The sequence below is a fragment of the Podarcis raffonei genome, chromosome 10 (assembly GCF_027172205.1).
Source record: "Podarcis raffonei isolate rPodRaf1 chromosome 10, rPodRaf1.pri, whole genome shotgun sequence".
Lineage (NCBI taxonomy): Eukaryota > Metazoa > Chordata > Lepidosauria > Squamata > Lacertidae > Podarcis > Podarcis raffonei.
The window spans coordinates 937,304-1,184,855 of NC_070611.1; the positions used below are offsets into that span (position 1 = coordinate 937,304).

General features: G+C 43.1%; 2 protein-coding genes across 2 annotated transcripts; both read right to left on the reverse strand.

Moving 5' to 3' along the window:
* Positions 1-3,328: 3,328 nt before the first annotated feature.
* On the reverse strand, positions 3,329-128,029 carry RASSF8 (Ras association domain family member 8). The gene is made up of 5 exons (XM_053405146.1): positions 127,848-128,029; positions 27,705-27,903; positions 10,382-11,268; positions 7,633-7,777; positions 3,329-7,286 (listed from the first exon to the last, which is right to left on the reverse strand). Exons 2-5 carry the CDS (start codon positions 27,805-27,807, stop codon positions 7,165-7,167), a joined length of 1,257 nt encoding a protein of 418 aa, XP_053261121.1. The 5' UTR covers positions 27,808-27,903; positions 127,848-128,029; the 3' UTR covers positions 3,329-7,164.
* Positions 33,292-34,122, reverse strand: LOC128421869 (histone H2A-beta, sperm-like). The gene has a single exon (XM_053405150.1). The coding sequence runs from the start codon at positions 33,818-33,820 to the stop codon at positions 33,377-33,379; it is 444 nt and encodes a 147-aa protein (XP_053261125.1). The 5' UTR covers positions 33,821-34,122; the 3' UTR covers positions 33,292-33,376.
* Positions 128,030-247,552: the final 119,523 nt, after the last annotated feature.

Sequence of the window (247,552 nt, forward strand, 5' to 3'; positions counted from 1 at the left end):
TGTTATCTGCAAGGATGCTCCTCACCTTTGTACCTGGACCCAGCCAGCATGTGGTTGCTCATGTAGATAGATCAGATTAGAGTTAAATTCTTGCAGGTATGCATCATTGAAGACCACAGGATTGGACGAGGCATGATGCTAAACGGGGCATCATTAAGGAACAGAAAGGCTTTGTGTGGGGATGGAATAAGCCACTGGATCTTGCTGAAGCAACAAGATTTGGAAGAGGCTGGTGTTATGTATTGAAGTTCTCACCCTGGCCACCAGGAGTATCATGTATATAGTTTTCACTCAGGTCCACGTAAGTTACTTTAGGCGGGAAACCCTGGGTTGTTGTTGCTACAATGTTGACAGCCGGCTGCTTATAAAAGCAGGCCAGCTGAGCTATTTGCTGTTCAGTTCTGTTCCAGCTTACAAATAAAGAGCTGCTTTGGAGAAATCGCTGTGTCGTCTGCTATGTCTACCCCACTATTCAACAGCTGGTGAGTGTTATTTGGTTTCCTAGCAGTGAATCTTTCTCCTCCCAAGCTAGTTCAAAGTACAGGGCTTGCAGCAGAGGCAAGAGGGAACTGCCGCGGCGGCAGCAGCAGCAGCAAGGCCTATCACATGGCTTCGTATGTGACTGACTGCTTGGCTGCTCCAAGTCAGCAAACTCTTGACAGGCCTGTTCCTCTGCTGCTGGGGATAGTGGGTGGGGATGGAAGAGATGAGCATAGGAAAGAGCCGTGGTTTCCGCTTGGAGAAGAGAGTGAGAAAGGAAAACGAAGTGAGAATTAAATCCTTCCACAGCTGCATAGTAAGAATAAACCAACAGTTAGAAGGTTTTTCCCTTTCTGGCATGGAAAGTTGCACCTGCTGAATTTCTGCTAGTTGTTAAAAAGCACAGGGGACACCTCACATGTTTAGTAAGTGAAGGAGCCAGTTTGGGCCTGAAATATTGCTAAGTTCACTCCCCTCACCACTGTCTCATCCAGAAGCAGAGTTTTCAATTTGTTTTGTAATTTCAGGACAGGAAGAAATGGAATAAGATCATATCCTCTACTGCTAGGAAAGAATCACCTGTTGAATGCTTGCCTGTCATGCAACTGCCACAGGCACAGAGCTTTCTTCTGAGCCAAATGCTCATGTGGTTTATATCACACCTCAGATATGAACAGCTTTGTTTAGTCTTAGAAGACCATGCTGGGCACTTTGAGTACCATTGCCTGGAGCAGGACTGCTGTCTTTAAATAATGTTTTAGATTCAAGGCAGGCAACATTTCAAAGCAAGCTATTAAAATCCAGCATATGAAACATTTTTTTAAAAAATCTGCCTTTAGCAAAAAAACCATCCCATCTTATGCCAAGCAAATAGCATTAATTTCAGACCTTCAGATTAGAGGAAGGACTCTTCAAATCTCTGAATCCAGTGCTTCTGGCACCTTTGTAGGCTTCCCAGTATTATAATGTCCATATACCACCAGGCATGGACAGAAACCTGGGAGGCTGCACTAAGCTTGTGTGGAAACTTCATAGAGTGCTAGAGTTAGAAGGGTTCCCCAGAGTCATCTAGTCCAACCTCCTGCACTGCTGTGGCATGAGATGCCTAGCAAGGCCAGCAGGACAAATAAAAGCTTTAATCCCAGCAGAAATATTAACTTACTGTGATTTTGAAGAAGTCCTGTTTCTGGATCAGCCCTGTATTTTTTAGGGAACTCAAAACTACCATTATTGATGCTACTAGAAGCTATCTCCTGAAACATAATATTCTGGTACTTGGATGGGGCCCCAGAGCTGGAGTGCAGCAGAGTCAAAGCACAATGTGAAAAGGTGCTGCTCAAACCATCATCTTACTCTAAAATGTACAAATTTCCCATGTGGTTGCAAGCTTCTGGCTCCCAAAATCAATACAGCTTCTGTATACGATACTGTGGTGATATTATAAGAGTGGTTTATGGGAATGGGTTAGAACCTGAGAAACAATTAGCTACAATCAGTCTACTGAGATTTCAGTGTAAGCATTTATGTTAATTAGCTGGATAAGTTAGTGTTTGTTGTTTTCTTACCTTCTGAGCTATTTTAATCTATATAACTATTTGAGTTTTTCTTTCTTGTAGAGTTTTGTTTTAGTCTGTATTTTTTTATGAAAAACAGAGGACAAACAGGCTGTAGCCTGGGAGAACTCCTGGATTCCAACTGGTGCTTAGACTGCTTTGTCAGCTGCAGCCACTGCTGCCCTGGGGTAGCCTGGCCTCAGTTGCCCCTGCTCTGGTGAAGTCCCACCTGGACTAATGCAATGTTGTCTATGTGAGACTGCCATGGAAGGTGCTTTTGGAAGAAAGCTCAGCTATAAATGTAATAAATATGTGATGTCTTTAAATGAGCAAGGGAGGAATGGAAGTCTCCGTCTCAGCCATCTGCTAAAGGGAAGTTGTCTTGCATATCACAAGGCACTTAAACACCATTTTGGTACCAGGGGAGCTTATGCATATATGGAGCAGCTGTACAGCAGCAATGCCTCCCAAGTACAGAAGCCTCTTGCTGCCCTCTTGTGTTAACTACACTGCACTTCGCCTTTGCCAAATCTGAGCCTCAGCAACTTCTGCACATTTTTTCCTTAGCACTTGACAGACCAACATAATTTTGTTTATCCTAGTGCAACGTCCCAGAAAGCTTGTCCCGCTGGAACCTCTTGTTCGTTGCCTTAGTTTGACAAACACCAATGCTGAAGAAACAGCACCAGAGCAGTCCCTGGAACACTTGTACACTCAGGGACGTGGGTGGTGCTGTAGTCTAAGCCAATGAGCCTCTTGCGCTTGCCCATCAGAAGGTTGGCCATTTGAATCCCCACAACGGAGTGAGCTCCCGCTGCTCTGTCCCATCTCCTGCCAACCTAGCAGTTCAAAAGCACACCTGTGCAAGTAGATAAATAGGTACCGCTGTAACAGGAAGGTAAACAGCGTTTCCGTGCACTCTTCTGTGCACCCAACTGTCTTCTTCTACCTCCTTTTCTTAACTTTATTCTCAACAACAAAGCCCCAAGTGTGGTCGGTCGCACATGACCCACTCACCAACAGGGAAATGACACAAGCAGAAGGAAATGGCACTGCCACACAAAACACACAGTCATAGGATTTTTCTGTAACCTTTTTTGCAGCTGTGTGGTGTAGAGCCTGCTCAAGTTTAAGTGTGCCTGTGAGGAATCTGCTGAAGAGGAATCAACTTTACTTCGAAGTTCAAAGCAAAATCGTGCACAGTTCTATTGTTGTGAAGCATTAATGCTAGTTTTAACATTAAAAATGTTAGTTTTATTTTGATACCTGTATAAATACACAATTAAATGGAGTCGTTTTTAAATTTGCTACTGTATTGGCAATGAAAACTTTATTTCCAAAAGTAAAGCAGCAAAAATACTGAATAAATAAATTGACAGAATGGTTTGTTTTGTCATCTCCATATAACTGACAGCCTTCAAACAAATTAAAATATTGTAATGAATAGAATAAACCAATGGTCTTAAAAAAAGGCTAGGATATAAAAAAGTAACACTTTTTGACATAAAAAATACAGAACAGAACTAAAATAAATCTGAATACAGTTTTTTCTATTTACATGGATAATTAAGGCCCAATTAACATATGGCAAAGCACATTTGGAATTCATGTAAATTTGAGAGTTGGGGCAGGGGTGGTGATGAGAAAGTATTATTCATTCTACCACCCCATAAACGTACAATATTGCAGCTACAAGGTACAAACCATGTTACCAACCTAAACCTCCTCATATTACATACTAGAGACATAAAGGTTCTTTTGAAAGCTGCTGTTCTTAAGATTCATGTGAATGAGCAGACCCATGAACGATGAACATTTGTCTTCAGGTCTCATACATATGTAGGGCAATGGTCACACTTTGAGCCGGCCCCCTGAAATCAATGGACTTTAGTCATTTGCTTTTATTTCAATGGGTCTAACTCAAAATACAGCTAACAGTTTCACCCATAATCTCAAGCTTTATATTTGCAAATATTCTCAGACACGAGTGCCTCATACCAAGTGTCACCATCTCTTTAGAAATATAAATATTTCTTCTCTGAAAACCTGTGTTTATTCACAAAGCAAAATGTCTATTTGAGGGCACGCTTTAACAAACATAATACTGACTGAGGTAATGCGAATCTTCCCAGAGGCCCTTTACAATGACCCTGAGATCAATAGGATCAGCTGCTAAATTATGTCCCTAACACCCTTGGAAATATTTGTGGTTAATTTCAAGGCAAGGGTGCTGCTTCTTTGTTTTTTAAGTTGGGGGGTGAGCCTGGACCAAGTCTATTTGCACCCCTGGGCCAAACACAGGCTCCTGGACAGACTTCTCCAGGTCCCTCAGTTGTCAACGCAGTGGCAAAGGGAGGACACCAGTTGCCCCCAAGGAACTTTGCCAGGGGTCACTTTCCAGGTGGGGCTTCCCACACACAGGTTATGGACCTGGCACTCATTCCCTTTTCCAAGGAGTCCTCCACCCCCAATGCTGCCACAAATGCTGACTTAAACTCAAAAAATTAAGTTTGCTCTTGTATAGACTTGACAAGAAATGCATATATGCTCAAGAAAAATTGGCTACCACACCACTCTGTTGATTTTGTGTCTCATGCTTGACTATTTTTCTCCTTCCATGTTAATGCCAATTTGAGGACTCCAAACCACCCAGGGCTTAGTTGTTCTGACTAGTGAAACAGTAGATTAATGCAGTCTATTGTCTCATTTGTTGACAGGGGGGAAAGGAAAAATAGTCTCTTCTACGGACTTTTTTATTTTAAGAAATATATTTTATATTTTCACAGGTTTATTTGAAGAGTAACATTTCTAGTGATAACCATGAAAATCAAACACATTTCTGTGTATTTTCATATATTTGTTTCAGTTTGAAATGCATCTTTATTTATTTTTAGAATATAGCAATGAATGAGGAGCATTCTTAAATGGAAATGGAAGCTTGATTTAAATTTTGGTTTGCTTATTAAATTAATCAAGCTATTGGTTTCTATAAACTATTTTATTTTTAAAGGACTTTAGAGATATATCCCTTAAATGTTTTGCTTTGTGAATAAATAGGTGTCTGCATACGATGCACTGACTTCTGGACATTCTTTGAAGTAAGAAAGAAGCCTGTCCTGCAATGAAGGGTCTGAATAGACTGTGTGTGACCTAGGGGCATGATCCATATAAAACAGTCCCCTTAAATCCCAATGAAATGAATGAGATTTAAGCATTTAATTGTATGCTAAAGTCCCAATTCAATGAGATTCCAATTTCTGGAAACTTTAAGGCTAGCATTTGTCTTAAAAATGATTCCTGAACTTATGGGTAAATGAGTGCCAAACTGTCTGCAGGAGCAATCCTAGAATGTTGCCAAGAAAGTCAAAGAGCCCTTTATGAATCTGATGATACTAGTTGTTGTTCACGCAAACTGAAAAATAGGTGAGGTCTGGATTCTAGTATGTACCTTGTAATCTCTTGAAATACCCAGAAATAATTATGATCTTACAGTTCTGTTTCAATACATGAGTCAAATAATCATAGATCCAGTTATCAAAACAAAACTTGCCACGCACAAGGATTTTTATGCACTTATTCATCTATTTCGCTTGCACATGCACTTTTCTTCTCTACACCTACCTCTATTGTTCTTGGTTTCATAAATGAATGAGTTCCCATTTTAAAAGAGGACAATTTCATTGGAGTCTTTTTTGCATTGTAACAAAGGAGCAGAAAAGTTTGGGGTTTTTTTTGCACTTTTACAGAACTTAAAAAAGGAATACTGTTTGGTTATTTAAGCAAGCCATTAGACTGGACCTGCACAATAGCTGATCTCTCTCTTCCCACCCACCTTGCTGGAAGCTGAACACCAGCTGTGTGTGGCAAACACCATCATGTGGCTTGATAAATCTCTTGGTTTTGCTGCCTATCTGGTACTGCAGAAACAGGAGGGTTTTCAAACATCTGCCTGGCTCAGTGAGTCAAAAGTAGCACATGACAGCATTATACTGAGTTATTGTGTCTTTTTGGACGAGCAAGGCCTATGACTATACAAGAATGCTGTAAGTAGGGGGGAAATACTATAGTGGAAAAAATGCTAGACAAAAAAACCAAAACAGTGATAGACTCCTTTGGCATGACTAAAGATGTCTCATAGTGTTTTGTACTTAAGTGTATTTATTGTGGCAAAATATTTCAAAAATAAATTTAATAAAAAAATCTACCTAGAAGATCTTCACATACTGAACCCCTCCTTATGAAGTGAGGATTAAGTCCCATGGAATAAGTCACTGTAAAAATCCTGCAATGATTCCAACATAACATTATTTGCAACAGAGAAAAAATATCAGAGGCTATTTTAAAGATTCTGCATCTTTCTCCCCTAACAACATTCTGTCATTGTGAATCACTGTAGTCTGTTTTCATTCTAAACTCATGCACGTGCAAATTCTCTCCCTCTTCTACACATAAACACCCTTTCAGGCTGCAAACACCCTTTGAGAATGGAATTACAAATTAAGCCTGGCACAGGGCTTCCTCTGAAAAGGGCCCCCTGTGTTGCATTCTCCCCTGTAGCGTGCAAGATTCCTTATTCCAGGTTGTGACATTAAACTGAATGTGGGAATGGATGTGATTCTACAAGCATGAGTGGAGATGGGGAGTAATGAATATGGAGTGCTGTTTAAGGCAGCAGTCCTGGGTTGGGCTTAATATGTAGTCCTGCTCTTAGGCAAGAAGTGTTCCTATGTCATGGCAACATTCACACATCCACTGATCAAATGGAATAAATTAAACCCCAGTTTCTTGCACTACAACCAGCCATTTATGCTGTTAAGAAATAATACTTCTCTAAATGCTTCCAAAATAGCAATTAAAAAAGATAGGTATTTGCACTATAACTATTTTGCACCATTGCTGAAGTGCTCCTCCACAGTCCCTTTTGTTCTTCATTGTCATCAGCGCTTGGGGCAGGATTCCAAGTTTATTGTAGATCTGGTTTTGTAAAAAAAACAGCACTCACAACAATGCTTGGCAGCTTCTGAAAGGAAGTTTTTCTCTCCCCACACATCTCTGGGAGGAGAGATGCAAGAGGGAAGTGCATATGGCCCACAGTACCTGTCTAGGTCCTTTCCAGCAGGGATATCTACTGTTATACATAAATGCCCTCTGGGTTAAAACCAGAGGACAGTGGATTCTGCAGGATCCGAAGATTGCTAGGAAGCTGTCTAGATGAACCAGGGCGCTTCAGGGATCCAGTCTGAAAAGTTGTTTCTGTGAGAGAAGAAGATATCTGTTAGCACAAAGGACAGATGAAAGACATCTGCATCAGCTGCTCTCCCAAGTCCATTGTGATCTTGCCTAACTTTCCATGGACTAGAATCCTCCAATGCTGACATATTCACGATGATGATAATTTTATTATTTGTACTCTGCCCATCTGATTGGGTTGCCCCACAAATGTACACACGTGTGCAGAAAAGAAGGTGCTTCTTTTCTCCCCCCCGCCCCCCATGAAGGGGAGAAGGTGGTGTGTGATTTTGTATTTTTATTTCTTTTCTTTTTGATTAGGAAGGGAAAGTGGATGAGATAGGCTTATTTCGCAATTCCTACAACATACCCCTCTCAAGCTCTGTTTGGGAAGTCTCCAATTCAGTAGGTTCTGCTGGTAGCACAGTGACCTTTGTCCCTGTTTGCTGGATAAACTGCTGGAGGTTGACTTGCCGTAGCTCCTTTGTCAGCTGCTCTAGTTCTTGTTCTCTTTCCTAAAAAAAAGATGTAAACAAGCTTATTCACACATACCCAGAAACCAGGAGGGTATGTTTCACTTTAAAACAGAAAAAAACCATGGGTGGTGTTAAAGATTTGCAATATCTGTTTTCGAGATCCTTATTTGGAATTTGCCATTTCCTCACAAAACAATTATATTACGATGAACTTTATACCGTATGTGCACATACTTCACCACAGCCCAGCACTCAAGGACCCTCAAGTCTTCTTTAGTGATAATCAAATGGTTCTTTCAGAAACTTCATGTGTATAATGTAAATGCCAACTCATGCACTGACATTCTGCCCTTACCTTGCCCTGGAAGCCACATTAAGGTATTTTTAAGATTCCACGTCTGTGAGTTATGGAAGCATTAGCTTGCACACACAGAGAGGGACTGAAGGGAATGTGCAGCTCATTAAGAGAAGGGAGCACATTATGCATCAAGAGGTGAAGTAGAATTTGGTTCATCATATTGCCTCAGATTTAACCCAAATCTATCAAAGCAGTCAAATTCCATCACCTGAAAAGATTGTGGAAAAACTGAAGAAATGGAGAAAATGTACATAGTGAAAATGGTTCCAAAGCTGATGTGCTGACGATTCTTAAGGTTATAGTATCTGTATTGCAATAGGGGCAGACGTTTCCTTCTCCAGTGGTAATGCTACCTATAGCACTATGAAGACTAAGATTGTGCCATTTACCTTCCCGCCGGAGCGGTACCTATTGATCTACTTGCACTTTGATGTGCTTTCGAACTGCTAGGTTGGCAGGAACAGGGACCGAGCAACGGGAGCTCACCCTGTCACGGGGATTTGAACCACCAACCTTCTGATCGGCAAGTCCTAGGCTCTGTGGTTTAACCCACAGCGCCACCCGCGTCCCAGTAGTGGCCAGTAGCCAGGTGCAAAATGTGCCTGGCTAATTTAGAGCAACACCCACCCACCCACACAGCTATCTCCTCAGTTGATGTAAGGGGTTGGTGCTGCCAAAACTAGCAGAGATAAAGCTCCAGGCGCACAGCCATGTTCTGCTTTGAAGATTTATTTACAAAGTTCAAACGGTTACAAGAGCTTCAAAGGCACGTCCTGTCTCAATCAGATGCCTTGAATGGCGTTCTTTTGCTCCTCCTCCCCCAGCAGGCCCATCGTCAAAAGGACTATTTCTGGGCTCTGGCTCCGAGTCAGATGAGAGGCTGCTAATTAGCTCTTTCGGCTCTCTATAAGTGCTTGTCTCCCCCCTCGGCTCTCTAGCCGTTTGCATTTCCCTGACAGTTGATCACCAGGGAGGGGGTGCTTTGCATTTCTGCCCACCACAGCTCAGGGTCTACTTTGATTTTCTCTCTCTTTGCTGCTATCAAAAGCGGGGTCCTTGGCATGAAACATACACTGAGGGGAGGGGGGCTGGATTAGGTCCCTTAACTGGGAGTAAGCCAGTAGGGTTTATGATGCCATGCCATCCTCTCTAGAAGTCAAACATTTACTGGCCAGAAATATGATGTAACATGTGATACAGTATTTCCTCCATTGGGGTGGGAGGAGAAAGAAATGTGTGAAATCAGTACACATCTATGATATGCACTCCATGCATTGAGTTCCCTGCTGCATCATGTGTGGGATACAATGTCACCCCCCACACTTAGAACATCTGCAGGATTCTTACTCGTGTATTTGATCCAGACTATAATTCTTTCCACCAACATTTAAAAATCTTGTCTCTAGAATGATGGGATCTTGAAACATAAAACAGAATTAAATGGAATTCGCAGGATTTTAGCAAAGCCTAGAACATACACAAGAGATCTTTCATGTCATATAAGAAATGTTGGATTTATTTGTTCTAACTATATAACCTTGGGTAGCATCTTGACATTTTCAGCAATTCTGTTTCCATGTAAGAATGCAGTATTTATGAAAGATATGAGATATGGCTGCCAAATCCATACAAATATTTCTAAATCATTTTTTATCAGCAGCAGAAGTATCACTAGGTTTAATTTTATGGACTCCCAGGACTCCCAAGAGTTATTTGCTTGGTGGTAAAGGTAAAAACCCAAGCGACTAAGTAATTCTCCCTCAAGAATGTGCACAGACTATTATGACCTCCCCACATACATCTTGGACCAATGGCTTGCTTGCCCCCCCATTTGTTTTTCTATGCCATTTTAAAATTATATGCAAGAGCTCGAGTGTGTCGAAGGTTACATTACATTACATTACAATTACCAGAGCTTAAACTCTTGCCACTTTTGCATTCTTCTGTCCCCACACAGGGAGAGGAACTGAAGCAAGGAAGTACAAAGTTATGTAGAAAAAATGATTGATATATCATGCCTGCTTCAGAGGGAACCATGGGATGAGGAATGTGAGGCCCTCCAAATGTGGCTGGCCCACCATCAACTCTGACCATCCTCCAATAACACCTGCAGGGACAGGTTCCCCACAGCTGACCTACATAGTTTGTAATAAACCATTCACCTTTACTCAAACATTAGACACAGTCTACTATTCCGTATATGACATGGTTGAAATCATGTCACATTGAATAATTTAGCCGACATCAAGAATTAAACCTGGTCCACGTGAGATGGACCCACTCACCTGTAACCGCTTGGTGGCTTGGCCCAGAGACCTTTCAACAGCTTTAATGCCGTTTTCCAGCCTGAGACTTTGCTGTCCCTGAATATCGATTTCACCCTTCACTTTTTCAATCTTCTCTTTGACTTCTTCTTCGTTTACTTTTAACTCCTGCACTTCCCGGTGCAACGTTTCTGCCTCAAGGCCACTTTCCATGCTATGGATCTGGGCCACATATTCCTTCAGCTTGCTTTCACAGTCCAAAATCCTGTGCCTGATCTCCTGGAGCTGCTCCTTCAGTTGCTTCTCATTTTCTTGCTCGATCTGGAGTTCATTTTCCCAGAATTCCTCCTCTTCAATCTCTACCTCATTCCTTTTAATCTTCTGCTCCAGTTTGACAATTTCATCTTCCAGGCTGTAATTAAACTTGTGCTCCCAGTACTTGACTTCAGCATCATTTGAATCCAGCTGTTTCTCAATGGACTGCAGCTTCTCTGTCTGGAAATGAATCAGCTTCTTCAGCTCATCAACCGTTGCCTTGCAGTTGAGAACTTTCTGTTTGAACTCAGACTCTTTGCCTTTGCCAAAAATGTCCATTAATCCTTTTGCCCCTCCTGTGAAAGTCAACGATTTCCTTTTTGGCTCCCTCCTTTTTATCAACTTATCATTCTGAGGCCTTAACTTAGCCAATGGAGGTAAGCTCTGGCGGTATAAAGTTCTTTCTGGTATCCGAGCAACACTGTCTGAAGTTGGCCTCTCGCTGAGAGATGGCCCAGTACGCCGCAATACTAACTGCACATCACTTGCATATTGCCCCCATTTGTTCAAGGAAATGATAGGATTCTCATGAGGTGCCAGATGTCTCTCTGTGTCTCTCCATTTTTCTATCAAGGTATACCTTCCTGTACGGCCTAGAAAAGAAAATACAATGATGTCTGAAACTTTGGGTAAAATATCTAGAACAGTCCAGTAGAGGGTGCCATTGCACAATGAGAGTCATAGGCAGTCAGTAAACCAGTGTTTTTTTTCTAGAAAAATAGGCTGGTTCTCGCCATGAAGTTTTTACAGTAAGTGCCACACTTTTTAACAAAAAAGAGGTGCTAGTACTGCATACCATTGAGTACCCCCTGAAAAAAGGACTGAGTCAAACCATATTATCAATGTAGGCTGAACCCGCATAACCACCTATTTATGGAAGCTAAGGAAAACACCATCTTTAACTGCACTGCAGCCAGCTTATTGGGTCACAAGTATTGTGAGCTTTTTAAAAGGCGAAAGATTTATACGATCTGAAGAGAAACCAGAGTATACTATTGTGAGCTTTTTAACATATTGTTCCATTACAGTGGTACCTTGGTTCTCAAACTCCCAAAACCCGGAAGTAAGTGTTCTGGTTTTTGAACGTTTTTCAGAAGCTGAATGTCTGATGTGGCTGTCAGCTATTGTTTCTGGGGCACCTGCACCAATCAGAAGCTGCACAATGGTTTTCGAACATTTCGGAAGTCAAACGGACTCCCGGAATGGATTAAGTTTGGCACTTTTGTTTTTGCTATTTATTTTGCTGTTTTTGTTTTTGAGGCTCTTTTGGTTAATTTGTTTTTGTGACTGTGTGGGAACCCAGTTCAGCTACTGATTGATTGACTGACTGTGTGACTGCGGAAATGGATAAAAGCCCCCCATCCAAACAATGACTATCATCAATGCAGGTAAGAAAATAATAGTACAGTACATTGATTATTGCTTTCATTTTATGGGTCAATGGTATCATTACATAGTAAAATTCATGTTAAAATCTGCTTTAGGGGTTGTTTTTAAAAGTCTGGAACAGATTAATCCGTTTTGCATTACTTTCTATGGGAAAGCACGCCTTGGTTTTGGAACGCTTTGGTTTTGGAACAGACTTCCAGAACGGATTACATTTAAGAACCAAGGGAACACTGTACTTTTTAAACTGACTTTCCCCACTTGAGCTATGACAATCTTCATAAAAATTTGAAGAGGGTTGGAAGTCTTGTTTCTTCTTCATGAAAATGCAAGCTTAATAATGAACAGAGCATGAATTTGGAGCCAAAAATACTGTGGGTTATTTGTAGTGGGGCAGTTCTCTTCATTGCTTTCTAGTGGCACGTCCCATTTACGTTTGAACTCTTGATAGTAACCAACTGTCATGGATAGCAGCTGAAATGTATATGAAACAAACATAGAAAGAGGAATACATATAAGCACTAAAGGAAAAGTGCACGGGTGCAGGTGCAATGAAATACGTTTTTTTCACGGCAGCGCTAAGATAAGGTTACCAGATTTTTTTCAGTGAATCCAGGGACACTTTTTAACTTCCTACTAAATAGATGGATTTTGTCAGGGGACTGATTTGTGGAAACGGGGACATCTGTATCACATACAAATACCATCTGTAGAATACCAGCAAATGTGGTGGTAACTACTGTTACTACTAGTAAGATTACTATTAGGAAAATACCCTATTATATATTCAATATTTTATTGTTATTAGATCCTATAGGGCCTGTTTTTATGGTTCAGCATTATATGCACTCATCTTGGTCTCAGTGTTGCAGTGTGCTTTTTACTGTTAAATTCTCACATTCCAATAGCTAAGCAAACTCTAAGCTGCTGTGTTAACTAGAATGTGCAAGATTACCCATAAAGAATGTGGAACTGTTATTTCCTGTTGGTCTTGGTAGGTGTTGTACTAACACTGAAGATAATCAAGTTACGTGAGAGGATTTTATATATAAAAAAAGATTACTTCCAAGTATCAAAAATATTTACATAACAAGAAATGACACGAAAATATAGAACACATGCAAAAAACAACCACCATAGCTGTAATAAGCACAAGTACATTTCAAAAGCGTTATAAGAATTTTAAGATGCTGGAAATGGCCTTTCTTGGAGAAGTCTTACCCAATGATTTCTCTGACTTGTCCCAATGGAGAAGAAGAAAAGCCTTCCTGATACAAGTCATAGAGATTAAGATGGCTGAACCCAACACTGACTTTTCTGCCTAATGTTTATACCCTGAAACTTAGGAACATTGCTAGTAATATCCAACTTAGAAGGCTCTCAGATAATCAGGAACAATTGAGTTATTTAGTTTCAGGTTATGAAATATTATGTGATTATATTAACCAGTTTGAACTGGGAAAAGAAGAACATAGAGCATCACGTAAACATATGCTGGAATGGAAAACTATTATTTATGAAACAAAGCAATGTAAAGAAATAATAATTGAGATTTGATTTGACAGTGAGATTGCTTTGTACTGAAGTGTTTTCCTTCTTGGCTCTTAAATTTATGATAAAATTAGAAATATATCAAGCTAAGACTGTAAACACTCAAAGATAGGTCTGCTCTGAATTAGTAGTGCCAATACTATTTATTCTATACAGTGGTACCTCAGGTTACATACTCTTCAGGTTACAGACTCCACTAACCCAGAAATAATACCTTGGGTTAAGAACTTTGCTTCAGGATGAGAACAGAAATCTACTCAGAACAAAGAGCTAAATTGATTGTAAATAATATATTGACAGAAGAAGTTAAGATACGAAAAGTTACCAGACAGGGATGTCCTCTATCACCACTGTTATTTATAACGGTCCTGGAGGTCCTTTTGTGTTCAATCAGGAATAATGAAATAATAAAAGGAGTGTCAGTCGGTCAAAATGAATATAAAGTTAAAGCCTTTGCTGATGATCTAGTAATAACGATTGAAGACCCAAAAAATAGTTTAAATGAGGTATTAAATGAGATTGACCAATTTGGCAGACTGGCTGGATTTATGTTAAATAAGAGAAAAACCAAAATAATGGCCAAGAATATGGATCAGAGGCTGATAGAAGAAATGCAAAGAGACTCAGGGATTGAAGTGGCCAAAAAGATAAAATATTTGGGAATTTGGTTGACCCCCAAAAATATTGATTTATATCAGAACAACTATATACCGGTGTGGAACGGAATTAAGAAAGATTTAGAAACATGGAGCAGATTGAAACTTTCTTTTTGGGGCAGAATATCAACGATCAAAATGTGTGTGCTACCAAAGATGTTATTTTTGTTTCAAATGATCCCTATAATCAGGGGAACAAGCGTGTTCAAAGAGTGGCAAAGAATGATTTCAAGATATATCTGGCAGGGCAAAAAGCCAAGAATACAATTTAAGCTATTAACAGATGCTAAGGAAAGAGGCGGTTTTGCCCTGCCAGACCTGAAACTATATTATGAAGCGTCTTGTCTCTGTTGGTTAAGGGAGTGGATAAAATTAAAAAATAACAAATTATTAGATTTAGAAGGTTTTGATAATAGATTTGGTTGGCACGCCTATTTATGGTTGGAGAAGAAGAAAAGTCACAAAGGTTTTGATAATCATATCTTTAGGAGCTCCATAATGGAAATATGGGAGAGGTATAAAAATATATTAGAACCCAAAGTTCCGCATTGGTTGTCACCACTAGAGGTAATGAGTGTAAAGAAAATTAATATGAGAGAGAACTGGATAACTTATGGAGAGCTAGTAACTAAAGAAGGGGGGAAATGGAAAATGAAGCCATATGAACAAGTTAAAGAGCATGTTTATGATTGGTTACACTACCTTCAAGTAAACGAAAGGTTCAAAAAGGACCTTAAAGAGAGGGGATATACAGAGAAAGAATCGAAATTTCAAACAGAAATAATTGACAATGATGTTAAGACAATGTCAAAAATGTATAAAATACTTTTGGAATGGCAAACAAAGGATGAGGAGATAAAGTCGGTTATGATACACTGGGCCAGAGATTTTGGTTATAATATACAATTGGACGACTGGGAAAAGGTATGGAATGAAAATATGAAATTTACTGCATCTACGACGTTAAAAGAGAATGTTATGAAAATGGTATATAGATGGTACATTACACCTGTAAAGTTAGCAAAAATGTATAAGACATGTAATAAGTGTTGGAAATGTAAAGAAAAAGAAGGTTCATTTTTTCATATGTGGTGGGAATGTAAGAAGGTAAAGGGTTTCTGGGAAATGATTTACAATGAATTGAAAAAGATGTTTAAATATACATTTGTTAAAAAACCAGAAGCCTTTCTGCTAGGAATAACAGGAAGAGAGATAAATAGAAGCGATTATAAACTTTTTCAGTATGCAGTAACAGTGGCAAGAACACTGATGGCTCAAAAATGGAAACAAGAGGAACTACCGACATTGAATGAGTGGAGAATGAAACTTATGGACTATGCAGAACTGGATAAAATGACTGGGAAAATTAGATACCAAAAAGATCACAAATTCATCGAGGACTGGGGAAAGTTTACGGATTATCTGAAAACTATATGTGATGAACAGATAACGCTAGTGGGTTTTAAGGAGGCTTTGTGAGAATACAAGGTATATTGTAAAAAAGAAATAGATATGGAAGGTTAATACTAAATTGGCAATATTATACAGAAAATGCGGGAAGATAAGAAAAATGGATGATTGAGGGAGGTGCCGATGGAAGTTCAAAAAACAGTAAATATGTAATTATGGTTGTACAAATTATTTGTAAAAGAAAAACTTAATAAAAATTTATATATATATAAAAAAAAGAGAACAGAAATTGTGCTCCGGCGGCACAGCAGCAGCAGGAGGCCCCATTAGCTAAAGTGCTGCTTCAGGTTAAGTCTAGAGTATATATGCTCACAATAACACTTTATGAGGCTGACACTGAATTGTGTTTTAATATTTATTGGAATTGCAAAATATTGGCTGTTAAGGGTTACTATGATGTATGGTGCCATGCATCATTATGTATTGTTTGTTTGTTCTTACCAGAGAACAATTGCAACCTATATATTATTTGTTAATATTAATAATCTAACTGAATCTAACAATAAACCTAACTGAAATTATTGAGTCACATGCAGAGCCAAGATGTAGACTGGAATCAGCATACACTTTGGGAAGCTAAAACATCTATTTGTGGGTTGCAATGAACAATGTACTTGTGGTAAAAAGCAGCCTATCCTGGTAAGGTAAAGGGACCCCTGACCGTTAGGTCCAGTCATGGCCAACTCTGGGGTTGCGGCGCTCATCTCGCTTTACTGGCCGAGAGAGCCGGCGTACAGCTTCCAGGTCATGTGGCCAGCAGGACTAAGCCGCTTCTGGCAAACCAGAGCAGCACACGGAAACGCCGTTTACCTTTCCACCGGAGCAGTACCTATTTATCTACCTGCACTTTGACGTGCTTTCGAACTGCTAGGTTGGCAGGAGCAGGGACCGAGCAACGGGAGCTCACCCCGTCGCTGGGATTTGAACCACCGACCTTCTTGATCAGCAAGTCCTAGGCTCTGTGGTTTAACCCACATGTGGTAAATGCAGCCTATCCTGGCAATTTAAGCATCTCTTTAAAAATTAAGGAGGGAAACAATAAAGCAGCGTTGGTGATGTTCAGGGGGTGGGGGGATGGGGAAACTATGATCCAACACAGTTAATTAAGGTCCAGAGCTTTTAGACTATTTAATAATGCTATTAAAGACTTCTTGTGCCAGCCAGAGAGAGATTTAACTGTAAGCTGTGTTTCAAATCAAGCCAACTGCTTAGCATAGTCTGCAATTTCAGGTTGGTTTGTTGTTAAAAACTATTACAGTGCTAAAACCTAAAAATGAAGAAAAACAAGGGGTAACACCTACATTTGCAAAATAATCAAGAACTTAAGTAAAGTGCAGAACAAATAAGCAGCTGTTCATGACTGGGATTATAGTTTGAGAGCTTTGAGTTTTCGTAAGAAACTTGTTTCTACTTTGCAGAATTAAATAATTAGAGCTGGTCTATAAGTGACATTCACCATAGATTCAGGTCATTTCCTTCCCCACGCAGTCCCAAGTCCTACTGCACTCCCTTTGGAGCTGGAGGTAGTGATTTTGCACAACTCTGCCATTTCTTCTGATGGTTATAAACATGCTAAGTCTCCAACTCTATGCATGGTTATTAATATTCATGGTAAGCAATACATGAAAAAGCTTTGAAAATACCATGGTTTCATGATAGCTTTCCTCTTTTCTAGTTCTGTAGTGGCTCAATGTGCTTTTGAAACCACTGTGTTGGGACTGCTGAGATGTGTGAACTGCAGTTAAGTTAGCTGAAACACTGGATGTAGGAGTGAAAGACGCAACAGTGGCAGCTCAGAGTTTTTGGACACTATAATAATAATAATAATAATAATAATAATAATAATAATAATAATAATAATTTATTTATACCCCACCCATCTGGCTTATGAAGAGAAGATCAACACTGGTGAGGACTCATCATCGAGCCTACCTAGTGGCAGAGAAGACTGCAAAGAAGGACTACTTTGCTGCCCCCATTGCATCCTGATTGTGCCGTCCAGCAGACCTTTACCGGGTAGTGTGGGGCATGTTACAGTCTGGCCTGAAGGAGGTGGAAGAACCAACAGCAGCTTGCTGTGACTTGTTTGCAAAACATTTTGAGGAAAAATTCACTTGCATCCATTGGGATCTCGCATCCGCTGTTACAGCGTATGAATCTCATGGGGTGTGCAGAGCACTGCCTAGTCCTGTTTTGTTGGATGAATTTCAGTTGGTAAGGCTTGAGAATGCGGACAAGGTGCTTGGATCAGTCAGGACAACCATCCCGGACTCTTGCCTCTCGTGGCTGATAAATGCTAGCAGGATCCGCCGTGCGCTGACAGAAGCAACAAAACCCGAAGAATAGGAGCGCACGGATCCCATCTGGAGATCTTTCCTCCGCTGCCGCTTGCATTCCTTGTCGTTCTGCGCTGGCACCCCATGCTGGGAGTGTGCGCTGAAAGCGGAAAAGCCAGCAAACGAACTCAGCTTGCGCACGCAACAGGATGTGTTGCGCAGCGCCCATGTTACAGGGCGCTACGGGCGCTGTGCGCGCAGCCGAAACAGTTAGCCGCCATGCAGCGGAGGGAGGGGGGAGGCAGCAGGCGGACAGCGTGGCGACTGTGCCATGTGACATTTTGTCCCCCCTCAGCATGGAACCCACACCCACCTTCGTACACCCCTGTGTGTGGGGCGCTGGCACCCCTGTTGTTTGGCGCTGTGAGTCCCTGCGTCCCGCAAGCTTTCTAAAGGTAAACATTTTCTTTAAAAAGGGGTCCCCCCCCTAAGAAAAGGTTGAGAACTCTGGGCAACCTGGGGGCGCTGGGCGGATCTTTGCCAACAGAAGGATGAGGAAGTTTTTCTTCTCCTAAGGGTTTGCACTTACAAGTCTGCTGGATTCTTCTTCCTATGAAAGTCTACCATGACCAAATTGACTTTGAGCATATTTGCAACTCTGTTCCATTTCTTCTTTTCATTTCATTTTGGTCTGTCAAGTTGCTGCTGTTGCTTAAAAGGCTGCAGTTCTCTCTCAGTCACAAGGCTTGAAATAGCAGTTTGGTAAGGATACACAAAAGTAAATTTACTCCATCCCTTCTAAAAGTTTTATCAAGGAGGAAAAGGGGGAAACTGTTCATTTAACTACCACACCACAGACACGAGTTCTTAGCTGATATACAGTTCAGAATAAAATCTGTATGTAAAACTAAGAATGCACAGTAAATGATGATTTAGCACTTAACGCTGAATAATGTAGCCTCAGATATCAGATGTTTGCTCCCTCATTTTCTATTTATTTGGTGAAAGTAGAAAGAATGTAAGAGACTTGACACCATGATACACCATTAAAAATGTTCGCAACTCTCCCCCTTACTATGCAAAATTCCTATAATTCTCATGTAAGTATTACAAAGCATTACCTAAGGATTTCAAAGTGAAAACAGTCGAAGTATTGCATATGCAAATTTCAGAAAGCTTATCAGAATAGCTATTTGAATTTTGTCTGAATCTGCACAGCATGAAACAGGATTTTAAGCACAATTTCCCATTAAAACAGAGATACTGACATATTTTAAATCACATTATGGATATAGCAGCTTGAATGCTGCAAAGACTTCCATAGGTAAAAAAGGTACACAAATACATATCCAATTTATGTCAGAATAGATATGAAAATTAAATTGTTCAGGATGCATAACCTGATAGCATTCATTCTCTCTGGAGGAAGATATATTAAAGAAATTAAATTCTAGATTTAAATCCCTCCACCCAAATCTCTTCTTAAAAAGATTGATAAAAGAAAAAGAAATTGCAAAATTAAACAGCTACTTTCAGCCAATTAGTGTAGCAGTGGTAATAGGTTCACAATAGCAAAGGAATTGAAAGTCTCATTTGTCAGTGTGGGAATATTAATAGTAAATAGAGCTTCAAGGATCATAATCTGCAGCACACAGAATACAGAGTTGTTAAGTACTGAAGCAGTGCAAAGCCGAGACTTCCGGTGCAGCGCGACTCTCTCCGCAAGCGGGGATTTTACCGCGAGGTGAATCCTGAGCTATTTTGGATAAAAAGGGGTGCTACAGGGCGCAGTGGCCCCCAATATTAACCTCTGAGGGATACCAGAGGGTCAGGTTCCCAGCGAAGCCAGGAGCAACTCGCACGGCCGTCAGGTAACCCCAAAAGGGGCGAAGAGAATGGCGGAGCGGGCAGCAGGCTAAGGGAAGCCATTTTCTATATCCAAATAGCGAAGCCCCGAGCTTGCAAGAGGAGCGCTACATTCTCAAAATATAAGGACTCCGAGCCTAATTGGATTATAATTTGGCATAAATCGGCTAAGGAAGGTATCGGAGATTAAATAAAAAACTGTGGAGTTCGGCTGTCATCTGGAATCAACACGGACGCAGTGCAGCGTGCAGAGCTGGAAAGAGAAAGTGAGTTGCCGCTTGCGGTTACTGTTTCCCTTCTCTCCCAAAGTTTTTAAAAAGTAACTTTCTTGGAAGCTACAAGTGTTACATGCTTGTGGAGTTAAAAAAGGGAGAGCAGATGGTGATGATTTGAACTTTTTTAGACCTCGATAACACCGAAAAGTAAACAGAGGGAAGGAGAGATTTGATACTTTCACTTTCCAAGAACAAATAACAAAGGCTTTGGAGACAAAAGGGAACTTCAGACGCCATTGTTAGTTTCTGACTACGCAGCAGCAGAATATTGAGGGGGACAAAGAGACTGAAATTTTTTTTTTGCTGACCCCTTTTATTATCAAAAAGGAACTTGGTTATCCTGTCACCTAAGTCATATAATATTGGATCCCCCCCCCCCTTTTTACTCTTTCTTTTTTTTTATAAATTGGACTCTGTAATACGACAAATCACACAAACTCTAGTGGCGGGAAGGAGATATTACACTTTGTTTTTCAAGTCTTTTTTTTTTCTTTCTTCCTTTTTTATGAGGAATATTTGAAAGGGATAAGTGCCTCTGAAGCTCAAATAACTGTGCCTATAGTTTTCATATAACTAAAAACTTTTATCTCCTATTTTTTGTGACAATTTTGATTTATACTTGATGGAAAACTTTAATTATTAATTGGAGCCAATCCCCGGAAATTTTCGAAGCTGGATTAAAATTCACCCTCCTTTGGTACTCCTGTTTTTTCTGGGAGGACTGGATGTGACTTTTGCTATTTTCTTTTCCTTTTCCTTCAAACTCATAAATACAATCTGGAATTAGCCTAATTGGTGGCAAGAAGATTAAAAGCTCATCAGAGAACTCTGTTTGCAATATAATGGACGTACCCCTTCTCCCCCTTGGTGGAATAGCCTAATTGGTGGCAAGAAGTTTAATTTGTGTCTTATAGGATTTTCTTTCTCTTACCAATTTTGTTCACTATTTGGTATACTTAGCTTATTGAAGTTCGGACTGTTAATGTTGATATCTGATTTAAGGTGTACTAAGTGAGTGAAATATATAAGTGAAAATGTCACATTCAGTAAAGAAGGGAGGAGATGGGGGGATGCCAGCAGAGAGGAAAGGGTCTAAACAAGAAACAGAGTTCAAAGCAGAAATCTTAAAGATGTTTGCAGAAATAAAACAAGTGAAAAAAATTTAGAATCAAAATTAGAATCTGTGGATAACAAGATTGGAAAAATGGATAAAAAAATTGACGAGACAGTTAATGAACTGAAAGGGCAAATAAAAGAAGTATCTAAGAGAACCCATACATTGGAGGAAGGATTTAAGAAGACGAAACAAGAAATGAAGGAAGTGAAGCGAGAAGAAGAAAGAATTAGAGTGGAGGTGATGGAATTAAACAAATCCCAAGAAGAAATTAAAGATTTGATTGCAATGAATGAACTTAGACAACGGAAAGTTAATTTGAGGCTGAGAGCCGTTCCGGAGATACAGAATGAGAATATTAAAGAAAGACTGGTCTCTGAGTTAGCCCAATGGTTGGAGTTACCAATAGAAGAGGTAGCTAAGACAGTCCGAAACGCCTTCAGAATGAGGGTAAAAACACTTAAAACAAAGAAATTTCCAGGGGATTGTCTAATTACCTTTAAGGATAGAGAGATGAGGAATTTGGTCTTACAGAAGAACAGAGAGAAAAGACTGTACATAGATGGAAGCTACATCATCATTTTTAAAGATATACCAATAAGAATATTGAAACGAAGAGACCCATATAAACCATTGGTACAGATTCTGAAGAATAATAATATTGAATTTAGGTGGGAATTTCCGGAGGGAATCTCCTTTTTCTACAAAACCAAAAAACGAAGATTGACAAGTCCAGAAGAAACAGGGAAATTTCTGAGGAGGTATAAAGAACTTAAAACAGAGGAAGAGGCACTGGAAGAAGTCAAAGGCGCAGGAAGAGGTGCAAGTGCTAAGGATGAACTGGAAGAAGAGAAAGAAGACAAGATGGAAGAGGAAGAGGAGGAAGAAAGAGAGGATGAAGAAGAATTGGCGGAATTATAAAAGACTTGAAAGACAAATAAATTTTATTTAATCGAAAATCAAAATGGCACTAAAGTTGTGGAGTTGGAATATTAATGGGATAAACGAGAAAAAAAAACGGAATAAAATTGAACAAATCTTAAAAAAGAAAAAACTGGACATTATATGCCTACAAGAGACACACGTTGCGAAGAAACACAGGAAAATTTTGATCAATAAGAGATTAGGAGACGAATTCATATCATCAGATAAAGAGAAAAAAAGAGGAGTAGTTTTATACATCCAAAACAAAATTGAAGCGCAGCAAATCTTTAAAGACGAAGAAGGAAGAATTATAGCAGTTAGGATCAAATGGCAAGGCGAAAATTTGATAATAGTCGGGATCTATGCACCTAATGGAAATAAGACTGATTTCTATAACAAATTGGAAGAAATGTTATTTGAATATATGGATCAGAAAATTATTGTAATGGGAGATATGAATGCGGTGGTTTCATTGGAGATGGATAGGCTTAGAGATGGTATGAGTAAAGAAGGAAAATTACCAAAAACCTTTTTCTCAATGGTTAAAAACTGCAATCTGATAGACATTTGGAGACTCAGACACCCATTGGACAAACAGTTCACTTATTTTTCGGAACCAAATCAGTCGTTGTCAAGAATAGATCAAATATGGGTCTCGAACGACTTGACTCCAAGAATTCTACAAATTGAGATACAACCAAGAGTAATTTCGGACCACAATCCAATAAAAATGGAATTGAAAGGGTTTGAGGAAAGAACCTTTAGATGGAGAATTAATGACTATCTTTTAGATGATCAAAAAATTGTTGAAAAAGCACGAAAGAAGTTAACGGACTACTTTGTGGATAATTGTAACAAAGGAACGAAGATGAGCGTAGTCTGGGACGCAAGCAAGGCAATGTTTTTTCATCCAACAGAATGCATTGAAGAATAAGAATAGAGAAAAAGGGAAAAAAGAAATCTTAAAGCAAATAATGGACAATGAACAAAAACTTATTAAAAAACCAAACAACACAAAAACAAGACAGGAGATTAAGGTTTTACAATCACAGTTTGCAATGATCATAAATAAAGAAATAGAACTGAATATTAAAAGACTAAGACAAAAGAACTTTGAATTTGCAAATAAATCTGGCAAATGGCTTGCGTGGCAAATCAAAAAAAGGAAAGACCAAAATACGATTAATAAAATCGTGATAAATGGAGAAGAAGTGGACAATCCGAAGGGAATCAGGAAAGGATTCACGGACTATTATAGACAATTATATAAAAACAGAGAAAGAAATAATATGAGGAAAATAGAACGTTTTTTGAAAGAAAAAAAAGGTGCAAAAGATCCCGACAGAAAAGAAAGACCAACTGAATGCCCCAATAGGAGAGGAGGAGTTAAAAGAAGTCATAAAGGAATTGAAGAGAGGGAAAGCCCCAGGTCCAGATGGATTTACAGCAGGTTACTATAAAGAAATGAGAGAGGTTTTAATGTCGCCACTGAAATAAGTTATGAATAATATCTTAAAGGAAAGAGACATCCCAGAGACTTGGAAAGAAGCATATATTACGTTGATTCCCAAACAGGACTCAGACTTAACACAAGTTAAAAATTACAGGCCTATCTCTCTACTTAATGTAGATTATAAAATATTCGCAGGGATTTTAGCGAATAGATTGAAAAAAATACTGCAAGAAATTATCCATAAAGATCAAGCGGGTTTTCTACCAGGCAGGCAGTTGAAAGATAATATAAGGAATGTAATAAATATTTTGGAATATCTGTCTGCCAGGAATGAAAAACAAGCTATGTTAATGTTCGTTGACGCAGAAAAGGCCTTCGATAACATTGCTTGGGACTTTATGTTGAAAAACTTAGAGTTTATGGATGTGGGAATTGAGTTCTGTAATGGGATAAAGGCAATCTATACAGAGCAGAAAGCAAAGTTAATCATAAATAATGTAACTACAGAAGATATAAAAATAACAAAAGGAACTAGACAGGGATGTCCACTCTCTCCACTACTATTTATAATGGTCCTGGAGGTTTTCTTGAGTTCAATAAGACAAAATAAATTAATAAAAGGGATAACAGTTGGTCAGAATGAATACAAAGTCAAGGCCTTTGCAGACGATCTGGTAATTACAACTGAAGAACCATTAGAAAGCGTGAAAGAGGTTTTGGATGAGATTGAGAAGTTTGGCAATTTGGCAGGGTTTAGACTAAATAAGAAGAAAACAAAAATAATTACAAAAAATATGGATCGAAGTATGATAGAAATAATGCAACAAAGTACAGAGATAGAGGTGACAAAAAAGGTTAAATATTTAGGAATTTGGCTAACTCCTAAAAATATTGATTTGTATCAGAACAATTATATACCTGTCTGGAATGGAATAAGGAAAGATCTTGAAGTGTGGAGAAGAATGAAATTATCTTTTTGGGGAAGAATTTCCACGATAAAGATGAGTGTTCTCCCGAAGATGCTGTTTTTGTTCCAAACTATCCCCATATTAAAGGGGGTAACAATCTTTAGTGAGTGGCAAAGAGTGCTTTCAAGATATATCTGGCAGGGCAAGAAGCCGAGAATTAAATACAAGTTGTTAACGGATGCAAAGGAGAGAGGCGGCTTTGCCCTGCCGGACCTGAAATTGTATTACGAAGCAGCAGGTCTTTGCTGGTTGAGAGAATGGATAAAATTAGAGAACAGTCAGCTACTAGATCTAGAAGGTTTTGACAACAGATTCGGGTGGCACGCGTATTTATGGTGTGAAAAGAGGAAAATTCATAAAGGTTTTGAGAATCATATATTTAGGGGTTCATTATTGGAAATATGGGACAGGTACAAAAATCTGTTAGAGCCAAAAGTTCCACATTGGTTGTCACCACTAGAGGTAATGACTGTAAAGAAAATAAATATGAGAGGTAATTGGATTACATATGGTGAATTGATAATTAAGGAAGGAGGAAAATGGAAATTAAGGCCATATGAACAAGTTAAGGAACACGTTTATGATTGGTTGCACTATTTTCAAGTTAATGAGATGTTTAAAAAAGATGTCAAAGAAAGGGGCTATCTAGAAAAAGATTCAAGGTTTCAAATAGAGGTGATAAATAATGAGTGCAAAATTTTATCGAAAATGTATAAAATTTTGTTAGAATGGAATTTGAAAGATGAAGAAGTCAAATCAGTGATGATACAATGGGCCAGGGATTTTGGGTATAATATACAGTTTGAAGATTGGGAAAAACTGTGGAATCAGAGCTTAAAATTCACCGCATGTACAGTACTAAAAGAAAATGTAATGAAAATGTTTTACAGATGGTACATCACTCCGGTAAAACTTGCAAAAATGTATAAGACGTGCAATAAGTGCTGGAAGTGCAAAGAAAAAGAAGGCACGTTCTATCACATGTGGTGGGAATGTAGGAAAGTGAAGGGTTTTTGGGAGATGATTTACAACGAAATGAAAAAGATGTTAAAATATACGTTTGTTAAAAAACCAGAGACCTTCCTTTTAGGAATTACAGGAAATGAAATAAGAAGGAAAGACTGTAAACTTTTTCAATATGCGGTTATAGCAGCAAGAACTCTACTGGCCCAGAAATGGAAACAAGAAGAAATTCCGACGTTAGAAGAATGGAGACTGAAGTTGACAGATTATTCAGAATTGGACAGATTAACTGAAAAAATTAGATACTTTAAAGACCAAAAGTTTATCGAGGATTGGGGGAAATTTGTTGAATATCTGAAAAGAATATGTGATGTGCAAACAACGCTGGCGGGGTTTCAAGAAGCACTGTAAAAGTCGAGATATATTGTTAAAAAGCAATTGAGGTGGGAGGGAAGATAAATGGCAATATAAATAGAGAAATGCGTATATGAGATGTAAATACGGATGCTTATCAGAGAAGTTGAAGGAAGTCAAAAAGGAATCAAATGTATGGAAATTTGTGTAATTTGTATTATTGTTTTGGAAAATGAATAAAAATATATTTTTTTAAAAAAGAAGCAGTGCAAAGCCACTTACTCTGAGTTTTTGTTTTATCACAGAGATTGTGTGGGCTGATAAACAAGCAGCAGTGGTACATCTACTTTTTCTTCTTGGAGATCTGAACTATTTTAGCTAGCATAGATCACATTCACAACTGGTTAAAATGGGTTAGAACTATGTGGGTGAACCTGAATAAACCAGAGAAAAGCACCAGGCTCACTCTTCCCTTTTCCCTTTTCTTCCTTCCACATGGCCAGGAAGAGAACGTGAAAGAATCCTGGCTTAGTGTTTATTTGAACCAAGGATTCTGATTTAAAATGAATTTTATAAGTTTCATTAACAAGCCATCTTCAAATTGTAGGCTAGGAATATGGTTTGCTAAACTATCTAGAGTTTCACCTAAAGCAGGGTTCCTCGTTTGAACAAAATAAAAAACTAGGATTCTTTTAAAGTAAAATAAATCAAAGTCCTCTTCACGACCACAAGGGAGAGGATAGGAAAAGTACCGGTACATGTGAAAGAAGAAAGAGGTTGTTCAGTTTCCAGTAATTGTAAGCAAAGTGTATATAAAGTGGCCACTGCCACAGTGTCCTTTCTCTTGGCAGATCAAGATGAGCAGGTGACAGCAAAGGTTGCAAGGTTTTTAGCTGGGGCAATTAGAATAAGATCCACTATTTGACTAATTTGATTCAAAACCCTAAAATGTATTTTACATAATTGACTTTTTATTTCTATTCTTTGTATATCGTATTGTTGTTTTATTGCTATGGCTGATGCAAATAATATGAGTCATTCATTCATTCAAAATGGTCAGAACTCATTGGTGACTGAATCTTAAATTCTAGGAAGCTTCTTATCCATTGCAATCCAAGTGCAAATCTACAGTAAGAAGCCCCATAGAATAAATCCTCTTATAAGGAAACCAACCTTTCTCTTGGCAGTGGAGGCCAATGAGAACAGAACATGGTGTTTTATGAAAGGTAATGTATCAAGTGGGGAACCTGTGGCCCTCCAGATGCTGCTGCACTGCAACTCCCATCACCCTGACCGTTGGTGATGCTGGCTGGGTCTGACATCTGGAGGACCAAAGGTTCCCCACCCCTACAGCAGATTAACGTATACCCTTCAAAGCCTTGCAATGTACACTCCAGTGACCTCTGCTCCACCTCCATGTACCCCATTAGAGGGATGATAATAAAGGGAAACATCTTGAATGGTTTTGGTTTTGGTGCTTCAAGTATATACTGAAGCAACAAGTTGCTTGCATTACTGAAGAGTCAAACAAATGGGTTTTAGCATTCCAAGAATGTTCATTTGTTCAATCAAGTCAAGTCAACAGAATCAGGTTCCATGGAGAAGCAGCAAACGGGCAGGGACCTTTTCAAGCTTTCCTCAATAGCCATGTGGTAAGAAAATACAGAAGTCATTGAAATGCAAGCATACCTGGACAGTTGTCTGCAACAGAAAAAGTGCCCCCAACCCCCACTCATCTATGCACATGGAACACAAGGAGATTATTTCACTTACCTATTGCCTGAGCAAGAGCTATAACAACTTCCTGGCAAGTTGTAATTTCTGTGACACCACAAACGATCCTCTGGACTCCATCCACCCATACTTTCAGCTCCATGATTTACCAGGTCACCCAACAGCCATGGATGCAATTGAGATGACAAGTCACGTTTACAGCTATGCCAGATAGTGTCAACATTCTGGTGGGAATTATCTGGAAAATAAAATAAAAACTCTGCTTATGATGGCCTAGAGAGACAAAAGGACTTCTCTCCTAGGTTAAACAATTTATATTTAAAATGAAATGTAACTGGTAAAAAAAGAAAAGAAATGTAAGTAGTAAAACTTCCATTATTCAACGAAGTTTATCTTTTGAAGGCAGAACTTTCTATCCTCCTCCCAACGCCCTTCGAAACAACAGAAAGGGTAATTAACTCATTTTATTATTTGATTAGGTACACATTCCTATTACTAAAGATGAAGCAACATATACAGTAAGGCTTAAAGTAAGACATGCTATTGCATAATTTAAAAAAGCAAGATTTCTCTATATTTATACAGTTTTTGAAATTAACCTCCATTTACAATTTGCTTCTAAAAAGGCCAGATTTCATTTTGTTATCGCAACAAAAAATATGACTAGAAATTAGTTCCATTATTTGTACAACATAACCATTGTCAGCACTTGTTCAGTTATTTATTAGGCCTCATATGAGTATGGACAGACCTTTAACATGTCTTGGATCCTTCCTGAGATAGTCTAATTCAGCTTGATTTTGCAGAACTTTCAAGCACTATGAATGACATACAGTGTCTACCACAACAGTCTTCTGGTTGCAGGAAAGGCAAATTCAGGACCAATTAAGCAGCTATGCTACCTTAGGTTTTCCCATGTTTATAAAATAGGACACACATATTATAATACAGAAGTGACCCAGAACAATCCATCTGCATATCACTGGGTGAAATGTACCCCTATCCATTTATTTATTTATTACATTAGCATCTTGACTTTTTTGTTTGTACCTAGAATCATAGAATCATAGAGTTGGAAGAGACCACAAGGGCCATCGAGTCCAACCCCCTGCCAAGCAGGAAACACCATCAGTGCACTCCTGACATATGGTTGTCAAGCCTCTGCTTAAAGACCTCCAAAGAAGGAGACTCCACCACACTCCTTGGCAGCAAATTCCACTGTCAAACAGCTCTTACTGTCAGGAAGTTCTTCCTAATGTTTAGGTGGAATCTTCTTTCTTGTAGTTTGGATCCATTGCTCCGTGTCCGCTTCTCTGGAGCAGCAGAAAACAACCTTTCTCCCTCCTCTATGTGACATCCTTTTATATATTTGAACATGGCTATCATATCACCCCTTAACCTCCTCTTCTCCAGGCTAAACATGCCCAGCTCCCTTAGCCGTTCCTCATAAGGCATCGTTTCCAGGCCTTTGACCATTTTGGTTGCCCTCCTCTGGACACGTTCCAGTTTGTCAGTGTCCTTCTTGAACTGTGGTGCCCAGAACTGGACACAGTACTCCAGGTGAGGTCTGAACAGAGCAGAATACAGTGGCGCTATTACTTCCCTTGATCTAGATGCTATACTCCTATTGATGCAGCCCAGAATTGCATTGGCTTTTTTAGCTGCCGCGTCACACTGCTGGCTCATGTCAAGTTTGTGGTAAACCAAGATTCCTAGACACTTTTCACATGTACTGCTCTCAAGCCAGGTGTCACCCATCTTGTATTTGTGCCTCTCGTTTTTTTTGCCCAAGTGCAATACTTTACATTTCTCCCTGTTAAAATTCATCTTGTTTGTTTTGGCCCAGTTCTCTAATCTGTCAAGGTCGTTTTGAAGTGTGATCCTGTCCTCTGGGGTGTTAGCCACCCCTCCCAGTTTGGTGTCATCTGCAAATTTGATCAGGATGCCCTTGAGTCCATCATCCAAGTCGTTGATAAAGATGTTGAATAAGACCGGGCCCAAGACAGAACCCTGTGGCACCCCACTAGTCACTCTTCTCCAGGATGAAGAGGAACCATTGATGAGCACCCTTTGGGTTCGGTCAGCCAGCCAGTTACAAATCCACTGAGTGGTAGCATAGTCAAGACCGCATTTTACCAGCTTCTTTACAAGAATATCATGGGGCACCTTGTCAAATGCCTTGCTGAAATCAAGGTAGGCTACATCCACTGCGTTCCCTTCATCTACCAGGCTTGTAATTCTGTCAAAAAACGAGATCAGGTTAGTCTGACATGACTTATTTTTCAGAAATCCATGCTGACTATTGGTGATCACAGCATTCCTTTCTAGGTGCTCACAGACTGTTTGCTTAATGATCTGCTCCAGAATCTTCCCTGGTATTGATGTCAGACTGACTGGGCGGTAATTATTGGGGTCCTCTCTTTTCCCCTTTTTGAAAATAGGGACAACATTTGCTCTCCTCCAGTCTGCCGGGACTTCGCCTGTTCTCCAGGAATTCTCAAAGATGACTGCCAGTGGTTCTGAGATCACATCTGCCAGTTCTTTTAATACTCTTGGATGCAGTTCATCTGGCCCTGGAGACTTGAATACATCTAAACTAGCCAAGTATTCTTGTACTATCTCCTTAGTTATTCTGGGCTGTGTTTCCTCTGCTGAATCATTCTTCAGGTTGGGCATTGTTTTCTTTATCGGAGAAGACTGGGGCAAAGAAGGCATTGAGGAGTTCAGCCCTTTCTGTGTCCCCTGTTTGCATTTCACCATCTTCTCCTCTGAGTTACCCCACTGTTTCTTTCTTCTTCCGTTTGCTACAAACATACCCATAAAAGCCTTTTTTGTTGCTTTTAACCTCTCTAGCAAGCCTGAGTTCATTCTGTGCTTTAGCTTATCTGACTTTGTGTCTACATGTGCTGGCTATTTGTTTGAATTCCTCTTTGATGGTTTCCCCCCTTTTCCATTTTTTGTACACATCCTTTTTTAATCTTAACTCAGTTAAAAGTTCTTTAGATAGCCACCCTGGCTTCTTTAGGCACCTTCCATGTTTCCGTCTCATTGGTATTGCCTGAAGTTGTGCTTTTACTATCTCCCTCTTAACAAACTCCCAGCCATCATGAACTCCCTTTCCTTTTAGTATTACTGTCCATGGGATCTCACCCAGCACTTCCCTAAGTTTTATGAAGTCGGCTTTCTTAAAGTCAAGAAATTGAGTCCTAATATGCTTGGCTGCTCCTTTCCGCTGTATAGTAAACTTCAGAAGAGCATGATCACTCGCGCCTAATGATCCTTCCACTTCTACCCCACTAACCAGGTCATCAACATTGGTTAGGACCAGATCTAAAATGGCTGTTCCTCTTGTTGCTTCTCCCACTTTCTGGACAATGAAGTTGTCTGCAAGGCCAGTGAGGAATCTGTTTGACCTTATGCTCTTGGCTGAGTTTGACATCCAACAAATAATTGAAGTCCCCCATTACTACTATCTCCCTTCCTTTTGCATGCTTGGCCATCTGTTTCAGGAAGGCATCGTCTATGTCCTCCGTTTGGCTTGGGGATCTATAGTAAACTCCCACAATGAGGTCACTGTTATTCTTCTCTCCCTTAATTTCACACAGAGAGAGTAGGAGGAGACTAGGCGTCAAAGAGCTTCTTTGCTGGAAGAAGTTTAAGAAACGCCCACTGACGGATTCTGCCAGCGATTGAGTCAGCCACCAATGAGTGGCTGTCCGGACAGAAAAGGTTCACTTTGGCAACCCACACAGGTGTTTGCACCCAGCCGGGGAGATAGACACCTGCTTACGCACGAGCAACCCCTAGAACCATTACAATCTGTTTCCTGCATATAACCAATGTTGGATGGACATCACTCCTATGCTTTCCTCATCTTCATCGGTAGCCTAGAGAGCTAAACAACATGTCTTATTTTATTTTCTTTCTAGCAGCAATGGTAGGCAATCCACTGATTTCCTCTCTCATGAATAGCTAGCTGGTAGAGGTGAGCAAATCCGTTCATTTCACAATCTGAAGTGAAGTGATCCAATTTGCTGGCCCTAGACATATATGCGGTTTGGAACACAGCTATAAATTGGATTACACATTCTGTGGTGCTGTTTCAGTTTTTAAAATTGCACAAATATAAATCTCATATGGATTGAAGATGGATTGGACCACATGAAAAATGTGCATGGGGGGGGCAAATACATATTGTCAGCGCCGTCCAAGGTCCCAGCTCACACAAGACCAACGCTGCTTCTTCCTCAAGTAAAAAGGTCTTTATTGAAGTTCAGTTTCATTTCCAGACGCGCAGCGCGCAACGCTACGTCTATGCCTTAGACCGTAGAAGTTCCATCTGAATCTCTTCCCCCCTGACACATATGCATACAATTGAAATGCCGTGTGTGTGTGTGTGTGTGTGTGTGTGTGTGTGTGTTTAATGGAACAAAATGAACTTATGATTCAGCACAGGTGAAATTGACTCAGAACAGAAATACATTGATCCATCCATACCTACTGGCTACAGCACTTTGTTTGGCACCAGTTCAAGGTCCAGCACTTTCCCATCCTGAGGAGTATTAAAGAAGAGACAGGTAGGTCTCTAGATGCCAAAGCATCCAAAAAGGATCCTCACAATCTTACCTTCTTTCAGAACATATATTCCTTTCAACCCATCCTGGAGCATTTCAAAAGCTGTTTGGCTCATCACACTGGTCGGTACCTCAGGACACCCCAAATCATTACAATTCAGAAGAAAAGGAAAAGGAAACCCCAGACGGCAAACTAATGGAGCAGATGGCTCATTTAATTCAATTTTTTAAAATGCCACTCTTAGGCTTAAAGTCTTAGCACAGAATGCCCAGTGCCTACCAGCTTAATCCAGGAAAAATGTGAAGTTTAGGGTTAAATGTTCCCTCTGAAGCGAAGATGCAATCGGAAAAGCCTAACTGATCAACCACATTCTGTAGAACTCTGGCACAAAGGGAAGAATGTTCTGGCCATAACTGGACTCGTACAGGCAGCAGCACTCAAGGCAAGAGGGACTTTGGTTTCAACATACATTATCATGGCCCAGACATTACTAGAGAGGAATCCTGAGCATCTACCCTGTCACCTCATTATGGAAATAGGCGAGAGTAACACATGTTCTTAACACCATCTGATTTTAAGTGAAGTATCTGCTTGACATTCATGATCCAACTCTATTTTTTCAAGAGTATTGGGAAGAATTAATGTTTTCTATTGTAGTTTCAGGAAACCACCAGATTCACACAAACAGGGTACTGATCAGATACTACTTTCTTCCTATGTGGTGTGATTGTGGGGAGGTTCCAATTGTATTTAGGAAGAATTTTGGCTCTGATGTCTGAACAGGCTTTCATACTTTTTTTATTTACAGTTCTGAAATGGAACTATAAAAAGCAATGAAAAAGTGTCAACCTCACAATGAAGCCATAGATGTCAGAATCGAAAAGCAACCAGATGCTGGATTCTTGCTTCACACTAGGGTGTACCCTACATTTTTGGTCTAAGTAACACGCTTTTGTTGTACAAAACATGAAGTCCTATCAAAATAATAGCCAGCTCAATGATAATTGCCTGGCTAACTCACATGGAAAGAAAAACATTCACACAGCAAAAGGAATGGTCAGATCAGCTTTTATTAGACCATGTTGTTGAGTACTAAAGACTCATTCTCAAGTCCAGAATAACAGCATTACCCTTGCTTATGCAGTAACAACATTTTGAGCTCTGACGGCCTTGCCAGATTTCTTGCCCTTCCCCCTCCTGGTTGATGCGGTGGACTTAGTCTTGGGCAGGGTGTTCCCCTGGGGGAAGGTGATCCCTCCAAGCAGAGAGTGGAGCTCAGCATCATCACTGATGGCTCTCTGTAAGTGCCGGGGGGCAATTCGGCGCTTGTGGTCATTTTTAGCAATGTTCCCAGCTATATCCATAATGTCATAGGTCAGGTACTGAAGCACTGCAGCCATGTACACAGACGATCCTGATCCAATGCGCTCTGCGTAGTCTCCCTTCCGGAGGAATCTTTCAATGCGGCTTACAGGGAATACCAGCCCAGCCCGGCAAGAACGAGATGTTTTCGGCTTCCTCGCATGGCAGGATGGCTCAGGTTCTTCCAAGCTTTCTGTATCACACAGATCATCAGACATGTCGCAGTCCAGCTTGCCACAGCCGCCAACACTTGTTGATCTGGTCCAACTCTTCAAGGTGCTTACCTTGCTCTGGCAATTCTTACCTTGTTGGATTTTTGCTGTTTTGGAGGGGTTTTTTGGCTGTTCTGCTTTGCTTGCTTCAGTTTTCCTACCCTGCCCTTTTTGGATTTCTTCCTGGCCTTGCAGGTTAAGCTATCATTTGAAAGGCTGCCACAATTTAAAAAATACTGTGCGCAGAGTTTTCCATAGCCTCTTTGCAGTGAAAATAGTGAGTGCTAAATTTGGCTCCTGATAGGCTGGGGTGCTGGCCAATAGGATGCTGTGAGCATTGTTAAATCATTTCTATTATCCCAATGTTTGAGCTGAAATGTCACCCTGTTCATCACACTTCCCTCCCTGAAAATCTCTGTTGCCCTTCTCCATGTGCCTCCCCTATGAGAGGTCCAGAGGGTGGCAACATAAGAACGAGTCTTTTCTGCAGTGGCTCCCTGTTTGTGCAATGCTCCTCCTAAGGAGGTTCAACTGGCACCTTCACTATACACCTTTAGGTGCCAGGTGAAAGTGTTCCTCTTTAGAAGGGGACAAACTGAGATTGCAGAGTTTTGAGAAATTAAAAGAGAAGGTGAGAGATTGGTTGCACTATCACCAAATAAATGAAGTGTTTAAATTGGACAGTAAAATTGGCTTCCAGGTGGAAAAATCAAAATTGGAGACTGAATTGTTAGAATCTAGTACTAAGAATCTGTCAAAAATGTACAATTTGCTGCTGAAATGGAATACACAAGATGAAACGGTTAAATCAACTATGATTAAATGGGCTCAGGACATTGGTCATAATATTTTGTTTGCTGACTGGGAAAAGTTGTGGACCACCGGGATGAAATTCACGGCATGTAATGCCTTAAGAGAAAACATTATGAAAATGATTTATAGGTGGTACATAACCCCAGTCAAGCTTGCAAAGATTTACCATTTGCCTGATAATAAATGTTGGAAATGTAAAGAAAAGGAAGGTACATTTTTTCACCTTTGGTGGACGTGCCCGAAGATTAAGGCATTCTGGGAAATGATCTATAATGAACTTTAAAAGGTATTTAAATATACCTTCACTAAGAAACCAGAGGCCTTTCTCTTGGGCATTGTCGGTCAAGGGGTGTTAAAGACGGATATAACTTTCTTTATGTACGCTACAACAGCAGCTAGAATACTCATTGCAAAGTACTGGAAGACACAGGATTTACCCACACTGGAAGAATGGCAGATGAAGGTGATGGACTACATGGGCCTGGCAGAAATGACGAGCAGAATCCGAAACCAGGGAAGAGAAGCGGCGGAAGAAGAATGGAAAAAGTTTAAGGACTATCTAAAGAAATATTACAAAATTAATGAAAGCTAGAATGATGTTGGACTGGAAAGTAAATGGTTACTATTAGTAATGGTTAAGACAAGGAGAATAAGGAAGATTAACTTAAATTCAAAGTAAAATAAGGGAAGATTTGCTGAGTAATTGATTAGAATTTGGAATACAGAAAAGGGAGGCATGAGGAAGTCGAGGAAGAAAGGTTTAAGAAATTAGGATATGAAATGGTACTTGTTTTTTTTTTTTTTGTTTTTTTTTTTGTTATTGTTTGTTTATGTATTTGTTGTTGTCATGTATTGTTTGTGTGATTATAAAATCTGTTTAATAAAAATATTATAAAAAAAAAAGAAAGTGTTCCTCTTTAACCAGGCCTTTGGCCAATTGACATCCAATGTTGTGGGAGGGAGGGATTATTGGTTTGGTTTTGCTCATTTTTTATTATGTATTTCAAGCTTTTATATTCTAATTATTATGTTGTAAACTACTCTGAGATCTATGGATGAAGTGCAGTATGCAAATTTAACAAGAAAATTTTTGGTTACTAAATCAAGTTTGCAAACATTTGACATAGTGAAGAAGGCCAAAGTTGATATGTTCAGCATACAACTTTCAGTCTGATGAGAAGATACCTAGAAAATTGGCCCCAGCTTTATACTCCCTCTCAAAAATTGAAGGTTTATAGGAAAAACCATAAAGGGGAAAAACCTTGAATCTTCAATGAGTCTCACTGCAAAGTTATAAGCAACATTAGATGCATTTCATATACTCAGAACAAGGTAAAAAAATCCAGCTGCTGTGCATGATGCAGTGAGCCAAACTGTCCTAGTGAGACTACACAAACATGTAGGATTCCAGAGAGGAGCTCACAGCGCTTTGCTGCTCCATAGTACCTTTGAGTGCCATACCTCACTGAGGTTTGGCTTAGCGTATTGTCCAAAATACAACTCATGTGTACCCTTTATCCTCATGAGGGAGGAGCACCTGAGGAGCAAACTGGCTGTAAAGCTCCCCTCCAGAAGCACATGCAGTCTCACTAAGCCATACCTTGGTTTACTGAGTAACACAGACCTGACAAATAGAAAGGGATTGACATCTATATCAACCACCTCACATATCTAGCTTCAATTTTAAAGCTTGTTATTATAAACTACTACTGCCAGCCCCATCCTATTTCCTCCTTTGTGTATTTCCTTAAGATTGTAACCTTTCAGGCAAGGGGTTTGTCGTCAGAATTCAGGGGAAAACATTTTGATTATTTTAAGCATTAAACAACAATAAGATCAATTAAAATAGTAAAAAGGAGGTGAGTGAGAGGTTTTATCTTAGCAGCAGGGTTAGGAAGGAGGCCTAGTGGAATTGTCTAGGGAGGAAATTCCACAAGGTGAATACTCAAAAACAAACAAACAAACAAACAAACAAACAAACACCCTGCCTCAAGAACATAAGAAGAGCCTGCTGGATCAGGCCAATAGCCCATCTAATCCAGCATCCTGTTCTCAAAGGGCCCAGCAGATGCTTGTGGAAAACCTTCAAACAGGATTCAAGCATAAGAGCCCTCTCCTCTCCTGTCTTTTCCAGCAGCTGGTATTCAGAAGCACTGACACTTCCAAACTGCAAAAGAAGAGTGCAGAACAAGGAAGAATGGGCAAGAAAACATACTGGAACAGTTCTAAGATAACCCTTTAAAGGTAACTGCCATAATCTTGAATTGGGTCTGAAAGGAAACACCAATCCAGGTGAGCCAGAACTGGAGCAACGTGCGCTACAGAATTCTGTGTCAGTTGCAGCTAATGGAAGCAAATTCCCTTTTAAGAGAGGGTTAATCTTGTGATACTAAAAGAGAAGATCAAATGAAAACATAAGCAGTTTGGAGAATGTGCAGCAATGCTTTAAAGGGAATAGCTAGCTAAATGACTTGGGGGGTAACATCTGAATTGACACATCATGGATTTGATAGCAGTCTGCAAACCATGGTTTGCAAGCCATCTACAGTTTGCTGTGACGTCTAGACTGGTAGACTTGCTTCACTGGAAGATTAAAGGTCAAGAATATGGTTAGCAAGCATGGCTGGGTCAGTGGAACAAGAGACCAAGCCAAGTTTTGAAATGCAGTCTGGAGAGTCATCTGTCTGTTATGGTTCAGGAGAGATAGCTCTGTTATTAGTAATTTATGACTGAGGGACCGGCCACTAGAAGAATACAAGAAAGCATTCAAGGATTGGCAGCTGTTCCTCCCATCTTGCCCAATGGTGCCTGACACATCCTTTCCTCCCCTCACCCCCCCCCACCCCGCTGGACAGACCAGGCCCTTAAAGCGAGATAGAATAGTACTGGTGAAAATCGCCTGTTCACTGAGTCAGAGCATATCTGTGGTGGATGTGGCCAGGGACAGAGTGTACCCTTTAGGCATCATCTGCGGAGGTATGTTCAGCTGACTAATTTCTTTCCTCATCACTTGGCCCTCACACTGTTGACATCATACCTTCCTTTTTACAAAACGGCATGGGGCAGCCTCATGAGGACAACCTGCTTTTCTTCTATAGAAAAGCCACAAATAATTACCGCCCAGTCAGTCTGACATCAATACCAGGGAAGATTCTGGAGCAGATCATTAAGCAAACAGTCTGTGAGCACCTAGAAAGGAATGCTGTGATCACCAATAGTCAGCATGGATTTCTGAAAAATAAGTCATGTCAGACTAACCTGATCTCGTTTTTTGACAGAATTACAAGCCTGGTAGATGAAGGGAACGCAGTGGATGTAGCCTACCTTGATTTCAGCAAGGCATTTGACAAGGTGCCCCATGATATTCTTGTAAAGAAGCTGGTAAAATGCGGTCTTGACTATGCTACCACTCAGAGGATTTGTAACTGGCTGGCTGACCGAACCCAAAGGGTGCTCATCAATGGTTCCTCTTCATCCTGGAGAAGAGTGACTAGTGGGGTGCCACAGGGTTCTGTCTTGGGCCCGGTCTTATTCAACATCTTTATCAACGACTTGGATGATGGACTCAAGGGCATCCTGATCAAATTTGCAGATGACACCAAACTGGGAGGGGTGGCTAACACCCCAGAGGACAGGATCACACTTCAAAACGACCTTGACAGATTAGAGAACTGGGCCAAAACAAACAAGATGAATTTTAACAGGGAGAAATGTAAAGTATTGCACTTGGGCAAAAAAAACGAGAGGCACAAATACAAGATGGGTGACACCTGGCTTGAGAGCAGTACATGTGAAAAGTGTCTAGGAATCTTGGTTTACCACAAACTTGACATGAGCCAGCAGTGTGACGCGGCAGCTAAAAAAGCCAATGCAATTCTGGGCTGCATCAATAGGAGTATAGCATCTAGATCAAGGGAAGTAATAGCGCCACTGTATTCTGCTCTGTTCAGACCTCACCTGGAGTACTGTGTCCAGTTCTGGGCACCACAGTTCAAGAAGGACACTGACAAACTGGAACGTGTCCAGAGGAGGGCAACCAAAATGGTCAAAGGCCTGGAAACGATGCCTTATGAGGAACGGCTAAGGGAGCTGGGCATGTTTAGCCTGGAGAAGAGGAGGTTAAGGGGTGATATGATAGCCATGTTCAAATATATAAAAGGATGTCACATAGAGGAGGGAGAAAGGTTGTTTTCTGCTGCTCCAGAGAAGCGGACACGGAGCAATGGATCCAAACTACAAGAAAGAAGATTCCACCTAAACATTAGGAAGAACTTCCTGACAGTAAGAGCTGTTTGACAGTGGAATTTGCTGCCAAGGAGTGTGGTGGAGTCTCCTTCTTTGGAGGTCTTTAAGCAGAGGCTTGACAACCATATGTCAGGAGTGCACTGATGGTGTTTCCTGCTTGGCAGGGGGTTGGACTCGATGGCCCTTGTGGTCTCTTCCAACTCTATGATTCTATGATTCTATGATCTAAATACTTTTTGTACATCCCCAATATATGTAATATTTTGCAGAAGGGTGAACGCTGGCACACACAAAAACCAGGCTTTCCAAAACACAAGATTATTTGCATCAAAATTTGTTCACCTTATAACTAACATCTATTCTCTGCATCTAGATATAAAAATCGTTTCTAGCCAAGAACTTTATGAAAACAATGATGTTTTCTTAGCTGGGTTTACAAATTATGTAGAAATGTCAGGCAATGTTATTTTATTCTTAGTGTGTAATACCCCCCCTCCCAATGTAAAAATGCTTACAATGTTAGGCAGCAACTTGATTGAAGACATTTTGGACTGTTTTTCCTCTGAAACACTAATGAATGGATCTGCTTTGCTTTAGCAACAAGCAATTTAACTCTTCTTTCTCTGAAGCCAAAATTTATCTTTGCTTTCTCATTCAGGAAACCTGCCAAAAGTCTTAGCTATATTACAGTTTTGAGTTCAAATGCTAAAGGAAAAAAGTTACCACCTGCCAAAACTAACTAACCCCCAAACAAGCCAGCAAGCTTGAAAACAATGTTTTGTTTTGCACAAAAAAGACAGTATAGTCATTTCAGAAACCAAAGATTTTAAACAAAGGATAACCCACCTAAGCCCAATTCTCCTTAACAAAATATATTTCTACACAAAATATATCCAAAACCTTTGAGAACAGTGGATAAAGAAGTAAAGAAGTAGACCCTAACATAAGCCATGTTATTTCAGGTTAATCAATACAGGAAAAAGTAATAAAATCAATGCACATTTTTAAAAGTATTAGGGAGGTGACTTCAAAATGTAAAACCAATTTAACACAGTGGTTTACAAGCTTTGCACATGTGGCCTTAGTGAGAAAATATGCAGTGTGCAACAATGAAACAAGTGTGGTTTACAGACCAGAAATCATCGACTTCCGGGTTAGCGCCATCGGCGTATGGCGGATTCCCTCCGAGCTCCGGAGGGAATCGGCTCCGCAGGATTTGGGTCTTCCCGCTGCGGCGACGCGGGGACCCTTAAAAATCACAGGCGGTGAAGCCTGTGAACCTGATGACTCGGCGGGCACCATTTGCGCCCCCGACCTGCGAAGGAGCCTTTTTAAAGGCTTCGGAACGGGGGACGGGGTGAGCGGCACGGTGCTGAGAGTCGACTGCTTCTGCTGCGGAGTGAAGCTGCATTGCCATGGCCGGAGAGCGCTGACTTCTTCTTGTGAGTAATTGGACTTTAAAGCAACAACCCGTGAGTAGTACGGAAATTGGATTTGCAAAGAAAAATTTTTTTTGAATTAGGCACGATCGGGGAAGGCGCAAACAGGAAGTCCGTCTCCCCGTCTTGTAAATAATCTAAAGCAAGGACCTGCTAACTAAGGTCGAGAGAATCTTTTCTTTTTTATTGGGTAAAAGACATTAATTTCACGATTTGGCAGTATAGGAAATCTTACTGGAGGATAAGAGCTAATTTTGGGAGCTGAAGTGCCGCCACCCCGGACCCAGGAGTGATCCGTGAGAGAGCCTGTTGAAGAGGTATTGAAGAGTTTGACAGCTGTCAAATTAGCTGTCAAGACTGAAAAAGAGAGCTTTGTTTCTGTTGTCTCTGCTGGTTATATTTGTTACAATTTGGTTATAATTTGTTGAAAACAAGGAAGAACTGATACAAACTAACTTGACTTTTGGATTTGAACTGGAAGGAATATTAAGTAACCAAAATCCCTCTAGAGGGGGTTTTGGGACATTACAAGAATGGCTGAAGGAGGGAAAATACAAGCTAAATTGGACAGAGTTTTTGTTCTCTTGGGAAAGTTACAAGGCCAAATTGATGTTTTGGCTACAAATGTTGCAACTCTGGATTTAACAGTAAATAAACTCATTGAATTTGATAAGGACTTGACTCAGGAAGTCCATGCAGCTGGACAAGAAGAGAAACTTGAGAGCTTTGAGAGTGTGGAGTGTGGAGAAAGAGATATATGTTGTTCCTGAGGCCTGACATGATGGCTACAAAGGAAAATAAGAACTTGATGTCGAAAATCTGGTTTGAATTGGAGATTGAAGAATGGAGAGATCTCCTTATGTGGAGATCTGAAGATCCAAGGATTACAAATCTGATTAAGGTGGAAGTTGGAGCTTTGGGGACATTTGGACTTGAAAGGAGTAAGAAACAAGATTCAGGCTCCACTTTTAAGTATGGAGGTCTGGCTGGAAGAAACATGGATCCCATTGGGCTAGAGCTTCTCTGAGATCTGGTGTTTAATATTAAGGACCATCAAAAAAACCGGCAGAGAGGAATTGAGAGAGAATTAAGAGCCTCGGACGTGAGATCTCCAGGCTGATAGTAGATTAAGACTGATGGACATTTGTTGGGGATTGAAACCGGGAAAGGGGGGGTGGAGTTTGGGAATCCAAAGGGTGCATAATTATAATCTGTTTTTGTTTTTATTCTGTTTTGTTATTTGTATGAAGATCGTGGAAGGGAATTTGGGTCGACTTTAGAAAAAGGTTTTAAGAATGAGTACTGATGTATAAATATTGATGTTTATAAGGTAAAATTGGCTTTTTAAAAATGAACTAAATAGAAAAAGGTAAAAAATTAGGGATAAGAACTTGCTGAACTAACAATTTGAATTGGAATATAAGAAGGGGAGGTGTGGGGAAGTCAGGGAAATATGTTATAGAAAAATAAGGATTGTGAACTCTATGTGTTTTTAAACTTTTTTGTTTTTCTTTTTTGATTTTTTTAATGTATTAAAGTGGAAAATTTCAATAAATATCTTAAAAAAAAAATACAGACCAGAAATCCTCAACTCAGAATTTCACTTTATTTAAAGAAAGTGCAGCAAAATTCTGCCATAAGAAGGTGTTTAGTCAGGAAGATGATCCTCAAAAAGTGCTTCCTCATCTTGTCTAGGCTACAGCAGCCCCCTTCACCAATATTTTCCTTCAAACTTTACAGTGCAAAGCTCAGAACACATGCTGCCTGATAAACAGCTCTGAGGAACTTGAAAGCTAGGATACTCTTGCGTTAAAAACCAGTTCAACCACTTTAAAGCCTGGCATATGGAAATGCTGAGGGATTTAAAGAAGTTCTAAAAAAAGAACCCACATCCAAATTTAGTTATTATTCTCAGTCTAAAAATATATATGCTGCAGGGCAAACAATGAAGCCTATGCACTTCCACTGAAGGGGAAGGGGAAGAGACAAACATAATTAATTTTCATTTTATTATGAGTTGTAGAATACAAGAATCTGATTGACAGTTATGCTCAGATGTGGTATAACATTTGCTGCACATACCTTGGAAATACACTTTTATTGTGATTTATTGCCAAGCTTTTAAAACTACACCTGATGAAGTACTCACAGTAATAAGGTTTTAAAATGGCAATCATGCATACATGTTACAGATTAGCTTTAGTATAGGTACCTTATTTTTATACAGAAGGAAATTTATCTCAAGAGCTGCAATCATTTTTACACAATAAAGAGGAAATTGCATACATGTGATACTCTTCTTTCAAATAAGAGGCATGTGTATCATTTAGATAATCATTTTTTAAAAATAGATTTATCCTAACTTTAGTAACACTATTAATCCTCAACTACTAAACTGGAAGGGGGGCTAATTTTTTGTTTCTCAAGCATCGTAAGTTTATGTTTACCCTAATCCGTACGTTATACTTTCCAGGCTATAGTTTCAAATGTTTAATTAAACAGAACATGAAAAGGGAGGGTGCCCACATTATCCTAACCTACAGTTCACTCTTGGTACATATTTTTCAGTTAAATGCTATCAATGCAAGAAAAATTTAGCTATGTAGTGTTCTACATCAGCTGCCATTAAGTAACAACGTGAGCATACAGCTTGATCATGCTAGAAATCAATGGCCAAGGCTGACACCAGAAGGTCAAGCATGCACAGCTGGCTGAAACTGGCGACATGGCAGTTCACACAGGTAAGTTCTTCTTGCATATTGTCATTTTAAAATCAGGTCTGTGCAGAGTCATGTCAGTGGTGCATCTTACTCAGCATTTCTGCTTGCACCGGCTACGGCTCTCCAGAACATCCTTTTCATGTATAGATGCCAATGAGGGAAACCTGTGGCTTCCTATGGGTGAAGTATGTGCTCAACCGCTCCTCTCCTTTAGAACACTTTTGAAACTCTCATTCTTGGCAGTTTGCCTGAAGTGTTGTTGTTTGGTGTCAAGAACTATTTGGCTCAGAAATAGAAGACACCACAGGACTTAAAACATCTTGTTGTGTAAATGAGGAAAAATATAGAATATTACGTACAATTATTATTTTTTTGCATGAGTGACGCCAAGCAAAGCTTTTCACATCAGCATTATTAACTGTACTAAAGTATACCAATGTGCTACTTTACCAAGAGAAAGGCAAAAAGTTAGCACTCTAGCTTGGCTACAATCCTGCTCTTTGTTCTGCAAGTTTCCTTTCTAATGTTAATCTTTGAAAGTATGTTTTGACAGAGTACTGCTGGTATTGTGCAGCCGACAGAAAATTACGATACTGTTTGTTCGGGATTGAGAAATCTAGTATTAGATTGCTAGTTGTCAGCAAACGACAGGATATACCACATGGTGTTTTTGCACTATATGACACCAGGCCCAGACCTGGAATACAGATAAAGCAACACTGTTTTATCAAACTTTTACATTCCTAGTACCATACATAAACACTCTGTTCCCCACTCATTTTGAACTCAGGTTTGTACTGAAAACAGAGAAATGTTATGCTGTGCACTTTGGGCAGGATTCATTGCTCTGCTGAATTTCCCCATTTTAATAAGTTTAATATGCAAAGTACAGCTACTACAATCAACATACAGAAGAATAACCACCTTTCAGGAACACCTCCCCAGACACAATACAAAAAATAACCATGCCCTTTCAAGTCCTTTCCCCATAATGGTACAATTGGCACCCCTGGTTCATTATTTTTTAAAGAATGATGAAGCATACACAGGGAACAGGGACACAGAATGAGAGGTACTAGCAGCCATGTTTTTAGTTAAAGTCCACCCCCCACAAAACTGCAGTCCACCACCCAATTGGGGGGGGGGTTGCTGTTTTTAAAGTCAACAATTGCCATTTCCACCACTGTCAGATTTCAAAGTACTAGTGCCAGACCTTTGGCAAAACTACAGAAAGCTGAAATCATGCTTGCCAAAAACCAATCAGCAAGCACTCTTGGAATATAGCTGTGCTGTCCACATTGCTGCTAAGGCATTGCTATTATGTAATTAACTAGAAATTGAATTAAAATTGTAGTTCCACAAAGTAATTATAGTACTATATTCCCCACTGCAATCTTATGCCTCTCTCTCCCCATGTACTTATAACCACTGGGATTCAGGGGTGCTAAGACAAACACATCTTCCTGCCAGTGTTCGAAATTAGCCAGGTGTGTTTTGTGACTGGGGCAGGTCCAATTGTGACCAAGTGGAGATCTCTGGGTGCCAGGCTGGCGACTGGAGAAAGCAAAATGTCGCTTAGAGAAGGATCTGAAATATTTTCCTTGAATCTTGAATCGGTTGTATTCTGAATTGTTTGACTGATGTTTTAGTGTAAAACACTTTGAGATTTGTTCTTTAAAATATAAAGTGATATAGAAACAGAATGAATAATGATGATGATGATGATGATGATGATGATGCCATCGGGGGACGGTGCCTAGACATTCCATTGTGGTGACCGCAGCCTAGATTTAAGGTGCCATTTGGTGATTAGATTATATATCTGAGTTTCTAACAACATTTTGTAGATCAGGCCAAAGCCCTATCTGATCTAACATCCAAGGACTTAGCTACATTAATCAAAACAAAACAAAACAAATGAAACAAAACACTGTTATAAATGTGTTATAGCACTGTGACACCAGATGGCACTGTAGAGCTGAAACCAGAACATATGAAATTTTCCATTGTGAGCTTTAAAATGCTTTTCTTCAGAGTCTTTTTTTATAGCTGTGTAGATGCAGCCCTAGTGTCAAGGTGCCCAACCAGATGCTCACAGGAGTACCTGAGCACAACAGCACTCTCCAGATCTGCAATTCCTAGAAACTGACATTAAGAGACACACTGCCTCCAAGAGGGGCGGTCGAACATAGTCTTATCCTCCAACAATCCTGCAAGGCTGACTTGTCCAAGGCAACAAACTGCATTCAAGAGAAAAACCTGCCCCCTAATTAATGGCAGCAACCCGTCTATCTCTGTTCTAAATTTTATTTTTTATTAATGGAATTGAGCTTTACCACTAACATAAGAAAGAAAGCTCCCCACCCTTGAAGCGAACAAGGGTGTGAAGTGCTTTTGCCAGCAAGCCAGGCCTTCCACCGCTCCTCTTGACCACCAACACAAGCACCTTCCTGCCAAGAGCCCCTTCCCATTGCTGTGCCCTTCCTGCTCCTGCCTGCCTTTCTCCTCCCTCCCTCCCCAGCCCAGGGCTGGTTTAGGGTGCTGGTTCTGGCTTTGTTGGGAGGGAGGAGAGGAAGAAAGGCCTGTGTGGCAGCTTTCATCCTCCCCCCTCAGTCATCTATGCACCATAACTGGAAAGCAACTTACAATTTCCTTTTGAACATCAACAGCAATTTGAATTGTGCACCCATTTGTAAGTATAGACTATATAAAACTTCATTTTTTTGCTGTTATCAGATTTCAGACAATACCAATATGTATTTGCCACACTCCTAATGATGTCAATCCAGATATATGCCCATCTTGGTAGAGAAATCCAGTCAATCCAGTCTGTGTACTTAAGTTCTGCATTTTCTCCACAAAAATATGCTGAAGCTCAAATTGCCTTTCAATAGCTAATTTTGCATGCTAACTTCATTTTGCCAACTACCTTTATTTAATTTGCCAGGGTTCCAGCCTTCTGTCAATTTCCACTTTTTAATAGCTTTGTCTTCCAAGCTTTGCTTCCCTCTCTTTAGCTTAAGTCCAACTTCTCAAAGAGTGGAATAAACTCTGGCAGTGATCTACTGCTGATAAGAGAACTAGCAATAGCTTCCTCTCCTCTGTGGAAGGAAACAGTGCAAGCTGCTGCATCATAGAGGGAGAGGAGAAAAAATAGATGTAGTTCTGTTAAAATAATCTTAATTAGAGGAACTGAATTCACACTAAGGCAATTGTTCTATGGGGTGGGTGGATTGCTCCTGACCCTCGCAGAGGCATTTGGGGGAGGGCACAGGGAAGGAGAAGAGGGCAAGCCCTGCTGCACAACCAAAAGTCATTGTGCAGAGGTTCTACTGAAGGGTAGTTGAATCCTAGCCAAAATATCCTTCCACCCAATCCACATATATTTTTGAAAAGCAGCAGAATGTATGCAAAGGACAACAACAACAACAACAACAACAACAACAACAACAACAACAACAACAACATTTATACCCCGCCCCTCTGGCTGGGTTTCCCCAGCCACTCTGGGCAGCTCCCAGTAGAATATTAAAAACAAGATAAAACATCAAACATTAAAAACTTCCCTAAACAGGGTTGCCTTCAGGTGTCTTCTAAAAGTCGGGTAGTTGTTTATTCCTTGTCATCTGATGGGAGGGCGTTCAACAGGGCGGATGCCACCACCGAGAAGGCCCTCTGCCTGGTTCCCTGTAACTTGGCTTCTAACAGTGAGGGAACTGCCAGAAGGCCCTTGGTGCTGGACCTCAGTGTCTGGGCAGAACAATGGGGGTGGAGACGCTCCTTCAGGGATACTGGGCCGAGGCCGTTGAGGACTTTCAGGGTCAGCACCAACACTTTGAATTGTGCTCGGAAATGTACTGGGAGCCAATGTAGGTTTTCAGGACCGGTGTTGTCACTGGGCACTAGGATTGGGCATGCGAGAGTCCTGGAAAAGGCAACAAGTTTAGAAGGGGAGCCCAAGTCAAAAGAGTCTGAGAACAATGCCTTAAAATGCAAAAGGAAATTACTTTCACCCTTACCATAGTTCCCACAAAGCCTGTCATTAACCATAAAAGTATCATGGTGTTAAAAGGTAAAGATTCCAAAAGCACAATTTGCTCTTTTGACACAAACTAGCCAGTCACCAGATGTGAAAACTTCCAAGACCTGATGGTGAAATCATTGTGTGGAAACATAAACAAAGCCTGCCAGTTTTGAATAATTTACTGTCAGCATACTGTTTTCCCATTCTCTGAAATCTGTCAAGTAAGCATAACCTTCCTCTTACCTAATGAGAGAAAATTAATCAAACTAGGCTTAATAATATATAAGCAGATAAGGCCAAGTGGGGGACGCAGTTCTTACAATCTGTACAAATCCTTTAATGGAATGACGAAACCAACATAATGAAAACCAAACAAAGACTGAAAAAAGTAAACATCACAAATACTTAAATTCTCCTGGTAGTTAGAAACAGCTTCTCCAAGCATATAGGTGCTGAATTCATTCCTCCTTATCTGAATTTGATTGTCAGTTACAAACCAGTTTAAAATACTTTCTTCTGGGATGGCTTCTACTCCCTACTTGGAAGGCTCCCCATATATCACTTGTAATAAAGACATAAAACACTGTGGAACTAGTAAACAAAGGTCTAAATGAAATGCTTCCGCCTCTTCCCAACAGTGGGGGAAAGGGCGGGGACAGGCTTTTTAAAATAACAACTATCTTTTCCATAATAAAACTTTATTTCTAGCACATGTTATTTAATGACCCATCTAGACCAGCATCCAGTTCCCACAGTGGCTAATGGGTTGCCTGCAGAAAAACAAGAGCCCTCTCCCTTCCTGCGGTTTCCAGCAACTGGTATTCAGAGGCATCGCTGCCTCCATCTGTGGAGGCAGAACAAAGTCATCAGGTTTGGTAGCCTTCTCCTCCTCCATAAATTTGTCCTACCCTCTTTTAAAGCCATCTTGGTTGGTGGGCATCACAGCCTCTGGTGGGAGCCAATGCCATCGTTTAAGGATGTGCTGTGTGAAGAAATAACTTTATCTGTCCTGAATCCATTCAGCTTCACTGGATGTCCATGAGTGTTATGAGTGAAGGGGGACGGACGGACTTCATTTTATAAACTTATACCATGCCACCTCTTACTTGCCTTTTCTCTAAACTAACAAGTCCCAAACACTGCAGTCCTCCTTCCTAGGGGAGTTGCTCCATTCCCTTTCAGAACTATTTCCAACTCTACAATATCCCTTTTAACATGATAATGTAATAGGATCTGGTTGCATCAACCCACAGAGTCAGTCTAGCATGGGAAAATTGATCCAATTTTTTTTTTACGAGACATTATATTCCATATCTTTCTAACTGATACAATTGTTTCAAGAGAACCCCAAGTTCTAACATATTTTGATCCTATTGGTGTCCACCCAACCGAAGGAGCTGCATATGCATAGTGTAAAATTGCCCAGGTCAGAAAATTTACACTGGTTTTAGATTTCCAATACAGTGGTACCTCGGTTTAAGAACAGCCCTGTTTACGAATGATTCGGTTTACGAACTCCACAAAACCGGAAGCAGTGTCCTGGTTTGTGAACTTTACGTTGGTCTAAGGATGGAAGCCGAAAGGTGGAAGGGCACCGGTGGCGGGAGACCTCTTTAGGGAAAGCGCGCCTCAGTTTAAGAACAGACTTCCGTAATGGATTAAGTTTGTAAACCGAGGTACCACTGTATTTAGCATTTGATATTAATTAAGCTTGGTAATATAGTTCCAAATTTGGAATATCAAATCATCGTCCTCCTTTAATTTGTACTTGCATTTTCAATAAAGATATTCTTGGAATTGAAGAATCCCATAGACACTTCCTATTTTATCCAACTTAATGTAACACAATGTCCTAGAAAAACAAGTGCACTTCATCATTCAAGTGGCAATTTGATAAGGAACTCCCCCCCCCCCCGATGTAGAAGCTATTCATTTGTATGAATTTGAAAAAGACCATTTGTTGAAGTGGATATTTTACTGTGACTTTAATGTTATTTAGCATTTCTCTATATGGTTGAAAACTCATTAGTAAAATAAAAGTACCATTTAGAGATTTCTTTTCTATGTTGTGTAGACTTCATTATGCAGCTCTCACAGATGATACTTATTGTGAGGGGAAGACAAAAAAGTTTGCAAAACTTAGTACTGGTGAGAAAAGTTATTCTCACTGTACAGAATGTTCCCTGAAGCCATGGGAGAAGCATCTGAATGATTCTGTATGGGTTTCTAGATTCCTGTAGACTCTTTCATATTCCTACCCTATTATGGGAGAATCCTCATTGATTCCATTTTTCACACCAGTCCAAACCCTCAGCTGCATTTGAGCAGTCACAATGCCAAAGTTCTACTATTCTATAAAAAAGTGGAAAAAGAGTATTGCAAACGAATGCAATAATCAACCATAAATGTAGGTGTTAACAAGGCTATTAGTCTGGAAAACACAGTTTGAAACAGAAGCTTTAAACATAATCACTTTAAATCTATAAACTATGCATTGTCTCACTGGACTGAACAAATGCAAGGTCATTATAAAAGCTACAGCACAGATTGCGCAGGAACAAGCACCACATTGTTTCACAATAAACTTTTTGAAATCAGGAAGAGAGTAAAGAGAGATCACAAACTCACATTCCTGAATAACATAGCAAGAGTTCACTTCCCAAGATAACATCATCCATTTTTCTTCTATATTAGGAGATTTAAAAGGAAAACAATGTACATGTGAAATTTGAATGGTTTTGATAGGTAAAAAAGGTAAAGGTAAAGGCATAAGGTAAAGGTAAAGGTAAAGGTAGTTAAGTCTAGTCAAATTCAACTACGAGATGAGATGCTCATCTCACTTTTCAGGCCGAGGGAGCCGGCGTTTGTCCACAGACAGCTTTCCAGGTCATGTGGCCTGCAGGAGTAAACTGCGCAAGAGAACACCATGACAGAAGCCAGAGGGCATGGAAACGCTGTTTACCTTCCCTCCGCAGTGGTACTTATTTATCTACTTGCACTGGTATGCTTTCAAACTGCTAGGTTGTCAGGAGCTGGAACAGAGCAATGGGAGCTCACCCCGTCGCGGGGATTCAAACCGCTGACCTTATAATTGGCAAGCCCAAGAGGCTCAGTGGCTTAGACTACAGTGCTACCCACGTCCTTATGGTTTTTATACAAGCACTTGAGCTGACTTTTTTAAATATGCCAGGCAGACTTGAAGTTCATGGGGTTTTTTACATTAAGGAACCTTCAAATACAAAAACACAAACATTTTCTAAAGTAGTACAGACCAAGAATCACTCTACTACCTGATTGTACTTAGTTTGCAGCTCAGCTCCAAGTCAAGCTGGACAGATAGTAACAGGTCCAAAAAGAAATACAAAGAATAACTGATCTGATGGCTGAAAACTGAACAAAGAGCTTTCAAAGTATTGTTTTAACACAGACAAGCAAAGTTTTGATAGTAAGAAAGATCACACATGAAAATTGTTACACCACCTTGCTACTACATTCTCTCTGCTTACTGACAGTGAAGGGTAAAAACCAACTGCTGGTGCCAAAACTGAGTGCAAAAAATGTGTCGTTAATCCCATAATCCTAATTCCCCATTCTTTCTTTAGCCCCTGAGGTAACTTAATATCCAATTTCCTGGACTGTGATCTTGTCAGCTTTCCAACAACTTAAATAGGACAGGACCTGGTTAATAGGTGTTCTCCCATCCAAATGCAGCGACTGCAGGAAGTATTGGTGTCTCAACAGAAGGCTGCCATAATGCTGAGACAGTTTCAAACACGATGCTTCTCTCTACCACAGAGTGCACCTTCTGATCGGCAAGCTCTAGGGCTCTGTGGTTTAACCCACAGCAAAACCTACTCCTTTACCTTTTTTCTATGCACACTGCCTCATAAACAACGTCAATGTTCTCTGACTGACTGAAAATAATAGAAACACACGAAGTAACATAAACAACAATTAAAGGGGGGGGCTAGATAAACACAAACACAAACCCAAGAAATCTAAAAAAGATTTTTAAAAGACACATAGGCCCACATTTACTCAAGTTACTTAAAAGGCCTGGGTGAACAGAACGTTCTTTACCTGGAGCTGGAAGGTCCACAAAGACAGCAGCAAGTGAGCCTTCTTGAATGCCACTACTGAAAAATCCTTCTCCTGGTACTTGAGAGTGACCATCTGGCAAGGGCACCCAGAGCAGGGCCTTCAAAGAGGCTTTTAAGGCTTGAGTAGCTGCTTGTGAGACAGGATTGTCTTTTGATAGTCTGGTCACAAGATTTTAAAAGGTTTAAGCCAGCACTTTAAATTGGGCCCCCCAAAATTGCAAGCCACTGGCACTGATAAAACAGACATAGTATGGACTAACAATAATATTTCATCCAGGTTTCCCCCAGAAAGGTGATCCAGCTATGCTGATGATTTGTTGAGGTATATGGAGTCTATGGCAATGCAAGCGTTTTAGTGCTTTAGTTATCAGTCAATTGAGTCATAGAGGCAAGTCCCCAAAAGTTGGCCTATAGAGACCTAAGAAACAGATTAGTGGAAAGTGGAATTGCAGCACATTAAATATCAAATGCATGCAGCATCTGTGCACATACAGGGCTTCTTTCACTCACAAAATGTGAAGACTCTGCAACCTAAGTGTCAAGCTTTTGATAACAGTGGTGATGGGCTAGCTAAACACATAAAAGTGAAAATTATGTGGGGGGCCACCAGGTGGCGCATTGGAAGATGGCCGACAATAACATCTCTCCGACCCACACGAGGTAATTAAGAGGATGCTATGGGAAGTATGCAGCCATCCCGCGCCCCCCCCCAAGGAGATGGGGGGGACTGCCTTGCCAGCGGTGTCCATAACGCACCCCCGGATTCGAAAGAAGGGGGTGCCCGGTCACTTGGCACAAGCCCTCGGTGAAGTCGGCTCTTCCTGACGCTGTCTCCAATCAGCACCCGGGTTTGCTTTAGCTCGAAAATATAATTGGAAACATATAATTGGAAAGAAGCTAAAGCACATACTTCAGGCGAAGTTCGGGAGATAAGACTGCTGATTAATGGATCTCTGTGACCGGAGTGACGGATGGGACAAATAAATCAAGTGATGAACTACCATTAAGAGACTGGTATGTTTGGAGTGAAACGGAAGGGGGGTGGAGGAAAAAACTTTTCTTTTCTTTGCCTTATGTGAGTATTAATAACCCTCCACCCCAGAAAGAAGATCGTTGCATTTTATTAATCACAAGCAGGAATTCAAGAACTGTGTGGAGTGAATTATAGATCAAAGAGATGATTGGTAAACAACGGAGAATGGAGGAAAATTTTATGACGCAGTTTTAAATGGCGTCTTGCTAAGACAGGCTTGTCTAAGAAAGATGGGGGGGGGGAGGACCAGGATCATCGGAATGTGAATTATGATTGGAATGTGATGTAAACCTGGCAGAGCCCTCCTGATATACTTGGCAAGCCTGGGAAAATTAAAGGACAGACCGAGGATAAATTCTTTACGGAAGTGTGGAATGGCGGCTGTTCCTAAGAGATATGATTTTTGGAGAGTGTAAAACCCACACAGAGGATGTTTGTTTGTTTCCAACCCGCTTGTGAAGATTATCAGAGATCGCAAAGAAAGGAATATATGATAACAACAAGTAGATGAAGAAAGTAATAAAGAGACTATCTGGACAGAACTGGATAGAACTGTTTAATTAAAGCAGCAATATAAGTGATGCTTGGACCCCCAACAAAATTTAAAAATTTGGCTGTATAATTTGGAACTAATGTGATTTGGAAATAATGTGATTTGATTGGCCTGTTAATAAAAATTATGTTAAAAAAGAAGAAGAAAATTATGTGTGAACGTAGTATCATTGAGCGGTATTTTGGCTACAAGACCATTTTCTTTCACTTCCACTGAAGAAAAATCGTATATACACATTGGGATAGATAAATTGTATAAGTTGAAGGCAATGTATACCCAAAATGATCCCATAGAGAAAGGGTCCAAGAAACGGTATGTCCATTTACAAATTCAGTAATGATTGTGGGCTAGTTTCCAGGATATTTTCTGACAAGTTAAGTGGAAATAATTAGTGTTGTTTCCTGAAACTCAGGAACATGTCCAAAAGGAATTGAACAAAACATCTCTAGATTCCTCCAGTGACAATAAACAAGCATTCTCCTACTCCTAACATAAATGGGGAATCTAAAGTAGCAAAGTAAGATTCAAGAGTGCTTGCATAATCACTCAAAAATCCTTTGTGTTATTTTTCAATCAATACAATTGCTTTAAGCTTAGCATCCAAAGAGAGCCCTGAACCTTAAAACCACCACAAAACAACAATCATTGGGTAAAACTGCAATTATATAGCAGAAAGCAAGTAGAGTCAGCAAAGCCTATCAAAAGTCCCCGAGCTACATTATTTAACCCAGAGTACCCTTGGGGCTAACTGTATTTATTTTTTTTAAAAAAAAGGTACTGGGTTTTCCCATTTTTCAGCACATTGAAGAAGTTGGCGATTCAGCATTACTATGCCAACACTCTTTTTACAGGCTATCAGGGAATGCCGTTTCACCAAGCCATCTTCTAGCTCAGTCCTCATTTTTTTTGACAGAATTCTGGACACCCAATATCCTGAGCTTCTAACTGGCCTCACTGTGGAGCACCCTCCCCGCTATATTATCTTTCAGGTACTTGCTTAAAACATTATATCTGACATTTTAAGACTTCATATTTTATACCATTGTCTAACAAACCCAGAAGTAAATGTTCCGGTTTGCAAACTTCCTTTTGGAAGCCAAACATCCAACATGGCTTCTGATTGAGTGCAGGAAGTTCCTGCAGCCAATCAAAAGCCACACCTTGGTTTTCAAACATTTTCAGAAGTCAAACAGACTTCTGGAACGGATTCTGTTTGAGAACCAAACTACGACTGTATACGATATGAAGAGAAACCAGAGTTTGCACCAAAGTGAAAAGAAGCAGAAGTCCCAGCAAAGGAAAAATGGCTACAAAAACTTATTGAATATGCAGAAATGGCAAAACTTACCAGAATAATAAGAAATCAAGATAACAACCTTTTATAAAAGAATGGAAATAGTTTATTGAATATTTACAGATAATTTGCAAACCGATAAAAACATTGGCAGGATTATTGCAATAACCTGCAGTTTCATAAGAGTATATATTTAAAGTAATTAAATGAGCAAAAATGAATTTGGATATGCAGAAGATAATAAAAAATAAATTTAAGGAACCGCAGAAAGAGGGGGAAGGAAGTCAAACTTTGAAGTGTTAAACTTATTGTAAATCTAATGAAATGTATGAACTTGAAAAGTATAAATAAAAACTAAAAAAATAAAATAAATGGAACAAGCTGCTGTGAGGTCTCCTGCTGTTGGGCCACCCCCACATTTGCTGGGTGGGAGGGGAGTGCCAGACTGTGTGATGCGTCACTCAGAGTGGCAGTCCCCATTTCACCCAGAAAATGTCAATGGGCGCCAGTGGAAGGCTGGCTCAGCTGGGGGCAGAGGCACAACTCCACTCTGTCAGGATATCTAGAAATGTTGTGACCTCTTTGCTGTGACTGGGTGTCCTTCGGGAAAGCTGGAGCTGAGAAACATTAGTGACTAAGTTGAGAACTACAGATGAAGGCAAATTAAGATCTTTGCATGGGATAATAGTTCTCACCAATTGGTGCCTTAGCTCCCTGAAAATATCATCTGAATATGCTACTGTTTTACACAACCCTACATGAAACCTGCCCCTAAGTTTTTAATTTTCTAGCATGGTGCAGTGCCTGGGATATTAGGCTTTAACAGAAACATGGAAGACTCCAGTTTAAAACTCTTTGGCTAGGAAGCGCATTGGGTGGGGCCTTGGGCAAGTTGCTCTATCTCAGCTTCACCTACATGAAACAGGTTTGCTACTAGGCCTGTGCAATGTATTGCTACATCGTTCAGTACAAGTATGAAGTCTGCATTGTGGTAAGCATTTCATTCAATTTGACCTGGCAACATATTGCAAACCGTGTTCAAAATTCCAGGGGGCAGTATAATTGTGGGCAATTTGAGTGGTCCCGTCCCTGTATATGGTGATTGCTGGCTGCTGCCTTCCAAGGGGCAGGAAGGGGAGGAGAGCAGGAGGAGCCAAACCAACTGGGTTCCATTGGAGCTGGTTCCCTCTGGATGGCTGCCCTCTCGGCTCCCTTTCCCCTCCCTTCTCCCGTTGATGGCAGTCTAGTGTCCCAATCCCTGCTGTGCCTTCCTTGTGGTTCGTGTCAGCCAATGGCAGAACAGTTCCAGGCTCAGCGCTTTGCCATAACTGCTGTGTTTCCTCTCCCCACTCTGGCTGCTTCGTCGCAGTTCAGCCAGTTGTCAGGCACAGAACTGCCCAGCACCTCCTTTTCCTCTGCCTGCCCCACTTTCCTTGCTTGACAGGCTGCTCCCATTTTCACACTGGCTGCCCCTGCTCCTTCACCCACTCACCCCATCTCCCCCACCCACAGATCTCCACGGCTGCTCCATCGCCCAATCTTCACTCAAACCCTACATAGTTCCATGTTTCAGACACTGTGATATCTTGCTATATCGCAATGTTTAGCTGTCATGATGTTGAAAACCAAATTATCGCCCAGCCCTACTTGCTGCAACACACTATCTAATTTTTGGAGGAAGAGTGATTCAAATGCAACCCAAAACCTATGAAAGAAACTTACCCCATGGACCATTACTGAACTCCTCAAGAATAGGGCAGCTACCATGTTTTAAGACTGGTATAGCACTAGGTGTAGAGAATTATTTAGATTCAATGCAGCTTTTATAACGTAAGCATTTACTCATGATTTACAGTTCACCTAAACCTAATGGGATTGTAACAGGTAACAGCCGCTGTGTATTAAAAGATTAGCCCCTGCCCTTGAACAATGCGCTGAATTATACAGGCCAGGGAGAAACTAAAGAACCGAAACTCAGGGAGAAACAAGGTCAGCTGCAGGTTTTTCAGTGTTAGATGCAGCTGATAATGAATCTTCACTAGCCATGCCAGTCATTTCCTTTTTAAAAGCAAAGGTAGTAAAATCTAGGGGGAGGGGACCTGCAATGCTTTTCAGACTGTTTTACCACATAAATTCTTCTCCCCTTTTGTTCTTCTCTTCCTCCTCCATGACTCTACACTTTCCGGTAATTGACTCTTTGTTAACTGTTGTATACAAAATGTATAATAGTTGGAAGCCTGAGTTTAATGTGGATACAGTATAAATATCTGCTATAGTTATATTTATACAAAAACATAAATAAAAAGCATTTTCAGGGAAAGCAAAACACATTTTAAAAAATTGAAATATTCTAATTTTAGCTGTTTCACACACAAGCAACACACAAATATTGGAATAAATTTTGTTCACAAGGTCACAGCAACAGCACAGTGTGGAGCTATGCTTCTTCAGCACTGGATGGCTCTCAGTAATAATGACCTCTAATTTAACTTTTCCCGGCAATAAAATGTCTATCTGGTGGAGCTGAGGTCCAACTCATCAGGGCCCAACATGTAGATGACTGCTATTTTAAATCTTTGACATTAGTTTAGAAAGGTCAAATTATTTACATTTTTATGTGCTTGAAAGCCTGACTATGTTGCCATAGACACCGCGCTGTGTCTACAGTGTTTCTGTTCCACCACTTAATGGCCAGCCGTGCCCAATAAGAAAGCACCATTTTTACTCTCAACAGTCCATTAAGTTTACAATTAAAACAACAAAAGACCCAGTAGCCTACATATTGCAAGCTACCACAGCTTTCATTGGCTTTAACAAGAATGTAACTGAAAGCCTCATGATATTTCCCTGTTCTATGAAAACCTATGCCTGGTTTGCCCAAGTACAACATCTGAAATGTCAAGGTTACCCAGAGCATTTCCAATGGGAAGATTTCTGACCCATGCAGACCAAGTGACCTGTAAGAAATTGGTGAAGACTTATGTGGCAACAGCTGTTGGAAATGGCACATTTTAGAGAGACACAATCTTCACCTCTGGATCTTAATGCTTTGTGTAATGCAATGAGTCACTTGCTGGAGACGGGAATGTCACACCAGCGCGAAAGGAGGAAAAAACTTAAAACACATAGCAGAGTTTCCAAAAAATTGACCAGAGGCAATTGTACTTCATCCAGCAGAGCTTTACTGGTGCTGAAGGCAAATGAGCATAATGGTCACAAATCCAATACATTTAGGATTGGCATAGTCCTAATATCCCAGTTGCAGCGCTTACAATAAAACTTACAAAACCTATACTAAGTCTAAACCATAACACTACTGTATAGCATACAGAACACTAGAACAAAGAGAGATAGAAAACAAAAAGTGAGTGGAATCCAGGCTCCCCCTGGCCTTACAGTGGTGCCCCGCAAGACGAACGCCTCGCAAAACGAAAAACTCGCAAGACGAAAGAGTTTTCCGTTTTGGAGGTGCTTCGCAAAACGAATTTCCCTATGGGCTTGCTTCGCAAGAAGAAAGCCCATAGGGAAATCTCCGCCGGCCTTCAGAAGAGGTCCTGGACCTTTTCTGAAGGCCGGCGGGGGCAAAAGTCTTTGCTCCCCCCCCCCGCCTGCCTTCCCGGGATAGCGGAGAAGCGCAGCGCGTTTCTCCGCTATCCCGATGGCTTTTGAAGGCAGGCGGGGCGGAGCAAAGACTTTGGCCCACCGCCGGCCTTCAGAAGAGGTCCTGGACCTCTTCTGAAGGCCGGCGGGGGGCAAAAGTCTTTGCTCCCCCCGCCTGCCTTCCCGGGACAACGGAGACTTCTCCGCTGTCCCGGGGCAATCTGAAAATGCTGGCGGGGGGCAGCGAACGCTGCGCTGCCGCCGGCCAGCATTTTCAGATCGCCCCGGGACAGCGGAGAAGTCTCCGCTGTCCCGGGAGCTTTTAAAATGCTGGAGGGCGGCAGCGAAGCGTTCGCTGCCGCCGGCCAGCATTTTCAAATCGCCCGGGACAGTGGAGAAGTCTCCGCTGTCCGGGGGCTTTTAAAATCCTGGCGGGCGGCAGCGCAGCGTTCGCTGCCGCCCGCCAGCATTTTCAGATCGCCCCGGGACAGCGGAGAAGTCCTTGCCCCCCCCCAGCCTTCAGAAGAGGTCGGGGGACAGACTGTCCCTGGACCTGGTCTGAAGGCGGTTTCCCTAGGAACGCATTGATTGATTTTCAATGCATTCCTATGGGAAACCGTGCTTCGCAAGAAGAAAAACTCGCAAGAAGAAAAAACTTGCGGAACGAATTAATTTCGTCTTGCGAGGCACCACTGTACTATTATAGTCAGTACGACCTTGACAGAAACATAACTGAACCAGTTTAAACCAGCTGTACTCAGCTTCCCAGAGAAATAACCCAAAAATCAAAAACTTTCTTCCTGTTTATTGCACATAGAAAGAAACGTTTCACAAAGAGAAGAAACCTTCTAGAAGCCTCTTGAACTAATCAGAATAGGAAAGATCTCTACACATCAGATCAATACTTTCTGTGCTAAGAAATGCAGGGATTGCCAGGCAATACAGGAATATCATATTGGCAATCAAGTGATGCCATAGGAAAAAAATAGTGCCAATGACTAGGCCATCCCTCTGGACTCCTATCCTGCCTGCTACCCCAGAAACCTGCTCTCTCTCACCTGCCATGGGGACTACAGTAGACCCCAATCAGCTGTAGGACCTGGAGGCCTGGCCAGGTGCACCTACTGTTTCTCTATGTATTATAGCAAAGACAACCAAAGTGAATGAATTTTAATAAGAACAAATGTAAGGCAGGAATCATCAGATGCACAATAAAGGATGGATGACACTTGGCTTGACAGCAGGACATGTGAAAAGAATCTTAGTAGAGCACAAGCTTAACATGAGTCAACAGGGTGATGCAGCAGCAAAACAAAAAGCTAATGAAATTCTAGGTTGCATCAACAGAAGTGTAGTGTTCAGCTCCAGGAAGTGATAATATTGTTCTATTCTGCTTTGGTCAAACTCCATCTTGAGTACTATGTCCAGTTTCGGGCATCACAGTTTAAGAAGGATATTGACAAACTAGAATGTGTGTAGAGGAGGACAACCAAGATGATTAAGGGTCCAGAAACCAAGCCTCATGAGGAACGATTGAGTGAGTTGGGTATGTTAGCCATCTTCAAAAATTTAAAGAAGCTGTCATATGGATGATGGAGGAAGCTTTTTTCTGGTGCTCTGGAGGGGAGGACCCAAACCAATGGAATAAATGACAAGAAAGGAGATTCCTCCTAACCATTGGGAAGAACTTTGGGACATTAAGAGTGGTTTGACAGTGGAATGGACCACCTCAGAAGGTGATAAGACACTCTTTCATTGGAGATTTCCAAACACGTTGGACGGTCATCTGTGGCCCCAGGGATCTTTTAGCTGTGATTCCTGCATTGCAGGGGTTTGGACTAGATTACCCTTTGGGTCCCTTCCAATTCTATGATTCTTTGGCCCCTGGTCACCCTAGCAGGGATTGGCGGTTGCTGGAGTACAACATCTGGAGAATACCACACCGGCTACGTCCATACTAGAGACACAACTACTGTATCCTTCACTCAAACTTCCAGCCACCACTACTGAAATGGAAGAAAGTAAAGGACAGAGCAGAGAACAGGAGTCCCTTGGGGTTGCAGACTGTGCTGAAGGAACAAAAAGGAGTAGCAGGATTTTCACCAAAGCAGATGAAAAATAATAAACTGTGAAGTTGGTCAAGGTAGGTTGGAGTGGGGAAAAGTGGCATACATTTAAGCAACTGTTGGGAGAATGTGAAGGGGCAGCAGGACACACCACTGCTGAAGAGAAGTGGAAGCCCCACTGAGGGGCGGAAACAACTCTTTCCCCCCAAATGTACCCAAATTGCTTCTTTTGTTTCTTATATATTGTATTTTATTGTATTACATTTTGAATTCCATAAAATTATACTCATTTTAAGCCTTGTGAAATTCCCCATGAGGTTTAATTCCTCCTTTTTGCCCTTCATGCCTCAATTCCCCCCTCCTACCCTACCTTCTTTCTTGCCTGGGGCTCCCTGTCCATTAGCTTCTGTACTGGGTTTTGTGAAGATTTTTTGAGTGTTCTTATTTGGCAGCCTTTTCATTTTCACTTGATTGAGACTTTATACTTATGGATATATGATTTATTTTCCCCCACCCCCGGGGAAAAATGGGAAAATAAGATGCAAATGCCTGCCAGTCAAGGCGAGGGTTAAACTGCTTGCCTCTCCCCGCCCTTTTTGGAGCCCTTAAGATCAGAGAGAAATGCAAAACCAAACAGGCAGGCACTGCTGCTATACTGCTCTCTCTCACAAACACAACAAGCACAGCAGACATGCAGTTGCTGCTCATGCTACCAATTTCTTGCAACAAAGCCTGTTCCTCTGGCAGGTTCAATGAAGACTTTGTTTAGTCCTGGGAGTTCCTCCTGGACTGTCAGCAGGCTCTGCATAATTAGCTGAGCTCTAAGTGGAAATATACTGGTGAAGCTGAAAGAGTTTGCTGGTTTGTGTGAGAGCTTATCATTTCTTATTGGTTATGAGGGAGGAGGAAGAGAGCAAACAAAGCTGGAGACACCTGCCTGCAAATTATCTGTAAAGTATCAGTGCAGCTGAGCTACCCCCTGGGAAGCTGTCAAGTCTCCACCTTTTGCTCACTGCATGTTGCCTTGTTGAAACACTTATCACTTTGTTATTTCAATACCAGTATTGATATGGTGATTTATCGCACAGCCCTAGCTCCCACCAGGCAGCTCCCCAAGACCATGCAGCTCTGTTGGGTGGGAGGCGCATCCGCTCGGAGTTTCACACCGTCCCCCTTTGCTTCTTGTCCAACACCCAAGCAGTCTTTCCAAAGCAAGCAAGGCAGGGCTCAGGTGGTGCTGAGGGAGGTTGGGAAAAGAAAGAAGTTCCTCCACTTCTCACAGACTGGCTCAGGCACAAAGCAAGCGACCGGAAATCTTGCCTTGGTCGTGTTTGAGCAGTTCCCAGGTGTGGAATGCACCTGATGAATGGGTAATTTCAAATGCTGCTCTTAACTCTAAAGTCACATTTTTAAAACAGTATCTTCCCATTGAAAACAAGGCTTTAGGAACAGCAACAGACTCCAAGGAGTGTTCATTAAGCTTCCTGTATGCGCCCACCTATACAGTGGTACCTCGGGTTAAGGACTTAATTCGTTCTGGAGGTCTGCTCTTAACCTGAGTCCCTGGAACACAATAATTTAAATAAAAGTGAGTGGTTCAGGACCATCACTCTCCAGCCAATCCACCTCAGTACTTAAAATCTTTGAACTTTAATCGTTTATGCACCAGCATGTGAACAATCTGTTGACAGCAGAACCAACTCTGGAAGTCTGCAGAGGGCTTATCCATAAAATATTTTAAAGAAATAGCAACTTGAACAGTCACTCAAGTTTTAAAAATGCAGATAAATGTTCAGAATTCAAGGAAGAATGAAGGGGAGGGAACAACTGAGGATATAGCTGAAAGACAAGAAAGAAGTAGAAAAGCAATAAGACTCATAATTAACTAATTAGAAATAATAAAATTTTAAAATAAATTAGAATGATGAATTTAAGAATATTAACCTGGAATGTAAATGGCCTTAACAAAAAGGTAAAAAGATATAAGATAGAACGCATGATACAAAAACAGAATTTAGATATAATATACTTACAGGAGATACATGTTGCAAGAGTCTTTATAACTAAAAGACTTGGATTGGAATTTGTAATATCAGATAAATCTAAGAAGAGAGTAGTATTATATATATAACCTAAACTGGAACCGAAACAATTATTTAAGATGAGAAGGGCAGAATGACCGCAGTACAAATAACATCACAAGGTGAAAAAATCATTTAATTAGAATTTATGCACTGAATGAGAAAAAATTAGAATTTTTAAAAATATTGGAATATACTGACAAGAAGATAATTTTAATGGGAGACACAAATGGGGTAGTTTCCCTAGAAATGAACAGAACAATAAGAAAAACAGAAACAAAACAAGGGAGGCTACCCGCAACTTTTTAAAAACTGGTCGAGAATTTTGACTCAACAGATATTTGGAGATTTAAATACCCACTGCATAGGGAATACACATTCTTCTCAGAACCACATCAGTCCAGTGGAAGAATCAACTAGGCGTGGCTCTCGAGAGAATTATCTATACAGGCCAAAAAGGTAGAGATACAACCAAGAACACTTTTGGATCACAGTTCAATAATATTAGAACTAAAAGGAGAAAAAGAATACCCTGTTTAGATGGAGATTAAATGAGGAACTTGTAGATAATCAGAAAATCTTACAAAAAACAGAAAAACCCTGTGAGATTATTTTGAATTAAATTTAAATCAAGAAACAGGTAAAAAAAAGTGGTCTAGGATGCCAGTAAAGCAGTAATGAGAGGTTTTTTTCATCCAACAAAATGCTTATCAGAATAAAATTAGAGAAGGAAGAAAAGAAAGAAAGAAGTATTGGATGAATTGATTAAAAAAGAAAGAGTTGGTTAATAACCCGGGGAATGAAGCAATAAAACAAACAATAAAGATGTTACAAACTGTTATGTTTCCAAGGGGTTGCTCGAGAGCAATCAGGCAAATGCCACCCTGGTTGGCTGTAAAGCCTCGTTATTGGTGCCAAAAACCCTTCACCATGCAGAGCGCCACTATTCCGTGGCTCGCTCATTCACTGGCAGAATCCATGAGTGGGCGGGGCTTAAACTTTCCCCAGCAAAGTAATTTCTTGACGCCCAGTCTGCGCCTCCCCTCTCTGCGCGAAACCTTACTGTGCAAGTAGGGCATGGGTAACGGTGGACCTCTCCCCTCCGCGCTTTGTCCAGGCAAGGTGTCCTGGCAACACCTCGCCTCCTCCGAACCCTGCAGCTTCTCTCCACTACCTTTGGGGACTCTCTGTAATCCATCCGGCTTTTCCTCTCTCCCTCCTGCACCGATGGCAGTTCCCTGACACAAACACAATACTCAATGATGTTAAATCAGGAAATAGAATTGAAAATAAAAAGGATGAAACAGAATTTTTTTGAATATGCTATCAAACCAGGCAAATTGCTGGCATGGCACTTAAGGAGAAAACAGGGCATAAATTTAATAAATAAATTAAATGTAGAGGGGAAAGTAACAGATAATCTGAAAGATACACAAAGGCAAATTGTAGAATACTATACAGAACTGTACTAAGCGGATCCTGAAAACAAAGAGAATTTTTTTAAAAAAAGAATATTTATTAAATTTTCCAATTTTAAAACAAACAAACAAAAACAGAACAAACAAAAACATTAAAAAAGACATAAAGTTCATAAACCATACTTTTAAATAACGAATTTCTCAGACCTCCTCATACTTCTCCTCCTTATATCCCAATTAAAATTCTTTGTTCAGCAAATCCTTCATTTAAAGCATTACAGCTTATAACATTACCTCATTTTTCAAACCCTTTCCCCCCCATCTATGTTCCTTTATATCATTACAGCTAGAAACCCCTCAATTTTAATCCAACACCATTTAACTCTCCTTAGTTTTACAGTGTTTCTGTAAATAGTCCTTAAATTTTTTCCAATCTTCTTCAGCCGACTCTTCTCCCTGGTCACGGATTCTGCCCGTCAATTCTGCCAGTCCCATACAGTCAATCAGCTTCATCTGCCATTCTTCCAGAGTGGGTAGATCTTGCGTCTTCCAATACTTTGCAATGAGTATTCTTGCTGCTGTTGTAGCATACATAAAAAAAGTTCTATCCTTCTTTGGCACCACTTGGCCAGCCATGCCCAAGAGAAAGGCCTCTGGTTTCTTCAAGAAGGTATATTTAAATACCTTTTTCAATTCGTTATATATCATTTCCCAGAAAGCCTTAATCCTGGGACACGTCCACCAAAGGTGAAAGAATGTACCTTCATTTTCCTTACATTTCCAACATTTGTTGTCGGGCAAATGGTAGATTTTTGCAAGCTTGACTGGGGTCATGTACCACCTATATATCATTTTCATAATATTCTCTCTAAAGGCATTACATGCCGTAAATTTAATCCCGGTGGTCCACAACTGTTCCCAGTCAGCAAACATGATATTATGTCCAACGTCTTGTGCCCATTTAATCATTACAGATTTAACCGTCTCATCCTGAGTATTCCATTTCAGCAGCAAGTTATACATTTTTGACAAAGTCTTAGTTTTGGATTCTAGCAATTCTGTTTCCAATTTAGATTTCTCCACCTGGAAACCAACTTTCTTGTCCAAATTATAAAACTCCATTATCTGATAATAGTGAAGCCAATCTCGCACTTTATCTTTCAGTTTTTCAAAACTCTGCAGTTTCAGTCTGTCCCCTTCTTGTTCCAAAATTTCCCAATATTTTGGCCATTTGGCCTCCATGTTAAGTTTTCTCTGAGCCTTAGCCTCCATTGGTGACAACCACCTTGGAGTTTTATTTTCCAATAGATCTTTGTATCTAGTCCAAACATTAAACAGTGCTCTCCTGACAATATGATTTTTAAAAGCCTTGTGTGCTTTCACCTTGTCGTACCACAAATATGCATGCCACCCAAAAACATTGTTAAAACCTTCAAGATCCAAAATGTCTGTGTTCTCAAGAAGCAGCCAGTCTTTCAACCAGCAAAATGCTGCTGATTCATAATAGAGTTTAAAGTCTGGCAGGGCAAATCCACCTCTTTCCTTTACATCAGTTAATATTTTAAATTTTATTCTAGGCTTCTTACCCTGCCAGACAAATTTAGAAATATCTTTCTGCCACTTCTTGAAACAATCCATCTTGTCCAAAATTTGCAAAGTTTGAACAAAAACAACATTTTAGGCAATACATTCATCTTTATAGCTGCTATTCGACCCAACAAGGAAAGCTTCAAATTTGACCAAATTTCTAAATCTTTTTTCACTTCAGCCCAACATTTTTCATAATTATCTTTAAACAAATTCCCATTTTTAGCTGTCATAATAATCCCCAAATATTTCACTTTCTTAACCACAGTCAGGCCTGTTTCATTCTGGAACTTTTCTCTCTCTATCGGTGTTAAATTTTTCTCAAGAACTTTAGTTTTTAACTTATTCAATTTAAATCCTGCAACCTGACCAAATCCTTGAATTAATTCTAAAACTCTTTTAGTACTAGATTCTGGCTCCTGTAGTGTCAAAACTAGATCATCTGCAAACGCTCTTAGTTTAAACTGTTTGGCTCCGACCTGTATACCTTTAACCCTTCTAATCATGTTCAGCAAAACCTCCAGGACCGAAATAAAAAGCAGGGGGGAGATTGGGCATCCCTGTCGTGTCCCTTTTTCTATCTTGAACTGTTCTGTAACCACATTACTTACAATTAGTTTAGCCATTTGTTCTGAATATATTGCACCAATACCATTCTCAAAACCATGGCCTACCCCCATACCCTGTAGGTTCTTTTTCATAAAGCTCCAAGAAATGTTGTCAAAAGCTTTCTCCGCGGCCACAAATATCAAAACTGCCTTAGTGTTTATGTTCACTTCTAACTTCTCCAAAATGTCAATTATATTCCTTAAATTGTCCGACAGATGTCTACCCGGGAGAAAGCCCGCCTGGTCCTTATGAATCTCCTCAATCAGTACTTTTTTCAATCTCTTAGCTAAAATGTCAGCAAAGATTTTGTAATCCACATTTAATAAGGATATGGGACGGTAGTTCCTAAGTTGAGTCTTTTCAGTCTCTGTTTTTGGTATTAGTGTAATGTAGGCCTCTTTCCACGATTCTGGTGCCCTTTTCCCCTCCAAAATTTCATTACAAACTTCCTTCAATGGTTGCAATAGCCACTCTTTCAAAAGTCTGTCGTAGCAGGAAGACAACCCATCCGGTCCTGGAGACTTGCCCACTTGCATACTTAGAATGGCACCTTCTACCTCCTGGTCGGTTATCTTACCGTTCAGCATAAGCTTACTTTCTTGTGAAATTTTTTGTAATCCATTTATCTTCAAAAATGATCTATGTCCATTTCGTTCTGTGGCCCTTGTGCATAGAGTTGTTTGAAATATTTCTGGAAGCAGTTTCTAATCTCAATTGGGTTATGTATATCTTTTCCTTCCACTTCCATATTTGTAATTGTATTTAGTTTTTGTCTTCTTTTCAATTGCCATGCTAATAGTTTCCCGCATTTATTTGCTGATTCAAATGTCTTCTGTCTCATTTGTTTAATTTTCCATTCTATTTCCTGGTTCATCAATTCCATATATTGTACCTGAAATAGCTTTATTTCTTTCAAAATCTCCTGTGACTTTGGCTTTGCTCTCAGTTTCTTCTCTCCTTCTTTTATTTTCTCCAGAATTTTATCCTTTTTCTCATTTCGACTTCTCTTCTTTATTGCATTCTGTTGAATCAGAAACCCTCTCATCACGGCTTTACTAGCATCCCAAATTACTCTTTTTTCAACATTAGTAGCCAAATTTACTTCAAAATAGTCTCTCAAAGTTTTTTGGGCCTTTTTGTATACTTCTTCATCTCTAAATAAGGTGTCATTCATCCTCCATCTGAAGGAACCGGGTGTTATTTGCTTCATATCCATCTTTACAGCATTATGGTCAGAGCAAGTTTTAGGGCAGATTTCTATCTTTTTTATCTTTGGTGCCATTCCTCTAGTAATCCAAATTTGGTCGATTCTAGTCCAGGTCATTTTTGCTTCAGAGAAAAAAGTTCCCTCTCTCTCTAGAGGGTTCTTAGTTCTCCAAATGTCAATCAGGTCCATATTGTCAGTCAGTTCAAAAAAAGTCTTTAGTAATTTCCCATCTTTGATGATTACTTGTCTTTGTGCCTTGTCCATATTTGTAGAAACAACTCCATTCATATCTCCCATTAAAATTATATTGTAATCCATATAGTCCAAGAGAACCTCATGCAACTTCTTAAAAAATTCAGATTTCCCCTCATTCGGTGCATAGACCCCTACAATCAAGAATTTTTCTCCTTGAAGTTGAATTTCAATAGCCAAATATCTTCCTTGTTCATCTTTAAAAATTTGTTTCGGTAAAAGTTTCTCCTTTGCATATATCACAACTCCTCTTTTTTTAACCTTGTCAGATGAAATAAATTCTTGTCCCAATCTCTTATTGATAAGCAACTTCCTGTGTGACCTCATTACATGTGTTTCCTGTAAACAAATCAAATCCAATTGCTCTTTTCTTAATATATGAAAAACACTTTTCCTCTTTTGAGGGGAATTGATCCCATTACAATTCCAGCTTAGAAGTTGCAGAGCTACTTCTAAACTACCAAAAATTCCAAAAGAGAAAATGGCTTTTCTAAAAGCACCCATTTCAACAAAGGAGGTGCAAGAGGCAATTAAACAAGCTAAAATAGGTAAAACGCCAGGGCCAAATGCATTATCAGCAAAGTATAAAAAATGGCAAGACTTTCTGGTACAACCACTTAAAGAGTTAATGGATGAGATATTAGGGACGGGGAAAGTACCAGAATCCTGGAAAGAGGCCTATATGACATTGATTCCAAAGCAGAATGCTGACCCACTTTTAGTTAAAAATTATAGGCCAATTTCTCTATTAAACAGTGATTATAAATTATTTGCCAACATACTAGCTAACTGAATGAAGAGGGTTTTAGTCAATTTAATTCATCAAACGCAGATTACCGTAAATTTCGCTCCATAACACGCAGATTTTTCCTCCTAGAAAGTAAGGGGAAATGTCTGTGCGTGTTATGGAGCGAATGCCTACAGATGGCGGGGGAAACTGCTGCAGTTGTGAGCAGTCCGTGGCTCGCTTTGAAACAGCAAAGCGGGTGTAAGCGGCTCCTGTCAGCTAGCGGAGCCGGGGAGGAGGGAGAGAAGCAGAGCGGGGTTGGCTGCTTTAAAACAACCCCGTCCTCTATGTTCCTCTCTCCTCCCCACTGAGCTGCTAAGTAGCAGCAAAGCTTTTCAGCCAGCCTAGCCGGGAGGAGGGAGAGAAGCAGAGCAGGGTTGGCTGCTTTAAAACAACCCCGTGCTCTCTGTCCCTGCCTGCAGTTTTTTGCTGTCCGATTTTGGATTAGCCACTGTAGGGGCTGTGTGTGTGTGTGTGTGCTTGAGCTATCGTTCTCCTCCTCCTGCTTCCCTTTCACTCTCCCTGCGCCCCTGCGCTCTCCCTCCGACTTTAGGATTGACACTCTGTGTGTCTGTGTGTGTGTGTGAGAGGGCTCCTTCTCCTTCTCTTGCTTCAGTTCACTCTCCCTGCGCCCCTGCGACTTTAGGATTGACACTCTGTGTGTCTCTGTGTGTGAGAGGGCTCCTTCTCCTTCTCTTGCTTCCGTTCACTCTCCCTGCGCCCCTGCGACTTTAGGATTGACACTCTGTGTGTCTGTGTGTGTGAGAGGGCTCCTTCTCCTTCTCTTGCTTCCGTTCACTCTCCCTGTGCCCCTGCGACTTTAGGATTGACACTCTGTGTGTCTGTGTGTGTGTGTGAGGGCTCCTTCTCCTTCTCTTGCTTCAGTTCACTCTCCCTGCACCCCTCCGACTTTAGGATTGACACTCTGTGTGTCTGTGTGTGTGTGAGAGGGCTCCTTCTCCTTCTCCCCATTCACTCTCCCTGCGCCCCTGCACTCTCCCTGCCCCCCTGCGACTTTAGAATTGACACTCTGTGTGTCTGTGTGTGTGTGTGAGGGCTCCTTCTCCTTCTCTTGCTTCAGTTCACTCTCCCTGCGCCCCTGCGACTTTAGGATTGACACTCTGTGTGTCTGTGTGTGTGAGAGGGCTCCTTCTCCTTCTCTTGCTTCCGTTCACTCTCCCTGTGCCCCTGCGACTTTAGGATTGACACTCTGTGTGTCTGTGTGTGTGTGTGAGGGCTCCTTCTCCTTCTCTTGCTTCAGTTCACTCTCCCTGCACCCCTCCGACTTTAGGATTGACACTCTGTGTGTCTGTGTGTGTGTGAGAGGGCTCCTTCTCCTTCTCCCCATTCACTCTCCCTGCGCCCCTGCACTCTCCCTGCCCCCCTGCGACTTTAGGATTGACACTCTGTGTGTCTGTGTGTGTGAGAGAGGGCTCCTTCTCCTTCTCTTGCTTCAGTTCACTCTCCCTGCGCCCCTGTGACTTTAGAATTGACACTCTGTGTGTCTCTCTGTGTGTGAGGGCTCCTTCTCCTTCTCTTGCTTCCCGTTCACTCTCCCTGCGCCCCTGCGCTCTCCCTGCGCCCCTGCGACTTTAGAATTGACACTCTGTGTGTCTGTGTCTATGTGAGGGCTCCTTCTCCTTCTCTTGCTTCCGTTCACTCTCCCTGCGCCCCTGCGACTTTAGAATGACACTCTGTGTGTCTCTCTCTGTGTGTGAGGGCTCCTTCTCCTTCTCTTGCTTCCCGTTCGCTCTCCCTGCGCCCCTGCGCTCTCCCTGCGCCCCTGCGACTTTAGAATTGACACTCTGTGTGTCTGTGTCTATGTGAGGGCTCCTTCTCCTTCTCTTGCTTCCGTTCACTCTCCCTGCGCCCCTGCGACTTTAGAATGACACTCTGTGTGTCTCTCTCTGTGTGTGAGGGCTCCTTCTCCTTCTCTTGCTTCCCGTTCGCTCTCCCTGCGCCCCTGCGCTCTCCCTGCGCCCCTGCGACTTTAGAATTGACACTCTGTGTGTCTGTGTCTATGTGAGGGCTCCTTCTCCTTCTCTTGCTTCCGTTCACTCTCCCTGCGCCCCTGCGACTTTAGAATGACACTCTGTGTGTCTCTCTCTGTGTGTGAGGGCTCCTTCTCCTTCTCTTGCTTCCCGTTCACTCCCCCAGCACCCCTGCGACTTTAGGGCCAGTTCTCTCTCTGCGTGTGTGTGTGTGCTTTGACCTCACTGCGCTTGTTGGGGGAGAGTGTTGGTCGCAATTTTTCTTGATTTGTCTCAGAGTGGTTACTATCATGGTTTCCTTGCCGGGGAGGAGGGAGAGACGCAGTGCCTGCTTGTTCTAAAGGAGCAAAGCCAGAGAGGAGCCTCTCCTGCATTATTAGCAGCATCCTTCTCCACACACCCCACGCGTGCTCCTTGTCCCTTGAGTTCTTTTCCTTCCCTCCCCATTTAAAACGTGGTTACAAAGCACGGATCCACATGGATCCTCAGGATTTTTGCACTAGGTCACCCCAAATTCACCATCAGATCACATAGCATATCCATGGCTACAGCCTGCACCAAAAAACACACGCACCCACTGTTTCATGCGGCCGCAATGGCGCAAAAACATGGTTACAAAGCATGGATCCACATGGATCCTCAGGATTTTTGCATTGGGCTACCCCAAACTCACCGTCAGATCACATGTCTGTGGCCACAGCATGAACCACAAAAATCATACATCCACTGTTTCGTTTAGAATATTTTTTTCTTGTTTTCCTCCTCTAAAAACTATGTGCGTGTTATGGTCAGGTGCGTGTTATAGAGCGAAAAATACGGTAAATGTTCAGAATTCAAGGTAGAATGAAAAGTACAAAAAGTTGTCAACTAGTAAAGGAGTTACAAAAAGATAGTATTAGTGCAGAGAAAAATCTACCTTAGTCCATGCTTGTTGTTTTTTTTTAAAAAATACACCTCTGAAAACTCCCCCACTGGTCTTAAAATTGTTGAAAGCTACTAAAAAAGTTATAAGAAGGGAAGCAGGCACCCCATCTCTGAAAGAAGAACAAAAAGTGATATTACACCTGTCCTTTATCAACTTTTCATATATGGTCTTTTAAGCTTGCAGATCTTCCTCCAACTTGTTTTTATGAGAATATTATTCTTTAAAATTATCCTTTTTTTAAAAAAAGTTTTGCTTCTTGTCCACTGGAAAACAATACTAAACTACACAATGGAAGTTCAGATGGAAGAATGCCTAGCATCCCAACTTCATTCAGCTTCAGATAAATAGTTCTAAGCCACCAACCATAGATGAGCAGACACTTTAGAAAAACTTTCCCCCAAAGAATCTCAGTACCTTAAGCAATGACAGCAGAGAAATGTATCGCAAGTATTATTTAACTTAAGATCATGTTATTTCTCTCTAAGTCACATCTTTAGAGTGAGCAGATCCTTCTATATTCTTTGCACACCACAGAAGCAACCAAAAGCAAGAAAAAGCAACGTATCTTGGTTTCTGGATTCTCTGCTCCTTTCCTTCCATAATTCAGAAGATTTTAAATAGCCTACTAATTAAAATACACACTCTGAGATTCATTTGCTGCCAAGCAGAAGTTGAAAGATGCAATTTGGACTCAAGTACTTTCTGTCCTTGTAACACAATGTAGTCAGTCATTTACAGAAAACAGCAACAACTCCAATATTCCGCTACAGAATTCAAATGACTCATTCTAGCCTTTTGGGGACAGACAGATTATGTGCTTCCTTTCTCCTCAAAGAATCAAATGGGGTTTTAAAGTAATGAATCTATTTAAAAGAATCCAAGCCAACAAGCTTACAGGAAAAGAGCAGCATATCCCACTGCACTGCTGTTACAAGGAACTACAAATTTATAAGACAGTGGTGCACAAAATTCCTGAACCCCCACCCCCCAAAATAGCATCATAACAATTGAACACTGGAAGAATCAGCCTACCTTTGAGAATTGTTAACCATATTTCTGTTGCTTAAGTTGCATGCTAGGCAAATTTCTGAACTTTAGTGCAATAAGCTTCTTGAAAAGCAAAGCACACATACAAAGGCAAAAAACACTTGAAATCTTGAACTAGCTGAACTATAGGTGAACTGGAAACATTTATTGCCTTCTAATTCAGCTGTTTTAAAAACATGTTTTATAAAGTTATGGAGTTAAATTCTTGCAGACTGATAATTTATTGTATCATATATATATTTTTAAAAAATGAAGGCAGGTGCTGCCAGAAGCAGTACAGTACTACCTTTTGCCTAAAATTAACCCGCTGTCAATTTCACTAGAGAGGAAATCTCTATAAACATACACACTCATCTCTCTTTCTCTATTAATCTTAATTCCCACCTTTCATGCATCTCACTAGCTGTTGCTTCCACATACCTAGTTAAACAGAACCACACACAGATTTTTCTGAATTATAGGTAATAGCTTTTATAGGTATAGGTATAGCTTGTAAGTAGGTATGAAGTAGGTTTGAATGCTCCTCATTCTTATGAGAGAAAAATTCTCCATTCATACGGCAAACTAGCATACTCGGGAGTTGGCCAGCCTGCATCTCTATCTTGACATACTACATTCCCTAAGTTCAGTGATGAAGCCTTTCTGATGTGGGATAATTTAAATTATAGGAAGGCCATAACTCATTAGCAGAGCACATGGTTTGCATGCAAGAGGTCCCAGGTTCAATCCTAGCATCTCCTGGTGGTACTGGGAAAACCTTTGGGGCTGGGAGAGCTGCTACCAGCCAGTGTAGACAATGTTGGCTTACTGTAGTGGCAGCTTCCTCTGCCACTAAAAAAAGAAATCCTATCTTCTGGTTCCCGTCCTGAGCGACGGCGGCTCTCTCAACACTGGAGAGGGGTGATGGGGAAGGGAATGAAAGGGGTTAAATCATTCCTTTAAACCTCCCAGGGTCCAGGAGAGCAGGCTGACCCACAGTCGCCTCAAGGGCTCCTCCTGGGCGGATCAGCACAGGGGCACACAGAGCTGCTAAGTCCCAAGCACCTTTGCCATGATGCAACCCCCCCTGGACCGCCATCAAAAGCAGAGGTTCTCCTAACAATTCAGTCATAACTGGCATTGAGAAAAGGTTCCTGCTGGAGAAGGACTATCCAGCAGCATGGAAGTGAGGTTTGAAATCGGGAGAAGATTTTATTCTGTGCTGGTAGTGCTGGGTGGAAGAGAGGGGGGTGCTCTGCTATATTTTATATTATGCAAGTCCCTAGGTTTATGATTCGGCAACCCTCTCCAAATATAAGAATGGTATTTTGTTTTGTTTTGCTATTTTGATAGAAGTTGTTGGAGACAAGCCCCCCCTTCCCAGACCTTTCCCTTCCCAGACCGAGGAAGAAAATGGTGAATCTTTGAAACTTGTTGATCTAGTCAACCAAAGGAAAGGGGAGAAATGATGTTTATCTGGAATTTCCTGAGTATTATAGGATGAAAGGGATGAGCTGAGCTGAGGAGGGAGTTACCCTTGAGACTTCTGCTCCACCCCAAAGCACACTGGAACAACATTGGGGGAAGAATGTAGCCCAATGCCGCCATAGGAAAAAACAGCAGCAGCAGATACATAAGGCCAAATAAGTCAACAACTGGATTTATCCATACCAAGTTCAGATAGCTATGGGTACAAATAACCACAAACCTCAAAAAACTATACCCTCACAATTACAACCCCTTGTGGCGACAAATTAACAAAGACTTGAGGAGATGGAACAACACCAACAACACTCTCAGACAAAATAGCCATGATCAAAATGATCACCCTCCCAAAATTAACCTACCTATTCCAAACCCTCCCAATCTGGGTACCCCCAGCCCAACTCTGCAAAGGGCAGAAAAAATTATACTCGTTTATCTTCTCACACAAAAAAACAAGAATAAACCCAAATACCTACACCTCCCCTCCTCAGAATCCGCAACACAGAACTATGCTACATTGCGAACCAAGTGCGCCACATAATCCCATACATTCTAGAAGATGAGACAAAACAATGGGTACACCTGGAGAGAGACATAATCGAAAATACCCCCATCACGGCACACCCATTCCTCCCAAACAAACTAAGGAAAATCCGCACAACACTACAGTGGTACCTCGGGTTACAGACGCTTCAGGTTACAGACTCCACTAACCCAGAAATAGTACTTTGGGTTAAGAACTTTGCTTCAGGATGAGAACAGAAATCGTGCTCCGGCAACACGGCAGCAGCAGGAGGCCCCATTAGCTAAAGTGGTGCTTCAGGTTAAGAACAATTTCAGGTTAAGAACAGACGTCCAGAATGAATTAAGTTCTTAACCCGAGGTACCACTGTAAACAGGTTAACACAGACCATGCTTAAAAATGGAAGAAAGAAGCAGGCAAACTGTCCCCAACTCCATCCCCACTAAACCCCCTGGGCTCACCACCTACTATTCCACCACGCAGCACAAAACTTCCAGGTAAAAACCTGACAAGCTAAAGGCTTATCCCACCTAGCAGACTTCTACAAAAATAACAAACCCATATTGACACAAGAAATACAAGACAAACAAGGGGACACCCAAATGCCCTGGCTAACACACTGCCAATTACATGCCTTCTTAAACTAGTAAAACCAGCAGCAACCAGGCCCTTGACAACCTTAGAAAACCTCCTCCTCACCACAGAGGGACACAGCAATGGGGTGGCATCTACAATATACAAAACACTGCTCCAAAACCCCACAATCCCCCTTGACGTACCGTATTTTTCATCCCATAGGACGCTCCGTCTCATAGGACGCACCTAGTTTTTTTGGGGGGGAAATAAAGGAAAAATTTTTTCCCTTTATTTCCCCCCAAAAAAAAACCAGGTCGGGGAACAGCGAGGTGGCGGTGCTGCGCCTCCCCGCTGTCCCCCGAGCTTGTGGGGCTGGCCGATGTCTGCCCGGCGCGTGGGGCGCTCTGGGCGGCAGGCTGCTATCCGCAGCCTAGGGAGCCCTGCGGGAACTCCCGCGGGCTCCCCAGGCTTGCTGGTGGCTTCCTGAAGCCTGGAGAGCAAGAGGGGTCGGAGCGCACCGACCCCTCTCGCTCTCCAAGCTTCAGCGAAAGCCTGTATTCGCCCCATAGGACGCACACAGATTTCCCCTTCATTTTTGGAGGGGAAAAAGTGCGTCCTATAGGGCGAAAAATACGGTAATAAAAAAACAATGGGAGGACGACATAGGCTATTAAAAAACCCCACCCAACAGACTAGAATGTGGTCTTAACCTCCCTTTGAATCCATCTCAGCTAAAAGAAAAGAACTCACTCTGAAACTCACTTATAGATGGTACCTAACACCACGGAAACTAGTGCTGATATGCCCAGGAGCCTCACCAAAATGCTGGGGAGGATGCACCTCCACAGGCACATACCTCCACATGTGGTGAGAATGTCCCAAAATCCAACTCTTCTGGACACCAGTCATACAAGAAATATGCAAAATAACTAAACAAGTACAGTGGTACCTCGGGTTACATACGCTTCAGGTTACATATGCTTCAGGTTAAAGACTCTGCTAACCCAGAAATAGTGCTTCAGGTTAAGAACTTTGCTTCAGGATGAGAACAGAAATCGTGCTCCGGCGGCGCAGCGGCAGCAGGAGGACCCATTAGCTAAAGTGGTGCTTCAGGTTAAGAACAGTTTCAGGTTAAGAACAGACCTCTGGAACGAATTAAGTACTTAACCCGAGGTACCACTGTATTAGGAGTCATCCCAGAACAGATCCTACTCAACATCTTCCAAGATAGTAATGCCAGCTCATAACCCACCTACCCTCAAGCAGCCAGAAGAATCAAACCCAGACACTCGAGTCATCTGCCAGGAGTAAACATGGACCAATGGTATCAAATAGTATGGGAAACAGCCTTACTCGAAAAACTAACCAATAAACTGAAACTGACACAGGGACAAAGAGAAGAAGACGCCTTCACCCCAGTATGGCTCCCCTTTATCACATACATAGCCCAACAAGAAAATAACAAGAATCCACCGGCAGCATGCAAATCAATATGGCTATCCTGACCCAAAAACTCACCCCCTCACACACACAAAACAGATCTCACTACAGCCAACCAAAGACAACCAACCACACCCAACCTCTCTCACCACCAAGGAAATATACAGCGGTACCTCCGGTTACGAACTTAATTCATTCCGGAAGTCCGTTCTTAACCCGAAACCGTTCTTAACCCAAAACCGTTCTTAATCTGAGGCGTCCATTCGCTAATGGGGCCTCCTGCTGCCACTGCGCCACCAGCATGTGACTTCCGATCGCATCCTGGGGCAAAGTTGGCTACCAGGCGCAACTGCTTCTGGGTTAACAGAGCTTGTTACCCGAAGCGTTCATAAGGACGGCACGTAACCCGAGGTTCCACTGTAACAAGCAAATAGAAAGAGAAGCCACACAAGTGACACTGACCCCACACATACACTGAGGAGAAAAATAGAAGCATTGCCACCCCACCCAACTCACCATTCCCCCTCTTTCCCCCTTTTCTTCCCAACCTTATACTGTATGCAGCGCTAATGAAACTGATCTGTAGAAAGCACAATTTGAAAAAAGAGACAATGCACGTATTTTTGTAAACTAAAAATCTTTAATAAAAATATTTTTAAAAAACAGCAACTGGATTTATCAGAACCTACATACACAGTCTGGGGGACGCGGGTGGCGCTGTGGGTAAAAGCCTCAGCGCCTAGGGCTTGCCGATCGAAAGGTCGGCGGTTCGAATCCCCGCGGCGGGGTGCGCTCCCGTTGCTCGGTCCCAGCGCCTGCCAACCTAGCAGTTTGAAAGCACCTCTGGGTGCAAGTAGATAAATAGGGACCGCTTTCTAGCGGGAAGGTAAACGGCGTTTCCGTGTGCGGCTCTGGCTCGCCAGAGCAGCGATGTCACGCTGGCCACGTGACCCGGAAGTGTCTCCGGACAGCGCTGGCCCCTGGCCTCTTAAGTGAGATGGGCGCACAACCCCAGAGTCTGTCAAGACTGACCCGTACGGGCAGGGGTACCTTTACCTTTACACACACAGTCTGAAAAGAAAAGAACTGTTGTTCTTCACTTGACATTTTATGAAAGGTTAAATATAATAATACGAATAGAAATCATTAGGAGTACAGCTGTCGACTAAGTGATAATTTTGTAAAATGGAATGTTTTTGTTGTTTAGTCGTTTAGTCGTGTCCGACTCTTCGTGACCCCATGGACCAGAGCATGCCAGGCACTTCTGTCTTCCACTGCCTCCCGCAGTTTGGTCAAACTCAAAATGGAATGTAACTAGAAGTAAATAAGAATATGAAATGCAGTAACATCAGATGACAAGGACGTGTCAAGAATGGCACACGGGAAACCACTTAAACAAAATTGTATTAATATAGAAGTAATCTGTATAACTGGAGGCAGTGAGAGATTTTACTTTCTTGGGCTCCATAATCACTGCAGATGGTAACAGCAGTCACGAAATTAAAAGATGCCTGCTTCTTGGGAGAAAAGCAATGACAAACCTAGACAGCATCTTAAAAAGCAGAGACATCACCTTGCCAACAAAGGTCCGTATAGTAAAAGCTATGGTTTTCCCAGTAGTGATGTATGGAAGTGAAAGCTGGACCATAAAGAAGGCTGATCGCCGAAGAATTGAGGCTTTTGAATTCTGGTGCTGGAGGAGACTCTTGAGAGTCCCATGGACTGCAAGAAGATCAAACCTCTCCATTCTGAAGGAAATCAGCCCTGACTGCGCACTGGAAGGACAGATCCTGAAGCTGAGACTCCCAAGATTTTGGCCACCTCATGAGAAGAGAAGACTCCCTGGAAAAGACCCTGATGTTGGGAAAGATGGAGGGCACAAGGAGAAGGGGACGACAGAGGACGAGATAGTGGGACAGTGTTCTCGAAGCTACCAGCATGAGTTTGACCAAACTGCGAGAGGCAGTGGAAGACAGAAGTGCATGGCGTGCTCTGGTCCATGGGGTCACGAAGAGTCAGACACGACTAAATGACTAAACAACAAACAACAACAACAACAAAGAAATAGGCAGATGTTGCATCAGTAAGCTGAGCTGCCATTCCTGCTCCATCTCTAGCTCTGAAGCTGGGAGGAAGGCTGGGCGTTGGGTCAAACCAGGAAAGAGACCTGCTCTTTTTCCCTACACCAGAACCGGGGGTGGCTGAGGAGACTCACCTGGGCACTGCTGCTTAAGGGCACTTGGGACACTTCCTGCCCTCCCCACAGGGGTGGGTGACTTAACCACAAGATGTGACAAGGGTTGCCATATTTCAAAATGTGAAAATCCAGACAGAAAAGTTGTTGGACAACACTGTCGACATGGGCTGCCATATGCATGCATTTTCCCAGACATAACCAATTTCTGCTCTTGAGGGTGCATTATTCCGTATATGTTTGGGAAATTTCAAATAAATGGAAACCTATATGTGACTAATGCTAGAATATTTGCCAAGGCCAGTAAAAATATCACAGGAAGCCCCCCCCCCCGCTCCTAAATCACTCCTATATTCATAGGGATAGAAATAACAAAATATTGAACAAAATTGTGCCAATCAGCATTATCTGTATGGCTGCATAATTCAGAATCTAAATTGTCTGGACACAGAACCTCAGGCTGTGGTGTACATGAAGCAAGAGGGTAACTAGCAAGTTTCTATTGGGGGGAAGAAGCATACTTTTGACACAATTATCAAATACTTTTTCTAGGGGTTGCATTTTCTGTGTCAAAGACTTCCCACCATCACAAGTACACGTTTGAGCTGGCCTGGCCCCAGACTGAAAATAAACATAAAGAATATATATAATAGAGCAAGCTTGTAGCTCATTTGAAAAACAGTGTATATTTTCCCCCGTTAAGAATAATTAATGTGCAAAATCCCACCTTTCACAGACCTTATTGAAGGTTTCAGTGCATACCAAAACATCTAAATCACTTTTTATTAATATAGTTTATTTCCTCTAAATTTGAGGAAAATTCTTCAAAATCTTTCCCCATCTTGGTTAGGTTTATGAAAGCAATGCCAGACTATCTTTAGCAGACTAAGAACCTATTTCAAATTAATGACATGAATGAACCCCCTTTTTTCACTTCATTTCCAATCCAACCTCATTCAGAAAGCATTTTTACCTTAGGGATATTATCTAAGGGAAAATGTTAAGGAATTAGTATGCAACTGAAGATTCATTTTCAAAACTGTTTATCAAGTTTTAAAGTCCTGGGCTTCTTTGGGAGGAAGGGATGGGATATAAATTAAATAAAATTAAATGCAACAAACCTAATGCACACTTTCTCTCTTTACACACACACACACACACACACACACACACACACACACACTTTGCAGAAACATTTCCCCCCACAAGTAATCAACAAAATACATACAATAGCATCAAACTACAAAAAGTGGAGTAAAGTAGATCTTCCAGTGGAGAAGGTGCAAAGTAAACGTAATTCACTCTGTACTGTTAATTCACTTTACTACTGTTAAGTAAAACTACATTAGCCAAAAATAGTAATACATGCATATTCTCCAATTTTTTAAACACTTTGTCCACCTCCAAACAGTTACATAACCTCACAATGCATTAACTAACTACGAACTGCAACAGACATAGAAGTGTTTACTGGCTGTTGCTATTTTACTCATGGGAAGTGGTCATATTTCAGCTACAATCCTTTACCTAAATAAAGTTAGAATACCTCGACAGTAATGAAAACTTTATTAAGCCCCACAGAGTAATAAGAACATTACCTTATAGCTTTATATGGCATATTAGCTGGAGGCATATTCAGCTGCAGTGCTAGAGTATTTTTCATTACACAGAAAGGGACAAAATAAATTGCCATTCTCCCCAAGTGGTACCTTGGCATTTATGCACTAGTTTTCTGAAATATAGATAAAGGTAAAGGGACCCCTGACCATTAGGTCCAGTCGTGTCTGACTCTGGGGTTGCGGTGCTCATCTCGCTTTATTGGCCGAGGGAGCCGGCGTACAGCTTCCGGGTCATGTGGCCAGCATGACTAAGCTGCTTCTGGCGAACCAGAGCAGCGCACAGAAAAGCCGTTTACCTTCCCGCCAGAGCGGTACCTATTTATCTACTTGCGCTTTGAGGTGCTTTCAAACTGCTAGGTGGCAGGAGCCGGGACCGAGCAACGGGAGCTCACCCCGCTGTGGGGATTCGAACCGCCGACCTTCTGATCGGCAAGTCCTAGGCTCTTTGGTTTAACCCACAGCGCCACCTGTGTCCCTTTTCTGAAATATACTTTAGTATAGAATACTATAACATATAAAAAGTAAAAGTAAAAAGAGGAAGCATATTATGCTGTCTTACTTGCCCAATACAGGGCTCTTTAGATAAGACAATCCCTCAAAACCATTTTCTGGATTACTAAATTTCTCTAAAAACAAGTCCACCTGCTAATCTCTTTCAGGAAAAGCCCTTCTACATAACAAAACATTATTTCAATCTGTATTGTGTTCTAGCACTGCTTAAATCATACCTCTTATGGACAAAAAAATTATCTGGTAGCTGCTAAGGGACTGATTAGTCGGACAGAACTTCTATGAAGATATATGAATATTTCTGGGAATTCTGGATAAAATTGACAACCATCTGCAGTTCAAGCTGCAGAATACTAGATGGCAAAAAACAGTTTGTGGATTTTCTGTTGCACACAATACTAGTTTTGAAAGCTGACATTTGTTGGACATATGTAGACATGTCCTGTACTTCTTGGGGTTGTGGTTCACAATGAAGACTAGACAGAAGCAGTGGTGGAAATAGAAGCGTTGTTGTTGTCTGGCTGTCTCAAGAGACAATGGAGTGTGCTTCCGGGAGTGAAATTAAACCGCTGCATTAGCAGTGCCGCAGTGACCTCACCAGGGCTGTGTGTCTTGAGGTCCTGGGCTGTCCAGATGTCAAAACCCCATCCCCCTCTTGGCCTTGCTGATGTAGTCATATGTTCGGCACCAGCTCTGTTGCAGGAGCTGCCAGAAGGAGGCCTACAAGGTTGCATCCAACTGTCTGAGATTCCACTCCGGAGCTGTGTAGGGTTTACTCCTCAGCTTTTTCTTCTCCTGAAGATATCTTGCAAGGCAGCAGAGGTTTAGGATCAGAGCTTTCCTTCTAGGGATGGGCTACCTTCCCAGGTGGACAAGCCCCATCTGCCCTCTGCGTTACGTGCAGAAACTGCCTTCTTGACCACTGGACCTACTCTTGGTCTCGTCCTCTCAATTTGCCAGAGCCTGTCTTCACTGCAAAGGCCAAGCTAAAGATGAATTAGTAATCTCAGGACAGCAGCACCGTGCGCAAGAGCAAGCCCAACTTCAGCTGCATCCTCAGCGCCAGCCCCACGAGCTTGCCAAAGCCACCGGACCCCTTGCTGCTGCCTCCCATGTTGCTCTCTGCTCAGCCCCCCGCTGCTGTGGGAGCCATGGGAGGCTGCATGTCGGTGGTGGCTTTATGAATGAAAGGCTGCATCGGAGTTTACCTCAGTGCGGCACAGGGACTGACCAATCAGTCCCTGTGCCACTGAAAAGCTGCATTGGAGATGCTTGCTGCCCCACACCACGTTGAGGTAAACACTGACACAGCCTTTTGGCCTTGGACAATTGGCGAGTTTTCAAATGGTTGTGTGGGCCACATTCGTGATCCTCTGCTGACCCACAAGGCAGAGGTTAAACACTATACCATCCTAGACAACAACTTGAAGATGAAGAAGGGTGGGGGAAGGAGGGCGACTACACTGGCTTTTCCCCAGATCAAAGTGGGGACAGATGCCCTGTCCCAGTTTCAATCAGACATTGCTAACAAAGGGATTCAGATTGCTCAGTCACCCTGGAGTCTGGCTACGTTTACATGAAAAGGAAGTGTTTCATATATTCATCATGGGCCTCTGAATAAACTGAGAGATGACATTGTCCAAAATCCAGACTAGAGCAGCCAGGGCCCCCACAGAACAGTAATTTGCTCTCTCTCTGAACTGGCAGCAGGAAGTGCTTTCCCCCCAAACCCTGGAGGTGGGGATTAAGAGAGAGAGAGAGAGAGCGCAAAAGGCCACTTCTTTCCACCAGCCTTCTCTTTACCCTGCTTCAGTCCATCTGCAAGCCTATGAGTGTTAACAAGCCCACATAAGCACCTTGCTTTGCTTAAACTGAAGATTATTCATCTCTTTGTTAAAAGATAGTCATCACAGAGCCTAATAGGACCAGAAATTCGAACTGTGTAGTAAGTGCAGTATAGAGCTGGTTGTTATCAGAAATACCCAAAGTTGTTATCCTGAATTGAGATCCTCTTCTTAGACAAGCTTGAAACAGCAAGGCTGTTTTTTAAAGCCACGTGTAAAAAGTTGGGCAAAGAAAGCTACCTGGTTACTCCCAAGTAGGCCTGCACAACTCGTAGCCCATCAACACAGCCATGTATTATAGTCTGCTAGGTGGTCTACTGGGGACGCGGGTGGTGCTGTGGTCTAAACCACTGAGCCTCTTGGGCTTGCTGACCCGAAGGTTGGCGGTTCGAATCCCTGCAAAGGGGTGAGCTCCCGTTGGGTCTGCTGGCTGAAGCTGAGGAGAGTTCCAACAGCCAGAAAGCTAGCTTGCTATAAGCCTAGATAAGCCTACCTACCTATAAGCCTACCTACCTATAAGCCTACCTACTACTACAGAAAAAGTTTACTGCAAAAACACACACACACACACACAAAAACCCCACTCTCGCTATATGGTTATCTTAATACTTATTATGAAGTGGTTAGGAAAAACCAGCAAATCAACGCTACTGGATTTTCACATTTGCTAACCCCACATGCCACAACTTCTGCTTTAAAAACAATGTTTTTAGTATTGTCTTCATTCAAGTACAACATTCTAGTTGACATTTGAAAAAAATTGCATCTCATAAATTAAATTTCTCCCAGAAAACCTAGAGGTGATGGTTGTAGTATGTGCATGCATGGGTGTTTATATACAGTATTAAGTGGTATAAATCAGCATGGGCTGTGAAAGTATGTCCACTCCCAGGTTCACCAGAAACTATGAATTAATTGAAAAACCCAATTTACAAGGGGATTTAGTAAACTGATTATTTAATAGGAATTACTATTTACAAGTGTCCAAACAATATCATGCATGTTCTGCTGTTGTTTAGTCGTGTCCGACTCTTCGTGACCCAATGGACCAGAGCACGCCAGGCACTCCTGTCTTCCACTGCCTCCCGCAGTTTGGTCAAACTCATGCTGGTAGCTTCGAGAACACTATCCAACCATCTTGTCCTTTGTCGTCCCCTCCTCCTTGTGCCCTCCATCTTTCCCAACATCAGGGTCTTTTCTAGGGAGTCTTCTCTTCTCATGAGGTGGCCAAAGTATTGAAGGCTCAGCTTCACAATCTGTCCTTCCAGTGCGCAGTCAGGGCTGATTTCCTTCAGAATAGAGAGGTTTGATTTTCTGGCAGTCCATGGGACTCTCAAGAGTCTCCTCCAGCACCAGAATTCAAAAGCCTCAATTCTTCGGCGATCAGCCTTCTTTATGGTCCAGCTTTCACTTCCATACATCACTACTGGGAAAACCATGGCTTTTACTATACGGACCTTTGTTGGCAAGGTGATGTCTCTGCTTTTTAAGATGCTGCCTAGGTTTGTCACTGCTTTTCTCCCAAAAAGCAGGTGTCTTTTAATTTTGTAGCTGCTGTTTTCTTCCCCTTCTATTTGCCAGGAGGTGATGGGACCAGTGGCCATGATCTTCGTTTTTTTTTTGATGTTGAGCTTCAGACCATATTTTGCGCTCTCCTCTTTCACCCTCAATAAAAGGTTCTTTAATTCCTCCTCACTTTCTGCCATCAAGGTTATGTCATCTGCATATCTGAGGTTGTTGATATTTCTTCCGGCGATCTTAATTCCGGCTTGGGATTCATCCAGCCCAGCCTTTCGCATGATGAATTCTGCATATAAGTTAAATAAGCAGGGAGACAATATACAGCCTTGCCGTACTCCTTTCCCAATTTTGAACCAGTCAGTTGTTCCATATCCAGTTCTAACTGTAGCTTCTTGTCCCACATAGAGATTTCTCAGGAGACAGATCAGGCACTCCCATTTCTTTAAGAACTTGCCATAGTTTGCTGTGGTTGACACAGTCAAAGGCTTTTGCATAGTCAATGAAGCAGAAGTAGATGTCTTTCTGGAACTCTCTAGCTTTCTCCATAATCCAGCGCATGTTTGCAATTTGGTCTCTGGTTCCTCTGCCTCTTCTAAATCCAGCTTGCACTTCTGGGAGTTCTCAGTCCACATACTGCTTGAGCCTTCCTTGTAGAATTTTAAGCATAACCTTGCTAGCGTGTGAAATGAGTGCAATTGTGCGGTAGTTGGAGCATTCTTTCGCACTGCCTTTCTTTGGGATTGGGATGTAGTCTGGTCTTCTCCAATCCTCTGGCCACTGCTGAGTTTTCCAAACTTGCTGGCATATTGAGTGCAGCACCTTAACAGCATCATCTTTTAAAATTTTAAATAGTTCAGCTGGAATACCATCACTTCCACTGGCCTTGTTATTTGCAGTGCTTTCTAAGGCCCATTTGACTTCACTCTCCAGGATGTCTGGTTCAAGGTCAGTAACCACACTACCTGGGGTATACGAGACATCCATATCTTTCTGGTATAATTCCTCTGTGTATTCTTGCCACCTCTTCTTGATGTCTTCTGCTTCTGTTAGGTCCTTACCACTTTTGTCCTTTATTATGGTAATCTTTGTATGAAATGTCCCTTTCATATCTCCAATTTTCTTGAACAGATCTCTGGTTCTTCCCATTCTGTTGTTTTCCTCTATTTCTTTGCACTGCTCGTTTAAGAAGGCCTTCTTGTCTCTCCTTACTATTTTTTGGAAATCTGCATTCAATTTCCTGTATCTTTCACTATCTCCCTCGCATTTTGCTTGCCTTCTCTCCCCCGCTATTTGTAAGGCCTCGTTGGACAGCCACTTTGCTTTCTTGCATTTCCTTTCCATTGGGATGGTTTTCGTTGCTGCCTCCTGTATGATGTTGCGAGCCTCCATCCATAGTTCTTCAGGCACTCTGTCCAGCAAATCTAAATCCTTAAACCTGTCCCTCACGTCCACTGTGTATTCATAAGGGATTTGACTTAGATTGTATCTTACCGGCCCCAGTGGTTTTTCCTACTTTCTTCAGTTTAAGCTTGAATTTTGCTATAAGAAGCTGATGATCTGAGCCACAGTCAGCTCCAGGTCTTGTTTTTGCTGACTGTATAGAGCTTCTCCATCTTTGGCTGCAGAGAATATAATCAATATGGTTTCGATGCTGCCCATCTGGTGATGTCCACGTGTAGAGTCATCTCTTGTGTTGTTGGAAAAGCGTGTTTGTGATGACCAGCTTGTTCTCTTGACAGAACTCTATTAGCCTTTGCCCTGCTTCGTTTTGATCTCCAAGGCCAAACTTGTCAGTTGTTCCTTTTATGGATCACTGCCTTGCTGTGGCGAAGGGGCTTGAATTAACTCAGAGAAGCTATGGACTATGCCGAGCAGGGCACCCAAGATGAACAGGTCATAGTGGAGAGTTTTGACCAAACCTGATCCACCTGGAGCAGGAACTGGCAAGCCACTCCAGTATCCCTGCCAAGAAAACTCCATAGACAAAGACAAAAGGCATATAAAAGTTATGATGCTGGAAGATGAGCCCCTCAGGTCGGAAGGCGTCCAACATGCTACTGAGGAAGAGCGGAGGACAAGTACAAGTAGATTCAGAGCTGATGAAGCGGCTGGGCCAAAGCCGAAAGGACGCTCAGTTGCGGATATGCCTGGAAGCGAAAGGAAAGTCCAATGCTGTAAAGAAAAATATTGCATAGGAACCTAGAATGTAAGAACCATGAACCTGGGTAAGTTGGATGTGGTCAAAAATGAGATGGCAAGAATAAACATTGACATCCTGGGCATCAGTGAACTAAAATGGATGGGAATGGGCGACTTCAGTTTGGATGACCATCATATCTACTACTGTGGGCAAGAAACCCATAAAAGAAATGGAGTGGCCCTCATAGTCAACAAGGTTCTGCTACTTTGGAAATAATGTCGACATACATTACTCTTACATGAGCAGAGGAAAAACTTTGGTTGAGCACACCACTATCCATAGCAAATACAGTGGTACCTTGGTTTTCAAACATAATCCATTCTGGAAGACCATTCAACTTCCGTAATGTTCGAAAACCGAGGTGCAAAGAGCAGTCTGCAAATTCAATGGAGAAAATTAAAAAAAAAAACTCAGCAGAAGCTGTTAGACTTCCAATGCATGTTCAAAAACCGAGGTTCCACTGTAATATTAAAAACATGTAGAATTGCACCCCATCCCCCTCCCAAGAAAAACTTCACTACTGTCACAGAGGAGAGCCACTAACATGAAAGGAAACATTCCACTTTATTCTACTCCATAATGTTGGCAAGGTGATGTCTCTGCTTTTTAAACCTCTGCTGTCTAGGTTTGTCATTGCTTTTCTCCCAAAAAGCAGGTGTCTTTTAATTTCGTGGCTGCTGTCACCATCTGCAGTGATCATGGACCCCAAGAAAGTAAAATTTCTCACTGCCTCCATTTCTTCCCCTTTTATTTGCCACAAGGTGATGGGACCAGTGGCCATGATCTTCGTTTTTTTGATGTTGAGCTTCAGACCATATTTTGCGCTCTCCTCTTTCACCCTCAATAAAAGGTTCTTTAATTCCTCCTCACTTTCTGTCATCAAGGTTGCCCTAACAACTTAAGAAAACATATTTCAGATTTCAACTGCCTATGCTCATGGATATAGAGGTGCACTGTGAAAGAAGAGTTATCTATTTTTAAAAATCTCATCACACTACAGAGCGAACTTTAAAACATTGTTTTTCAACATAGGATCACAATGCAAGTCCATAGTTTTAAGTACACAAGTGAAAGATAAATGGAAATAGCATTTTTTAAGTAAGTCATGGCTGATGGGCAGTATTCTAATGCAAAATCTTTTAAATACATGCCTAAGACCACTTGCTTGATTCTACCAAAAAAACCAAGTGCCTTCAAGAAATATCAAAGCTTTAAGAGTATCAGTGCTTTCTATGCATAATCTCTCTTTTCTCCCCTACCCCCCAATGACTGGTACAGTTTCCATGGGGTTTGTGTAGGAGAATTTCCCAGCAGATTGTGTCAGACAGATCAAATCTGTCTGCTTCCTACTGTGGCACTCTCAACTTTGTCCAAATTTGATATATCTTGCACAAACTCCCACAATGGCCTTAGAGCCTGGACAGTACATCTCAAGCACCAGGAGAGCTCAGAGTATGTGCAGTAAAATGTATATTTATCCACATGCACAATCTCTGTGTTATAGCATTAATTACTTTAGTAAACAGGAAAGAACATGAATTCCTCCTCCTCCTGAACTGTTGCAACCTGTCATATGACAACCATGAGCCTTTAAAGAGAGATTATAATAGCTGCCTCGCAACACAGACTCATTCACCCATAAACCAAAGTTCTGCTAAATTTCTACAATTAATGCCTCTCATGCACAGAAAGGTTTAATCATTAATCATTTAATCTAGCAGTGCTAGAAACTGAGATATGAAAGCTAGGAGCTAAATGGCACCTTAAAGCTAGGTTATGGGTGCAACAACAGAATGCCTAGGCACACTTTTTTAATAACAAGAATACAAAGCTGAAAATGAATGAACTGCAGCTACAATATTATGTTCACTTTTTTACATGGTCTGGTCCTTCCCCTGCCCTCCACCCCCCGGCCCAGTATTCTCAAGAGAGTCTCTTCTCCAGTCTTCAGAGAGTAGCTGGAAGTGGCGAGGCAGAAAAAATGTCCTTCTTTCCTTCCACTCTGCAGTTATAATCCGAAATCTTAGGCGCAGTACTGCAACCAGAGCTTGGAAACTGCTTGCACTAATGAAATTCCCGTTGCTAAATGTGCCTAGAACAATGGGAGTTTCAAACATTGCACCAAAGTTAAGGTCACAACAAGAAGCCCTGCTACATATTTCCTTGCCATGTTAACAATCACATTTGCATGGCAATAGTCATCCTATGGTCACTCCCTGTGCAGTCTCCCTGCAGAAGATACTTTATTATGGCCTCTTTTCTTTGCTCTTTAAATAAGCATGAGTAAGTCTATTTCCGCTATTAACTGCACATCAGAATGCAGTTGTGTTCAACAACCTTAATCCTAAAAACATTTACTTAGGAAAGTGTGATAGTTACTTTCCAACAGCCTCCAAATACTTCTGTCAACTGCAAGGGGAAAGTTGCAACCTGTAAAATCTGCAGCTAAAGGTACAAATCCAGCTGTCCTATTCCAGGCTAGGAGCCACGGCAAATGCACAAGCCAGCTGCTGCCGATAACACCTGGGATAGCTTTCTCAGCCTCCAGGCTTTTCCGTGTCTCAGAGCTTAGGGACTTAACTATTTAGGCTGGGAGATGAGGCTTCAAGTTGTGGTGTAGCCATTTGTGACCTGACCCATGATCCGAGAGTACAAGCAATACATGCTAAATATTGCATTCTATAAAAATGACAGTTCCCTCCACCCCCATACATCGTAGACCTTGATAGCTCTGGCAGCTCAAGCCCCATGGCAAAAAGGTTTCAAAAACTTGTTTCCATTGAAATGGGCTTTGAAAGTGAAAGTGAAATCTACTTTTAAAATAAATATGCCACTTTTTAAATAAATATGCTACTTTTAAAATAAATATGACTTCCGCTTTGCCGCTGATTGCTCTCGGACGCTCATCTCGGGAGTTCCGAGGGGTGAGCACTCACCAAAGGGGTGAAGGAGGGGGTTGCTAGGCTTCACAACCCCCTAAAGATCCAGGAGGGCTTCCTGCATCTAAAAGGACACGCTGAGGCGTTGGAGGGGTCTTCGGAGTTGAAGGAGACCACAGATGCCCACAACAGCGTTCCCTCCCCATGGAGAGAAAGCCTGACTTCGGGAGTGACCCTGCGGCAGATGCTCCAAAGAAAAGAGGTGTCTGGTATCTGCAAGCACGGTTGGTTCCCCGGAAAAAGCTATCAAAACATAGGTAATTAAGCATAAACCATACGGCAGCTAGAGGCTTCTTTGAGCTGGAAAGCTGTACAAAGGACTGGGAGTTCAACCGAAGTGAATGGAAAGATAGCTGAGATTAACCAGACACTTAATTAACGCAAGAGAAAGAGGAGGTCAAACCCATAGCATTTTGAAATACAATCCAGGAAAAAACAAGGTGGAGAAGAGAATTACAATTATATTGTTTTACAACAGCTTGCATGGACTGCTGTAATATCAAATCAAGAAAGAAATATGGGGGGGGGGGGAGACTAAAAGATGACCTATCCCTTTAATATATTTGAGAAAGTCTGAGGCATTATGGACGATATGGAGGAAAGGAATGAATGGGTCTGAAGACTTAAAGACCTACCCAAACCCCAGTGCTAAATTAATGGAGTGATTAAAAATGTTCTGCTGAGAGATCTTATGTGTGAGAGACATTTGATATACAGGCTCCGGCTTTTACTCAGCGCAAAGCCTTTCTCCCTTTTGTTAAAAAATTCCAGACAGTTATTTGAATTGATGGTCGTTATGACGGAAAGAGATGAACGCATCTGAGGTTCTATAGATCATCCCAAATCCTAGTGCTGTACTCCACAGAGCAAGTAAGGATTCTTGGTGGAGGAAAGAGCTAAAGGTGCTTTGGACTTCTGGACTTGATTCTTATGGAGCCAGCTCTTTCTTAGACGAATGAGAGAGACAATAGACATTCAAGCTCCGTTTTTTTGTGTAGTATGGAGGCCTGACTCCTTTGTGTTAAAATCTGCGGAAGTCACACCAGTTTTGCTGATTTATTTCATACTATTCTTGACTGTTGAAGGGGGTGCGGGAAATTTTTTTTTTGTGGTGAGAAGAGCCTGGGGAAGCCAAGAGAAGATTTTAAAGAACTGTGTTAAGTAAAAAAGCCCCTCCCGACAGGGTGGGGGGGTTTACTGGGCTCCCCTCTATTGGTGCCAAGAGGAAATAACTCTGCAAGTAACAGAAGAGTTATACTTCTGGCTGGTTACATGTGTAGGGAAATGGACAAGGGGATTTCTAACAACTAGTGGGCAAAACTAGTAACTGAGTAAAAATTCATTTTTATTTTTCTCTTTCTCCTTTTCCCTGTTAAATGTTATTATTGTTATGTTATTATTATCGTCGATGAGTCATTGTGCATTAGAGGTGTAATATAGAAGTATTATAAAACACAATTTGTCATCAAAAGAAGTAGTTACAGGTACTAACGGATTATAAAACAATTGGTTATGTCAAACGTGAATAAAAAATTTATGAATCCAGCGGCAGCGGTGTTAACTGCAAATCCTAACAGGAGAAACTCAAATCAAGACATAGAAATGAATTCGGAAATGAGAGATCTTCTCCTGGGACTGAAAAAAGACATTTCAGAGATGAAGAGATGAACGACAGTATAAGATCAACAGATCAAAAGTTGGATAAGATGGGGTAAAAAATAGAGGAAAATGCAAAAATGGTGTCAGAAATGATGGTTAAAATCAATGATCTGGTGGTTAAAAATTTGGAAATAACAGACTGTACAAGAATTAAAAGGGAAAACAATAAGTTTGGAGGAAGGGCTAAGAAAAGTACAGAAGGAGAACAGAGAAAAAAAGGGGGAAACAGAAAAAACTAAGGAAGAGCTGGCAGATATGAAAGAAACCCATGAGGCAGTCCTAGATGCAATCTCTATGATTGAAATGCACAGAAGAGAAAAAACATTTAGATTTAGATCTATTCCAGAAGAACCAAATGAAGTGATAGAGCAAAAAATATCATCAGAATTAGCCAAATGGATTGGAATAGAAGAGCAGGAAATGAGAAACAAAATTGAGAGAACCTTTAGAATCAGATCAAGAATTGCAAGAGCTAATAATTGACCTGGGGACTGTCTGGTAACTTTTGTGAATATGGATATTAGAGATAAAATACTACAAATGAGCAGTAAGACAAAACTTAAAATTCAGGAAACAGACATAATCATTCATAAAATTGTTCCATCAAGGCTTTTAAGAAAAAGGGAAAAATATAAACAGTTGGTGGAAGCACTAAATAAAAAATCAATTGTGCACAGATGGAAATTTCCTTTTTTTACAAAGGGAAAAGGAGATTTGTTACTTGGGAGGATGCTGACAAATTTTAGATAACATATAGAGAGGAGTTAGGAGGTAGAAGACAGCTGGAGGAGGGGTGGACGATCTTAAAAAACAATCAGAGGAGGACGAATCTTAAGCATTAAGGACAAGGGACTTTTCTGAATTTTGTTTTGTTTTGTTAAGAAGTTGAATCACTGTGTAGTAAATAATGGAATTAAGGATTGTTACCTGGAATGTTAATGGTTTAAATGATAAAAAGAAAATAAATAAGGTGGAATTTATACTCAGCAAACAGAAATTGGATTTGATATGTTTGCAAGAAACTCATCACAAAACAACACACAAGAATTTTATCCAATAAGAAACTGGGACTTGATTTTGTTTCTTCAGATAACTCTAAGAAGAACGGAGTTGTAATATACGCAAAAAAGCATTTGGAGCCGAAATTGATCTATAAAGATTCACAAGGAAGGGTCGTTGTGATAGAAATAATAGTCCAGGGGGAGAGAATTAAAGTTATCGGCTTTTACGCGCCGAATGAAAAAAAAAGTGAATTTTATCAAAAGTTGGAAAGAGAGTTGGGGAAGTTTATTGGAGAGAAAATTATATTTTTAGGTGACCAAAATGACGTGGTAAATCCTGATTTAGACAGATCCAAAAAGACTACTAAAAAACAGCAAATAAAACTCTCCAAAACCTTTTTTCAGTTAGTAGATTTGTTAAGTTTAGAGGACGCATGGAGAATACAAAATCCGACAGTGAAAGAATACACTTTTTTCTCCTACCCTAATGACTCGGTAGGAAGAATTGATGCCATCTGGCTAACAAAAGATTTGACAGTCAAAATATGTAAATCAGAAATTCAACCAAAGACAAAAGCTGATCATAATGCAGTACAAGTACTGATGACTTGGGGAAAGAGGAAATCTGTAAGATGGAGATTAAATGAAACTTTATTGAGAGATGAAATAATAATAGAAAAAGCAAAAAAGACCTTAAAGGAATTTTTTGAATTGAATTTAAATAAGGGCACCGATTTAAAGATAGTCTGGGATGCTAGTAAAGCTGTCTTAAGAGGTTTCTTTATTCAACAAAACGTAATTCAAAGAAAACAAAAGGGGAAAAAACAAGAAATCCTAGAGGAGATTAGAAAAAGCGAGCTGGAATTATACAAAAAAACCAAATAGTGTAGAATTAAAAAGAAATATTAAGATCCTACAATCTCAATATTTAATGTTAATAAATACAGAAATGGAATGGAAACTAAGATTATTGAAACAAAAAACCTTTGAACATGCTAATAAACCAGGAAGGTTATTAGCATGACAATTAAAGAAGAGAGAGGCAGAAAGGCTTATAAATAGAGTTAAGTGTGAAGGCAAAATAATAAATAACCCTAAAGAAATAGAGAAACGATTTGTTGAATTCTTTAGAGAATTCTATAAGGAAGGAAATGAAACAAAGGAAGAAGTTAAAGAATATTTAGAACAGAACGGTCTTCCAAACTTACTAAAGAACAAAAAGAACTGTTGAATGCCCCTATTACATTGTACGAAATTCAAAGAGCAATTAAGGAAGCAAAGATAGGAAAGCCACCAGGGCCTGATGGCCTACCGGCAATATATTATAAAAAATTTGAGGACATACTGACTGACCCATTAAGAAGTATCATGAACAACATCTTAAAAGATGGAACCATGCCAGACTCATGGAAAGACAGCCTTATTGCATTAATTGCAAAACAGGGAACGGACAATCTACTTATTAACAACTATAGGCCTATCGCACTCCTAAATAACGATTATAAATTATATGCAAATATTTTAGCCGAAAGATAAAAAAAAAGTCTTCCAGATGATTATACACAATGACCAAGCTGGCTTTTTGCCCGGGAGGCACATTTATAGCAACACTAGAAACATTATAAACTTATTAGAGTATTTAGACTTAAGAATAGAAAAGAAGGCAGTCTTAATGGACATAGATGCTGAAAAAGCTTTCGAAAGGGTCTCCTGGAAATTTATGAAAGGTCTATTAGACCATATGGATTTTGGTATACAGTATATAAAAGGTATTGAAGCAATATATTCAAAACAAAAAACAAAAATCATAATAAATGGAAATTTTAGATCTAGAAGGTTATGACACCCATTTTGGATGGCATGGCTATCTTAATTATGGGAAAATAAAGGCACACCAGAGTTTTTCAAATCATATAATTTGTTGTTGTTTAGTTGTTCAGTCGTGTCCGACTCTTCGTGACCCCATGGACCAGAGCACGCCAGGCACTTATAATAAGAAATGCTATATATAAGGTGTGGGAAAAATACAAAAGATATTTGGAAACAGAAAACCCCAAGATGGAACTCCCCATTAGAAGCAATCGCTGCTAAAAAAACAACAACATCAAAGAGAACTGGATAACGTATAACACAATATTAAGGGAGGAGGAAGGTCAACTAATATTGATAAGTTATGAGAAAATAAAAGATCACTTTTCTAGTTGGCTAGATTACTTCCAGGTGAGTGAAATGTTCAGACAGGATAAGCAGATAGGTTTTGAAAAGGAGCCTTCAAGATTTGAAAGAGAATTACTGAATAGTAAAACTAAAATAATCGCAAAAATGTATAGACTTCTTTTAGACTACGAAGTAATGGATGAGGAGGTTAAGGCTTCAGTGATAAAGTGGGCCCAAGATGTGGGCCGTCCAATTATGCTAAAAGATTGGGAAAACTTATGGAAGGTAAATTTGAAATTTACAGCCAGCTATAATATAAGAGAGAACATGATGAAAATGGCTCATAGGTGGTACCTCACTCCTTCCAGATTATCAAGAATGTATAAAAAATTGGCTAATGCTTGTTGGAGATGTGGAGGAAATAATGGTGACATGATCCACATGTGGTGGACGTGTGAAAAGATTAAGATTTTTTTGGGGGGGAAATATACGATGAATTAAAAAAGATGATGGAGATAACTTTTACTAAAAAACCGGGGGCATTTCTATTAAGTATTATAAAGAGATCCCAAAAAATCTAAGAGAGTTACTCTTGCATGCAACCGCAGCGGCTCGTATAGTGTATACTTATGGCCAAGGGATGGAAAGATCATGAGACTCCAAAAATAACAGATTGGCAAATCAAATTACAGGAATTGGTGGAGACGGCTCAATTGACTAGTAAACTCAGAGGTAACTCAAAGCAAAAATTTGCTGAAAAATGGGATGGTTATAGAAGATATGTTCAAAAATACAATAATAGTTTTGACTCCTTGCTAGCATTCGAGTGATAAAGGAACTAAAAGGAGGTGGATAACAATTAAGGATTTATTATGTTTTCAGAATGTATTAGAAAAAATATATAGAAAGGTTTATTGTTTTGTGTACATTCAAATGTAAGATAAAATATATGCAAAGGGACTTGACAGGAAGTCAAAGTTGAAGAAAACTTTTTGGAAGATAAAAGGGGAAAAAATATTTACTTTCATTATTATCATTTTGTGTGCGGGTGTGGGTATGTGGGTGTCTGCACATATGTGTGTTGTTGTATGCAATGTTTGGGAGGAAATAAGACGGTAAATAACAAACAACAAACTAAATATTGTATGTAATTTTTATTTCTTAATTATATTTAGTGGTAGTATGGCTGTATTGTTTTTTGTAACATAAAATCATTCAATAAAAATTAAAATAAATAAATAAATAAATAAATAAATAAATAAATAAATAAATATGCCATGCAAATAGATCCAACCACTGAGCAACAAATATGGTTACCAGTAGCACCCGTCAATTTAATTCTGGCAGCCATTGGCAAAAGTCTCTTATTACTCTCCATTATATGAGCAATAATTCATCAGCAATGTAAGGGTCTTTTCCAAAATGGTGCCAGGCAGCATCTTGTGCCAAACTGCAGCCACAATGTTCTGGACTGAAGGGAAAAAGCTTGTCACAATTTACTGTCCCCAACCCCTCCCCTGTAAAACTCAACACAGATCCAGGAAAAAGTGCACTTTCTGTGCCTCTGCAGAGCAAGAAATGAGAAAGCCAAACCATATTTGTCTGCTAGTTGGTCACCTTTTGCGGATCCAAAAAGACTTGGGTGAGGGAAAAACCTTCATGGATCCAGCACATTTCTGCTAGGGAAGAAACAACAACCATGAAGATTGACTGCTAGATCACAAGGACTCAAGGTCCCTATCGCCATTGTCATCATTTCCCTTTTTCTCACACCAAAGTCTCTCTTTATCAAAACATTGAGTAGATGTTACATTGGTTCTGATGCTGTCCTGTAAGCCAATGACATTTTGAAGTGGCACACCTGCAAGAATACCTTGAACTACAGAGATCCTTACCGATTCTACATACTCATTTTCTTAACCAAACAGGGTATCTTTCCATTTTAAATGCCAGCAGATATTCTGCTTCCTCCTCCTTATCCTTTTCACCCTAACTAATAAGGACATTCAAAACAGTTACCCAAGATACCAGCCATGTAGAACATTTTGTCTAGAAAGTCAGATAGACTGAAATAGGCTGAAATAGTCTAGAACTCATTCTTATAAACACATCACATCTTAAATTCTATTTCTACTGACCCAAGGTTGCTAACAGAAACAGAAATAGTGAATAATAATCAGCATGTTGATTTTTCTTTCCTCCCAGGGAACTCCCAAAAACTTTTTCAAGTAACAGCCAATTGTATCCAACTAAGTTCTACTCAGAGCAGACCTACAGAAATTAATAAACCTAAGTTAGTAATGTAACACTAATGGTCTACTCTGAGCAGTGTCGGGCCAGCCGTTACAAATGGCGCTTATTTTAGCATAAAATAAAGACGCAGAGAGCTAGCTTATTTCCTTGTACTGATGAAGCAGCTCTTTCAGACATCTTCTCCTCTCCAGTCCGGTCACTTTATTACCCTTTGTTCTCTCCAGCCGCATGGCTGCTTGCCAGTGTCTCATGTTACCTCATCTGGCCAAGCTTAAACCCACCCACACCATATAGGGTCAACACTGCCCAGAGGAAACACAACTCCTTTTAAGGTCAATACAATTCTAATACATTGTAAATACATTGTAAGGCACAGACATGCTGGTCACTGGGTCAGCAAGACACCAGGTGGCACTACAAACCTTTGCCAGGGCTTTCTGGCTCCCACATGCCCTCTTTCTTTATATTTTAATCATAATCATATATATCAGTACCAATGGCTTTGTCGAGCGAGATAAGCGACTCTTTTGACACCGGAAGCGGGCCGTGGACTGGAGAACCATGCAGTACATACAGAAATTAAGAAAGGATACATTGTATATAGCAACACAAAATAATGCAAATAACTACTATAATAATCACTATAATTAATAAATGTCGAAGCCAACTTCCATCCGGAAGCTAAGAATGTAAGAATTCTGATTCCATGCTGCATGGTAGGCTTCTTTTCTAGTTTATTAGCCATGCACTGGTGTCACTTCTATAGCACTGAGATTGGTCACTGTATGTTCCTGTAAGAGAACAAGAGCTATTAACATGAATTTCAATGTATATTGACAGTTTGGATATATGCCCCATGATTCTTTCCCTCTTTAATTTGAAAATAAATGGGGGCAGGCATACATACCCAACATTTAGAAGCATGCAATAAACTAGTAAACTTAATCATAACTTGTACAAAAATATTATTCCTCCATATCTTATGATAATTTTCACCCGTAAAAGTCTTATTCAACAACACTGTCCTTCTAGTTCGAGAGTGGCTGAGCCATGAATACTGCCAGCCAGTGTAGGATTCTGATGACAGCTGCTTGCCAGCCAATAAGGTGAAATATGGTGGTTTCAACTAGACCGTGTAGTCTGCTTCTCTTCCTTGTATAATGGTGCAGCAAAAGATGGCAAGGCAAATGGTTAGGAAGCACTTCCGCAGTTGAAGGGACTTGCCATGGCTGCACGCATCGAGCTAGAACCCATAAAGGCTTGTCCTCGACGTCCACTGCCACGTACCCTCGTCCCCACGTGATTAGCGGGACAGGTCCATGCCATGCGGGATCAGGCAAGCGTCTGTACACCACCAAGGGGCGAGGGAGTGCCTCCTCCTTCCTAAAATGCAATTCCGCAGGAGTATGGGTCCTAGTATGTGGATATAAAGATGGTTAAACACAAAAAGAACTTGGTGAACAGCTGAAGGAATGAGTGCTGTTCGGCCGCCAAGCTGTTTTAGCAATAGTGTTTTGAACGTCAGGTGCGCCCTTTCCACTATCGCTTGCCCTATGGAGTTAAAGTGTATACCATGAGTTAATTTCACATTCCACAACATACAAAATTCTGAAAATGTTTTAGAAATATATGCTGGACCATTATCAGTTTTGATACGCGTAGGTTTACCCATGACTTAGAAACAGCGGATAGTGTGCTGAAGTAAGGCTTGCAGGGCAAGAAACAAGGAAAACAAGTCAGAATCCAAGGAAGGAGTTATATAAGATATTGGTAAAATAGCAAAAAGCGATATACATACTGAGTATCCACAATAAGATTGAAAGAATGAGTAGGAAAGGATTGAAAGGCAAGAATCACAGCCGCTAGCTCTGCTCGCTGGGCAGAAGTCTGTGGAGAGGTAAATAACTTTTCCATTTTCCTCCCTCCTCCCACGTCACCACCCCCCTACTTTTCGTTCCATCCGTGAAAAGGGTTAGTGCAGAGGGGAGAGGTGTGAGAGAAATGATGACCTATAAAATCAGCCAAAACAATTTGCACGGCAGCATTTGTGATCAATAAATGCTGCTGTTCAGTCTGTGAAAATGGCATATAAATTGATGCAACATCAAAACTGCTCAAAGTTATTGCACGTGAACGTCCTTTGATAACAATGTTGTGGATTCAATTACAGAATAAATGTTCTTCAAAGGGGTATGAGGTAAATGTAAGCATTCTATAATGCAGATAGTCTTCTTCTTGTCCGTCTGAGCATATAAATTTCCTGTTGGCAACAATGGTGTAGCAAATACTGCCAGATGCAGCTTGTGTTCAGCACCTCTAGGTGGCGCATGCGGAAAGGTTTCAATGCTTCATTCACAAAATTTTGGCAAAGTGTAGGGGAGTTCCGCATGCTGTTGTGGCAGAACAATCCACTGATATCACTGGGTGGATTGCAAATTGTTATATACTGGCAATGTAAAAGCAAACTGTTCCTGTCTGCTGGATCCAGTGGGATAGAAATGTTCAATGTGGCCAAAGTTAATTGTTCAGAAATAAGCTGTTCAGAAACGAGATGGTGCCATTGCTGCAGTTTTTTCTTTTGGTGGAGGCCACTGTTCCACCCACACTGAGGTATCAGTGATCTTGGTTTGCCATGCTGGAAATGTTGTATTCATGGCTACAGGCTGCTTTTTATTTTGCGCTGCTGCCAGTAATTGAGCCTTGTGGGTGGCTGTACCAACAGACTGACCAATGCGTAGCATCGTAGCTGTATCAATGGCAGGAAGGTGTATTATCGGGCGCAACGCAACCTTACAATCCTCATTGGCATTTTCAAAGGCCAATTGTTTGATAATTATTTGTTTGGCTTCAGGATTTTCAATTTGGCTACTCACTGCTGTAATCAGCCTGTCCATAAAGGAAGAATATGATTCTCTAGGTTCTGGGATTTTTCTCATTGCTTGTTTAGCAGCAAGAGCAGTATCCCTCAATAAGATCTGCAGCAGTGTGGCTTGTACTGAAGCCTGAGCATAGGGCTCACGCCCCATCATAGCATCTATGACATCTGCGAGGGTAAGATTAGGATTATTTCCTCTGATTTGTTGCAGTAAAGCAGGAGCATAAACACCACAGGCAATTTCCCATTCGTGAGCAAACAATACACCAGCTGATGGGGGTAAAACTGTACGTGCCAAAGGCTTGAATTTATCTGGAACCAAAAGCTGGGCTTCAGTTCCTGCTGGATCACCAGCAGTGGACACAATAACAGGGAATGCCATAGTATCCTGAGTTAAGTTACAGGCAAATACTGCACGTTGCAAAGGGGTTGCTGGTTTTGCTGCTGCTGAAAGAGCAGGATCATTTCCAGCCAGACCACGGTATTTTTGCAGGATTGGGTCCTCTGGTGAGGAACTGCAGTCTGGAGGTTTGGGATCTGGGGCTGCAGGCAAAGCAAGGGCTGGAACACATGGCAGGACAGCAGGCTGAATTAAAGAAGCTGAAGCTTGTGTTGGCAATGCAGCTATGGAGATATTTTTTGGTGATAAAGAATCCATAGCATATCGAACTTTGCACCATGCATTTAAATTCCGAACATCAATGCTGGGAAGCCCATGAAAATGTGTTCCAATTTTGTCCCAATGTTTTAATTCCAAAGTTCCTTCTGCAGGAAACCAGGGGCAATGTTCATCAATTGCCAGAATGAGCTGTATCAAATTAAAAGAACTGGCAGATGTGATTTCAGAACCACTGGCAGTCATCTTTGAGAATTCCTGGAGAACAGGTGAAGTCCCAGCAGACTGGAGGAGGGCAAATGTTGTCCCTATTTTCAAAAAGGGGAAAAGAGAGGACCCAAATAATTACCGCCCAGTCAGTCTGACATCAATACCAGGGAAGATTCTGGAGCAGATCATTAAGCAAACAGTCTGTGAGCACCTGGAAAGGAATGCTGTGATCACCAATAGTCAGCATGGATTTCTGAAAAATAAGTCATGTCAGACTAACCTGATCTCGTTTTTTGACAGAATTACAAGCCTGGTAGATGAAGGGAACGCAGTGGATGTAGCCTACCTTGATTTCAGCAAGGCATTTGACAAGGTGCCCCATGATATTCTTGTAAAGAAGCTGGTAAAATGCGGTCTTGACTATGCTACCACTCAGTGGATTTGTAACTGGCTGGCTGACCGAACCCAAAGGGTGCTCATCAATGGTTCCTCTTCATCCTGGAGAAGAGTGACTAGTGGGGTGCCACAGGGTTCTGTCTTGGGCCCGGTCTTATTCAACATCTTTATCAACGACTTGGATGATGGACTCAAGGGCATCCTGATCAAATTTGCAGATGACACCAAACTGGGAGGGGTGGCTAACACCCCAGAGGACAGGAACACACTTCAAAACGACCTTGACAGATTAGAGAACTGGGCCAAAACAAACAAGATGAATTTTAACAGGGAGAAATGTAAAGTATTGCACTTGGGCAAAAAAAATGAGAGGCACAAATACAAGATGGGTGACACCTGGCTTGAGAGCACTACATGTGAAAAGGATCTAGGAGTCTTGGTTGACCACAAACTTGACATGAGCCAACAGTGTGACGCGGCAGCTAAAAAAGCCAATGCAATTCTGGGCTGCATCAATAGGAGTATAGCATCTAGATCAAGGGAAGTAATAGTGCCACTGTATTCTGCTCTGGTCAGACCTCACCTGGAGTACTGTGTCCAGTTCTGGGCACCACAGTTCAAGAAGGACATTGACAAACTGGAACGTGTCCAGAGGAGGGCAACCAAAATGGTCAAAGGCCTGGAAACGATGCCTTATGAGGAACGGCTAAGGGAGCTGGGCATGTTTAGCCTGGAGAAGAGGAGGTTAAGGGGTGATATGATAGCCATGTTCAAATATATAAAAGGATGTCACATAGAGGAGGGAGAAAGGTTGTTTTCTGCTGCTCCAGAGAAGCGGACACGGAGCAATGGATCCAAACTACAAGAAAGAAGATTCCACCTAAACATTAGGAAGAACTTCCTGACAGTAAGAGCTGTTCGACAGTGGAATTTGCTGCCAAGGAGTGTGGTGGAGTCTCCTTCTTTGGAGGTCTTTAAGCAGAGGCTTGACAACCATATGTCAGGAGTGCTCTGATGGTGTTTCCTGCTTGGCAGGGGGTTGGACTCGATGGCCCTTGTGGTCTCTTCCAACTCTATGATTCTATGATTCTATGATTCTATGAAATCTCCCTCAGGAACTTCCAATTTGTTGCAGGAGAGGAGAAATTTTAAGTCTTTTAAAAATTTCTGTTGGGGAGTAGTCAAAGAGCTGCCCATTTTTCTAAAATCAATATTTAAGGGATCGACTAACCTTGGATCCGTAGATGAATAGCGCTTGAAACCTTTTCCAGGCGAGGTAAGTCGATGAATATCCACTGCTTGGATCAAAAATCTTCTCACAGTCTTGCCGCAGACTGTTTGCTTCAATCTTGCTTCTTAGCTCTCTTTTAAAAACCTCAGTCGTATCTTTTATTCAGCCTCACACGGGGCACCACTTGTCGGGCCAGCCGTTACAAATGGCGCTTATTTTAGCATAAAATAAAGACGCAGAGAGCTAGCTTATTTCCTTGTACTGATGAAGCAGCTCTTTCAGACATCTTCTCCTCTCCAGTCCGGTCACTTTATTACCCTTTGTTCTCTCCAGCCGCATGGCTGCTTGCCAGTGTCTCATGTTACCTCATCTGGCCAAGCTTAAACCCACCCACACCATATAGGGTCAACACTGCCCAGAGGAAACACAACTCCTTTTAAGGTCAATACAATTCTAATACATTGTAAATACATTGTAAGGCACAGACATGCTGGTCACTGGGTCAGCAAGACACCAGGTGGCACTACAAACCTTTGCCAGGGCTTTCTGGCTCCCACAGAGCAGGATTAGCACTGAATACATCTCAATATGATAGGTGTACGTGCATTAATATGTTGACATTATTTCGAAAAGGATGAAAAGGTGGTGCTTTCAGCTGCATGGAGCAACAGCCGCCCATAGTGTATAGACCTCCATCATGAACACAAATCCTTATGTTTCCATACGAATTTTAGGAAAACTCATAAAGGGCCTCATCCTATCCTATCCTTCCCTATGGATATTAACTCAAAGGGCACAATCCAGGCTTCTGCAGATGCAACAGCCACTTGCAGAAGATCCTGATCAGGAATAGCGAAGAGACTATTTTGCTGTCTGTGCAAAAGGAGTGGCTGTTAGGGTGAATGGATGTGGGAGTGCAGCATGGATGGCACTTGTTGTTTAATATAACACCTTTCATCAATATATCCCAGGGCGGTTCATAGAATCAGTTGTTGTTCTTGGAACCCAGCTATCTCAGGCTGTTGTTGGAATCCTCCTGTCTTGGGAAACAGTGGAGGAATGCGCCTTTGGGGGTGAAGTCAAACTGCTGGAAGGTTGTATCACCTGCTATGGCTGTAGAGGTCAATATGGGAGACATGTTTTGTTGCAGGTGTGGCAGATGAAGGTGTCCGGTTGTGCTGCTGCAGGTGCACCATGGCGTTTCTTCTCTGCGCTCCTCTCAGCGGCCATTCCTCCTCTGGTCACTGTTATAGATGCACCACCTGTCTGTCTCCAGGCACTGTGCTCATCTGCAAGGGATTCCCATATAACAGGGTTAATGTAGCCAGCCTTCATGTCTCACCTGCAGGTCTCTTTGTAACGCAGAACTGATCTGCCGATGGGCCTGGTACCTGAAGCCAGTTTCCTGTAGATCATGTCCTTGGGGATCCTGCCATCTTCCATTCTGCGGACATGACTAGAGTGCCAACATGCTGGGAATGTGGACTTGGGAGAGCACATCTTTCTCTGAGACTGTCCTGCCGCGTGACGCCCCAAATCTTCCTGACACAGTGCATGTTGGAAGCATCACTCCTGGCAGTTGTAAGTTGCCTAAAACTCACTTCCATAAAGCAGCGTGCTCAACATGCAAGCCTGATGCTTTTTATATATCTATCCAGTTCTTCCTTTTACTCAGCTGCCCATGTGTAGGCAGGGAGAAAAATAAAGCTCATTATTAGGGCCCTCTGCACTGAGTTGCCAGCTTTAAAATGGCTACTCAAATACAAGTCATCATTCTTTGTAAAAATACAACAAATAGTATTCACTCACAGGAATGGTAGCAGGTTTTGTTACTAACACTAAAGAGCATACAATAACTGAGGCTATGTCTGAGGGCCCTGCTTGGTTTGTTTTACTGATGTACCGCATGCAGCAGATCATAATTTCTAAAACACTGTGGCCAATCTGATCTTCTCTCTCATTCTATAAATTAGCAGTCAGGAATTCTTATTTCGGACTCCTTATACCACTCAATATACATGAGATAAATTGTATATTGTTGCTGGAGAAAATACCATTCACCCTAGGAGTCAATTCTCTGCACGCTTACATGGGAGTACCACTGAATTAAGTGACACTTGATTCTCCATGTTTATAGGATTACACTACACAAAAATTGCAGAAAAATATCCCTGAAGAGCATGGTCAGAAGTAATGAATACACAATCCCACCAACTGCCTATCTATACGGACAATTTAAAGCAAAAACTGCTTCTCTATCTCAGCATAGTGTTGTTAGGTTTCTCATTATGATGAACAACAGAACTGCACATTTAGAGGCTACAAAAATACTAGCTACCTTTGCATCATCTGCCCACAAAGCTAATGCTTGCCTCTCCCTATAATTTAAAATGTCTATTTTATCAAAGGGGTATATGGGGTGTTAGGGGAGTGGGTAGTATCTTTGGTGGGGGACACGTCATGCTCCTTCTGCAGTGCTTTGTACACCTTTGGTTCCCCCCCCCCTGCACTGCTGCAATATTAGGATCAGCCAAGAAAAACCTGACATGATTGCCTCACTAACCCCAGCACCACTCATTTGTTCAAGAGACAGAGCTGTGCACTCACCTGAAATCACGCCTCCTTCCTATCTGCACTTCCATCAGGGCTACTCTTCTCATTTTGAAAAGCACAGCTCAAGAGTTTATCCACACATACCTTCCATTTCTAGGATTACATACATGCTAAGACTGGTGCCACTTGCTAGCCAACTCAAATTTCAAAATGAATGGGGTTTGGGACACTAGCTTTTAGGTGCCTCCCCCATCTACCTGGGCTCTAACTCTAAAGCAGTGTTTTCCAACCTGTGGATTATGGACATGTGGGTTGTGAAGCCTGTGCAAGTAGGTCAGGGCCTTTATAAGTAAACCCCAAATAATTATTGCTTGTGATCCTTAGCTGGCATGATCCTCTTACAACATATTGTTTTGTTGGCATACTATAATGCTGCGTTAACACTTGTAACTAAATGTCAGAAAGGCTCAAGTCTTACATTTTCATACTCAAGAACTGCTGAGGATGGCAGGATTGAAGACCTATAGTCCAAAATTAATGTGACAATAAATCAATCTGTCACCATACCAGATAAATTTGGGCTTGTGGGTCACCATACCAAAATGGTTGGGAAACCACTGCTTTAGGGGATATTTATTCTGCCCCTTTTCCCACCATGTCAACCTATGCATTCCTGACTTGAGGCAAGCTATTTTTGTTTCAGCAGTTAGGGACATGCACTTGTGTATGTTACTGGCCACTCCATTTAAAATGCTTGTCATTTGGTTTGATACAACTCCGGCTTGCCTCTGGTCAAAGTTTTTGACCCCAAGGAAAAGTACCATATTTTTCGCTCCATAAGACACACCTGACCATAAGCCGCACCTAGTTTTTAGACGAGGAAAACAAGAAAATAAATATTCTGAACGAAACAGTGGATGTATGATTTTTGTGGTTCATGCTGTGGCCACAGACATGTGATTTGATGGTGAGTCTGGGGTAGCCGAATGCAAAAATCCTGAGAATCCGTGTGGATCCGTGCTTTGTAACCATGTTTTTGCGCCATTGCAGCCCCATGAAACAGTGGATGTATGGGTTTTTTGGTGCAGGCTGTAGCCATGAACATGCTATGTGATCTGATGGTGAATTTGGGGTGACCCAATGCAAAAATCCTGAGGATCCATGGGCTTTTACCTCCCCCTCCCAGGCAGCCTCCTTTATCGCTAGCCTCCCTTATCTCCCTCCCAATCCCTTACCGATCAGCTGCTTCCTTTCAACACTCCCTTCCCTCTTGTTTGCCTTAGTGTCTTTTCCTTAACTAGAGCAGTTTTTGCTCCTCCTTTTCTTCTAATTTTTCTTCTCATTGCTGTCTTTCCCTCCCCCCTCCCAGGCAGCCTCCTTTATCTCTAGCATCCCTTATCTCACTCCCGATTGGCAAACAATCAGTGGCTTTGTTTCAACACCCACTTCCCTCTTTCAAAAAAAAAAAAAAGCATGATCTGCTTTTTGTCCCTAGACAATTCGGCTCCAGGGACCACGCACTCGCTCCACAGACATTTTCCCTTACTTTTTAGGAAGAAAAAAGTGTGTGTTATGGAGCGAAAAATACAGTAAGTTCACTTTGTGCCCTGGAAGACAGAGGTATCAACACAGTTTCAACTGCTGAGTAGGTAACAGATACATCACAAAAACAATTTTACAATTACTTGCCAAAGTTGAAACTTAGAACAAGTCTTGATATCAAGGAAACAAACGCAGTAATCACCATGAAAAAACAGGAAGAATGCTGAACTGCATGCAAGTTATGTATTACTCTAAGATTGGTGACAATGCGAGAGAACAACAAACTCAGCAAGATTCACCAATGCAGCAGACTGTTCTTATTGCCCCATCTTCAGATGATCAGATTTTGTTACAGTGCTTTAATACCTTTATGAATTAACCATCTGTTCAACAACATGAGAAAGCCAGACTAAGATGAATAAAAACCCTCCCCATACAAAGTATTTTCTTTTAATATAAAACATGAGCAGAGAAAAGAAATGTAAGGCTTTTAACAGCAGCTTTATTTTATCTGATAAGCACAATGAGGAGAAAATAATGGTTTTCCTGTCCGTTGCTTACTTTTAAAAAAGTCAGTTCATGGAGATGGAAACTACCTAGCAAAAGAAACACATCCATATACCGTAAACAAAAATCTGTAAGACTCAAGATGGCACAGACGTTTAAGATGGGGCTTTTTCTTGTCCTATAAAAATCCCAATGGAACAGCTGTGGGAAAGATTTAAAGTTGTTAATCTAGCTTCAGTTTTAAGAAGATTTCAAAAAATAATACAACCTGTACAACTGTTTTAATGCAACTGCCACTGTAAAGGGAGAGACACATTTTAGATTACAAAAAATACACATGAGGGAAAGATAGCATAAGGTACAACAAATGCAATAAAAACTTCAAAATACATAAGAGCTTGAAAACATATTGATTCTCAGTTTGAAGAGGAAGGAGCAATCAAAGATCAGTAAGTATTTATAGCAACAGTAATTATATAGTCTGTCTTAATAAATACTTTTAATCATGTAATCTGCTTCAGAGAAACATGCCATTAGGTCACTATGCAAATTTACTGGTAGTTGTCTGTCAGACACAATAATTTAACTATAAGCAATCAAACCAGACTTACTTTGAAAAAGGGCACAATAAATCATTATAACTTAAACAAGTCAACTTCACAATTTTGTCTTAAAACTACACAGGACCGATTCTCCCCCCCCCCCCCAATTTTCTCTCTACAGTTCACATATTATGGCCACCTTGCACAATATTTCACCCCCTATATCTGTGCAGGAAAACCTTACTGACTTGGAGAGGATCTGCAAAGAGGAGTGGGACAAAATGCCTCCTGAGATGTGTGCAAGCCTGGTGGCCACCTACAAGAAACGTCTGACCTCTGTAATTTGCCAACAAGGGTTTTGCCACCAAGTACTAAGTCATCTTTTGCAAAGGGATCTAGTACTTATTTCACTCATTATAATGCACATCAATCTCTGACTTTTGTCTTCTGGGTTTCTGGGGGTTTTCCTGTTGTTATTCTGTCTCTCACAGCTACAATAAACCTACCATTAAAATTATGGACTAGTCATTTCTTCGCTAGAGGGCAAACGGGCAAATTTAGCAGGGGATCAAATACTTTCCCCCCTCACTGTAGGCCAACAAAAGGGCCTCTGGGGATTATGCTTGCCTTATGTTTGTCATATTATATGCAGATTTTCGATGGGATTAAGGTCTGGAGACTGGCTAGGCCACTCCAGGACCTTAATGTGCTTCTTCTTCAGCCACTCCTTTGCTGCCTTGGCCGTGTGTTTTGGGTCATTGTCATGCTGGAATACCCATCCTCGACCCATTTTCAATGCCCTGGCTGAGGGAAGGAGGCGCTCACCCAAGATTTGACGATACATATGGTCCCATCCATCGTCCCTTCAATGCAGTGAAGGTGTCCTGTCCCCTTAGCAGAAAAACACCCACAAAGCATAGTATGTCCACCTCCATGTTTGACAGTGGGGATTGTATTCTTGGGATCGTAGGCAGCATTCCTCCTCCTCCAAACACGGCGAGTTGAGTTGATGCCAAAGGGCTTGATTTTGGTATCATCTGACCACAACACTTTCACCCAGTTCTCCTCTAGGTCATTCAGGTGTGCACTGGCAAACTGCAGACGGGCCTGAACATGTGCTGTCTTGAGCAAGGGGACCTTGCGGGCTCTGCAAGATCTCAGTCCTTCATGACATAGTGTGTTACCAACTGTTTTCATGGTGACTATGGTCCCAGCTGCCCGGAGATCAATGACAAGTTCCCCCCATGTAGTTCTGGGCTGCTTCATCACCGTTCTCCTGGTCATTGCAACTCCATGAGAAGAGATCTTGCATGGAGCCCCAGACCAAGGGAGGTTGACAGCTGCATAAACTCAAACAGGGGATCGTTTAAACTCTGCTAAATTATATAAACATTCCCACAATTTTGTGTTTCTTCCATTTGCGAATTATTGCACCAACTGTTGTCATCTTCTCACCAAGCTGCTTGGCAATAGTCTTGTAGCCCAGTCCAGCCTTGTGCAGGTCTACAATCTTGTCCCTGACATCCTTGGACAGCTCTTTGGTCTTGGTCATGGTGGCTAGTTTGGAATCTGCTGGATTGATTGCTTCTGTCAACAGGTGTCTTCTGTACAGGTAACTGTAAGGAGCTGGGATTACGGGTAAAACCTCTCCATTACAGCGGGTGCTTCTAATCTCAGCTCATTACATACAGTGAAGATACCAGGTAGCCTGACATCTCGCTGGTTGATAGGAGATCAAATACTTATTTCACTCATTATAATGTACATCAATCTCTGACTTTTGTCTTCTGGGTTTCTGGGGTTTTTCCTGTTGTTGTTCTGTCTCTCACAGCTACAATAAACCTACCATTAAAATTATGGACTGGTCATTTCTTCATCAGATGGCAAATGGGCAAATTTAGCAGGGGATCAAATACTTTTCCCCCTCCCTGTACTAGCATCACAATAATAACAACAACAGTATAGAGCAGAGACACCATCAACACCACTCCAAACCATGGTTCGACAAGGACTGCATCAGTGCTAAAAAAAAAGTTCTCATAAACTCATATCAAGTATTTGACTCCAATGCATTTCCATTAGACCCTCCTCCATCACAAAAAGCACTATAAGCAATTGTTGGCTTGAAAGAAAAAGGAAGCAGCAAGAAATGACTGGACATGGGTTATCCAGGCAGCCCAGTAATCTTTCAACTTTCAAACTTGCTGGTAGTACAAGTTTTATAATGAAGTCTTAAGGTACTGTGGGCTGACATTATGAAATAAAAATGTCATGTACAGACATTTCATCAGAGACACAAAAGTGTTAACTTCAGCTAGCACAGAAACAGAGGAATGACGGGGTTTCTTTTTTCTTTTTACATTTCATGATCATTTGACTATTTGTTCACAATTTGTGACACGTGTGCAAAGATTGTTATTTGATTCAACTCTCAGATTCACATGACAACAACAGGGACTAGGGGGAATGTAATTGAACTTTAAACAAGAATCTGGAAGTCCACAAATTTATTGTTGTGACGTGGGGTTTGTGATTTCAGCTCTCTTGACATAATATGCTGGAGACAGTTCTGTAGTAACACTTCTTTATTAAAGCAAACAAGACTGAGAACCGAGGAGGGGAGAGCTACATTTATAGGGACAGGGAACTAGCTAGAAGGGATACATTTTGGAGGGAACAATATCAGGCAATCACAGTCCTGCCTTTTGGAGGAAACCAATAAGACAGAGGATCCAAATACAGCAGCTTAAATGAACCAATAGTAGCTGTACCCTCTGGAACCAAAAGGCAGTTACTTTACCCTAATGCAAATACAGACAATAATAATACAGATATAAAATCCTTTGACTCAATACACAACATTTATGATTCACATGAACTAAACCCCTTTTTAAAACACATTTTCCCCAGGCAGTCCAGCATTCCTAAAACTTTTTCAAAAGCTGGTACAGGGGTAAGCTACAATTTATGAAGTTGCAGTACATGCTGAACATTTACCTACAGCTTACGTGGATTTGGCAACTCAGAGAAACAAAATCCTATGCTTTAGTCCACTAATGCTCCTCAACCTAGCGGTTTCAAGATAAAAGTGAATCTGTTTTTCCTCAGTGCAGACAATCTCTTAATTATTCTATACAAATATAGAGGGATGGAAACCCCTGCAAAAACTTTTCCTCTCAGATGCCACTTTACCCTAAAGTCATTTTGAAGTCAACTAAAGCACTACAAAACAAAAAAAGTACCAGTAACTATCAGTCTAAAGAAGTGTCACTAAGGATCACATGAAAAATTGTTTTAGAGTAGTGGATAATTATTTCTTATAATGAAGATTAGCCAGGAATAGTTGCTTAATCGAATTCAGCTCACAAACATGCTTGAATGACAGAACCAATAAACATATTTCCCTAAATCTGCCTAGATGTCATTTTTCAAAATGAACTCCAGTAAAAGGCATTTTTATGTGATATTTTTAAAGTGGTTTTATGTTGTTTTAATTACATCTGTAAGGCACCTTGGGAGGATTTCCCTGAAAGGCAGCATACACATTTCTTAAATAAAATTCAATGCAAGTCAAAAAAAACAAACAACTCTTAGACACAATTGTGAGAACTCACACAAATAATTACAATGGAATCCTACAATGCTCAAAACCAAGTCCCACTACGATCAATGAGACTCAGGCGTGCAGAGGGTTACAAACTTAGTGACAAAATTCTCTTGTACAATTATTTATTGTAAAACCAGAGTATCTTCTATGGAATTTCCATAAGAAGGGAACCTGAAATTCTAACATTAAAAGCTGCCATTTTTAAAGCCACTCTCTTCTTCGGAAATCAACAGCCTTAGAGTCTGTCTTATGGCTTTAACTAGACTGACATTCACATGAATGGCTCCTGAACTACTTTGAAAAAAATGTTTTTTGAAAATAGCACTGCATGAAGAAAATTAAATGCACTGACACCTGAAAAGTGGAGTAATTGGTCAAGGTAAATATGTGGGTGAACCACGATCCTTCCGTTACACACAAAAAACTCCATTGCTCATCCCCTTGCTAATTCTTCCGCCTCTTCCTAATGCTGGCTCTCTAGACCAGGGGTCAGCAACCTAAGGCCCATGGGCCACAAGCGGCCCACGGGGGTCATTTTACCAGCCCACGAGCTGCCCCCAAACCGAGCCACCAGCTGAGTCCCCGCACGCTGCCCTAAACCAGCGCAATGTGGGGAGTCGCATGCGCAGACGCCGAAAATCGCTCATGCGTGCCCGCAATCTGGCCCACAGAGGGGGCTCCACAGCAGTGAATCCCCCAGGCAAGGTCAGCCTTGCCGACCCCTGCTCTAGACAGAAGCCCCCCCCTCCCCCAGCAGAGAAGCATTTTGTACCCCAACAGGAAGAGGTGGCAATGACAGAGTGGGGAGCCAACAGCTTAGTATATAGAGTGCAAAATTCATTATAGGCACACATTTAAGTTTTTTTAATAAAACAGCTCAAAACTCATTCTCAGCATTGAGAATTTCTTTATTCTTGTGCATTTGCCTCAATGCTTTAAAGGATTTTCTCATTAGGAAAATCAGGGTTGGTTTACACAGGTGAGCTGCCTCTGTGCAATCCCTTCTGCCAACTCCTAAGTACACAGATTATACAGATACTATACTATACTATACAATACATTATAGTATACTATACATTATAGTATACTATACATTAACACACCATGCATACATTACTGCTGCACTTTTTGGAAATGGCACAATAATGGAAACTGTGGGCACCCACCTTAGGGCTTGCATATTTCAGCCTCCCCCCTCCCCCAATCCAGGCAGCCTACTTGCATAAAATGCATAGTTACAACAGCCAACTCCCGGGACTATAGAAGGAGCAGCTGAAGGAACTTTGCTTCCCCTGGCTCCCATTGCCAGCTGTCTTGGTACTGAAGAAGTGAAGGAAGCAGAGTGTGACCTCTCCCCACCAGTCAGAGGCATGTGGGCTGCAGGGTCACTGTGGCACTTTTATCCCAGAAAAATCACCAGCAGGATACGAATGCCTGTAGCAAGTCACCACTTTATTTTAGCCTTGTCAAACCGATCTCCCTCCCGGACCTTTTCACTTCTGTGTCATATTATTTTTAGTTTGTAAGTCTGAAGGCAAGGCCTGCCTTTTATTTTAAAAAATTGTGAGCCAAATTGAGATATATTTGCCTGAAAATAAAAGGGTAACAGGCACAGCACCTGGAACTGGTCATCCTCGCATTGTTTCATCCTATTATATTAAAAGTATTCAATAATATACTGTTCAAGCATGATCAATACTGTGCTAAGTGAGATTCAACATCTAGTATCTAAGTAATTTCCAAAGGCCTGGGAAGCAGACATATACTATCAACCCCCCCCCCCCGCCCCCCTATTCTGTCACCACTACTGCAGAAAGCCAGGAACCACAGACCTCCAGCTATCTAAGAGGCCCGGGGGGGGGCCTAACTGTGAGACTGCTTTCCAGACATGATCAGAAATTGGAGCAAAGCACCTTTCTATTATTTATAAAACTTGTTCATTGTGTGTTCTGTGTACACAGAAATATTTCAAATAAAGAAATACTAAGTTGGTTACAGTGCAGTGTAGTTGTTAAGAGTGTCAGACAAGGACCTGGGGACCAAGGGTCAAATTCCCACTTTGCCATGAAGCTCCGCAGGGGCCCTTGGGCCAATCAATGCCTCTCAGTCAAACCCAGCTCACAGTTGTGGTGGGATTAAATGAGAAGGGAGAGAACCAAGTCCGCCAGCCTGTGCGAAAAAGGTTTGATAGGAATGCAATGATTAGATTAATAATAGCATAATTACATTCCACAAGATATATGGAAATTAGGCAGAAATGTATAATCCTTTGTCATTTTCCCATTCAAATGATTGCTGATTTGCCTATATGTTTAGAGAACTTTCTTTGCTAGTTGAAGCTGAAGCGGTGAAGGCTCCAGCTGCAATGTCCAACAATATCCACACAAAAACCAGACAGTAGTAAGTCTCAAATTATACCTGGTGCTCTAAAGAAGAGAAATAAAAAGATTAGGTTTCCTAATCTGTCCACATCCACAAAAGATAACATCTTAGCAGAGCCATAACAAGTAGCTGTTTACATTTCCCCCTCTTTTCAGGTATCTGATGTGTGCATATTATTCTAGGCCTTTTCAGCTTAAATGAAGGTTACAGAATTTTTAAAGTGTCTTAGGAAACGTGTATGTGCACATTCGCATAACACATAGATTTGAGAACATCACAGACTGAAGTAAACCAACACCCAAGACTATTCAGTCATAGACAAGATGCTTGTTCATACACACAACAGTCTATCTTGTGGGGGGGCGGGAATCAAACATAAATAGTAGCCTTTATCATACAACCAGCTAAATAGTCAAAATTCTGAGCAAGTTGAGTAAAGCTATTTGCTCTTCAGGCTGGATATTAAGTGAACACACCCAGGAGGAGTGGGGTGGGTATGTATATTGAAGTTTATGGTACATTTGAAGCTAGGACACACTGCACCATACACTAGTTTTGTCATAAAAGCAAAATAATTCATTAGTGACTCGTTGCTGTCTTTAAGCAGTCTTTAAAAAGAAAAAAAGAGCAGCCATCCTACAAGAATAATAAAATGCAGATCAACACTGTCACCCAGAATTGAGTCTAGACTCACAAGAGCAGCCAAGACTAGCGCCCATTGGGACAGAAGGCAATAGGTGAAAGCAGATTCAGCTGCAGGTGCAACCAACTAGTCCTGTTTTGCCATATTTTCCTCCTTCCTGAATTCTGCAGAGAACATAGACACTGAGGATGAGGAAGCTGAGAACCAGGGCTACCCCATCCCCACCCTGGACTGGTTGTAAGCAGCAGGGTAGTGAGAGTTGCTGGCATCTGGTGTGGGCAAGCTGCTGGTGCTGCCGGAGCGCTCCCCTACTGGAGCCCAGCGGGGCCATGCTGTGTAGGGTGGCAGCCTGAGGGGGAGGCAGTGGGCAGACGCCAGCCCCATGCTGCCATTTTAGGCAGCGCAGAGCCTGCAGGCACCTGAGCCACTGTATCACTCCTGGGAGAGATGTGTGTCTCGGGTGCACCGCAGGCCCCGCGGTAAGTGCCACCCACCGTGGTGTGGCACCCAGGGCCCCCCGCTCCCCTAGCTACACCTCTATTCCTGATGCCTATGGAGAAGAGCACCAAGCTGGGCTGCACTGGGGTTGCCCCCTGCCCACCTCCCTCCGTCTGTGCCTGCTCACTGTAGGCCAGGGCTGTTCTGCTGCCTTCGCTGGGGCGGGGAACCCCAATGACAGAAACCAGAGTGCACGGAAACGCTGTTTACCTTCCCGCCGCAGAGGTACCTATTTATCTACTTGCACTGGCGTGCTTTCTAACTGCTAGGTTGGCAGGAGCAGGGACCGAGCAACAGGAGCCCATCAAGGAAGCCTTCAACAAGGCAAAGACTTTCTGCCAGATGAGAGGGGTGAAGCGCCTCCCTGAGCTGAAGAGATAGTCAACAGGAGACAAAAGGCAGATTTGCAGGAGGGAGGGGCAGATCTGAAGTGGGCAGTGGTGTAAGCTGAAGGAGAAATAGTTGTGTTTAGCAAGCAGTTTACAAGCTGGAGAAAGAGGGAATCAGAGCATCATGGGGCTGGCAGTTTTGCATCCAATGTTGCAGCCATGAGAGAGACGGAACCAGCTTTGAGTGTAATGCTTTGAACCCCTCTGCATTAAGCTCAGGTTGTAAATACAGTCAAATGGAATCCGTTCTGGAAATCCATTTGACTTCCAAAACCAGGGGACCTCAAACTACAGCCAGCGGGCTGCATCTAGCCTGCCAGGCTCTTAAATCTGGCCCTCCAGTCGAAACACAGAGCCAGGTTTACGTCAGCGCGCAGGGACTGACTGAACGGGCGGCAAGGCTTCTGTGGCTTCCGACTAGCTGCAGGAAGTTCCTGCAGCCAATCAGAAGCCTCACCACCTGCTCAGTCAGTCCCCACGCGGTAAGGTAAACCCAGCGCAGCGTTTCCGTTGAAAAGAACGCAGGTGTGCACTTAGTCCCTTCGGCCCGTTGCCTTTCATGCACGCATGCGTGCCCACTGCAGTGGTGAGGTCGGGATGCGGAAGTAGCCTAAAAATGTAAAAGTATAGAGAACAATCTCATTAATTCAGTTTAATGGATACAACACCCACTGCTAATTAGAAGAATTCCATTTATACACATGAATAAATGAACTAAGTGATGACCAATGGGTAAAAAAAATAAAATCTTACTCAACAGGTACAATTTTGTTTGTAACTGTTGTATAGTGTTGCAGAATCATCTATGTTATCCGTGATTTTGAGTGCTGTTATACTGCCAGTGTTTATGCCAGTGTATATGCAGTTGGGTAAATCTCCAGGGCCGGATGGCTTTTTTTTTTTTAATATACTTTTTATTAAGAAATTTTTTATAACCACAAAAACATAACAATACAACACAATAAACACAACAAACAAACAAACAAAAACAAAAACAAGTACAATTTCAAATCTTATTTTCTTATACCTTTCTTCTCCGACTTCCTCATACCTCCCTTTTCTGTATTCCAATTTCTAATCAATTTTTCAGCAAATCTTCCCTTATTTTAATTTAATTTACTCTTCCTTATTCTCCTTGTCTTATCCATTACTAATAGTAACCATTTATTTTCTACTCCAACATCATTCTAACTTTCATTGATTTTATAATATTTCTTTAAATAGTCCTTGAATTTTTTCCATTCTTCTTCCGCTGCTTCTCTTCCCTGGTTTCGGATTCTGCTCGTCATTTCTGCTAAACCCATGTAATCAATCACCTTCATCTGCCATTCTTCCAAGGTGGGTAACTCTTGTGTCTTCCAGTACTTCGCAATGAGTATTCTTGCTGCTGTTGTAGCATACATAAAAAAAGTTTTATCCGTCTTTAACACCCCTTGGCCGACAATACCCAAGAGAAAGGCCTCTGGTTTCTTAGGGAAGGTATATTTAAATACCTTTTTCAGTTCATTATAGATCATTTCCCAGAATGCCTTAATCTTCGGGCACGTCCACCAGAGGTGGAAAAATGTACCTTCCTTTTCCTTACATTTCCAACATTTATTATCAGGCAAATGGTAAATCTTTGCTAGCTTGACTGGGGTTATGTACCACCTATAGATCATCTTCATAATATTTTCTCTTAAGGCATTACATGCCGTAAATTTCATCCCGGTGGTCCACAACTTCTCCCAGTCAGCAAACATAATGTTATGACCAATGTCCTGAGCCCATTTAATCATGCTTGATTTGACCATTTCATCCTGTGTATTCCATTTCAGCAGCAAATTATACATTTTTGACAAATTTTTAGTGCTGGATTCTAACAGTTCAGTCTCCAATTTTGATTTTTCCACCTGGAAGCCAATTTTACTGTCCATTTTAAACACTTCATTTATTTGATGATAGTGCAGCCAATCTCTCACTTTCCCTTTTAATTTCTCAAAACTCTGCAATCTCAGTCTGTCCCCTTCCTTTTCCAGAATTTCTCAATATCTTGGCCATTTAGACTCCATATTTAACTTTTTAACTGCCTTAGCTTCCATTGGCGACAACCACCTTGGGGTTTTGTTTTCCAACAAATCTTTATATCTAATCCAGACATTTAATAGTGCTTTTCTGACAATATGGTTTTTAAAACCTTTGTGTGCTTTAACCTTGTCATACCACAAATATGCATGCCACCCAAAGATATTATTAAAACCTTCTAAGTCCAAAATATCTGTATTTTCAAGAAGCAGCCAATCTCTTAACCAGCAGAAAGCTGCCGCTTCATAGTACAGTTTAAAGTCTGGCAGGGCAAATCCCCCTCTTTCCTTTGCATCCGTTAGTATCTTAAACTTTATTCTGGGCTTTTTGCAGGGCCGGATGGCTTAACCTCAAAATACTATAGATCTTTGAAAGATTGGTTAATTCAACCACTAAAGGAGGTTTGTAATGAAATTTTGGAGGGGGGAAAAGCACCAGAGTCGTGGAAGGAAGCCTACATTACACTTATACCGAAAACGGAGTCTGAAAAGACACAACAAGAACTACCGCCCCATATCCCTGCTCAATGTGGATTACAAAATTTTTGCTGATATTTTGGCTAATAGATTAAAAAAAGTATTAGTGGAAGAGATACATAAGGACCAAGCTGGCTTTCTCCCAGGTAGACACTTGTCTGACAACACGAGGAACATAATCAACATATTGGAGAAGTTGCAAGTGAACATTAATACTAAAGCAGTTTTAATTTTTATAGATGCGGAGAAATCCTTTGACAATATTTCTTGGACTTTTATGAAGAAAAATCTTCGGGGGATGGGGGTGGGTCAAGGGTTTGAAAATGGTATAAGTACAATTTATTCAGAATAAAAGGCTAAGCTAATAGTCAATAATGTGATGACAGAGGAATTTAAGATAGAGAAAGGGACACGACAAGGCTGCCCAATTTCCCCATTGCTTTTTATTTCGGTCCTGGAGGTTTTGTTAAATATGATTAAAGGTATCCAGGTCGGAGCCAAACAATACAAATTGAAAGCTTTTGCAGATGACCTAGTTTTGGCGTTACAGGAGCCAGAATCTAGTACGAAAAGAGTATTAGAACTAATTCAAGAATTTGGTCATGTGGCAGGATTTAAGCTGAACAAGTCAAAAACTAAAGTTCTTGAGAAAAATTTAACATCAACTGAGAAAGATAGGTTTCAGAAGGAGACAGGTTTAACATTAGTTAAGAAAGTAAAATATCTGGGGGTTAATATGACGGCTAAGAACTTAAATTTATTTAAAGATAATTATGAGAAATGTTGGACAGAAGTGAAAAAAGACTTAGTAATATGGTCAAATTTGAAGCTTTCCTTGTTGGGTCGAATTGCGGCTATAAAGATGAATGTATTGCCAAAAATGTTATTTTTGTTTCAATCATTGCAAATTTTGGACAAGATGGACTGTTTCAAGAAGTGGCAGAGAGATATTTCTAGATTTGTCTGGCAGGGCAAGAAGCCCAGAATAAAATTTAAAATATTAACTGATGCAAAGGAAAGAGGCGGATTTGCCCTGCCAGACCTTACACTTTACTATGAATCAGCAGCATTCTGCTGGTTGAAAGACTGGCTACTTCTTGAGAACACGGACATTTTGGACCTAGAAGGTTTTAACAATGTTTTTGGGTGGCATGCATATTTGTGGTACGACTAGGTTAAAGCACATAAAGCATTTAAAAACCATATTGTCAGGAAAGCATTGTTCAATGTCTGGATAAGATATAAAGACTTACTGGAAAATAAAACCCCAAGGTGGTTGTCACCAATGGAAGCGAAGGCTCAGAAAAAGCTCAATATGGAGGCCAAATGTCCGAAATATTGGGAAATATTGGAACAAGAAGGAGATAAATTGAAATTGCAGAGTTTTGAGAAATTAAAAGATAAAGTGCGAGACTGGCTTCATTATTATCAAATAAGAGAGGCCTATAATTTGGACAAAAAAATTGGCTTCCAGGTGGAAAAATCAAAATTGGAAACAGAATTGTTAGATCCCAAAACTAAGATACTTTCAAGAATGTATAACTTGCTGTTAAAATGGAATACGCAGGATGAAACGGTTAAATCTGCTATGATTAAATGGGCACAAGATATTGGTCATAACATTATGTTTGCTGACTGGGAACACTTGTGGAGCACCGGTATGAAATTTACGGCATGTAATGCCTTAAGAGAGAATATTATGAAAATGATATACAGGTGGTACATGACACCAGTCAAGCTTGCAAAAATATATCATTTGCCCGATAACAAATGTTGGAAATGTAAAGAAAATGAAGGTACATTCTTTCACCTTTGGTGGACGTGCCCAAAGATTAAGGCTTTCTGGGAGATGATCTATAATGAAATGAAAAAGGTATTTAAATATACCTTCCTGAAGAAACCAGAGGCCTTTCTCCTGGGCATAGTCGGCCAATTGGTGCCAAAGAAGGATAGAACTTTCTTCATGTATGCAACAACAGCAGCAAGAATACTCATTGCAAAGTATTGGAAGACACAAGATTTACCCACCCTGGAAGAGTGGCAGATGAAGGTGATGGACTATATCGAATTAGCGGAAATGACTGGCAGAATCCGAGACCTGGGAGAAGAGTTGGTGGAAGAAGATTGGAAGAAATTTAAAGACTATCTTCAGAAACACTGTAAAATTAATGAATGTTAAAAATGATGTTGGATTGAAAATGGCATTAGCAACAAAATTAATGAGAATATGCAAAAATGAGTTGATAATGGATGAAAATATAGAGTTATAATATGTTAAGATATAGAGTTAAGATAAACGAAAGAGGGTAAGGATTTGCTGATTTGATTATTTAAATGGGAATACAAAAAGGGGAGGTGTGAGGAAGTCAAGGAAACAAGCTAATGAGTTTAAAGTTACAAAAAATGGATTTGTTTTTAACTCTTTTGTATCTATTCGTTTTTTGTACTTTGTATTTTTATTCTTCTTTTTTCTTTTCTATGTATTTTTGTATGTTTTCTTTTTTTATCTTTTTTTTTTCTTATTTCTTTTATGTTTTTGTAAAATTTCAATAAGTATTATACCAAATATATATATATATATATATATATATATATACACCTACTGCCAGTGTTTAAACTGGGAAGGAACCATTATGGAGATCTAGTAAAATACCTACATTCACCGCTGAATTTAACAAGACTGACAAGGAACCTATAACTGTGGTTCTTTGAGTGGTCATCTGTGCCGTCATGAGTATGAGTTTTGTGCCTGCAGTGTCAGGTTCAAAACGTTATTGAGCTAAGCAGTAAAAATTTGTCAAAATCCTGCTCACAAACTTCACAATAAAGACCTAGGAGTATGGTTCCAGCCTTACTACCTGTGCAGGACAGTATCAATAGCAACTTTCACTTGGCACTGCTTCTGAGGAAAGCCTCTTTTTCTCGTCATCTTTTTTTCATTCTGTATACTTTCTCTTTCTTTGCATTTTAAAATTTTTGATCATTACTACACCTAGTAAACTGGCTAAAATGTATAAGGAAATTTCTAATAATTGTTGGAAATGCCAACAAGCAGATGAACCCTTTTTCAAATGTGGTGCAATTGTAGGAAAGCAAGGGCATTTGGGGAAATGATATATGGTAAGATTAAAAAGATGTTTAAAGTGATGATACTAACCCTATATGAAGCTTTCCTTTTAGAGATTATAGGGACAGAAAGTCCCAAAATGGTTAATTAAATTGTTTACACTTCCAGAGTTAATGCTAGATACATTACTTGTATTAAATGAGTCACCATAGCCGCTAGAGGGCCATGAAAATGTGTGTCCCAGGCTTTTTAGACTCAGTCTACCCATATACTATCTGAAACCAATGGGGCACTTGGGTTGTCAGATGTGAAATATATTGGCATCATTTTCAGCTCTCCTGCCCACTGCATAGACATAATTGCTTTTAACATTCCTAATGCTGTGACTACAGAAACACCTGCTTGAAAAGCAGCTCACTTATGTCACTCACACCCCTTGTTCAAGGGAACACCTCCGATCTGCAGATACAAAAAAATTCTGAGTAACCAATTGTTTTCCTGTTTCCATATATCATGCCTTTGAATACTGCTGCTACTACTAATACTAATACTACTAATCACGTAACTCCTCCTTAGGCTATGTACCCATTAGCAGCTTAAAACGCAACTAGGTTGTTCTCTCCCCACTTTGCATTTCAAGATTTATTTGTGCCTTGCTGTGCACACCAGAGAGGGGGCAAGGTTGTCTTCAACCAGTGCATGTTACCGTATTTTTCGTCCCATAGGACGCACCTAGTTTTTTGGGGGGGAAATAAAGGGAAAAAATGTTCCCTTTATTCCCCCCCCCCCAAAACCAGGTCGGGGAACAGCGGTATGGGGGCGCTGCGCCTCCCCGCTGTCCCCCGAGCTTGTGGGGCTGGCCGATGTCTGCCCGGCGCGCGGGGCGCTCTGCTTCAGGGTGCCCCGCATGCCGGGCAGCAGGCTGCTATCCGCAGCATAGGGAGCCCTGCGGGAACTCCCGTAGGGCTCCCCACGCTGCGGGTGTCTGCCCGGCATGCAGGGCGCTCTGCTTCAGGGCGGCAGGCTGCTATCTGCAGCGTAGGGAGCCCTGTGGGAACTCCTGCAGGGCTCCCCACGCTGCGGATGTCTGCCCGGTGCGAGGGGCGCTCTGCTTCAGGGCGCCCTGCGCACCGGGCGGCAGGCTGCTATCCGCAGCCTAGGGAGCCCTGCGGGAACTCCCGCGGGCTCCCCAGGCTTGCTGATAGCTTCCTGAAGCCTGGAGAGCGAGAGGGGTCGGTGCGCACCGACCCCTCTCGCTCTCCAAGCTTCAGCGAAAGCCTGAATTCGCCCCATAGGACGCACACAGATTTCCCCTTCATTTTTGGAGGGGAAAAAGTGTGTCCTATAGGGCGAAAAATACGGTACCTGTTTTTCTTCTCACACCCTGCCCCACATAGCCATTGAGGAGTTCTAGGAGGGGGTTGTCTCAAATGTACATGTTTAGCTTAAGTTTTCCAGTTGAACTGAAGCTGGCTGGAGGAAAAGTGCATCAAACAGTTGTACTTTGCAAGAAACGACACCACTGACATGCATTGCGGCTGCAGCTTCAAAAACTAACAGTGGGAGTGCAAATGGCAATGTATACAGGGCCTAATATTAAAATAACTTCCTCCAAAATAGTTCAAATTAATGATGATCAAAATGATCATTAAAATGATAAAAAAATTGACTGTTCAACTACTTTAATTCACTTCAAATTATAACAAGGACTGTAGGGATGCTGTGAAGACCAGACTCTTATGAAGAACATCTTCCCTTCTAAACGTAAGCACTTCTCAGTAAAGCACATCTCAACTTTTAAAATTTTGCTTCTGTTTTATACTAGTCCTATTCATTCAACGAGGCTGAACAACCACAGACATTTGTTCATTAAAAACAAAGTAACTTCAAGACGCTGGAGATCTTTCAACTAGGATATTTTGGAAGTTTGGATCTCAAAAGGCATGGGGCTTGATACATGTGACAAACCACCTTAAAATGTGAACACTGTATAGGAAAGAGGAGCACCACCTTTTCTGTAACATGGTTTGATTTTATTCAATATGCACAATCCATCGAATACGGCTTTTGCCAACCAAGAACACACAGAACACTGTGGAATGGTACTTTCAATTAATCACTTTATTGATTAAGAGACATCACCTTGCCAACAAAGGTCCGTATAGTTAAAGCTATGGTTTTCCCAGTAGTGATGTATGGAAGTGAGAGCTGGACCAAAAAGAAGGCTGATCGCCGAAGAATTGATGCTTTTGAATTCTGGTGCTGGAGGAGACTCTTTAGAGTCCCATGGACTGCAAGAAGATCAAACCTCTCCATTCTGAAGGAAATCAGCCCTGAGTGCTCACTGGAAGGACAGATCCTGAAGCTGAGGCTCCAAGACTTTGGCCACCTCATGAGAAGAGAAGACTCCCTGGAAAAGACCCTGATGTTGGGAAAGATGGAGGGCGCAAGGAGAAGGAGACGACAGAGGACGAGATGGTTGGATAGTGTTCTCGAAGCTACCAGCATGAGTTTGACCAAACTGCGGGAGGCAATGGAAGAAAGGAGTGCATGGCGTGCTCTGGTCCATGGGGTCATGAAGAGTCAGACATGACTAAACAACAACAGAAAACTGAAAAGCCTGGGAGAATGGCACAGGGATTATTAAATGAAAGGTTAAATAAAAGGTATTTGCTACTCAAGTTTTCCATGAATCAAATGTAACACTTTTCTTTCAGCATAGATAAAGTAACACACACGGTTCTATGTGCAATTTCATATTTCCTTTTCAAACGCAGAATGTGTTGGGGTGGTGTATAATATTAAAAATACATTCTCAGGGTTTCTCAAGTCTAGTGACGGCCCTTAAGTTTGAAGTTCATAAGCAGAATCTTAGAGCCAAATTTGAACTCATGTTTGACACACAGGCCAGAGGTTCCCCCTCCTGATCTAGACCTGCACATTTCTAAATCTTGCCATGCATATTTTTAACACAACCACACTTGTACTCCATCCTTCCTACAATGTGGATTTATTTTCCATAATAGTTTTCTTCATCAACTTTGATAAATGTGATACAATGTGTATCTAACTTTAGATGTAGCATTTTCATGCTGCTGAATACGTAGGACAATATTCATACATCTGAATGGACCAACCAATATATATACTTATCCCTCACAGACTCAGCAGCAAAACTCCCTTCCCTAAGCACATGCTTGAGTGGTATGTGTGCAACCCCACTCACCCCACCATGCAACCGACTATTTGAAACTGCTAACACAAGAATAATGTCACAGCAAGTCTAAAGGTTAACCAGCTGACGAGCTTGCTGAGTATCAGCTTCAAAAACGGGCATGTACAAATTTACCTCTCACCTTTAACTCATTTTTGTAAAGAGTGCACTTTTTGCCAATGATCATTACACTAAGCAGCAAATACTTTTTTTGTTTTGTTTCAAGGTTCTGAAACTTGAGGTGCACATTAGACTTGAGTAAATACGGCAACCCTCCTCCAATGGTTGAGACATCCTGAAAACCTCAGCAAACAGGTGGATCCAAATGGGTGAAGGCCCCATACCAGTTGGGGTTTTATAGGCCAATGTCAGCAGTTTCAACTGTGCTCAGAGCAAACTCAAATTAAGTGCATATCTTTAATTTGCCTTATTGGATTAGGTGTTTGGACTCTGAATAGAGAAAGAGGCGGCAGCAAACACTCAAACCCCAAGTCCAATACTCCTGTACACACTGGCTCCTCTTCCATCTTTGCATGCTGAACATGAAGATCTGAAGGTAGATTCTAACAGTCTTCAACTGACAATCCTCCTACTGTAGAAGCCTATTTAGAACTAAGCCAGACCATGGCTTCAAGCAAATGCATGCACTCTCAGGGAGGAGATTGCAACTGCTTCACTTCGCCCCCATCATGTTCTTCTGCATCATGTTGAGCTAAACCATGGCTTTGCTTAGCATGTTGCCAAAACCTAGGCTTGTGGTTTAGCTCTCTCCAGACTAACCACGAGCTGTAAAACAAACCCTGGCTTAGTGTAACATGTGAAGCAGGCATGTCACTTCTCATCATTTGTTCACACCCCTTGGAATTAATGTCAAGCCCAATGTGGCAATCCTACAGTACCTAAAGAAAGCTGCAAGTTCATAAAAAGCCAGGCAATATTTTTAGCAAAAAGAAAATACTTCCACTGAATATAAGCAGAAGCAGGTTATGTTCAAAACAAAAGCCAACCATGACACAGGTGGAGAGTTGCAATATTACACAAATATTACTGAACTATTCCTCAAGAGACTAAGTGCAGCATACAGGCTAAATCTGGGGTGAGGAACTTCTGGCTTGCAGGCCAATCATGGCCAGGCAGGAGCCCCAATTTGGCCTGCAAGGCAGTTTCCCCCAAACCATCTTCACTTGCCTATCAGTTGACACCACTAATTTGGCACTGGCTGCTTGATCCTGTTCCCAGGAGGCAACAAGATTGTGTGGCCAAGGCAGCAGGATTTAATTCCTGCTCATCAGCTGAGCATGGGGAAAAGCACCCTTTGAAACAGCTTGCAAAGAGGCTTTTGCAAAAGGCTATCTTAAACCCTTTTTCAAGTTTCCCTAATTCCCCATTAAGTTCCCCCCTCAAATTCCTGATATCAGGGGATATTATGGAGAAAGGGGGTGACTTAGAAAAGCTTTTTCTCCTTCCCTTTCCTCTGGGAGGGGGGCTGTCTTTTTCTCCTTTGCCAGGAATTTGATACCCACCTGTCAAATTTGGCCCATGATGCTGACCCTGATAAGGATATGGCCCTTGGAACCAAAACACACTTTCCTTTTTTTAAAAGAAGAAGAGGAAGAAGCTGCTGCAGGCAGATTTGAGTTAGATCAGGGACCAGCAAACTTTTTTGGGAGGGGGCCGGCTCACCATGCCCCAGGCCTTTTGGTGGGCCGGGCTGCACGTGCACGTGGCGGAGGGGGCTTCTCTCTCCCCCCCAGTCCTCCCCTCCCCCTCCCTACCTTCTCCGCCGCTCTGCCTGCGGTTGGGAGCCGCCGGCGGCAGCTCTCCTTTCCGTGCCAGCTTTCCCTTTCCTATTAAAGCCCAGCCCCCTTCCTCTGCAGGGCGGGGAGAAGCCAGGAAGAGGGGAGGAGGAGGGGCTGCCACAGTGTGTGTGAGGGAGAGAGGGGGGAATTGCGGGTGGAAATGGCGCCATTTTAAAAAAATGGTGATCACACCAATCCAAGCAGTGACTCCAGAACCGTCCGCGGGCTGGATCCAGAGGGCAATTGGGCCTGATCCAGCCCGCAGACCTTAGTTTGCGGACCCCTGAGTTAGATGAATTATAACATTCCAGGATGCAGGATAAACTCTTAGCAAAATATAATTCCTCTCATTTACTTCACAACAGCTCTCACTAGAAAGTAAAATGAGCTTAAGTGGTCCTCAAACCAATGATCCATCTCCAGATATGGCTTTTTTGCCTTATCTGGATGCTTGAACTATCAGATGCTGTTCAAGCAAAATACTTCAACAGCTGGATGGCACAGATCAATGAAACTAAAACCTCTTTTTCTGTTGCCACAGTTCCCCTTTCACAGTCTTCCTTTGAAGTCTATACTACTGAAAAATCAACAACAGCTGAAGAACACGTGCTATCATACAACTCTGAATACAACAATATTGCACAGCATGATGCTTTGTTCAGTAATCCCGGATTATAGAAAGCATTACAGTTTCTTTTGTTGAAAACAATCCTGTTTTTGAGTACCTTATTGGAGTAAACAAGAAAACTAATTTTGAAAACTGTATGTTAAGATTAGAATTACTAAGTACCTTGTTTAATGCACCAATCCATTCCACACTATGGTTCTCAAGGTTTACAGACAAACATTTTTAGTGCATAAGTGTTCAGAGTCCTTATATCAGCAGTCTTTACCAGGCCATATAATAAGGAATATCTGCATGATGCACCCTCATATTGCAATCGGGGGGGGGGGTAGGATTGCCGAGGCTAAAAGAACAGAGGGCTTCCTAAGGCCATCTAACCAGTGTTAGAAACTGGACAGAAAAGTCATTTGTCACATGGCTCTTGGAATGTAGGTTATGGGCACAAAAACATAATGGCTAGTCACCATTTCGCACCCCCACCCCCAGTTCAGCGGCACTTTCTATTTATTTTTCTGAAACGCAGGAAGTAATTCATAATTCACACTAGTGACACATGGTTAATATCACATTTTTAATAGTAATTCTTAATTGGACACCACCAACATAAATGGGGTTCAGCCCCTGCAATAGCAGCCAAAACCACAAGTCATTTGAATAATTAATATTTACAAATACTGGGTGCTGGTGTGGTATACTATATGTGTTATGTAATGTATTGTGCTAGATTTGAAGTTACATGTTTGGGGTGGGGAGGAGAGGCAAAGCGGCGCACGGAAGGCAGCAGCCAGCAATCCAGCAGCGAGCTCATTGGTGGGGGGGAGGCGAGGCAAAACAGCACTTAAGCGCTGGAAGGCAGCAACTTTGGAGTTGGGCGGGGAGGCATTTCTGCTCCCATGCCCTCAGCGGCAGCTTGGCGTTTCGTGCTGCTGCGAGGGAAGTGGCAATTGTTAATGTACATTACAAACATAAATGGGGCTCAGCCTCAGCAGTAGCCATTATAAGTCATTTGAAAATTTAATATTTATAAATACCAGTATATATATACGTATATACTCTTAAGACCATATATTATGTTGCCACTTCAGCAACTGCAGTCACAGTTAAACATGTCTATTATATCAAAATTCTAGGAAGAACAGACCTAACAGCACAATCCTAACCATTTCTACACAGAAATAGATCCCACTGAATTCAAAAGGACTTGCTGCCAGGCAAATGGGATTGGGATCGCAACCTAATTCATTATGTTTTAGCAACACCTCCCCAGCAGCATGCTTATGAACACTCCATTCGCAAGATGACATTTTTTGCAGGACTGCCTGTACAATCCTGTTATATGAAAGGTTCTGGGATGCCACATTTACCATGGCAAACTAACTATGTAAATGTTAATGCATTTTAGAGACCTTCCTTTTAATATCCAGAATTTGAGAATCTCTTAAAACATTAAAAGAATACTGTAAGCACCATCCTCCCTCTCCCACTTGATGGCTGTCATGTCCACTCAAGAGCGTAGATAAACAAGGTGTCAGACGTACGCTACTGTGGCATAAACGAAATGAACATTTGTAGGCTAATCTACAAATGGGAGTGTGCATCCCCAATCAATACCTCATGTGGATATTATTGGGCACAAATATTACCTCAGTCTGGAAATGGGCCAGAAAAACTTTCAGTTTCACAATCTTATTTAAATGAACTCCAGAAAACATCCATTTGCCCTACAAATGTGCGTGTAAATGGCAGAAATGGCAACCTCAGATTAATCTGCGAAACAGACAGCAGCACTACCCAAAACAAAACCAGATTTTTGCAGATTATATACTGGAAGAGAGCAAGCTATTCCACTGCTAGCCCAATTCAAGTCCACAAACATACACATTTTCTGCATAAATTGGCCAGATTAGAAAGCTTCAACCCTTGATAGAACAAGAGCAAAAGCATTCTATTACAATCATCTGAAAACTCTGGTGCCCAAATCAATGGACAGAGATTTATTTACTGTCTCTTCACAGTCCAGTGAGCGTTCAATTCTAACTAGCAGTGATGCTGCCAAAACTGGGTAAAACCACAAGTCAGACTTTGTAACTCTGCAGCTCAGGCAGACAGCATGGTTTGGTCAGGGATGCATTTATTTTCCTTCAACATTCCTGCCCTCAACCCTCCCATTTTTGCACAGGCATGTTATCTCTTCTGCCATCCAATGCAGGATGTGACAAGTGTTAAATCTTCCGAAAGTTCCCTTCCCAATATTGCATTTTCATTTATAAACATTACTCAAACCCATAAGCAATAGTAACTTGCAATTTAGCAAAAGCTCTGCTGACGTTATCAAAATGACATGGAAACGCTTAACTGCAGAGCCCAGGATTAGGAGTTTTGAAACACACATAAGGCAACTGTGTACCATTATCAGTGACTCATAGGAACAGTCACCACAGATCTTTAGAAAGGAGCTTGCTGCTGCTGCTGCTGCTGCATGGGCCAACAAACCAAAACCGTTCAACCCTTTCTACTGTGAGACTAAACTAGACTGATTCAAACCTTCCTATTAAAAAAAACACCCTGAGCCACTCCTGCAGCGGCAAAGTTGATTTATTCCCCTCGGCTGGATCCCAGGCGTGCTTTTACTCCGAGTATTTCTACCCCGTTCTGCAGGTCTTCCAGGGCTCGTCTTTCCTCACGGCACAAGCTCTCCACTTCGCAGGAGAGGAGAGGGGCAAGGCGGTAGTGCACTTATACTTGAGGGGGATTTTTCTTTACGCTACAGAGCAGCGACCCTCTCGACGCACCAGGACCGAAAGAGCAGCCTGCCGCGTCGACGCAGCCCGAGTCCAAGCCCAGGCGCGCGGCCCGGGGAGGCGCCCCCTCAACTCGGACGAGAGCGGGCGGCCCCTGTTCATTTCCCTGGGAGGGAAGGCGAGAGGCAGGAGAAGGAGGGGCGGGAGAGAGGACGCAGAACGGAAGAGGGCAAGGCGTCGGGCTCGGGGAGCGGAGACGCTGCGGTGAAGGGAGGGAGGGGGGCCGCGGAAGGAGCCCAGCCTGGCCGGGCGGAGGGGGGGAGGGCGCGCCGGGACAGTGGCCCAACTCGCAAGTTCCGACTTACAGCCTTTCTGCAGCAGACTCCAGCCCGGCCGGGGATCCACCTCGGGAGCACTGCAGCAGCAGCAGCCGCCGCCTCCTCCTCCTCTCCGCGCCAAGCGCCTCCGCCCCGGGCGCGCACCGCAGGCAGTCCCCGTGGCTTCCCGCGGCGGGCGCCGAAGTTCGCGTCTCCTTCCTCCGGCAGCCCCGGGCGCCGCCGAGCCGCCCCTCTCCCCTCCCCCGGCCGGGGCGGAGCTCCTCCTCCCGCGCCCCTCGGCGCCTCCTCTCCGCGGCTCACGGGCGCTGCTGCTGCGCCGCCCGCCCGCTCGCTCTGGGCGCGCGGCGGCTGCTGCTCCGCCAGAGATGCTGCGTAACGGAACTGGGAGGCGAGCACGGCATTGTGGGAGCCCTGCAAGCAGCGGCCCGGGGAGGGCCCGTCCGCACGACGCCTCGGCTCGGCCCGCTTCGGCGCGGCTTCGCACGTGCCGCGGATGCGTGCCGCAGAGCGCGCCCCCTGCAGCTCCCCGGGAGAAGGAGCAGCGCGGCAGCGCCGCCGGCAGAACTTGGGGCGCCTCGGCCCGCGCTGGCCTCGCTGCGCGCCTCCTCCCCGCAGGGCAGCCCGTCAGACGCGGGTCTCAGGGGAAGCCTTGCTCACTTACCCTGCGGAAATTTTGTGAGGCCAGGTCAACTGCACATGCAGCACACATGGGGTTCATGATTCTTCCACCTTCCAAAATGAGTCCGAGGATGGAGAAGTCCAGGAAGGGGGGGCGTGTCCGCCCCCGATTAAGTAAAACGATAAGCATAATTAACTAACTGACCAATCACGTCGGTTCTCCCCCCCCCCAACAAAAATTCTGGCAACGCCCATGGTGGGTTCCATTAATTACAAAGGTAAACCAGGTGTGAGCCCTTCGCGTTTGAAGTCACAGTGGAAATATGTGCCCTACGAGTTATATTCCTTTTTACTTTAAAAAATACCTAACATGGGTTCAACATGTTAGGTACTGCTAAATAGGAAAGCTACTACTGAAGCAGGAGAAAATCTGCTAGATTAGAAACAGGTATTATTCACTTATAAACTATTATTATTATTATTATTATTATTATTATTATTATTATTATTTCCACTTTGCAAACATTAACTTTTTAATTATTTCCTGTACTGCTCTGAGGGTAAATTTGTAAGTGTGGGAGAATTGTTCTGTCATTCAAGTTCAAAATGTGCAGTGACATTCAATCTGGATATAAGCTTATACTTTTTAGCTCTTGAATGTGGGCAGATTTAACTTGTATTGCATGAAAAACTCAACATGTACTACAAAGCAGAACAGTGGTTACATGAAGGGAGACTATCACCACAACCCATCTGAAAATTTTATTCATGCCCTCTGTCTTAATCCACTGGTCTTCAACTGGTGGGTCATGATCTGCAATTAGAATGTTGGAGGATAGAGACAGAGGCAGAAAGAGAGATGTACACTTAATGTTGACTAAGGATGTTAGGGCCAGTGGAGGTGTGAGAGCGGCCATACCCAAATCTAAATTTGGAATGATTCCAACTCCAGCTCCCAAAAAACTGATTATTGAGCTAGAACCTCAAGCAGTTACCAGTGGTCACTTCCTGAAATGGTCTCTAGTTCACCCTTGCCATAATAAATTAATTAGTTCTTAGGATGCCACAAACCTTCAATTGCTTTTGCTTTCATATACAAGTTTTAAAAGATCTGGGCTGCAATCCAGATGGCACACATACATCTTAATTTTTTTTGGGGGGGGGAATCCTGTTCCTCAGCTCCTTCCAGGGAACTTGTGAATTGCATTTTAATCACCCAAATCTAAAAATAACTTTGAGGTTTTAGTAGAAGAGTTCTTTAAAGGGACATTTAGGGAAATGGGAGGGGATGTGTACAGTAGTGGGTTTTTATAAAAAGAAGTTGCCATGCCTAACCCCTCACCATAGACCACTGAGTACACAGCAACCAAGGTCTGAGTCTGGCAGAACCAGGGCTATATCCAGCACCAGGTCAAATTAAAATAGGACAGTCAGTACGGAAACAGCGCCAACTATCATGTTACCAAGCCTACACAGGTCACCAGTCATATGTTACATGCAAGCTCAAGTATTTGCAAGGATGCCACAGGTATGTGATATTTGGTGGTCTTTATTCCGCAGAGCTTATTGCACTGTATCTGCACTTGCCTTGTTACCGTACTTGGAGGAGTTAACAAAAGCAGTTCAGTCCCAATTGGGGTTTAAACAAACTAATACTTGTTTACAGTGCCAAAATTATTGTCATTGAGTTAAAAGGGTTCTGTGGCTTGAAGCACCAAATGCTATTCCACAGAATAGCAAGATGGTTAGTTATTGCAAGGGTGGGGGAGACAGCGCTGAATATGGAAGAGTGAAATGAAGGCCTAGATGCACCAAGGGAATGCTCAAATACAAAAAGAGACTTGTTTTTCAACCATGTAATACATGGGGGGGTTTGGGGGGGCAGAACCGACCTGATTTGTCAGTTATTTCTATTGTCTTACTTGATCGGGGGGGGGGGGAGAGAGCTGCCCCCGTGCTCCCCTTGGCTACACCCATGGCTGGCAGAGTTACTTGTCTGCTCAATCCAAACCTCCAGTACAATGTATGGAATGTTCGATTGCTCTGCCCATTATTTCAGAGGTTGCCACTTAAAGGTTGTTAACCTGAAATAATAAATTATGCTTCTGTAGGCAGGAAAATCTACACAGCCTGCTTCTGTCTGTATTTAGGATTCCCATATGACTGTGTTCACAGGGGGGCATTGCTTTCTTTGTTATTAGGGAGTGGGAAACAGGAAACTTGTGCATGGAAACTTACAGGGCATTTGGAACTCTGTAGACCTTTAGATGACAGCAAGTCTATGTCACCCATCTTACATTGCTTATTGGCTTGAGTTGTTCTGAACTTGCTGTTCTTACAGAAAACTGGGAACTTACTCCATCTCAGCATATCACAGATATGGGTCATGTCCTCATTTTTCCCCACAGCTCCCGCTCAGAATGGATAGCCAAACCAAGTCTACATGCACATTCTCCACCCTACTGTGTTCAGTGAATGTGCAGAGGGCAGAGTAAATCTCTGTCTGCTGGCCCTACTGCAATTGTCCCTTTCACATTAACACTGAATGCAGAGAAATCTGGGGTGGAGTGAGTAGGCATGGTTCTGACCCTGTCTGAATATTCAGTACATATTGAATTCCTAAGATCCAAACGAGAAACTCCAGGTCTCTGGGTTGATACTCCTCAAGGTTGCGTAACTTCACCTTGCAGACAGCCCTTTAATGCCACCTGACCTGATGTGTCTGTAAATGCTTCCAGGTCAAGCGTGAGGCAGGAGGCAGACTCCAGACTTCTCTGTGTCACTTTCTGGCCTTGCTCCAGATAGTGTGCATTTTCTCCCTGCCTGCATGTCTGATCTCTGTTAGCATTTACCTGCCATTTTGTCTGCTGCCTGCCAACCTCTTTGATCCACCTCCCTTACTAGCATGGGTCTAGCCAAGGGGAGGCGGGGCAGGGGGCATCTGCCGCCCCCCAAGCAGGTAAATCAATAAAAATACTCAACTAACTGAGGTTCAGGGCCCTCTAACATGAAGCCTGCCTCCCAATGTAAATCCTGGCTACACCCATGCTGCCAGCCTCTTCTGGTGGGGGAGTTCTACCAGCAAAGAGTGCCTTGATGTGCCCACCCCAGCAACACAAAGAAGCTACTGCTGGCAGTATCACAGGGGGGCATTTCAGAGGCAGGGGGAAGCCAGCACAGGATCTGCTGGATTCTGAGCCGGTCCTACTGCTGGCACGGGATGGCAGTGGGCGCACATTGAGCCTCTTCACTGTGCCAGTCTGGGACCTGGTGCAGCAAACAAGCACTTTTCCCCCTCCTGCCCCACAAATGGCAGGGCTGAGGATGCCGTGGTGACTACTGTCTCCACTGTTACCAGTCTGGGAGTAGAACTGCAGCTGAAATGAAAAGCGTTGAATGCAAATGATGCATTTAGATAGGAAATTTAGATCCAGTCATTTGTGTATGTGCAAACATTGTGAATCAGCAAGTGAGTGTCCATTAACATCATGGGAGCATGACTTTCATCTCAGCTAAGAATTATTTCACCATTGGTCATTCACATAAACTGATACTGTGGCCTGATCTGCATGCCCCATAGATATTTGACATTTTGCTGTGCAAATAAAAAACCCCACATGAATTAGTCATTTTTCCAAAGCGTTGCACTTGAGCTCTGATAGAATGGCTCGATTTCTGTACTCTAAATATTTATCCTGTGGTATTTTAATGTATTTCCCCCTGAGATTTCTTCCCTGACATTTATAGCCTGCTATTAGCAAATCCAAGAGGGTAAGGTTCACATATGAAACAAAGAATGAATTTTCTTATCCTTTTGACTGAAGCTTGCTATGCTTTCCTGCAGTGAAACAAACTGGATGACTATTTTAGGATACAATCATAGAATCATAGAGTTGGAAGAGACCACAAGGGCCATCGAGTCCAACCCCCTGCCAAGCAGGAAACACCATCAGAGCACTCCTGACATATGGTTGTCAAGCCTCTGCTTAAAGACCTCCAAAGAAGGAGACTCCACCACACTCCTTGGCAGCAAATTCCACTGTCAAACAGCTCTTACTGTCAGGAAGTTCTTCCTAATGTTTAGGTGGAATCTTCTTTCTTGTAGTTTGGATCCATTGCTCCGTGTCCGCTTCTCTGGAGCAGCAGAAAACAACCTTTCTCCCTCCTCTATGTGACATCCTTTTATATATTTGAACATGGCTATCATATCACCCCTTAACCTCCTCTTCTCCAGGCTAAACATGCCCAGCTCCCTTAGCCGTTCCTCATAAGGCATCGTTTCCAGGCCTTTGACCATTTTGGTTGCCCTCCTCTGGACACGTTCCAGTTTGTCAGTGTCCTTCTTGAACTGTGGTGCCCAGAACTGGACACAGTACTCCAGGTGAGGTCTGACCAGAGCAGAATACAGTGGCACTATTACTTCCCTTGATCTAGATGCTAATTGATAATTGAGTTGTTTGTTGCCTGGAAAAATTTGATGTATGAGAAAGACTCAATATACTTCTACTACTACCTGACACCTGTATACTGCATGCAAGAGAATTTTATTTGTTTTATGGAAGGTATATCCCTTTCCTCAGCAAACCATAAAAACCTGCACCTTAAGGATCAAAAGCACAGAAGCGCAAAGATAATTACAAAACAAATTTAGAGGGAAAAGTGAGTCTAAGATGGATAGATTTTATCTGCATCTCATTTCCATTATTTCTCTCTCCACCCTACCCTAATAATAATAATAATAATAATAATAATAATAATTTTTATTTATACCCCGCCCTCCCCAGCCAAGGCTCAGAGCGGCTTACAAGCAATAATAAAAATAAGTTGAATGATTACAACTTAAAAACAAAATTAAAATACAACATTAAAATATCGAAACATTAAAATATTAAAATGTAGCCTCATCGCAGGAGGAGAAGGAAAAGAAAAAAGAAAAAGAGGGAGGGAATCAAATTGGCTCCAAGCCAAAGGCCAGGCGGAACAACTCTGTCTTACAGGCCCTGCGGAAAGAAATCAGATCCCGCAGGGTCCTGGTCTCATGAGGCAGAGTGTTCCACCAGGCCAGAGCCAGAGTTGAAAAGGCCCTGGCTCTAATTGAAGCTAATCTAACTTCCTTAGGGCCCTGGACCACTAGGGTGTTGCTATTTATGGACCTTGAGGCTCTCCGTGGGGCATACCGGGAGAGGCGGTCCTGTAGGTACGAGGGTCCTAGGCCTTGAAGGGCTTTAAAGGTCAAAAGCAGCACCTTAAATCTGACCCTGTACTCCACCGGGAGCCAGTGTAGCTTGAAAAGCACTGGGTGAATATGCTCCCATGGCAGAGACCCCGTGAGGAGCCTTGCTGCAGCATTCTGCACCCACTGGAGTTTCTGGGATAGCTTCAAGGGCAGTCCCGCGTAGAGCGAATTACAGTAGTCAAGCCTGGAGATGACCGTCACATGGATCACTGTGGCCAGGTTGGGGCAGGAAAGGTAAGGGACCAACTGCTTGATGCGGCGAAGGTGGAAAAATGTCGCCTTGGCTGTTGCTGTAACTTGCGCCTCCATGGAAAGGGAGGCATCAAGGATTACACCCAAACTCTTAATGGAAGGCAGTGGCACTAATTGGGCCCCCGCAAGAGAAGGGAGTTGGTCCCTCGTCCCCATGGCGTCCCGACCTAGCCATAGGACCTCTGTCTTCGAAGGATTTAGTTTCAATTGGCTCCCACGAAACCATCCAGCCACAGCTTCCAAGCATCTGGTCAGTGTGTTCAGAGCCGAGTTGGTGTGGCCATCCATCAGCAGATAGAGCTGAGTGTCATCAGCATATTGGTGACAGCCCAGCCCAAAGCTGCGGATAATCTGGGCAAGGGGGCGCATAAAGATGTTAAAAAGCATCGGGGAGAGAATTGCGCCCTGCAGCACTCCACACACCAAGGAATGGCGTGACGACATTTCCCTCCCTAGTGCCACCCTCTGTCCCCGACCAGAGATAAAAGAGCACAGCCAGTTATGGGCTATGCCCTGTATCCCCACGTCTGCGAGGCGGTAGTCGAGAAGATCATGATCGACCATGTCAAAGGCTGCTGACAAATCTAAAAGGATCACCAGTCCTGACCCGCCTCGATCCAGTTGTTTATGGAGATCATCTGTTAGGGCAACCAGAGCCGTCTTGGTCCCAAAACCAGGACGGAAACTGGACTGAAATGGATCTAAAGCCGATGTTTCCTCCAGAAACCTACCAAGCTGTTCAGCAACCGCTCTCTCAATTACCTTACCCAGATATGGAAGATTTGAAACTGGGCAGTAATTGGATAGGTCTAAGGCAGGGGTGTCAAACTCAAATTCATCGGGGGCCGCATCAGCAGTTTGGTCACCCTCAAAGGGCCGGTTGTATCTGTAGGACTATGTGTCCACTCTTTATTATCATAAATTATTGTCACTGCATTCAATTATTACTGTTTTTTGTAATAATGTAGACGGTCCAGAAGGATGTTATGGTCGATTGTATCAAAGGCCGCTGAGAGATCCAGCAGAACTAGGAAACAAAGTTGTTACAAATAATGAGCCCTAATGAGACGATTGCTGCAATCCTATGTGCATTTACTTGAAACTCCTGTCGAAGAAAGTGAGGCTGGCTTCTGAGTAAACATACACGGCATGGGGCTGTAAATAAAATGTGTGTGTGGGAGAGAGAGAGAGAGAGAGAGAGAGCTCTGACAGGAAAGCATCAACATGCCTTGTGCACTCTCATTTTCCTTGGCTAATTCCCCTGCCCCCCCCCACCTCGGGGTGCCATTGCATAGTGCAAAAGGCGAAAGAGCGCAAGCACGCTGCCTGCAACTGGATCTCCGGCTTTTTCCTTTCCTTCCCCGAGACGGGAGGGAGAGATCAAGACGGAGCTGCTGGCAGGACGGAGAGCGAGCCGCCCAATTGTGTGACCGAGTGATGGAAGGGCTGCAAGGAGCCGCAGTCCGATCTCCTCCCAGGAATGTGCCAGCGGGACTGACATGTGCCGGACGGGGAGAACCGCCCAGCGCCACTGCGCGGGCACGGAGTCCAACTTGTGGAGCTGAGATAGAGAGGGAAGGCAGCGGTGGGGTGCAGGGAGTGGAGGGGGTGCCAGGGAACACAGCCCCCTCCCATCACGGCCATCATCATCGCCGCCCCCACTTTACATTTATTTTAAGGGTGTTTGGAGTGCGCGTGCGCGCCTCTCTCTCTCTCCCACTCACCCCCCCACACACCAGCCACCCCATATTCCCAAAGAACACGGGCATCGTCGGTCCTGGAAAGGCTGGCCGTGCAAAGATGGAGAGGTAGGCGAAATGAAGAGGAAGGGAAGGGAAATGAAGGCGAAATGAAGAGGAAGAGGCTGGTGAAATCCAGCGCGGAGGAGAAGAGGACGCCTCCCGCAGGGCGAGTTTGCACGCCGGGATCCAGCATCCCCGGAGAAGATCTAAGGCTGGAATAAAAAAGTTTCTCCGAGGAGAAAGACTCCCCCTCCACGGCGCGGAGAGACCTGACCTTCCGCTTGCTCTTTTTGAGCAGTGAGCGGGAGAGAGAAGCAAGCTGCCCGCCTCGCTTCAGCCCCCGACGACGAAGGCGCAAGTTGAGAGACACGGGGACATTTGAAGCAGCAGCCACATCCTTAAGAGCGACGGGGGGAGGCGAGTAGGGAGCCGCACCATGTAAACTTTATTGTGTAAAAAAACAAACAAGCGAGAATAAAAGGTGAAGGCTGGTGGCCGCTGGCGGCTACATGGGCCACATGACGAGGTCTGGCGGGCCGGATTTGGCCCGCGGGCCTTGTGTCTGACACCCGTGGTCTAAGGGATCTAATGAAGTTTTCTTTAAGAGTGGACACACCACTGCTTCCTTCAGTGCCCCTGGGAATGTCCCCGTGTCAAGGGACAAATTGATAATTTCAACCAGGGGGGTCCGCGCAACATCTGGACACTCCCTAATCAGCCAAGATGGGCACGGATCAAGGAGGCAGGTGGTGGGCCTACCAACTTGGAGGAATCTATCCACATCAGCAGGGAGTATCCGATCGAAATGGTTCAACACTGGACCTGAAGTCAGTCAAGGGGCCTCCAGTTCAGTCACTGTATCTAAATTGGCAGGGAGGTCACGGCGGAGCGACAGGACTTTCTCCGCAAAAAAGCTCGCAAATGCCTCACAGCTGTGGGTCGAATTTGTGCTTAAATTTGGTTGTCCTGCTAAGGACGTTATTGACCAAATTATTCTAAAAAGTTGTGCCGGGCAAGAGCTAGCGGATGCAATGGAAGCTGCAAAGTAAGATTTCTTAGCAGCTTTCATAGCCATCTCATAGGCTTTCATAAGCGTCCTATAAGATGTTCTTGAGGCTCCGTCACGAGTCCATCGCCATACTCGCTCTAGCTGTCTGAAATCCCGCTTCATTTTCCGGAGCTCCTCAGTAAACCAAGGGGCCCAGTTTCGACGGGGTCGCAGAGGGCACTTAGGCGCAATCTCATCAATGGCTGCCAAGAGCCAGTTATTCCAGTCCTCAACAAGGTCATCTAATGAGTCGCCAGGAGGAACAGGGTCCCGCAAGGTTTGTCGGAATCTATCAGGATCCATCAGTTTTCGCGGACGAGCCCAAATAGGTTCTTCACCCGAGCAGGGGAGGAGCGGGAAGTCAATCTTGGCTTTCAGAGCGTAGTGGTCAGACCTTGGCACTTCCACAGGGGGGCGAATGATCACATCTATGCCAGCCCCAAAGATCAGATCCAGCGTGTGGCCTGCTTGATGAGTGGGGCCCAAAACAAATTGGGAGAGCCCTAGTGTTGCCATGGAAGTCACTAGGTCCAGAGCCTGTGAGGAGGGAGCGGCATCGGCATGGACATTGAAGTCTCCCAAAACCAGTAGGTTTGGGAACTCCAAGGCCCAGCCCGCCACCACCTCCAGCAGGTCTGACAGGGTGGCTGCCGGTGTGCTGGGTGGTCGGTACACCAGCCAGACAGTCAAGCTCTCCTTGGTGCCCCACACGAGACCAACACATTCAATGCCGGAGATTGCCGGTGATGGCAGAGCTCTGAAAGAGCAATCCTCCCGGAATAACAACACTACTCCTCCCCCCTGACCCACAGTCCGCGATTGATGGAGGACAGAGAAACCTGGGGGTGTTATCTCATGTAGGGAGACTACTTCGCCTTCCTGTACCCAGGTCTCTGTCACGCAAGCCAGGTCAATCCCCTGCGAGACAAAAAAGTCACGCATGGTGGCGGTTTTGTTGCCTATGGACCTGGCATTGCACAGCACCAATGACGGAGGTGGGTAATCCTTGCTCTCCCTACCCTCATCCCTTGGGATGGGGCATAGAATGGAAGGGGTTCGAGGATCACTGCATCTCGAAACCCTTCGCCGATAGAGATATCTAGCCCCACCGCCATTCCTCCCTAGCCCTTTAATAGTGGAAATCCCAGACCCCATACTAGTCTCCCCAATAGAGGGGTAGCATCCCCTCAATAACCAGTCATCCTTGGGCCAGGACTCCTGGGTCAAAATGGTATGGGGAAGAGGTGGAGGTTTGATAGGGTAAGTATCCCTAGAAGATAAAACCCAACCAACCGCACCCCAAGCGGGGAGGACAGTCCCATGGTGTTTCGTTAACTGTCAATCCCCCTCTCCATCCTGGGTTGATTGGAGGATTGTTGGTTCTATCTGTGGCTGTGGGAGTATTAATGAGGTATTTGCTATAAAATGTGGATCACTGGTCAACAAAGAGCCAGCTTCGAATTCAGAAGATCTGTCCATCCTGTCTCGCCAGGAGTACAGTAGAGAAGGTTGATCAATCTGATAAGTTTTTGGAACATTAGGCAAAGGTCCAGATGTAGATTTGGTGCTGGATATCTCCAGATTGTCAGCAACATAGAGTTCTTTAGGTGTTGTTGCCATAGAAATGTCGGAGGCGCCAAATTCCTCATCTAATTTGGTGTCGTTTGAAAAGGGAACAGGGAGTTGCACTGATGTCTTTCTATGGGATAAAGAGCTGTTGGACGTCTTTAAATGTTGTGCTCTAGGCTCTACTGTCCTTATATTTTGGGTAGAAATCTCAGTTTTTATATTCATTAGCCTCTTCTTCAGGTCTTGTAATTCTAGGCTTACAAAGTTCTTTTTTTCCTTCGGGCAATTAGTGTTTCTAGTGTTGAGCTTGGTTTCCTTTATCCGCATTAGCTTTGACTCTATGCAAGGGACCAATTGCCTCCTTGTTTCGTCCTTAAATACCCTCACTGGGCGGAGAGAATGGAACCACCATAGAGTATCCTTTATCTCCATGAGTCGAGATGGGAGGGCTGATGACCTAAAGGTCATAAATAGGCGCATGGTGTTTCTCACGGTAGGCAGGAAGTGGAAATTTTCTAGATGTACATTTTGGTAATGGTAATTCAGGAGCTGAGACAAGGGCATAGTAATTTGTCTGCGGTTCATCCACCTATGAGTGTATCGGTGAATCTCAAGCATTATCTGGTTCGTTTGCAAGACTTGACAGGACCTCACTTCATCCATAGATTGAGTTGGTGAGTTGTTAACAAAGTCCCTAAAGGCTGCCTTCGACAGTATCCCAAGAAACTGCCTATGGAAGAAATTAGAGAGATGGGGCATAGATAGAAGGCTGTTATGGCTTATAACCCAATTACACCATGGGTCGTCGGCTAGAGTGAGACTCACACCGGCGGGAAACTTATCCAACGAGGTCCCAATAAATAGAGGTGTGCGCCAAGGTTGCATTTTGGCCCCACTCCTCTTCAACTTGTTTATTAGCGATATGAAGCTCTTTCTGAATGAGTCTCAAGCCAACATTCATGCCCCCCGCCTAGCTGATTTTCGCTGCCCTTTGCTCCTATATGCCGACGATGCAGCGATCCTTTCCTACTCTAGAGTCGGTTTATGCAGAGCTCTAAAGATTTTTGCGGCTTATTGCAAACTCAATCATCTGACAATTAATCATGGGAAATCTAAAGTCCTGGTCTTTACCAGGTCTCGGAAAACTTACAGCTGGAAGTTAGATGGAGTCCAATTAGAACAGGTTTTCAAATTTAAATACCTGGGAGTCTTTTTTCATTGCAATCTAAGCTGGAAGCCACAGATACAGTATTTACTAAACAAAGGGAAAACAATACTTTATACTCTACTCCAATTTTTTGCGGCCGACGGAGCCTCTCACATCCCTTCTGCATTGAAGGTATACCACGCAAAAGTGGTCTCCACCCTCTGTTATGCTGCCCCGCTCTGGGCCCCAGGGTCCAATTTAACATCGCTGGGGACATTGCAGAATCAGTTTCTCCGTCGCCTTCTGAAACTCCCCATGTGTGTGAGCAACGCAGCCATACGTCTGGAGTTAAGGATTGCATCATTGGAGACTGTCATCTGGAAGCAAGTCTTTGGCTATTGGCTGTCCAGCTGGCATAGGCTTCCCGACCATTACCTTTTTCAGTGCCTCTGGCGGGACGTCTTTGTCAATCCGTGGGTAGGAAAAATCCATGCCAAACTTCTGAGCATCGGAATTTCCCCAGCGGACTCCTTAAAGATGAACTTACGCTCAGCCAAAAGCCTTATTGAGCAAAGATTAGCAGACATTGAAAATCAACACAACCTCGCCAGGGGTGGGGGTGTCTGCTCCCCCAGGTATCACGGAATAACCCCACCACTTGGCCTTCCATCATACATGTCATCTCTTTCATCAGTACCACACCGACTTGCATTTATTCGTGCAAGGTTCAATGTCCTTCCATCGAACCTGCTGAGCCACAGATTTTCCAAGGGTTTGGTGTCTCCGCTATGCGTGTGTGATGGGAAAACTGTTGAATCTCTTCCACATATAATGTTCAACTGTCCCCTACATAGCATAGCCAGGACTAAATTCCTGGGTCCTGCTTTACTGCGCTTGGTTGGCAGGCCTGTTGAGTCACACGCCGCACTGCTTTTGCAGGATACAGATCCTTCTGTAACTCTGCAGGTGGCGAGATTCCTGAATGCGGTTATCTCACACTCAAAAACCACCAAAAAACAATAACAACATCAAAACTAATCGGACTGTTATGATGAGAGTGCATGTCGGATTTCGTCTTCAGTTTTCCTTTTTCTGTGATCCGTCCCTTGGAGCTCTCCTGGCCCCAAGCTGTCATTTGGCTCTGCTCAATGACCCACCCTTGCATCGTGGTGTTCACCTTCCGTTGTCGGATATATCGGTCTTTATGTCTCTGTGTTTTTATGTTTGTATATACTTTATGGGCTAATAGCCGTAAATAAAGAATTAATTAATTTAAAAAAAAGTTAACAAAGTCATTTCTTATCATCCTTTTAAGCCCCTGGGCATTTAAAGGGGAGGAACTAGTATCCAATTGTTTCTCAATGTTAACTATTTTGGTGAGGATTTCATTCAGTCTTTGGAGAACCAGAACCATAGTTTCTGCAGACAACATGCAAATCTCTTGGTAGGGGTACGTATCCGGAATCGGTTGAAAGCAGGCTCCTCTAATATCTTGTTCTAGAGGCCTGGGTGGGTCAGCGTTAGGAGTGGGAGGAATCCCTCCTGCTCCTGCTCTTGCCCTCTTGGACAGATTAGCTTTTTCTGGGAGGAGGGGGGTCAGGTCATTGTCATCCTCCTTAAGGGGGGGGGTGAGTAATTGAATTACTCTACTATTTTGGGCAGTTTTTCTAATCACTTGAGGTAAGTAATGCCATTCTTTAATAGTAGATGTATCAGTTTGGAAGGGAAATGAGTCTCCCAGAAACAGAAAACAGTGCCAAAAGATAATTAGGTATATATGAAAGAGGTCATAAGAACATAAGACAAGCCTGTTGGATCAGACCAGTGGCCAGTCTAGTCCAGCAGCCTGTTCTTACAGTGGCTAACCAGAAAGCCCTGGGAAGCCTGCAAGATGTACTCAACAGGACTCTGCCTACTATTTGATTCCCAGCAAGTGGTATACAGAGGCATAATGCCTCTTACATTAACATAGCCTTGTCCTCTGTGAGTTGGTCTAATCCTATTTTTAAAAAATCATCCTAGTTGGCAGCCATCACTGCTCCTTGTGAAAGATAGTTCCATAACTATGTGCTTTGTGAAGAAGGACTTTCTTCTGTCTTGAATCTTCCAACATTCAGCTTCGCTGGATGTCCATGATGTCTACTAGTATTATGAAGGGAGTGGGGGAGACTTTTCTCTATCCACTTCCTTCCTGCCATATAAGAGAACAAGGGAGGTTTTCACGGTGAGTTCTGGCACCTCTTTTCCTAGAAATATAGCTATCATCATCATCTGCCAAAGGAACCATTTACCATACATCTGCCCTTAATCAGAAATCTTAGGAACAAGTAAAGGTGTACTTGCTACTTGGCAAGCCATTTGTCAACTAGTCATATGCTAATATAGCATGTAACTTTGCATGTCGTAAGTCATTTTAGGATCTGTAGGGATGAGTGAGTCACACAGCCTAGCTTCCTTCAAAGCTACTCAAATGTTTAATGACAAACCTGACAAATATACAGAACATATGATGACTAGCAGTAAAGGAGTGTGAAGCACCAGAAGCCACTGCATAATATTATAATACTTCTAAATAGTCTGTAGGGGTGATTTAGGGACTCAGGTGGTGCTGTGGGTTAAACCACTGTGCCACTTGGGCTTGCCAATCGAAAGGTTGGCGGTTTGAATCCCCGCGACGGGGTGAGCTCCCGTTGCTGGGTCCCTGCTCCTGCCAACCTAGCAGTTCGAAAGCACATCAAAGTGCAAGTAGATAAATTGGTACCGCTCCGGCGGGAAGGTAAACGGCATTTCCGTGTGCTGCTCCTGTTTGCCAGAAGCGGCTTAGTCATGCTGGTCATGCTGACCCGGAAGCTGTACGCTGGCTCCCTCAGCCAATAAAGCAAGATGAGCGCACAATCTCAGAGTCAGCCACGACTGGACCTAATGGTCAGGGGTCCCTTTACCTTTACCTTATCATCTGGACTCATGGACACGAGGCACTTGTGCTGTTTTACCAGGACATCCATATCTTTTATCTCCACCATAAACCTGAGCCTTAACCAGTCCATGTAACAGACACGATTTTAGACACGATTGTATGGTGGACACATTAGCTTCAGATACTTGGGTACTTCCACCCCAGAACACACACAAAATCCACTGTCAGCAGCAAGCCCTATGATACAACCACATCTGTTCACACTCATAAACTTAATAATTTACATTATGCCAGGGAAGGAGAAAAACAGACCAACAAGGTCTGACTAGTACCTGGGAATAATCCACTACAGGATTTAAAGAAGGGGGGGACCCACCACATTGTCACTTCGAATTCTCTGCTGAAATTACTATAACAGATCAGTGTTTCAGTCAGAATTCTCAACAAGTGCTTTCCTACAATGTGGGCTGTGTTTTTAGCCTCTGTTCTGAAACCCACAAATCTAATAAAGATTCCCTAACATTATAATAAAAGATGTCACAACGTGTGGTGGCATAAATAAAATCAATTTTGTTAAACTTAGAACAAGCAAAATGTCACAAAATGGAAAGCTTGCTAGTTCATAAAAACTCTTGTTGTGAAGAGCTCTGGAGAACTCCAAAGCTTGCTCCACATTTTATGACAAATTTTCTTTTTCTTTTTAAACTTAGTAGCCAAAACTAGTTAATATGTTGCCTAGTTTATCTTTATCTCCTGCTTTCTGTGCTTGCTCTTGCAAAGCTCACACAACCCTCCACTGCAATCTTTCCCTTTAACACAGCTGTTTAAACTTTATTGTTCTTTATATATGACAGTGATATCATTTCTGCACACATTAAATAAAAATATTGATCCAAATGCATGGAAATATACTAAAAGCTGGTAGTCTTTAAATTACAGTCATACCTCGTGTTGTGTTCCACTCTGGTTACAGACATTCAGCTTACGAACATGGCAAACCCAGAAGTGTTTACTTCAAGGTTTGCTGCATGCGCAGAAGCTCTCAATCGCACTATGCACAAGCGCAGAAGAGGCACTCTAGTTGCAGGCTTTTCGGGGTGCTAACGGCACCCCGAAATGGATTAAGTCTGCAACTAGAGGTACCACTGTAATAAAATGTGCTCTAATGAAGAAAGAAAGAAAGAAAGAAATTAGTTCTGTGATCTACAACCCATTCTGGACAACGGCACTTCCTTTGAACATGCCTTAGGAGCATTGGTGTGCGCCCAGTGGACTAGTGGAACCAGGCTAGTCCCCTCAACATTCCCACTAAATTCGAGTATTAAAGTGTGTACCTTTTACTCCAACTCGTTCACTTTTTATATCGTGATTTTTATCTCTCTGAAGTGACAATCTGCTTGAGGACTGTTCTCTTGGTTCGTTTCCTGCTAAACCCATCGCAAGTGCATTTTGTGCAGCCCTGTGTTGGCTTCCGCTTATGGCTGATGAGTCCCCACTGGGAGCAACTGGAGCTGAGGAGCAGCAAAACAATAGCTGGTCCATCGGGCAAAGTAACTACACGTGGATTGCGGGCATTCGGTGCTTGATGTTTAATGTGTCTCCTTGTGTTCTGAAGATAACACCACACAGGTTTTTTCTGTGGCAATTAAAAGCATGCAAGTGAAGTGTGAGGTGAACAGAAAGACCATACCGTGTGTCTGTACTTTAATTAGCAAGTATGACGAGGGACTCAGTTGAAGAAATGCTTCCCTCCTTAGAGGATGCATTTGCGCACGCGCCACTGAGCTGTGAGGCTGTGCCAAGGCCAATGCAACAGAGTAGTGAGGAGGCCAGTGCTGCACAGAAATGCTGTTGCTGTCAGTAAGTGGGGGGAGGTGTCACCCAGTGAGTGGGGGGGGGGGGACAGGGTTACTAGGGCACCCCTGGGTGGCAGTTGCATGAGGGGAAGTGGGAGGAGGCGATGTTCTCCTTACAGGGAGAGCAGGGTGGAGGTGGGGAGGATGTGTTTAAAGGGTGAGGGGAAGAGGGAGAATGTACCTGGGAGGGATGGGAAGGGGGGGTAACTGATGAAGGGAGGGGGTGGGGCTTGAAAGGAATATGGGGAAGGGGAGGAAATGGCTGTGAGGCAGTTCATCCAGTGGTTCTTCCTGATAGTGATTGTTCTCAGCACCCACTGGTCTTCCCTTGCCCCATCACCCCCCCCCAGCAAATAAGACCAGGCCGAGTTCCCTTGGGGAAGAAAAAAGCAGCATTGGAGGAGCAGAAGGGCCAGTCCTTGCATTTTGGTCTTTAACTTGTCCAAGTGTCATTATTTCTCTAGTGTTTTGCTTGTTCCTCTTCGAAAAATTTCACTGCACACAACTGCTTGGGAGGCAGTTTGTTGCTCGTGGGTAGCTGTCTAAGCAAATACAACAAGTCATGTAACATAGATTTAGATATGGGGAACCAATCCCAACTTTGTACTCTGGTAGCATTATAACAGGACCAAGCAGGGGAGGGGGAGGGGGAGGGGGGAATTATAAATAAATAAATAAGGTAAACCGGATGGTATTTTGAATTGATTTTGTTATGTAAGCCTTTTTCAGAAACCATATATATTAATGTTATGTAGTATACATTGTAGTATGAGTGAATTTTGTTTTGTATTCTTTGTTTTATAGAATATATAAAATAATGTTATGTTATTAAGCAAATTTAATAAAACAAAACAAAACAAAAAAAGGACTAAGCAATGCCCTCCACAACCTCAGGAGTTTGTCCACCTCTTCATCCTCCAATGGCATGTGATTTATACCATTATCTTCCAACACTATCCTGCTACGTTCTACATAGGACAGACAGGCCAGTCTATGCACTTCACAAAATAATAAATGGACACAAATCTGACATCAAAAACGGCAAGAGCCATAAACCATTAGAGAATATTTCAATCTCCAAAGGCACTCTTTAACTTGTCCTTAAGATGCTTTTCCCAGATCAAAGGAACTACAGGAGAGTAATGTGAAAGAGCTGAATTCAACAATAAGTTCAATGTCATCACTTCTGGGTTAAATTGAGACAAGGGGTTTTTCTTTAATCATACTATCTGTTATCTAGTACTGCTTCTTGAGAGCAGTTCCCTGTGCACTATAGGTATAAATACAATAATCTCAATGCTATACAGTCAATTATCACTAGGCTGCTAGAGTACAAAGTGTGTCTATTTAGCATACACTTGAGCTCTAATTATCACTGATTGTAAGCAGTGCCTCTCAATGCCATTGTCTGCCTACCTTACAGTTTTCTCCTTTTATATAGCTGCCATCTAAGATTTTAACACATCTATGAAAGTCCGTGAATACTTATAGTATAATAAGGTTTGCAAAGACACTATCATTTTGGATTTTTTAAAAAATGCATTAGTGTTGTTTTATGGTTAATCTTACAATGTTTGCTAGTCTCAGAAATCCATGAATAAGCTAAAGGGGCTAGAGGAAAGATGTCTTCTTCTTTTTTAAAAACAGCTTATTGGGAACCAATAAGATGGCCACATTATTTTAGGGTGAGCTCTTTCACTGCAAGGAGAATGTTACAACCCATCAGGTGTGGTAAAACAGTTGTGTGTAACCACCCCTATATTTGGCTGAGGGCTGTGCTCTAGAACTGATCTAGGGTTGTTGTTTTTTATTCAGGGCAGAAGCCCTGCTTAGAGATTTCTAGAAACATAGCTTAATATAACTACAACTGCATGTTCCTTCTAGATCAGCTCTGGAGTCAAAGAGAGAAGTTTTGTTTGCAGGTGACAACATCTGCAATTAAGGGCAACAAAACATCAAATCTCCTACGCAAGCAGTTCATATGAGATGCCATTAAGGATAACCTCCCAGTGGATTTTCATGCCAATGGGAGGGCAGAATTCCTGCTGAGGGTATTTTAGAATCTGGAGTACATTGGTACTAACAACATAGTTTATGCAAGAGGATGTTACTCAGAAAGAGAGAGACTGAGTCCCTGTTTAGCTCATACCGGGCTCTGGATGCAAGTCCTGTACTGGAGGAAAAAGTGTACATTATGTACACATACCAAATGTAATGTGTGCCATGGATGCTTCACCTGGAGGCCTTTGGACAGTCACTTAATTCTCACACAATGCTGCTCCTTCCCAAAAAACAAAAAGTGGAGTGAGGTACCACTTTCAGATGCCATATTATTTGATACTTGGTGAAGGAGGCAGAAGAAGAAGAGTTTGGATTTGATATCCCGCTTTATCACTACCTGAAGGAGTCTCAAAGCGGCTAACAATCTCCTTTCCCTTCCTCCCCTACAACAAACACTCTGTGGGGTGAGTGGGGCTGAGAGACTTCAGAGAAGTGTGACTAGCCCAAGGTCACCCAGCAGCTGCATGTGGAGGAGCGGAGACGCGAACCCGGTTCACCAGATTACGAGTCTACCACTCCACTGGCTCTCTACACCACACTGGCAGGTGCTTGCTTGCTTGCTTTTCTACCACAGGAACTGCTGAGGATCAAACTGGGATGGGGGCACAACCATGCACAGAGTGCTGATGTCCCATGGAGGATCGGCAGGATTAGTAGTAGCAATATTGGAAAATTAAAATTACAGGTTCAGAAGGAAAGGTGCTTCCAGGGTCTGAGGAGGTTGAATACCTTTGATGAGATGGTGACTCACTCTTAAAATTCTTTGGAGACTGTGGATTTTCAATTAGCTAATAAAACACAATTTCTGCTCCTGCAATCATGCTTCCTTCAAAGTACATCATACAAAAAAACGCACCCTGTGTGAACCTTTCCTACATGTAACTTAGAAGACCTAGCTTTTTAGGAAGAGATTTTAACAGGAAACTAATGCAAGAGGCAGACAGCTCTGTAGCCAAATGATTTCTGACTCTGCTCCCCAAACCGCACTGTGAGCACATCTGCAACGTATTTAAAACTCTGCTGCCTCATACTTGCTACTCCCTGTGGTCCTTTTTAATGAAGGGTATGAAAAATTAAACTGCTTAGCAGACTCATGCAAACTAAACTGCTCTCCCAAGAAATCTCCTCCCTGCCCTCATGTAAAATACTCTACCTAGAGATTTTATGACTTTTTGTGTTGATGAAAGAAAGAAAGATAATCTGACAGGATTTTCCTGTAATTTGTAATGCTTTCAAGGCTATACATTGCCTGTTTTCAAGTCAAAGGCTCCATTTCAAGGCACTGGGCTGGAAATAAGAACATTTTTACAGCTTTTCGGTGCCAAAAATTGAGTCTATAGCTAAACAATCCTGCCTCTACAATACATCTTTAATATAAAAAACCCCTCTGAACCTTCCTTCCTACTTTCCCACTTAAAGCTTACAATCAATCAACACCTAAAACTATACTTCAATATCAGCCAATAGCCTAGTGAACAGAAAAGTATTGGCAAGCTTCCTGAAATTACATGCTGATGCTAAAAAAATCAGAGTCTCCTATACACGTAAAGCCACCACCGAGAACGTAAGGGGTAAATGGCGTTTCCGTGCGCTCTGGCTTCTGTCACGGTGTCCTGTTGTACCAGAAGCGGTTTAGTCATGCTGGCTGCATGACCCGGAAAGCTGTCTGTGAACAAATGTCAGCTCCCTCAGCCTGAAGCAAGATGAGCACCACATGCCATAGTCAAGTTTGACTGGACTTAACCGTCCAGGGGTCCTTTTCCTTTACCACGGAGAAGATACAGCCCTGTGTAATCATCAGCCTAGCAAAGGCACATGGGCAACATCTAGTTTCTGTTACATGATCCTTTAAAGCCAGAACTAGCTACATGATACCATAGTCCACAATAATTCTAGATGGCTCTGAATGCCCATATTGGATCTGAATCAAGGTTTCATGTATTTTAAATTTTGTCATCTTATTCTTCTAAGCAAAGGGAAATTATTTCCAGACGCGTTGTGTCCCCACTCTCAACAGACCAGGTGCTGCCACTCTCAAAAGGGTTGATTTGTGATGGAAAATGCACTATTGCCCATGCACCTTGCTCACTGTACAGAGAACGGAGGAGTGGTGCCCCAAATACAAAAGTTGGCCATTCCCATTATGAAGGAAGACAACCTCAAGCTGATAACACACAATAGATCCATAAAACAGCCTGATCTGCTCTCACTAGTCAGGTCTGCTGTGACAAGCACTTGTTTCTTTCTGCAAGAATTAAATGAAAATGGCCTGTAAAGGTTTCTAAGGGGTTGCTCGTGCGCAAGCAGGCAACTATCTCCCTGGCTGGGTGCAAACACCTGGCTGGGCTGCCTAAGTAAACTTTATCTGTCTGGACGCCACTCACCCGTGGCTGACTCAGTCACTGGCAGAATCTGTGAGTGGGCGTTTCTTAAACTTCTTCCAGCAAAGAAGCTCTTTGACGCCTAGTCTCCGCCTACCCTCTCTGCGCGAAAGCCTTCTGCGAAAGGAGGGCGTGGGCAACGGAGGACCCCTTCTCTCCCCACTGGTCCCAGGCAAGGAGTCATGGGACCGCCTCGCCGCTTCCCCCATCTACCCCCCTTCTCCACTGGTGCTACGCTGATTCTCTTCCCCAGAAGATGAGCTGCTGCTCCCAATCCCTGGACGCTCTCTGGAATCCCTCTGGCTTTTGCTCTCTCCCTCCGGCACTGATGGCAGTTCCCTGACATCCACCTCCTCCTCAGGACCCCCACCCCCACCCCTGGCACGATCTTCCGATACCTCCTCCTCTCTCTCCTCAACCGACGATGCGGGGAATCCCCTGAAAGAACTGTCATCATCTTCTGAGGATTCAAAACCAGCCTCCCATCCGCTCGGATCTCTTCCAGCTGGTTGAACCTCCCAGTCTGATTCTTCTCCCTCAGACACCTCCCCTCCCTCCTCTCCGGAGGCAGGAAAACCCACAAAGTCCCCTTCGTCGTCTGTGGGTCCAAATTCTTCCTCCCAGAATCTAGCTAATGGTTTGGGCTTACCCGGGAACAAACCATGAAACTCTTCCACCAGATACCCGTCAGTGATTGATTCAGCAGGGACCCAAGTGTTTTCAGACCTGGGTTCTCCCTCCCAGGCTACCAAGTACTCTACCTGGTGACCTCGCCACCTTGAATTGAGTATTTCCGTAGCTTCGTTACAGTGTTCCCTCTCCTCTACCCGCGGGTGGGTGGTAACCCCTCCCTCCTGTCCCGGGAATTCCCTCCCCTCCCTGTAATGTGAAAGTAGGGACCTATGGAACACCGGATGTATCTTCATGCTGACGGGCAACTTGAGTTTAAATGCCACTGGGTTAACCTGCTGTATTACCTCAAAAGGCCCCAGCCGCCTAGGCTGCAACTTCTTGCACCCTCCCTTTAGGGGCAACCCTTGGGATGACAACCACACCCGGTCTCCCACCCGTATGGCCTCCCCCTCCCGACGGTGCCTGTCCGCCTGCCGCTTGTAAACTTCCTTGGCCTGCTCCAAGTTCAGCCTGAGTTGCTGGTGTAAGGCCTCCATTTCCTCCACAAATTGCTCAGCCACAGGTACACTCCATCCTTCCTTCCCCCGCCCCGGGAAGGCCCTGGGGTGACACCCGTAATTGGCCATGAAAGGGCTTATTCCCGTGGACACGTGTTCAGCGTTATTGTACGCAAATTCAGCCAAAGCTAATTTCTCTACCCAATCGTTCTGCCTCTCGCTGACATAGCAGCGTAGGTACTGCTGGAGTATACCATTCGTTCTTTCGGCCTGTCCGTTGGTTTCTGGGTGCCTTGCCGTCGAAAAGCTCACCTCGACCTGCAGCAAGCTCATGAGTCTCCGCCAGAACCGGGAGGTAAATTGTTTTCCGCGATCTGAGATTACCCTCAATGGGGGGCCATGCAGTCTAAAAATGTGGTCCACAAACAGCCTGGCTGTCTCCTCTGCCGACACTGCATGCGAGCAAGCTACGAAATGGCACATTTTAGTCAGTAGTTCGACCACTACCATGACCGCTGTCTTTCCGCTTGACTTGGGCAATAGACACCACCTCCCAGGGCCTTTCCGGTGTAGGTAAGGCTTCCAGTAACCCTGCGGGGCAGTCCTTTCCCCCTTTGCCCTCTGGCATTGGTCGCACCCTCGTACATATTCTCGTACGTCTTCCCTCACCTTTGGCCACCAGAACTGCCTAGTGACAAGGAGCATGGTCTTGTGCTGTCCAAAGTGCCCAGCTGTTGGGTTGTCATGGAGCTGTCTAAGTATCTTCCCCCTCAAAGTCTCTCCTGGTACATACAGCGCCCCCTTGTAGTACAGTAGCCCTTCCGTTTCCTCAAACCCCCCATTGTCTTCCTTTCCGCCTCTGAGCTCCCTGATTTTAGTCTGAGCAAACTCATCGTCTCTGGTGAGCCCTGCTAGCTCTCGTTTCCCTACCAACGCTCCCCCCCACACCCACCGGTCCTCGGGGAACACGTGCCTGGTCTCTGGTGGCCCCTCCCCTTCCATGTATTCCGGTTTCCTGGAGAGTGCATCCGCCCTCACATTTTCCCCTCCCGGCACGTATTGTATCTCGAAGAAAAACTTGGCGAACTCCTGGGACCATCTGATCTGTCTCTGGTTGAGTACTCACGCGGTCCGCCAGTATTCCAAGTTCTTGTGGTCAGTTCGGACCTGGATCTTGTGCCGTGCCCCTATCAAAAGATGTGTCCATTGCCGAAATGCTGCGTAGATCGCCAGCAGTTCTGGGTCATACACCGTGTAGTTTTGCTCTGACTTGCTCAGCTTCCTAGAGAAAAAGGCACACGGTCTCCAGTTCTCCTTGGACCTGGGTTGCAAAAGTACCGCTCCAATCGCGCGGTAGGACGCGTCCGTCTCCAGTTTCATGGGCTTCTCCAGATCCATGTGCAGGAGCTGCTCTTCCAAGGCGAATGCCTTCTTCAGTTTCTCAAAGGATTGCTGCGCATCCTCTATCCATGCAAACTTCTTTTTGCTACTAAGACAATCCGTTATGGGCGCTGTCAAGTCAGCGAAGTTCTTTATGAACTTCCTGTAGAAGTTGCTGAAGCCTAGGAACCTCTGCACATCCTTTCTGTTTTGGGGGGCCTTCCATTCCAGCACTGCCTTCACCTTGCCTGGGTCCATGGCCAGTCCTTTGTCTGACAACCTGTACCCCAGGAACTCGACCTCCCTGGCGTGGAATTGGCATTTTTCCAGCTTGACCCACAACTGATGCTTCTTCAATCTCTGTAGCACCTCCCTGACGTCTCTGACGTGTTGCGTTTCATTCTCCGAATAGATTAAGACGTCATCCAAAAAGGCTACGCAATTCTTGTACAGCAGGGGCCCCAACACATGGCGCATGAAGGCTTGAAAGCAGGCGGACCCCGATTGTAATCCAAAGGCATAACTAAATACTCAAAAGCCCCCAGGTGGGTGAACATGGTCGTTTTCCATTCGTCCCCCTCCCTTATTCTAATCAGATTAGAGGTCCTGAGGTCCAGCTTGGTAAAAATCTTCCCCTGCCTCACACATGTCAAAATATCCTGGGCATTGGGAAGGTCACGGGTTCTGACACCAGGTTTACGGCCCTGTAATCCACGAGTAATCTGGGCTGATTAGTCTCTTTTTTGTCCACAAAGAACACTGGACTGCCCCCCACCGCCTTCGATTCCCTTATGAAACCTCTTTTCAAGTTCTTGTCAATAAACTGCCTCAACTCCTGCATCTCCCGGTCGGACATGGCATACAGCTTACCCACCGGTAACTGGGCCCCTGGAAGCAGGTTGATTTGGCAGTCAAATGGCCTGTGGGGGGGCAGTCTGTCTGCCTCTCTCTCACTGAAGACCTCCTTCAAATCTGCATATTGTGGTGGCACCCGCCCTTTTTCCTCCAGGGCCACCCCAGCCACCCTGGCCACAGTCATTCTTGGTTCCTTCCCTCCCAGACTTGTTCTAAGCAGTAAGCTGACCCAAAGGTGAGCGACCGCTGATGCCATGACACCACTGGGTCATGTAGTGCCAGCCAGCTCATTCCCAGTATTATCGGGGGTCCTGCCAGCATGGCCACATGAAAGGCAATGGTTTCCGTGTGCCTGGAAACACTCATCCGCATTGGCGGTGTCTGGTGTGTCACTCCCCCCCCCAGTAGTTCCCTGCCATCAATGGTGGTCACCTGCAAGGGGAAATCTAGGGGCAACAGGTGGAGCTGGTGCTCCAGGGCGAAGTCTCTACTGAAGAAGTTACATGAGGACCCAGAATCCAGCAGACCATTCACCTTGACTGGGTGCCCATTTGGGAGTTCTAGCACCACTTCAATGGCTATAGCTGACTTGGGAGGGTCAGGCCGGGGCACTTCTACTGGTCGCTGGCCTGGCTGCTGCCCCTGCTGGTCGGCAGCCAGGATTTTTCGTTTCCCTGCACCGGCCCCTTCTCCCCCTCCTCATTGTGGTCTGCTGTCCCCATCATGCCTTGCCAGGCCTTTCGTTGGGGACAGACCTTCGCAATATGTCCTGGCCACTGACAAAGGAAACACTTCTTGGTAGTTTTCCACTCCTTTTTCCGGACGTCACTGGCATTTGAAACTTCGCGCGTGTGCTCCATCGATTTCCATTGGTTCTGCGGCCTGGGAAGGCTCCCTCGGCATCTCAAGAATGCGGTTGCCATGGAAACACTCCCCCCTTATCTCCCGCTTCTCTTGAGCCCGCGCTTCCTGGCGTACACCAATCGCAAGCACAGTCTTTGTAAGCTGATCCATCGACCGCGGGCGGGGCGTGCGGGACAACTCGTCTTTCACTTCTGGATTCAAACCTGCCTCAAACAGCGTTTGTACGGGTTCACAATCTAAGTCCCAACCAAGCTTGTGCACTAACATCGCAAAACGCGACCAGTAGCTTCTGACGGACAGGCTCCCCTGCTTGCACCCCAGCAGCTCCCTCCATGTCACACTTTGCTCCACCTCGCTTGAGAACATCGCGTCCATTGCCTGATAAAAAAATTTAAGGTCTTTTAATGCATCATTCCCTGTCGCCATCAAGGGTCTGATCCATTCCCGCGCCCCATCCTGCAGATGTCCAATAATGTACGCCACCCTCTCCCTGTCATCAGCAAAGTCATTTTTCTGTAATTCCAAAGCGTATTGAATTTCTGTTCAAAAAGCATTGTAGTCTTGGGGCTTTCCTCCAAACTTATTTACCAGCCCAGGGACCTTCCTCCCTATCAGGGTGGCTCTGACCTGCGCATCCTGAGCCCGTCTCTCCTCCAGCCGTGCTGACAGGGTAGCGACATGTGCCTCTAGGTCTCGATTCCTCTCGACCAGACCTCGCACCATGGCTTCTTGCTCTGTCTCTCCGGCTGGTCCTGTCTGGCTCATCGTGCTGCCTTCCCCGGGCTGCGCACAAGCAACATCAGGGACTCACAGATTGCTGTAAAGGTTTCTAAGGGGTTGCTCGTGCGCAAGCAGGCAACTATCTCTCTGGCCGGGTGCAAACACCTGGCTGGGCTGCCTAAGTAAACTTTATCTGTCCGGACGCCACTCATCCGTGGCTGACTCAGTCGCTGGCAGAATCCGTGAGTGAGTGTTTCTTAAACTTCTTCCAGCTCTTTGACGCCTAGTCTCTGCCTACCCTCTCTGCATGAAAGCCTTCTGCGCAAGGAAGGCGTGGGCAATGGAGGACCTCTACTCTTCCCACTGGTCCCAGGCAAGGAGTCATGGGACCGCCTCGCCGCTTCCCCCATCTGCCCCCCTTCTCCACTGGTGCTATGCCGATTCTTTTCCCCAGAAGATGGGCTGCTTCTCCCAATCCCTGGACGCTCTCTGGAATCCCTCTGGCTTTTGCTCTCTCCCTCCGGCACTGATAGCAGTTCCCTGACATGGCCTTACTGTGAGAAATTTCCTACAACCTCATCCAGGAAATCCTAGAATCCACAGGCACTCAGCTGTCTGATACAATCAGCCCACTAAATGCAACGGGCATTTTGAAGTTGCCATGCATTAAGTTCTGCTTTGGGAGGCCTTTGTCTGAGGTGGCAACAGAGAAACGCCCCCCCCCCAGTCAAGCATTTGCTTGATTTTAGCTGTTCTTGTTGGTGTTTTATGCTCTTCTGCTGGCCTGTTTTAAATTGTTCCATTTTAAAATTTATATACTTTTTACTATTTTTTGTTAGCCCCTTTGGCACATGTTTAAAAGTGGGGTACAAATGTCCATTCTGAGGCACTAGCGCTCACATGGGTTTTATTTTATTTATTTTTTTGCCTCTAATATCACTGTTTCCTGCCCACAGTAGTGAGCAATACTTGATGGGATGTTGGTGAATTGTTGTGCTTTGTCTCTCTCCCCCCCCCCCCCATTACTCCTTTCTCTTCCTTCACCATCTGTGCATGTCCTCCCTATGTCCACCACATCTCCCACTGGAATTAGTGCTGCTATCCTCTAGGGGCCTCTGTCCACATCTATCCCTCAGATGTTGCATGAATTTAAATTGCACACATAACTCTCAAGTCCTCTTGGACACAGAGGAACCACGGCCAAACAAATCCTCATTCCGCATTTTAATTTCTTCACTCCATGAAGGTAACTAAAGAACTTACTCCCCTTTTCTCCCTGTTCTTTCACTTCACCCTAAAATACATATTTTGTTCTTTGTGATCTACAGTCGTACTTTGGAAGTCAAACGGAATCCGTTCTGGAAGTCCATTCGACTTCCAAAGCATTCGATAACCAAAGTGTGGCTTCAAGACTAGGCGGTTCGAAAACCAAGGTCCAGCTGTACTGTGATGAGAATGCTGCTTGCTCCGCCTCCTGGCCCAGTGTGTGCCACCAAAGCTCTTTGTTCACGTTTTCACAATGGAAAGCTTGTGTTGAAGTGGGGGCAATACCCATTTCTATCTGATCTTAAAAAAATAATATTCTAATGTTAACAGGTGTGTTTTTCATGAAGCCAGCCAGGCTGGTTTGCATAGACCAACCCAGGAATGCCCTGTCTGCCACAGCTCTGAAGCTTGTGCTTTAATCCATATCCCAATTAATCAAAATCCTAGCATTTATTCATTTTTAGGGTTGGGGGGGTCCCCCTCTTGAATCGATAACGGTATTAAACAGGGAGAAGTTTGGGCTGGCCTTTTCTTTTTTTACTTTATTTATAGTTATGTGTCATACAAACAAACACTAAATAAAACAAGCAAATAATACCAAAACAGAAAAAAGCCAGAGATACAAAGATACAAACATAATGACGTAAACTGCAATCAAAAATATAAGCATTATATTCTCCTAAAAAAGAAAAGAAAGGAAAAGAAAAAAGAAAAAAGATGACTTCCCATGTGGTTCTTTATTTCTCCTATCACTGCTTGTAATGATTACATTTTTAGAAAAATATTCTAATTACCTGTAAGATTTTTATTCTAAGCTAAGCCAAATATGAACCTGGGAATCGTTTCTCTTCATATAATTTATGAAGACTTCCCACTCTCTTCTTATTTTCTCATTGGAATAATATCTTATTAAACCTGTAAGTTTGGCCAATTCGAGGTATTCTGATAACTTGGACTTGGACTTGCTATCCCGCCTTTCACTCCCCTTCAGGAGTCTCAAAGCGGCTAACAATCTCCTTTCCCTTCCTCCCCCACAACAAACACTCTGTGAGGTGAGTGGGGCCGAGAGACTTCAAAGAAGTGTGACTGGCCCAAGGTCACCCAGCAGCTGCATGTGGAGGAGCGGAGACACGAACCCGGTTCCCCAGATTACGAGACTACCGCTCTTAACCACTACACCACACTGGCTCACAACTTCAGGACCCATTCTTCTTTTGTTGGTGTTATGTTACTTTTCCAATGTTTACTATCCTGGCCGCCATTAATGCATACAAAAATATTCCTTTATTTTCTTTGGGGATGTCTGTTGTTAATAGAACCAATAAACATATTTCTAGCTTTTTTGGGAAAGTGAATCTTAACATTTTCTTTAATTCTTCATATATAGTATCCCCATTTTTTATTTATTTTAGGGCACGTCCACCACATATGGAGGCAGGGACGTGGGTGGCGCTGTAGGTTAAACTACAGAGCCTAGGACTTGCCAATCAGAAGGTCGGCGGTTCAAATCCCCGCGACAGGTTGAGCTCCTGTTGCTCAGTCCCTGCTCCTGCCAACCTAGCAGTTTGAAAGCTCGTCAAAGTGCAAGTAGATAAATAGGTACCACTCCGGCGGGAAGGTAAAGGCGTTTCCGTGCGCTGCTCTGGTTCGCCAGAAGCGGCTTAATCATGCTGGCCACATGACCCGGAAGCTGTCTGCAGACAAACGTCGGCTCCTTTAGCCAGTAAAGCGAGATGAGCGCCGCAACCCCAGAGTCGGCCGTTACTGGACCTAATGGTCAGGGGTCCCTTTACCTTATCACATATGGAAGGGACTCCCTTCTTTATGTTTGCACCTCCAACATTTTTCACTGTTATTTTGATACATTTTGGCTAATTTTGAAGGTGTAAGGTACCATCTGTACATCATTTAAAAAAAATCCTTTTATTGTATAACATGCTATAAACCTTATGTCTCTTTTCCATAAATTTCCCCATTTTTCTAATTCAATTGTATAACTGAAATCTTGTGCCCACTTGACCATAACAACTTTGACCTCTTCGTCTCTTAAATGCCAATTTAATAATAATTTATACATTTTGGTGTCAGGATGCTATGTGGGTGCTAGCCAAGATAACAACCCGGGATTCCAGCCAGCTTTTACAAGATTTATAAAGTCCAAAAACTATGTACAGTACGGAGCTCTTCCTCAGTCGATATCAGTTGCCGGAAGTGACCCGTGCCTTTTCCCCTTCCAGCATAGAAACTTCCTGAGGCACCCCCCCCTTCCTCTTCTCCTTATGTGAAAACCGGAGTGTCGGAGGCTGTTCCTTTCTCTCTGTTTCCCTGTTTCCTGACAGCCCCTCCCCTTCTCCTTCTGACGAAGTGCAGCTGCTCATCAGAGGATTCCGATTTCTCCCCCTTTCTCAGCCAACAGATCCCTGACATCCGGACAGATTTTTTTCATTATTCATAATTCTTTATCTAATTCAGATGATTTCTTGTTGAATCCATTTATTTTCTTATCTTCCTCAAAAACTGCGTTTAATTGATGATACTGTAACCAGCCTATTCCTGTATGTTTTATTATTTCATATTTCTTCATTTGTAATCTATTATTTACTTCCTCTCTAAAAGATCTTTGTACGTCAGCCAGCTAGAATCCACATTTTTTCTTTTTACTGCCTCCGCTTCCATTGGTGACAACCACCATGGGGTTTCTCGTTCTAATAATTTTTTATTCTTTTCCCATACTTCATATAAAGCTTTTCTAATGATATGATTTAAGAATCCCCTGTGAATTTTTAATTTATTGTAACCCAAATAACCATGCCAACCCACTATATTATCCGAGCCCTTGATGTCCAATAATTTGGTATTCTTTAAAATCATCCATTCCTTGAGCCAGACAAGGCAGGCAGCTTCGTAATATATCCTAAAATCTGCATTCCAAACCCTCCTCTTTAGTTTCTGTTAGTAAATTTAATTCTGGGTTTTTTGCCCTGTCATATGTATTTAGCCAAGTACCTGTGCCATTCCTTAAAATAATTAAGGCCATTGAGAACCAGAATAGATTGAAAAAGGAATAGCGTTTTTGGTAGGACGACCATCTTAATTGTATAAATTCTTTTGTGGGGACAAGTCACAAAAGTCACAAAAGCGATTGTGCTGATTTTGGTAGTGGGGTGCATGTGCATGATATCTGCTGGAGGGGCAACTCCCCCACCCTATACATAAATTCCTGCAACAGTGGAAAGCATGGCCTCCATGGGGCTGTCCCCGAATAAGTTTGGCCCAACTCATAATTGTGGACATGCCTTAGACCTGGTGTTCACCTCTATGGACGTGGGTGATCTAATGGGATTCACTAAGTAGAAGTGAATCAAAAGAAGTGCCATGGTCAGATCACCTCCTGGTGCAACTGGACTTCTCTGTGACCCTTCCTCTCTGCAAGGAGGTGGGACCAATTCAGATGATCCCCCCGCCACTTAATGGATCCAAATTGTTTCCAGAGAGTGGTAGGGGATGCTTTATCCCATGTTGATGGCCTTTCAGCTGGTTCCCTGATGGCCTGCTGGAATGCAGAGTTAACCAGGGGTATCGACTGTCTGGCTCCCTCTCCGCTTGCATGGAGCCCGGACAGCCCCGTGGTTTCCCCCGGAGCTGAGGGCGATGAAACAATTGCTGGGACGGCTAGAACGCTGGTGGGGGAAAACTCACTCTGAATCTGACTGGACACAGGTTAGAGCTCAACGTCGAGCCTACCAAGTGGCAATAGCGATGGCGAAGAGGACCTTCTTCACCACCTCTATTGCATCTGCAGAAAACAGCAGCAGGAGACTCTTTTCAGGTGGTTCATAATTAAACGGAACCACCTGCGCCATCGGGGCCTGATAAGGCCCCCAAGATCTCCTGCAGTGATTTTGCAAAGTTTTCTGCAGATAAAGTCGCTCAGATTCGGAAAGAGGTAGACTCCACCGTGGGAGCAGGACCAGGGAGGGAGAGTGCCAGAGTCCTGTCTAGTCTAGTTGCATAGGATCAATTCCAATCTGTTACCTTCAAGGATGTGGACAGGCTGCTTGGACAAGTGAAACCAACCACCTGTCTCCTTGATCCTTGCCCATCCTGGCTAATAAGAGCGAGCCGGGAAGGGCTGGGCGATGGGCTCTGTGATGTGGTGAATGCTTCCCTCTGTGAGAGAGTCTCCCCAGCCCCGCTGAAAGAGGCAGTCGTTAAACTACTTCTTAAAAAAACATCTCTGGACCCGGCCGAATATGCCCAGTCTCAAATCTTCCATTCTTGGGCAAGGTGATTGAGCGGGTGGTTGCTGTACAACTCCAGGCACGCCTGGAATAAGCAGAACATTTGGATCCCTTCCAATCAGGATTCAGGCCTCATCATGGGACTGAAACTGCCTTGGTCGCACTGGTCGATGATCTCCGGTGGGCTAGGGACAAGGGCGAAAGCTGTTTTCTAGTTCTGCTGGATCTCTCGGCAGCTTCTGATACCATCGATCATGACATCCTTCTGGACTGTCTAGAGGAGCTGGGAGCTGGGGACACTGTTATACAGTGGTTCTGCTCCTTCCTCCTGGGCCGTGTCCAGAAAGTGGTATATGGGGGTGAGTGTTCAAATCCCTGGGCTCTCACTTGTGGGGTGCCTCAGGTTCTGTCCTCTCCCCCATGCTTTTTAATATCTATATGAAACTGCTGGGAGAGATCATTGGGGGTTTGGGCTGGGTGTTCATCAGTATGCGGATGATACCCAGCTCTCCCTCTCTTTTAAATCAGAACCAGTGAAGGCAGTGAAGGTCCTGTGTGAGTGTCTGGAGGCGTTTGGAGGGTGGATGGCGGCTAACAGATTGAGGTTGAATCCTGACAAGACAGAAGGACTGTTTTGGGGGGACAGGAGGCGGGCAGGTGTGGAGGACTCCCTGATCCTGAATGGGGTAACTATGCCCCTGAAGGACCAGGTGAGCAGCCTGGGAGTCATTTTGGACTCACAGCTGTCCATGGAGGTGCAGGTCAATTCTGTGTGTAGGGCAGCTGTCTTCCAGCTCTGTCTGGTACGCAGGCTGAGACCCTACCTGCCCGCGGACTGTCTCGCCAGAATGGTGCACGCCCTGGTTATCTCCCACTTGGACTACTGAAATGCACTCTACCTGGGGCTACCTTTGAAGATGACCCGGAAACCACATCTAATCCAGAATGTGGCAGCTAAACTGGTGCTTGGTAGCAGCCACCGAGACCACATAACACTGGTCCTGAAAGACCTACATTGGCTTCCAGTACATTTCCGAGCAGAATTCAAAGTGTTGGTGCTGACCTTTAAAGCCCTAAATGGCCTTGGCCCTGTAAACCTGAAGGAGCATCTCCACCCCCATCGTTCAGCCTGGACACTGAGGTTCAGCATTCTTGACTCCCAGCTCTCTGACCCTCGGACCCCTGGCTTCTGGACCCCTGTTCCTGCTCCCACCCTGCCATCTTGCCCCTGGTCCTGACCAGTGGCGTAGCGTGGGTTGTCAGCACCCGGGGCAAGGCAAGTAATTTGCGCCCCCTAGAATGAGTGAGCCAGGTAGGGGCAGAGAGCTGCGAGTGCGAGCGCCCCCCCGAATGTTGCGCCCAGTGCGGCCGGCCCCCCTGCACCCCCACGCTACGCCACTGGTCCTGACATCCCCTGCCGGGACTTTGATCACCCGTGAACTGGACCATGACACACAGTTTGGTTGGACTAACTGCACCAGGGCCCATGCTTTTCAAAGGGCCCCAGTCTGAGCGTCGTTCTAGAAAAGCAGATATCTAGCCCTTCCAGAAGGCAATTTATGAATCAAAATGTGCACCTAACTGGAGATAAAAGTTTCCTGAAGCATGGGGCACTGGCTGCATATCACTCTGCAGGGCACTTCCAGAAGTCTGAAGGGCCACTACTCTCCTTCTCTAATTGGCTGTGGAATAATCGTCTTCCTTTCTCTTTGGATGGAACTCCGAGTCTTTATGGAAGGTAGGCCTATCCAGCCTGAGGCGAACCCAAAATGGTGCATCCCACATCAGGGAAGAATGGGGGGAATCGACATCAGGAACAAGGCAGAAGCAAATATCTACATCAGGAACAAGAGAGGGAATAAAATCAGTCTTACCCAACGCTGAACTGGAAATCAAAGGCTTTCATGGTAGGGGGATCATGCTGGGTTGGTGCAGACCCCAGGAGATCTCTCCACCAATTCTTCCCTAGGGGTAAGTGGAGACCAGCTGAGAGGCCGTTGTGGAGATGGCATGGCAGGGGTGCTGAGGAGGCAGCATATCTGGCTCTAAGCAGTATGCTGCTGCCACTGCGGTGATGGACAGTGTGTTCCTTGGAGGTAAGGTCTGCTGTCTTTGTGGATCCTTCTGCCTCAGGCAGTTGCCTTACTTTGCCTCATAGGCAGCCCAACCCTGCGCCTCTGTCTTTTGTTGGTTTTTAGGTGTTGTGTAGCAACAGGACTGTATTTTGTTGCGCAGAAGGGCTTTTGAACAGAGGGGAGCAGAAAAACTGCAGCAGAGATGGCCTCCTCCTTGCCTTAACCTAGTCCCCACCCATTCGCTTGTGTGTTGTGTGAAGGAGGAGCAAGAAAAGCAATGATCTTGTGGGTCCCTTCCCACTTCACCTCTGTTTCTTTCTGTTTATGTCTTGGTGGTGTTGGGGAGCAGATCTCCTGCTCACTGAGAAGTGCAGGGGGGAGAAAATACATGTAGGTAGGTGATTTCTCTTAAGGGCCATGCTGTGATCTGCTGCTTTGCCTCTTTGAAGAAGTGGGGGGTGCAAAAGGCAAGTGGGTAGATTTTTGCCTCACTGTGTCCTTCTGCTTTCTTGAGCAGCGGCTTTTGAAGGTGGGAGAGAGAAAGAGGGGTGCTGGTGGTTGTTTGCTTCCTTGTGATATGCTGCTTTGCACTTTTGAAAAGGAGAAAGTGACAAGGGTGAGGGGTTACTTTTTCCTTTCTTCTTCCTCCACTCAGAAGAGAGTTCCAGGTATGAGGGATTAGGATTGCAGCCTAAATATTTGAGAATCAGAGTAGTTTAAATGGTGCAAATTTTCCCTATTGAATCTGTTCTCAGACTTGGATCATTTTTATTTCTTGTTCTGGATCTGAAGCAAGCAAGTACGCAGCAATGATCATAACATGTGCTCAAATGTCTGCCTGTCCACATGACCTGTCTCCTGCTGCTGCACAGTGAGCTTGGCATTTTCTTCTTTGCTGTAGAAGAGGAGAAGGATCTGTTCTATTTCTCAATAGTGTGTGTGAGAGACAGAATGTGACTGCCAGAATGCCCAGTGAAACTCACGGCTTTTACATTTTCTTTGACTGATATGCTTTTCATTAGGCATGTTTATTTCCAGTGCAGAGCATTGGAAAGTGGGAGCAGGTTTTATCTTTTTTACTGGCATGTGAGGATCTAAAAAATGCAATGACCAGGACAGATTAAGATTGGTTGAAGCCTTGGAGTTGTACTAATGTGTGGGCAGGGGAAGACCCGTTATAGAACAAAGATGCATCAGTCTGGTTGAAGGACTCAAAATTTGATGTCTAAGAATCCTAGCAGACCTGCAAGAGTGCCTCTGTATATGTGGATCAGGGTCTATTGAGGATCTTGTATATTATATTCTATATTGCCCGTTGTATGATTCACCCAGAGCCAAATTTATCTCCCCTTTTCAGACCAACTTAGAAGGTCAACTAGTTGTCTTTAAAATTAAATGGCTGTTGGCAGATGTTGATAAATCAGCTAGAGCAGGCTTCCTCAGCTAGATCAGCTAGAGCAGGCTTCCTCAAACTCGGCCCTCCATGTGTTTTGAGACTACAGTACAATTCCTATCATCCTTGACCACTGGTCCTGCTAGCTAGGGATCATGGGAGTTGTAGGCCAAAAATATCTGGAGGGCCAAGTTTGAGGAAGCCTGAGCTAGAGGGTGGCACTATTTGCACTAAGGGCAACCTTTAAGGATAGTGCAAGTGCCAAACCCCAGGGATGCTGACCAGAAGGAATGTTTTTTTAATTCTAGACATTGTAGATCTGTCTTGGTCTGCTGCATTCTCTAGTGTGATTTGTGCTTGTATTGTGATGGCCATTGGCTATAAACAATAAAAATCTATTGATTGATTGATCACAGCCATTTCTACTTCCTGTTGTTGTTGTTTAGTCGTTTAGTCGTGTCCGACTCTTCGTGACCCCATGGACCAGAGCACGCCAGGCACTTCTGTCTTCCACTGTCTCCCGCAGTTTGGTCAGGCTCATGTTTGTAGCTTCGAGAACACTGTCCCACCATCTCGTCCTCTGTCATCCCCTTCTCCTTGTGCCCTTCATCTTTTCCAACATCAGGGTCTTTTCCAGGGAGTCTTCTCTTCTCATGAGGTGGCCAAAGTATTGGAGCCTCAGCTTCACGATCTGTCCTTCCAGTGAGCACTCAGGACTAATTTCCTTAAGAATGGATGCGTTTGATCTTCTTGCAGTCCATGGGACTCTCAAGAGTCTCCTCCAGCACCATAATTTAAAAGCATCAATTCTTCGGCGATCAGCCTTCTTTATGGTCCAGCTCTCAGTTCCATACATCACTACTGGGAAAACCATGGCTTTAACTATACGGACCTTTGTTGGCAAGGTGATGTCTCTGCTTTTTAAGATGCTGTCTAGGTTTGCCACTGCCTTTCTCCCAAGGAGCAGGCGTCTTTTAATTTCGTGACTGCTGTCACCATCTGCAGTGATCATGGAGCCCAAGAAAGTAAAATCTCTCACTGCCTCCATTTCTTCCCCTTCTATTTGCCAGGAGGTGATGGGCCCAGTGGCCATGATCTTCATTTTTTTTGATGTTGAGCTTCAGACCATATTTTGCACTCTCCTCTTTCACCCTCATTAAAAGGTTCTTTAATTCCTCCTCACTTTCTGCCATCAAGGTTGTGTCATCTGCATATCTGAGGTTGTTGATATTTCTTCCGGCAATCTTAATTCCGGCTTGGGATTCATCCAGCCCAGCCTTTCGCATGATGAATTCTGCATATAAGTTAAATAAGCAGGGAGACAATATACAGCCTTGCCGTACTCCTTTCCCAATTTTGAACCAATCAGTTGTTCCATATCCAGTTCTAACTGTAGCTTCTTGTCGCACATAGAGATTTCTCAGGAGACAGATGAGGTGATCAGGCACTCCCATTTCTTTAAGAACTTGCCATAGTTTGCTGCGGTCGACACAGTCAAAGGCTTTTGCATAGTCAATGAAGCAAAAGTATATATCTTTCTGGAACTCTCTAGCTTTCTCCATAATCCAGCGCATGTTTGCAATTTGGTCTCTGGTTCCTCTGCCTCTTCTAAATCCAGCTTGCATTTCTGGGAGTTCTCGGTCCATATACTGCTTGAGTCTTCCTTGTAGAATTTTAAGCATAACCTTGCTAGCGTGTGAAATGAGTGCAATTGTGCGGTAGTTGGAGCATTCTTTGGCACTGCCCTTCTTTGGGATTGGGATGTAGACTGATCTTCTCCAATCCTCTGGCCACTGCTGAGTTTTCCAAACTTGCTGGCATATCGAGTGCAGCACCTTAACAGCATCATCTTTTAAAATTTTAAATAGTTCAGCTGGAATACCATCACTTCCACTGGCCTTGTTATTTGCAGTGCTTTCTAAGGCCCATTTGACTTCACTCTCCAGGATGTCTGGCTCAAGGTCAGCCACCACACTACCTGGGGTATACGAGACATCCATATCTTTCTGGTATAATTCCCCTGTGTATTCTTGCCACCTCTTCTTGATGTCTTCTGCTTCTGTTAGGTCCTTACCACTTTTGTCCTTTATTATGGTAATCTTTGTACAAAATGTCCCTTTCATATCTCCAATTTTCTTGAACAGATCTCTGGTTCTTCCCATTCTGTTGTTTTCCTCTATTTCTTGGCATTGCTCGTTTAAGAAGGCCTTCTTGTCTCTCCTTGCTATTTTTTGGAAATCTGCATTCAATTTCCTGTATCTTTCACTATCTCCCTCGCATTTTGCTTGCCTTCTCTCCTCTGCTATTTGTAAGGCCTCGTTGGACAGCCACTTTGCTTTCTTGCATTTCCTTTTCATTGGGATGGTTTTCGTTGCTGCCTCTTGTATAATGTTGCGAGCCTCCATCCATAGTTCTTCAGTAGGGATTTGACTTAGATTTTATCTTACTGGCCCAGTGGTTTTTCCTACTTTCTTCAGTTTAAGCTTGAATTTTGCTATAAGAAGCTGATAATGTGAGCCACAGTTCGCTCCAGGTCTTGTTTTTGCTGACTGTATAGAGCTTCTCCATCTTTGGCTGCAGAGAATATAATCAATCTGATTTTGATGCTGCCCATCTGGTGATGTCCATGTGTAGAGTCGTCTCTTGTGTTGTTGGAAAAGAGTGTTTGTGAAGACCAGCTTGTTCTCTCTCAGAACTCTATTAGCCTTTGCCCTGCTTCGTTTTGAACTCCAAGGCCAAACTTGCCAGTTGTTCCTTTTATCTCTTGACTCCCTACTTTAGCATTCCAATCCCCTATGATGAGAGGAACATCCTTCTTTGGTGTCAATTCTATAAGGTGTTGTAAGTCTTCATAGAATTGGTCAATTTCAGTTTCTTCAGCACCAGTGGTTGGTGCATAAACTTGATTACTGTGATGTTAAAAGGTCTACCTTGGATTCGTATCGAGATCATAGAATCATAGAATCATAGAGTTGGAAGAGACCACAAGGGCCATCGAGTACAACCCCCTGCCAAGCAGGAAACACCATCAGAGCACTCCTGACATATGGTTGCCAAGCCTCTGCTTAAAGACCTCCAAAGAAGGAGACTCCACCACACTCCTTGGCAGCAAATTCCACTGTCAAACAGCTCTTACTGTCAGGAAGTTCTTCCGAATGTTTAGGTGGAATCTTCTTTCTTGTAGTTTGGATCCATTGCTCCGTGTCCACTTCTCTGGAGCAGCAGAAAACAACCTTTCTCCCTCCTCTATGTGACATCCTTTTATATATTTGAACATGGCTATCATATCACCCCTTAACCTCCTCTTCTCCAGGCTAAACATGCCCAGCTCCCTTAGCCGTTCCTCATAAGGCATCGTTTCCAGGCCTTTGACCATTTTGGTTGCCCTCCAAATCATTCTATCATTTTTGAGATTGCATCCCAATACAGCTTTTGCCATTCTTTTGTTGACTATGAGGGCCACTCCATTTCTTTTACGGGATTCTTGCCCACAGTAGTAGATATGATGGTCATCCGAACTGAATTCGCCCATTCCCGTCCATTTTAGTTCACTGATGCCCAGGATGTCAATATTTATTCTTGCCATCTCATTTTTGACCACATCCAACTTACCAAGGTTCATGGTTCTTACATTCCAGGTTCCTATGCAATATTTTTCTTTACAGCATTGGACTTTCCTTTCGCTTCCAGGCATATCCGCAACTGAGCGTCCTTTCGGCTTTGGCCCAGTTGCTTCATCAGCTCTGAATCTACTTGTACTTGTCCTCCGCTCTTCCTCAGTAGCATGTTGGACACCTTCCGACCTGAGGGGCTCATCTTCCAGCGTCATAACTTTTATATGCCTTTTGTCTTTGTCTATGGAGTTTTCTTGGCAGGGATACTGGAGTGGCTTGCCAGTTCCTGTTCCAGGTGGATCACGTTTGGTCAAAACTCTCCACTATGACCTGTTCATCTTGGGTGCCCTGCTCGGCATAGTTCATAGCTTCTCCAAGTTATTCAAGCCCCTTCGCCACGGCAAGGCAGTGATCCATGAAGGGGTTTCTACTTCCTACTATAGCTTTACAACAGCCATGTGAGGTAAGTTAGGCTGTGAGTTGGTGACTGGACCAAGGCAGGAAGTCAGCAAAAACAATGATGAGTTTAGTGCATATGATCAGAGTATTTTTTATTTGTTTATTAAGGTTAGCGGAGAAAGGTCTATAGTTTGCTGAGAGCTGCAAGGCTGCATGTACCCAGGGTTCTTGTTTTTGTCTGAAGCCTACAAATGTTTATGACATTATAAACATATTAGACTGTAAGGTACCACAAGACTTCTGAAAACTGAAAGTCTGTAAACTTTGATAATAAACCTGATTTGCAATGGGGGTTGAATAATTCCAATTGGAACTGTCCATGTCACACCAATCATGGGCTCCACTTTGACCTTCAATCTGGGGTTACCCTCTCTCTGATTGGCTCTAGAAATTTTACCCCTTTGTCATGCCTGGATAACACACATTTATATCAGTCCATGGATACTATTGCCTTAGCAAATAATAAACTCTTTAAGTATGGGCATCTGAAGCTTGTAATTTTATTGCCACTGAGTTTTCTGCTTTGTATATCCTGTGATATCCTTGCTTTTATTAACAATTTCACTTATGGAGTTACGTTTCCATGGGAAAGCAACTGCATAAAGTGATCCACATTATACAAATACAGTAGGTCAGTGCATATGTGTCAGTGTTTACCATATACTGTACTGTAAAACACTTCCCTGATACCTTATGAGAATGCTTTATAAATAAATTCTGTATATAAAAATCCATATATGATTCTGCTGCTTAAGCCATGCTTTCCATTCTGGTTTTCTGCCTTTTGTTGATGTGTGAGTTTGAGAAGCAGAAGAAGAACAATCTTGCATCTGGAAGCAGTTTGCCTGTATCCTGCTCTGGAAAGTGGTAACTCCTGGCTTTGCTTGTTTATATTGCACTTTAGGCCTTGCCCATATATGCCACAGTCCATCTCTAGATGTGTCTCCTAGCTGTAAATGAGAATGTGCATCCCATTGAAAGGAATATGGTGTGTTAACAGACATCCATGCTTGCATGTGTGTTCCAATATATTTTCCCTACTCCCTCTCTATCTTAAACAACAGTTTGCACATCCTGCTTCTGCTGATTATTATTATTTCCTGATAGAAAGTAAGTTAGATAAAACTGGACATAAGTAAAGTTTGGGATAATTGTCTGCAACCGTGGAACAACAATATCCATACTGGAAATCAAGCTTAGTGGATGACTATGGCATTAGGGTATGTCATTTAAGGGGGTGAAACTTCATTTTTGCAAATGTCATTATTGAAGGATCTGAAAAATATATTTTTGGTGTGAGGATTTCAAATCTGCTATTATTTTTGTGACTGGACAACATTTAGCTTGGTAAGCCTACGTGTAATAAAGAACCACAAAGAACCAAATAATTTTAATTTTACCTTCTGAAAATGTCAGGTAAATAAATAAGAACAACAATAATGAATGAATATTAATATTAATATATAATAAACTTGCAAGTACTTGGCAATCATTTTTAATTATTTCCTTGCAATTTTACTAACATTTTATTTACCAAGCAAAACTAAATTATATTAATTTAACCAAAATATCTTTTGAATTCCCAAGTCATGTTACAGCTTTTCGCACCCTTCATTTTTGGAATTTGAAAGTTGAAAATTCAACACACCTTCTTATGGCATCCCTAGTCTTATGCTTCCTGTTTGCCTTGTTCTCAGTCATGCTGATGAATTCCATGGCCGGGATTTCTTAAAAACTATTTGTATGAATGACATCAAGGACATGTGATTTTAAGTATGAAACAGGGATATTTTTAACATCACAATGACTCACGTACTTAATACAAAGCAATAAATCATCTGTGTAAAAAATAAGTTACTGGAAGTGTCACAATACAAGGCTAGTTATTTTCTAGCTCTGTAGGGTTGCGTGTGAAAAGCAGGTGCCTACTGTCTAGTCCTATTTATTGCTTTGACAAGATGATCTCAAACTTATGCTACAGTCTTGTAAAAGTCTATCTCTAGATACTGGACTAATTATTGGTCTCTTGTTTGTAAATAATGTTCCGGAAATCACAGTCTTAATATTATCTAGTTTTCATTGGAGATTTTATATTTGCCACTGTTTCTCTTAAACTGTGCTGCATATCCCCAATGGGAAATATTTTATAGGGCCTTGGATTCGGTTTGGGAGAGAATTATGGGAAATACGGTTGAAATAGATGGGGCTGGAATTTGCAACAAGAAGTAGAGAATTACAGGTCCTGATTCAAAGGGACCCCAATGCCCAGTTAACATATCACCAGCAGTAACATGGCAAGCAGTAATTCAATACAGTGGTACCTCGGGTTACATACACTTCAGGTTACAGACTCCGCTAACCAAGAAATAGTTAAGAATGTTGCTTCAGGATGAGAACAGAAATTGGGCTCCAGTGGTGCAGCAGCAGCAGGAGGCCCCATTAGATAAAGTGGTACCTCAGGTTAAGAACAGTTTCAGGTTAAGTACGGACCTCCAGAACGAATTAAGTACTTAACCCGAGGTACCACTGTATACAGTGGAACCTTGTGTTATGGACGGGATCTGTTCTGGAGGCCCGTCCATAACAGGGAACTGATACAAGCTGAAGCATCTGCGCACACACGTGATGTGTTTTAGCACTTTTGCGCATGCACAAGCGGTGAAACCCAGAAGTAACCCATTCCGGTACTTCCGGGTTGCCATGGGATGCAACACGAAAACATGTAACCTGAAGCGGATGCAACATGAGGTATGACTGTATTACCAGCAGGAATATTGTAAGACACCTGTTGCTCTGGTAACATATGTAAGAAGTGGCAGAGCTGTTGATATAATGGCTACTTTCCAAACCACCACCCCCAGCCTTGCCTTTGTTCAAACTATCTTTTTTTTTCCTTCCTTTTTTCCCTCTTTTTTTTTCCCCAATACATTTTTATTCAAATTTATGTAAATAAACAATTCCTTATAAATATAAGGTACACAAATAAACATGCCAATAAATATTACAATATATATATAGGTATACATATATTTCATTTACATAGTTTATTATATCCCTTCCCTAAAAAAAAACAAAAAAAAACCTTTGGACTCCCCTCTACCCTTTTGGTAAGTATCAAAAGAAAAATTCTGTAATCACGTATTTTATTTTTAATCTTATATATTAACTGCTGTTAGAGTTACTCCATCCCCGCTAATATCATCTACAAGTTATTTCCAATGTATTTCCAATATTTATTCCAATTTTTATGAAATTCCTGTTCATCTTGATCTCGTATTCTTCCTGTTATCCTGGCAAGCTCGGCATAATTTACCATTTTAACCTGCCAATCACTTATGTTAGGTATAATTTTCGTTTTCCAATTTTGAGCCAGCATAATTCTTGCGGCTGTAGTGGCATAAAGAAATATTATCTTGTCTTCTTTTTTAATTTCTTTACCCAAAATTCCTAGCAAGAAGGCTTCAGGTCTTTTGGGAAAGGTATATTTAAAAATTTTTTAAAACTCATTATAAATTAGTTCCCAAAAGCCTTTCACTTTATTGCATGACCACCACAGATGATAAAAATCGCCTTCTGCTTCGCCACATTTCCAGCAACTTTTGTTCTTTAATCTATACATTTTAGCCAATTTCACCGGTGTATGGTACCACCTATATATCATTTTCCATATGTTTTCCCTCAGTGCCATACACGCTGTAAACTTTATATTTTTATTCCATAGTTCCAGCCATCTTTCAAAATCAATATTATAGCCGATATCTATCGCCCATTTGGTCATTACCTCCTTCACCTCCTCGTCTTTTGTATACCACTCGAGTAATATATCATATATTCTAGACAGTATTTTACTCTTGCCTTCAACAACCTCCACATTAAACTTAGATTTTTTATCCTCAAAACCTGCTTTCTTTTTATCTTCTTTTAACAAGTCATTCACCTGGTGGTATTGCAACCAACCAGTGAGTAAGTTTTTTATTTCTTCATACGGTCTAAGTTTAATACCTTGTTCTGTTTTACTTATAAGATCTTCATAGGTGGCATTTTTCTCTTCCATATTAATTTTCTTGGTAGTTAACACCTCTATTGGTGAGATCCACCAGGGGGTTTTCCTTTCCAATAAATTTTTATTTCTCTCCCATACCTGAAATATTGGTCCCCTGAAAATGTGATTTAGAAAGCCCCTGTGCACCTTCACCTTTTCATACCATAGGTACGAGTGCCACCCGTACCTATTATCAAAGCCCTCCAAATCCAATATATCTCTATTTTCCAATCTAATCCAATCTCTTAGCCACAGTAGACATGCCGCTTCATAATATAGGCTCAAATCCGGTAGGGAAAAGCCCCTCTTTCCTTTCTATCCACCAATATTTTCATTTTTATTCGCGGTCTTTTTCCCTGCCAGACGTATTTCCCCAGGGCTCTCTGCCATTCTTTACATTGTCTTAAACCTTTAAGTACAGGTATAGTTTGAAATAAAAACAGCATTCTGGGCAAAACATTCATTTTCACCACCCCTATCCTCCCCAAGAAGGATAGTCTCATTCTCCCCCAGATTTCCAGATCTTTCTTGATCTTCCTCCAAGTGACCTCATAATTATCTTTGTATAGATTAATATTCTTTACCGTAATCCACACTCCAAGGTATTTCACTTTCTTAGCTGTCATAAGTCCCGCCCTTTGCTCTAAATCTAACGTTTCTTCCTTTGTCAAATTTTTAACCAGCATTTTAGTTTTGTTCTTGTTAATCTTGAGTCCTGACACTGCACCAAACTCTTCAATTTTTTTAAAGCTTCTTTTACACTATGTTTTGGATCTTCCAGTGTTAGTACAATATCATCAGCAAAAGCTTTAATTTTATGTTCCTTCTTTCCTACTCTGACTCCTTTAACCTCTGTTGTTTCCCTCAATCTCTTATTAAATATTTCCAATACTGTTATAAATAGTAAGGGAGACAGAGGACAGCCTTGCCTAGTCCCTTTGAATATATCAAAGGATTCTGATGTAGTGTTGTTTATTATGAGTTTTGCCTTTTGTTCATGGTAGATTGCTTCAATACCTTTTCTGAATTTTTCTCCCATCCCCATCATTTTCAGACTTTTCATCATGAACCCCCATGAAACATTATCAAATGCCTTTTCGGCATCTATAAATACTAGGGCGGCCTGTTTATCTATTCTCGTATCCAAATATTCAATAATGTTTATCACATTTCTTACATTGTCCCTCACTTGTCTCCCTGGAAGAAAGCCCGTTTGGTCTTTATGAATTCTATTATTTAATACCTTTTTTAATCTTTCTGCCATTACATCTGCGAACAACTTGTAATCGTTGTTTAATAACGAAATTGGTCTGTAGTTCTTCACCTCTAACATATCAACCTCTTTTTTAGGAATCAATGTGATATATGCTTCCTTCCAGGTGTTCGGAACCCTCCCCTCTTTTAAGATACCATTCATCACTTCACATAAAATTGGGGATATTTGATCGCTTAATATTTTGTAATACTTGGCCGATAAGCCATCCGGCCCCAGCGCTTTTCCAATTTTCATCCTTTTTATAGCCCTCTTTATCTCTTCTTGTGTAATCAACTGGTCTAATAACTCTTTTTCTTCTTTTGGGATCTGTAACATCTGATGTTCTTGCAGAAAGCAATCTATTTCATAATCTGTTTCTTTGCCTCTTTTATATAAGTCTTTAAAATACTTCTGGGAAATCCTTTTTATTTCTTTTGGTTCTTCTACAATCCTTTCTCCATCCTTTATCTTACTGATCATGTTTTGTTTCCTCCTTTCTCTTATTTGCCATGCCAAATATTTCCCTATCCTATTAGCTGATCCAAAATTCTTCTGTTTCATCATTTTTATTTTCCATTCAATCTCCTGATTAATTATCGTGGAAAATTTGGCTTGTAATATCTTTATATTTTGTTTTACATTCTCATCACCGGGATCTATAGTTAATTTTCTTTCATTTTCCATAATCTGAGTTAGAATCTGCTCTTTCTTTTTCTCTTTTTCTTTTCTTAATTGACTATTTTTCTGGATCAGGAATCCCCTCATGACTGCCTTTCCTGCATCCCACACTACCTCTAAAGCTGTTTCCCCATTTAAGTTCCATTTAAAGTACTCTTCAATTGTTTCCTTAGCTTTAGTTACTATTCTCTGGTCATTAAATAGCGATTCATTCATTCTCCATCTACCTACTCTAGCATCTTTACCTTTTATCTCTATAAATACCGAATTATGATCAGATATAGTTTGTGCCAGAATTTCCGATTTACTTAAATTCTGCGTCAATTCATTCGATATCCAAATACTATCTATTCTCCCCCAGCTCTGATTTGGGTTTGAGAAAAACGTATACTGTTTTGTAGTGGGGTTTTTAAATCTCCAGGCATCAATTAATCCTATATTATTGACTAGCTCGAAAAAAGATCGGGGTAGTTTTCCTTCCTTAGTCTCTTCCTTTTTTGTTGACTTGTCCAAATTTGGTGATACCACACCGTTGAAATCACCCATTAATATCATTTTGTGATCCATCCATTCCATTAACTTATTACCTAATTCAAAGAAAAAAGCTGACTTTTTATCGTTAGGTGCATATATTCCAACCACAATTATTTTTTCTCCTTGAAACACCATCTGTACTACTATCACTCTCCCTTGATCATCTTTATACAATAGCTGAGGATCAAATTTTTCTTTTATATATAATACCACTCCTCTTTTCTTAACCTTATCAGAAGTCGCAAAATCCATCCCTAATCTCTTATTACTCAGGATTCTCCTGTGTTTATTTATTACATGAGTCTCTTGTAGACAGATTAGGTCAAGGTTCTTTTTCAGTAACGTATGAGCAATCTGATTCCTTTTATTTTTATTGTTCAGTCCATTCACGTTCCAAGTCAAAAATTTTAAAGCCATCTGTTATAAAGTATTTATAATTTATCAAATCTGCATGAAAACTTCTTTTCCTTGTCTTCTCTCTCTACTTCTTCCCTTTCTTCTGTTGGGTTTAACCCTCTTTCTTCTTCTTCAGACCCCTCCCCCTCGCCCCCCTCCCCCTGCCGCTCCTCCATCTCCTCCCCCCCCACTATCTTTCCAAAATCCTTCTCGTATCTCCTTGCAAATCCTTTGTTCAAACTATCAGAGCAGCAGTTTGACCAGAGACCATGGCACTAAAGGAACGCCAGTGACGGTTTACAATCCCCTCTCCAAATCCTTATATGCAGCTTAGGTCTTGCTATATCCTATACCATTTTGTCAAGTTCATAGAAATAGGAATTCTGAGGAAACTTAAGGCTAGATCTTCCCTGATCTGTAAAAACACTATTAAAGGCTATAACAAACATATATAGCTCTCAGTGCAATTTCCCATTGCTGACAGATCACTGCTGTGCAGTGGCCTCAGGTGTCATATTTAATGCATTTTTAATGTTATAACTGACCATTGTAAATTTGCCCTAAGAGCTTGTCCACACTTGAGCATTATTTAGCTGTTAATCCACTTTTCCTGTGTTTGAATAGAGTACTATGTGTATGCATGTATTTGAATGAGGAGCAACTTCAGTCAGTCCTGTTCACAACAGTAGGCTTTCCATTTTGTATTTGTCCCTGCCTTCTAATTTGTTGACTCTGTTATGCCAAGTATGTACCAACAGGGCATGTGCAGAGATAGATGTGTGTGTAGCTTTTAAAAAATGCACAACAGCACACAGGCAATTATAAATTCTCAGCAAACGATTTTGAATGTGGTTTGTGCAGTTTTCTGGTTTTGTGCAAATATGAGGTTTAGTGTACCAAAAATAGTTACGAGCACAGACAGAAAAGAAATGAAAGCTTTGAGGAAATAGTTGGTGTAGAAAGGGACTTCCGTGTTGGCTGCCCGTTCTGCTGCTGGAAGGGTGAGCTCTTTCGCTGGAAAGAGCACCGGTGTTTTGAAGGTTGGGGAAACCGCTAGAGCGACGCGGTACCCCTTAAAAACCTCGGATTGAGCATTCCGAGGACTTGGTATTCCTGCGGTGCCTGGAACGACTCCCTCACCCCCCTGTAAGCTCTTGATAAGGGCTCCGAGAGCGGGTGGGGTTGGAGACGGAGGCACTTGGGAACAGACTCACTTCCTTCATCGCATGAAGCTCCGAGTCCGGCGATCGTGAGCAGCCAATTTCTCCAAGTAACTTTGATTGGAAAAGAGTGAGTAATAAATTAAAAATTTGGACATTCATTTGGAACAGACAGGGGCAGTCCCTTCCTCTGATGTCAGTCCCTTCCTCTGATTAAGAGACAAAACAGCTACATTAGCCGAAGCCGTGATCTAAAATTTACGACTTTCTAAAGACTTTCAAGTTAACCTTTGTATTCCTCCTGCTAGCAGGGGGGAGATACTTTTCAGAGTGTTTTAATCCTTGCAGATAGTTTGGATTTACGAGGTATTTTCTTTGTGGAAGCGGACTTCTCAGTCGGGAAGACTAGACTCCATTGTGACGTCGTAAAGAAAAGGACACTTTCAACTTTCGTTTTCCTACTTGGGGGGGGGGGGAGTAACTGCAGCTGCCCGAACTCAAAGGTTTTTCTTCTCCCTTTTTCTTTTAAACAGTACCTCTACCCCCAGATATAAATTGTAAATTGTGACTGTGTTATTAACTTCTGGGGAATTAAGAAAGGATTACAAGTTACAGAGACTGTTGACTGGTATATTAAGACTGGTGGAGAGGCTTGAGAAGAGAAACTGTCTGTCTCCTTATCTCCCCTTTGTGTTTGAGACTGACCTTGAACAAAAGAACTGCAAGTTATGGATGGGGGAGAGAAAGGAGAGAGGACAGAGAAAACAAGAACCAAAGCAAGGAGGGACTCTAAGTCATCAATTTTTGAGGAGTCTGTGTTGCAATTGCCTCAGGAAATTAAAACAGAAGTAAGAGGAAATCAAAAGTCTATACAGGAATTAAAAAGTGACTTTGCTCAATTAAAACAAGATTTGACGCAAGTTAATTCAGATGTATCAGCACATGAGTCAAGACTGGCGCATTTGGAAACTGTGAGAATTCCTTACTTAGAGGAAAATCAGCGACAATCTCAAATTTCAATTGCGTCCCTGCAGCTAAAACAGAAGGAATGTAATGTGAGATTGAGGGGCGTACCCCAGAAAGAGCGGGATAATTTGAAGGATTGGTTAATTGAAGAATTTGCAGCGTACTGGGGCCTCTCAAAAGAAGAATTAAATTCCTGGATAGACAAGGCCTACAGATTTGGACCTAAAAAAGATACTAAGATCACACATGACTGTATGGTGATTTTTAAAACTAAACAGCAGAGAGACATTATTTTAGGCCACCATTATAAAAAAAAAGTTGAAAGATAGATGAGAAGGGAATAATTCTGTTTAAAGATATCCCAACATACTTTTTGGCCCTGAGAAATAATTATATGGATTTGGCCAGTGCCCTAAGAAGAAAGAACATTTTCTTCAGGTGGGAGTTCCCGGAAGGACTATCTTTTAAATTTCAAGGAAGGAAACAAAGAATAACAACTGTCGGAGAGAAAGAAAGATTTTTGGAGAAAAACGCAAAAGAGCTCAGACTGGAAAGTTCTCCTTCATCAGGGGCAGGGGCAGTGGGCCCCTAATAAATCAGGATGTCATTGAAAATCTACTCCTGGAATGTGAATGGTCTAAATTCACATTTTAAGAGGAACCAAGTTTATCACGTACTGGCAAGACAGAATTTGGATATAATTTGTTTACAAGAAACACATGTTATAAGACTTCATAGAAAAATTCTTCAAAATAAGAAACTTGGGCAGGAATTTATTTCATCCGACAAAGTGAAAAAAAGAGGCGTGGTTTTTTATGTTAAAGAAAAATGGAACCCCAAATTGTTGTTTAAAGATGAGGAAGGGAGGTACATTGCAGTTGAAATTACGGCACAAGGCGATAAATTTCTTTTGCTGGGAATTTATGCACCAAATGATGGCAAAGTGGAATTCTTTAAGAATCTGGACTTAAAACTCATGGATTATATGGATTACAAATTGATTTTAATGGGAGACGTGAATGGAGTAGCATCAACATTAATGGATAAAACACAGGGACAGAAAAATCCAAGTTCCGGCAGACTACCAAAGATTTTCTTTGGCATGACTGATAAATACGATTTATCAGACATATGGAGGCTACGAAACCCAATGGAGAGAGATTTCACTTTTTTCTCAAATTCAAATCAATCTTTCTCGCGAATCAACTACATATGGGTATCCAGAGATTTGGTTCCTAAGGTTACTAAAACAGAAATTTGCCCTAAGACTTGCTCAGATCATAATGCAGTGGTTTTGGAGATGAAATTATACCTGCAGGGTCCTTTAGATGGAGGATGAATGATGAGTTGTTGAGGAATGAACAGATGATTAGTAAGGCCCAAAAGACTCTAAAAGACTATTTTGAACTAAATATGAACACAGAGGTTGAAACAAGAGTCATTTGGGATGCAAGTAAGGCAGTAATGAGAGGTTTCCTCATACAACAAAACTCAATAAGGAAAAAGATACAGAATGAGAAAAAAGAGAAAATTCTGTCTCAAAAGACAAAGAGAAAAGTTTAAGATTAATGCCAAAGAGTCAACAGATTCCAAAAGAAATTAAAGCATTGCAGATTCAATTTTCTCAAATTACTAACCAGGAAATAGAATGGAAAATTAAAATGACGAAACAGAGAAATTTTGAATCTGCAAATAAATGTGGGAAATTGTTGGCTTGGCAATTAAAAAAGAGACAGAAGCAAAGTACTATTACAAACATTGTATCTGACGGAAAATCTATGGAAAACCCTGCAGATATAAGAAAATGTTTTCAGAAATACTTTAAACAGCTGTATAAAAAGGTAAAGAAGATAAGGATAAAATTGAGCAATTTCCTGTGGCGAATGAAATGCAGAAAATTCCCGGGGATAAAAGGTTCCTACTAAATGGCATGATTACGAGACAGGAAGTTGAGATGGCAGTAAATAAGATGCAGTTAGGCAAAGCCCCGGGACCGGATGGTCTTTCTGCAAAATATTATAAAATATTGAAAGAGTGGCTAATTCAACCATTGGCAGATGTGTGTAATAAAATTCTAAGAGGGGACAAAGCTCCCAAAACCTGGAAAGATGCATTTATCACTCTGATTCCAAAAACAGATCAAGATAGATCCGATGTAAAAAATTATAGACCAATCTCATTACTTAATGTGGACTATAAAATCTTCGCAAACGTTTTGGCCAATAGATTAAAAAAGGTTCTATCAAATTATATACATAAGGACCTGTCAGGGAACTGCCATTGGAGCCAGAGGCGGAGGCAAGGCTCCAGAGCGATGCTGGAGAGGGGCCCAGCAGGGGGAGAGGCAGCCCATCTGCTGGGGAAGGAAATCAGCGTAACACCAGGGGTGAAGGGGGGCAGATGGGGGAATCGGCGAAGGGGCTCCAGGACTCTTCGCAGGAGACCAGCGGGGAGAGCACAGGTCCTCCGCTGCCCACACCCACCCTGCGCAGAAGACTTCCGCGCAGGGAGAGTAGGCAGAGACTTGGCGTCAAAGAACTTCTTTGCTGGAAGAAGTTCAAGAAACGCCCACTGACGGATTCTGCCAGCGACTGAAACAGCCACGAAGTGAAGGGCTGTCCAGACAGAAAGGGTTTAACCAGGTAACCTAGCCAGGAGTGGCGGCAACTTATGCACGAGCAACCCCTATAACCATTACAGCAATCCGTCAGTCACCGACGTTGCTTGTGTGCAGCTACAGGCAGGCAGCATAATGAGCCAAACCAGAGAAGCCGGAGAGACGGAGCAAGCAGCTGGAGTGCAAAATCTGGTGGAGAGGAACCGAGATTTGGAACAGCATGTGGCTCTCCTGACGGCACGGCTGGACAAAAGACGGACTCAGGATGCACAGGTCAGACCCACCCTCATCGCAAGGAAGGTACCGGGGCTGGTACACAAGTTTGGGGGGAAGCCCCAGGACTACAACGCGTTCCGAACGGAAATAGAGTACGCTTTGGAACTGCAGCATAATGACTTTGCTGATGATGGGGAAAGGGTAGCCTATATTGTGGGGCATCTACAGGATGGGGCACGGGAATGGATCAGGCCCCTAATGGTGACGCAAAATGCTGCCTTGGAGGACCTTAGGAAATTTTTCCAAGGGATGGATGCGATTTATTCCAGTGAAGTGGAGCAAAATGTGACTCGACGGGAATTGATGGGGTGCAAGCAGGGGAGCCAATCAGTTAGAGTCTACTGGTCGCTCTTTGCGATGTTGATCCACCGGCTCGGGTGGGATCTGGACTCTGAACCCATTCAAATGTTGTTTGAGGAGGGGTTGTCCCCAACTGTGAAGGACGAGCTGTCCTGCGCGCCCTGCCCACAGTCGATGGATCAGCTGACCAAGGCTGTGCTTGCAATTGGAGTAAGACAGGAAGCGCGGGCTCAGCAGAAACGCGAAGTGAGAGGGGAACATTGCCATGACTACCGCATTCCTGAAATACCGAGGCAGCCTTCCCAGCCGGCTGAGCCAATGGAAATAGATGGCGCGCGTGGTTTCAAACTCCAGTGAAGGTTGCAAGAGGGAGGGAAAGGATTGGAAAAGCACCAAGAAGTGTTTCCTCTGCCAACGGCCAGGACATTTTGCCAGGGTCTGCCCTCAAAGAAAGGCCTGGCAAGGGATGGTGGGAGCTGCTGGCTGTGAGGAGGAGGGAAAAGGGCAGGCACAGGGAAACGACAACGCTTGGCTGCCAATCAGCGGGGGCAGCAGCCAGGCCAGCAACCAATAGAAGTGCCCCAGCCTGACCCTCCCAGGGCAGCTATAGCCATAGAAGTGGTGCTAGAACTCCCGAATGGGCACCCAGTCAAGGTGGAGGGGCTGCTGGATTCAGGCAGTTCCTGCAATTTCTTCAGCAGGGACTTCGCTCTAGAGCACCAACTCCACCTGCTGCCCCTGGATTTTCCATTGCAAGTGACCACCATCAATGGCAGGGAACTTCTGGGAGGGGAAGTGACACACCAGACCCCACCAATGAGAATGAGGGTTTCCAGGCACACAGAGAAAATTGCCTTTCACGTAGCCACACTGGCAGGACCCCCAATAATACTGGGAATGAGCTGGCTGGCACTGCATGATCCAGTAGTGTCATGGCATCAGCGGCCGGTCACCTTTGGGTCAGCTTACTGCTTGGAACACTGTCTGGGGGGGGGAGAACCCAAGGATGACAGTGGCCAGGATGGCTGGGATGGCTGTGGAGCCAAAAGGGGAGGTGCCACCACAATATGCTGACCTGAAGGAGGTCTTCAGCGAGAAGGAGGTGGATAGACTACCCCCCCATAGGCCCTTTGACTGCCAAATCAACTTACTCCCAGGGGCACAGCTGCCGGTGGCTGTATGCCATGTCTGACCGGGAGATGCAGGAGTTGCGGCAATTTATTGATAAGAACCTGAAGAGAGGGTTCATAAGAGAATGAAAGGTGGTGGGGGGCAGTCCGGTGTTCTTTGTGGACAAAACGGATACTAATCAGCCCAGATTAGTCATAGATTACAGGGCCTTGAACCTTGTATCAGAACCCATGACCTTCCCAATGCCCAGGATTGACGACATTTTAACACGGGTGAGGCAGGGGAAAATTTTTACCAAGCTGGACCTCAGGGGAGCGTACAATTTGATTAGGATGAGGGAGGGGGATGAATGGAAAACCACTATGTTCACCCCCTGGTGGCCTTTGAGTACTTAGTTATGCCATTTGGATTACAGTCGGGCTCCGCCTGCTTTCAAGCATTCATGCACCACGTATTGGGGTCCTTGCTGTACAAGAACTGCGTAGCCTTTTTGGACGACGTCTTAATCTATTCTGACAATGAGAAGCAACATGTCAGAGACGTCAGGGAAGTGCTAAAGAGACTGCAGAAGCACCAGTTGTGGGTCAAGCTGGAAAAATGCCAATTTCATGCAAGGGAGGTCGAGTTTCTGGGGTACAAGTTGTCAGACAAGGGCCTAGCTATGGACCCAAGCATGGTGCAGGCGGTGCTGGAATGGAAGGCCCCCAAAACCCCGAAGGACATGCAGAGGTTCCTAGGGTTCAGCAACTTCTACAGGAAGTTCATCAAGAACTTCGCCCACTTGACAGCGCCCATCACAGATTGTCTCAGTAGCAAAAAGAAGTTCGCCTTTGAAAGACTGAAGAAGGCGTTCGCTTCGGAAGAGCAGCTCCTGCACGTAGATCTGGAGAAGCCCATGAGGCTGGAGACCGACGCGTCAGACCGAGCCATGGGAGCGGTACTTTTGCAGCCAGGGGCCCAGCAGGGGTGGAGGCCGTGTGCCTTTTTCTCGAGGAAGCTGAGCAAGTCGGAGCAAAACTACACGGTGTATGACACGAACTGCTTGCAATCTATGCAGCGTTTCACCGATGGAGACATCTGTTAATAGGGGCGCAGCACAAGATCCAGGTTTGTATGGATCACAAGAACTTGGAATACTGGAGGACTGCGCGAGTACTCAACCAGAGACAGATTCGATGGGCACAGGAGTTCTCCAAGTTTTCCTTCGAGATCCGGTACGTGCCGGCAGAGGAAAACATAAGAGCAGATGCTCTCTCCCGGAAGCCGGAGTACATGGAAGGAGAGGGACCGCCGGAGGTCTGACACGTGTTCCCCGAGAACTGATGGGTGTGGGGGGGAGCGTTGGTTGGGAAACGAGAACTGGCCGGGCTTACTATAAATGACGAGTTCACTCAAACTAAAATCAGGGAACTACGGGAAGGAAGGGAAAACCATGGAGGGTTTGAGGAAAAGGAAGGGCTACTGTACTATAAGGGATGCTGTACGTACAGGGGGAGACCTTGAGGGGAAAGGTACTCAATCAACTCCACGACAACCCAACAGCGGGGCACTTTGGACAGCACAAAACCATGCTGCTTGTCACCAGGCAGTTCTGGTGGCCAAGGGTAAGGGAAGATGTACGGGAATATGTACGGGGGTGCGACCACTGCCAGAGGGCAAAGGGGGAGAGGGCTGCCCCCGCAGGGTTACTGGAACCCTTACCCACGCCGGGAAGACCCTGGGAGGTGGTGTCCATCGATTTTATGACAGATTTGCCCAAGTCAAGGGGGAAGACAGCAGTCATGGTAGTAGTCGATCTACTGACAAAAATGTGCCATTTCATAGCTTGCTCACATGCGGTGACGGCAGAGGAAACAGCCAGGTTGTTTGTGGATCACATCTTCAGGCTGCATGGGGATCCCTCGAGGGTCATCTCAGATCGCGGGAAACAATTTACTTCCCGGTTCTGGAGGAAGCTCATGAGATTGCTGCAGGCCGAGGTGGGCTTCTCGACGGCGAGACACCCGGAAACCAACGGGCAAGCAGAAAGAGTGAACAGTATACTCCAGCAATACCTACGCTGCTACGTCAGCGAGAGACAGAACGATTGGGTAGAGAAACTAGCGCTGGCTGAATTTGCGGTACAATAACGCTGAACATGTGTCCACGGGAATGAGCCCATTCATGGCCAATTATGGGTGTCACCCCAGGGCCTTCCCGGGGAGGGGGGAGGAAGGATGGAGTGTACCTGCGGCAGAGCAGTTTGTGGAAGAAATGGAGGCCTTGCACCAGCAACTCAAGATGAACTTGGAGCGGGCCAAGGAAGTTTACAAGAGGCAGGCAGACAAGCACCGTCGGGAGGGGGAGGCCATATGGGTGGGAGACCGAGTGTGGTTGTCCACCCAAGGGTTACCCTTTAAGGGAGGGTGCAAGAAGTTGCAGCCGAGGCGGCTGGGACCTTTTGAGGTAACACAGCAGGTGAACCCCGTGGCATTCAAGCTCAAGTTGCCTGACAGCATGAAGATACACCCGGTGTTCCATAGGTACCTACTCACACCGTACAGGGAGGGTTGGGAATTTCCGGGGCGGGAGGGAGGAGTCACCACCCACCCGCAGGTAGAGGAGAGGGAACACCACAACCAAGCCACGGAAATACTCGATTCAAGGTGGCGAGGGCGCCAGGTGGAGTATTTGGTAGCTTGGGAGGGAGATATTCTTGTAAAGAAGCTGGTAAAATGCGGTCTTGATTATGCTACCACTCAATGGATTTGTAACTGGCTGACTGACCGAACCCAAAGGGTGCTCATCAATGGTTCCTCTTCATCCTGGAGAAGAGTGACTAGTGGGGTGCCACAGGGTTCTGTCTTGGGCCCGGTCTTATTCAACATCTTTATCAACGACTTGGATGATGGACTCAAGGGCATCCTGATCAAATTTGCAGATGACACCAAACTGGGAGGGGTGGCTAACACCCCAGAGGACAGGATCACACTTCAAAACGACCTTGACAGATTAGAGAACTGGGCCAAAACAAACAAGATGAATTTTAACAGGGAGAAATGTAAAGTATTGCACTTGGGCAAAAAAAATGAGAGGCACAAATACAAGATGGGTGACACCTGGCTTGAGAGCACTACATGTGAAAAGGATCTAGGAGTCTTGGTGGACCACAAACTTGACATGAGCCAACAGTGTGACGCGGCAGCTAAAAAAGCCAATGCAATTCTGGGCTGCATCAATAGGAGTATAGCATCTAGATCAAGGGAAGTAATAGTGCCACTGTATTCTGCTCTGGTCAGACCTCACCTGGAGTACTGTGTCCAGTTCTGGGCACCACAGTTCAAGAAGGACACTGACAAACTGGAACGTGTCCAGAGGAGGGCAACCAAAATGGTCAAAGGCCTGGAAACGATGCCTTATGAGGAATGGCTAAGGGAGCTGGGCATGTTTAGCCTAGAGAAGAGGAGGTTAAGGGGTGATATGATAGCCATGTTCAAATATATAAAAGGATGTCACATAGAGGAGGGAGAAAGGTTGTTTTCTGCTGCTCCAGAGAAGCGGACACGGAGCAATGGATCCAAACTACAAGAAAGAAGATTCCACCTAAACATTCGGAAGAACTTCCTGACAGTAAGAGCTGTTTGACAGTGGAATTTGCTGCCAAGGAGTGTGGTGGAGTCTCCTTCTTTGGAGGTCTTTAAGCAGAGGCTTGACAACCATATGTCAGGAGTGCTCTGATGGTGTTTCCTGCTTGGCAGGGGGTTGGACTCGATGGCCCTTGTGGTCTCTTCCAACTCTATGATTCTATGATTGTATGAGAACCCAGGTCAGAAAACACGTGGGTTCCCGCAGAGGCAATCAATGACGGGTATCTTGTGGAGGAGTTCCACAGCCTGTTCCCAGATAAACCAAAACCACTAGCGAGATTCTGGGAGGAAGAATTTGGAACCACAGACGACGAAGAGGACTTTGTGGGTTTTCCTGCCTCCGAAGGGGGGGGAGGGGAGGCGTCAGAGGGAGAAGAATCAGACTGGGAGGCCCACCCCGCGGGAAGAGATCGGAGCGGGTGGGAAGCGGGTTTTGAATCCTCAGAGGATGGCGACAGCTCCTTCCGGGGATTCCCCACATCATCGGCCGAGGAAAGGGACGAAGTTGGATCAGAAGGTCGGGCCGGGGGTGGAGGGGGTCCTGGGGGGGAGGTGGATGTCAGGGAACTGCCATAGGAGCCAGAGGCAGAGGCAAGGCTCCAGAGCGATGCTGGAGAGGGGCCCAGCAGGGGGAGAGGCAGCCCATCTGCTGGGGAAGGAAATCAGCGTAACACCAGGGGTGAAGGGGGGCAGATGGGGGAATCGGCGAAGGGGCTCCAGGACTCCTCGCCGGAGACCAGCGGGGAGAGCACGGGTCCTCCGCTGCCCACACCCACCCTGCGCAGAAGACTTCCGCGCAGGGAGAGTAGGCGGAGACTTGGCGTCAAAGAACTTCTTTGCTGGAAGAAGTTCAAGAAACGCCCACTGACGGATTCTGCCAGCGACTGAAACAGCCACGAAGTGAAGGGCTGTCCAGACAGAAAGGGTAACCAGGTAACCTAGCCAGGAGTGGCGGCAACTTACGCACGAGCAACCCCTATAACCATTACAGGACCAGGCCGGATTTCTGCCTGGGAGACATATGAAAGATAACATAAGAAATATAATTGATATAATAGAAAGGTTGGAAACGAAAAGAAATTGTAAAGCAATGTTAATGTTTATTGATGCTGAAAAAGCCTTTGATAATGTTTCTTGGTTATTTATGATGAAAAATCTAGAAAGAATTGAGGTTGGCCAGGAATTTTTAAATGGTATTAATGCGATCTATTTTGAACAAAAAGCAAAAATCATAGTTAATAATGTGGTCTCAGAGGAAATCAGAATTGAGAACGGAACCAGGCAAGGGTGCCCGCTTTCCCCTCTGCTATTTATTTCTGTTCTGGAGGTTTTGTTAAACATGTTGAAGAAAGAGGAGGAGGTTAAAGGCATTGTAGTAGGATCCAAGCAATATAAATTAAAAGCCTATGCTTATGATTTGGTTTTAACTTTACAAGATCCAGAAACCAGTGCAGTGAAAGCACTGGAGCTGATTCAAGAGTTTGGGCAGGTAGCAGGATTTAAATTAAACAAGAGCAAAACCAAAGTTTTAGAAAAAAACTTAGATAATGAGGAAAGAAAAAACCTTTTTGAAAGGACAGGCCTTGTTTCGGTGAAAAAAGTTAAGTATTTGGATGTGAATTTATCGGTAAAGAACTTGAAACTTTACAAAGATAACTATGAAAAATTATGGAATGAAATCAAGAGAGATCTTGAGGTATGGTCAAATCTAAAACTCTCATTGATGGGCCAAATATCGGTGGTTAAGATGAATGTATTGCCAAAGATGTTGTTCTTATTTCAAGTTTTACCAATCATTGATAATGTCAAATGTTTTAAAGAATGGCAGAAGGTATTGTCTAAATTTATCTGGCAGGGGAAAAAACCTAGAATTAAATATAAATTACTTACAGATATAAAAGAAAAGGGGGGCTTTTCCCTGCCAGATTTGAAGATATACTTTGAAGCTGCTGCATTCTACTGGATCAAGGATTGGATTCAATTAGAGAATGATGATGTGTTAGACTTGGAGGGACTGGATAATCGATTTGGATGGCATGCATATCTATGGTATGACAAGGTAAAGGCCCACAGGGGTTTTAAGAACCATGTAATTAGAAAGGCATTATACAATGTATGGACTAGATACAAAGATCTCTTAGTAAGAAAAACACCAAAATGGATTTCACCAATGGAAGCACGGGCTCAAAAAAAGTTAAATATGGAAAACAAATGGTTGAGGTATTCAGATCTGTTGTTAGAGAATCAGGAAGGTTTTAAATTAAAACCATTTGAACAAATTAAAGATAAAGTGAATTGGTTGCAATATTATCAAATTAACGAATTATATAAGATGGATAAGAGAAATGGTTTTGCAACAGAAAAAACCAAATTGGAAACGGAGTTGTTAGATACTAATGATAAGAATATGTCTAAAATGTACAGTTTGTTGTTGGAGTGGCATACAAAGGATGAACAAGTTAAATCGGTCATGATTGATTGGGCAAGGGATGTGGGACATAATATAATGATGGAGGACTGGGAGAGGCTATGGAGGAAAGGGGTTAAGTTCACTGCATATACGATGTTAAAGGAAACCATTATGAAGATGATGTATAGATGGTACTTGACCCCTGTAAAATTAGCAAAGATTTATCACAAAAGTGATAATCTTTGTTGGAAATGTAAAGAAAAAGAAGGTACTTTTAGAAGGTTAGGCTGGCCTCAACTAGAGCCAGGGCTTTTTCGGCTGTGGCTCCGACCTGGTGGAACACTCTGTCACAAGAGACTAGGGCCCTGCGGGACTTGACATCTTTCCGCAGGGCCTGCAAGACAGAGCTGTTCCGCCAGGCCTTTGGCCAGGGCACAGCCTGAATCCCTCCCTCGGCAATCTTCGCGGAGCTCTGGCCCAATGGTGGCCAGTGGCTTGAATTTAATTAATTTTATAATGAATGATTTTAGAGTGTTGTTTGTGTTGTACTTTTGTATTGTTTTATTGTTGTTAGCCGCCCTGAGCCCGGCTTTGGCTGGGGAGGGCAGGATATAAATAAAATTTATTATTATTATTATTATTATTATTATTATTATTATTATTATTATTATTCTTATATGTGGTGGACTTGTCCCAAGGTGAAAGACTTCTGGGAGAAGATTTATAATGAATTGAAAAAAATTTGAAATATACATTTATTAAGAAACCAGAGGCCTTTCTCCTTGGAATAACAGGTGTAGAATTGCCCAAGAAAGATGTTAAATTATTTTTGTATGCCACAACAGCCGCTCGAATATTACTTGCTAAAAATTGGAAAACACAAGAACTACCAACAGTGGAAGATTGGCAGATGAAGATGATGGACTTTTCGGAGCTAGCTGACCTGACTGGAAGAATCCGCGACCAGAAAGAAGAGGAGCTTCAAGAGGACTGGAGGAAATTCAAGGACTATTTGAACAAATATTGTAATATAAAAAATTAGAAATTACTTGAAAGAAACAAATAGGCCTAGGACAAATTAAGTTATAATTAAATAAATGGGATTCAGAATGTCAAGAAAAGTGAATAAGATGACTATAATTGGAAATTGTTTTAGTTTAATAATGACATTGGAAAGCTGTTACTTTTAAATTACAAGGAAACTCAGAAGGGAGGGATTTGAGGAAGTCAATCAAGATGTTTAAAAAGTTGGATTTGTGAAGAATTAAGTTTGTTATTATTATCTATTTGTTTATTGTTTCCCCTTTTTTCCCTCCCTCCCTTTTTTCTTTTCTTTTTCTTTTCTCTCTCTCTCTTTTTTCCCTCTCTCTCTTCTTCTCTTTTTCCTTTTTTGTTTTTGTGTATTAATCTGCTTTGTGGTTTGTGTTATTATGGTGGAAAAATCTAATAAAAAATTATTTTAAAAAAAATAGTTGGTGTAGAAAGGGGAGTAGAAGTGATGATCGATCCACCCATCTCCAAACACAAACTAATTAAAATTGCAAGTTATAGTACTTTAGAGCCCAATTTCCCCAGTTTACCAGATTATCCCAGTATTGAATGAACCTGAATTTACAGTGTGAAAGCATCCACATTGGTGTTTGAGGGTAACATCATGTGGATTATGCAAATTAAATGGGAATGCAAACACAGTAGACTCCAGTGTGGACAAGCCATAAATCGACTGTTGTGTGCTCTGGGAAAAATAAACCTGAGTAGATTTGAAATAGGCCTTACTGTACCAACACTTAACATCAGACTTTTTGTTTTCATTTGTTGGCAACAGATGCATTAAATGATGACCAGAGAAAAGTGAAGCCAATCACCCCTAGATTGGTTTAGAATCATAACTGTTGCATGCACTCCAGTCTCATTTGTCTCTATGGCAACAGAACTCGCTCTTTGGAAATGTAAATGGAAGTACTTAACTGGCCAACTAAGGCCATTATGTTAACAAAGGTATTAGTCTGAGTGGTTCAACAGCTTCTTCCACTAGATGGAAACCTCACTGGATCCAAAATCCCAGGCTCCCCAAACCTATAATAATAGCAATAGTAATAATTTATTAATTATACCCTGCCCATCTGGCTGGGTTTCCCCAGCCACTCTGGGTGGCTTCAAACACATTAAAAAACATAATATAACATCAAATATTAAAAAACTTCCTGATACAGGACTGCCTTCAGATGTCTTCTAAAAGTTGTGTAGTTCTTTATCTAATTGAGATCTGATGGGAGAGCATTCCAAAAGGAGGGCACTGCTACTGAGAAAGCCCTCTGCCTAGTTCCCTGTAATGTTATCTGAAGCACAATGTAAAAGCATACTTAACAGCTACAGTACTTAGCTCTGTTGATGTTTTTCCATAGCTCAGTTGTGCTATGGAAGCATAACAAGAATGGATTTGTGTTAACTAACACTATCCTGGAACAAATAGGTTATTTTGTGACACTTAGAGAGAGAAGACATATCCATCTCTTTTGTTTGTTGTGAATTTGGCCTGTTTGGAGTATTTGACAGATTTAATGAACATTGAGAATATCCTTAAGTCTACACACAGACGTAGAAGTCTCACATAGTATGACAAAGTAATTTCTACAGCTAGACTTGAAGTACATCATTTCCTGGTGATAGATGACAACAATTCCTACAACATACATACATTCATCAAAATCCATTTCTTTGACTGACTCATACAACAAGGAATTGCACTGCTTCAAGAGAACATCCCTAAAGTGATGTCAAAGACTCATCTACACAGTTATCCTGAAAGCCTCTTTGGAAATGATAGACTTATTGGAGGAAGCAGAAAGCAAAAACAACATTCTTAGAGTGGTTTCCTGCCGTTCAGTCTAAATTTATTTACTAGGAATAAGGAAAGAATACAGATATATGGCATCTTGCTTACGTTTTTTAAATGTTTCCTTTCCCCTTAGCTCCTTGCAGTCTTTGTGCATTTAGAGGTTGGTTCACACATGCAACTCCATATTTTTTTTAACCAGTTAATTCTCATGTGTGTGATGTGTAAACTGACTCCATTGTAAACCATTGTATTTAAGGTGAGGTGATAAATGCATGTAGCATTTGGTTTGTGATGACTTGTTCAGAGCATCATTTAATGCTACATTCATCAAGATGGAGCATTTGGAAATTCTGAATAGAGACTTTTTATTTTTATTAATTAATGAAATAATTAAAGGTTACATCATGCTTTCCACCATCTAGGGCACTTGGGTATCATCAGACGCTTTTGATAGTACTTGAGTACTAGCTTTCATCAACGAGCGTTCTGGGACCAGGTAGGGTTGCCATACGTCCAGTAAGTCCAGGGCATGTCCTCCTTTGGGGGTCCTTCATGCCCATCCGGGGGGGGGGGCGGGTTTACATTATAAAACAAATGTCCTGGATTTTGGTTTTTTAAAAAAATATATATGTGCGGGTGGCTCTGGTTCTGGCTCTGGTGTGGATAGTTCGGGCTCAGCAGTGGTGGATTGGGCGATTGCCCTTAAAAAATAAACCTCAGCAACTTTTTCTGTCTGGATTTTTACCTCTTGAAATATGGTAACCCAAAGAGCAGGGCTTGCCTTGGGAGCTGTGACAAAAGTTGCCTGGAGTGCCTTGAAGCAAGGTGCAGGATGAGGGAAGGAGGCCAACAAAAACAAGAGCAGCCTAAGAAATTCTTCTGTAGTTAGACAGGCTTGGCAGGACAAGGGAGGGAGCTGTAGCTGTCCCTCTTCCTGCTCTGGTGTCTCCATGCGCCCTCAAAGCAGTGCCTGCACAGGTGTACATGTAAGTGAGAAAATGTGGTTGCCTGCATGGACATACGCAGGATCTAAATTAGGGAGGCAGAACCAAGTTTTCTGCAACACAATTGGTCAGTTAGTTAAGGATTTCTATTTATTTTCTTGCCTACGCCCTGGTTGCCTACATGCGTGTGGATGTGAGAATGTACCTCCCCTCCCCTTTTTGGCCCACTTTAGCCCCCCCCCAAATGTAGCCCAATCACAATGGAACAGTGTAGCCTTCTAGACAAAATAGCTTATCCACTTCTGCTGTATGACAACAGCCCTGCTATAAGTCTAACATTCATTTTGAAGTAAGATGTCAGTCTTGCAAATATTTGCTGTTTCTCTGACTTTATGTGGCTCCTCTACATGACAGGGAAACAGAGATGTGTGTCCTTTCTCCCCCTCTAGTGTTGTATTTCTAGGTAATTTCCATGGTTTCCCTTCATACAGTGGCCATTATTTTTAAACAAGATCTCACTCTTCACCAATAATCACGACACAGCACTTTCTGAAATAGTCTGAATTGACCTTATACTTTAAAATAGCAAACTGCTGCGATCATGGTATCTGTTAACAATAGCAGACAGAGTGCGTACATTGCTGTGTGAGCACTTGATAGTGTAAATGCCTGCAGAAAATACATAATAAAGTCAAAAGGGGGGAATCAAAGTAGAAAATAGAAATAGCCAGTGTTGAGCCTATGTGCATTTAAAACACCTCAAATATTAACAGTTGCATAGGTATTAAAGATCCTTAAGCCATATAGTCCAAAGTAGTCCTGCTGCAAGTAGAAGGACTTTATACTATGTGATTCGAGAAGACAGGGGCTTACATCTCAAGCCTTTGGTGGGCATTCCTGTAGCAGCCTGCTTGTGGTTAACGCTTAGCTGGAATGAAATATTCAACGCAGCAATAGAGAAATTAAAATAATAATTTATTTGTCAGACAAATAAATGTGAGGCACAGTGGTATATGGTTACCAAGCTCTGGCCTGCCCTCCTGCCATTATGGCCAGCACTTATATTCCCTCAGCTCAGCCCCCTTGCTCCTCCTTTGGCTGCCTCTGTCCAATCAGCCTGGTTAAAATTCCTATTGGCTGTTTGCTAGAACCAATCATAAAAGATACACCCATTTCCTATTACCTTTTATGGGAGACAAAGAGCTATATTTCCTTCTATTTATAATTGGCAAATAAGTAGTCATATATCTTACATTTACCTCGACCAGGCACCTTAATTACCAGATAACCTTTTGCCCTAGACTAGGCGCCTTAACTAACATTTCATCTTTTGCCCTAGACTAGGCGCCTTAACTAACATTTCATCTTTTGCCCTATTGCCCTATTCACTCCAAAACAGATGGTGGCTAATTTTATCTGAACAGATCTTTTTGTTCACCTTCCCACACATTATCAATGAAAGATCTCCTTCTTTGGAGGTCATTAAGCAAAGGCTCGACAACCATATGTCAGGAGTGCTCTGATGGTGTTTTTCTTGCTTGGCAGGGGTCTGGACTCAATGGCCCTCGTGGTCTATTCCAACTCTTCTATGATTCTATGATTTCTTACTTTCTAAATCCTTTGCATAATTACATTTAAGCCAATATATTTCATAACATATATAGTTTTTTTAGAAGAAAGGGAACTTAGTAAAAGCTAAGCTAAATTCTAAGTTTTCTAAAGATTCAAAGCAGTTTCGCCTAGTGCAGTTGCTGTTTATTTGCCCTTTTAACCTTAGGAAGATGTGGCTCAAGTTTAATGGGAGGCACAATAATTATTACTATTTAATTGTGTTTTTGCAACCTTGATTGTATTCTATAATTTGTATGGTCAGTGTGACCTTTTGCTCCTAGCCTGTAATTTCCTTTTACAACCCTGAGACACTGCTATAGATCAGGGGGGCCCTTGATCAAGAAGATAAACAGCTGCCAGAGTATGGTTTCTGCCTGGCATGAGAGATACAAACATTTACAAATATATATTTCTTTAAGGTCATTTTTAGAATACAGGAATCTGATCAAAATATAAGCCTTGATTAAAATGCAGGCTATGATCAGATGCCTCATTCCCAGAAAATGAAATGCAGGTCATACCACTGTTTTTCCTGTGAGTGTATATGCACTGGGGAAGTTCTGAATCTGGTCAAAGAAAGAGAAAGCTTACATTTCTAGAAATGCTTGGAAAAGCCTTCAGGAGCTGCAAAAGCAGTCATTACATTTTTGCGGGTGGGGGGTGGGGGGAATCACTTGGGACTCAGTAGCGTAGCAGTGAATCCCAAAGAGCAAGCATTCTTCACAACACCCCTCCCCCTCAGAAAAAGTAGGTAGTGACGCTACATCCCTGGTCCCCTGCACTACAGCTGGCACGGCTTTCCTGATTACATAAACAACAAATATATTAGATTTTCTTAGCAGCATTTCATTTTATTTTTAAAGTTCTTCAGGAGTAGAATGTAGACAACAAGAAATTTGACTTGGGTAAAAGGCTGTCCGTAGAACTTCCAATTCTTAATAGAATACAAAATCATTTTAATAAGGAGTAAGACAACTTTGCTTCTAAGTGTTTATCTTGGCGGTGAGACCTGGAATTGCTGCTCCCTGCCTTGCAGACCTCATGGCCAGGCCAGGACCGCACAGAGTTGCTTCTCCGGGATGAGAAGAGGCTGGGGGGGGGGAGCGAAGGCAAACACAAACTCCTGAACCTCTCCCCCCCCCCCGGGGGTGGACAAGGTTAGCATGCACAACACACTGCCTTATTGTAGTCCATAGACCCAAAATACACAGGACAACAATTGTAAATATCAGCACGTATTAAGGTGCAAGATCGGCCTTGCTGGCCAACAGAGGAGCTTTAACCTGTATATACTGATTTCTGATTTTTACTGCCTCCGAGAGGAATTTTGCTACAGCCAGTGTAATAGTATGAAACTTATCCTCAAGGAGAACCTTAACATGAAAAGAGTCAGCAATTCCAGGTTGTTCTGTTAGTATTCGATTTATTAGATGCTGTCTAAACTGTTTATACAGATTACAGTATGGTTTCCAGTTTTTTTCAATGAATCTGGGGACACTTTTTTTTAAAAAAAAATCATGCTTTATTATCCATAATTAAAGGAGGCACAAGGGGTTCACAATCCACATTAAGCCGAGCTATGGACAGGCCCATAGAAGTTTTGCCCTGGTGTAATATTATATTCCTGTCATTTAGAAGCACCGCTTCCATCCGGGAGCAAAAGTAGACTTTATTTCACCTGGGTCAAAGACCCAGTTTGGCACACACATTTGTGTACATACACACATAGGCAGGGGGCCTGAATGGCACCCCCCCCCATTGGAGGCTTCATCTGGGGCAAAAAAAAAACCAGCTAGCCCCTCTCCCCCAGTAGTTAATACACTGCTTCCACCAACACAACAATTTCAGCTTGAGTTGGCTTTTGTAGACCTGCTGGATAGCTGTGAAATGGAAATTCTGCTGATTTGACACATAAAAGTATACTATTTTTTTATTGCTGAAATTCATAATTGCTGCCTCCCCACAGATAGTGCACTGACATCCATCCACATAAGTTGCTAGCAGAGCCCCAAGCTCCTTCTCAAGAGGTCCTCTCATTGGTATTCTGCGTTTTCTCAGAATACACAGTTATACACACACATATATATATACACAGTATATACACAGAATACTCAGTTACACACACACACACACATTTTCCCAGTCACACTCAGCTCATGACAGAAGAATCACAGAATTCTAGAGTTGGAAGGGACCCCCGAGGGTCATCTAGTCCAACCCCCTGCAATGCAGGAATCTCAATCCAAGGTCTCCCATCCAATTTGAAACCATACCGGACCCTGCTTAGCTTTGCAAACATGCCAGCAGTTTTATTGCTGCGCGCATTCTTACCCATGATGCCCTCCCTAATTCAGGGTTCTGCTCCAGCTCTGCAGAGCTGTCCCCTTCTCAACCCACTGCTACTTCCTGAACAATGGAGGATAAGGTGCCCTTGCTCTAACCACAAGGCCACATGTCCTCTGCATACGGTCAAATTCTTAAGGTAGGGGATAACAAAAAACCCTGTAGGTATTAGATTCCTGATACAGATGGGCCACAGATCACATGTGAGCGAGATCGTAAATCACTAAAGGCAATATCCCATACCCTCTGTTTCACAGTTTTTTTAAAATAATATTTTATTAAGTTTTAACAATAAAAAGATTAAGAAAAGTACAAAGACACAAAAATACAAAATTACAAAATACAAAAATACAGACATTAAACATGAAAAGAAAAAGATAAAAAGAAATAAGAACACATACAAAAGAAAACAAAAATCCCTCTTTTTTAAAAATTTCTCATCTTTGATTAACTTATTTTCCTGACTTCCTCACGCCTCCCTTTTTTGTATCCCTTTTAAAATTTAATTCAGCAAATTCATCAATCCTATTTAATTTATCTATTATCTATTATCTATTATCAATCCAATCTTAACCTTATTGCTAGAACCCCTTCAATTCAAATCGATGCCATCAACATTCAAAAATTTTACAATGTTTCTGTAAATAAGTTTTAAATTTCCTCCAATCTTCTTCCACCAACTCTTCTCCCTGGTCTCGGATTCTGCCAGTCATTTCCGCCATTTCCATATAGTCTATTAGTTGCATCTGCCATTCTTCCAGAGTGGGTAGGTCTTGTGTCTTCCAATGCTTTGCAATGAGGATTCTTGCTGCTGCTGTAGCATACATAAAAAAAATTCTATCCTTCTTTGGCACTGTTTGGCCAACTATGCCCAGGAGAAAAGCCTCTGGTTTCTTCAGAAAAGTGTATTTAAATACTTTTTTTCATTTCATTATAGATCATCTCCCAGAAACCCTTATCCTTGGGCACGTCCACCAAAGGTGAAAGAATGTACCTTCAGTTTCTTTACATTTCCAACATTTGTTATCGGGCAAGTGATATATTTTTGCAAGCTTGACTGGGGTCATGTACCACCTATACATCATCTTCATAATATTCTCTCTTAGGGCATTACATGCCGTAAATTTAATCCCAGTGTTCCACAACTTCTCCCAGTCGGCAAACATAATATTATATCCTATATCTTGTGCCCATTTTATCATTGCAGATTTTACCGTTTCTTCCTCAGTATTCCATTTCAGCAGCAGATTGTACATGAATGTACAACCTCTGTTTCACAGTTTTGAGGGCAGTATCATACCCTAGGTGGGTAAGAAAAGGTGATAAAAGACCTGTTGAAGAGGCCTTAAGTTTTTGACCAGGTCGAAGAGGCCATGGTTTTTGACCAGGAGCTGATGTACTCCTCATTTATCAAATGAAGAGACCATTCTCAAGGCCATACACACAGATTCTTAGCCAGTATTTCAAAGCACTTCACCAGGCCTTAATTGAAAGTGGGCATTCATCAGTTTCCAACGTATTGAATTTGGTACCTGAAGTAAGGACCTCAATGTTATGTACTGAAGTTCTCACCCTGGGCCAGCAGGGGGATACTGTAGATAGTTCAGGTCCACATATGCAAATAAGGGATCAAAAGTGACGTTCAGTGATTGGATAGTTACAGAAAATGGTTACTGTTGCGTTCTAGTGGAGCTCTATATAAGCAGGCTGGCTGAGCCCTTCAGTTCAGTTCTGGCCTGTGAATAAACAAGAGCTGTTTGAAGAATCGCTGTGTCGTCTGATATGTTCACCCACAACTTAACACTCAAACACTTTGAAATGTATCAAGCTTTGGAAAAGAGCCCTTGTAGCAAACATCTTGGTTCGGACGCAGCAGCGCCACTGCAGACTCCATGTCGAGATGCCTCGGAAGCTCCACGGAAGCGACTGACTTCCTAATAATCTGGATAATTTGGATCAACTGGCTTAAAGTTAAAGCTGCCCTCTCTGCAATGGTGCAAAGAAGCTGCAAGGTAGAAATGCTGTTTGATTTAGGAGGATGAAGAATGTTGGTCCTGCTGCAGAGGGGTAGGAAAGAAGGAGGGAGGGAGGACAATGTTCATTGCTTGTAAAGTTATTTAAGGTTTCTCTACCTCCCCATCCCCCACACCGTGTGATGGAATAAAAAGTATTAGAACCAAATGAGGAGTGTTGGAATATAAATTAGACTTTGTCATGTTAAATTGAAGCATTATATAGGGAAAGAATAACTTGGAAAAACAAAAGTAAAATGGTTCTGTTATAGGAACAGGACTGTGTGAAAAATAAGGAACTGTTTTGTCTGGCTAAGAGCAGAAGATGGTTTCAAAATAAAAGCTGACTTGAACCTGTGATTTGACTCTATGAGAGAGCTAAGGGAATCCGGGAAATATTTTATATTGAAATAAGACTTGTCAGAAGCAGGGGCATAGCTAGATGCTCCGGCACCCGGAGTGGCGGGGGCAGGGAAATCTGCCCATAGGGGCGCTTTGCACATGGCGATCTGCACATGGAGTCCACCTGGCAGACGGAAGCCCCACGCTGCCGTTTTGGGCAGCAAAGGGCCCCGAGCCACCGCATCACTCCCAGGAGAGACGCGTGGCTCAAGCGCACTGCAGGCCAGGCCCCGTGGTAAGTGCCGCCCCCTGCGGTGTGCCATTTTGTCACCACCTCAGAGATGACACCCGGGGCAAATTGCACTCCTGCACCCCCCCTTCCTACGCCCCTGGTCAGAAGCAGGGCTTTTTTCAGGGGAACTCACAGGAACTCAGTTCCAGCACCTCTCAGGTGGGAGCCATTGCCATTCACAAAGAATGAGGGAAGTGTTCATGGTTCATTTTTTCTAGAAAAATAGCACTGGTCAGAAGTGACTGCTCCCAGAAACCTGAACCGCTTTGCATTGAGACAACAAGCATAACAATGCACTGTCCAAATAAGGATGAGAAAGTGCAGGAAGGACTATGCTTTAAGAATGGACAATCAGGCGCACCATCTGCGGGGGGCCTGGTGGCTGGGCCCCCCTGAAAAAATTTCAATGAAGGGGCTATGCACATACACCGTTGAGGATGTGCTCGTGTCATGCATGCAAGCCATGGGACATCTGGATGACACGTCAGCATGTTGCGGGGAGTGCATGCAGGGCATGCTGAAGTCACGCAGGCCCAGCCCCCTCCATCGATGTCACTAGTTGGGAACCTCTTGTCCATGGGCCTAATTAGGCCCCACTGGCCTCCTCGTTTGGCCATGAGGCTGTTTCAGGCAAGCTACGTCTGCCTGCTGTCACTGGCGGAGGAAGAGGAGTGCGGGGCGAGCGTGCTGCCCCTGGCAGAGTGATCCCGGCGGGGTGCCATCGCGGCTGCCCCCCCTCCTGTGCTGGGCGCCACGGCCCCCCAGTGCCAGAGCAGGAAGCTCCGCCACTTCCTGTTGTACACCTGGCATCAGGTTATTTGGCAGACTGCCTTCTCCCACATGCATCTACCTGCCCTTCAAAATCATCACCAGTGACCTTTCCCTATGTTTCTTTTTCTTCAGATTCCCAGTTAGTTGGGGTCACAGAATGGGGCCTTTTCAGTATTGGCACCAAGGCTTGAAATTCCCTTTTTGAGAAACACAGTTGGCTCTCTTTAGGTGGTTAAGACATTCTTATTTCACCAAGTTTTTAGATTGTTTTAACTTCACACCTTAGTGATGCAAATGGCCTTTAGTGTTGCCTCTCTGTTATTTGTGTTTTATTGTGATATTAGTGTACATTATCATATTTGTTTTGAACTTATGTTGTAAACTGTCTTGGAGGCTCTGTAGCCAAAAATGGGATTTAAATCTTCTAAAGCAGGGGTCCTCAAACTACGGCTCACGGGCCGGATCAAGCCCGCCAGGCTTGTAAATCCGGCCCGCCAGCCAAAGTGCCACACCGGGTTTACCTCAGCGTGTGGGGACTGACTGAGCGGGCGGCGAGGCTTCCATGGCTTCTGGTGCTTTTGTGTTTCCTCACTGGCAGCAGGGGGGCGGGGGGTGTTGATGTCGCCAACTTTGGCGCCCTCCCTCCCCTCCACCTGAGGTGAATTTCAGGGAAGAGTGAGCCTGGCAGAGGCGGTGAGGGTGGGGACAGGGCCCTCGCGTTGTATATTTATTTCTATCCCCCTGTTTCCCTTGACAGAGACTCAAGGCAGCTTACAGAGGGAATGGGAAACAACCAAAACGTGGGGAGGGGGGACGGTTAAAAAGCAAGTGACAACATGGATAGAGCCGTGTTTCTGATAGGCCTGGGGAAAAGGAAGCTGAGGCGGGGGGGGGGGGGGTCGGAAGGGGCTTGTTCCAGGCAGGGTCAGACTTGCAAGGGGCACCTGGTTGGGGAGGGAGACTGTGCCCAAGGCTTCATAGAAAGTGTGAGGCTGGGGGGGATTTATTTGAGGGGGTCCTGGGAGGGTCGGAGGCAGCAGGACTTCTGAATGCCCATCTCGTTAGCCCAAAGCAGGCCCACCGGCCCCAACGGTGTCTGAGGGACAGTGAACACAATTGTGGGGATGAAGATGGAGTCATGTGTGTTTTACTTCTCATGACTTGTAACCTTTCTTGATATATCTAGAAAGAATAACAACTACAAGAACAATAACAATAATTTATTATTTATGCCCCGTCCATCTGGCTGGATTTCCCCAGCCACTCTGGGGAATAATGATAATAATAATGATAATGATGATGATGATGATAAGAATAATAAGAATAATAATAGTAATGTGATAAAACATCAGACATTAAAAACTTCCCTAAACAGGGCTGCCTTCAGATGTCTTCTAAAAGTCAAAGAGTTGTTTTATTTCTTGACATCTAATGGGACGGCGTTCCAGAGTGTGGAAGTCCTCTGCCTGGTTCCCTGTAACTTGGCTTCTCGCAGTGAGGGAACCGCCAGAAGGCCCTCAGTGCTGGACCTCAGTGTCCGGGCAGAATGATGGGGGTGGAGATGCTCCTTCAGGTGTACCGGGCCAAGGCAGTTTAGGACTTTCAGGGTCAGCACCAACACTTTGAATTGTGCTCGGAAATGTACTGGGAACCAATGTAGGTCTTTCAGGACCGGTGTTATTTGGTCTTGGTGGCCACTCCCAGTCACCAGTCTAGCTGCCACACTCTGCATTAGATGTGGTTTCCAGGTCACCTTCAAAGGTAGCCCCTCGTAAAGTTCATTTCAGTAGTCCAAGTGGGAGATAACCACGGCATGCACCACTCTGATGAGACAGTCTGCAGGCAGGTAGGGTCTCAGCCTGCGTACCAAATGGAGCTGGTAGACACAGAATTGACCTGAACCTCCATGGACAGCTGTGAATCCAAAATGACTCCCAGGCTGTGCACCTTGTCCTCCACACCTGCCCACCCCCTGTCCCCCAAAATAGTACTTATGTCTTGTCAGGATTCAACCTCAATCTGTTAGCCACCAGCCATCCTCCAACCACCTCCAGACACTCACACAGGACCTTCACTGCCCTCACTGGTTCCGATTTAAAAGAGAGTTAGAGCTGGGTATCATCCACATACTGATGAACACCTAGCCCAAACTCCCACGGAACCAAGGAAACTAATTTGAGTCCAGCATCCAGGAGGCACCCAGAGTTTTTTTTTCTATTGCAATAGGACAGAGCTCAATTCAACATGCCCAGAGGCAAATCAGAACAAAGTTTACTGTATTTTTCGCTCCATAAGACACACCTAGTTTTTAGAGGAGGAAAACACGAAAAAAATTATTCTGAATCAAATGTTGTACTAAACTATTTAAAGCAGCAAAGCGGGCGGCTCCTGTCTGCTTTGCTGCTTTAAAGCGAGCCTCAGAGGAGGGAAGGAAGGGGAACCATGGCTTATCTAAGTCCAGTTAATAATTCTGAGCCTGACTTTATATGCAACTCAAAGCCCTTGACATATATACATTATAATGACAAGCCGAGATAGGCCTCCTACAGAGGAGCAGGGGAGGAGAAGGGAGGGAGCCATCATAGCTCAATGGGGAGAGCATGGAGAAGATCCCAAGTTCAGTCCTTGAAAGCTTCTCCGGGTAGGGCTGAGGGTGGGTCTCCTGAATCCCTGGTGAGCCTCTGCCCATCAGTGAAGACAAAACTGAGCTCAGTGGGCTCAGGGGTCCTGACGTGGTACTCTGTTTCTGTTTAAATTAGCCCTTTCTTCAGAACCATGAGGACTACAATCTTAGTTTGTTTTTAAAGGGAACAGCTGTAACTTCACTCCGAGAACGTAGCGGTTGATCCAAAACACCGTGCACTCACCCAGCCTCGCGACGGAGCCTCGGAAAGAGGTCTCCTCGCGAGCCAGAGAGGCGCTCAAGGTGTCAGCCGGATCCCAGGTCCACAGGCTCTTACTGCCTGTGGTTTCTATCGGGTCGCTGCTTTCGCCGCAGCAGCAGACCCTCAATTCCCGGAGCGGCTCCCCTGGAAGATCAGAAGAGTGCCCCCATTGTCGCTGGCGCTGACCGGAAGTCCCTGAGGTGGACTTTCAGTGTCAAAGTGTGGTTGTGTCTTCCTGCCCGGCATCTATTTCCTGCCTTCTTTCCCCACTGCACCCCCACACCCTGCTTCAAAGCAACCACGGAGGAGGGGAGGAAGGGGACCCATGGATCCTCCGCTCACAACTGCAGCGGATTCCCTCCTCCGTGATTGCTTTGAAGCAGGAAAGTGGGAGAGGAGCTACTTACATGAAACCTTGAGGGGAAAGGGCAGGCTGGTGCAAAGCAGCCCCCCACCCCCATTCAGCAGCCCAGGAGCACGGGGCATGGGCACACAGCCTGCCCGCTGCTCCAAAGCTTCCCCGGGCTGCAGGGGGAAGCGGAGGCTGCCGGCAGAGCAGCGCGGTTCCCCCACCACCACCAAAGAGCAGCCCAGGAGCCTGCCACACTCCGGCAATTTGGCTCCAGGGACCACACATTCACTCCATAAAACGCACAGACATTTCCCCTTACTTTTTAAGAGGAAAATAGTGCGTCTTATGGAGCAAAAAATATGGTATATAGTAGTTCAAACACTGCAAACAAAGAGTCATAAAGCATCAAATCATTCCTAGAAATCTTTCTAAACATCTCTGTTACCTCCGAGGATGGCGACAGGCTGCTTGGGCAAGTGAAATCGATCACCTGACTCCTTGATCCTTGCCCATCCTGGCTCATAAAAGCGAGACAGGAAGGGCTGGGCGATGGGCTCTGCGGGTGGTGAATGCTTCTCTCTGTGAGGGAGCCTTCCCAGACCTACTGAAAGAGGCGGTTATTAAACCACTTCTTAAAAAAAAATCTTTGGACCCGGCCAATATGGCCAACTATTGCCCAGTCTCAAATCTTCCATTCCTGGGCAAGGTGATTGAGCGGATGGTTGCAGAACAACTCCAGGCACGCCTGGAGGATGCAGACTGTTTGGATCCCTTCCAGTTGGGATTCAGGCCTCATCATGGGACTGAAACTGCCAAGCACCATTGTGCCACTTGAAATCAAAGAGGGACTCAAATAAAATGAGAGTTGCACAGAGCATACCTAATTCTTACATCCATACTGGGGTTTAAATTAATTTTTGCAAAAAAAATATAAAAATCAAATTACCACATTTTTCGCTCCCCAAGACGTACCTTTTCCCTCCTAAAAAATAAGGTGAAATGTGTGTGCATCTTATGGAGCGAATGCAGGGGGGAGGCAGGCAGGAAAAGCCCCCAAGAGCCGCACACAAGCTCCGCGTGGCTCTTGCGGACTTTCTCCCAGGACGTGGCCAGTCAGTCCCTTCTCCCTCCTCATAGAAAAGCCCGCAGGAAAAGCTCCTTAAAGGGTGAACGGCTCCTGTGGGCTTTTGCGGGAGGTGGGGGTATTGCCATAGCCACATGCAGCCCCTCCGGTCGGGAGAGGCTGCGTGCGGCTATGGCTTCTTTAGCTGCGCGCAGCCTCTCCCAGCTGGAGAGGTTGCGTGTGGCTAAAGAGGAAGCCAAGACAGCGAGCGGGATCCATCTTTGCTCTTTGGGGCGGGGGGGGGGACCCGGGTTTCCCCCGGCAGCCCCAGAAGCTCTGTCTGCTGCTCTTTGGGGCTGGGGGGGGAATAAGATTTTTTTTCTTGATTTCCCCCTCTAAAAACTAGGTGCGCCTTATGGTCTGGTGTGCCTTATGGAGTGAAAAATACAGTAGTACAGTAGTTCAATTTGAAATCATATATTTGACATGCAGATTTTCTAGCCAGAGATTTAAATAAAGGTGGCAGTTTTAATGCTTTAGCCTTTTGGTAGCATTTCTTGATTGTTTCAGATTATTAGCTTACGAGATTCCATTCTCAGTACCTATCTGTCAATTTACACACATGCTCTGAAATGCTAAATGCCATTGCTCTTTCACAGAAAACCTAATGTGACGGCATCTCCATTTCCTCCTTCTAAACCCACCTCAAAACTCACCTTTTCTGTGAACCCTTTGATCCTTAACTCTTTAATCCGCAATCAAATATAGAATGAAACTTAAAGACATGTCATTCAATTTGCTTATGTTCATCTCCTCTTTATGCCCTCTTTCCCCATTCTATACCTTCCTCATTTCTGTGTTAACCTTGACTCCTTTTCTCACCTCAGCTTAAACTGTAAGCTCTTTGGTGCAGAGCGCAATCAATAAGGTACCACAAACAAAAAATGTTTTGCAAATAAATACTGGTTCCCATCCAGCCAATTTTTGGAGCATGGGGAGAATGGCTAATTTTCTTTCCACAGCAGCACTTCACACCCTTATTAGGTGCTGCGCTAGAGGACTCATATGCGCCAACTCTATGGGGCTGAGGACAGCTTAGCCCCTGCCCAAGGTATGCTGGGATGGGGCTGAGCACCCCCAATCTTGAGGAGTAGGGCCCCGCTGGGCCTACCTGCAGTGGCAGAGGGCCTTGTCCACATGTGTGTCGCACATGTGATGTCACATGCATGCACTGAGGCTCCCCCCCATGTCAGGTGGAACTCAGCACTTCTGGGAGGACTCCTGACATTTGTAAGGAGAATTTTTCTAGAGCACTGGAGGCTGTCTCCAATGCCTTGGATCCTTCCAGTAGTAACATAAAAATAAAGGAAGGGCCCATGGCTGCATTGTTTCCTATTTCCCCTACATTTTAAAAATCTAATTGCAGCACCTCCTGGCCACATCCTGTTACCTGGGACCAATGCAGTGACCCCCCCCATCAACATCTTCAATTTCTTTCATATTTAGATTAGAAGACTTAAGGAATTGCAAAGACGTCATAGTCCAGGAGGAAGCAGACTTGAAAAACCAAAATTCATTTTCCTCCTCCCAGCTAGACCTAGCTGTGAAAGAACTTGAAGAGCTGAAGAACAGTATCCCGGTGGTTCAAAGAAAGTAAGAAACTAACTCTGTTTGTGGGCCAAAATGTATTAATATCCTAATGTTGCTGGTTTGGGACCTTTCACACACTTGTCTAGTGGTAACAGCTGGTACTCTATTTCAGAAAATGTGTGAAGCCAATTGCTTGGGTCTTCTGCATGAAACCACTAGGCCTCTAGGCAAAATTCTGTCCACGTCTTTGGAGTCTTCCATCTGCGCATGGAACTACACCAAAGGTGAGTTGCTGGTATGCTCCTGGGTAAGTGTGGAACATTCCCAGGTCAAATCTCACCATACTCAGGTAGTCTGGATGGCATCTGAAATAATTCAATTTTAGATGGAAGTGCTACACATAGCTGTCAACTTACAGATTTGAAAATAAGGGACCAGCAGCCTCAAAAATAAGGGATCAGTAGCCAAAATAAGGGATTTTGATTAGCTTATACAGAAATCCGGCACTCATGGAGCCATGCTGCTTTTGCTGCGACTGACTGTGTTTTGCAGGGGGTTGGACTACATGATCCTAAGGGTCTACAACTCCGACCAAAGAAGAGTGGCAGACAAAACTGATGAACGACGTCGAGATGGCAAAGCTTACAGGCAGAATTAGAAACCAGGAAGAGGACCTCTTTAATAAAGAATGGGGAAGGTTTATAATTTATTTGAAAAGCTATTGTAAAGAGTTACATGCATTGGTGGGATTGACAGAAAACTTGTAGTAAAAATTTGAACTATGGATGGACAAAGGATTTATAAAAATAGAGTTATGAAAGGGATGCAGAGGGGGAAATCACTACATTAAGATGCTGCACTGGTTGGAGGGTATGCTAAGCAGCACGTCGGGGCTGCCGTCCTGGCGCGAGGAGTTCCATCGGCCCTTCCCTGCCCGAGAGAGAGGGATGGAGGGAAGGAGAGAGACTCTCGCCCATGCCACCCGCGAGCCCGGCATGAGGCGGTTGTGGCGCCACAGCGGCCGCTGAAGCGCCTCCCTTCTGCGTCCCTCCCCCTCCCCTCCTCTTCCTACTCCCTCAGGCTTCCCCTGGCAGCACGGCAGAAGTTTCGCAAGAGAGGGGCTGCCTGCCCGACCACCGCCACCTGTCTCCTCACGACGCACCCCTGAGAGGGAAAAAGGAGAGACGGAGACGCAGCAGCTCGTACGCGCGCTCTCTCGAGGCGGAGGACCCCGAGCCACTGCTTCCCTCCCGAGCCAGGAGAGCACGAAACCCGAGAAATTTAAGGGGCATCATCAATCCGGGACAGCAGCGGGAAACAGCGCTGGGATAAGGGAGTTTCCCGGCAAATAAGGGACGGTTGACAGCTATGGTGCTACATTCTCTTCTGGTTCCGTCTTCTTAGATGCGCCATGTCCCATTGAGTTTGATACCACTTCAGTTAATTAATATTTACCAAAACAGGAGGGGAATTTTTTTAGAAACAATATATTCATTCTGAAGATCACAATAAAAGGGGAGACCCACTGTGCCAGGCCAGCTCTTGCTGCCAACGCTGATGGGCATGCACAGGGTTCACAGAGCCCGTGTGCCAGCTCAGCCCTGGCCACTGGAGCCAAGCAGGGCTGTGCTGCACCCCTGCCCACCTGTGCAGGTAGGAGCCTGTTGGACTGGCACAGCCCTTGGCAGCGGGCAAGGCAGGGCAGGGATCCCTCCACTACGGCTCTGAGTAGAGCCCAGGCTTTATATGCAACAATTCCTGTGTAAAAACCTGCAGAGCAACCTTAGAGTTGCCATAAGTCCAGAATTTCCCGGACACAGCTGGTATTTGGCTCTCGTAAATAGCGTCCAGGTGAGAATCACTTAAATGTCCAGGGAAATCCGGGGATATGGCAACCCATGTTGGAAGTGTTGATTTTGGCTCAAAAACTCTTTTGTCTCTGGATTTTCACTTTTTGAAATATGGCAGCCCTAAACTGGTAGTCTGACAGTTTCCTATGTTATTGCCACCAAATTTTCAGAACACGTGGGATTACCCTTCATATTACACCTGATCGTTCCCATATCTCTGGCCAGCTTGCCGATTTTACACAATGGTCAGGTTCAAATGTTCAGCTTTGCTTTAGCATTACAGGAACAATCCAGCATCAGTCTTGAGTTCTTCTCTCACCTCAATCCCTTTTACTTGTACAAAGGAGTAGATTCAAATCTTCCGCTTTCATTTTAGTGCAAACCACACTTACCCCTGGCATCTGAATGCAGCAAGGGGTTTGCTGTTAACAGACTTTTAAGTAGGTCTCTGTCCTAGGCATGCAGGCCAACAGCACAAATCTCTCTATCTCACTGTCCTGTGTTGGTAATATTGAAAGAGGTATTATGAAGTATTAATTTTTTAAAAAAGCAGTAACAACAAACATTTTAAAATATTCTGCTTTTGCAGTGTATCCTTGAATGTATCTAAGAATGAGCCTGAATTTTAACCCCCTTGACCAGCCCCACTGAAAACTATCCATGCCACTTTGTTTTCTTTATTTGAGGTCTAACTGAGCTCAGAAGCATAGAAAGGCAGCTTTGTGAAGGGATTTTAGTGTTGGGGTTTTTTTTGCACCTGTTTGTATTCTTAAGCTAAATTCGTGCGCATGCACACACACACACACACACACACACACACAGAGAGTGAAACATAAACCATGTTAATTTAAAATTACAGGGGAGGTTTTTGTGGGTGTGACAAATTCAGCTTATCTTCTTGCTGACAGTTGAATGGTCTGGTTCTGCCACTGGCAGGCAAAGCTGGGACCTTTTTACAGTTACAATGAACTATTGAGCAGTCTTATGGATTCTTCTTGAGTATATTTAAGTTTCTCAAGTTCAGTGTGTACTATGGCCTGTTTGTTTGGGTTGATATGAAATTTTGAATGACATGAAAGGGCGAAAAATGATCTTAGAATCATAGAATCATAGTTGGAAGAGACCACAAGGGCCATCGAGTCCAACCCCCTGCCAAGCAGGAAACACCATCAGAGCACTCCTGACATATGGTTGCCAAGCCTCTGCTTAAAGACCTCCAAAGAAGGAGACTCCACCACACTCCTTGGCAGCAAATTCCACTGTCAAACAGCTCTTACTGTCAGGAAGTTCTTCCGAATGTTTAGGTGGAATCTTCTTTCTTGTAGTTTGGATCCATTGCTCCGTGTCCACTTCTCTGGAGCAGCAGAAAACAACCTTTCTCCCTCCTCTATGTGACATCCTTTTATATATTTGAACATGGCTATCATATCACCCCTTAACCTCCTCTTCTCCAGGCTAAACATGCCCAGCTCCCTTAGCCGTTCCTCATAAGGCATCGTTTCCAGGCCTTTGACCATTTTGGTTGCCCTCCTCTGGACACGTTCCAGTTTGTCAGTGTCCTTCTTGAACTGTGGTGCCCAGAACTGGACACAGGACTCCAGGTGAGGTCTGACCAGAGCAATCAGAACTGTAGATCTGATTTTCTATCTACAGTTGTAGATTGCTATAATGCTACATTTTAAATGCTCTTTTGATTTTTGCTCTTCCATGTAGTTTTTAATGATTAAAATATTGACACAATAGCACTAAATAGAAAAAAGATTTCTCATGCAAATTTTAAAAAATTGATTCAAAACCAAACAGGCATATATGGCCTTTTCAACATCTTTTTATCAGGTTTATTTTTGCTTCTTCTAACATTTTATTTTTCTTCTAGTTTTTAACATCACTGACATAATTGTGCAGTAGTGCCTAGATAAAATAATTGCTATAGCAATAAACTTTTTTTAAAAGATTTATAGTAGCCAGGAACATGGTGACAGATAATTTGTGGATGTTATAATATTTTGTGAATGCACTCTAAACAAACTAAATTGGTTGCTATAAGGTAAAGGTAAATGTTAAGGACCCCTTGATGGTCGAGTCCAGTTGAATTTGACTTTGGGGTGTGGCACTCATCTCGTTTCAGGCTGAGGGAGCCAGTGTTTGTCCACAAACAGCTTTTCCAGGTCATGTAGCCAGTATGACTAAACTGCTTCTGGTGCATGGAGGACTATGACAAGTGCCAGAGTGCACAGAAATGCCATTTACCTTCCCGTCGCAGTGGTACCTGTTTATCTACTTGCACTAGTTTGCTTTCAAATGGCTAGGTTGGCAGGATCTAGGAGAAAGCAACGAGGGCTCACTCCGTCGCGGGGATTTGAACTGCCGACCTTCCAATCAGCAAGCCCAAGAGGCTCAGTGGCTTCAGACCACAGTGACACCCATGTCCCTATATTGGTTGATGATTGAAATGGTCCAGGGTTCTGCTCTTGGGGCTGTGAGAATCCTGTCCTATACCCATATATAACTTTCTCAAAGTTCACCCCTAAGAAAACTAGCTACTGATCAGGACTTTAAATCTTATAGAGGTGGGCCAAAATAACCTAAATGGAAATTTGATCCAAAGTAGTGTGTGTGGTTCATCAAGATGGTTGAGTTTGCATGTTTTGATTAAATTCCTAACCAAGGGATTGCATGATAATTGTGCTCATATCGTGCAGGAATTGGGATGCCTGGGTTGTTAACCAACAAGCAAACTGAATGTCATTGCAAAAACATGATATAGATAATTGTATGATATAGATAATTGGGTTTGCCTATCTCTGTTGAAGTATTTTCTATTGCTTAGAATCTTAGTGAATTAATTTTTATGTGGCTTTAGCTAAATCCAGGAAGCCTGAGAGTTGTTTTTTTTGTTTTTGTTTTTGCCATTTACTGACAGAATGGTATCCACAAAAGGCATTTAAGTACAGTGGGGCAAAACTATATCAAATTCTCTGCAGTCAGACAGCTACATTCGTATGTTACTGCTTAATTAACCAAAGTGTTTATCAGTTTAACGCTGTTCATGCCAGTTAAGTTCAGTGATGCAAATTCATTCACTTTCTCTCTTTCTAAATGTCTTTTTGTGTCTTCTCATTTCTTCTCTTTCTTTCCCTCTTCCTGGGAAGGCTTCACTAGTTAATCATTTAATGGCTGTTATACTTTCTCTTTTTAAAAAAAACAACAACACAATTTTATTATAGGTTTTTATCCTAATATGCCATAAAATGCAAACTAAAGAGAATTAAAAAAAAAACCCAAACAGAAAAATACTAAAGAAAAAAGAAAGTAAAATACATTAATAATAATCCTCATGTGATCCTCATAAAACACAAAATTATAAATATATCCATGTAACACTCAGTCTCCATTTTATCTTAACCTTCACACATTCAGAGAGTTGAATCCTCCCACCTGGGAGAGCTTCCACTTCCCCAGTCTCCCACTCTGAGAAAAACCACTCTGACCCAGTGGCATAACATGGTCAGGTGGTAACCAGTGCAGAAAATTTCTTGTCACCCCCCCCCCCCACATTGAATCCCCCCCCCTGCAAAAATGGTTTGACTTTATTTCATATTCTCTTACAAAGGAATGTGGATTCTGGGCCTCTGATAACAAGTAGGCGACTGTGGACAGATACTTAAATTTATAGGATGGGTTGTGTTTTGGCTTGTGTTATTTTATTTATATTTGTTGTTTATTTTTTAATAAAATTTATTTTAAAAAACAACCTACAAAGTGGTTTATGGGGCCTCCTGCTGCCGCCGCGCCGCCGGGGCACAATTTCTGTTCTCATCCTTAAGCAAAGTTCTTAACCTGAAGCACTATTTCTGGGTTAGCGGAGTCTGTAACCTGAAGCGTATGTAACCTGAGGTACCACTGTATTCTTCAATTTTCTCTTTATTTTCAGAGCCGGCTCTGTATAGATCTGTATAATATCTTACAAATTGTCTTCGTGTATCATTCTGATTATCTATTACTTTCCCCTCTATATTTAATTTATTTATTAAATTTATGCCCTGTTTTTTCTTTAACTGCCATGCCAGTAATTTACCTGGATTATTTGCATATTCAAAGTTTTTCTGTTTCATCCTTTTTATTTTCCACTCTATTTCTTGATTTATTATAATTGAATATTGTGTTTGTGACATCTTTATTGTTTGTTTTATTTACCCCTTCCCTGGATTTTTAACCAATTCATTCTCTTTTTAAATCAATTCTTCCAATACTTCTTTCTTTTTCCCTTCTCTAATTTTTTTCTTATAGGCATTTTGTTAGATAAAGAATTCTCTCATTACAGCTTTACTAGCATCCCAGACCATCTTTCAGTCTGTTTCTTGATTTGAATTTAGCTCACAATAATTCCTCAGGACTTTGTCTGCTTTTCGTAAGATGTTCTGGTTATCTATAAGTCCCTCATTTAACCTCCATCTACATGGGGTTTCCCCCCTCCTTTTAATTCAGGTATTATTGAATTGTGGTACGAAAGTGTCCTTGGTTGTACCTCTACCTTTTTGGCCTGTATCAATCATTCTCTCGAGAGCCATACTGAGTCAATTCTTCCACTGGACTGATGTGCTTCTGAAAAAATGTGAATTCCCTATCCAGTGGGTGTTTAAATCTCCAAATATCTAACAAATCAAAGTTCTCCACGTTTTAAAAAAGGTTGCAGGTAGTCTGACTTCCTTTGTTTCTGTTTTTCTTATTGTTCTGTCCATCTCTAGGGAGACTATCCCATTTGTATCTCCCATTAACATGATATTCTGGTCCATATATTCCAACATCTTTTAACATTAAAAAAAAAATCCGACTTTCTCTCATTCGGTGCATATATTCCAATTAAGATTATTTTGTCACCTTGTACTGCAATCATTCTTCTCTTCATTCTTAAATAATTGGTTTGGCTCCAGTTTGGGTTTTATCTGAGGTTACAAATTCCAATCAAATTATTTTATTTATCAAGACTCTTCCATGCATCTCTTGTAAGCAAATTATATCAAGTGACCCACTAACAGAAGAAGTGGGGTAATTTCTGCCAATTCTCTCTCCACCCACACCACCCTCTTCTGTATGATTCCCCCAGCTCTGAGCTGATTCTTGGCGGGGGGCCTTGTTGCAAGGTCATCAAATGGACTTCATCTTTTGTTGTTATTGAACATCACATATATATTACAGTAAACAACGACAGTTACAAATTGAGGGGTTCTGCAGGATAAAGACCTCGCTTCGCTGAAAAATAGCTTGGGAATCTGGTAAAATGATCCCTGCTGTCCCCAAGTCAATTATTGTGCAGGGAATATCTGTGGCAAAGCAGAGATAAGCATGCAGTTACTGATTTTTAGCTGGCCAGGACAGGGAGTTTGAGTGGCTGCACAATACTCTGTGATGGCTTTGAGGATAAAGTGAATATGACCAACCTCATCCATCCCTTTAGGCCTCGAAACCTTTGGGAGGAGCTGCATTAGCTGGGCTCAAGAAAAGGTCATGGCTTGCTGCATTTATTCCATAAGCCAAATTCACTTACGAATGATGCTTTTAGTCATGAAAAGGAGCTGCCCTTTTAAAGAATGATGTGGCAAAAAGAAAATAAGAACAGGGCCTTGCCCCAAGGAGCTTGCGATATAAATTCATCAAAGGGAGAGGAAAGAGTGATGAGCAGCATACCACACACCCTTAAACCCACAATTATACAATTAGCAACTGTGATGGTGGGACGTGCATCCATCTTCTGAAGACAAAAAGCTGGCTGTGTGAATAACAACGGTGTGATTTACTTCTGTATCTCAATAACAGAACCCAAGAACCTTGATTTCATGGGTGTTTGGTCTTATCGCAGCATAATAATTACATGAATTAAATGAAAAATATTTTCATACTCTCTCATTATGTGACAGAACAGAAGCTCTTCATTGCATGCAAGCTACTTTTGCAAGGGCCTGTGGCTCTCACCCCCAACTAGAAAGTAATATTTGTAGGTCTAGTTTACACACTTACTGAGAGATTGAGTACTTGTTTTTTCTGCATAGTCCACACACAGTCTAGATCTATTGCATATTTTTGGCCCTGAAAAGTGCTTATCATTCCAAAAAAAAAAAAAACCTTATTGCAGGCTATTCTGCATTATTCTTTAGTGTGTCCATTTGAAAATAGATGGAGGCAGCCTTGACAAGGACAGGGGTTGGGTGTATCCACCGCTGCCCAATGGCATTGTAGGTGGGCATATTCCAAGACCACTTCCTTCTTCATTCACCTGGATAATCCAACCAAGGAGAAGGTTTTCAAACATGTATAAGGTAAGTACCTCCACCCTTGTGGATGGCATGAGCTAGAAATAATCTAAATTGAAAGCAGCATGTTGAGAACAAGCATAGATGATTCCGGATTGAGAAAAGCTACATTACTGTGCTACAAAAGAGTTACTGTGGATGCAGTCCTAGGATAATAATAGCTAAGAGTGTGAATAATATAATAATTATAATATAATGATAATGATAGCTAAGAGTGTGAATAGAGAAGTTCTGGATTCAATGAGCATCAGGTTCCTAAACACACTGAATGGTATTAAGCCAGCCCACCATGTGTTAAAGGGCAATAATAAGAACAGCCTACTTTACTAGGTTGCTATTGGCAAGATAATAGATGTGTGTCATTCCATGTTTTGATCTTTCAACAAGTGTAGAAGATATTAAGAAAGTTGGATGACATGAGGTAAAAAAGTTGGATCACTTGATATGGAATGACCCATATGAAGCATTTTAAGAACTCCCTATGAGGCAGTTTGGAAATAAAGGTAAGGCTTTATGGCTTTGTGAAAGAGCCTGAGTGACCCTTGGATTTAAACACTACCCCCTCTTCCTCTGACAAGGCCAGAAGGTGACTCACAGTGGTTTGTTGTTAAAATGAACCAGGATAACTTGGTTAATTTAAGCATTATGTTCAAACAAGGCGTATCACTTGTCAATCACATCAATCATTTAAATTTCCTCTTTAATCGCATTTAGTTATGAAAAAGAAATACAGTGGTACCTTGGGTTATAGCCACTTCAGGTTACAGATGCTTCAGGTTACAGACTCCGCTAACCCAGAAATAGTACCTCGGGTTAAGAACTTTGCTTCAGGACGAGAACAGAAATTGCGTGGCAGCAGCGGGAGGCCCCATTAGCTAAAGTGGTACCTCAGGTTAAGAACAGTTTCAGGTTAAGAACGGACCTCCGGAACAAATTAAGTTCTTAACCCGAGATACCACTGTACCTCAATTACTGGAGCTGAAAGAAGTACAAGAGTTTCAACATAAATTGGAATCACAGAAACAAATCTGTTTACAGGTCAGGATAATCATAGACTTGCAAGAAAACTTGACTTTTTGACATTATTTTAATAGCTCTGGGTAATTATTATACATTTTTGCCATCTGGTTCCTTATTATATGTATTTTGCCATTTTTCTGGGGTACCAAAAGTTGTGAGCTGGCTCTGACTGTTGGAAAAGCACCTTCTTTACAGGGTTCCCCATTTGCTTGAGATCCATGTTACAGCTCTTTAACATTTTGGTTAACCCGGCTCTGTAGCCTAGTGAGAATTCCAATTCATCCTTTTCAAAATGAAATTCTAGGAATCACATGATATAGGAGAGAGTTTTCTGCAATCTAAAGTTTTTGTAATGCAAGTAAAATCTATGACATGAGCAAAAAGGATCTAAACTGGATGGCAGAGTTAAACCACACTCCAGCTGCTAATGAAGCAAAAGTGAAGCAAAGTAAAGTGGGAACTTCCATGACCTGTTGTCAAAATTTAAGACTATACATTTATATAACGTGCTCTGTTTTTCATATATCCAGTTTACAAAAGCTAAACGATTGTTTTTTAAAGAGGTTTCTTGAGAATGTTTTTCTCCATCTGGACTATTAACTACCATAGTGGCTTATTAAAATGAAAATAATACCTTTACCCAAAGGTAATAAAATGCCTATAAGCATGCTAAAGCTTCGAAAATAATACGGAAATATATGGAAGTCTGGTTAAAATTAACTGCAGTTGAACATAAAAATGCCAGAGGAAATTAATTGAAGTGGTGCAATTTAAAAATAATTAGATGGTAAGAAAATGCAGAACACTGCTATGTTGGTTTCTTTAAGAATAAAAACACACACCTGACGTGGCCATGAAGACATGATTGAAAAGCCATCTATCCATCCCTCTTCTGGCCAATCTGTTTTAACATCAGTGTAGCCTTGTTGAGTTGCCCAGCAGCAGGTACTTGGTGGAGGGCACACCGGATTTCAAATTCACATGAGTTTATGGCTCCTATTTACAACCATCTTTCTTTTTACAGAAGAGGAGGCAATCTCACTTCAGTTTGTGGCTCTGATGTGGTACTACTCAGATGAGTGTGTTGCTCATGTGCGCAGTTTTTATTTTTATGAATAGCAAATTGGGTACTGCAAGATGACAGTAGGAAGAATATGTGCATCATGGGGAGCAATGCCTGTATTGTGCCATTTTCAGCTCTCTTTCTAAAAAAATGTCTGCAGCTTAGTGTAACTTGGGGGTGAGGACAGCTGGGTTACCATAAACTGTGCTTCTGCTTTCAACATTTGTGTTCTTTTAATAGTTTCTGTTGTAGTTGACATTGTATGCTGTGCAGAAGGACCAATGCTTTACTGTCCCATAGAAACCAATGCCATAAGTGGCACTTACCCAGTTTTTTTGGGGGGGGGCACAAGTTGCAGCCCATCACAGCTCCCCCTCCCCATGCCAGGGGTTAAAAACCCTTGTGGCTGGCCTTTGGGCTCCTCCTCGGCCAGCCACAATGGCTCTTGGAATTGCCTGCCAAAAGCAATTTGAATTTCAGCCCCAATCAGGGACTTGGAGAGGGGTGAAGTTTCAGCAGTGAACCGGAGGGAGCAAGTTTTCACTCTGTGTCAGGAGCTGGAGTCAAGAGTAGGTCCCTAATTAAACCCCCCGTGTAAGTGAAATTGACTCTTTAATCAAAGAAACCGAAACAGTGTGGACCTAATGATCACAGTAGCTCTTCCCAGTAGGTCTTGCCCCAGTGAGGCAGTTGCAAAGACTGCCTCCAAGGCTCCTCTCCTACTTCCTTCCCCAGTTGCTCCACCCTCTGCATTTCGCTGCATGTTCTGGGAAACCAGGGGGAAGGGAGTTGGTCACAGCAAGAGGGGGAGACCGCTGGCTTCTTCAGCAGCCTGCCTCATTTCTGCCTCCTTTCTTCTCTCTGCCACAAACCCTTCCTCCTCACTAAACCCTCTTGCCTCTTTTAAAAATTGTTGTTGTTGTTTACATTTTAAAAGCATTTATATTTTAGTGTTGAAATGCTTTTCCAGTTATATATCTACATCTATATCTCTATGTGAAAATAAGCATGGTCTTATAATAACATAGTACCATGTTAGTTTTGTTTTAAAAATGATTTTAAAAAACCTTTTTCTGTCATTGCTAAAATGGTGGTGATTGGAATGGTGGTATCACTTTTTAAAGTGCAAATCATCATCATCAATTCATTTTGTGGGCCGAGAAACTGATCAGAATACAATATAAACTCTTCAGACTTGCCAGTGACTTTCTATGCACTTGAATGGTTAACTGTGTCGACACCAGCAGTGGAGCACATGTCCGCGCTGCCCAGGGCAGGCATGCGGGGCATCCCCCGTGCACCCCAGTCCCCAGGGGGGAGGAGGAGGGGAATCTGCAGCCCGCCCTCCTGCTGCTCTCTGCTGCCGGGTCAGGCGTGGTGGAGCTGCTTCTGCGGCTGGGCGCTGGGCACGCTGCAGCTAAGGAGCGTGGGTGGCAGTGTTGCCACCCACTCTCCTGCTCTCCTACCCTAGGTCAGCCTCTCCTGATGCAGAGCCAGGCTCCCTTGACAAAATTGTGCCTGGGGCAACACCCCCCAGCCCCAGCGCCCTGCTACGCCTCTGGTCGACACAGATTTGCCATAAGTCCTCAGCATGGTATAGTTAACTCATCTTCTGTAGACTGAATACAGTGCATAAGAAACAAAAGCAAGGCATCAGTGTTAGTACTGGCATGGAATATTGTTGCATTGTAGGCCAATTTCTGCAGCAGTTGAATATTCTGTTATAATACTGGATATGTTGGGAATATTTTGTGATAGTATTATAGCACCATACATATCACAGGGTGGAGTGGGGGTACCCTGCAGCACCTTATTGCACAATGGTGGGGAATATCAGGCCTGAGGGCCAAATGTAGTCTTCCAGGTCTGTTTGCCTGGCTCTTGAAAAACTTCCTAGGCCTTCCCCTCACAGGCTATGCTTCACCCACGAAGTGTTTTTCCTGGCTGAAATGTGTCTGTGACCTCTGGCAATGCTTGGTCTGTACCGGGGAGGCAGTCTGTTAGGTATCCTGACCCCAAGTTCTTTAAATAACTGGCTCATTTGGAGCTGACTTGTGCAAATACTCTACGTATGGCTTATGTCTTGTCTCTTTTGGTTAGAGTGTTGGACTAGGACCTGGGAGACCAGCATATGAATCCCTACTCAGCCATGAAGCTCACTGGGTGACCTTGGGCCAGTCGCCATCTCTCAGCCTAACATTGTGTGGATTAAATGGGGAGGAGGAGAACCATGTGCAACATTTGAGCTTCTTGGAAGAAAAAGGTGGTATGTAAATGAAATTAATAATAATAATAATAATAATAATAATAATAATAATAATAGGCTGAGGCTGAAAGAGAATGCCTCACTCATGGCCACTTAGTGAATATGTGCCTGAAGTGGAGACAGCTCACTTCACAGAACAGCCTGTGGTCACTATGCTGTGTCTTCTATTTATGCTCCTTACTTTGGATTACAAGACCTTTGCAAATCTTTCCCAGGATCCTATTGGATTCCTGTTCTTGGTGCCATAATGTGAGCAAATGAGCTTTTGCTACAAATGAAGTACTTCTGATCCGTGGGTGTATCTTACCTGGCCAGAAGTAAATGTGTATTTAATATTGCACTGCTATTAATTCCCAAAGTCAATAGATACCTTGGTAAGATCTGAATACTTCAAACATGGTTGTCTCCAGAAATAATAATATAGGTAATATTTACTCAATGTCAAATAGCCCTTATTTAAATATTTATAGAGTTCCTAGGATTCTTAATTGCTTTTATTCAACACCCAATATCTGCAATAGATCCAATGTGTGCTTAAAAAGAAGAAAAGCTGTTATTGACCTTTGAAGGTAGAAAACTGCTGTTGAATGGGTATTTATGAGTTTAGGGGCAGGAAACATTGCAAGATCAAACACAGTTCGAGGCTCTTTGAAGAGTTATTATTGGACATTTGTTCTGAACGTGAAGATATGGATAAAAAACTGAATGTATGTGATGCTGTTGTTGCCTTCCCACAAAGTATGAGAGATTCATATTTCCTTTGCCTTAAAACATGTGTACACCATCAAGAAATGGCAGGCCCAAGAATGCTTTTATTGCTGGTTGGAGATAGGAGAGAAGGGGAAGGGGTGAGAGCAAGATTTTATTGAGATTCTGTGACTGGTTGCATGGCAAGAGGAGATTGGCTTTTTCTAAGGAGACAGTTTTGCTTCAAGAGGACTGCACAAGACAGCCAAAAGCTTTTCATTAGACACACTGAGGAGATGTCTGCTGAGGAACTGCTTTTCTTCCTGAGCTTGAAGTGCTGTTGTCTGAAAAGTCACCTTTTGTGTGAGCTGTTGAGCTCATACCTGCTGAGAAGTAATCAACTTTCTATCACAGCACCTCAAGGAGGTAAAGATCAAGGACCCCTGGACGGTTAAGTCCAGTCAAAGGCGACTATGGGGTTGTGGCGCTCATCTCGCTTCAGGCCGAGGGAGCCAGCGTTTGTCTACAGACAGCTTTCCAGGTCATGTGACCAGCATGACTAAACCACTTCTGGTGCAACGGGTCACCATGATGGAAACCAGAGCGCACAGAAATGCCGTTTACCTTCCTGCCACAGCAGTACCTATTTATCTACTTGCACTGGCGTGCTTTCAAACTGCTAGGTTGGCAGGAGCTGGGACAGAGCGACGGGAGCTCACTCTGTTGCGCAGATTTGAACCACCGACCTTCTGATAAGCAAGCCCAAGAGGCTCAGTGGTTTAGACCGCAGTGCCACCCTTTATAACTTCCTCATGGAAGCCATAGTTGGAAGGACAGTTTTTGCCAGGTGCCCCTGAGAGAAACTCACCACCAGATCACCAGTAATCCTAACAGGCTATTTTCCACTTGGAGTGAATCCGTCAGTGGGCGTTTCCTGAACTTCTTCCAGCATAAAAGTTCTTTGACGCCAAGTCTCCGCCTAGCCTCCCTGCGCGGAAGTCTTCTGCGCAGGGTGGGCGTGGCCAGTGGAGGACCTGTGCTCTCCCCGCTGGTCTCTGTCGAAGAGTCCTGGAGCCACCTCTCCGAAGCCCTCCCCTGCTCCCCCTTCTGGTGTCACGCTGATTTCCTTCCCCAGTGGATGAGTTCCCTCTCTCCCTGCTGGGCCCTTCTCCGGCATCGCTGGGGAGCCTTACCTCCACTCCTGGCTCCGATGGCAGTTCCCTGACAGGAACCCCCAACAAAAAATTAAAAATTGGCAAAATATTTGGACTTTTCAATATGTATTGGTATAATTTGTAATAACTAATGTGATATGATTGGATTGTTAAATGGAAAACTTAATAAAAAATTATTATTATTTTTTAAAAGGCTGCATATCATTGCTACGTTTCCCCCCAACAGAAATCAGTTGAACCCTCAAATAATAATCCTTTCCCCCACAATTATCTTGCAGTTCACGCTGGTAAGTAAGGAGACAAAACCGCAGACCCTTCTTGCTCTGGGGTCAGACAGAAAGGTTGCATATGGAAATCAAGCCTTCTATATCCTGGACCAGGGCATGTGGAGTGCTCCTGAGAGCTGAATAGGACACAGCTGTGTGTGGCCCAAGAAGCTCCATCCACTTTTATGCCTGCCCATAAAAGCAAGCCTAGAGTGAGAGATGAGGGTGATGTCAGTACTTTCTGTTGAAAGTATTGGGGTACAACTATACTTGCACTGCAGGCCGATGTGCATGAGAAAGGGTAGATAGAGGACCCTCCTAACTTCTTAGACAGTTCTTGTGGTGACCTGTTCTGATCTTCCTTTAGTGTTAGATGGATGCTCTTAGGGTTGCAGAACTTACTTCCTGCTTCCCTTCCTTCCCTCTTGAGAGCAGACATATCACTTTTGAGATGCAAGACCAAGCCAGACACTTAGGGATGCTTCCTATCAACATATGCTTCCAGTAATAAATAGCAGCTTCCTAGTTTTCTTAAACCCAGAGTCTCAATGTGAACATAGCCAAGGCAAATGTGCTCTTCAATATTTTCTGTTTCACTTCAGCTTTTGCCAGAATTAAACTCAAACAGTTTTCCAGGATTTGTCTTTGTTGTGAGTTTTTGTGGGTGAGCTGTGAGTTTGTTTGGGCCCTGGGTGAGAGCAAAGAAGCTGAGAGGGAGGAGGTATATTAGAAGAAGGAACTGATATTTGTCTATATTTACTGGAAATTTATATTAATGCATATTTGTGTATTTTGGCGGCGGCTGCTGCTATTTTAGATTTCTGTACACAGCTTAGAGATGTTTTTATACATTAAGCAACATAGAAATTGCCTAAATAAATATATAAAACTGACCAGCTTCAGCAATAAGTAAACCTTGCACTTTGTCTATATTTCCAATAGTGAGCAAAAAGATTTACCCACTGATAAAATAAAAAAGCAAATTTCAATTAGAGGAGTAGAAAATTTCTTGTGGATCCCATACAAATATTTCAAAAGAAACCATGAAAACTCTCTGAGCAAGAGTTTGTCAGGTTATTTAAAAGGGAGGATGGAACAGCCAATGTTTTGTATTTACCGTACTTTTCCGTCTATTAGATGCCCCCATATATAAGACCCCTCCCCCTATTTGGGGGGACTCAATTTTAAGAAAATGAGGGGAGATGGCCCAAAGTTGTTGAGCCTCTTCCCCCATGCAGCTGCTGGTTGGCTGGAGGGCACCTTCCCCCATGCCGCTGCGCGCAGGAAACGATCCAGGGCGTGCTTCCCACACGCAGCGGCAGCGGGGGAAGCTGCGTGCTGCCAGCCAGCACCCCCAGATTGTTCCCCGCGCGCAGCGGCATCGCCCCTCCATTCCACTATACGTGTATTGGACGACCCCAGTTTTTTGACATGATTTTTGTGTCAAAAAACCTCACCCAATACATGGAAAAATACGGTATTTAGCTGTTGCTCTAGACTGACAGGAAGAAGAACAGCTTTGCTAGGTTACAAAAAGCATTTTATTCAGGGGAAAGAAAAGAAGTTCAAAAGCAGTGGCGGAGGAAGGGGGTGCGGGCCGCTCCAGGTGTCATCACTGAGGGGGCAGTGACAAAATGACAAAAATATGAGAGCTGTGTTTTTTTAAAGGCTCACAAAATGTTTTAGTTCAGTCAACAAACGTAATGAAACGCGGCTGGCACTGGGTGCCACACTGAGGGGCTGGCACTTGCCACGGGGCCTGCAGCGTGCCTGAACCACCGTCTCTCCTGGGAGAGGTGGCTTGGGCACCTGCAGGCTCCGCGCTGTCTGAAATGGCAGCCTGGGACTTGCATCTGCCCTCTGCCTCTCCCTCAGCCACCCTACAGCTGAGGGGGAGGCGGCAGAGAGGCTCCACGCAGCGCCCCCAGCTGCAGGACTCGCTCACTGCCCCTGGCACCCGAGCAGCTGGCTACGCTGCTGTTCAAAAGTATCAACAGCGTAGTTACAAATACTGTTGATAGTAAGTAAAACAAAAAGTAGAAGTACTTAATGCAGCAGTGAAGTGCACAAATTACACGAAGGCCAAAGAGCAATGAATTGTACATTGTTTTTTTTTTTTAAATAAATTTTTATTAATTTTCCAATACATATTAAATAACAATACAAAACAATACAAAAACAAACAAACATATAAACATGTATAATTTCTTAACCTTCTTTTCCTTAAACCTTCTTTCAACGACTTCCCCATACCTCCTTTTTCTGCATCCTTGTTTTAAATTTTTCCAGCAACCCCTAATTTTATTTACTTATGGCACTTCCTTTAAATCCTTTTTCCCATGTCCAATTGTTTATCGCTGCAATTCTATTTTGCATTACTCAAAACATTTTAGCACTCATTAATTTTACAACAGTTCTTAAGGTAAACTTTAAATTTCTTCCAGTCTTCTTCCACCGTCTCTTTCCCTTGGTCTCGGATTCTGCCGGTCATCTCAGCCAGTCCCATGTAGTCAATCACCTTCGTCTGCCATTCTTCCAGTGTGGGTAGTTCTTGTGTCTTCCAGTACTTTGCTAAAAGTACTCTTGCTGCTGTTGTCGCATACATAAAAAACATCCTATCTTTCTTTGACACCAATTGGCCTACCATGCCCAAGAGAAAGGCCTCTGGTTTCTTCGCAAAAGTGCATTTAAGCACCTTTTTCATTTCATTATAGATCCTTTCCCAGAAAGCCTTAATCTTTGGGCATGTCCACCAAAGGTGATAAAAAGTACCTTCAGTTTCATTACATTTCCAGCATTTGTTATTGGGCAAATGGTAAATTTTTGCAAGCTTGACTGGGGTCATGTACCACCTATAAATCATTTTCATAATATTCTCTCTTAAGGCATTGCATGCCGTACACTTTATACCGGTGGTCCATAACTGTTCCCAGTCAGCAAACATAATGTCATGTCCAATATCCTGTGCCCATTTAACCATAGTTGATTTAACCAACTCATCCTGTGTATTCCATTTCAACAGCAAGTTATACATTCTTGACAGATTCTTAGTACTGGGTTCCAAAAGCTCTGTTTCTAATTTCGACCTTTCCACCTGAAAGCCAATTTTCCTGTCCTGTTTAAAAACTTCATTTATCTGGTAATAATGAAGCCAATCTCTTACTTTAGACTTCAATTTCTCATAACTCTGCAATTTAACTTTTCCCTCCTCATACTCTATAATTTCCCAATATTTCGGCCATTTAGATTCCATGTTTAATTTTTTCACTTCCTTAGCTTCCATCGGTGACAACCACCTGGGTGTTTTGTTTTCCAACAAGTCTTTATATCTAATCCATACATTATATAGGGCTTTTCTAACAATATGGTTTTTGAAACCTTGGTGGATCTTGACCTTGTCATACCATATATATGCATGCCAGCCAAATCTATTATTAAACCCTTCCAAGTCCAGAATATCTGTATTTTCAAGAAGCAGCCAGTTTTTCAGCCAGCAAAAAGCCGCTGATTCATAGTACAATTTTAAGTCCGGCAGGGCAACCCCCCCTCTTTCTTTTGCGTCAGTTAGTATCTTAAATTTTATTCTGGGCTTTTTGCCCTGCCAGACAAATCTAGATATATCTTTTTGCCACCTCTTGAAACAATCCATTTTGTCCACAATCTGCAATGTTTGAAACAAAAATAACATTCTCGGCAAGACATTCATCTTAATGACAGCAATTCGGCCTAACAAGGAAAGTCTCAAACTTGACCATATTTCTAAATCTTTTTTCACTTCTGCCCAACATTTCTCATAGTTATCTTTAAATAGATTCACATTCTTAGATGTCAAATTTATCCCCAGGTATTTCACCTTCTTTGCTATCAATAAACCAGTATCATTCTGGAATTTCTCTCTTTCTGCACTTGTTAAATTTTTATCCAATACTTTCGTTTTCTGTTTATTCAGCTTAAAGCCTGCTACTTGACCAAATACTTGTATTAACTCTAAAACTCTTCTCGTACTAGTGTCTGGCTCTTGTAAAGTTAAAACTAGATCATCTGCAAATGCTCTCAGTTTGTACTGTTTAGCTCCGACCTGAATCCCTTTAACCAGCTGGTCCCCTCTAATCATGTTTAATAAAACCTCCTGGACAGATATAAAAAGCAATGGGGATATTGGGCATCCCTGTCGTGTCCCTTTTTCAATAGCAAATTCTTCTGTAACCACATTATTTACAATCAGTTTTGCTTTTTGTTCAGAATAAATCGCACTTATACCATTCTCAAAACCTTGGCCTACCCCCATCCCTTGGAGATTCTTTTTCATAAAACTCCAAGAAATATTGTCAAAGGCTTTCTCCGCATCCACAAATATTAATACTGCCTTAGTGTTAATATTAACTTCCAGTAACTCCATAATGTCTATTATATTTCTCACATTGTCTGACAAATGTCTTCCTGGAAGAAAGCCCGCTTGGTCTTTATGAATCTCCCCCACCAAAACTCTTTTCAATCTTTTTGCTAAAATGTCTGCAAAAATTTTGTAATCCACATTGAGTAGTGATATAGGGCGGTAGTTCTTAACCTGGTTCTTCTCAGTCTCTGACTTTGGTATAAGTGTGATATAAGCCTCTTTCCACGATTCAGGTGCCTTTTCCCCCTCTAAAATTTCATTACAAACCTCCTTCAGTGGTTGTATAAGCCATTCTTTCAAAGCTTTGTAGTATCTGGAGGTTAGCCCATCAGGTCCTGGGGATTTTCCCAATTGCATACTTTGAATGGCTCCCTCAATTTCTTGATCAGTGATCTTCTGGTTTAAAGTCACTTTACTTTGTTCAGAAATTTTTTGTAATCCGTATTTTTTAAGAAATTCTTCTATTTCTTTTTCATTCACCGGCCCTTGTGCATAAAGTCTCCTGAAATAACTCTGAAAACAGTTTCTAATCTCATTTGGTTTATAAATGCTCTTTCCTTCCACTTCTAGATTTGTAACCGTATTTTGTTTTTGTCTCTTCTTCAATTGCCATGCCAGAAGTTTCCCACATTTATCAGCCGATTCAAATGTCCTTTGTCTCATTTGTTTTATTTTCCATTCTATCTCTTGGTTCATCAAATCCATATATTGTCTCTGATAAAACTTAATTTCTCTCAAAATTTCATGTGACTTTGGTTTGGATCTCAATTTTTTCCCCCTTCTTTTATCTTTTCCAAGATCTTATCCTTCTTCTCATTATGTCTCTTCCTTTTTATAGAATTCTGTTGTATTAAAAATCCTCGCATGACGGCTTTACTTGTGTCCCAAATTACTCTTTTTTCCACTTGTGTTCTCAGATTTATCTCAAAGTAGTCCTTCAATGCCTTCTGGGCCTTTTTATACACCTCTTCATCTCTAAATAGGGAGTCATTCATCCTCCATCTAAAGGATCCAGCTGTTGTTGTGTTCATTTCCATCTTTACGGCGTTATGGTCGGAGCAAGTCTTTGGGCAGATTTCCACTTTCTTTATCTTAGATGCCATTCCACTAGTTACCCAAATTTGGTCAATTCGAGTCCAGGTCATTTTTGCCTCAGAAAAGAAAGTTCCCTCTCTCTCAAGAGGATTCCTTGTTCTCCAAATGTCAATCAGGTTCATATTGTCAGTCATTTCAAAAAAGGTCTTAGGTAGTCTCCCATCTTTGGAGACCACCTGTCTTTGTGCTTTGTCCATATTTGTAGAGACCACTCCATTCATATCTCCCATTAAAACTACATTATAGTCCAAATAGTCCATTAATGTCTCATGCAATTTCTTAAAGAATTCTGACTTCCCTTCATTCGGTGCATAAACTCCTATAATCAATAATTTTTCTCCTTGAACTTGAATTTCAATTGCCAAATATCTTCCTTGTTCATCTTTAAATACAAATTTGGGAACCAACTTTTCCTTTGCATAAATCACCACACCTCTTTTCTTTACTTTGTCCGATGAAACAAATTCTTGTCCTAATCTTTTATTAAAGTCCTCTATTATCGTTCCAATAGCAAAAAAACCTAACCCGGAAGATCTGAATGACTTTCGTCCAGTAGCACTCACACCTATAATCATGAAGTGCTTTGAAAAGCTGGTACGAAATCATGTCATTGCCTGCCTACCAGAGGGACTGGACACATTCCAGTTTGCTTATAAAACGAAAAGATCGACAGAGGACGCTGTGGCGATTGCCCTCCATGCCGTCCTTGCACATTTGGAGCAGCGGGGGGGTTATGCCAGACTGCTTTTTTTAGATTTCAGCTCGGCATTTAATACCATTCTACCACAGCGTCTGATGTCTAAACTGGAAGATCTGGGGCTTCCGTTATCACTTTGTGGGTGGATATTGGACTTTTTGTCAGACCGCTCCCAGAGGGTTCGGTTGGGCCCTTATACCTCTAAAATGCTTAAGACTAACATAGGAACACCACAGGGATGCGTACTCAGTCCGCTCCTTTATATTCTCTACACGTACGATTGTGTCGCTGCTCACCCTAGTAATAGGGTTGTCAAATTTGCAGATGACACAACCGTGATTGGGCTCATCCCTGAAAGGGAGGGTGAAACGGACTATAGAGATGAGGTGGAGCGGCTGACAGAGTGGTGCAGAGCTAACAACTTGCTCATAAATACAAGGAAGACAAAGGAGCTTGTGGTGGACTTCAGGAGACAGAAGAGCAATATCCAGCCACTTTTGATTGATGGGGTCTGTGTGGAGAGGGTAACAACGTTCAGATTTTTGGGCATTGAATTACAAGAGGATCTGTCCTGGAGTGTCAACACAAGGGGGCTTGTGAAGAAGGCGCAGCAGAGACTGTACTTTTTGAGAATTCTAAGGAAAAACCATCTTCCACAGAAACTGCTGCTTGCCTTCTATCACTGTGCCATTGAGAGCGTGCTCACTTATGGCTTATGTGTGTGGTACGGAAGCTGTACTACCCAGGACAGGATGGGGTTGTGCAGAGTTGTTAAGGCAGCAGAGAGCATTGTTGGCTGCCCACTCTCCACCTTAGAGCAGATTTATGCCACAAGGTGCCATAGGAAGGCACTGGACATAGTAAAAGATCCATCACATCCTGGTCACTGTCTCTTTGAGCTCCTGCCGTCGGGACGGAGATACAGGACGATGAAGACAAGAACGAGCCGTCTTAAGAACAGCTGCTTCTCCAGAGCGATCTCAGCCCTGAATGGGAAGCCTGGACTTTGAAAGTCATCTAATCTTCCTTGCTGTATTATACTGTATTGTTTTAATTAGTGTTTTTATGGAGCAGTCAAGTAATTTCGTTGTCCCTGAGAGGGGGCAATGACAATAAAGATATTTCTATTTCTATCTTTTATTAACAAGTAATTTTCGGTGAGCTCTGGTCACATGAGTTTCTTGTAAACAAATCAAGTCCAATTGTTCTTTTTTCAAAATGTGAAAAACCTCACGTCTTTTTCTAGGGAGGTTCAGTCCATTACAATTCCAGCTTAGAATTTGCAGAGACATCTTGTTATTTATTTAGCTACTCCCCCAGCTGCTCCCAGCAAGTCTTCTTCTGTTGGTGTTTTGATCCCAAAGGATAAGTTTGATATGTCTGGTACTTCTGTTAGATCCGTAGGTTCCACCGTTTCCTTCAAAAGGTCCTCCTGGTTCCTTGCCAAAAATTGTTCTTTATCTTGCACTGTTTTTATCTTGATTTTCTTTCCCTTATAGTTGAAAGACAGGCCTTGTGGAAACTCCCATCTGAATAGTATGTTGTTCTTTCTTAATAGGGTGACCAAATCCTTGTAGTAGGTCCTCACTTCCAGGATATATTTAGGAATGTCTTTAAAAATCTGCACACGAAAATCTTCAATCTCAAGGGGTCTTTGGAAATGTAAGTTTAGTATCTTATCTCTCTCTTCCTGAGATCTCAGGGTTATCAAGCAGTCTCTTGGGCTCTTTCTGTTTTGTCTCCTGCCCAGTCTAAAAGCAGTTATTATTTTAAATTCCTCTTCTTTCAAATCGTCCTGCCAAAATTCCAGAAATTCTTTTGTAAGAAAGTCTATCAAATTGTCTTTTTCATTTTCTGGAATTGATCTCAATCTCAAATTTCTATTTTTCCTCTGTAGTTCCATTAAAGACAGGGCCGCATCATGTTCTTCCAGCTTTTTACTGACCGATACCAATTTTTCCTGTGCATTTTCTGCAGAATTTTTTGCCTCTTCTGCAGAAGTTTTAGCCTCCTCCGCAATTTTTCTAGTTATTTCATTTTCTTTAACTAATTTATTTATTGTCTCTGTATTTAAATCCAATTTTGTTGACAGCTCAGACAGCTGTTTGGAATTTTCAGTGCTCTGCTTTGTGAGCGCTTCCAAAGATTCATTTATTTTAACTAATGCCCTTGTCACTGTCACTGTATCCATAGAAAGAGTTGTAGCAGCTGCAGCTGGATTTGAGATTGACCCCCTTCTTTTGAGTTCAACTTTACTCTTAGCTCTTGTTATTATTCTCTCTTCTGTTGGGCCACTCATCCCAAGGTTGTTCCCACGGGAATTACTTTCAGTTGGAAAATTCCACAAGCCTATTCCTTGCAATAAAGGTAATAGGAATTTCCCTGCAGCCTCTAGAGGGAGCAGTCCAAAGTTCCTATTGCAAAACAGCAAAAGCTCCTTTCAAAGGCAACAAAAGTAATAACCAATTGTTAATTGTATCCAAGTAATAACAAATTGTAACTTTCCAGGGTACCAGACTTGCCACCAGTAAAGTCTTTACTTGTTATAAAAGGGCAAAGCACCAACTTTGTAACTTTGTAACAACCTCCAGTGACAGCTCTCAGTCCCGGTGACTCACTTTCCAGGCAGCCCTCCCCAAGGGCTCAAGACGGCAGAAATTTCCCCTTCTATGCTTTCTCCATGCAGGAAAGATAAATCAAAAGTCTTCCCCCCCTGCTCCTGCCTGCTAAAAGGGGGGATTAAGTCCAATGTCCGAGTCCGTCAATTTTTAAAGCTGCTTCCTGTCAAATTGCAGCCTCCTATTTCGTTGCTTTGATTACATGCAGTCCGAGGAAGGCAGACTTCCTTATTTTTTGCCTTCTCCGTTTTCAGCCAATTTCTATTTTTCCTTTTAAAATTTTGTTCCTTCTTACTCACGGATAGTCCAATTACGTTCCGAATGTCAGGAAGAAATCGACGCTCTCCGTCAAATGGCAGCACGGCTTCACTTTGCGGGCTGGGTAGCGGCTCTCAGTACCGCGCTCCCCGATGCCGCTCCGGAGCCTTTAAAAAGACTCCTTTGCAGTGAGGGGGGGCGCTTAAGGTACCCACCGAGCCTCCTTGCTCCCAGGCTTCTGCGCCTGAGATTTTAGGGGTCCCCGCTTCGCCGTAGCGGTCAGACCCGAACTCGCGAAGCAGCCTCCCGGAGCGGAGCTCAGCAGGAGGCAGCCATTAGACGCTGGCGCCGACCGGAAGTCTCTGAATTGTACATTGTTAATGGGACTGTTATGTACTGAAGTTCTCACCCTGGGCCAGCAGGGGGATCCTGTAGATAGTTATGCAAATGAAGGATCGAAAGTGACGTTCAGTGATTGGATAGTTTGTATGCAAATGAAGGATCGAAAGTGACGTTCAGTGATTGGATAGTTTTAGAAAGTTGTTACAGTAACAAGGTACTGGAGCTCTATATAAGCAGGCTGACTGAGCCCTTCAGCTCAGTTCAGTCCTGGCATCTGAATAAAGAAGAGCTGTTTGAAGAATCGCTGTGTCGTCTGATATGTTCGCCCACAACTTAACAGGGACAGTTACAGGTTATTGGGGCAGTGGGTTGTGGTTGAAATTTGGCAACTATGAGTGGCATGGAAAGGAAAAAAAGATATCTGCCAGTATTTTAGCCCGGGTTCTTCATCAGAACGAGTACAAAGCAGCCTGAGAGAATTTGCAGCAGACTCCTATAAAAGTTCCTGGAACGTCAAAACTTTGCTAATATTTGCATTAATAGAATAATGTAGTTATTTTTCTAATGATATAAACATTGATGGCCTGCCCCGCAATCTGAAATAATGACCAACTCTTGATTTTGAAAGAGTGCAATGTGTGGAAAGCCATCCATTATGAACCCTGCTGTCAGGGAACTGCCATCAGTGCCGGTGGGAGAGAGCAAAAGCCAGAGGGATTCCAGAGAGCGTCCAGGGATCGGGAGAAGCAGCCCATCTTCTGGGGAAAAGGATCAGCGTAGCACCAGGGGAGAAGGGGGGCAGATGGGGGAAGCGGTGAGGCGGTCCCATAACTCCTTGCCTGGGACCAGCGGGGAGAGTAGGGGTCCTCCATTGCCCACGCCCTCCTTGCGCAGAAGGCTTTCGTGCAGAGAGGGTAGGAGGAGACTAGGCGTCAAAGAGCTTCTTTGCTGGAAGAAGTTCAAGAAACGCCCACACACGGATTCTGCCAACGACTGAGTCAGCCACGGGCGAGTGGCATCTGGACAAATAAAGTTTGCTTTGGCAACCCAGCCAGGTGTTTGCACCCAGCCAGGGAAATAGTTGCCTGCTTGCGCACGAGCAACCCCTTAGAAACCATAACAGAAATCTGTGAGTCTCTGACGTTGCTTGTGTGCAGCCCGGGGAAGGCAGCACAAAGAGCCAGACAGGACCAGCCGGAGAGACAGAGCAAGAAGCCATGGTGCGAGGTCTGGTCGAGAGGAATCGGGACCTAGAGGCACATGTCGCTACCCTGTCAGTGCAGCTGGAGGAGAGACGGGCTCAGGATGCACAGGTCAGAGCCACCCTGATAGGGAGGAAGGTCCCCGGGCTTGTAAATAAGTTTGGAGGAAAGCCCCAAGACTACAATGCTTTCTGAACTTTGGAGTTACAGAAAAATGACTTTGCTGACGACAGGGAGAGGGTGGCGTACATTATTGGACATCTGCAGGATGGGGCGAGGGAATGGATCAGGCCCTTGATGGCGAGGGGGAATGATGCATTAAAAGATCTTAGAATTTTTTACCAGGCAATGGACACAATGTTCTCCAGTGAGGTGGAGCAAAGTGTGACACGGAGGGAGCTGCTGGGGTGCAAGCAGGGGAGCCTGTCCGTCAGAAGCTACTGGTCATGTTTTGCGATGTTAGTGCACAAGCTCGGTTGGGATTTAGATTCTGAACCCGTACAAAAGCTGTTTGAGGCAGGTTTGAATCCAGCAGTGAAAGACGAGTTGTCCCGCACGCCCCACACGCGGTCGATGGATCAGCTTACAAAGACTGTGCTTGCGATTGGTGTACGCCAGGAAGCGCGGGCTCAAGAGAAGCGGGAGATAAGGGGGGAGTGTTTCCATGGCAACCGCATTCTTGAGATGCCGAGGGAGCCTTCCCAGGCCACAGAGCCAATGGAAATCGATGGAGCGTGCGAGAGAGAGGTTTCAAATGCCAGTGACGCTCGGAAAAAGGAGGGGAAGGAGTGGAAAACTCCTTTGTCAGCGCCCAGGACATATTGCGAAGGTCTGTCCCCAACGAAAGGCCTGGCAAGGCATGATGGGGACAGCAGACCATGATGAGGAGGGGGAGAAGGGGCCGGTGCAGGGAAACGACAAAGCCTGGCTGCCGACCAGCAGGGGCAGCAGCCAGGCCAGCGACCAGTAGAAGTGCCCCGGCCTGACACTCCCAAGTCAGCTATAGCCATTGAAGTGGTGCTAGAACTCCCAAATGGGCACCCAGTCAAGGTGAATGGTCTGCTGGATTCTGGGTCGTCATGTAACTTCTTCAGTAGAAACTTCACCCTGGAGCACCAGCTCCACCTGTTGCCCCTAGATTTCCCCTTGCAGGTGACCACCATTGATAGTAGGGAACTACTGGGGTGGGGAAGTGACACACCAGACACCGCCAATGCGGATGAGTGTTTCCAGGCACACGGAAACCATTGCCTTTCACGTGGCCACGCTGGCAGGACCCCCGATAATACTGGGAATGAGCTGGCTGGCACTACATGACCCAGTGGTGTCATGGCATCAGCGGTCGCTCACCTTTGGGTCAGCTTACTGCTTAGAACACTGTCTGGGAGGGAAGGAACCAAGAATGACTGTGGCCAGGGTGGCTGGGGTGGCCCTGGAGGAAAAAGGGCGGGTGCCACCACAATATGCAGATTTGAAGGAGGTCTTCAGTGAGAGAGAGGCAGACAGACTGCCCCCCCACAGGCCATTTGACTGCCAAATCAACCTGCTTCCAGGGGCCCAGTTACCGGTGGGTAAGCTGTATGCCATGTCCGACCGGGAGATGCAGGAGTTGAGGCAGTTTATTGACAAGAACTTGAAGAGAGGTTTCATAAGGGAATCGAAGGCGGTGGGGGGAAGTCCAGTGTTCTTTGTGGACAAGAAAAACACCAATCAGCCCAGATTACTCGTGGATTACAGGGCCGTCAACCTGGTGTCAGAACCCGTGACCTTCCCAATGCCCAGGATTGACGATATTTTGACACGTGTGAGGAAGGGGAAGATTTTTACCAAGCTGGACCTTAGGGGAGCATACAATCTGATTAGAATGAGGGAGGGGGACGAATGGAAAACGACCATGTTCACCCCCCGGGGGCTTTTGAGTACATATTCGTGCCATTTGGATTACAATCGGGGTCCGCCTGCTTTCAAGCCTTCATGCGCCATGTGTTGGGGCCCCTGCTGTACAAGAATTGCATAGCCTTTTTGGATGACGTCTTAATCTATTCAGACAATGAAACGCAACACGTCAGAGATGTCAGGGAGGTGCTACAGAGATTGAAGAAGCATCAGTTGTGGGTCAAGCTGGAAAAATGCCAATTCCACGCCAGGGAGGTCGAGTTCCTGGGGTACAGGTTGTCAGACAAAGGACTAGCCATGGATCTGGGCAAGGTGAAGGCAGTTCTGGAATGGAAAGCCCCCCAAAACAGAAAGGATGTGCAGAGGTTCCTAGGCTTCAGCAACTTCTACAGGAAGTTCATAAAGAACTTCGCTCACTTGACAGTGCCCATAACGGATTGTCTTAGTAGCAAAAAGAAGTTTGCATGGACAGAGGATGCGCAGCAATCCTTTGAAAAACTGAAGAAGGCGTTCGCCTCGGAAGAGCAGCTCCTGCACATGGATCCGGAGAAGCCCATGAGACTGGAGACGGATGTGTCCGACCGCGCAATTGGAGCGGTACTTTTGCAGCCCGGGGCCAAGCAGAACTGGAGGCCGTGTGCCTTTTTCTCTAGGAAGCTGAGCAAGTCGGAGCAAAACTACACGGTGTATGACCGAGATTTGCTTGCGATCTATGCGGCATTTCGGCAATGGAGACATCTATTGATAGGGGTCTGAACTGACCACAAAATCCAGGTCCGAACTGACCACAAGAACTTGGGATACTGGCAGACCGCGCGAGTGCTCAACCAGAGACAGATCAGATGGTCCCAGGAATTCGCCAAGTTTTTCTTCGAGATACGATACGTGCCGGGAGAGGAAACCGTAAGGGCAGATGCTCTCTCCCGGAAACCGGAGTACATGGAAGGAGAGGGGCCACCAGAGACCAGGCACGTGTTCCCCGAGGATCGGTGGGTGTGTGGGGGAGCGTTGGTTGGGAAACGAGAACTGGCAGGGCTCACCAGAGACGATGAGTTTGCTCAGACAAAAATCAGGGAACTCAGGGACGGAAAGGAAGACAATGGAGGGTTTGAGGAAAAGGAAGGGCTACTGTACTATAAGGGAGCGCTGTATGTACCAGGGGAGACTTTGAGGGGGAAGGTACTTAGACAACTCCATGACAACCCAACAGCTGGGCACTTTGGACAGCACAAGACCATGCTACCTGCCACCAGGCAGTTCTGGTGGCCAAAGGTGAGGGAAGACATACGATAATATGTACGAGGGTGCGACCGATGCCAGAGGGCAAAGGGGGAAAGGGCTGCCCCCGCGGGGCTACTGGAACCCTTACCTACACCGGAAAGGCCCTGGGAGGTGGTGTCCATTGATTTTATGACAGATCTGCCCAAGTCAAGGGGAAAGACAGCGGTCATGGTAGTGGTTGATCTACTGACTAAAATGTGCCATTTCGTAGCTTGCTCGCATGCAGCAACGGCAGAGGAGACCGCCAGACTGTTTGTGGACCACATTTTTAGACTGCATGGCACCCCATTGAGGGTAATCTCGGATCGCGGGAAACAATTTACTTCCCGGTTCTGGCGGAGACTCACGAGCTTGCTGCAGGTCGAGATGAGCTTCTCGACGGCAAGGCACCCAGAAACCAACGGACAAGCTGAAAGAGCGAACGGTATACTCCAGCAGTACCTACGCTGCTATGTCAGCGAGAGACAGAACGATTGGGTAGAGAAATTAGCTTTGGCTGAATTTGCGTACAATAATGCTGAACACGTGTCCACGGGAATAAGCCCTTTCATGGCCAATTACGGGTGTCACCCCAGGGCCTTCCCGGGGCGGGGGAAGGAAGGATGGAGTGTACCTGTGGCTGAGCAATTTGTGGAGGAAATGGAGGCCTTACACCAGCAACTCAGGCTGAACTTGGAGCAGGCCAAGGAAGTTTACAAGCGGCAGGCGGACAGGCACCGTCGGGAGGGGGAGGCCATACGGGTGGGAGACCGGGTGTGGTTGTCATCCCAAGGGTTGCCCCTAAAGGGAGGGTGCAAGAAGTTGCAGCCTAGGCGGCTGGGGCCTTTTGAGGTAATACAGGAGGTTAACCCAGTGGCATTTAAACTCAAGTTGCCCGACAGCATGAAGATACATCCAGTGTTCCATAGGTCCCTACTTTCACTTTACAGGGAGGGGAGGGAATTCCCGGGACGGGAGGGAGGGGTTACCACCCACCCGCGGGTAGAAGAGAGGGAACACTGTAACGAAGCCACGGAAATACTCGATTCAAGGTGGCGAGGTCGCCAGGTAGAGTACTTGGTAGCCTGGGAGGGGGAACCTAGGTCTGAAAACACTTGGGTCCCTGCTGAATCAATCACTGACGGGTATCTGGTGGAAGAATTCCACGGTTTGTTCCCGGGTAAGCCCAAACCATTAGCTAGATTCTGGGAGGAAGAATTTGGACCCACAGACGACGAAGGGGACTTTGTGGGTTTTCCTGCCTCCGAAGAGGAGGGAGGGGAGGTGTCCGAGGGTGAAGGATCAGACTGGGAGGTTCAACCAGCGGGAAGAGATCTGAGTGGATGGGAGGCTGGTTTTGAATCCTCAGAAGAGGATGACAGTTCCTTCAGGGGATTCCCCGCATCGTCGACCGAGGAGACAGAGGAGGTTGTATCGGAAGATCGTGCCAGGGGTGGGGGTGGGGGTCCTGAGGAGGAGGTGGATGTCAGGGAACTGCCATCAGTGCCGGAGGGAGAGAGCAAAAGCCAGAGGGATTCCAGAGAGCGTCCAGGGATTGGGAGAGGCAGCCCATCTTCTGGGGAAGAGAATCAGCGTAGCACCAGTGGAGAAGGGGGGCAGATGGGGGAAGCGGCGAGGCGGTCCCATGACTGCTTGCCGGGGACCAGCGGGGAGAGTAGGGGTCCTCCGCTGCCTACGCCCTCCTTGTGCAGAAGGCTTTCGCGCAGAGAGAGTAGGAGGAGACTAGGTATCAAAGAGCTTCTTTGCTGGAAGAAGTTTAAGAAACGCCCACTGACGGATTCTGCCAGCGATTGAGACAGCCACGGGTGAGTGGCTGTCCGGACAGAAAAGGTTCACTCAGGCAACCCAGCCAGGTGTTTGCACCGGCTTACGCACGAGCAACCCCTAGAACCATTACAACCTGCATACAAAAGCAGGGCTGGAGAATAAAAGCAAGACTAGGCCAGAATGGAATGAATCCAGACTAACAGTGCTTTCCTAACCCCTTACCAAGGTTATTGGCTGGGAGAGGTTAAACGCCCTCCCATCAGATGTCAAGGAGATAAAGTATTGCAGAACTTTTAGAAGACATCTGAAGGCAACCCTGTATTGGGACGTTTTAACACTTGATGTTTTATGTTTTTAGATATGCTGTAAGGCACCCAGATGGACAGGTTATTATTAATATTATTATAAATGCCTGGTGTGTTTTTCCCAACCAGCCTCCATTGTCAGAGAGGAATGCTACGTGCAGCAAAGCAAGAGAACCATGAGAGGCTTTGGATCTGCTGAATCTTAACCTTTCCAGACCCCAGTGGAGCCCTTCAGGCCCTCCAGCCGGATCAGTCTGAAGCTGACACAGCAAAAAATGACTTTCTGCCCTGGCTGGTGTGGGCAGCAAGTCTTGGCAAAAAAGTTTTTTACACAAAATTTGACATTATTCAATTCACTTTCAATATAATAATTTATTATATTTTGACTTCCCACCCTGTCTATGATGTTCCTGTTATATTCCTTTATCTGCTGCCATAAATGCCACTTATTTTCTGGTGTATTTTATCTTATGTTACAATCATTTATTTCTTCTTCCCTTCCCTTTTATACAAATATTGTTCACAATATCATTTGGCTATAGTTTTTTCTCAAATAGTCTGAAAAGAACCTTCACTCTTCAAGAAAGTTCAAGTTCTCATCTATGAGAACTATGAGAACTATGCGGAATTGGACAGAATGACAGGAAGGATTTGGAATCGACAAGATCAAAGATTTACATAAGATTGGGAGAAGTTTATTCAATATTTGCAAAAACTAAGTGATAACCAGATTACGTTTGTAAGCTTTAAGGAAGCTCTGTGATGTGAAAATCTAATAATAAGTATAAATAATGAATTGAAGCTACCAGAATAAATAACAATAAGTAGGATTGTGTTAAAAGTTATAAAACGAAGGAAGTTCAGACAAATTGAGGGAAGTAGACAGCGTGCAGCACAAGTTGACAAATAAGGAAGGTTTATGTAAAGCTGTAACCAATTAGAACAATAGGTAGAACAAGGCAAATAATATGGTAATACAATTTAGTAACTGTAGGCTTATGATTTTCACTGCATCTAATGGCTCAAGAAGAATGACTGCAGTGCAGTTTCTAGAAATTCTGCAATTCAAGTCTTCCTGAGGATTTCTAACCCCCTCCCCCCAATCCTTCACTGAGAAAAGAATTTATTCTACCAGATAGTAAATGCAGAATATTATTGATGAGGAAGTTCGAATGTACAACTTTGTTTTCTTTTTTGTATTTGTAAACCAATAAAATATAAAATAAAAAAAGAAAGTTCTCATCTTTTTGATCATTTGTTTTTGCTCTCAACCGCCATCTCTGCATAGTCTATTAACTTTAAAATCCAGTCTTCTTTTGCTTGCACTTCTTTCTACTTCTGCACATACAGGATTCTGGCTGTGGTAGTTGCATACATAAACAACTAACCATCTCCTTTGGACTTTCTGCCCCAGAAGAAATGCATCAGGCCTTTTGGGAATAGCTATTTTAAACATATTTTTAATTCATTATTGTGAAGGTTTCTAAGGGGTTGCTCGTGCGCAAGCAGGCAACTATCTCCCTGGCTGGGTGCAAACACCTGGCTGGGCTGCCTAAGTAAACTTTATCTGTCTGGACGCCACTCACCCGTGGCTGACTCAGTCACTGGCAGAATCTGTGAGTGGGTGTTTCTTAAACTTCTTCCAGCAAAGAAGCTCTTTGACGCCTAGTCTCCGCCTACCCTCTCTGCGCGAAAGCCTTCTGCGAAAGGAGGGCGTGGGCAACGGAGGACCCCTTCTCTCCCCGCTGGTCCCAGGCAAGGAGTCATGGGACCACCTCGCCGCTTCCCCCATCTACCCCCCTTCTCCACTGGTGCTACGCTGATTCTCTTCCCCAGAAGATGAGCTGCTGCTCCCAATCCCTGGACGCTCTCTGGAATCCCTCTGGCTTTTGCTCTCTCCCTCCGGCACTGATGGCAGTTCCCTGACATCCACCCCCTCCTCAGGACCCCCACCCCTGGCACGATCTTCCGATACCTCCTCCTCTCTCTCCTCAACCGACGATGCGGGGAATCCCCTGAAAGAACTGTCATCATCTTCTGAGGATTCAAAACCAGCCTCCCATCCGCTCGGATCTCTTCCAGCTGGTTGAACCTCCCAGTCTGATTCTTCTCCCTCAGACACCTCCCCTCCCTCCTCTCCGGAGGCAGGAAAACCCACAAAGTCCCCTTCGTCGTCTGTGGGTCCAAATTCTTCCTCCCAGAATCTAGCTAATGGTTTGGGCTTACCCGGGAACAAACCATGAAACTCTTCCACCAGATACCCGTCAGTGATTGATTCAGCAGGGACCCAAGTGTTTTCAGACCTAGGTTCTCCCTCCCAGGCTACCAAGTACTCTACCTGGTGACCTCGCCACCTTGAATCGAGTATTTCCGTGGCTTCGTTACAGTTGGCCATTCCCATTATGAAGGAAGACAACCTCAAGCTGATAACACACAATAGATCCATAAAACAGCCTGATCTGCTCTCACTAGTCAGGTCTGCTGTGATAAGCACTTGTTTCTTTCTGCAAGAATTAAATGAAAATGGCCTGTAAAGGTTTCTAAGGGGTTGCTCGTGCGCAAGCAGGCAACTATCTCTCTGGCCGGGTGCAAACACCTGGCTGGGCTGCCTAAGTAAACTTTATCTGTCCGGACGCCACTCATCCGTGGCTGACTCAGTCGCTGGCAGAATCCGGGAGTGGGCTGCTTCTCCCGATCCCTGGACGCTCTCTGGAATCCCTCTGGCTTTTGCTCTCTCCCTCCGGCACTGATGGCAGTTCCCTGACAATTATGTATCATTTCCCAGGAGCCTGTTGCCTTTCTACAAGGACCCTTCGGTCTGTTTACATTTCTGGCTAATTTATTTGGCATTAGATACCATATATATATGTCATTTTCGTATAATTTTCCTTTATTGCACAGCAAGCAGTATATTTCCTATCTATTTTCCATAACCTTTCCCATGCTGCCATCTCAATATTGTGCCCCACATCTTTTGCCCATTGTTATCATTGCTGATTTGACCAACTCATCTTTCATCTCCCATTCCATATTATACATTATTGAAATCAGTTTTTCTTTACCTTCTAACAGTTTTACTTCAAATTCAGATCTTTGTTCTGAAAAACCAGTCTTAACATTCTTATAATATTCATATATTTGGTGATATTGGAGTCATCCCACCACCCATTTCTGGATCCCTTCTTCTCGTCCCCCCAATTCACAACCTTCTTTAATATATCTCTATATGTACCCCATTCTCCTTTCATATTCAGTTTCCTTTGACTGCATGCTTCTCTTGGAGATAACCGCAATGATGCTTTTCTTTCAAGTAAATTTTTATATTGAAACCACACACTATATAAACTTGTCCTTATAACATGATCTAAAAATCTTTGTGGACCTTGAGCTTCTCATACCATAAATAGACATACCACCCAAACCTCCTGCCATAACCTTCAAGGTCCAATAATCTTTTTCCCTCTTCAGTATCAGCCATTGCCATAACCAACTTAAACATGATGCTACATAATGCAATTTTAAATCTGGTAGGGAGAATCCACCTCTTTCTTTAATATCTGTTAATATTTTAAATTTAATCCTAGGTTTTTCTCCCCTGCCAGATAAATTTAGATAATTCTTTTTGACATTGTTTGAAGCAATTGATGTTACTTATTATTGGAATTGTTCGATAAAGAAAATACATCTTAGGTAATACATTAATTTTATAGCTGATATTATTCCCATCAATGAAAGTTGCATTCTTTCCAATCTAAATAAATCCATTTTCACACTGTTTCACACTTTAACATAATTATTTTGATACAACATTGCATTTTTATTTATCACCCAAATACCTAGCTAGTTCACCTTTTCCTCCAATTTTATACGCGTCTTTTCTTGTAAGTTTTCTTTCACTTGCAGGTCCATATTTTGAACTATCCTTTTAGTTCTATCCTTATTTACATAAAAATTGGCTAATTCACCGTACTGTTTTATCATTTCAAATACTTTCATCGCATTATCTAGGGGGTTGACCACAAAAAGCCCTCTACATCATCCGCAAATGCTCTTAATTTATAACTCTGTTGTCCTGTATGAACAGCTCTCCACTTTCTCTTATCTTTCTACATAAAATTTCTTAGACGAGGATAAACAAGAATGGCAACGACAGGCACCCTTGTCTTGTTCCCTTTGTAATAGGGAATTTTTCAGACATGTTTCCATTTATTAGAATGTTGGCATATTGCTTGGTATAGATTGCCTTTGGCATACATTGATAAATTCGTCACTCCACTCTGCTCTTCTGTCAGCAAAAGAAAAACCCACGGGTGTTAGTGAAGTTAACTCCTTATTTAAAGAAATCCAAATAGTGCAGGCCTAGTGATCCCAGCAACTCTTCTCAGCAGGTATTTCCCTAATGAGACAGTTGTGAGGGGCCCCCCCTTGCTACAGCTGCCTATGTCTCCTCCTCTCCAGGGTTTTTTCCTAGCAGCCGTAGGCTGCCTGCACACAGTCAATCTCTCCTCCGACCCTTTTAATTTCTCTCTGTGTTCTAAGAGACCAGGCGGGGAGGGGAGCTGGTCACAGCAGCAGGAGAAGACTCCGTGGACTCTTCAGCAGCTGGTCTCATCTCTGCATCTTGACCTTCCTCCTTTCCAAACTCCTCTTCTGCCTCTGTTTCTGGACTTCCCTCAGCCAAAGCCTCTTCCTGTTCACTAAACCCTGTTGCCCCTTCAGTTTCCAACACCTCTTCCTCCCAGTCTTCTCCCTCTGACCTGTCATTGTCATCCCACCACCAGCCCCTGGCTCTGAGCCTTCTTCCCATGAGGGTTCTGTTAGGGCAGGCATGGCCAAACGTGGCCCTCCAGCTGTTTTGGGACCACAGTTCCCATCATCCCTGGCCACTGGTCCTGTTAGCTAGGGATGGTGGGAGTTGTAGTCCCAAAACAGCTGAAGGGCAAAGTTTGGCCATGCCTGGGTTAGGGCTTCCCCAGCTGGTGCCTCCTACCATTCAGCTGCATCCAGCCAGTCCATCTTCTTTCACCGGCTTGTTCACATTGGAGAATTATTTAGCTGCAAATTCAGTTTTCACTCATTTGAATTAAGTCAGAATAGTCCACACCTGCACATATTTGAATTTGTGTATGAAGAGCAACTTTGGTCTTTCTGTTCATAGCAGAAGCTTTTCTCTTTTGTTTTTGCCCCTCCCTTCCGAGAAAAGCAAGCAAACAGCAGAGTTGTGAACATAAAGAGGGTTTAGGACAGTAGCGAATCACTGAAATTCAGGGCATAACAGTACTGAGCAAACTGAGCCAGCCTAGAGCCTCTGAGCCAACTTTTGCTTTTAAAATAATATGTTGGGTTCTGCTGTTAAAAGACTCCAATATCAAAAAGTTGGAACTGCTTAAAAAGTACAGTCCTTCTCAGGACTTAAAATGGCTGAGATCTGAATGAAAGTACAAAGGGATTTGCAAAGTCTTCAAAGTACTTTTCATAAATATTAATTTATTAACACCCAGAGCATTCTAATTAGAGACCAAGTAGTGGTAAATAATTTATTTCACACGGTGCTTTTTTCTAAAAAAAAAAAAATGTTTGGGGCACTCTCATTTTCCTACTTATATTGAAATACTGCCCCTCAATGAGGCCAAACTTAGATTCACAAAATGTTTAGGGGTATGTGTCCCCCTGTGTCCCCCCCAGAAAAAAAGCACTGATTTTACATATTGATGAATGAGATTGCTTTTGAAAAGTTGTGCAATCTCAGAATCCCAGGAAACCACTAGACTGTGTAATGTCCATTTATCTAATTGGTGAATTATGTATTTCAAGCATATGGCATCATTACACATTGGGCAGAGTCTTCATGTGCAGTCTGCTAGTTCAAAATGTAATGCAGGGATGTAATTGCTTATGGCAGGTCTGTGCAAAGTACTGCAATTGTTCACTCAGATGTTACAGTGTTAATGAACCTTGTTACCATTTGTGATATTTCCTCATCAATAATATTCTGCATTTACTATCTGGTAGAATAAATTCTTTTCTCAGTGAAGGATTGGGGGGAGGGGGTTAGAAATCCTCAGGAAGACTTGAATTGCAGAATTTCTAGAAACTGCACTGCAGTCATTCTTCTTGAGCCATTAGATGCAGTGAAAATCATAAGCCTACAGTTACTAAATTGTATTACCATATTATTTGTCTTGTTCTACCTATTGTTCTAATTGGTTACAGCTTTACATAAACCTTCCTTATTTGTCAACTTGTGCTGCACGCTGTCTATTGCCCAGTGGACGACCTGAACTGAGCCCTTTTAAAACAGAAGAGAAAGGGGATATACAACCTCCATCCTTTTGATAGGCAATCCTGATCCTTCATGCAACTTGCGAAAGTCCGATATGAACATTCAGAGCATGACCTCTTTCCTTCCTGGTAAAAGAGAAAGAGCATCCTGTCTGTTGCATTCCCAGCCCTGGTGCTGACAGCTGAACATGTTTAAAAACACAGCGTTGGTACTCTTATTGGCACTTACTTATTTATTGTATTTGCAAGGATCCTCATAACATAAATTATCTGTTAATAAATACAGAACAAGAAAACCATGTTACCATAAAAATCCAACTAACATGAAAACATTCAGAAGACAAGCACAATAAAAAAGGCAGAAGGGCTTAAGAAGTACAGTCATATATAGAGGAGCGAAAACCACTACCTATACTGCAGAGACAAAAGAAAATAGAATCTTAAAAGGCTGAGGAGAATGGGAAAGTCTTGGCCTGCAAGTGCCTGTTGAGATTCCCTAGGCAGAGTATTCTGTAGCCAAGGGGACACCAGAACCAAAAAGGTCTTCTCTCTTTTGGACACTCTCTGAACTTCAGATTAGGAAGAAACATGAAGAGGTATAGTTGAGTACATATGAGAGGTGGTGGTTTGGGACTGAAGTTCCAAGCAGTGTAGATACATTGGTACTCGATTTAAATGTAAACACATTCCCCAGTATGTGCACATTCCCCAAGGCCTGTTGGGAATTATAGATAATAGCCAGATGATATACTAAGTTCAGTTGATATATGCATATTTCCAATGACCTGTTGGAAATTATGTATATTGATGGGGAAGTGTATGTAATTTCCTCTTCATGCAAGGATTATGTGCACATTTTCCATGAGGTCTGTTGAATGTGTATAATGGCTGGTTGTTATGCACATTAACTGTTCAACTTACATTTATATGTTCCTTATCTCATTACCCAGTACTAGGTTTCCTTGACAGGCAAAAATTTACGAAGAGGAGAAGAAGGTTAATGATCTCTTGCCCATTGTGTGTTCATTTAATATATGCTTCCCCCTTCCACCGAATGGCTACTGCTGAAGATTTCAGTACACAATTTCAGTAAGACATATTATTCAAGCATTACTTATTTCCCAGTATGCCTTGGGCTGTACTTTGTTAGTTACCACAAGGCAGACACATAGTTCAAAGACATCTCCAGATTTTATCTATGGGTTCTATTGCCTGGTGCTTTCATTATTCCAGAAGGTCACATCAACTACTTTTAATCGAAGGTAGGACTTTACTAAGCTAGAAGTCATAGTTTACCGATGAAGTCCATGTGTGCATGAAAGTAGTGCATTTTTCCTGTGTGCCATTTAAAAATAATTGGGTTTGCCTATCTCTGTTGAAGTATTTTCTATTGCTTAGAATCTTAGTGAATTAATTTTTATGTGGCTTTAGCTAAATCCAGGAAGCCTGAGAGTTGTTTTTTTTTGTTTTTGTTTTTGCCATTTACTGACAGAATGGTATCCACAAAAGGCATTTAAGTACAGTGGGGCAAAACTATATCAACTTCTCTGCAGTCAGACAGCTACATTCGTATGTTACTGCTTAATTAACCAAAGTGTTTATCAGTTTAACGCTGTTCATGCCAGTTAAGTTCAGTGATGCAAATTCATTCACTTTCTCTCTTTCTAAATGTCTTTTTGTGTCTTCTCATTTCTTCTCTTTCTTTCCCTCTTCCTGGGAAGGCTTCACTAGTTAATCATTTAATGGCTGTTATACGTTCTCTTTTTTTTAAAAAAAAACCACAACACAATTTTATTATAGGTTTTTATCCTAATATGCCATAAAATGCAAACTAAACTAAAGAGAATTAAAAAAAAACCCAAACAGAAAAATACTAAAGAAAAAAGAAAGTAAAATACATTAATAATAATCCTCATGTGATCCTCATAAAACACAAAATTATAAATATATCCATGTAACACTCAGTCTCCATTTTATCTTAACCTTCACACATTCAGAGAGTTGAATCCTCCCACCTGGGAGAGCTTCCACTTCCCCAGTCTCCCACTCTGAGAAAAACCACTCTGACCCAGTGGCATAACATGGTCAGGTGGTAACCAGTGCAGAAAATTTCTTGTCACCCCCCCCCACATTGAATCCCCCCCCCTGCAAAAATGGTTTGACTTTATTTCATATTCTCTTACAAAGGAATGTGGATTCTGGGCCTCTCATAACAAGTAGGTGACTGTGGACAGATACTTAAATTTATAGGATGGGTTGTGTTTTGGCTTGTGTTATTTTATTTATATTTGTTGTTTATTTTTTTAATACAATTTATTTTAAAAAACAACCTACAAAGTGGTTTATGGGGCCTCCTGCTGCCGCCGCGCCGCCGGAGCACAATTTCTGTTCTCATCCTGAAGCCAAGTTCTTAACCTGAAGCACCAATTCTGGGTTAGCGGAGTGTGTAACCTGAAGCGTATGTAACCTGAGGTACCACTGTACTTCAACTTCCAAAGCATCTGGGTATAGTTGCTTAAACAAGAATGCTTTTAGCAGGTGCCTGAAAAGAATATAGCAAAGGCACGTGCTTTGTTGCAATGGGCTTTATTGCAATGCAGTACAGATGTTATGCGGAACCTGTATGTAGTAGTGCTTGAAACTACTGAAGGGGAGGTTTTATTTATTGTGATTTCACCATGCTCTGTATTATCTGAAAAGGAAAACATTTATTTAAAAAGCAGGACTGCACAGCAGCAATCTAGTCTCATCATGATCAGTGGGACTTATTCCCGAGCCGACAGTGCATAAGATGGGCTGCAATCCTATGCACCCCTTGCATCCAACTTGTACCTAAAACTCTGCACAAGCCTGCACCACAGAATTGTAGAGTTGGAAGGGACCCCTGAAGGTCATCTAGCCAAACCCCCGGGGCAATGCAGGAATTTCAACTAGACCATCCCTGACCGATGGTCTGTTTAAGACCTCCAAGGAAGGAGAGGCCACCTCGTCCCGAGGGAGTTCTGTCCACTGTCAAACAGCTCTGCCTGCCAGAAAGCTCTTCCTGGTGTTTTGACAGCTCAGGGGAGGCTTGGGAGTCACGGGCAGGCAACGCACCATTGTCCTGCGCTCCCTGGCTGCTTTGGGGGGGGGGAACCTCCCAAGCCTCCCCCAACCTGTCCAAACGAAGGAGGACGGGAGGAAGGCCGGCTGCAAAGCAGCACAGCTCCCCACCCCCTGCCAGGAAGCAGCCCGGGAGCTGCCATTTTGTCACCCCCCTCAGTAATGACACCCAGGGTGGACAGCACCCCCTGCACCCCCTCTCTGCACCACTGCTCTGACCTGCCTCTCATACAGCCCTTCCTCTTCTCTCTGTGAGATCCCTGTATGTATCTTCATTTATCACAAATAGAGTTTTTTAGATGTTAAGACAGATTTGAAAAAGTGAAAATCCGGACACAAATGTAGTTGAACTTTTTCTTTTTCTTTTCTTTTGCCCAAAGTTGTAGTGCTTTTAAATGAAATTCACCAAAATCTACACTACCAGCATGGGCTGCCATATGTTTGGATTCTCCTGGCCATTTCACTGATTTTTGCCTGGGCAGTGTTCATGAGAGCTGAATACGTCTGGGAAATTCGGATGTATGGAAACCCTGAGACATACATCTAGTTAAGACCACTAGAGAGTCTCCAAAAATCAAATATCACACAGAGTAATTCTAGCTATAAATAATATAGTTATTGTGTTGTTGTTTCTTCATTCTGCATGATTGTATTTCCCCAGGCCTCCAACCATCAAACTTTGCTACTCAAGAGGTCCTCAAACCTCTTTTTTAATTTTTTACTTCTCATGTCTTAAGGTAGTATTTCTCTGGCTCCTTGTGATGTGTTTTTCTTTAGGGGTTACATCAAATCTCAGCAACATATTAGTCCGTTGTTATTTGCCTGTAGAACCTTATATTCCATCCACGTAGTCTCTTTTCCATCCTCTTCCAATCCTTCCACAACTCAAACTCCACCAGATGAGTGGCTTTTCTGTTTGCACATCTTCACCGCTCTCATTAGACAACCCATCAAAGCAACATTAAGCATATGAAAGCAAATACAGTGGTGCCCCGCAAGACGAATGCCTCGTAAGACGAAAAACTCACTTTCGAGTTTTTCGTTTTTCGATGTGCTTCGCAAGACGAATTTCCCTATGGGCTTGCTTCGCAAGACGAAAACGTCTTGCAAGTTTGTTTCCTTTTTCGTAAAAACGTTAATACCCAGGGTGCTGTCAGGGAACTGCCATCAGAACTAGCGGAGGAGGCGAGGCTCCACAGCGATGCTGGAGAGGGGCCAATCAGGGAGAGAGGCAGGTCTCCGGCTGGGGAAGAAAATCAGCGCAACACCAGGGATAGAGGGGGGCCGATGGGGGAAGCAGAGAGGAGGTTCCAGGACTCTTCGCAGGAGACCAGCGAGGAGAGCACAGGTCCTCCGCTGCCCACACCCACCCTGCGCAGAAGACTTCCGCGCAGGGAAAGTAGGCGGCGACTTGGCGTCAAAGAACTTCTTTGCTGGAAGAGGTTCAAGAAACGCCCACTGACGGATTCTGCCAGCGACTGAACAGCCACGGAGTGGATGGCTGTCCAGCGAGAAACGGTTTAACCAGGCAACCTAGCCCAGAGCGGCGGTAACTTACGCACAAGCAACCCCTAAAGCCATTACAGGTGCATTGCTTGAAGAGGTGCAGTTGCGACTTGACTTCGAGGAGCAACTCATAGCACACGGTGTGGTAGCCTTTTTTGAGGTTTTTGAACACTTTGCTGATTTTTGAAGATTTTCCAAAACTTCTTTTGCAGCCATTTGGTAAGTTAAACTTTTAAAACTTTTTTTGGGGGGGTTGGATTTTGGGCTGGGGTGTTTGGAATTCAAGGACTTGGTGTTGGGAAGGGGTTTGCAAGAATCTGGAAGCTTGTGTGGTTTTTTTTTTTTTGGAATTTTAATGATTTTTTGTGACCATTGGGCCATGTTGTTGTTTTTTAAAAAAAAATTCTGGGTTTGAATTTCTGTGTGGTGGCTGGCTGGGGGAACAGTTGAGGAGGGGTTTGCAAGGATCTGGGAGCTTGTGTGGGTTTTTTTTGAATTTTTATGATTTTCTGTGACCATTGGGTCATGTTGTTTTTTTAAAAAAAATCTGGATTTGAATTTCTGTGTGGTGGGTGGCTGGGTGCTTTTGAATTTTTTGGATGTGAAGCACTGATTCTTTTTTTTCCTGAGTTTGCGAAGGTAGGAGCTGTGCTGCCATGGGACCCAAGAAGACTTCTGCTGCAGAGGCCGGAGAGAGGAAGAAGGAGAAGGTGACGCTGGAAATGAAGAAGGAGATCATCAGGAAGCACAACGGTGGAATGCGTGTGACAGAGCTCGCCAGGGAGTACGGGAGGAATCCATCAACCATCGGGACCATCCTGAAGATGAGGGAGAAGATCTTTGCGACTGATGCAGCCAAGGGAGTCACCAGGATCGTGAAGTACCGCCCAGCTGTTCTGGAGGAGGTCGAGAAGTTGCTGCTCATCTGGTTAGAAGAGAAGCAGCGTGCAGGGGACACAGTGACTGAGGCCGTCATTTGTGAGAAGGCCAAGGCCTTGCACGCAGACCTAGTCCAGGAACAGCCAGGAACCTCGGGCGAGCCAGAAGTCTTCAAGGCAAGCAGAGGTTGGTTTGACCGGTTCAAGGCAAGATCTGGAATCCACAGTGTGGTCAGGCATGGAGAGGCTGCCAGTTCTGATGTTCCTGCGGCTGAAGACTTTGCAGCGGAGTTCCTGGAGGCTGTGAAGACGGAGGGCTACGTTCCACAGCAGGTCTTCAACTGCGACGAGACCGGGCTGTTTTGGAAGAGGATGCCCAAAAGGACTTTCATCACACAGGAGGAGGCCAAGTTGCCTGGCCACAAGCCCATGAAGGACCGTCTGACCCTGCTCTTCTGTGCCAACGCAAGCGGCGACCTGAAGATCAAGCCCCTGCTGGTGTACTCGGAGAACCCACGGACCTTCAAGAAACACAAGGTTGACAAGGAGCAGCTGAGTGTCATGTGGCGATCCAACAGCAAGGCTTGGGTCACACGTGTGCTGTTTGTGGATTGGGTCAATCTTGCTTTTGGCCCTGCTGTCAAACAGTACCTGCTGGACAACGACCTGCCGCTGAAGGCTTTGCTTCTGATGGACAATGCTCCTGCTCATCCTAAAGGCCTTGAGGAGGACTTGTTGGAGGAGTTCAGCTTCATCAGCATCATGTTCCTGCTGCCTAACACCACGCCACTGCTCCAGCCGATGGATCAGCAGGTCATCGCCAATTTCAAAAAACTCTACACCAAGGAGCTTTTCAGGCGATGCTTCAAGGTGACTGATTGCACCACCATCACCCTGCAGGAATTCTGGAAGGACCACTTCGACATCGTCACCTGCTTGAAGATGATCACCACGGCCTGGAACGGGACCAGCCAGAGAAATTTGAATTGCGCTTGGCGCAGCCTGTGGCCGGACTGTGTGGCACCAACTGACTCTGATGCACCAGAGTCAACAGTGGTGTTGATCGACTGTATGGGACTGGCAGAATTGACGAGCAGAATCCGCGACCAGGGAGAAGAGTCGGCTGAAGAAGATTGGAAAAAATTTAAGGACTATTTACAGAAACATTGTAAAATCTAAGAAAGCTAGATGGTGTTGGATTGAAACTGAGAGGTTTCTAGCTGCAATAATATATAAGAACATAGATGGGGAAAAGAAAGGGTTTGAAAAATAAGGTAATGTTATAAGCTGTAATGCTTTAAATGAAGGATTTGCTGAACAAATAATCTTAATTGGGATACAAGAAGGAGAAGTATGAGGAGGTCTGAGAAATTTGTTATTTAAAAGTATGGTTTATGAATTTTATGTCTGTGTTTAATGTTTCTGTTTGTTTTGTTTGTTTGTTTGTTTAAAAAATTGGAAAATTTAATAAATATTCTTTTTTAAAAAAAAACAGAGTCAACAGTGGTGCAGGACATTGTTGCCTTGGGGAGGACCATGGGCCTGGAGGTCACAGAGGAGGACGTCAGCGAGCTGGTGGAGGAGCACGACTACGAGCTGACCACCCAGGAGCTGGTCGAACTGCAGGCAGAGGCTGCGCAGGAGCAGGCCTCGCTGGAAGAGGAGGAAGCAACTGAGGAACGGCTGTCCTCCAAAGAACTGAGGGACATTTGCATGAAGTGGAAGGATGTGCAGGCTTTTGCAGAGCGGCACCACCCTGACAAGCACGTGGTACATGACCTCGCGAACTCTTTTGATACGAGGGTCATGTCGCCTTTCAGGGAGGTGCTGAAAAGGCGGATGAAGCAGCAGACCATGGACAGGTTCTTCAGCAAGAAGCAAAGAGTGGAAGAGGAACCTTCTTCAAGTGGTCCCCCAGAGTCTTAGAAAATGTACTGTTCACTTTGTTGATTTTTAAATGTTTTTCTGTCATGTTTAGAAACTTAATTTATTGTTCCTTCAATTTTTGAAATGCTCTTTACAGTATGTGTGACTTTAAAGAGCAGTTAATAAACTCTTGTTGTACCAAATTTGCCTTTGTTTGGACTTTTTTTGACCATAGGAACGCATTAATTGATTTTCAAGGCATTCCTATGGGATTTCGTGCTTCACAAGACGAAAAATTCGCTAGAAGAAAAAACTCACAGAACGAATTAATTTCGTCTTGCGAG

Coding starts and splice junctions, on each gene's coding strand:
- RASSF8 (XM_053405146.1), bottom strand. CDS start 27,807: ATGGAGCTGAAAGTATGGGTGGATGGAGTCCAGAGGATCGTTTGTGGT. Junction 11,269..27,704: donor AGCTCTTGCTCAGGCAATAG/GTAAGTGAAATA, acceptor TTTCTTTTCTAG/GCCGTACAGGAAGGTATACC. Junction 7,287..7,632: donor CCAAACAGAGCTTGAGAGGG/GTATGTTGTAGG, acceptor CTTCTCTCACAG/AAACAACTTTTCAGACTGGA.
- LOC128421869 (XM_053405150.1), bottom strand. CDS start 33,820: ATGTCTGATGATCTGTGTGATACAGAAAGCTTGGAAGAACCTGAGCCA.